Here is a 288,358-nt window from a genome sequence, read left to right as displayed (position 1 = left end):
ATCCCTGTTTTTATTTCAGATTTAAAACAGTTTCAGTATTATGTTTTTCAATGAAACCTGTTTTATTTATTTTTTATAAATACATCTAGCCTTAATTGAGATTAGTATCAATCAAATTTTTTAAGAGACTTAAATACCAAGAGTTTCCATACCAATTTAGCCATTACATTGATGTATAATTCTCTACAACTCTTGGAACCACTTAGCAGTTAATAATTCCCATCAATGGCTTTGTACAAATTATCATGTGAGCATGTTCTGATAGAGCACCAAAATAGGCATGCAATTATCCAGGTCCTTATCCTCCAGGCTAATTGTGCCCCTGCAAATTTAAGATAGTAATAAAAAAATAGTAATTTAATCCCAGGGCTTTTTATTCAGTAAGACATTTACAGATATAATTTGCAGGTTAAAACTGAAGGTTGCAGTTCTACCAATCGTCGTCTTTTCTCTTCTACTACCCATTCATCCCTTAAAGTATTTCCTTAGGCCAAATTGGAACTGGAGCTTTTCCTGACTTTTCTTATACCTTTATTGTCTAAGGGGTAAGAGATTGATTTGATAGTCTTGCCTTTTAATTATTAATTAGTAACTTATTATCCATTTGCCTTCAGGGTTGACACTGCATTGGAGTGTTTATATTCTTATGAACAATGATGTGCTGTTGTTTAGTGAACCCCAATTGTGACAGAGCCAATTCTAGAACCAATACATCAATTGTTAGCTGTAGAAGGATTTGTAGGATCTGGTTTGCAAAAAGTATTAGATATTGTAGTCTATTTCTGTATATCCTTGAAATGGTATATACTGTTCAGATTTGATATCTCTTCGTTTGATGTCCCATAACTTTGACGTAGTCTGAGTTAACTTTTATGAACTAAATTTGCTTTATTTGTACAAAATAATAAATTATTATATAAAATATTCAAGGAGCAGAATTAGTTTTGTACTGCAGTGAAAGAGTGGAATTTGTGCACATTCAGGTTCCTACTTGACTTGAGACTGTGCTTGTCAAGCTCTTTATATTGATGTGATTTGGACCAAATTGATATGTTAACTGCATTGCTTTCTAGCTGTTGAATCAGATGGATGGCTTTGATACTCTTCACAGAGTTAAAATGATAATGGCTACAAACAGACCAGACACATTGGATCCTGCTTTGTTGCGTCCTGGAAGACTAGATAGAAAGATTCGTAAGTACTGTATAGATAAAGAATTGCAATTGTATAAGGAGGAACATTTTACATGAAACTTTACAAACAATTACAACATGTTAATTTAAATATGTACTACTAGATATTGAACTTCCAAATGAGCAAGCAAGATTGGATATTTTGAAGATCCATGCTGGACCTATCACGAAGCATGGTGAAATAGGTATGTTTTCTCACCTTTTATGTAAGACTGAAAATGGAAATCTATTTTCTAGTTAAGTATTTTGGCTAGGTTTAGGATTAATACGTGTCACTGTTTAATACTGGAATTTCTACTCAGCTGTTGTATGTTGGATCTTGCTGATGCTGCAGTAAATCGCTGCATTTGGTGACTTCTAAAACTACAATAGATGCCTCAACTACATTAAGCTCCTTAAAATTCTTTGTTTGCAAATGTTGAAGTTAAATGCAAATATTTACATTCCATTCAAAAGAAAATTAACTATTTCACAGTACATTTCAGCATAGACAGAGGGCATTGGGCCTATTGAGTCCGTGCCAGCTGAGTGAAACAATAATCCAGGTAATCCCGGAGCATGTTTTTTTTCCTTTCTACTACTTATCCAGCTCTCTTTCGAATGCCACAGTCGAATCTGCTTCCAGTACTCCCTTTGCAGATTCAAGCCACTCACTGCCCTGACTGGACGGGGAGCACCTGTACCTTGACCGAATTCTTGATGTAGCAAGCAGATCAATGCAATAACAGCACTGTAATATTACATTTGTTATGAGCCACTCTAACTTCCATAATGTTAAACTGTCCTTAAATTTAGGTGCTAAGTTCTAGTTGAACTTCATTGAGATGGAAAAATAATGCAGTATTTCAGATTGTTTACCATACTGAGCTCTGCTGATGGTGTTTGAATCAATGTAGTTAAAGTATTTGTTGTAGTTTTAGAAGTCACCAAATGCAGCGATTTACTGCAGCATCAGTAAGATCCAAGGTTAGATTTTTCTTTTTCCATGCCTGCCTCCTCTGTAGCACAGGAAAGAAAGATTTTTATATAAAAAGGAGAAAACCTATAAAGCAATACTGCTTGAATTCCAGTTGCCTTGCATAGAAGAAAGGGCTAGCTAGATTTCAAGTGCAATTCATGCAATTTGGTGCATCCCGAGAGTAGTAAAATCTGTTCACATATCTCCAGGTACAAGGTGCATAATAGATACATATTAGAAGTATTATTGTTTGCTCCTGTAGTAATGTTTACTCACATTTTAATTATTCTGCTCTTAATTATAGGCAGAATACGTAGCACAATGCAGAATCTCTAGATAGGGTCACAAGATGCAGAATTTTTCAATCCACGCTATATTAAAGAAAAATTAATTGGTAATAGTATCATAGGATGTGATGCAGGGGATATAGCAAGTTTATACATCTTGTGGATCTGATAAGACTTTCAACTGGATTTGGTACATTTGTGCAAAGAGGATATTATTGCAGTAACCTGGTTGGTATCCAACATTTTTTTGATGTAATTTTAACAAGTTCAATATGATTAAAGATGATGTTTAAAAATTTTGAATCAAAGCATGTGCCTTGTGTCAATCAAAAATAAACCATTCTGTTTTCAAAGATTTTGTTTCTTTTTAAGATGCTGATCAATTTAAGGAAATAGAACATTTTTTATTCCATATTTGGCTCTTAAATATATCAGTGTGCTTTTTGAGATTCAGTATAATATGCTGCAATTCAGTGCAAAGCTGCAACTATAGCAGTCTGTAGCAGCTCCTGTAGAAGCAATTCAGCCTGGCAATATATAATGGTTTTGCATGGTTCATTCACCACCTAGGACCAAACAGTGAAAGATATTTTTTAAAATTTCATTTTAGTGGTGACTTTTATTGCTAATTCACTACATTTTCTCAGCTTATTCCATGTTTTTGTTATAGACTATGAAGCAGTTGTCAAGTTGTCAGATGGATTTAATGGTGCTGATTTAAGAAATGTCTGCACCGAAGCAGGTATGTTAGAAACTATTTAAAATTCCAGTTGTCATTGAAATATTATTAACATTAACATTCTTGCCAAATAATATATAATTTTCACTGAGAAAGAAATGTGAAGCTGTAATGTGACTCCCCTCCCTCTTCCCCAAACACCCCATCACTCTTCCACAAACACCCCATCAACAAACTTCCCAGTTCTAGAACTCTGTATTCACATACTGCTGCAGTTTGAAAATAAATATCTATTTCAATGTTTTCCTTCAGGTATGTTCGCAATACGTGCTGATCGTGATTACGTCATCCAGGAAGACTTTATGAAGGCTGTCCGAAAAGTTGCTGATTCTAAAAAGCTAGAATCCAAACTTGATTATAAACCTGTATAAGTTTACCAACCTTTTTTTTAAACTGTGATTGTGCGGTTGTAAAGTGGTTTAAGTGGCATATATACATTAAAAGGGATAAGAGCTAGATGACATATACTGTAATTCATTACAAGTGTATAATAAATGCTGCAGTAGGTGACCACTGAATTTGGTGTTCTGCTGCACTATATATGTAATGATCCATTTTTAAGCCTTAATTTGGCCACTGGCAACAATATTCTATTGAAATCATTCTAGAAAAGAAAATATCGTCACTGAGGCATGCCTGTCTTAGTGTAATGTAATCCCTTGTACTCAAGACATTGCTCCACATGACAGTTTATAGGTATTTGATTAATTTTGCCCATAACTCAATAAAATTTAAATTTACAAGAACGTGATCAGCTATTTGTTGAATATATACATTAGCAGATATCCTGTGGCTTTGTATATAATGAGTCAGTTTTTCATCAAACAGGGGTGTTGGTAAAGTTGCCTTGGGATTTGTGAGCACTGAGCAAAGGACAGAAGATCTGGTGGAACCGGGATAGATAAAGTCTGGAGCTGTAGAATTTTTGTTATGTGGTCCCAGAAGTATCAAAACAGAATATTTAATCTTAGTGCACTAATAGTTTTGCCAACATTTTAATAAAATATTTCCATTAACAAAAAATACCATAATACAAAATTCTCTCAAGATTTTTTTTGTTTCTAAGAATTTATATAGAGTTCATGTAGCCTCAAATAGTTTTGAAGAAACTGTTTTAGCTGAAGATAACAGCTGAAGTAGAAGTGAATTACTAAAGATAATCTTTGTGTTATCTCTGTGAAAAAACTATAATCAAAAGTACCATTGAACACGTGTTTCCAGTCTGCAGAGTTTATAAATACACAATAGCATTTAATAAATGTACAAAAACATTGAATAAATTTAATCATGTCTGGGAAAAATGCTTTGATCTCTATTTTCCTTTGAAGAATTTTGTAAAAAAAACAATCTCTCAAATTTTCATAGAATGAGAGGCCATGTCTTTGTTTAGCCTTTTAATGCTTGGAAAGGGACATATATTTCCAGTGAAATTCTGCAAACTGCATGCGTTGTGTCTATTTTTTAATCTCAGCCCAAATGTTAAGCTAAAATTGTTCAGCCATTTTTGAACAGATGAACCCTTGAACTAAAATCTTTAATAGCATTAAAAGACAATTCAGCAGGCCACATTGTTATATAGAATGTGATTTGCTAGGATTTCTGTACTATAGCTTGTTATTAGTAATTTAGTTACTGAAAAAACAAGTAAATAAAGGTTTTGACCCAATGAATACTGGTTTACAAATCTTGACATTTGGCCTTTTCCCAATGTAAAAGTTGAAATAAAGGGTAATTGAAGTAATATTTATAAGAAGGCGTACTAAATGTAAGATTTTAAAAGGTTCCATTGCACTGTTCCAGGAGCAGAAGAATTCTTCAGAACTCAACAAACTCTAAGGCAGATCTTAAGCTTTGAAGTCTTGCTGCGTGCAAGTTAGCAGCTGTTTTTTCTAGACTGTAACAGTGACCATAACTTGGATACTTCCTGAGGCTGTAAATGCTAGTTTATTTCTATTTTTACTGTAAGAAAAAAATGAGTGCTAAGCATACATTTGAGACTAATTCTGTGTTTAATGTGATTTTGTGGTTGCAAGGAAAGGTAGTGAGGTTTGATAGTTTGAAATAAAATGAAGTGGCAACTTAAGTAGAGAATAACAGTTGTATACCTTGAATTTACTAATCAGTTGGAGAATTGCAAGGAAGATGGTCAGAAGAAGACGGTCCCTTAAGAATCTCCCTTTCCAAGTGACAAAAGATATTTGGACCAGAAAAAATAAAACTATTGAAAAAGGAATCAGTGAGTGTTACAAGTCACGTCTTGTGTAATGAAGTGTCACAGATATTCATTTTCTATATAATCATGTTCAAACTCTTCATTTTCTTTCAGTGGGCTTTTATTGCAGTGAGCTTAGTCTCATGATTTAGTGCCAAGATTTATTGGTGCTCTTGACCTGAAATCCCAATTAAACAGGAAGCACATTCTGCCTTTGTTCTTGTTTCAAAGTATTATTTTATTATTTCTTGCACTATCTCATTCTAATTTCCACTCTGGAATTGAACTGTGCAGCTCTGTTCTTGCAGATCCTGGCCTGGACAATGGCAAGGATGTTGCAACTGGATTCAAAGCCCTTGGTTTAGAAAAGAGAAAATCTGCATGTGGAATGACTCCACTCTTCATTGCCTAAAATTGCTGTATTTGTGACAACTGATGCAGCTGTGGTGTTCTCAATTAAATAGCCTTTTCAACTTGCTGCTAATTTGTGTAAAATTTAGATCAAGCAGCATCTGTGGAGAGAAAAAAAAAGTTTCGGGTGTGTCTAAAAGGAGAGGTAAGGCCTGATTTTTGGAGGGAATTTCAAATCGGGTCTTTAAAGTGGAGTGAGAATATACATAGAAAAACTACAGCACAATTCAGGCCTTTCGGCCCACAAGGCTGTGCCGAACATGTCCCTACCCTAGAAATTACTAGGCTTACCCATAGCCCTCTATTTTATTCAGCTCCATGTACCTATCTAACAGTCTCTTGAAAGACCCTATCGTATCCGCCTCCACCACCGTTTCCAGCAGCCCATTCCATGCACTCACCACTCTCTGAGTAAAAAACTTACCCCTGACATCTCTATATCTACTCCCCAGCACCTTAAACCTATGTCCTCTTGTGGCCACCGTTTCAGCCCTGGGGAAAGCCTCTATCTACCCGATCAATACCTCTCATCACCTTATACATCTCAATCAGGTCCCCCTCATCCTCCGTCTCTCCAAGGAGAAAAGGCAGAGTTCCCTCAGCCTGCTTTCATAAGGCATGCTCTGTATTCCAGGCAGCATCCTTGTAAATCTCCTCTGTACCCTCTCTATTGGCTTCCACATCTTTCCTGTAGTGAGGCGACCAGAACTGAGCACAATACTCCAAGTGGGGTCTGACCAGGGACCTATATAGCTGCAACAATAGCTCTTGACTCCTAAATTCAATTCTCCGACTGATGAAGGACAATCCACTATACGTCTTCTTAACCACAGGGTCAACCTGCACAGCCGCTTTGAGCGTCCTATGGACTCGGACCCCAAGATCCCTCTGATCCTCCACACTGCCAAGAGTCCTACCATTAATACTATATTCACCAACATTTGACCTACCAAAATGAACCACTTCACACTTATCTGGGTTGAACTGCAACTGCCACTTCTCAGCCCAACTTTGCATCCTATGTCCCTCTGTAACCCCTGACAGCCCTCCAAACTGTCCACAACACCCCCAACCTTCGTGTCATCCGCAAACTAACTAAACCACCCCTCCACTTCCTCATCCAGGTCATTTATAAAAATCACAAAGAGTACGGGTCCCAGTACAGATCCCTGAGGTACACCACTGGTCACCGACCTCCACTCAGAATACAACCCTTCAACAACCACTCTTTGCCTTCTGTGGGCCAGCCAGTTCTGGATCCACACTGCAACGTCCCCTTGGATTCCATGTCTCCTCACCTTCTCCATAAGCCTCGCATGGGGTACCTTATCAAACACCTTGCTGAAATCCATATATACTACATCTACTGCTCTCCCTTCATTGATGTGTTTAGTCACATCCTCAAAAAATTCAATCAAGGCAGGACCTGCCCTTGACAAAGCCATGCTGACTATTCCTAATCATATTATATCTCTCCAAATGTTCCTAAATCCTGCCTCTCAGGATCTTCTCCATCAGCTTACCAACCACTGAGGTAAGACTCACCGGTCTATAATTCCCTGGGCTATCTCTACTCCCCTTCTTGAATAAGGGAACAACATCCACAACCCTCCAATCTTGCGGAACCTCTCCCGTCTCCATCGACGACGCAAAGATCATCGTCAGAGGCTCCACAATCTCCTCCCTCGCCTCTCACAGCAACCTGGGGTACATCCCATCTGGTCCTGGTGACTTATCTAACTTGATGCTTTCCAAAAGTTTCAGCACCACCTCTTTTCTAATATCTACATGCTCAAGCTTTTCAGGCCGCTGCATATGCCCACTACAATCCCCTAGATCCTTTTCCGTAGTGAATACTGACGTAAAGTATTCATTAAGTACCTCTGCTATTTCTTCCGGATCCATACACACTTTCCCACTGCTGCACCTGATAGGCCCTATCCTTTCGCATCTCATCTTCTTACTCTTCACATACTTGTAGAACGCCTTGGGGTTTTCCTTAATCCTGCCCGCCAAGGTCTTCTCATGTCCCCTTCTGGCTCTCCTAATTTCTTTCTTAAGTTCCTTCCTTTTAGCCTTGTACTCTTCCAGATCTCTAACATTATCTAGTTCTCCGTACCTTTTGTATGCTTTTCTTTTCCTTTTGACTAGATTTATTATAGCCTTTGTACACCACGGTTCCTGTATCCTCTTATGTCTCCCCTGTCTCATCGGAACATGTCTATGCAGAACTTCACACAAATACCCCCTGAATATTTGCCACATATCTTCTGTACTTTTCCCAGAGAACATCTGTTCCCAATTTAATCTTCCAATTTCCTGCCTGAGAGCCTCATAATTCCCTTTACTCCAAGTAAACGCCTTTCTAGTCTGTCTGTTCCTATCTCTCTCCATTGCTAATGTAAAGGAGATAGAATTATGATCACTATCACCAAAATGTTCACCCACTGAGAGATCTGACCCCTGACCAGGTTCATTTCCCAATATCAAATCAAGCACAGCCTCTCCTCTTGTAGGTCTATCTACATACTGTGTCAAGAACCCTTCCTGAACACACCTAACAAACTCCACCCCATCTAAACCCCTCACTGTCTGGAGATGCCAGTCGATGTTTGGGAAATTAAAATCCCCCATCACAACAACTCTGTTATTCTCACACCTTTCTAGGATCTGCTTCCCTATCTGCTCCTCAATAACGCTGTCACTGTTGGGCGGCCTATAAAAAACACCCAGTAAAGTTATCAACCCCTTCCTGTTCCACACCTCCACCCACAGAGACTCCGTAGACAATCCCTCCACAACATCCACCTTTTCCGCAGCCGTGACACTATTTCTGATCAACGGTGCCACTCCCCCACCTCTTTTGGCTCCCTCCCTGTCCTTCCTGAAACATCTAAAACCCGGCACTTGAATCAACCATTCCAGCCCCGGAGCCATCCAAGTCTCCGTTAATGGCCACCACATCATAGCTCCAAGTATCAATCCAAGCTCTAAGCTCATCCACCTTGTTCACATACTCCTTGCATTAAAATAGACACATCTCAAGCCTGTCTGAACACTTCCCTTCTCTATCACCTGCCTATATTACTTACTCCTAGCTTCCTCTATCTGAGAGCCAAACACCTCTTCCCCAATCTCTCCAGTACGGATCCCACCCCCCAACAATTCTAGTTTAAACTCTCCCCAGTAGCCTTAGCAAACCTCCCCGCCAGTATATTGGTCCCCCTGGGATTCAAGTGCAACCCATCCTCTTTGATACAAAAGATAATGTTAGAGGGCAGTGAGTTGGGGGATTGAAAGATTGTTGAGAGGCTGAAACTAACATAGACCTACCAAACCACTGGAGATGATGAGTTGGAAGTGATAGCTGGATTTTGGATGATTGGAAATTAGAGAGGTTGTAACATGGGGAGCTGGCCAAGAAAAGTTGGAATAATTTGGCCATGAGTGTCAAAAGCATGGCTGAAGGTTCAGCAATTGTGAAGTAGGAACAGTGTGGTGCAATGTTATCATAATGGAACTGAAAATAGGGGTTCTCTGGAAGGGGAAAAATATGGGATTAGAAATCCTGGCCAGAATAGGATGTTGAGATTATAAACATGCTGACTCAGCTTGAAAAATTATAGAGAAAGGTAAAAAGGTTGACACTTGTGGTGGGGACAAAGGTGCCTTCAAAATGGAAGCCAGATAATCTGATAAAAAGGCACTGAAAGCTTTGAAAAATGTGCTAGAGCTGGGAGTTATGGAAATTGACTCTCACCTGTTTTATTATGGATGATGTCATAAAGGGGAAGTATGCAGAAGAGGAAGAGAAGACACAAAGGCAAATTCCTGAATAAGTTATTCCTCCAGAGGTAATAGCAAGAAAGATAACCATTACTGGAACTCTGGTTACAAATTTTAATGGCAAGTGACGCAAACTGACAATGGGAATATTCGTTGGTGTAGTCTCCAATTTAAAAAAGCTGCTGAAAAATCAAGAGCTGGTAACACATCACTCAATTTTCAAATTTTGGTTAGTGCCATTTGGATGTGGGAGGTTTATAATTCTGATTGAGGGATTCAAGCATTGATTTGTAGAAAGCTTTGGGATGTAACCACATGCTCAAAGGACTTTGGAAGGAGATTGTGGATTGGGCAGTTGTATGAAGTTTTACAAGGGATGAAGGTGCTGAGGACAATACATTTGCTAGGGGTCCAGGGTGTGGACAAATGTGTCACACTTGCCCCTTGACTAACATTTTCTTTTAATCAGTTCATAAAAGGATTTTAGCATCCATTTTATATCAGCCTCCAATCTATTTCCATACTGATTTGAATTGGTTTATTATTCTCACTTGTACTGAGGTACAGTGAAAAACTTGTCTTGCATACTGTTCATACAGATCAATTCATTACACAGTGCATTGAGGTAGTACAAGGTAAAACAATACAGAATGCAGAATAAAGTGTCACAGCTACAGAGAAAGTGCAGTGCAGATAGACAATAAGGTGCAAGGTCATAACAAGGTAGATTGTGAGGTCAAGAGTCCATCTTACTGTACACAGGAACCATTCAATAGCCTTATAACAGCAAGATAGAAGCTGTCATTGAGCCTGGTGGTATGTACTTTCAAGCTTTAGTATCTTCTGTCTGATGGGAGAGAGGAGAAGAGAGAATGTCTGGGGTGGGTGGGGCCTTTGATTACGCTGGTTGCTTATTTGATTATGCTATGCTGGCAGGCAGAGAGAAGTCTAGACAGAGTCCATGGAGGGGAGGCTGTTTTCCATGATGGCAGATGGAATTCAACCTGGAAAAGTGTTTGACAGATGGAGTTCAACCCAGAAAAGTGTGAAGTGATACACTTTGGGAGATCGAATTTGAAGGCAGAATACAACGTTAATGGCAGGACTCTTAGCAGTGTGGAGGAATAGAGGGATCTTGGGGTCCATGTCCACAGATCCATCAAGATTGCCGTGCAGGTTGATAGGGTTGTTAAGAAGGCATATGGTGTGTTGGCCTTCATTAGTCAGGGTATTGAGTTCAAGAGCCACGAGGTAATGTTGCAGCTCTGGAACTCTGGTTAGACCACACTTGGAGTATTGTTTTCCATTCTGATTGCCTCATTATAGGAAGGATTTGGAAGCTTTAGAGAGGGTGCAAAGAGGGTGCCTGGATTGGAGAGCATGTCTTATGAGGATAGGTTGAGCGAGCTAGGGCTTTTCTCTTTGGAGAGAAGGAGGATGAGAGGTGACTTGATAGAGGTGTACAAGATGATTAGAAGCATAGATCGATTGGACGGTCAGAGACTTTTTCCCAGGGCGAAGGTGGCTAACACGAAGGGGCATAATTTTAAGGTGATTGGAGGAAGATATAAGGGGATGTCAGAGGTACATTTTTTACACAGAGAGTGGTGGGTGCATGGAACACACTGCCGGCAGAGGTTGTGGGGGCAGATATATTAGGGACATTTAAGAGACTCTTAGATAGCCACACGAATGCTAGAGAAATGGAGGGTTATGTGGGAGGTAAGGGTTAGATAGATATTAGAGTAGGATAAAATGTCAGCACAACATCGTGGGCTGAAGGGATGTACTGTGTTGTAATGTTCTATGTGCCGAGCTGTGTCCATATCTTTGCAATTTCTTGTGGTCCTGGGCAGAGCAGTTGCCATACCAAGCTGTGATGCATCCAGATAGTATGCTTTCTCTGGTGCCTCAATAAAAATTGGTGAGGGTCAAAGGGACATGCCATATTTCTTGAGTCTCCTGAGGAAGTTGAGGCACTGGTGAGCTTTCTTGGCCATAGCGTCTACAAGGTTGGACCAGGACAGGCTATTGGTGATGTTCACTCCTAGGAACTTGAAGCTTTCAACCCTCTCGACCTCAGCATCATTGATGTAGACAGGAGCATGTGCACCGCCCCCCTTCCTGAAGTCAATGACCAGCTTTTTTGTTTTGCTGACATTGAGGGAAAGGTTGTTGTCATGACACCATGTCACTAAGCTCTCTATCTCCTTCCTGTACTCTGACTTGTCGTTATTTGAGATATAGCCCACTATGGTGGTATCATCTGCAAACTTGTAGATGGAGTTAGAGCAGAATCTGGCCAAGCAGTCATGGGTATATAGGGAGTAGAGTACAGGGCTGAGGACGCAGCCTTGTGGGGCCCCAGTGTTGAGAGTAATCGTACTCTCTTGATGCCCCACATTCTGTTTTTCAGACTCATTTCCACTTTCTACAATCAATTGGTTCACTGTTGTATTACGAATGTTATTTTCATCATACATTTCCACTGGAATGGTAAACTAGGGGCAATTGGTTGTTGATGCTTGATTAAACTAACTGTTGGCGATAGCTGTCGGAAGTTTATTGGGTCCAATGGGTGGCATATGCTAAGTGGTCCAAATGGACATAGTGGGTCTGATGCTGGATGGTTTTACAGGGAACAACTGGGGCTTAATGCTTGACTGATGTTACTGGGGGAAATGGGTATCCAATGCAGGGTAGTTTTACTGGAGCAGTCAGTAAGTAGTGTAACAGGGTTGTGGGTATCTGATGCTGAGTATTGCTGCTGGAGGCAGTGGATATGTTGTTGGGTGGTGTCCCTGGGACATTGGATGCCATTTAGGCTGGTATTACTGCAGCAATGGGGGTGACATTTGGTGTTTTACTGGGCAGTGGGAATGGTGTTGGATGCTCTACTGGGGCAGGGGGTGTGGTTCTGGGTGTTTAACTGGGGCAGTGGGTGTTGATTGGGGCAGTGGGAGCGGTGCTGGGTGTTTGACTGGGGCAGTTGGAGCAGTGCTGGGTGTTTGACTGGAGCAGTGGGAGCAGTGCTGGGTGTTGACTGGGGCAGTGGGTGTTGACTGGGGTGGTGGTAGTGGTGCTGGGTGTTTGACTGGGGTGGTGGTAGTGGTGCTGGGTGTTTGACTGGGGCAGTGGGAGTGGTGCTGGGTGTTTGACTGGGGCAGTGGGCGTTGACTGGGGCGGTGGGAGTGGTGCTGGGTGTTTGGGGCAGTGGGTGTTGACTGGGGCAGTGGTAGTGGTGCTGGGTGTTGACTGGGGCGGTGGGAGTGGTGCTGGGTGTTTGGGACAGTGGGTGTTGACTGGGGCGGTGGGAGTGGTGCTGGGTGTTTGGGACAGTGGGTGTTGACTGGGGCGGTGGGAGTGGTGCTGGGTGTTTGGGGCAGTGGGTGTTGACTGGGGCAGTGGGAGTGGTGCTGGGTGTTTGGGGCAGTGGGTGTTGACTGGGGCGGTGGTAGTGGTGCTGGGTGTTGACTGGGGCAGTGGGTGTTGACTGGGGCGGTGGGAGTGGTGCTGGGTGTTTGGGGCAGTGGGCGTTGACTGGGGCGGTGGTAGTGGTGCTGGGTGTTGACTGGGGCGCTGGTAGTGGTGCTGGGTGTTGACTGGGGCGGTGGGAGTGGTGCCGAGTGTTTGACCGGGGTGCTGGGTGTTGACTGGGGCAGGAGTGGGTTGTACCGGTGCCCCGCTCGGGGGGGGGGGGGGGGGGGGGGGGGGGGAGGAAGGGGGTGTGGGCGGATGACGTTGAGTTCGTGCAGCGTGATGACGTGGTGTTGATGTTGCTCCCCAGCAGCATGGCGGCTTGTGTGGTTCACTACACGTAACAGAACCGTGAGGATTTCGTCGCCGGGATCAGCATCGCTTACAGTCCCGGGCAGGCCGTGAGATGGATGGGGTACACCTGGAGTTCCCGGCCTTGCCCTCTTCCAGGGAGGATGCGGGGGTACGTAACCGAACCGGCGGCGAGTTCGGCCTCAAGTTATGAACAAAGCCGGCTCGGATCCCGCGGGGTCAGGGAGTGGGTGCAGGCCGGGGCCGGGAGAGGGCCCTCATCCCCGGGCGACAGCGGCCCCACACCCGCGCCGCCTGTGCGTTGTTGGTGTCACTGTCACGGGCGGTGCTTCCCCGGGTTTCCGCACGCTGTTAGCTGCTTGGTGTCCGTGCTGATGGCTATGCTGCAGGGAAACGGCTGAACTTTGCAGCACCAAGGAAACTATTTGGGGAATGTGTTTTGGTGCCTGTCAGTTTGTGGCGCCTTTTTCTTCAGTAGCCCCTGTCTTATTCCACAGCTAATTAGCAAATCACAACACACAGGGCACTGGACAAAACCAGCTGCTGTATATTTAACCTAAATACAAAATTCCGTTACTAATTCAACCCGATTAGGAGAACATTGGGCTTTATAAAATGGTCGTAATAATTAATCCATTTGATATTTACTTTCTTTGTAAAGTGCCAAATGGCTGAATTTAGACAACTTGTGAAAAGAGAAGTTTGGTGTTTGTATAACCATGATCTCTCTCTTCCTGGTTAAAGACATGGCAAGGGCGTATAGGCAGTTGGGTTTGCCTAGAGACTAAATTATTTATTTAAAGTATGCAAAATCTTTTATTTATGTGATTTGTTCTTGGATTTATTATCTGTCAGATTGTCCAGGAATTATTTGCCAAACATTTGCTGTAGTGGCCAAGTGATCAAGAGCTAGAGGACGTTGAATCAAAGTATTGATAAAAGAATCACAAGTGACAAGAATAATTTTTTTTATTTGTATACAGTGAATGATTAGGGTCTGGATTGCACTGCTAGGGGTAATAGTGGAGGCAGGTTCAATGTTAGCATTCAAAAGGGAACTGGATAACTATTTGAATGAAAATAACTTAAAAGTTCTGGGGTGGGGCCACGTGGAGAGGATAGAAGAATTGAAGTGGCTTCCTGTTCTGTCACCATTCTGTGAATACTAGTGCTGATGTAGCAGCTCTTAAACTTTTGACTCATTTTCTATAAGGAAATACATGATTAATAATGATCCTCATTATTCATTGTTTCAAAAGTAGTCAGAAAACAAATTTCTTGATTTTTAATTGAACATCAAAGAAGTCCTGACCAATTTTAGGATTGAAAGAACCAGCAACCAGTGGATGGTATATTGTGCTGTAATGTGTGATCTGTGGATACGATGTTTATGGTTGTGTTTATTTTTGGGGAATATAGTTCAGTAATCTACAGGGGAGAGTGCTAAGGTATAAAATAATGTACTTTTCCCGTAACTGTTGTCAGTGGTGTTTACTGTAGAAGCATTTACCATCTTGCACAATTGTTGCTGTTAACACCTTTTGAAGTAGACATATAAGTGAAATTTACTTTTGGATATTTTAAATTGCTTGCAATAAAAAAGGCTTGGATTGATAATGTAAAAGAGGGTAACAGATACTCTTGATCTAAAAAGGTTTCAAAGAATCTTGATTGTGAAGTCAAGATGCAAAGTTACTTCATCAAAGGACTAAATGGTTAAAGGTAAAGTGGGTCCAGAGAGGGCATAAATTTGTTCAAATGTGTTTTTATAACTGATGGTGAAGGTTTTTTCCACAAAATATTTATGATGATATGACCAATAGGGTCATAAACAAGGCTTTCAAAATACAGTCAGATAGCAAAGTTAAGATGCTAGGGAAATGATTGTCAATATCCTAAGTGGAGAAAGTTTTTTCTTCTGCTACATTGTCTTTACTGATTGGATTCTATACATTCTTTTTATGAAAATCACATTGATTCCTGGCTTTATTACTGTTGATTTTTTTTACCTGCTTAGTTTGATGAATTGTGCATAATTCAGGCAAATTTACACATAAAATCGCACTTCAAATTGAATGGACTGCCTTTTAAAATAAACCCCTAAATAAAAATGGCTCAGAACCTTCCACAAAATTAATGTTGTATTGAGGTTTTTGGATAATTAAGCAATTAAAGGTAAAGTGGGTCCAATAAGAACATAGATATTTCAAAACGATTATTTTAAAACCGATGTGGAAGAATGTCTTTAAAATATCTAATGGGGTATCAACCACATGCAGATCTGTAGGTGCAGCAGACAAGCTTGAGTGGTTAAATGGCCCGCTCATGTCCTTTTAATTCCCTGCACTATATACTTTTCCAAAAGTTTAAGCCCAGCTGTGATGCTTCAGATCCATGATTTGCTCAACCACACATCATTCTCTGCTTCCTCTTCTCAAATGCTAGTTAATTGCAAAAAGATTAAGATTAATGTTTTGAACAATCCACTGAGGTAAAGAACTGACTAACAGTGATTCTGGTTTTAAAAAGTTACTATTAAGGATAGAATTTTCATAAAAGTTAAGCATATACTTCAGATGCGTGATATTGGCATTTTAATATTTCATTGATTTCATTATGACAGCAAGAAAGGTATTGATCGTTTTTAAGATATTCAGTTTCTATAAGCAATAAAGTATGGAGAAATGATGTGTCAAATATCTCATGAATGTACTTAGGAACTGCTGTTAAGATTTCTATCCTATAGCTACATTTTGAAAAAAATTCATTTGAAGGTGCTTGCTTTTTATTTTTGAAGGAACCAGAAATAGCAATTTCCTTTTCTATTACACAGGTCATTATCAAGCTAGTTAACAACTTGCTATCATCTTTTTCCTTTCTATTTAAGCTTTTTTCTATTTAGTACATTGTCTTTAAATTCCTGTTACCTGTTCAGTTGTACCTGCTATTTTCCCATCATGTATAGATAAACTGTTTCAAACATTGCAAGTACTACTATAAAATTCAGCGTTAGTAGCAGTGAAATGGCAATATGAATGGGAATACCTTAAAAGCAGATTTTTTTTTCTCTAATCCCCTGGCTAGAATCTTACATAGAATTTTCATTGTTCTGGTTTACTTTCAATAATGAGAACAAAATTAACTTTTACATTAATAAGCTATCATGTAATTTGCTTAGGTTTAATTAGTTACCTTAAGTGTGCAATAACAAAGGTTTCTTGTGATGTCGTCATCTGCAGTAATCAAAATTCATTCTTTTTACAAATAGAAGTGCAGTAACATTTTTTAAGGAGAACCAACTGTTTAATAATGTTGAAATCATTTTGGAGCCTGTTTATGGAAAATTATTTCACAAGACATTTTGACAATATAGATTATTGAAATGACACTAGTTAAAGTACAATTTAAATATTCTATTACAAAAGAACCACAAGGTTTTCACCTGGATATTTAATGATGAAATTCATCTGAAAATATGGTTGTACATGGGGTTTGGGGAATTTGAAAGAACAGTAAAGCAATTTAATCTTCATGATTTCAAGTCAGATAGAGGAAAATTAATGCTCTTGGTCACATTTATCAGCAAAAATTCACAGCTGTATTATCTTACAACATTTTTGTTTTACCATTTTAGGATTGGATGTATCCAATGAGAAGAGCAATGCAGGTATTCTTCTTAAACATTTTGAATTTGCAGGTGGAGATGAATTAATGTTCAGGGAATGAATGTTACTTATAAAATGTAAGCTAAAAGTATAGTCTGACTGAATCACTTAAAGTTGCACATTTTTATAAATAAAATATAAATATCTTTTAGAGTACATGATTATATGTGTGTGTTATGGACACAAAGTAAATTGTACTTGATAAAATAGGGATAACTAGAAGAGAAAAAGTTCTATCTAACCAGAACAACTGCTTAACCCTCTCAGCTGCCCTCTTACCAAGAATGTCAGTCTCCTTGCAGCATCAGTCTGATCACCCTCCCAGCTCCCTTGGCAGAAGTATTTTTAATACCAGGTTATTAGTTTGTTAAATGGAGTTGAATAATGTTACATTGACAAACAGCATTTTTTGGCCCCTTTTTATTTCTTTTCATGCATTTTTATTCTCTCCCCCCCCCCCCCCACCCCACCGCACTTCCTAGAATTAACAGAGTCAACGATGGAAGATGGGATTTGGCAGGCCTATCCAAAAAAAACCTCATTGCCTTTGTTGTATTAAAATGTAAAATGACCAGGTTCATGTGGTATGATGCCTAAATGACCTTTCATGGTGTAAATTCAGTGGTGTTGCTTGGGAGTGCTCCTGGGTGTAGTAAAGCTATTTGCCGGGGTTGGAATACAAATAAGCAGACAGATTTCTGTTCAGAATTGGTGGGCAGACAATGAGAGAAGAATATTGTGAGGACGCAAGTTGTTATACACTGTGGGGCAAGACTTATTATGGCTATTATCTGTCAGAAGTTTTCTGGCTTGGGTGTTATTGAATGGAGTATGTGGATTTTCTTTACATTATGATTGTGTATAGTTTTCTGAGGTAATGTTTTGTGTCATGTATGAATGAAATAATTAAAAAGGAGCAAAATGCAGAAAATAAATACTATAAAGAATAACAAAATTGTTGCATTTGGTGATAATAGACAAAAGAAACAAACTTTAATCATAAAACCATTTTACATGAATGTTGGGTTCTTCTGTTAAATAATTTAAAACTTGATGTTTACAGTCAAATTACTTCATATCACTTACCAAATAATCTGCTGCGTGTAGTATTTTGTTTTATCTACTGTGCCAATCATAACTTTCTTTCATAGGAGATATTGCCTGGCTTGTACTTGGGCCCATATTCTGCCGCTATGAAAAGTAAGGTATGAACTTTTAGAAATAAAAGAAAACGCATTGAACACATTGAAAGTTTTCAAAAATGGTTATATTTTATTGATGGCTTTCAGGGAACTTGACACATTGCCCTAACACATATACTAGTCAAGGTGGATGCCAGAACTTAGGTAGCATAATGACAGTTGTTAGGAGCAACTTTGTCATTTTATAATTATAGGATTTTACAAAATAGTTTTCACTATCTGTGGAAGCTAAAACAAACTGGAATATTCTAAATTTTAAATGATCAGTAATTGATGTTTTTTAATTAAGCTTAAAGATGTACGATTAATTTGTAACTTGTTTCATGTAACTGGATTAAGAAAACAAGGTAGTTTTGTTGCTTATGCCTTATTAAAAATACATCATTTAAAGTGCAGCTCTGGGAATTGCAATATGAAGTTCTCTTACAGTGTCCTATTCACTAATTACATATTTATGTCTTGATAAATTAAATCTCTATTGCTATGGTACCAGCAGCAAACATGGAACTCTTATATGCTAAGCCTTTTTTTCTTTAAACAAAACATAATGCTGCACCCATAGAGTGAGGTTATAAAACGATGTCCCACTGTGCTGGATAGGAAAACATCACCAGCAGAAAGCAGTGGTTGTTAAATGATTATTTGAGTCTACTATTACCTTTATCTCTTTTGGTAGAAACATCCTTAAACTCAAAATTACTCCAAAGTCTGCTGAACCTTGGTTGCCTATCTAAGTAAGCTTTGGTCCTGGTCTCCTGCTCCATTAAAAAAATACGTGCAGTATACTACTTCAGTACCAGTAGAATACACATTCAAAAGAACTCTGCAGAGTACTGTGATGAATTCTCGATCTTTTCATGTGTCCCAAGCAGTCCACAAATACAGCACAAACATTGGTATCATATTGACATTTTGAAACAGCTGGTGTATGGCTTGAGCTCATTAATAACTCTGCAGTCTATGACCTAGTTTGCACTGTTTTGCTTGAGTGTCAACATGTATCTGTCGACATATATTGGTTCCTTGTCTGGCAATAACTTGATTTTAAAATTATTGGCCACTCTTGTTTTGAAATGACCATTGTGTCCACCTTTCCTACCTCTAAAGCTTTGCTAACTCTAGAATTTGGGACTTGCTGATTTAATTACACCATTGTTGAAAGATGCGCTATCAGCTTCCTAAAGCCTGACCTCTGAAATTCCCTCTTGAACCTTTCTATTAATCTTACTTTAAGACTCTCCTTGCAAATCGCCTCTTTGATCAAGCTGTTGGTCACCTGTCCTAATTTAGTCCTTGTGGGATAGTGTTGGATTTTGTTCAATAATTGCTCCTGTGCAGTGCTTTGGCAGTTTTGTGGCATTAAAAGTACTCTATAAATGCAAATTTTAGTGATTGCTTAGTCAATGTAATGCCTACACAATGTAGCAAGATTTTCAAGGTGCCTGACAGCTGATATAAAGGAATTCTTCAGTCTTCAAGGGAACCTAACCATTTAGGCATGACCTATTGAAGCCAATCGCATCACACATAAATCAGCTATGACTGAATAGCAGAGCAGACTCGATGGGCCGTATGGCCTAATTCTGCTCCCATATCTTGTGTCAAAGTGGAGTTTATTGTCATATACACAAGTACATGTATGCACAGGCGCAATGAAAAACTTACTTGCAGCAGCATCACAGGCACATAGCATCATATAAGCTGCATTTCTCAAGAAAAATAAATTAAACATAAATTATACACCATTTTTTTTACAAGAAAACACAATTAGAACAAACAAAAAACAGACCATTTTAGTGCAAAGTGTCCATAGTGTTGCTGTTGCTAAACTGTAGTGGTTAGGGTTTTGCTGATTGGTTCAATAACGGAATGGTTGAAGGGAAGTAGCTGTTCTTGAACCTGGTGCTGTGGGAATTCAGCCTTCTGTACCTCCTGCCCAATGGTAGCTGTGAGAAGATGGCATAGCCTGGATGGTGGGGTACTTTGATGATAGATGTTGCCTTCTTGAGGTAGGGCCTCCTGTAGATACTACCAGTGGTGAGGAGGGATGTGCCTGCGATGTATTGGGCTGAGTCCACTACTCTATTGTACCAGTGCCCAAGAAGAATGTGGTGACAGGGTGGGAGCCTTCGAATGCAGAAGCAAGAGGTTGAATATGCCCCTAAGTACTCCAGCCAGTTGGTCTGCACAGATCTTTAGTACTTACCTTATAAAGATAGGTCATTTATTTGCTTGGAGGAGGAACATTGAAAAGATGTAGTTCACTGGTTTAAGACTGAAAATTTGACTGAAAATTATTTTTAAAAGTGTAATGAAAGTTGACAGATTGGAAATATAACTTAAGGATGTGAACATTTCCCAGATTTTGCTTGCCTGCTTGGCTAGCTGTTAGCAAAGTTTAATGACTTATTCTTAAAATAGAACTTGTTGGGCTTCATGCTGTTTGAAAATCATTCCATATGTGTTTGTAGATGAGGGGTCTAAAACAAAACTTTTTGTTTGGTAGCTTCCTATTCTTGAAGAAAATGGAATAACTCACATTATATGTGTACGGCAAGATATTGAAGCAAACTTCATCAAGGCAAATTTCCAAGAGAAGTTTAGGTAACTTTTGTTTGCATTTTTGTCACTGATTCTGTAATAGTTGTAATTAAAATATCTGCTTCTGTTGTCTGTGGAGTGTAGTGTTTTTGCAGTGGCTTTCATTGAATTATTGAAACAAGTATTATTTGCAGGAGTATTTTTATTTTATCAGATTTAAATTGGTATTTCTTTAATGGTTTAATCTTAGCTGCTACTTAGCTAAATATAACTACTTACCCATTTCTTTTTAACCACAAGCCGTCAATTTTTCAATAACGTTGCAACAGAAGTAATGATTCTCCTTACTTTTTCAGTATCATTAATTTTCATTTTCTTTCTTCTAATGCTCCTTGGGAAAACATCTATTTAATGCTTATCTACAGCAGTGAGGCAGATTAGAGGCTTAAGCAGATAAATGTACCAAACTGTTGCCTCCATTGTTGGTTTTAACTAACCTATTTTCCCATCAGGTAACTTTTTCCTAATTTTAGTGGAGTCATCTGAGGAAGTGAAGGAAAGCTGGGCAGGTCACCTTTACTACATTGGTGTACTTGATAGATAAACTTTTCAAAAGAAAAGTCTTGTCAAAATTGACCTATACTTTGATTTGAAAGTGCTCTGAATTTTGTGGTGAAAAAGTAACACATCTTGTATTTGAACTATTCTTTGTTCTGTTTTGCAGGTATTTAATTTTGGATATTGCTGATAATCCAGTGGAAAATATAATACGATATTTCCCTGTGGTAGGTAGTTTTTGCACAAATAAATATTGATGGGTCAGAATTTCTCATTTACTGTGATACATTACTTTTCAGTAATATAAGCTTTGTGAACACTTTCTCTTGACATGGTATTATACCAGGAAAAATTAATTAGCAGAGTAATCCTGGAATAACTGGCAGTCCAAGAGTTCTAGTTTTAACTTATCTTTTGGTGTTAGTTTGATGTGAGTTTTGTGACTGCATCTTGTTTTCTTGGTTGGTTAACTTTGGTTTCAGGAAGTTTACTCAACCTTTAAACTAACAATAACCAAGTGCTTAACTTAGTACTGAATGTGCTTTGTGTATAGGGTGGTAGAATTAAGATGCCATATGTCTTGTGGTTTTAAAAATACCACCCAGAGTTGAAATGCCAAATATTTGCAGTATTTTTAGAAAGCACTATTTGGGTTTAAATTATACAGAGGGGGGGGGGGGGGAAAAGTTACCTCGACCTAATGTGTTGGATTCTAATGTAAAAATACCTAATGTGTTTGCCTGAAACTTTCACCTCTGTTGGTCACATTAAAAGAATGTTTTGGGGTACATACAAACTATTTGTATGTTAGTATCACATGTCATACTTACATGCCTTATCCTTATTCATTATGTATGTTACGGTTATGCCTTGACTGATGAAGGCCAGCATGCCAAAAGCCTTCTTCACCACCGTCTACCTGCGACGCCACTTTAAGGGAGCTATGTGCTTGGACTTCTAGGTCCCTCTGTTCTATAACACTCCTCAGGGCCCCGTCGTTCATTGTGAAAGTCTTACCCTCGTGTCTTCCCAAAGTGCAACACCTCACACAGATTCCTTGCAAGTCAGAGTAATATCAGAAACATAAAATAATAAAAAACATGCATTTTGGAAGAATGCATTTTGGTTAAACACATGTTACTTTTTTAATAATTACATAAGTTAAGTTATTTTACACATGCACAATAGTGCCTTCCATTATAATGTATCAGCATAAAGGGTTTACAGAATAGAAGTGTTTCTTCCAACATTACTGGTCTATGGCATTTTTGACAGCAGAAACTTAGTCTGTTTCTGATGTAATTAATTTTAAATGGAGTGTACAGCAACGTTTGTTTAATCAAAATGCATTCTTCCAAAATGCATGTATTTTTCTTATTATTTTATGTTTCTGATATTACTCTGACTTGCAAGGAATCTGTGTGAGGTGTTGCACTTTGGGAAGACATGAGGGTAGGACTTTCACAATGAACGACGGCCCTGGGGAGTGTTATAGAACAGAGGGACCTAGAAGTCCAAGCACATAGTTCCCTTAAAGTGGTGTCGCAGGTAGACGGTGGTGAAGAAGGCTTTTGGCATGCTGGCCTTCATCAGTCAAGGCATTATGTTGCAATTGTTTTTCTTTATATTTGACTGATACATTTTAACAGTCTGTGTACCTGGACCTTTGCTATTCCAGTTCCTATCATTTAAAAAAATACCTTGATTCATCCTGTTTACATTTTTTAAAAAAAGACTGTGCACATGCTTTCTTTACAAACTGATCAGTCACTGCTTTTCCCAGCACTTTATCAATGTCTCTAATTTTTATGTTCTTGTATATACATATTATGCCATGATTATTTATATAATTGGGAAACTAGATAATATAGTTCATTGGTAAAAGAAATCAGTCTGTGCTGGAAATAGGAAATAAAATCAGAAAATGCTATAGAAACTCAGCAGATCAGGCAGCATCTGTGGAAAGAGAAACAGAATTCACATTTCAGGTCGAAGACCCTTTGTCAGAACTGGTTCAGAGGGGGTGGGGGAGGGATGGATAGGATAAAGGGCATAGCTCTGATAAGACAACACCAGGGTTGCTGTGGGATAGGGTCATCTATTTGATGGGTTGATGGAGGTAAATAGAAAGAACCTGAACAAGAGAACATGAAAAGAGGGCAGTTAGTGAGTGAGAACACAAAGGTACATAAGTTATGAAATGCAGACTGTTGGACATGCTGAGCAGGTCTGGCTGTGCTAACGGAGAGAGAAAATCTGAGCTAATGTCACAGATGAATTGGCCAGTTCTGATGCAGGTTTTAAAAAAAAAGTTAGAGTTTGATATTGTATCTGGAAAGTTGCTATGTGCTGAGACGGAAGATGAGATGCTGTTCCTCGAGTTTGTGCCGAGCCTCATTATAACAGTGCAGGAGGTCACAGACAGATCAGGCTGGGTCTCGGATGACGGGTAGTAAGAAGCTCAGAGCAGTCCCTGCGGACTGAATGCAGCTGTTATGCAAAGCGATAACCCAATCTGCATTTGGTTTCCCCAGTGTAGAGGGGACCACATTGTAAACAATGAATGCAGTACACTAGCTTGGAAGAATTGCAAATGAATTGCTGCTTTATCCGGAAGAGTAGTTTGAGTCTCTGGATGGTGGGGAGGGAAGAGGTAAAAGAACAAGTGTTACATCTCTTGTGCCTGCATGGTAAAATGCTTGTAAGAAGGGGAGTGGTTAGTAGTTACAGAGAAGTGGGCCAGGGATTCAGGATGTGAAAAGTCCACTCGGATTGTTGAAGTGGGAGGGATGGGGAAAGTGGCTCTTGTGGTGGAAATTGCATGGTCCAACACAAGGAACAGTAGCTGAGCCTATTGCAGCCTTCAGAATCCAGAATCAGGTTTGTTATCACTGACATATGTTGTGATCGAGTTCTACAGTTTTAGATAACTCAGCACAGACTGGCCGGTCCTGGCTCAGTTTTCCTCTCTCCAATTAGCACTGACTGATCTGCTGGGCATGTCCTGCAGCTTTGCATATTGCAACTTTTTTGTTTCTTTGTTTGTGTTCACACATTCTGTCCTCATTACATAATTTTTACGTTTCTTTGTTAAGCTTCTCTCAACTGCCCCTTTTAACCCATTGACCTGATGAACTTATTTACAGTTTTTCCCCACATCAAACCTGGCGTCACCTTATCAGAACTTTCCCTTTGTCTAATCCATCCCTCCCCCACCAACTCTGGACCTTGCTCTTTCTCCAGTGCTTATGAAGGGTCTTCACCCTGAAACGCTAATTGTTTTCTTTCCACGGATGCTGCCTGACATGGAGTCATGCATTTCTAGTCCAGTCATTATCCCATTTACTAACACTTGGTCCATAGTTTTCTATGCACTGGCAATTCAGGTGTTCATCTAGTTCTTAAATGTTGTGAGAGTACCTGTCTCCACCACCCACAATATGTTCCAGATACCAACCATTCTGGGTGAAAAAGTTCTTCTTTGGATCCCCTATAAACCTCTTACTCCTCACCCTAAACCTACGTCCTCTAGTTTTGGATACTTCTTCTGGAGAAAAGTTTCCTACTGTCTATCTATGCCTCTTATAATTTTGTATATATCTATAACGTGCCCCCTCAGCCGTCTCCATTCCAAGGAAAACAAATCCAACATATTCAGTCTCTCCTCTTAACTGAAACACTACATCCCAGGCAATGTCTTGGTAAAGTTCCTCTGTACCCTCTTCAGTGCAATCTTGTCTTTCCTGTAGTGTGGCAACCAGAACTGTACACAGTACTGCAGCTGTGGCCCAACCTGTGTTTTATAAAGTTGTACCATAACTTTCCTGCTATTACATTCTCGAACTTGCCAATGAAAACAAGTATCCAATTTGCTACCATCACCTCCTCATCTACCTGTGCTGCCACCTTCAGGGATCCTTAGACTTGTACACCAAGGTCCCTCTGTTCCTCAGTACCCTCCAGTGCCCTACCATTCATTGTGTATGTCTTTCCCCAGTTAGTCTTCCCAAAGTGAATCACTTCACCCATATAAGGATTAAATTCCATCTGCCACTGCACTGCCCATTTTACCCACTAATCAAAATCTTCTTGCAGCCTATGACTGTCATCATTTTCAACAAGGCCACCAATTCTTGTGTCATCTGCAAACTTGGTAATTACACCACCTGCATTCATATCCAAAGTATTAATTACTTACTAAGTGCTTTCAGCTATTTCTGTTTTTATTATATGACTCACCACTGTGTTGTAAATTATGGCAAAGAATTTGAAACCTCAGCATGGGTCATCACCTGCCACTTTACATGCAGCATGTAAACAGGTCCTTTGGATCAATTTGTCCATGTTGACTGTGTTGCCCAGTGAGCTAGTCCCCCCTGCCCATGTTTGGCCCACAGCCCTCTAAACCTCTCCTATCCATGTACTTATCTGGATGGCTTTTAAATGTTGCTAATGTGCCCGCCTCAACCACTATTTCTGGCAGCTCATTCCAAATACGCAGCACCCTTTGTGAAGAAGCTGCCTATGATGTCCCTTTTAGATTTCTCGCCTCTGATCTTAACCCTATACCCTCTTGATTTTAGTACCCCCTCCCTGGGGGAAAAAGACCATGTACTTTCACCCCTCATGATCTTCTGTCAGGTGACCCTCTGTCAGGTCACCCCTCAATCTCATATGTTCCAGGGAATAAAGTCCTAGTCTACGCAACTTCTTGTAACTCAGATCCGCAAGTGCAAGCAACATCCTGGTAAATCTTTTCTGTATTCTTTCTAGTTTAGTAACATCTTTCTTATAACAGGGTGACCAAAACTGTACACAATACTCTGTGCGGCCTCACCAATGTCTTGTATAACTGCAACATAACTTGCCAACACCTATACTCAACGCCCTGACTGATGAAGGCCAGTGGGCCCAACGCCTTCTTCACCATCCTATCTACCTGTGATGCCACTTTCAGTGAACTGTGCACTTGCACTCCTAGATCCCTCTGTTCCATAACACTCCCCAGAGCCCTGCCATTTGCTGTATAAGTCCTATCCTGGTCTCCCAAAATACAATATCTCCACATTTATCTGGATTGAAAACCTTCCTTTGTATTTGAGCACATGACTAGTTATGTCTCCTCTCTGCCTTCTAACCACTGTAACCAGATCAATTATTTTTCCTCAAATTAAGTCACTTATGTGCAACCTACCTTACTGCTTTTTGGAAATCCAGATAGCCTGGTTACATAGCCGTTCTCCTGAATGTTTTAGTTGATTGGTGAAATTGATAAGGTCTGTTAAATATGATCTGCTGTACAAATCCATTTTAGATCTCCATAATCAACTCAGATTTCTCTGAGTAATTGTGTCCTTTATCTTTAATTTCCATAACTTGTCCATGAAGCCTGTTAGACCAACAGTCTTTAACTTCCTGGTTTCTCCTTTGGATTTGCGGTGCTACTGGCACTTGCTGAACCGTGCCTTAGCAAGGATTGGATTGAATTAGATGTTGTATGTGACAAAAATAATGACACAGAAATGATGGGCCGAATGACCTGCTTATGAGTCAACATATTCAAAACTAAAAAGAAAAAAAATGAGAGAATTAATTACTTAAACTTTGTTCACCAGGACCCATTAAAATGAGCTCCCATTAATTAGTAATTTCAACTTCAACAGGGTATACACAGCAGTCCTCGTACCAATTACCAGTTGGTAGACTAAGCACCTAGATGGACCAAGTAGGAAGGACTTTGTTCCCTTAGCAGACGAGTTGAAAGCCAAGCAGCATACCATTTAAAATAATTGGTAGAAGATTCTGGAGATTTTTTTTCGTGTAGAGAGTAGTAGGAGTCTTGAACTTGCTGTCTGAAAGGGTGCTAGAGGCAGAAACTCTCGTCAGATCTGAAGAGTATTTGGATGAATATTTGAGGAACTATAACCTGGTGGTGGAAGGTGGAATTAGTGCTTTTTCAACCAGCATTGATACAGTGGGCAAAATAGCAACCTTGTATATTGTAAATTTTCTATATTTCTGTTATGGTTGTTAAGAGGACAATGCAGCCTCAGATAAATGGAAATTATTGCTCCTACTTCAATGCTACTTGCCCCTTCAATAATCCTTTCATGATGCTAACTGGCCAAACTTCCACTCCTGTCTGCTGGGCATCTTTTGCTTTCCAGACAGGCAAAAGAGTTTCTAGTTAAAATATTCCAGGCGTTGTATGTGGGCCAGAAAGTCTCTGCCTTTGCTTTCTGCCCTTGCCATGCTCTGCGTGCGTTTGAAATCCACTGGGGATTAAAGGCAGTCTCTTGAAATGGCTGAATTCAGTATTACCTTCAGAGGTGGACACAGAGTACATTATAAGCAGGGCTTTGACATGTTCCACACTTAATTCATCACAGCTTGTACAGTCAAATATTGCAGTTTGATTTGAAAAAAGTCAGTGTTACTCTGCATGTACAATAGCTTAACTTTTAATACGTTGTCATGAATGATATTCTTACCTGCTGGCACCTTAATATAAAATGATTTACAGAATAATAGAATTTTAATTTTGTTTATTGATTGCCTTTACTTTGGAAGAATGCACTGGGAACTTGACCAGACGTATTCTAACTTTATTTTTATATTATCTCTTTAGACTAAAGAATTCATTGATGGATGCTTGAAAGATGGAGGTAAAGATTTGATTTGATTAAATAGTTACCTTTAATATATTTTGAAGAAACATAGCCATGGTAATATACCCTGGCTATTTTATTTTTTTCAGGAAAAGTTCTTTTACATGGAAATGCAGGTATTTCTCGAAGGTAGGAATATGATTTGCTTTTGGAGTTAAAATCTGTTTTTCTTTGCCCTGTCTTTAATCTACTGACTTATTTTTTTCTATTCTCCAGTGCAGCCTTGGTGATAGCATATGTTATGGAAACATTTGGTGTTAAGTATAGGTAAGAAATAAAAAGGAGTATGAAAAATTAAGCTGGATAATAATGTCAATGATAATGAGCATCAGGTTTATTATCACTGACTCGTGACATGAAATTTGTTGTTTTGCGGCAGCAGTACAGTGCACAGACAAAAATCTGTAAATTACAAAAATAAATAGTGCAAAAGAAAGGAATAACGAGGTAATGTTCATGGGTTTATGGACCATTCAGATATCTGATGGCAAAGGGGAAGAAGCTGTTTCTAAAACATTGAGTGTGGGTCTTCAGGCTCCTGTACCACCCCCCTGATGGTAGTAATGAGAAGGGGGCATGTCCCGGATGGTGAGGGTCCTTTGTGATGGATGCACCACCTCTTGAAGGTGCCCCTGATGGTGGGGAGGGTTGTGCCTGTGATGGAGCTGGTTGAGTCTACAACCCTCTGCAGCCCTTGGTGATATACCAAGTCTCCTCAAACCCTTAATGAAGTAGAGCTGCTGGCGTGCCTTCTTCGTGAATGCATCAGTGTGTTGGGCCCAAGATAGATCCTCTGAGACGTTGACACCCAGGAACTTGAGGCTGCTCACTTTTTTCACTGATGACCCCTCTAGGAGGACTGGTGTGTGTTCTCCTGACTTCCCCTTCCTGAAGTCCACAATCAATTCTTTGGTCATGTTGACGTTGAGTGCGAGGTGGTGGTTGTTGCAACACCACTCAACCAGCCAAACTACCGCACTCCTGTATGCCTCCTCGTTGCCATCTGCGATTTTTACCAACAACATTGGTGTCATCTGCGAATTATAGATGGAGTTTGAGCTGTGCTTAGTCACACAGTCATGAGTGTAGAGAGAGTAGAACAGTGGGCTAAGCACGAATCCTTGAGGTGCACCTGTGTTTGTCAGCGAGGAGGAGATGCTATTTTTAAGTCCAACAGTAATGAAGTTGAGGAATAGGAAGCAAGTGGACACAAATTTAAGCCAGTCAAAGCTAATGTGGACTGATTTCAATATGGTGTTCTCACACAGCAATTAACACGTCATTACAGTTGTAAACAGAGTAGTGGAGTTGAAACTTGGTTTTAATCATTTAAATGTCACTTTTATTGCTGCGTTGGGGTCTGCAGGATCTTTCTAGATAAGTCAAATGACATAACTTGTTACGTGATTATGGGCACTTAAGGTTGGTTTTGTAGATTTGTTACAAAATCAGTGCTATTTGATAAATTATAAAAGCTAAGTTTTATGCTGTTTGGTATTAACATTGACAGCTTTGGTTCCATGTAAATATACTAACCTGTAGGTCCCTGCCAGTTTACATTCTTCATAGAACTGAAGAATATCTGTTTTGAAGAATATAAAAACTCGTATTGTGCTACCTACTTCAAAAGCTTGCTTAAAATCAAGGATTGTGCTCGTTGCCCAGTGCACGGAAAGTTTTTCCTTCCTGCTTACTGCTTTCACTAGGGTGGTAGACAAGTCGTGCAATATAAATATATTTTATAGCATTTTGCTATTTAGTTACTGTCTGTTTTGAGAGAACAGTCCAGAGTTAATCCCATTGTCGGGCCACAGCTTGTATTTTCCTCCATGAGTAATTTACTCAACCTCTACTCGCTATAATGTTATTTTATGCTCCAACAATTCAACTTATTCTGTATTCTTCTAATTTCAAAGTGAGAGGTCTATGCTGTCTGACCATCTTCACTCTAATATTTGACATTAAATGGGGTTTTGTTTGCTATAAATGAGTCCAAATCAGTTGTAGACATCAGAAATTTAACTGGATCCAGCTCCAACCTGGGGAGTATGCAGATTTTGACCAGATATAAAGCTATTGCAATTTCCCTTGTGTTATATTTCAAATTTTCCAGCTTGTATTGTACTGTTAACCTCTGAATGTTTCCCATTTCCATCTAATGAATGAATCAAGATATCTATTATTTTCATTAAACGTAACTGATGGGTTACATCATGGGCAAGATGGTGCTTAAGCATGGCGACTCATTGCAAGCTGCTCTCAGCAGGTCTACTTGTTACTGCTACTATTTTAAATTCTATGTCTCTAAGAATTACTAATAATATTCTTTTAAATCTTACACTTTACTCTATTCTGTTATTGTTTTTACCCGTACTACCTCAATGCACTGTGTAATGTAATACCAATCTGTATGAACGGTATGCAAGACAAGTTTATCACTGTACCTCAGTACAAGTGACGACAATAAACCAATACCGATACAGGGAAATTTGGGAATGCAGTTTGTAAACAAAGTCACTCTGTGATCAGCAGCCTTTGCGGAGGGAAAGCTAAATATGTCCCCAAGGAGAGCAGGAGAGTTATTGGGTGAATCACTTGTTGTGGACCACCTGTATTCAACTGGTTAAAAAATCCTAGGCCTGGTTCACCTGTCACAGGGAGTAGGGAAAAACTTAAAATGGTGGATTGTAACTAAGTATAATGTTTGAAAGGTCTTCATGGATATATTCATTTCTTTAGGGATGCCTTTACCTATGTTCAGGAAAGGAGATTTTGTATTAATCCAAATGCTGGATTTGTCCATCAGTTGCAGGTATTTGATCTTTAACATTTTATCATAATTAATAGTTTGTAACAGATGTAAAATTTATCGTAAAGAGTTTAAGATCTTGGGGTTGATATGCTAAACAAATAAATTGTAATCAATTATTTTGCATGTAGGTTTGGTTTATTTCCTTTAAAAACAAATTCTCTTTGAAACCAGACAGAGTAATTCCAGTGGTGGGGAAATGTAGATGATGTGACTAAATGAAGTGATTTATCCTCATTGTGGGAAATTTTATAAAAACAACAGAGTGCATAGTTGAAAATCAAAAGCTGCAGATGCTGGAAATCTCAAATAAAAACAGAAAATGCCAGAAATACTCATCAGGTCAAGCAGCATTTGTTGGAATAGAGTTAATGATCGAAGACTCTTTCTCGATTCCAATGAAGTAAGTTTTAAGTTGCTTGGATAAAGAGGGTTGGATAGAACAAGGGGAATATCTCTGATGGGAGGGGCCCAAGTGATCCAGATGTTGATTTGGTTAATAGATTAATTGAATAAGGGATAGCCAACATGGCTTTGTGAAGGGCAGGTCATACCTCACAAGCCTAATAGAGTTTTTTGAGGAAGTGACAAGACAGATTGATGGAGGCAGAGCAGTGAATGTGATATATATGGATTTTAGTGAGACATTTGACAAAGTTTCCCCATGGTAGGCTCGTCCAGAAAGTCGTGAGGTATGGGATCCATGGAAAATTGGTTGTGTGGATTCAGAATTGGCTTGCCCACAGAAGGCAGAGGGTGGTTGTAGAAGGGGAGTATTCAATCTGGAGGTCGGTGACTAGTGGTGTTCCGCAGGGAACTGTTCTGGGACTCCTGCTCTTTGTGATTTTTATAAATGACTTGGATGAAGAAGTGGAAGGGTGGGTTGGTAAGTTTGCAGATGACACGAAGGTTGGTGGTGTAGTAGATAGTGCAGAAGGTTGTCGTGGGTTGCAATGGGATACTGACAGGATGCAGAGCTGGGCAGAGAAGTGGCAGATAGAGTTCATTCTGGAGAAGTGTGAAGTGATACACTGTGGAAGATGGAACTTGAAGGCAGAGTGCATGGTTAATGACAGGATTCTTAGCAGTGTAGAGGAACAGAGATCTTGGGGTTGATAGGGTGGTTAAAAAGGCATATGGTGTGCTGGCTTTCATTAGCCAGGAGATTGAGTTAAGAGCAGAGAGGTGATGTTGCAGCTCTATAAGACCCTGATTAGACAACATCTGGAATATTGTTCAGTTCTGGTCACCTCATTATAGGAAGGATGTGGAAGCTTTGGAGAAGGTGCAGAGCAGATTTACAAGAATGCTGCCTGGATTGAAGAAAATCTCTTATGAGGAGAGGCTGAGCAAATTGGGGTTTTCTCCTTGGCGAGATGGAGGATGAGAGGAGACTTGATAGAGGTATATAAGATTATGAGCGGACAGCCAGCATCTTTTCCTCAGGGCAGTAATGGCCGATGCTAGAGGTTATCCATTTAAGATGCATGGAGGAAAGTTCAGGGGGGATGTCAGAGGTAGGTGTTTTTTTTACACAGAGGTGGGTGCCTGGAATGCCCTGCCGGGGGTGGGGGTTGCTGGTAGGGGTCGATATGATAGGGTCATTTAAGAGACTCTTAGATAAGCATATGGATGAAAGAAAAATAGAGGGTTATGGGGAAAGTAGAGAGGGGGATAGATAGAATGTGGATAAAATTTATATAGGTCGGCACAGCATTGTGGGCTGAAGGGCCTGTACTGTACTGTTCTGTGTTCAAAGGGAGAGAAAACAAAATAAGGAACCTGCTAAAGCTGTGAACTGCAAGTCAGAGCTGTTGAAACTAAAACCAAATGGAGAACGTTGGAAATGCCAGCAGATTGGACAGTGTCTGTCAAGAGATGAAAACTGAGTTAATATTACAGATGAATAGCCTTACAGCAGAATTGACCAGTTCTGATACCAACAGAGGAAATGAATTAACTTGAAATTATGCTGAAGGCTGCAACAGACGATGAGGTGGTGTTCTGAGAGCTTGCATTGGGTCTAGTTAGAGAAGTGTGGGAGACCACTGGGGGGCCTTGCAGGAAGTAGGATGGAGAAGTGACGGGTAACTGGAAGGTCAGGGTCACTCCACAGACTGAATGAACAGAGATGCTCAACAAAACAGTCACCCAATCTTTGTTTGATTTCTCCAATATAGAGGAGTTAACATTGTGAGCAGTGTATGCAGTGTCCTGGAGTGGAATAAGTGTTAATGAATCTCTGCTTCATCTAATTCACTGGGTCAAGCCATCTTGCTTCATGTGCTGTTATCTTTGTTCTTGCACTTCATCTCAAAATATATTTGCCCACGGTTGCTGGAAATGCAAGCTGTTGACAGTGTGCTGAGGGGAACACAGTATATCTGACTTTGGTGTACAAGAGGACAAACACTGTGGAGTGAGAAACGGTTAATGTTTTGGGTTAAAGACCTCAGTCAGAACAGGGGAAAAGAGGTTAATTTTGAGCTGCAGAGGGGTAGGAATGGATAGGACAAAGGGTGTATCTGTGACTGTTTAAGGCCAGGGTTAATGAGGTAGTTGGTGGGGAAGAAAGTGTGAAGTGTTGCAAATAGCATGTCAGGGTTTGCTAATGGGGGGTGGGGGGGGGTAGGAACTGAGCATATAATTAAAGGCGACGACTTGCAGCAAAGGTGGCTAGTTCTGATATAGACAGAAAAAGTAAGTTATTGGAGGTTAGTGGATTCACTCTTGAGTTTGGGAAGGTTGCAACATGCCTTGATGGAAGATGAAGACCTATTCCTCAAGCCTGCATTGAACCTAACTGTAACCTTTTTACTGTTTCCCAGTTTTGATGGTCTTTGACCTGAAATATTAGATGTTTCTCTTTCTACAGATACTGCCTGGCCTGCTGAGTGTTTCCAGCATTTTCTGCTTTTGTTTCACATTTGCAGCATCTGCAGTTTTTAAAAAAAAAATTTTTCAGAACAATGTATCTCCTTCAATCATGAGATAAGTAGATTAGGAGACAAACTGAAAGCACTGAAATGGTAGATTAGAATGGATGACATTAATGTTAAACCAGGTACAGAGAGGAAGTACAGTCCGGAAATGCTTAAAGTATTCATTTGGTCAAAGGAAAATGGAGATGAGAAGAAACATAGATTAAAAAAAGGGAGGAAATGGAGAAGGAAATCTGGTGATTCACAACTTGAGGACTGAGCTTCCATGTTTATAATTATTCACAAGGTCACAAGACAAGGGACCAGAAGTAGGCCATTTGGCCCATTGAGTCTGCTCTAAAGAAAAGGGGGAAAAAAAAGAATGAGAAATGGGGTGGGGGAGGGGGGGCCAATGGAAAAAAAAACTATTCTAACCCCAATTTCCTGTCTTATCCCCATATCCCTTGATACCTTGACTAATTAGATATCTATCTATCTCCTCCTTAAACGCCTCCAGTGATCTAGCCTCCACTGCTGTACGTGGCAAGGAATTCCATAAATTCACTACCCTCTGGCTAAAGAAAGTTCTCCTCATCTCTGTTTGTGCCTTTTTTCCATTCAAAACCTTTTTTCTTGGAATATATCTATCCTGCATTTTCCTTATTTCTTGTAGAAATTCAATCCATTTCTGCTCCTCCGTCCCTCCAGCCAGCTTACTCTTCCAATCAGTTTGGGCCAGCTCCTCTCTCATGCCACTGTAATTTCCTTTGTTCCACTGAAATATCGATACACCAGTTATCAGCTTCTCCTTCTCAAATTTGAAACTGAACTCAATCATATTGTGATCACTAGTTCCTAATGGTTCCTCTACCTTTAGTTCCCTAATCACCTCCGGTTCGTTACACAGCACCCAATCCAAAACAGCCGATCCCCTGGTGGACTCATCAACAAGTTGCTCCAAAAAGCCGTTCCGTAGACATTCCACAAACTCACTCTCTTGAGATCTACTGCCTTGCCGGATTTCCCAGTCCGCCTTCATGTTAAAATCCCCCGTAATTATCTTCACGTTGTCACTCTGACACGCTTTTTCTATTTCTAACTGCAACTTATAGTCCACATCCTGACTGCTATTGGGGGTCTATATATAACTGCTACTGTTGTCCTTTTACCCTTGCTATTTCTTAGCTCCACCCATAAAGATTCCACCCCTTCTGACCCAATGTCCTTTCTTTCTATTGATTTTATATCATTACTAACCATCATGGCCGCATCACTTTCTGGGCAAGAGGCTAACTGAAGTCACTAACAATGATTATGTTATTGAAAGGGTCTTTGCAGTGTGAATTGTTTCTGTGATGTTTAATAGGCAAATAGGGCAACTTCATGGAAGTTGTGAGATTAAAAGCAGGATAGATTTTGTGAAGCTGCCTTTTGTGGAGTAACAAATAGTCTGGCAGGCCTTTGGAATTGACAACTTGCATCATATCTCTTGCTCACCGGAAGTTGATAGCTGATTGGACAATAACATTTTGCATTGTTGATGCATGTTATTTTTCTGGGAATTCTGGAGAATATGTGAAAGAGGCCTTAAGCTGCCCTGGATAAATGTTTTTAATTTAAATTTGAAAGCTTAAAAAAAACTGACTCAAAAACTGTTCTATAAATAGGAATATGAAGCCATTTATTTAGCAAAATTGACAATAAAGATGATGTCACCACTCCAGCTGGGCAGATCTGTTTCTGCACAAGGTTAGTAATTGATGAAAATGATTATGTTCACTAAGATTTATTTTATGCAATTTAATACTGTTGGTAAATATTAAATTACACTTATTTAACAGCATTTTGAAATGGAGTACAAATAACACCTTGAACAAATGCTTGCTTTAATAATTCAGTTCTTTGTGACATAGTAAAAATATAGTAATTAATTTGGAATGTCAAAGCCTGAAAATAGCTAATAATTGGGGAAATAACTGAAACACAACTAATAGGTTTGTTTAATCACATTTAATATAGAGGATCAATGTTGCAACAGCTCAAATCAGAGAAAAACCTGGGAAAGAAAAGAAGCAACGCATTCCTGAATAGTTCTTATTAGTTATTCTTTTCATGTACTGCAGAACATCACAAGCTGACAGCTGGGAAATTGGAGATAATTTACTCCTTAATACTTTGTTGGCATGTGCTCATGTCTTTCCTTCCTGAATGTTATAAAAAGAACTTTTCTTGTTGGCATCAACATTCCTTCGGTGAGCCACAGTCAGTTCTGATTCTATGCCTTGAGTGAAAAGAACAGGACTGTTTACTGTACTTGAAAGACAGCTCCTCTAATCAGAATTAAGCATGAAGATAAGATTTTAATCCTCTCGTTGTGGAGGTGAAGTTATTAGTGCTCAAGTATTCTCGTATTGAATAGTGGCAATCCCTTCTTTCTGTTCCTTGGGAGGGCCATGTTATCTATTATTAAATAAGATCCTTTGTTCAAAGTCTTCAGGTTTCTGTTTTATGGTTTGGTTTTCATTATTTCCTTCCTTTTGGCCAAAGGGCCTCTTTATTTTAAACTGGACACTTTTGTTTTCCAGGAAGCCTCTCACGATTAAGGCATATATATTGCTAAGTAGAAATTGTAAATCGATGAGAATTCATCCTGGAACCATTGTCTACTGAACTTGGTTTTGAACTGCAACAGTAAAATTATCCATCTACCTATACTGCATTGCTCCGGTTTCTTCTTAGAAGGTCTCTTGATGAAAATTCTCATGTATCATCAGTTATGAAAGGGATATGGAAAGTTTTTGCATAATTTGCTTCATTGTTCCTTAGGATTTAAGTCTGATGCTGCATACCAAACCTTTGATTTAAATCTTCCTAAAGATTTTGTCATTGTAAACTTTGACCTGGCAGCTCTGATTTCAGAAGGAATGGTCCATGTATTTCGATTGCTGCTGGCTAAGCATCTAGTCTTCCAGTGGTATGATCACTGAGCTGATTTTGGAACTATTCTTGTTCTGTTATATGGTTGGTATATAATCTATGTGTAAATGCAACACAATCTTTTCCTTTTTTAGTTGTTCTCAGGATGTGGGCGCTACTGGAAATGCAGCATTTATCACCCATCCTTAATTGCCCTGAGAAGGTCTTCTCCTTTTAACTGCTGGCAATCCTTCTGCTGATGGTATTACACAAAGGTGTTAGGTAGGGAATTTCCTAGTTCTCAATGGCTGTTGTCTTCTGCAGACCATATAGCTGGTGTGGCCATCTCAACACAAAGATTAGCAAGATGTTTGCTTGGATATATAGAATTGATTCATTTGTGTGAAATATATTTTGAGTAATGTCAGTTGCTCTACTGATATTGCTTCATTATGCCATACTCAACAGTATCTACTACAAGGCTCTTACTCGCAGTAATTTCTGCACTTAGACCCATGCAATAATGCTTTGTTAATCAGCCATCCATTTATTGTGGTGCCTGTTTATGGCTGCAAGCATTTGATCAGACTTTTTTTTTTAGCTAGCATTTCTGTTGTTTCTGTCTCGGGTAACATCAGTCAAAGTCCCAGATTAATGGTGGATGATCCAGAGAACCCTGTTCTAGACCTGTAAAAGCTTTCATTTTCCTTCTCTAAGACACTACTGAGTTCGATGTCTGTGGACGATGCTTTAATGAAGTGGATTTACTTGTAGGATAGTCTTTCTTTGAATGTGTACACCCTTCACCAGATCAAGAACCTAATACTTTCCTCAATGATTCCAAATAACTTGCTTCCTCTAGAAGTAAAAGCTGATTTGGCAGCCTACTGGAAGTGTTTTTTATATACAAGATGGGAAAAAATGTCATTTTAGCAAATCTGGAGATAATTAACACCAAAAACTTGGTATGATTATAGTGTTTCCTGTCCTGAGTCTAACCAGGCTTGTGAGTTGGAAAATCTTTTGTTATCCTCATTGTACCTACACCGTAAACTAATAGAATTTCTGGCTGAGCCATGAGTGGCCACCTTGTTATCATTGCTACAAGGACACATCTTGCTTCCCTTTTTGTCTGCAGTTAGTAATGTGTTAAATTCTCAAGTTTGTTTTAAACACTCTGCGTGCTTTTATTTAATGTTTTCCTCAAAAGAACTTTAGAGATTTCAACTGGACCTTCACATATGCAATAACAATTGAACAATGCCAGACATGGTAATATGTTAATGTGCAAAGTTTTCCTGAGTTTCTGTTGCAGTAGATTAGACTTGCAAAGGTGTGACATCCACAGTCTCATTACTGAAATGAGCAACGTAAATTGAAGTCGATCAACAGAGAATGGATGCTGTTTGAAAAGATCTTGCCTGTCACTTTGGTTCAATTTCTGTCGTTGCCTTAAATGACATATCCAAGTCAGTACAGTACCAAAAACTAAATGCGGTTATCCAGTAGTTGATCAACATCCATGACAAAAATCACTGAATTCTGTACCAAAGAAGAAAGTCTTCCTCAATGAGAGTACATTCTGGAGAGTACTAACCCTTCTTCTCCTATTTGTGGGATCATCGAGGATGGCCAGTATTTATTGCCCAATCCTAAGTTCTCTGGATAACATGGTAATAAACAAGCATTTTGTACTGTTGCAGTCAACATGACAAAGATGTTACCTCATTGCTGTTAGGTGGAGAGTAACTATTGAAAAGGCGGTAGTATATTTTAAGGGTTGAAATGATATGCAACTTAGAGGTGGTAGTGTTTGTGTACGTTTCCTGCACTGGTTGTTCTAGGTGCTAGAGGTTGTGAGATGCTGTTAATCGTGGCAAGTTGATGCATTGCATTTTTTCTAGTGGCAGCAGTGCTGTACTGGTATTGGGGATAGATGATGTTTATGGCGGCAGATGGGTGCCAATCTATCACTCTGCTTTATTCTGGATTCTATCAAGTACTAAATGTTGTGGAACAGCACTTGCCTAGATAGATGGAGTGTATTCCAACACACTCCTGACTACAATATGTAATACACCTATATTTCCTTTAAGAGACATTGGAGTTGGATGTCTAAGATGCCTATTCACACCCTAGTGCAGAAAACTTAAGAATTCTGTATCTCTTTATGTGAAATTATAGTATTTGTGCCTTCTGTGGGGCAATCCTTAATGAAAGTCTAACTTTGAGTTGTGAGAATATATGTCATCCTTTTAACCAAGATGGGTTTCATTTCTTCTAGAGGCCCTCACTTCATCATTCAAAAGATTTACTTTGTTCCTGTCTACGGTGACCATTCTGACAGCACATTGCAATGGATGTTGAACTATCCTCTAGTATCAGTATTTTTGGTTTGGAATTTGATGTTATTTTACTGATGAGAAATAACTAATTAACAAAAGCAGACTATCTTTTTCATTAAAAATCCTAATGGTTGCAAATAAATAGTGCCATAGGCATATCACTCACCATTAAGTTTTTCTGTGTATATTAAATTATGTGCATTGAAACTCCAAGTTTAAAACAATTTATACTGTAGAAGTATCTTTGTACATTTGTCATTTCCCTTGAAGAATGTGACATTTGTGTAATAATGGCATCCATTTTGTTTTACTTAGGAACATTGAAAGAACACTGGAAGATGATGATGATTTTTTCAAATATGCAGGTGGCTGTGGCCCATGATGGGTAACCTGTAACTATCCCATTGCTTGTAATGGACATGATTACTGTATTAAACATTAAGTGGATAGAAGGATGAAGTGTTATTGAATATTTAAGATTATGAATACTAGAAGCTGATATTACATGGCACATTTACTTTATTTCCATTTCTCAGCTCTGTCTTGCTACTTCTGAGGAAGTGATGCTGGAACAGAAAACTTGCCCTTTCAGAACAACCTGGAGCAACGTATGCCTGTGAAATTGTATAATAGTGATTTAATTCTGACCAGGAAGAGGAGCAAATGATTTTTTTGATGGACTTACAAGTCTTCATATGCTAATTTTACATTTTTTTTACCAAAACTGCCATTTTGACAGTTAATAAGTATGCATGTGCTAATACATTGATGCACTTTTGATACTTGAATTTTGATTGTATGTAAGTTTGATAGGGAAATAATGCACTGTGTGCTTGATGTCAGACCCATACATGCAATTTATGTTACAAAGTGTTAATCTTTTTGTGTAATTTATTAAAAACTTTCAATAAAGTTTTTTTGTGATTAATTCCTTATGGAACTTATAGATATAACTATCATCATATACTCAATTTTTATTGAACCCTCTACTAACCAATCTTGAGTCTCAGTTAACACTTTCATATTGTATTTTCGTTTCCACTTCCATTCCTCTACATTCAGACCCTGCCTTCAGGATTACTTTTAACTACAAAGCACCTGAGGCTGTCTTGTACAATTAACAAATATTTTGAAAGAGTTGAATATCTTTATACATAAATTGCAACAAACTTTAAAGAATCTGCGCTGTGTCCAAAAGGAGTGACCTAAAACAGCCTGCATTTGTGCTCAACTAGCTTGTACATATTTAGTCACACCAATAGTTTGATATTTTATTTGCCCTCTGCACAAAAAAATGGTACAATTAAATAAATACAATAAAAATGTATTAACCTAATATGAAATAAAGTTACTGAAAAAATATCCAAATTAGTTAAATAACCATCTCCAGATTACTTAAAAGCAGCCATAATTCCAAAAAGCACACATTTTCTTGTTTCACGTAGTAGATGCTTTTTAAACAGAAACTGAGATTTGTTTTTGCTCCATTGAAGGATCACTACCATTTCCAGTGAAAAAATGAGGGCTGAAAATGTTCCCATCTTGGTCCTGTGAAATAGTATCTAAACTAAAATCTGAGATATTCAGTATACAGCAGACTTTTATAGCATTTTTTCACCAACTAAAAAGTAGATAAAACATGCCCACATCAGAATTACCATGTTTCTACAACTATTAACTCTGACACAGTAGTACAAAATTAAAGCTTCAACTATTTTAGCCAAAAACACAATGTGGGTGAAAATATACAATAACAACTATTTTAGCCAAAAACACAATGTGGGTGAAAATATACAATAACAAGCATAATCATTCATCTTAGTACATTTCCACCATAACAGCTTTTGCTCTAAAATCTATTTTTCCTAAGGGAACTATGAAATATAGTGCTTTGACAAGCTAAAAACTACATACATTATATTGCCAAATTTACTTTATGCATTTTCAAGGTCCAATTTTTACTTCAGTATTTCAAGTGACTCTTGCATATTTTCTCTGTAACAATACACTATGGGGATTACATTAGACATTTCCATTTCATGCTGATTTTATAAAACATACAGGAAAAAATAACAGCTTTAACTTACAAAACATTACTGAAGTCTGCACAACTTTTGTTATAGAAGGGCAAATAGCTTTTCCTGATGTAAGCTTAAAAATTCAGTAGGGCTATCAAATTGGTTTATGGATCCACCTCAACTAAAAACATTAATTTTGCCAAACATAGAGCTAATAGAATTTAGTTCTGGCTCTATGGATAAAGAGTCATCAAGCAGTTCCCATGATGCATAGAACTGTAATGCTAATCCCATAAACAGCAGATTTACATTAGTCATTTGGGAGGAATTAGTTTTTGTATCTGTAATTTCATAGATAAGACTGAGATTACATTGAAGTAAGAAAATCCCTTATGGGTAAAATTAATTAACACCTGCTGCACGAGGTGATACTCCTTAATGAAGTTCATACAAATATAGCATTTACATATTCAAACAAAAAAACTAAGATATTCTTCTGTAAACAATATAAAATGTGTGCTTTGGATTAATCAATTTTAATTACAAGATGAATTAAAAAAATCTGATCTGATTGATTGATAAATTACATTGATCTGCAATTTTAATGCCTAGATTTAGTTCCCTGCACCTTTTTTTGATCAAATCAGCAGCAAAGTAAACCGGAGTTACTTTGTGGCCTGCTTGTGGCTACAGATACACATTCAGGTCGGTGCATGGAGTTCCATGAAGGCATGGCTCCACATGCTATAAAAAAATCTCACCATCAATATATAAAAAAAGACATTGAAAACACCTACACAAAGCACTTAAAATCTCCACTTCAACTTGTAAAGTGCCCACAAGATCCATGCAGTGTCAGTACATTGACACCCTGGGACTGAACAGGAATGCGCTCAAAAAGTTTTCTGTAACTTTTGCATTTATACAAAGTGGAATTGATTCCAAGAGATATATAATTGCATTTCAATTAAACCTGGAACCCAGAGCAGTATGACAGGTAAATTATAAGTTAAATCTCTTAAAGGACAGAAATAGATGCATAGAAGTGTCCTGCTCCATGTTCTGAACAAAAATCCTTTGGTACAATTATCTCCACCTCCAGTTCCTAAGTCAAACAAAATTCCTTCACAAAACTAGTGCTTTTTATATTCCCTCGAGCTAAAGTTTAACAATGCCAAGTGAACCATGCTGCAGTTTTTCCATCACCCACAAGACTGCTTAGTTTAAGAAAAAGACATTATTAAATTTCAACTACATTCTTGGTACCACTAAACAGGCAACCATTGCCATTTGTATCAGAATATACTACATATCCTGCCAGTACTAAATCAAGTTTATAACTAGTTCCCCCAAAAAAATTCTTCCTAGAAATAAAAATCTCACTCAGCAAATTTCAGTCAAAAAATCTGCATTGCATGTAAAGTTCCTCTGTAACTTTATATCCGAATTTTTGATAGAAGGCTTTGTTCTTTGGTAGACATTCTAAAGTAATTTTGTAGCAGTTGAGTTTCTTGCTGAGAAGTGTAAGGGCTGCAACTAACCTATAGCAAAAATAAATCTAGAGTTTAGAAACATGAACCATCTTCAATTATACATAATAAGGTAATTTTTTTAAAACAAGAGTGTATTACTCCAGGTAATATGGAGGCAAATCAACATGAAACATGTAATTATAATTTCATGGATAATTCAAAATTCAAGGCAAATATTTAAGATAAAAAAATAAAGTTAATTATTGAGTTAAGTCTTCATTAAAAAAAATCAACCTTTAAGTGTGGAAGAATAACTTCATTAATAAGGAAACCAAATACAGGAGGGATAAATGGGGAATATCATGAGAAGCTAGTATCCTTTACAAAAGTAAAAATGCCATTTATGTTTGACAAGTCAAATGTAATAGGACTGTGGTAATACCATAAAACCAAGAGAATTCAGATGTGGTTGTAGTATTTCAATAATTATTTAAGAGCTCAGGTGTTGCTACTGTCATATTCCATTCCCTGTTGGGTTGCAATTCCTCAAGTACAAACAACCCTACCCTATCCCCTGAAGCTATCAGTCCTCCAGAGATAAAAGTAGTCTGCTGGGATGCGACTATAATCCTATCTGCATATACATACAGGATAGCAATTAGGTAAGGCAATGCTGATTGATTCTTTCCCCAGACTAAGACAAGGTGCATGGTGGTCACTTACGTTATGAACACACCATCATTTAACCAAAATGAGCTAATATATTAAGCCTAGATTTTATCTCTATAGCTCAGTATTAATGTTACTAAGCTATAGAAGTAAAATCCCAGGCATTTATGCATAAAGGCACGTTAGCAGCCAAACAGTGAAAAGAACACCTCAACCTCAAATTAACTGCCTTTCACAATCATGATGTCTCACGATTTAAATGACTAATCTTCATGACATGATTACATTTTTACTTGTTCATTTGATTACATTGAGAGACCACATATCAAATAAGAGCAACATAGAACACTACAGCACAGGGACAGGCCCTTCAGCCCTCGATATTATGCCGAACTAATTAAATAAGTAATCAAATACCCAACTAAACTAATCCCTTCTACCCACACAATGTACGTATTCTTCCATTCCCTGCACATTTAAGAGCCTCCTGAATGCCTCTATTGTACTTGTCTCCACCTACCACCCTTGGCAGCACATTCCAGGCACCCACCACTCTGTGTAAAAAAAAAATTTGCCCTGCACACCTCCTTTGAACTTGCCCCCTCTCAGCTTAAATGCATGCCCTCTGGTATTAGACATTGTAACCCTGGTAAAGAGATACCAGCAGTTTATTCTATCTACACCTCTCATAATCTTGTAAACTTCTATCAGATCTCCCCTCAGCCTCCGCCGCTCCAGAGAAAACAATCCTAGTTTGTCCAACCTCTCCTTACAGCACATGCCCTCTAATCCAAGCAGCATCCTGGTGAACCTCTTCTGCATCCTCTCCAAAGCCTCCACTTCCTTTCTGTAATGGGGCGACCAAAACTGAATGCAATACTCCAGATGCTGCCTCACCAGAGTTTTATAAAGTTGCAATGTAACTTCCCAACTCTTGAACTCAATTCTGACCAATAAAGGCAAGCATGCCATATGCCTTCTTTACCACCCTATCAATCTATGTAGTTACTTTCAGGGAGCTATGGACTTGGACCCAAGGTCTCTCTGCACATCAACACTGTTAAGGGTCTTGCCATTAACAGTGTACTGCCCCTTTACATTTGATCTTCCAAAGTGCAACACTTCATAATTGGCCTGATTAAACTCCATCCGCCATTTCTCCGCCCATATCTGCAACTGATCTATATCCCACTCTATCCTTTGGCAGTCTTCTACGCTATCCACAACACCATCAATCTTTGTATCATCTGCAAACTTACTAACCCATCTATGTTTTCATTCAGGTCATTTATATACATCACAAACAGCTGAGGATCCTTGCGGAACACCACTAGTCACAGACCTCCAGCCAGAATAAGTCCCATCAACCACTACCCTCTGTCTTCTATGAGCCAGCCAATTCTGAATCCAAATGGCCAAGTCACCGTGGATCCCACATGTCTTGATCTTCTGGATGAGCCTGCCATGAGGGACCTCGTTGAATGCCTTACTAAAATCCATGTAGACAACATCCACAGCTCTACCTTCATCACCCCTGCCAACTCCTCAAAAAAACTCAATCAATTTAGTAAGACACAACTTGCCCCGCACAATACCTTGCTGACTGTCCCTAATTAGGCAATGGTTTTCCAAATGCTCATAAATCTATCCCTAAGAATCCTCTCCAGTAACTTCCCTACCACTGACTTGAGACTCACCAGTCTAGAGTTTCCAGGATTATCCCCATTTCCCTTCTTGAATAATGAAACAACATCAGCTACTCGCTAGTCCTCCGGGACCTCACCTGTGTCTAGAGATGACACAAAACTATTGGTCAAGGCCCTAGCCATCTCATCTCTTGCCTCTTTCAATACCTGGGGTATATCCCATTAGTCCCTGAGGGCTTATCCACTTTAATGGTCTTTAAGAGACCCAACACTACCTCCTCCTTTATGTCAAAATGCCCTAGCATATTGGCACGCTCCGTCTGATCCTCCTATCCTTCACGTCCTTCCCTTTCGTAAATACTGAAGCAAAGTACTCATTTAGGACATCTCCCACATCTTCCGCCTCCAAGCACATGTTCCCACCTTTATCCTTAAGTGGTCCTACCCGCTCCCTAGTTATCCCCTTGCTCTTGATGTATGTATGGAATGCCTTGGGATTCTCTTTAATCCTACTTGCCAAGGACTTTCCATGGCCTCTCCTAATTCCCTTTGTGAGTTCTCTTCTGGCTTCTTTATAATCAAGGGCTCTGTTTGATTTTAGCTTCCTAAACCTTACTCATTTCCTTTTTCTTCTTGACTAAATTCACCACCTCTCTCGCCATCCAAGGTTCCATTACCCCACCATCCTGGTCCTTCCTTCTTACTGGAACATACCTGTCCTGTACTCTGTGCAGTTGGTCTTTAAACACCCTCTAAATGTCAGATGTGGACTTGCCCAGAAACAGCTGTTCCCAATTAACTCTCCCTAGTTCCTGCCTAATGCTCTCGTAATTTGCCCTGCTCCAATTTAATACTCTCCTGCAAGGTCCGTACTCATCCTTAGCTATAGCCATCTTAAAACTTAAGGAGTTGTGGTCACTGTTCCCTGTTTTTCCACTGAAATGTCAGTCACCTGGCCAGGCTCATTACCAAACAACAGGTACAGTACGGCCTACCCTCTCTTGTTGAACTATCGACATTTTGATTTAAGAAACCCTCCTGGATGCACCTAACAAATTCTGCCCTGTCTAAAACTCTTGCACTAAGGAGGTCCCAGTCTACATTAGGGAAGTTGAAGTCATCCACTACAACAACCCTATTGTTTTTACACCTTTCCCAAATCTGCCTGCCTAATCTGTTCCTCAAATGTCCCAGTGGCTATTGGGAGGTCTGTAGGATAATCCCATCAGAGTGATTGCACCTTTCTTATTTTTGAGTTCTACCCATATAAACTCAGTGGATGAGCCCTCCATTATGTTCCCCTTGAGTGCAGCTGTAATATTGCCCACCCCCTTTTACCCCCTCCTCTCTTACCTAAAATATTGAAACCCTGGAACATTAAGGATTCATTCCTGTCCCTCTCTCAACCAAGCCTCTGTTATGGCCACAACATCATAGTTCCATGTACTGATCCATGCTCTGAGTTCATCACCCTTATCCATAATACTCCTAGCATTAATATACACAGCAGATGGTGTGCACATATACACAGAGAGCAGATGGTGTAAGCCTGGGGAAGAAAAATAAAATCAGGCATGAAGATTTGTGTGTTCAACCTACTCCAATAAACCAGAGTGCAAAGAAGGAGAGAAACCTTTGCAAAGGTTGTGTGCATATCTTATGGGTTACCAACTTTACACTAATTAGATAAACATTTCGCTATGGGTGGAGGAGATGACTGGCATTCCATTGATAAGGAGATGACCAAAACAAAAGGAAACAAAAATCAATGACCTGAGAAATAAATATTCTGCTATTCTTCCTTTTATATGCCTCTTCTACACTGGGAAGTCTCCATCACATTATACAAGTTGCCCGCCAAATATTTCTCAAGCTAGTTGTCATTACACATTAAGCAGACCTGATAGTACTGCTGCTTCGTAAGCATGACAATCACATATGTACAACATAAATGATATACCAATTAAGTCATTTTAGCATAACTGTAAGACAATATATGCAGAATAATTCAGAGGATTTATGGGATGCGAACCTACTTTTTAAAGAGAAATGAAGCAACCAGCAGGCCCTTCAAAGTTATCCCAACCTGGCATGAACTGTCCACATAAACTCCAACCACTGCTCCTTACTCTGGAGTCACAAAATCCAGTGGGGAGTATGGAGCAGGGTTCGAAACAGAGATTATGCTGGAGAGAAAAATTTCTATTTCTATTTGACTCCCTCAGGTAATTAAGCCTGGGGCTCCATAATAATTGCTGTCTGCAAGTTATTGTTTGATTTAGGACTAAATTGTATCCAACAGTTGTGCAGCAATTGGTGTTTCCTACAAAAGTATTGTTAACACAATAAGTGACATTTACTACCAGAGCCAACAAAACCAATGGCATTAATAGAGGCACAGTGACCAAATAGAAGAATCTGAAGCCAAAAGGGAAGGTGACTTGTACCTTTAAGTGACACTGGTTTTAGTGATTCACTAATGCAGAATTATAACTTCTTAAATTGGGAAATCAAAATGGAGTGGTATGTAGTAGCACTGAAGCTTGAAAACAGGAAAAGGAAAGACAAGGTACATAGGAAGTTTGGATTTAAAGAAAATTGTTGTTTGTAAGAATTTCAGTCTCAATGTCCAGGGAACCTTCACACTTTGCTTATAAACTTACTAAAAGCTTGAAATCTGCCTTTTTTCATCAGCATTACATTTTAAAAAAATGTAAATCTGGCACAAAAACTCCTAAGTTGAAGCATTCTTGCCTGATCTGCAAACTAATTCCATATACAGGGAGTCCCCAGGTTACAAAAGGGTTCTGTTCCTGAGAACAGTCCATAAGCCGGTTTCTCTGTAAATTGGCAACATTCATTTTCTATAGCTACCCATAGTGTATTGCTCTGCATACACTTGCTATAATCTTTCACACTAACACTACTCATAATTAAACTAATGGAATATACACTGCATCCAGTCATTAATGGATGCAATGAAACATTTTACGATTGATAAATGCTTTAAAAATGTACGGGAGAATTTGCATTATGTCAGATTTCTTTAAGTCAGGTCACTTGTAACCCGGGAATCTCTCCTTGTAATTTTGCCATCCTTGAGAACTTGGGAGCTCTAGTACCATTCCAGCAAAACCCACATGGGATTTAACAGATAAATCAGAAGGAAAGGCTGCACCTTCTGAAGTACTATTCAGAAGAGTATGAATAGACATATACCAACTTTTACAGAAGAACCAATAGGCATTGGGGAGAATATAAGCTGAAGTCAAAGGGCTGGTCCACAAAAAGCAATACAAGTAAAAGACAATAATGGAAGTTGAAAATAAAATAAAGCTACATATCATGTTATGGAGGCCAAATTGAGGATATTTAAACACCCAGATAGTTTCATAGATTCAGCCAAAATAACATTTAATATCAAAATACATACCAGATTTAAATACTTACAGTTTTCCAAGTTGCTTTCCTCTGTGTTCATCACTAACAACAACTTCTTCTATTCTCCCTCGCTAAATATGTGGGGGAAATAAGTTTAGGATCTTAAAATGTCTCACATTAGATATAGTCTAGATATAAAATTAACTATATACCCAAGGAAAATCGAGTCACTTTAAACAATGATAGCATTACTTCTTTGAGTAGCTGAACACAAAAGACCTTACATTAACCTCTGAAAAAAATGCAAGTATCAAAACACATTTACATTACATGACAATTGGGGAGTTAGAGGAAGAGGAAAGCGAAAGAGTAAGAAAGAAAACAAAAGAGCTCAATCTTCATTGATGTGCCATTTCATCAGTATGATTACAACTTCCTGTAGGCTATCAGATTCCTCACTTTTAGCTAAAATGCCTAAACTCTACCCTATTCAATTAAGTCAGCAGGACAAATACACATAGAATGTTTTGTTAACAATAATTTGCTCCAAAACTAAATTGTAAGCTCTAGTTCTTACCAAAACAATTCTGTAATATATTAGTTGAAGGCTTACCTTTGCACAGGTGTGAATAAATTTATGTTCAATTATTAGTGTTGCTGTTGCAATGACTTGTCCAACATGAGTGTCTTCAACAACAACATGATAGTAATCTCCAGTCTGCTTCATGTGTTCGAACTTTTCTGTAAAATGTTAGGAAAAAGGAAATAAAAATAATACCCAAGGTCAACATTCCAAGTCATTTTACCTTTGATCATTTGTTTATTGTAAGTACTATAGATTTAGTTACAGAACATTAAAACATCAATCACAGAACCTTATTTTAAACAAAAGGCTTTTTTTCCCCTTCCATTTTCTTAGTTGGTTTTACCCACATTACCCACTTCAGGCAAACAAAGGTAATTTCCTAAAATCAGTGACTAGGAACACAAACACGGCTTGCGATTACATATATTTTGTGAACTTTCTTCATCTTCTGGGGAGGAATGGTAAGGGAAATCCTCCCAACTCCATAATCTTAGCACAACGTGATCCTCTGAAATAATGCAAATGTCAAAAAATGTCTAAGCTACATGACGAACAGGGGTCAGGGGTGAAAAGAACAGGGTGACAGTAAAAGAAATTGAGGAGCAGAATACATCATTCATCTGCCATACATTTGCCTATTTGCATCTTCCTGGGTTGCTGCTCACTATTAACTAAAATAGAACTTTGCTATCATTTGCAAATTCTGAAATTATGGCTTTTATATCGATGGTCAGGTTGTAGACTACTACCAATCCATGAGAGATAGTGCATAGTTACTTTTAGTTTGAAGAAAGAATGGTCACTTCTATTATTTGCTTTCCAACTCTTGGCTTGTTTTGCAACCGTGCTTCTGGTAATGCCACTTCAATCCAACAGGCTTTAATTTCCACATACAGCATATATTAATGAAACTGCCCTGTCTTAACCAACCCTCCATCAAACTTATTCTTGTACACTTAAGGTGACAAACCTGGCAATTCAACAACTATATCAAATCTTAAAGAATTATGACATCAGTTTTTCTTCTTGAAACATGTGGTATGACAGAAAATTGAAAACAAATTTTCCCACATATTGAAATTAAACATACAGTTTACAGATGATTTAAGACACAGGTTTAACAATATTGAAGGACTTACTAACAGTTCAAAGTAAAATGTATGACAGTATTTGAAAGTGCTAGCCTACTTACTTATAAATACTTCAGGTTCAACATCACCTACTTTCGTTAACTGTGCAAGTACCTTGAAAAGGCCTGTAAAAATTAAAATTAAATGAGTTACATTACTGCATTAAATTAATTATCATGTTAAAGGAGAAATCCATATTAAAGCATTAGAGATGCCACAGGGGAGATTTATGAGAATATTGCCCAGTCCAGAGAAGGTTAGTTACAAGGAAAGGTTACAGGACTGGGATTCCTTTCTCTATAACAGAGTGATTTGAATCAAGGTGCACAAAATTACAAGATGCTTAAATAAACAGGAAGGATTGACAGTTTTTCCTTGGCAGTGGAGTCAATATCAGGAAGCATAGATTTGTCATTGGTACAAGATCAGAGGGGAGTGGAGAAAGATATTTTCACATACAAGCCTGGTGGGCTCTGGAGCTTACAGGTTGAATGGGTGATGTATTGCAAAAGTGCTCAGCATATTTAAAGACTACTTGAATGAGCAATTCATGAGCTGCAAATTGCAAGTCAACAGGTTGACAACTGGGAAGTTGGATTTGCCAGAGTAGTTCTTTTTCATTTGGTATGGACACAATGGACCAATGCCTTCCTCCTTTGTCCTAAACTTCTATGATCTGTGCAACTTAAGTGGCATCGTGTAAGTTGCAAATATAACCTAATTGATGCTAAGTACAAGATGGAGACACAAGAGACTGCAGATGCTGGAATCTGGAGCAACACACAAGATGCTGGAGGAACTCAGCAGGTCAGGCAGTATCTTTGGAGTATCTTTTGGGTCGAGACCCTTCATCTGGATGTTCAGTGCAGGTTATTCCCATGACTTGAATGTAATTTCTTTTAATTCAGAAAATGTCATGGAAGATAGACTACAGCAAGTAGGCACCTCATTCCGTTTTGCATTATGAAACATATTCAGAACTATAATTGAATAGGATTTGATTTAGAATGGGCATGCAATGTCCTTACAAGTAGCAGAGCAGTTCTTGGCTAGGTTTGTGCTATTGGCTTCTCTTGGCTTATTAACACCTAGGCTCTGTCAAGACTGATTTGATGTCAAAACAAGATTTGGGAGCATCCAGTAGAAGAACTTGGATGGTCTGAATGACATGCCATGGCCCTGATGTTTTTTTATCTTGAAACAATAATGATCAGCAACAAGCAAGCTTTAAGAGGTATGCTAATGTGCACTCGGCAAAATAGCATAAGGAACAGTGGAATGACTGTTGTTTATACATATTCAGATACACACACTTTTATATAAGTTTCAGATCACAACTGCCATTTACTATAACTCAGAACTATAAAGGAATATAACAAAAATTATGACAAGGGTCTAATGTGAAAAGAGCTCATCTATCCAGTTCCTACAGGATCCATAGCATGAACCTTAAACTTTAGCATATAGTGGCCCAGTGGTTATGTACTAGGTAACAGCTGCAGAATTTCAATCCAATTAATTAATCATATAATAAAAAGTTTTCAGAGGTACAGTGAATCTACCAAATTGAAAAAAAACTCTTGACTACTGTGGGGAAGAAAACTGTTGCCTTTACTCAATCTGGCCTCTATGACAAAAAACCTACAGCATTGTGGCCTCTCATTCAACTACCAATAGCAATCTGACTCACTGTTACCTTCTGAAGTACAATTAGACGTTAACAATAAATGTTAGCCTTGCTATGAACCCAGTAGACCTTTCTTTAAGTGCCCATATTTTGCTACTAAAGATGCTATTAGGATCACTTGGAGCAAGGTGGAATCATCATACAACTGTTGTATTAATTAAATAAAATACAATGGATGGGTGGGAAGAAGAATTAGATTAAAAAAAAGAAAACGCTGGAAGTTTTCAACATATTAGGCAACACGTGTGGAGAGAGAAACAGCTGATATGTTATCAAAATTAGGAAAGGTTATGAAGTCAAACAAGTTTCAGGTTGCAAAGAGGGGAAGGGGTTGGAGTAGACGGAACGTAACAAGAAACCATGGAAGAGTGAATAACACAAACAGTGGTGGTACTGTCTGAGAGAGAATGGTGAAGGACTTAACCGCAGCTGGAGATGTAAACAAAAGGAAGATAAATGAAAACAGATAAGAGAAAGAAACAAAACAGTGCCGGAACTGTGAGATACAAAATGCTGCTATCACGAAATGGTCAGCAGGTCATGTGGCATCTGTGGGGAGAGAAAACAGAATCAACATTTCAGGGTGACGATCCTTCATCAGGACTGCCATTCTCATACAAGCTAGAACAGCAAATACAGTACACTAAATTGGAAGTGCAACTGAGTCAGTGCTTCACCCAGAAGGAATGTTTGTGTTAAAACAGAAAATGATGGAATACTCAGCAGGTTGGCAGCATCAGTAGAGAAAGAAACAGAGTAATCTATGCATTCATAACTGATGAAAGGTCATTGACCAGAAAGATTAATTCTGCTTTCTCTCCACAGTTGCTGCCTGACCTGGGGAGTTTTTCTAGCATTTTCATATTTATTTCAAATTTCCAGCATCTGCAAATTTTTGCTTTTCAAAGAGCTTCTGGGTCCCTGGATGGCCCCTGAAAGGAAAAGGTGAAAGGGCAGGTTTTGTATCTCCTGCAGCAATGAGAAGGGGAGTAGATATTGATGGAGATGGCAGGGAGTGAATCAAGGAGCCACGGAGGAAACAATGTTATCAAAATACTGAAAGGGGAGGGGAAGAGAATTTGTGCCTGTTTGTGACATCATGTTGAATGTGGCAGAAATTAAAGATGACATATTGCATGTGGGGGCTGGTGAAGTAGAAGGTGAACACAGGAGGGCACCTACCTTTGCTTTAGGATGGGAGGAGAGGAAAATGGAACAGACTTAGTTGAGAATCCTGTCAAATATGGTGGAGAAGAAACCATGGTTAAGTTAGGAGGAGAACATCTTGGAAGCCCCAGTATGGATGGTCTTATCATCAGAACAGAAACAGAGAAATTGGGAGAATAGAACCAAGTCCATACAGGAATCAGGATGGAAGTCTATGGATTTATATCATATATTGATTACTACCCTAAAATATTCAAAGGTAATTGAATAGTTAGTGGTGGGTCATGTTGAAGTGAGGGCAGGATAGATTTTGTTGTCATAGCTGCCAATTTCCATGTTTGGTATAACAGTGGGAGGCAGCACCAATGAAGAAAAAGGAGGTGAGGGATGGCCTAAGTAGGACTGAAGCAAGGACTATTCTATCAATCCTACAAAGAGACAGGCATATCTTGGACCCACGCGGATTCTTATTGCTATAACTTTGAGTTGATGGAATTGAGTGAACTCAAAAAATAAGACATGTACTGTCAGAATTCAGCCAGGTGAAGGAGAACGAGGCCATTCAAGCATGGGATCCTTTGCTTCTTCCTTTAAAAGAGGTACAACCACTCCTTCTCCAATAGCACCCTGCTTTGCCAGGATAGGTTGGTGGCTAGTATCTCCATTCCCATACCATTCTGACCTCTTAGAGCCTTTGGCCCTGGCCTCTTACACAGTTTCAGCAAAACCTAAACAAGCTTGAGGTATCTCATCAGCATCTGCTGACTGGGCATGTCACAGTGCTCATGCCTCAACACTGAATTCAACTATTTCAGTTAACTAGCCTTTCCAATTTGAATTAGAACTGGTAAGCTCTGATGAAAGGGCATCTACCTGAAACATTAACTCCTCATTTTCTCTCTCCACAGACACTGTCTGATCCTATAAGCATTTCTAACATTTTCTTTTGTTTCAAATTTCCTGCAACTACAGAGTTTTGAATCTTACAATTCTGGCAATTTTTTCCACTGTCTCTCCTCTGTTCTCACTCATCTCCTCAACTTCAGACAAACAAATGTGAGTAACAATCTTTCACCACCCTTTCTCAATCAGCAGCACCACCATTTGTGTCATTCAGCCTCGCAGTCTTCACACCACCTGACACTTTTTTGTTCTCTTCACTTCTCCCCATTCGCTGCAACACAAAACAAGTTTAATTCCTAATTTTTTTGGTTCTGATGAAAGGTCATAGGACTCAAACTTCAATTCTGCTTCTCATTTCACAACTGCCTGACATGCTGAGTATTTTCTACATTTACAGCTATTTGTTGGACGTACAAGATGACTCGGTACTATCCTCTTCCCAAAGGAGCGTCCAAGAAAATTAGTACATATCTTGGACTGAAACTGAACCAGTAGTAACTACTTCAGTATCTTCTCTCATAACCTAAAATACATGTGCTATTCTGCAGCTGAAATAAAATCCAAGAGAACTATGTGGACCTGGCATTGTAAATAGCCACTGGGGATAGCAAAGAAAGACTGCAAGTAATTTTTCTTGATTATGACATGTATCATATATATGAGCTGAGCATATGAACAGGAAAAGAGGATGAAAAAATAAACTGTTCAACAGAAAAATCCTTATTTGCATAAACACATTCAACATGCGAAATATCTGCTATTCAAAATAATTGCAAAAAATTGGACTGTGAAAGAGCATTTGAAAATTGGTCAAACCCATTTTTAAAAATTAGCTCAATAGATTCTTTGTTTAAAAGTGGAACACGTCAGTAAAAGTTGCATTCATAAGCCATCAGTATTAACGTACATCTGTTAGTAACTAATAGATTACAGTTTAAATAGTACCTCTGTTGAAGTCTGCAGTACAGAGAGGCCTCAGAATGAGTCCATCCCCTGGGCTGATCGGGGAAATTTCAGGCGAGAATTTTACCATATTCTGACTCCAGTCCAGCTCACTCAACAAGGTGGGATCAAACAAGGGTGTATCGTCAAGAATCATGGCTGAAGCAGCACATAAACAATACACTGTTTAAAGAAAAATATAAAACATTAAAAACTTTTTTGAGATATTCCAGATATACCCATATACAGTCAAGAAAAAAATGTGATTTTTAAAAAATATGACTTTAAAAAAAAGTGATTTCTTTTTGGTTGTGATTCCTGATAACCGCAAGACAGACTGAGTTCTAAAATAATAAATTCTCATGGTAATTAAATTTGAGGAGTGACTGTCACCTTATAATAGCATTTTTCCACACTACAGCAAACATCACTTGAGTTGTTTAATAAACACAACAGACAATTTCAATTAGGTAACAATAATATGCCGACTAGTCATAGAATCGTACAACATAAAAATGGGCCCTTTGGCTCACCACATCCATGTCTATCTTTTCGCACACCTGCACTAACTTCATATACCCACACTAGGACTGTTATTCTACTTTGCTTCGCCTATTTAAGCGCCTGTCTAAATCTTTAAGCATAGTGATTGTATTTGACTATACCACCTCCTCTGGCAGTGAGCTGCAGTTATCAACCACTCTCTGTGTAAAAAAAACCTTTCAAACTCCTCAAATTCCCTTTAAAACTCCTCCTTCTCACCTTAAACCTGTGCGCTCTCGTTTTCTGATGCGGACCATGGGAAAAAGATTTTGACCATCTACCATATCTCATAATCTTCTATGATCATGATCATAATCATAATCTCAATCTCATACCTCTCATAATCTTAGATACTTTTACCAGGTTCACCCCTCAGCCTCCTTCGCTCCGGGGAAAACAAGAACAGACTATCCAATCTCTCCCCATAACTAAAGTTCCCCAATCCAGGCAACATCCTGGTGAACTTCCTCTGCGCTCTCCCCAGCCAATTACATCCTTCTTATAGTGCGGCAACCAGAACTGCACAATACTCCATGTGCTGTCGAACCAGTGTTTTGTAAAATTGAAACATAGTATCCTATTTTTATATTCTTCATTGCAAGGTATGAAGACAAGCACGCCAATATGCCTTTTTTCACCACCCTATCTAGCTGCGTTGGATTTTCAGGGAACTAAGGACTTGAACACCAAGGTCCCTCTGTTCATCAACATTCCTTAGTGCCCTTTACTGTATATATCCTACCCCTATTTGATTTCCCAAAGCACATCACCTCACACTTGCTAGGACTTAATTCCATCTGCCAACACTAAGCCCAACTCTCCATCTGATGTATATCCTGTTGTAGCCTTAGACAACCTTCCTTGTCATTCATAACACCACCAACTTTTGTGTCATCTGCAAACTTACCAATCATACCTCCTGCATTCACGTCCAAGTTGCTAATATTTTATCACAAACTAATCTTTGTGGCACACCACTGATCACAGATCTCCAATCAGAAAAGCATCCTTCCACCACTGCCTTCTATCATCAAGCCAATTTTGGATCCAATCAACCAGCTTGCATTGGATCCCATGTGCTTTAACCTCCTAGACCAGCCTATCAAGCATGACTTTCTCAAATGCCTTACTGAAGTCCATATATACAAGGTCTAATGCCCTATCTTCATCAGTCTTGTTAGTTACCTCTTCGAGAAACTCGGTCAAATTAATGAGGCAGGATTTCACCTGCACAAAGCCATGCTGATTATCCCTGTGCATCCCTGCCTTTGCAAATGTACATAAATCCCATTCAATCCTATCCTTCGGATTTTCTCCAATAATTTCTCTACCACTGGCGCAAGGCTCGTGGGCCTGTTCTTACCTAGCTTATCCTTGCTACCCTTTTTAAATAAAGGAACAGCATTAACTATCCCCCAGTCTTTTAGCACCTCACCTGTGGCCGCTGAAGATGGAGAAATCTCCATCAGAGCCCCAGCTATCTCCTCCCTTGTTTCCCACAGCAACCTGGGATAGATTTCATCTGGCTCTGGGATTATCAACTCTAATGTGCCCCTAACATCTAACACCACCTTCTTAGTACAGACCTGCTCCACATTATCCATTTACCCTTCCCTGAACTCACTATCTTCCTTGTTCTTCTCCTTGGTGAATACAGATAAGTATTCAGATAGTGCCTTGCTCTACATATGGGTTACCCCTTTGGCTTCTAAGGAAACCCTCTCTTTCCTTGGCTCCCCTCTTGCTCCTGATATTGTTATAGAATGCCTTCGGATTCTCCTTAATCTCATTTGCCAAGGATATTTCATGGCCCTTTCTTAAGTTCTCTCCTACATAGGGTCATAGAGCTGTACAGCACAGAAAGGGGCCCTTTAGCCCTAATTGTCCATGCCTATCATGACATCCATCTTCGCTAATCTCATTTGCCCACATTAGGCCCACATCCCTCTACTACTTTTCTATCCAGGTAGCTACCTAAATGCCTTTTACATGCTGAAATTATATCTGCCTCTATCACCTCCTCTGGCAGCTCATTCCAATATAACCACCACCTCAGTGTGAAAAACTTCTCCCCTTTCACCTTTAAAACAATACCCTCTAATTTTAGACCTCCCACCCTAGGAAACAGACTCTACCCACCCCTTTTATGCCCCTCATAATTTTATAAATCTCTATAAAGATCACCCCTCAGCCTCCTATGTTCAAGGGAGAATAAACTCAGCCTATCAAACCGCTCCTTATAGTTAAAGCATTCCTTTGAAGGCAACATCCTGCTGAATCTTCTGCACTACTACCACATCCTTTCTGTGGTGTGGAAACCAGAAATGACAGCCCAATGCCTCAGACTATGAAGGCAATCATTCCAAATGTCTTCTTCACTACCTTATCCACCTGCGTTGCCATATTTAGGGAGCTATGAACTTGCACCCAAGGTCCCTTTGTACATCAACACTTCTGAGGTACTGTTGACTCATACATACTTTATACTCCTCAAGAGACTCCTTCAATCCCATTCTTCTATACCTACCATATATTTCCTATTTTCTCCTGATCAAATCATCAATATGTATCAGCATCCAAGGGTCCTTAATTTTGCCATCTTTGCTTTTCACCCTTATCAGAACATGTCAATATATTGAGATATTGCAAATGCAAAACAAACTGACTGGGTTCGACACATAATTCAATTATTCTCACAGTTGTAATGTTTATTTTAAAGTAAAAGTGAACAGTTCATTTCAGTTACCAGTTGCACTCTCCAAGAAAAATATTTTCTATAAACATCTTTTGCTAATTTAAAAATAATTGGACTTCATTCAAATGTTTCCAAATTTAGGTCAATATGGACTTCACCCTGGATGAAATTTCCATACAAGAACACAATAGAAGGAATAGGCCACTTGGCCCCTCAGGTCTGCTCTGCCATTCAATATGACCATTGGCCTCAACTCCTCTTCTGTGCCAGTTCTTCATAACCCTAAATTCCTAGTCCAATTGTGGATATTCCAAAAATATTCCAAATCTTTAATTTTTCTAGATTTCCATTTAAATGAATCATGGGTATGTTCAAGTATTTCTGTTCATTGCCATTTTGAATTTGATGCATTGTGCTTGTGCTTTACATCCCGAGAGAAAAGTCCAAGTGATAGTGCTGTTCATAGTGATAATGGAGAGAAAGCATGTAATGCTTACAATTGTGAAAAAAGCTGTAATTCTACAAAAATTAGATAAGGGTGATTCAGTGCGCATTGTGAGGGAACATTTCAGTGTTGGTAATGCAATATAGATGATAGCATAGAACTTTCATGTTGCCTCTTGATAAGAGCGCTTCCAGTAAGCATACTGCTAAGCAAAGAACTATGCATGAAGCTAAATTAACTGACTTTGATACACTTGTTTGTGAGTGGTTTAAGAAAAATCGCAGTGAAGATCTACCTGTATTTGGTCTATTATTGTGTAAAGAGGTCAAAAAACTTCATCAGGATTTGCTATTTAGTGAGCCCACAGTTTGTGACTGGATGGTTGCAAAAATTTATATTGTGTTCTATCCAAGGGAAACTAATCGAGCATGTTCTATCCAAGGGAAACTAATCGAGCAGAAACCAAACTTTATGAAATGTATTATTTGACTGTTAATGAGGCCAATAAATAAAAGTTTCTTAAAAGTTTAATTTGGTTTCATAATATTTCTTTACTTATACTTCAAGGCACACAAAAACACCACTGTTAAACATTTCTAACAATCAGCATCTGTAATCCAAATGACCTGGGGAATTCAAATCAGAAATCTTCTGATGTATTTTACTCTCCCATTATTCACTGGCATCCAAAAATCAAGTATATAACTACGTTTGAAATCTGTAACTATTAACGATTAACATTTAAAGAGTTACTATTGTAACTCTAGATGGTAACATAAAATATACAATCATTTTGCAAATCATACGACTGATGCTGACGCCGTAATTCAAGTCCTGTGATAAAAATAAAGAATTTTTGTCTAATGTTTCGTGACCTATTGGCTCCTTAACTCTGCTATGGTACATTAAAGGTTTTAAACAAGACACAAATCATATCCAGCTTAACTGATTACATTTGTTCCATTTAATCTACACCTAATATGTTGTGGGAATCACCAGATTACCCAAGTATCGTGGGATTTAAATAAACAGAGGAAAAAATATTGTTGATAGCGTGAGATACAAAACATTCTCTTTTATTTCTAAATTTCCAGAAACTATAGTGTTCTGTATCTCAGTTCCTGCTTTGTTTCCTGGACCAGGATTTCCAGAATAATGGAACAACACACAAAAGGCTGGGGGAACTCAGTGGGTCAGGCAGCATCTACAGAGGGAAATGGATGGTGGACATTTCAGATCAAGACACTTCATTTGGATTTCCCGAAACAATGGTTGCTTCCTTTAGCTATGGACATTATGTAGTTTTCCATATCCCAGCAGCCTCTGGCTTCCAGAGGATTAGAAACAGACTGCTCTGTTCTGTTGCCCAGGATGTTCTTGCAGGCTTTGGTTCTCTTAAGTACTCCACCATCACTTCCACCTCTGCAGGGACGGGCTTAGCCACTGGGATAATAGGTAGCATGTGTTATACCTATAGGGGCATTAGTGAGAAGGAAAAAGTCTATTACCATCACCCCTATTATTGTCCTTTGTAAGCAATGGGTTGGAAAGATTTCTGTTGCTTGGACAAGTCTAAGATTTCTGCTATTCTACTAAAAGAGTGGTATTTATTGTGTGAAAGTGCTCAGCAAGAATCTGAATGCATTCAGAGGACTACTGGCTAGTCTTTCCATGAAGACATCATTACAAAGGCAAGGCACTTGTACTCCATAGAGATGCCTTCAAACTTTCTCCAAGAGTGTTTGATCCATCTGAAACACCCATTACCACCTTGCATATTCTTTGCTGCTGCTCCAAATATTCAATGATGCACCCTCCCTCGCCAACTCCCCTCACCCCACTCCAAAATGCTAGATCTGTACAAATCCAATGCAGGATTTCCATTGTTTCCCATATTAAATAGTTGCTCCCTTTCACATGTGACGTGATTCACCAAATGATAAAACAAATAGCTTTTACTAAGACTGCTGAACTGCATATATCTAGCGCATGCATAACCGTGATGGTGCACCCACAAAGTGGATGATTTCCTGAGGAATACTCGGTCTCTTCCTTCTGCTGCATTGACAATTACTGGGCCAGTGGAAGGTAAGAAATATGACAGGAGGAATGGAAAAAGGCATTATGCAAATGAAAACTGTTATCACTTGTGTGAATGTTGTACACAATGTAGCTAGTTGATGCATAATTTTTTTTTCATTCATTCAAGGGATGTGAGTCAGCATTTAATTGCCCATCCCTAGGTACTCTTGACAAGATGGTGGTGAGCTGCTTTCTTGAACTGCTGCAGTTCTTGACGTGTGGGTATACCCACAATGCTGTTAGAGAGGGGAGGGAGTACCAGGATCTTGACCAAGCAACAGTAAAGGAATGGTGACATATTTCCAGGTCAGGATGGTGTGTGGCTTGGAGGGAAACTTACAGGTTGTGGAGTTCCCATGCTTTTGCTGTCCTTGTCCTTCTAGCTGGTAGAGGTCATGGGTTTGTAAGATACCATCTAAGGAGCTTTGGTGAGCTGCTGCAGTGCATCCTGTAGGTGCTACAAAGTGCTGTGACTTTGTGGTCACAACACTTTGTACATCAGTGGTGGTGAGTGAATGGTTGTGGATAGGGTGTCCATCAAGCAGGCTGCTACGTCCTGTGTGGTGTGGAGCTTCTTGAGCGTCCTTGAAGCTGCATTCATCCAGCTAGGCAGCGTAGAGTATTCTGTCATACTCTTGACTTGAGCCTTGAAGATGGTGGACAGGCTTTGAGAAGTTAGGAGGTAAGTTACTACAGGATTCCCAGCCTCTCATTTTTGTGGCTGTGTCTACTACCTCTAGCCTTTTTGTTTATATGCCAGCTTCATCTTCAGCAAATAGGATATCCCTGCAGGTGCTTACACCTGCAGCCATGATCTTCAGTGAGCTGTCCATGAACTTTGGTAGCCTTTGCAGTAAGCATTTGAAACAATCAAACGTCATGCTTGGGCAATGCGATTTCAAATGCCAAAGGCAAAATTGGGCTATGTACTTTGTCTTCAATTGGGTTATGTACTTTGTCACTCATTGCCTGGGAATCCCAGAAATAAAATTTTAATCCCATGTTTAAAGTTTAACCAGTTCTGACAAACACTGCAGAAAATTTTGGCTCCTCACCAACTACTATCAAGAAGTTACAGACAAAATCTTATGTTCATTTCCACAAAAAAAAAAGCCCTTTCACATGAACTTAGTTCATAAATGCATCTATTCTAAATTACAGCCCTTGGCAGATGCTAAGGAGCAACTACAATTACAAAAACAATGAAAGCTTTTATCAAGTAATTGCACATCTTACACAATTGCCTGTAGTAAATGTAGGATATCCTTTTTCACATGTGAAAAGTAGTCATCTGGTAGGTTGCGTGAGAATATGCAACTCACATTCCAACACTATGTCCATATAAGCAAGACCTTGCTATGCTCATGCCTCACCAGGACAGTAGCACACTGGAAGTGGGCATGCCAGGACGGGCACATTCCACTTCTGGTCATTCCCACAAGCCACTAGTTAGGTTCTGTATGTGCTTTACATGGCTGGGACAGCTGCTAGGCCAACTTTGACGTAACATGGTGTAAACCAGGTCAGGAGCATCTTGGGGCTGTGGAATGCCAGGAACAGTTACCACCAGGGCCAGTTACCACCAAGGCAGGGGCAGGGCCACAGTGACACTCAGTGGGGCCAGGTGCAGTGGCACGTCAGCACCCAGCCAGCCAACACCAGAGGCACGCAGTGTGCAAGGGGCACAGTGACAACCAGTGGGGCCAGGTGCAGTAGCACATCAGCCCCCATCCAGCCAACACCAGAGGCACCCAGCATGCAAGGGGCACAGTGACAAGCAGTGGGCCAAGTGCAGTGGCACATCAGCACCCACCCAGCCAACATCAGAGGCACCCAGCATGCAAGGGGCACAGTGACAAGCAGTGGGCCAGGTGCAGTGGCACATTAGCATCCAGCCAGCCAACACCAGAGGCACCCAGCATGCAAGGGGCACAGTGACAACCAGTGGGGCCAGGTGCAGTGGCACATCAGCCCCCATCCAGCCAACACCAGAGGCACCCAGCATGCAAGGGGCACAGTGACAAGCAGTGGGCCAAGTGCAGTGGCACATCAGCACCCACCCAGCCAACATCAGAGGCACCCAGCATGCAAGGGGCACAGTGACAAGCAGTGGGCCAGGTGCAGTGGCACATTAGCATCCAGCCAGCCAACCAACACCAGAGGCACCCAGCATGCAAGGGGCACAGTGACAACCGGTGGGGCCAGGTGCAGGGGCACATCAGCACCCAGCCAGCCAACACCAGAAGCACGCAGTGTGCAAGGGGCACAGTGACACTCTGGCAGCTGGCGTGCCAGAGGCAGGGGCACGATGGCACCCGGCAAGGCCAAGTGGCAGAGGGGGCGCCGGGACGGGCCTCTCACTATTTCTGGCCATGTTTTGTACGGGCCTGGCTTGGCTCTATAGCCGGGACTCAGCCGCCGGGCCAACTTTGGCACAACTTCGTACGAGCCGGACTCGGAACGACGGTTGGGGGGGGGGGGGGGGGGGGGGTGGTCCCGGGGCCACGGCGGCCCACGAAGCCGAGCCGGGGCGAAGCGGCAGGCCGCTGAACAAAGTGCCGGGAACTCCCTACAAAAGTCGAGGCCGCACACTCACCCTCCCGCGATTCACTGCTCTTCCGCCGGCTCTCGATCCGGATGAACGCCCCACGGGAGGAGTTTTAACCGTCCTCCGCTGACGTGGCAGAAGGCGGGAGCAGGCAGCGACGTGATGACGTAGGTGTGGAGAGCGTGAGGCGAGCCCGGGAGCACTGCGGTGCAACCGGCGCTGTGCAACCTTGAGGAGAGCAACGCTGGCCTTCACATATTGATGCTCTTGAGCAAACTGGGTATTTAATGGTTGCGCCAAGTCTGACACTTTGAGCGAAGCCTGCGATTGCATTGCAAATAGATACCTTATCTTGCTTGTACCTTTGGCAGTCCTGGTCATTGTGCATGCATCAGGAAACCTGTCTAGTAAAATATAATATTCAATTTTTGCCAATGGAGTACTGCACCAATGTGAGGTTACTATTGTTTCACAGCTTGGTTAAATAACGCACTAGTTTACCCCGAAACGTTGACCGCCTGCTTTTCTCCACGGATGCTGCCTGGCCTGCTGAGTTCTTCCAGTATTATCGTGTTTTTCATCTGGATTCCAGCATCTGCAGTCCTTTGTTTCTCTAGTTTAACTTTTGTAACTTACGACATTACAGAAGCAAGGTAATAGCTTCCCCGGGCCTTTTAAGCTTCCTGCTGCTGCTCAGGGATAGAATTTTAATCCAAAATCACAGTAATGCTTGAAATCTGAAATGAAAATACTTCCCAGGGAGAGAGAAGCATATGTGATAAGCTTTAATCAGACTTAGAAAAAGTTTGGACATAAACTTTTCTCTTAAAATTTACTTAAGGGAATGAAATATCAGGGTAGAAGGCTGAAAAGGCTGTGTGTCAAAAGGGATAATGGTGCAAGGGGAAAGGAGTGATCAAAAAAATTAAGGACTTTATAGTTGCAAATTGTAGTAGTAGAATAACTGGATGAAATTGTTGAATTCATTGGCTTGGATTCTGCGGAGTATTGCCTTCCACAGGCAGCCACTGTTCTGATTCACCAGTGCCCGAATGTACCTGGCTTGGATCCACAAGGCGGAATTTACTTGCGGATTGTCTACAGGACCCAGATGACAAGGCACTGCATGATGCCAAGGAACTGGCTGGCCCAAGAAACTGCTGAGTACGCCTTTATCTTCTTTTTAAATTGAAATTCAGAAGCATTCAAAAATTATCAAAATGAAAGGAAAAAAATAAAAGATTCAAAACACATTTTATAAAGTTAAGCCTAAAATACTTAAAATTACATAAATAATTACAACAAACACTTTAAATCATATTATTTGTTAACTTCAACAAATTCTTTGATGCATACCTACTTTTTAGATTGCTAACTGCTTTATAAAGGGTAAGTTACTTGCTAAATTCAGTTTGTTGACAAGTGTCTCTCCTAAATCATTTGGGGTTAGTTTTATAATATACCAGGCCTTTTATCTCAAGCATGTACAAGGCTTCTCATCTATTTAGTTCCAAAGAACTCCATCTCCTTTTCTACTATATTTTTTTCCAATAGCATCATTTACTGAGCTACTTTCTTCAAATCCTTTCCTGAAAATTGAAATCTTGCTGAAATTTGGCTTTAAGGTATATCAGCAGCATTAATTTCCTCATCCAATAGATGCTGCTTTGATCACTGATCCCAAATGTTCTCTGTATGGAGATCATATCAGCAGGACCACTGCTAATGAATGCATCAACAGCATCCTGTACTTCTCTGGCACCTTCAATATAGATGACATTCCAACACACAAGAGAAAATTGACAATCAAAATTTGCCACCAAACCTATAAGGAGACGGTGGAACAATCGTTCAAAAGATTAGTGAAGGAGGTCTTCAGGAGCATCTTAAAAGGAGGAAAGAGAGACTGAGGGATTTAAAAATGAAATTATGGATTTTTATGTATTTATACAAGGTGGCATGACCACCTACAATATAGCAATTAAATTTGAGTAGATCAAAGAGGCCAGTGTTGGAGGAGGCCAGATAGTTCTGTAAGATCATGATTAGCAGCAGGATTAGGCCATTCGGCCCATCAAGTATGTTCTGCCATTAAATTATGGCTGATTTTTTTTCTCAACGCCATTCTCCAGCCTTCTCCCTGTGACCCTTAATCCCCTTACCAATCAAGAACCTGTCAATCTCTATGTTAAATACACCCAATGACTTAACTTCTGTGGCAATGTGACTGAGGATGGTGAATCTATGGAATTCATTGTCATCTGTGGCAATGAATTCCACAGATTCACCACCCTCTGGCTGAAGAAATTCCTCCTCATCTCAGTTCTAAAGTGTCGTCCCTTTAGTCTGAGGTTGTGCCCTCAGATCCAAGTACCTCTTACTAATAGAAACATCCCCTTTATCCCCACTCTCTGCCTTCTGCCAGTCAGCCAATCTTCTATCCATGCCTCTAACCTTGCTCTTGCACCTTGCCTCTAACACCATGGGCTCTTATCTTGTTTAGCATGTGTGGCACCTTGTCAAAGGCCTTCTGAAAATCTAAGTAAATAATGTCCACTGACTCTCCTTTGTCTAACCTGCTTATTACCTCCTCAATTCAGGGGTCTATTGGTGTGATGAAAATTACAGGTAGGAAGGCTCAAGGCTGTAGAAGGTGACAGTTCCCAACCTTGTCTTATTAGAACACACAAAAATAAGCAGACAGAAGTAGGTCATAGCGCCCTCAAGCCTACTTCTACATTCTGTCACATTACGGCTAATTCTATATCTCACTTTTCTAACAAATCCCCATAACCTTAGACTTCCTAGGTGTTCCAATTAATCACCTTCAATATACTCAGCTAGTGAGCAGCCAAAATCCTCTGAAATCTTTGGATTTACAACACCCTGGAAAAAGATGTTTCTCTACATTGCAGTCCCCAATAGCTGACTCCTTCTAATGCTCCCTAGTTCCAGATTCATTTGCTAAAGGAAACGGTTCCTTGGCGTCTACCCTGTCAATGCCTTTCAAAATCTCAAGGAGGCCACCTCTTTTTAAAAAAAACGTTTTTTTATTAGGATGATGGCGTCATTAACAAGATCAGTATGTATTGCCCATCCCAAACTGCCTTTGAAAAGTTACTAGTGAATAACTTCTTAAACCACTGCAGGCCTTGTGGTGAAGGTGCTTCTCCAGTTATTGGGTAGGGAGTTCTAGGATTTAGACCAAGTAACAATGAGGGAATGGTTGGTGATAGAGGTCACAGGTTTGGGAAGTACACTTGGAGTAGGCTGGGTGAGTAGATCAAGAGGCCAGAATTGATATTCAATGGTATTACCATTGCTGAGACCCTCTCATCAACATCTTGAGGTCACCATTGACTATCCACATAGATCCTATGGCAAGTAATTCAACTGACTCTATGACTGACTAATTCAACTCCTCAAACTGTTTCAACCATTTACTAGGCATGATGGAACAGTCTCCACTTACCCAGATGAATAAGAAGCTTGATACATTCCAGAACAAACCAGCTCACTTGACTGGCACCACCCTCAACTTTCATTCCCTCCAATATCCATGGTTGCAGTTCACATTGTAGATCACACATGCTGCAGCCATAGATGGCAGTGTTGTAATGTACTGGAACAGCTTGGCTAGATGTGCAGCCAGATCTGAAACACAAACAAGATGTTGACTAGTGCTATAACCTTTGCTGTATCCAGTGTTCTCAGTCATTTCCTGATATCATGTGGAGTGAATTGAAGTGGCTGAACACTGGCTTCTTTGGTGGTTGGGACCTCAGGAGGAAGCTGAGATTGATCATCTCCTCAGCACTCCTGGCTGATTGCAGTTTCAAATGCTTCATTCCTGTCTTCAGTACCTCCATGTCGGGCCCTGCTTTTGTAGAGAACAGGGATGTTCTTGGAACCTCTTCCTCCTGATTTGATGCCATCTGATCTGTTAGTTGTGAGATTGCCTAACTCGGCAGGCTGTTTAGCACACACCTAGTCCTTTACCAAGTTGTCATTTTATTGTTAGGTAAGCATGGCACTGCTCCCAACATTACCTTCTGTACTCCTCACTAAACCAGAGCTGACCCCCTCGCTTGGTAGTAATGGTAGAAGGAAATGCTGTTCACATACATGAAACATTGAAACATGGCAGCATATTAAAGGACACTTTCATCACTGAGCATTAATATCCTGCCAAATTAATAATGAAAAATTACACCAAGACCAGCTTTTTGCACAAGAATGCTACATAAGCACAGTACCATGCCAAAATAATCTTTCATAATTTCTTGCATAAAATATGGCAGATGCATCACATAGGCTTAGAGTTGTACAGCACAGAAGCAGGCTCTTTGACCCACCATATGCATGCTGACCTTTTTGCCCATCTACAATAATCCCATTTGCCTGCATTATGTCTGTACCGTTTTATGCTTTGCCTGTTCAACTGCATATCTAAATGTCTCTTAATTCCACCACCTCCTCTCAGTTGCGCATTCCAGATTTCAACCACACTCTGTGTGAAAACCTTTCCCCTCAAATCCCCTTTAAATCTCTTTCCCCTAAAACCTTTGCCCTCTTGTTTTTGATACCCCTACCCACAGGTAAAAGATTCTGACTATCTAGCCTATCTATGCCTCTTAAAATCTTACATACCCCTATCAGGTCATCCCTCAGCCTCCTTCACCCCAGGGAAAACAAACAAGCCTATCCAATCTCTCCTCATAACTAAAGTCCTCCAATTCAGGCAACATGCTGGCAAATCTCCTCGGCACTCTTTCCAGCGCAACCGCATCCTTCCTGTAGTGTGGCAACCAGAACTGCACACAATACTCTAAGTCTGGTCTAACCAGTGTTTTGTAAAGTATAAACATAATATCCCAGTTTTTATAAATGAAAAACCCTTTGATGCTGGAGGAACTCAGCAGGCCAGGCAGCATCTGTGGAGAAAAGCAGGCGGTCAACATTTCTTCAGAAAAGGTCCTGACCCAAAACGTTGACCGCCTGCTTTTCTCCACGGTTGCCTGGCCTGCTGAGTTCCTCCAGCATCATAGGGTCTTTCATCTAGATATTCCAGCATCTGCAGTCCTTTGTTTCTCTAACCCATTTTTTATATTCTGTATTCCAAAATAGGAAGACAAGAATGACACATGCCTTTTTCACCACCCTATGTAGCTGCGTTGGACTTTCAGGGAGGTCGCTCTGTTCATTAACATTCCTTACACAATATTGGTCCTAGATCTATTTGTCTTCCCAAAATGCATGAACTTGCACTCATTGGGATTAGATTCCATCTGCCAAAGCTCTGGCTAATTTTCCATCTGATCTATATCCTGCTATAACCTCAGACATGGTAGTGTAGCAGTTAGCGTAATGCTTTTACAGCACCAGCGACCCAGGTTCAATTCCAGCCACCGTCTGTAAGGAGTTTGTACGTTCTCCCCGTGTCTGTGTAGGTTTCCTCCGGGTGCTTCAGTTTCCTCCCACGTTCCAAAGACATACGGGTTAGGAGTTGTGGGCACGCTATGTTGGCGCCGGAAGCATGGTGACACTTGCGGGCTGCCCCCAGAACACTCTACACAAAAGCTGTATTTCACTGTGTGTTTCGATGTACATGTGACTAATAAAGATATCTCATCTTGTTATCCACAAACTTACTAATCATAACTCCTGCAATCACGTCCAAGCCACTAATATACATTACAAGCAACAAAGTCACGAGTCCCTGCGGTATACTATTGGTCAGAGACAGAGAATTAGAAAAGTACTCTTCCACCACTACTGTCTGCCTCCTATGACCAAGGCAATTTTGGATCAAATTCACCAGCTCCTATGGGATCCCTTGCACCTCAGTCTTTTGAACCAACCTATTATGTGCGATCTTGTCAAATGCCTTACTGAAGTCCACGTGAACAACATCAACCACTTAGCTTCATTAATCTTCTTAGTTACCTCTGTAAAAAAAAAACTCAGTCAAATTAGTGAGACAGGATTTTCCCCATGCTGGCTATCCCTGATCAGTCCCTGCCTTTCCAAATGCATATAAATCCAATCCCTTTGGATTTTCTCCAATAACACTGATATAAGGTTCACCATCCTGTAGTTATCTGGCTTATCCTTGCTGCCCTTTAAAATAAAGGAACAAAATTAGCCAATTCTCCAGTCTTCTGGTACCTTACCAGAAGATGCAGAAACCTTCATCAGCACCTTAGTTATCTCTTCCTTTGCTTCCCATTCCAACCTGGGATAGATCTTGCTCATCTCTAGGCATTTATCAACCCGTATATGTCCCATGATGTCTAACATCTCCTCCTAATACTGATCTGCTCCAGATTATCCACGTGACCCTCCCTGAACTCACTCTCCATGTCCTTCTCCTCGGTGAATCTGCCCTTCCATCAACTACGTTTCTATGATTGCAATAATGGTACAATTCCAAGTGATGATCATGCTCCAAACTCATTCGACTTACCCACGGAGCTTCCTGCATTAAAGTAGTTGAGTCTGCCAGCCCTCCCATGCTCCCTAACCTGCCTCTGTCTGCTCTTCCCCCTGGATTTGCTTGAATTATCATCTACAATTTTCTCCCCACCTGCTGTATTGCTCCTGTGCTTCCCAACCACCTGCCAAATTAGGTTAGACCCTCCCAAGTAGTGTGAGCTAACCTCCCTGCAAGGATATTGGTCCCCCTCCAGTTCAGGTGCGACCCATCGTACTGGTCCCACCTACCCCAGAAGCAACCCCAATGATCCAAGTACCTGAAGCCCTCCCTCCTGCACCAGCTCTTTAGCCACATGTTCATCTTTCCTATGCTGCTATTTCTATTCTCACTAGCAGATTACAACCCTAGAAATCCTGCTTTTTAACCTTCTGTCTAACTCCTTGAACTTACTTTGCAGGACATCATCCCTCTTTCTAACTATGTCATTACTATCAATGTGTACTACAAGCTCTAGCTGTTCTTCCTCTCCCTTCAGAATGTTCTGTACCCGATCCGAGACATCCCTAATCCCAGAACCAGGGAGACAACATACAATTCTGGAATCTCACTCTTGGCTACTGAAGTGCCTGTTTGTTCCCCTCACTAATGAATCCCCCAGGACTACTGCTCTCCTAGATTGTTCCCTCCCCTGCTGTGAATCAGAGCCAACTGTGGTGCCACAAGCTTCACAAACTTGGCTTCTGTTGCTGATTTCCTCTGAGAGCTCATCCCTCCCAAACAGTATATAAAAATGATTTACCTGTTTGAGAGGGGCCTCCCGCACTATCTCCCTGCACTTACTGCCTTTCCTGGCAGTCACCCATCTCCATTCTTCCCGTACCTGCAGTATGACCAACTTGCTAAACGTACTATCTACATTTTCCGCATCCAGCATATATACATAGGATGTGACAGAGGAAATTGTTGAGTACTGTGCTCCACTCACAGAGGCATCCGTATAATCAATTATGATTGATTTCACTGAGTCATACAGTCTCCTTTGTTTATAACAAATATAATTTTTAAACTACTTCCTGTGCAGCAACTTCTGTTTACTGTACTGAGCGCTACAATTAGTTGGATCTTTGACAACAGTAACTGAGCAAATGCATTTAATGCATTGCTCTGTTGTATTTCTGCTGATAAATGGATGACAAAAATCATGAATGTTATTTGCATGTAAACTAATGTTGATCTAGCACTACTAATCACAAACTGGAATAAATGAAACACGAGCTTAAACTGCTTGTCATCTCCTTTTGAGCTGCATTGAAAACAAGATCCATTGCCCTAATTTGTCTCAACAACTTGCAATTAAGAGAACACCTTTCACATGTTAAAGACAGCCCAAGGCTTTTTATGGAAATGTAATCAGAAACAAGTAAACACGGAACCAAAGGAGGAGTTACTCGCAGGATGTTCAAAGTGTTTGCAATGAGGTGCATTTTAATGTGGGTGAGTAGCAGGAGAGGGAGCTAGAGGTCTGGGCAAATGATGGCACAATAGTGCGGTGATGTGAGGAGGAATGCAGATGAGGCTGATGCACAGAGTACTTATAATTCTGGGTTCATAGTACTGGAAGGGTTACACAACATTACACAGAGTGGTGAATCCATGAAGGGATAGGAACATGGGGTTAAGTAATTTGAACTGGAAGCATTTGGAGTTTGGGAGATCATGTTATTCAGCAAGGATGAGGGAAGTCTGATGTAGTATGTAAAAGGATATGAGCAGCAATGTTTAAATGAGATAAAGTTTATGGAGCATAGAAAGTAGAAGGCTGGCCTTGCCAACAATAGGATAGTTAAATAATCTAGGAGGAGGTTTTTGTTCGCAGTGGAAAGGGTAGAGCCAGGACATCATGAGTGGTGCAAGTAAACAGTCAGGGACAGAGATGACCCTGAGGACAGAAGAACAACTTTGAAAACAACTTTCTCCTTTCAACTCTTAACTAAAAGTTGCTCAATGTTAGTCTGATTGAGAACAAAAGAATATAAAGAATTAGATGTAAGAGGCCATTCAGCCCCTCATGTTTGTTTCACCATTCAATAAAATCATGGCTGATTTTTAAAAAAATCTCATTCCTGCACCAGTTTCATATCTCTTGATTACCTTAATGTCTGAAGAAAAAGCATCAATTTCCTTCTTGGATATACTCAGTGGCTGAGACTCCACAACCCACTTGGGTAGTGAATTCTAAAGATTCACTACCCTCTAAAGAAGTCTCTTCTGATCTCAGTCTTAAATGCTGGATCCAGTATTTTGAGACTCAGACTCCTGGTTCTAGATATCTCAGCCAAGGGAAACAACATCATTGTATCTACGTTGTCAAGCCTGTAATAATTTTAGATGTTTCTATGAGATCACTTCTCATTCTTCTGAACTCAAGACATTATTGGCCCAGTCTTCCTAACTGCTCCTCATACGTCAAACCTAATTGTTTCCATGTCAACTTGCAGTGATTCATGTACAAGGACACCCAAGTCCCTCCATACACTAATAATTTTCAACTCTCACCTTCTAAAAAATTATCTGCCTATTTTTCTTAACAAAGTTGATGGCCCCCCCCTAATATTTTTCCACATTACATCCCATCTTCCACGTCTCTATCCATTCGCTTAGCTTATCCTATCTTCCTGAATTTTTCCCAGCCCACACTACCATACAGTTTTGCATCATCTGCAAACTTGGATGTAATGCACTTGATTGTCTCATACAAATTATTAATGAAGACTGTGAACAGCTGGGGCCCACACACTGACACCCAAGGAGCCCCACATCGCAGTCATCCAATCCAAAAATGACCTATTTATGCTTTCTGCCCTGTAACCAATCCTCAATCCATGCCTACATAATTTCCCCAAAACTGTGCATTCTAATTCTGTTTACTAATTTTTTGGCATTTTATCGAAGGCCTTCTCAAAGTCCAAATACATCACAACAATTGATTCAGCCTTATTTATTCTGCTAGTTATAACCTCAAAAGATTCCGATAGATTTGCCAACCACAATTCCCCTCACATAAATTCATATTGACTCTTCCTAATCCTATTATTTGTTAAGTGTCCTGTTACAACTTCCTTAATAACAGATTCCAGCATTTTCCCTACCACTAATGTCAGGCTAACTGCTCAGTAGTCCACTGAGTTCTCTGGGAATTTGAGTCATGGAGTGATACAGCGAAAGCCTTGCCGAAGTCCACATAGACAACGTCTACCACCCTTCCCTTGTCAATCAAATTTGTGAGAAAAGGTTTCCCATGTACAAAGGCAAGCTGACTATCCCAATCAGTCTTCACCTTTCCAAATGCAGGTAGATCCTATCCCACCTGTAACTTTCCCACCACTGGTCACCAGCCTTTTGTTCCCTGGCTTATCCGTGCAGCGCTTCTTAAATAAAAGCACAGCATTAGCCACCCTCTAGTCTTCCAATACCTCATCCATTCTAAGAAAGGTACAAAAATCTCCAACGAGGCCTCAGCAATTTCTTCCCTTACTTCCACCAATGTCCTAGGATACACTTGGTCAGGTCCTGGGATTTATCCACCTTTACATGCCTCAAGAATGCCAACACCTCCTCTTTCACGTCAATGTGTTCCCTGAGTTCCCTAGCTTCGATGACCTTCTCCGTGGTAAATATGAAAAGTATTCATTTTAAGACCTGACTCAATTCCCATGGCTCCACATATAGGTAACCACACTGATCCTTCAGGAAACCAATTCTCTCCCTACTTACCCTTTTGCTTTTAGTGTACTTATAGAATCTCTTAAGATTCCCCTTTACCTCATCTGCCAAGGATATCTCATGTCCTCTTTTTGTCCTTCCGATTTCTTTCTTAATTGTACTCCAACAACCCTTCTGCTCCTCAAGGGATTCGTTTGATCCCAGCTGCCTCTACCTGACATATGCCTCCTCATTTTTCCTGAGTAGAGCCTCAATATCCCCCATCAACAAGGGCTTTCTAATTTTGCCAGCCTTGCCCTTCATTCTAACTGGAATATGTTCGCCCTAAACTCTGCCTATCTCATTTTTTTTAAAAAGTCTCCCACTTGCCAGACATCTCTTTACCTGCTAACAGTGTCTCCCAATGAATCTTTGCAAGTTCCTGTCTAATGCCATCAAAATTACCCTCACCCAATTTAGGACTTTAACTTGTAGACCAGTTCTATGTTTTTTCATTAACTATTTAAAAACTAATAGAATTATGGTCACTGGTCCCAAAGTGCTCCCTCGCCAACACTTCAGCCACTTGCCTAGCCTCATCTCCCAATAGGAGGTCAAGTGTTGCCCTTCTCTAGTAGGGCCATCTACATACTGCTTGAACAAACCTTCCTGGACACATGTTCTGCTCCATCTAATACTTGGCACTATTTCTGTCCCAGTTTATTCCGTTAAAATCACCTACTATTACAATCCTATTATTTCTATAGCCATCTGCGATCTCCCTACATAGTTGCTCCTCTAATTCCTGCTGACTACTGGGGAGCCTATCGTGCAACCCCAACAAAGTGATCACCCCCTTCTTATTTCTAAGTTCTACCCATTTAACCTCACCTGATTCTCCCCCAGGAATATCCTTGCTTCGTACTGCTGTGATGTTCTCTCTAATCAAAAGTCCAACTCCTCCTCTACATGGCCTGTAGCATCACTACCCTGCAACTCATCTACTTTACCTGTCAGGCTTCTTGCATTAAAACAAGTTTAGCCTATCAGGTCTTCCTCGCTCTGTCCAGCCTCTGCCTGTCCTGTCTACTGGACTTGCTCGCTTTAATTTCTATATTTGCCTCAACTTTATCATCTGCCACACCACTTCTTTGGGTCCCACTCCTTCCAGACTAGTTTAAACCCTGAGTAGCTCTAGCAAATCTCCCCGCTAAGATATTGTGTCCCCCTCCAGTTCAGATGCAACCTGTCCCTCTTGTACAGGTCACCTCTGCCCCAGAAGAGATCCCAACTGTCCAAGAACCAGAATCACTTCTTCCTGCACCAGTTCTTCAGCCACACATTCATCTGCTCTATCTTCCTATTCATGCCCTCACTTGCATGTGGCACCAGTAGTAATCCAGAGATTACAACCCCTGAGGTCCTGCTTTATAAACCTTCTGTCTAACCCCCTATATTCACACTGCAGGACCTCATCCCTTTTTCTACCCATGTCATTGGTACCAATGTGTACAATAGTCTCTGGCTGCTCCCCCTCCCCCTTGAGAATGTTCTGCAACTGCTCAGATACATCCTTGACCCTGGCACCCAGAAGGCAAAATACAATCCTGGAGTCCCATCTGCAGCCACTGAATCTGCTGCCTTTCCCTCTATCGAGTCTCCTATCACTACGGTTCTCAACTCCATCTTCCCCCGCTGTGTATCCACTTTCAAAACAGCATCTCCAAAATGGCCACTTGGCTATAGCTCAGTTCTTTTAAAATTTTCCCTCTGGGATCTGTTTGCCAGGCCTGTTGGGCCCAAAAAGCTCTCTCCCTCCTTTCTAAAATAATACAATTGCTACTTTCCAATCTGTGGCAAGTACTCTAGAATCCATGGAATTTTAGAAGTGACAACCAGTGCATCCACTCTTTCAGAACTCTAGTGTAAAGGTTCTGGTATTAATTGCCTTTCAGTCCAACTAATTGCTCCAATACTAATTTTACTAATGCCTATTCCTTTGAACTTCTAATTCACACTAGAGTTCTAGCTTTCTGCTATTTCTGTGAAGCCAGATTCAAAAAATTGTACAACTCCTCTGACTTTTTCTTTTTCCAAATATAATTTCCTGTTTCAATTTGTAAGAGGCCTACATTAACATTAGGTGAGCATTTACTGTTTGTTCTTTTGTACATTTTCTGTTCTACTTTCCTGTCCCTTATCAATACCTTGGTTCACCTTTGCAGAATTCTGAATTATTCCTAAGCCCTGGCTTACTGCCTTTTATGGCCTTTTATAAGCCTTTTCTTTTGATCTAGTGCTATCTAATACAATGAACCTCTTTTTTGGAGTGGGGATGTGTCTCTAAAAGGGAAGCAACTAACTTGTAAACTGTGAATTCATTTTTGCAATGTTGGTCTGCAGGTTACAGTGGCACATTTACTCAAGGTGTGCAGCTTGCCTCAAATCGATCAGCACAGTTGGATAAGGCATTCTAAATCACAATAAAGCTTTGTGAAAATTTCTTTTATTCTTATCCTTTGCTTGTCTGATGATAATTCCACAGCCATGGATCTTATTACCGAACTGACAGCTCTTGGCAAAGAATTCTTCATAATTTTCCCTTATAAGATCTTCCATCATTTTAGAACCTCATCAGATCCACTTCTCTGTTCAAGTGAAACACCAGTTTTCAAAATATTAATTCCATCACTTCAACACTTATGACTTATTCTCCGTTACTTTGGCCCTCACCATCCTCACTATCTCTCACCTGTTCTTTCTTTTGCTCTTCAGTCCTTAAACCTTTTTGTGGTTCAGTGTCTAACTGTTCCTCCTTTTTTGCTCCTCTGGAACTCCTTTGATTGTGCCACTGCAGTAAAAGTCCTGCATAAATAGTTGTCATTATCCTCTCTGAAAATCAATGCTAGCAGTCAGACGGTAATTAAGATTGTGCGGGTCTTTGGGTTTCACTTGATTTTGTTTTCACAGCATCAATCTGTGAAATAAACAGTATTTTTATGGAGAGATATTCTGCAATACACCACAAAGAGGCAGTATGTAATAATATTCTAGGAACAGTTACAACTTGAAATAGTAACAATGTTCCAAGATTTGCTTTTGTGATTGTATTGGCAAGAAAGTATTTAGTAATGAGTGATGTGTCCCACTGAGGCTCCAATGACTCAAAAATGCAGGAAAACCTTAACATTTTTCACACCTAGCCAACCAAAACATTATAAAGAGACCACAATCCTGGTGAAACTGTAGAGCACAGATACCATCTCATCTGCTATGTGATGGTATGTGGGCATAATATCTGAAATATCTTTGCTTCTTGAACTCTGGACCCTTACACATCGCTCCATCATTGGCTGTGTGTCTTTTGTTGCTAAGTCCCTAAGTTTGGCAATTTTCCCCTAAAACTTCTCAATCTCTTTCCTTTTTTTTAATATGCTCTTTGATTGGTATTGGTTTATTATTGTCACTTGTACCGAGGTACAGTGAAAAGCTTGTCTTACAAACCGATCGTACAGGTCAATTCATTACACAGTGCAGTTACATTGCGTTAGTACAGAGTGCATTGATGTAGTACAGGTAAAAACAATTTTATTGTTTTAAGACAAATTGATCAATTTTGGTGTGATAGTCTTCCAGTGAAACAATGTTTTTTGCCATGTTAATAGCACTATATAAATGCAAACTGTGTTATTGTCCATATGTTGACTGACTTTGTGTGTTTTCAGCATTTACTGTTACAATTTCAAATCACTCCACAGTGTGGATGGTGAAACTTGGTGTGGTGTAAGCAGTGCCAGGGTAGTCAATTGATCTGTAATGACAGGGAGTCCAGAAGTACCAAGTGGTTGGTTCTTTGTGCTGGTCCATTGCACCATTGGGCAGATGCAGATGTTCCGAAGCATTGAATTGCCAATAGTAAAAGCAGTCTGAACTTTATGAAAAATTCCTAATCTAGTAGGCTGCTGAATTAAGCCTTTAAAATGGCTTTGCATTAGTGAAGCTTTTGTACATCCTATGCAATTTGTAGTAAAGGCAAAGTAAACTATAGGGGCTGTACTAGTTTTTCCATCCATCTGTATGTCCCAGCAAAATCTATTATTAGCAAGATAAGAAAATATATCTCAAGAGAGTGTTACTGAACAAAGACGACAGATGGCCAAGTAGAGTTGTACAGCAATGGAGCTTATTTGGGAGCTGCCTGCCTAGAAACTGTCTTCAAAAAGTTCAGAGCTAAGTTACTCGATGGTGAGAATGATCCAACTGACCTTGGCGTCACTGGGTTGGGGGTGGGGGGTGGCGGCGGGGGGGGGGGGTGGAGGTGGGGAAACACCGATAAAACTCCTGCCCTGTTAGTGTTTGACACAGAACAGAACTGGATATCCCAGTGATTGCAGAGGCTATCCATTCCATAGTCTATACTCATCTCTGAAGAATGCCCAGTTGGACATGGTAGTAGAAAGTACCTGAGGCCTCCAAGAGTTATGTTTGTAATTCAACGCCTTCAGGAAACAAGAGAAACAATTGGTGGAAAGGTGACAACTTCCCCCTTCCCACATATCAGCTTCTCAACCAACAACACTCAAGTTGCATGCAATTTTTTTGTACTTTGCTCTTTGAAAAGTTGAATGATATTTTAGATACTTATTCTCATAAATAAAATTCAATGGAATGGTTGCCCTAAGATGAACTGCCCTTTCAAAATATACAGTCTTTTAAACTTAACTGACATTTGGATCCAAATATCTGCTTAAACATTTTTAACGTCAGCTCCAGAAATGAGTTATGAATGGCCCTCTGTAAAATGCGGATGTTCATTTGCTGGAGAGAATGGCTCTAGTAGGCTGCTGAGTTAAGTCTTTAAATTGGTTTTGCATTAGTGAAGGTTTTGTACATCCTGTGCAATTTGTAGTAAAAGCAAAGTAAACTATAGGGGCTGTACAACTACTGTGGAACATTTTTTCTTGTTTTGGTTTGACACATTTCAGTCTCATTTTTCAGCTCTCTTTTATCTCAGCCTGTGACTTTAAAAATGGCTTAAGGCAAAATGATGTTTTTATAATTACAGGCAGCTGGTAGGTAGACCATGACAGATAGGACTGAATATTAGTGAAAATGACTAGAAACTGTATATTAAGGAGGGAGCAGTGGGTCAGTTAAACAATTGTGAATAACAATTGTTTTCTTTATTCATTTAGAGCACTAATTCAGAATGACTCAAATATCTAATATGTTGATGTTAAAAGGATACAGCATTAGTTCAAAATGTTTGATTTCAATGGGTTACTCATCAGCATTGTCCTCTGCCTGCCAAATGCTCAGCAACATGTGCTATTTTCTTCTCCTTCCCACTGTGCCTATGGAAAAAAGAACTCAACGGTGCTCAAATTTCCCTGTAGGTGGGGCACTTTCAAATTACTTGGCTGTAGACGTCAGTGGAACCAATGTCTAGTGAAATATTTTGCCAATGTTTCACTATCAAAGCTAATTATAACAGGAGCCAGCTGAGTGAGTATTTTGCAAGAATCTGACAAAACCTAAAATGCAAGAAGTTACCCTGTGTATATTAATTCAAAAATTGATTCAAAGATTATGACCTCAGGAACAACGTTGCTCAGGGGACTGACATTAAACCAAGCTCTTACTGATGGACTGAAATACAAATCCCTTTGATTTTTTTTGGATGCCACACAAGTCAGTATGAGGCAGATTCAGTTTAGTTCCCCGTTGAGACGGTTTTATGGCAGAAGACTGCTGCTAATTTTTGGCAAGTATTGGCAACATTATTCAAAAGCCAAATTAATGTATTGTGCAGAAAATTAAAGATCACTGTGCAGCTCAGGGGGAGGTAGGCAGGAGAAAACAAATAGCAAAATTCTGCATTTATACACTGCCGTTCATGTAATAAAACAACTCAAGGCATGGCACAGGGATAATATCAGACAAAATCCAAGGTCAAGCTGCAAAAGAAAATGTCAGGATACATGAGCAAATCTTTGGCCCAAGGTGTTGGTTTTTGGGAGAGTCCTGAAAGAAGAGCAGAGATGAATCCAAAACAGAAAGAAAAACACAAAAAGAGTAACATTAAAAAAAGTGGGGGGGGGGGGGGAGCGATATTTATTGAAAGCTACCAAGACTTTCAATCAAATAGTTCTTCTACATCAGAGACACAAGAAATTGAAGTAGAAAACAAACTGCTGGAGGAACTCAACAGGCCAGGCAGCATCTATAGAGGCAGAGAGATGGTCAATGTTTCATTTCAAGAACCTGCATTGTCCGTCTGTCCCCACAGATGAGTTCCTCCAGCAGTGTGTTTTTTGCTTCAGTTCTTTTACATCCTTCCGTTACTAAATCATTATAAGCATGTTCTGCTAAATGATGTATTTATCAATGTTTAGTTCACAATCTTATATAACAATAAATAATTCCATTTATTTTCAACTTGCTAGGCAAACCTAGCATATGCTAAATGTAAGAGTAGGTGCCCTTGCCACTATAGAGAGTTACTGCAATGTTATAGACTGCATTTCTCCATTATTACATTGGGAATGCTTAGCAGAATAGTGAAAACTATTTCAATGTACTTTGTAATGTTACAATTTAAACAGTGTCCTAAAATAAATACATCATGATCTGTAAAAGGCGTAGTATTATAAATTGAATCAAATGGATTGTCCTTTTGGGATGGATGATGAAAACAAGGTGTTCCCTTATCATGGTAGAGGGGGAGGGGGAGCTAATTGACCTGGACAAAAGTGCAGAATGTGGGATGGACCTAACTGAGGGCTCCTCAATCACAACATTGGACACCTGATCATTTTAAATCACCATATATGCAAATGAGGTCAGAATTTAGTCCAATGGATGAAACAAGCAAGAGAACCTAAGGTTTTTTTTCATCCCACCTGTGGTGTGAAAGTAACAGCTGAAGAGACCATTACATTACACCAGCTAATAACTGGCTTGTTTAAAATCACAGATGCTAATCAATGGTACCCATGTCACTGTATAGGCCCCGAAAAATAATTCTGACATGTCTAAGGGCTTTCATAATTTAAACATTCAGCAATGTTAGATCAAAGAAACTCAATAGACAAACCTTGGCAGATAGTCACCCAAACTCTGTATCACATGCAAAATGAGCTGATGTAGATTGACAGGTCTGCAACCATTGAGGTTGACAAGTTTTTCTTGTTCAATAGTCATGGGCAGCTTCCTCCTTTAAAACCAGACAAAACAGTTATTTCAGCATTATGTCAGAAGATGACCAGCCTATGTGCTAGCTGAAAACTAGAGCTACAACTCCCATTTATCTAGCACGCAAGCAGACATTAGAGCAGATGGGTACAATAATGGTGGAGCAGGTAATGTAACAGGCTCATAAACAAAGACAGCTGGACCAACAAGCCAGAGGCTCGAGTTCAAATCTCATCCCGTCTGCTTGAAATTTAAATTCATTTAATTATCTGAAATTTAAAAATGATAACAAAAACTAGCAAAATCATAAAAGGCCAACTGGTTCACCGATGCATTTTAAGGAAGAAATTTGCCATCCTTACAAGGTCTGACCTATAGGTAACCTCAGACCCATCAATGTGGTGACTGATGTCTAAATCAGAAGAGCTGTCCCATACACTAGTTTAGCAAAGTCAACAGAGTCAACCACGTGCCAGATTCCTCCTGGGGTACATTCTGTCTCATGACAGGACATAACCACAGGAGATGTCCTGTACATCTATACCCATAGTATACAGTTAATAGCAGGCCCCTTAAGAGCAATGATGTACAGAGGGATCTTGGAATGCAAGTCATAACTCCCTAAAAGTGGCAACGCAAATAGATAGAGTGGTAAAGAAGGCATATTGGCATGCTTGCCTTCATCACTAGAGGCATAGAGTATAAGAGTCAGGAAGTCATGATGAAGTTGTGAAAAAAAAACAATTTTGGTAGGCTGCACTTGGAGTATGTGTGCCGTTCTGGTCGCACCATTACAGGAAGGATGCAGAAGCTTTGAAGAAGGTGCAGAAGAGGCTTAACAGGATGCTGCTGGACTAGAGGGTATAAGGAGAGGTTGGACAAACATGGGTTGTTTGTTGTTTCTCTGGAGCAGAGGCTGAGGGAGGACCTGATAGGTTTATAAAATTATGAGATGCAGTAGATAGGTGTAGACAGTCCGAATCTTGTTTTCCCCAGGATAGGAATGTCGAATACTGGAGGGCATAGCTTTAAGGTAAGAGGGGAAAAGTTTAAAGGGGATGTGCAGGGCAATTTTTTTCCCCAAAAAAGTGGTAGGTGCCTGGAATGTGCTGCCAAGGGTAGTAGTGGCAGCAGATATGATAGTGGCATTCGGGAGGCTTTTAGATAGATACATGAATATGCAGGGACTGGAGGGATATAGACTTATGAGCAGGCAGAAGGGATTAGTTTAATTTGGCATCATGCTCAGCATAATCAATGTGGGCCAAAGGCCTGTTCCTGTGCTGTACTGTTTCTATGTTCCATGTTGTTAAAAAAAAGTCAGATGGGCAGCACAGGTGGAAGGGACCACAGCATTGACTAAAACCTGATGAAGTATCATGCATCAGATCAAACATGGGTTAAGGAAATCTCCTCCTGATTATCACATACTGTGGCTCCCTCAGCTGATAAGTCAGTGTTCATCCATGTTGAGCAACGCTTGAAAGAAGTACCAAAAGTAGCAAGAATTAGAGAATGGTGGGGGTATTTCAACGTCCATCACATGGAAACTAAATTGGTTAAGTCCTGAAGGACATAGTTGCCAGATTAAGTCTTTAACAGATAATTGACCTCATCCTCAGCAATCTACCAGTGCCAGATGCACATGTCAATGACAGCATTGGTAGAAGTGATCAACATACAATCCTTGCAGAAACAAAATTCTGTTTTCACGGTGAAGACACCTCCATTGTGTTGTGCTGCTTTACAAACCTGCTAAATGGGATAGACACAGAACAGATCTGGTTTCTTCCCATGTCTCAAAAATATGCAGGTGGTAGGTTAATTGACCACTGTAAATTGCCTCTAGTGTGTAGGTGAGTGGTAGAATCTGAAGTTGATGAGAATGTGGGGAGAATAAAATGGGTTAGAGTAAGATAAGTGTAAAAGTGGTTGCTTCATGGTCAGCATGGACTTGGTGGTGCGAAGGTCCTGTTTCAAGTGCTGTATCTGTGTACGACTATTCTAGACTCCTACAGAAGACACTGAGCAATGACAATTCAGTATTAGTATTAGTATAAGTGCACGCCAGATGGTACCTACACTGTAGACAGACACTGACCTATTACTCATAGAGGTTTGGCCACTGTTCCATTGTTTCCTTTTTAATGACAGAAAAGGTGAACAATACTCTGTCACTTGCGCTGGTCCTAATTGTGGATTTTCTAATTTTACAAGACAGTTACAAAAGATGACACATTGATGAAATCACAAAGGCAGCATGCCAGCGGATCTACTTTATTAGGAGTTTTGAGGAGATTTGGTATGTCACCAAAGACTCTTGCAAATCTCTACAGATGTACAGTGGAGCATTCTGACTGGTTGCATCACCAATGTGCAGGATCAAAAGAGGCTGCAGAGGGTTGTAGACTCAGCCAGCTCCATCAAGGGCACAACCCTTCCTGCCATCGAGGACATCTTCAAGAGGCGGTGCCTCAAGAAGGTGCCATCCATCATTTAAGTACCCTTCACCACCTGGGACATGCCCTCTTCACAGTACTACCATCGGGGAGTAGGTAACAGGAGCCTGAAGACCCACACTCAATGCTGGGGGAACAGCTTCTTCCCCTCCACCATCAGATTTCTGAACGTCCATGAACACTACCTTGTCATTCCTCTTTTGCACTAGTAATTTTTATGTCTTGCACTGTACTGCTGCCACAAAACAACAAATTTCATGACGTGTCCAGTGATAATCAAACCTGATTCTGATACGTTAATGCTGCAGATGCTTTAACAGTTCCAGAAAACTGCCCCCCATTAAAGCCCTGAGTCTCCAGATTGACAGTACTTAATCATCACTGAGGTACGTTACTAAAATTGGCTTTAAGCACTGAACACTGGAAAATTTGATGAGTTGCCAAACAAAATTGAGGCATTTTATTTTTTTTTGATACACACACACAGACAAGAAATGTGGCTGGGCACCATTAAGGACTCCAAGCAAGAGTTAATGATGGCTGCAACTCAAAGACTACGTACCCTCGCTGCTGAGAGCATGGCTTAAGTCAGAATCTCACCGATGCAGCCAACCAGAGCTTCCAAGACATAATAGTTTAGAAAAGCAACAACACAAAATATTAAATGGTACAGATGTAATGCTCAAAAAGCTCTGGATATAAAGTGGATGTCAAGAAATGAACCATTTCTTAAGGAGTTAAACAGGGTGGATGTTTCCCCTGTGTGGCATGTCTAGAGCTGGGGGTCACAATCTCAAAAACAAGGGATGGGTCATTCAGGACTAAGATGAAAAGAAATTTTCATCCAGGTGGTCGTAAATCTTTGGAATTCACTACCAAGAGGGCTGTGGAGACTCAGTTTCTAAGTATATTCAAGATGTTTAGATATTATTGGCATTTTGGGATACAATGTTGGAGCAGGAAAGTGTAAGTGAGGGAATAGAACAGCCATGATCTTATTAAATGGTGGAGCAGAGATAAATGGTCCAGAGCCTGATGCATGGCCTTGAGCCGAAACGTCGACTTTCACCTTTTACCTTCACAGATGCTTCTTGACTCGAGTTCCTCCAGCATTCTGTTTTTTGTTCTAGAGTCAGCATCTGCAGTCTCATTTGTCTTCTTAGATGATGTTCTCCTACATACATTTCTGATATTCACTTTCTGTAAAGCCTCTCTACAATTACTGAAAAATGTTCATTGCCTATGTGCGACTCCAGACCCACAGCAATGTCCAGACCCACAGAAGGTCCTGCCCATCTATTCCCCACCTCCTTCCCTTTATTCCACGGTTCACTGCCCTCTCCTATTGGGTTCCTTCTTCTTCAGCCCTTTGCCTCTTCTACCTATCACCTCTCAGCTGCTTACATCTCCCCCTCCCCCACCCACCTACCTACCCCCCTCACCTGGACTCACCTATCACCTACCAGCCATGCTCCTGCCCCTCCCCCCACCTTCTTATCTGGCTTCTGCCCTCTTCCTTTCCAGGCCTGATGAAGGGTCTCAACCTGAAAATGTCGACTGTTTATTTCCTTTCATAGCTGCTGCCTGACCTGCTGAGTTCCTCCAGCATTTTGTGTGTGTTGCCTCTCGCTAACTGTTCCTTTGTCTTTAAATAGAGTCACCCAGTCGGCCCCAGCTAGATCCTGCCTAATGCCCCTCAAGTCATCCCTGCTCCAGTTCGGGACTTTAACCTGTGGACCTGTTCTATCTTCTTCATTAACTATTTTAAAACTAATAGAGTTGTAGTCACCAGATCCAAAGTGCTCCCCAATTGCCACTTCAGTTACTTGTCCATCTCGTTCTCTAAGAGGGGGTCCAGTATGATTCCTTCCTGAGTAGGTTCCTCTATATATTGTGTGAGGAAACGAGTCTTGATGCACCGCACAAATTCCACTCCATCCGTGCCCTTTGCACTCTGGGTGGCCCAGTCGATACCGGGAAAATTGAAAATCTCCCACTAGCACTACCTACTGTTGTCACAACTACGTGCAATTTCTCGACACATCTGCTCCTCAAGTTCCACCGACTATTTGGGGGGGGGGGGGGTCTATAGTATAGCCCTACCAAGGTCACCATCCCCTTCTATTCTAAGTTTTACCCAAATGGCCTTGTTAGATGATCCCTCAAGAATATCCTCCCTAAGCACTGCTGTAATGTCCTCCCTTATCAAAAAGGCAACACCCCCTCCACTCTTACCTGTTCCTCTGTCACGCCTAAAGCATCAGTATCCTGGAATATTGAGCTGCCAGTCCTGCCCTTCTCTCAGCCATGATTCTGTTATGGCCACAATATCCCAGTCCCGAGAGGCAATCCATGCCCTCAGTTCGTCTGCCTTATCTGTAAAGCTACGTGCATTGAAATAGATGCAATTTAAAGCAGTGGTCCTATTTGCCCTTTTACTGTAAAGATGGCTTTCTTGACTGCTAGGCTTATACTCTTTGGTTTGCTGCACATACCCACTTCTCACTGACTTCGCTCACTCAAGTTCCCACCCCCCTCCCGCCAATCAAGATGGCTGAAGATTTTTTTTTGATGAAATAGCTTCAGATGAGCTGATTACAGGCAGAGAATATTCCAAAAAGATACGTTTTACCGTGTGTGTCAGTCATAATTTTGAAGCTGTTTGTGGAAAATTCTGACTTGAGAGCTCTCAGAAATGCATTTTGCTGCTTTAACCCCAATACCATTTGTTGACTTACACCATACTGGACAATGAGAATACATTTTTACAGTGATGATTTGATAGCGATAATGTAGCTGATGTATACACTTCTTTTAGGATTCAACAAGGATCTCTTTTCATCTTTCCAATCTCTCTGCAGGTCAGCGTAAACAGACCCTTCCAGAAATCAGATCCTTTCATCATTTCTAATAACATGCAATATGCATTTCCTGATCTGTGCAAGCTGTATCAGATATATCTGACAATACCTTTTAGCAGCTTTCATCATGAATTATTAACTTCTTGCACTCATCAATACAAGAAAGACTTTCTACTTTGATTAACATATTAAAAAGGAAATTTACTAAAATTCTTGACTTTGAAAACTTCACTACCACATCTGCAAACACTAAAGAAAAGGGAACAATAACTTAGATTTTTTTTTGCTAATTTTTGTTACATATCAACTTGGAAGGGCCATTTGTGGATCAGATTTAAGAATATCTGCCAGGGTAGCAGAAGTTAAATCTGGGACTGCAGAACAGATGGGAAAGCCTCAACTATTTAACAAATCACTGTTTCATATACTAGCAGCAGACTTTAGAGTAAAATTTCCACCCACCACATTATTGGCAATGAGAAGGCAGTTCTACGGTAGCTGGAATAGATCACTGAGATGGGAGGGGTGAAACTATGGATATACAGTATTTGAAAACAAAGATGTGAATTTAAAATCAAGTTTAGTGCAGGACTGTGAGCTGAGACAAATGGTCACCGATGATCGTATTGAACAAGGAGCAGGGCAGGAGAGGCAAAGTGACCTACTCTTGCTTCAGTTCCTTGTGCTCTTTGTTTAGCTGTTGATTTATCAGGAGCTGCTGTAGGTCAGCAAGCCCAGAGGAATTGGTGTAAGTTAGGGCACAAGCAATCACTGACCTCGCGTGAATAGAGAGGGGAATGAGGGAGGCAGCTGGAGCATGTTTGGAATGTTTACCTGTGGAGGACAGAAAGGCATGAATGAGAATTTTAGCAGGTGAGCTGAAGCAAGGCAATGATGGGATGTGGAACTATGTGGGTTTTCTTAGAGGTAATATGGAAATGAGGTCCAAACACCCAACCCATGGTCAAATACAACACCAATATCGTGAACAGACTGGGTCTAAATTCTGCTTCATACAGCTGCCAGGAGTTTGTGATTAGGACCACAGCACTGGCTTTAGTCCTCCCAGTGTTTAAGCAGGGGACAGGTCTGCCCATCCAGTCTGACAATTCAGTGACAGCAGAGGGAGAAAGTACTGCATTCGTGTAGCCCCTTTCAGCATGTCAGGAAGCTCTAAAGCAATCTGCTGCGAAGGGAGTATATTCTGAGGTGGAGGCACTGTTATAATGAAAGAGTTGGGTGAAAAGAAAAAGTATTCAATAATACTACAGAAATAAAGGACTGCAGATGCTGGAATCTAGACGAAAACACTATGATGCTGGAGGAACCCAGCAGGCCAGGCAGCATCCGTTCTCTCACGGATGCTGTCCTGGCCTGCTGAGTTCCTCCAGCATCAAGTAAACTTGGGCAGTCACAGGGTCTTGGTGGTGATTGTTTTATGAGGACAACCTTATCAAGTTGCAGTCTTTCAGACAAGGGGCACCAAGCAATCAGTTAAGATCTTTTAAGATTAACATCTTAACATCATTTAAGATTGGGGCAAGTTACGCAGCCTTCTAAGCAAGCCCGATGTGAGCAATGAGGAGGCCCAGGGTGCACAAGGTGGTGTCTACTGAGTTCCTCACCTTTTCCAATCATTCAATGGCATTACTGACAAAGCCAGCATTTGTTCAGTCATCCCAAAGTAGCCTTGATCTGAGTAACTTGCTAGGGAAGTTTTAGAAAGCAGTTAATTGCATTACTATTGCTTTGGATCCACGTATGGAACCATTCCCAGGGCCATCAAGACATTTCATAAAGCAGATTTTTCTAGAAGCCTCATAAGCAGTGTGCTCATGGAACAGGCTTCAGGCAAGAAGGTTCAGTAACCCCAAGGGCATACATTAGACCATAAGAAGTGGGAACAGGGGCAGGCAATTCAGCCCCTGAGCCTTTCAAAAGGATTATGCTGATTATATACTTATCTGCCTTTTCCCCAGAATTCTTGATTCCTTTACTGGTTAGAAGTATATCACACCCTCAAGTATACCCAAGGAGTTGCAAAGACTCACAACCCTCAGAGGACAAATTTTCATCTCAGTCTTAAATTACAAAAGATGGCTCCCAGTAATCATTGAAAGATATATTTCACGTGGGCTTATGACCATACGTGTGTTTCACTCCATAATGTTCTGGACCAACATACGTGGTGTTCCGAGAGCTGACAAATACAAATTCCCCTGAGTAGCCCTTAGGTGCAGGAGACCTTTAAGAGCTTTCTGTACTCCTTCACTTAACCCTTGTGGTGGTATTTGTGGGAAGTGAACGAGGACAACTTTTAATATATTGCAATTAGCTGATACCCAAGAAGATCAAGTCTACACGCCTCATAAGCAAACACTGCAATGCAGTTGTAGTTGATTTTTCCCCACAATCAAGAGAATAGTGCAGTGATAAATCTTATTTTAAACTTGAATAGTGGAAGATGTAAAAGTAATTAATTACAACAATTTCTTGCATTTATATGCTTATTTGGGAATTATTCTGTAATTTGTAACTGCTTCACACATTTGAACATGATCATGATTCACTGTGGAATATTTTAAGAAGTGGAGTATTGAAGAACTCATGATCTATTCACCATGTCTAATCTGAGTTACTGTTATTATTCCCGAAGCATACATAAACTAGAGTGATTAAAGTTTATAGAATTATGGTTCGAAATGTTTTCAAGATCAAGTATTATGGTCAATGAGTCATCTCTTGTGGCATTTAAGCTACCAAACATCATCAGCTACTTAAGGAACTGCTGACCGTTTTTGGCATTATGGCACTCAGAATGGCTGAGCATTTCCAGCACATTGATCTGCAAAATTAAACAGAGGAGGAATTGACTATTTCCTTAGTTGGTAGGTAAGGCTGCAAGTCACGTTGCAAAGAACATTGACTTTAGGCTTGATTAAAATAATGAAATTTAAAAATATTACTTTGGCAACTAAAACAAGAATGATAAGAATATTGATTTTCTCAGTACCATTGTATAAATGTGAAAGATGGATTTTAACACAGAGCATGAAGAAGATCAGCTCAATTCATATGTGGTGCTGGAGAAGATTGCTCAAAATCCCATGGATACCAGGGAGAACCAAACTCTTAGTCCTGGGCAATGAAAGCCTAGTTGTTGAATTAAAACCACGATGTTCAAGGAAAATCTGTCACATTTTGGATGTGTGACACAGGTAAACAATGGGAGATAGAGGGGATTATACTTGCTGAAATGGAAGAAAAGAAGAAAACAGTGACAAGATGCACTCAAACAGGCAGATAAATGACATGAATCTGACTTTGTTGTAGCACTGACTCAATGCTACTGGGAGGTCTGAGGACTGTGCTCAGGAATACAAAGCTGACAGCTCTTGGAGAGATGCATGCACATGCCTTTAAATTTAAGGGGCAAATAAGTGCATGTGCAATCATTAATTCATTATTTTTTTTAAATAAAGTAAAATTATTATTGGGACCTGTCCCCTTGTTTTCTTCCCTGGTTAGCACCCCTGATTACACTCAGTCATGTGCGACAATTGCAGCAATAAAGTTCCCAATTTTTATTTTGACTGCAGCTGTAGCAGTTTAAGTAATTGCAACTTTAAAAAAAAATAATTAATATAGTTTCAAGAAATGTGGAGATCTTTGGCAAGCATGCCATGTGATCTCCTTCCCTAATCACCTGAACTGAGGAGGTAGTTAAGAATCAGTCACATAATTTGGTCTGGAGTCACATATAGACCAGACGCAGGATGAATTTCCCTTCCTAGAGGACATTAGTGAAGCAGATCCACAGTTAACATCGCTGATAGTGGCTCATCAATTCCAGAATTATTTATTTGAACTTAAATTACTTAACTGCCTTGGTGAGATCTGAATTCTTGTCTCTGAATTAATGGTCCTGGCCCTTTGGATGCTAGTCCAGTAACTTAACCACTGGCCTATCATATGCGTTCCTTTTTCCCTTTGCTACCCATTCCCCCAGCTATTCCAGCATCCCCACCCCACCCCCATCCTCCATACCCTTGAAGGGCACAGTCCACCAATACACTGAGCAGGGATACTTATACTGGGCTGTCAGGGATAGGGAACAATAATTATGTGAGTGGCTGGACAGCCACTTGCAGCTGTCATTAGCAAATGGGAAAGATAAGGGAAAACAATTGCACTTTAAATCCTGTGACAATAGAGTTTTCTTAAATTATGTAACACAGCTGCCAGCATCTGAAAAAACGAAAATTGATCAATATTTTGGATGGAAGCCCTTTGTCAGAACTGAAACAGGGAGGCAAGAATTCCTTTCATGGATGTGACCAAAAGACAGACGGGAAGAAAAGAGGTGATGATCCTGGAGCAGTTATGCTAGTATTTATTACTGGGGTTTAACAATATTGAAGCAGCTTTTCAGAAAAATTCTATTAGTTTATCTCACTTGAGGCACAATGAGGTGTTAGATAGTGAACAAAATACTTCAAAATAGAAGAGAAAACAGATGATTTTACAGGATAGAACACTTCAGGAAAACAGACCAAATGGATAAAGTCAGAAAAGGCTAAAGGCATCCTTTGCTCTACTCTTTTTCCTGGTTATGTTTGATCAGCATTGTACAGTTCTCAGTCTATTTGCAAAAATTGTCTTTATGCTCAAAATATACAGGCAACCCCTCATGTTGCAGGGCGGAAGGGGATTGCTTTCCTAGAAAACGGCCCATATTGCCATTTTCCATCACGCGAAGTGCATCATCTTCAAATGCGTCAAGGAACAGAAGTTGAAAAAAGATAACTTTTGTGCTGATTTATTTATTTTTTTTGCATAAATTCCATGACAGCAGTTTTTATTCTTTATCTCAAATTTTGGGGTAGTGATTTGTGGATTCTGCAAGAGTGAATTATCTGAATGGCCATAACGCGGCGGTTGCCTGTGTCTGTTTTCTTTTCTCAAATGCTTAAGTGTTGAAAGCAATTTCTGTCTTTATTACAGATTTCTGTCATTCCTGGTGTTTATCCCTGGTGTCCATCTTTGTCACAGTTTGTACCTTTGCATTTACTCCAAATGAAGAAAAATAAGTCAAAGTTAATGGGCATTTTGCTTCTAGATATGTAACACATTAAATTCTATTAAGAGTTCAATGATTCACAAAATAAATCAAATGTAGTTTCTGAAGCTTCTCGGTGCCTAAGGTGTTCTCAGTCACAAATGATTTATTTCTCTGTACGCAATATTTACTTTGGGTGCCCAGAAAAGCACCAGTAGATTAAACCATTAGTAAACAAAACAGGTCATGGAAAGCAAATATGTCAATGATTGCATCATTAAGTATACAGCTTTATAAAATACTATTGTGTTAATGGTACTGCTGTTTCAGCATAGCTATGAATCCATGGGGAATACACCTCTGTGTGTCTCTGCTCAGCCCCTCTATCACTGTTCTTATTTACACAATTAAGGGGTTAATTCTACAGAAGCTGTAATGGTTTTAGAAATATTTACAGATTCTCTGTATGAATAGGACAAGAATCAGTCCCAATTTAGTACTGCAACATCACAACATTTCAAGATCCATCAACTGGTTAATTTTAATCAGACTAAATTAAGTCTCCCAGTCACTGCCTATGGCAGAGGTTGGCTCCCCCATCTCTGAAATGTAATGACATTCAAATGCAAATTTATAAGAAACACAAGACCAAGCTGCCTCTTAGTTTGAAACATTACAGCAGCTGTCACAGTTCATCCTTTGTACCAAGTTTCTCAATGATGTTAGAGAAACTTCACAAAATAGATAGCATTAGATTTTTAACAAGCCCATACAGAGCCCAAATATCTGCTTCGCTTGCAACAGGTGAGCTCAAAGACAATAGAGATTCAAAGGATCATTTGTTATTCTTAACTCGTAACTGCCTGCGTAATCCCCTCAACATCTTTTGATGCTTGGCCAAAACAGGCCTAAAGGACTCAATAACATGCATTTCCACAGTACAGAATTTTTTTGCTCTCATCTCATGGACAGGATACAATTCTAGTTTCGGTCAGTCCTTCTTAATCTACTTCAATCAGCAATGGTTACAGATGTACCTATCTTTCTTGATCTGTGCCCAGAGGTGATTCACCAACAAACACCGTCTTAGATAAAACCTGCATTTATTTGTAAGACAAAAGGAACAGTGCCTGCAGCATGGGTCCTTCTTACAAGAATTGCTTCCCTGTGCCATCAAAGGTACTAGTCAATTTTGACTTGAATGTTTCTCACTGTTATAATAGCTGATCAATCTCAATCCCTTCAAGTTAAGGTCAAACTAATTTCTTTAAAGGAAAATCAATTTCCAACTTTATTTTACTGTGAAGCAACCAACTTCAAGATGTAAAAGTTGGTCCCTCAGATTTGTTAGGAAAGTAAGATAAGGTCCAAACATCATATTGTAATACAAAAGCATCATTGAGAAGATGTGTTAGATTGTAGATACAAATGTGCTAACAAAACCTCCATTAAATTTAATCTTAGTAGAGAACTAGGCATTCAAGTATGACATTTTAATTTTATTCTGCTTTTCATTGCTTTAAAAGATTTACTAAAATTCCAATGTTTCAATCTGATAAGTATCATAGAGTGAAATATTTAAGCACTGTAGTTTAGAATCCTTCATTTAAAATATTCATTTATTCAGAATACATAAAGTGGAGCAAAGATTATCTGGCCATTATCAGCCTATGGCTGATATCCCAAAACAAGGTAATGTTCCTTAATGACTGCCACCCAGTGGCTCTCACATCCACCATCATGAAGTGCTTCGAGAGGCTGGTCGTGGCACGCATCAACTCCAGCCTCCCAGAAAACCTTGACCCACTGCAATTTGCCTACTGTCGAAAGTCTTCGACGGATGCCATCTCCCTGGCCCTGCATTCATCTCTGGATCATCTGGATAATAAAAACACCTATGTTACACTATTATTCATTGACTACAGCTCCACCTTCAATACTATAATTCCAATCAAACTCATCACCAGACTCCGAGACCTCAGACTCAACACCTCCCTCTGCAACTGGATCCTTGACTTCCTGACCAATAGACCGCAATCAGTGAGGATAGGCAGCAACACCTCTGGCACGATTATTCTCAACACTAGTGCCCCACAAGGCTGCTTCCTCAGCCCCCTACTCTACACTCTTTTCACACGACTGTGTGGCCAGATCCTGCTCTAACTCCATCCACAAGTTTGTAGATAATACCACCATAGTGGGCCGTATCTCAAATAATGATGAGTCGGAGTATAGGAAGGAGATAGAGAGCTTAGTGAGATGGTGTCATGACAACAACCATTCCCTCAATGTCAGCAAAACAAAAGACCTGGTCATCGATTTCAGGAAGGGGGGAGGGTGCAGTACACATGCACCTGTCTGCATCAATGGTGCTGAGGTCAAGAGGGTTGAAAGCTTCAAGTTCCTAGGAGTGAACATCACAAACGGCCTGTCCTAGTCCAACCACGGAGATGCCACGGCCAAGAAAGCTCACCAGCACCTCTACTTCCTCAGGAGGCTAAAGAAGTTTGGCATGTCCCCTCTGACACTCACCAACTTTTATCGATGCACCATAGAAAGCATCCTATCGGATGCATCACGGCTTGGTATGGCAACTGCTCTGTCCAGGACCACAGAGAGTTGTGGACACCGCTCAGCACGTCACAGAAACCAGCCTCCCCTCCATAGACTCTGTCTACACTTCTCACTGCCTCAGTAAAGCAGCCAACGTAATCAAAGACCTCACCCTCACCCATCAGGCAGAGATACAAAAGTCTGAAAACACGTACCACCAGGCTCAAGGACTGCTTCTATCTCGCTGTTGTAAGACTATTGAACGGTTCCCTGGTACAATAAGGTGGACTCTTGACTTCACAATCTAGCACGTTATGACCTTGCACCTTATTGTCTACCCGCACTGCACTCTCTCTGTAGCTGTGACACTTTACTCTGCATTCTGTATTGTTTTACCTCAATGCACTGTGTAGTGAATTGATCTGTATGAAAGGTATGCAAGAAAAGTTTTTCACTGTACCTCAGTACAAGTGACAATAATAAATTAATTTCCAAGTAAAAAGATAAAAATGGGCAACAGATAAAGATCACAATAACAATGGTTTATGACAACATTTTCTGTGCCCTCTCCATTTTAATTGTATAACCATTTTGAAGCATTAGCTAACAGCAAGAGTAATGAAACAAAAGAAAAATTGTCTTTGGCACTTAATTAAAATTTTCTAATTCAGAAGTTCTATAAATAATGGGGTATGAGATAGTTATTGATTTATTTTAAAGCATTTTCGCCAGCCTTTCAATAAAGCACATTGTAAATCTTCCCATGTGATCTCCTTTTCCTGTCAATCTTTTCACGTCATTGCTTACCAATACAGAAGGCTTCACACACAGGTTAACTTTATTCCACCACAGCATCACAATAGGAGAGACCATTCATAATGTTACATTGCGATCATTTTACTCTGTGTTATAATGCCTCTCTATCTCATTATTATGCTTGGATTTTCATTATACTGCTTGACAATTAGAAGCAAGCAAAATCAACTATTTTGATTTATTAGATCAAAGATCTATTTTCATTCCCTTAGGGTTTTCCTTGATAAAGAAAGACAATGGCAAGGAACACACCAAAATGAAGCTGGATATTGAGAATGGTATCAAAAGATAAAACAAACCCATCAAACCAGAGAACGGAGTGAAAAGTGAGACCAACAGCTTAATCTTGTGGGACATACACAATTCAAGAGAGATATTTTTTATATCACATTTGCATACAGGGTACCACACCAAGATGATGATGATGTAAAGACAGGAGAAAGGCTTAACAACCTAATTTCCTTGTTTTAATAAGCAATGGGACTGAATCGCTGCAAGAAATTGTCAACAAATGCAATGACTCATGGTCACAGAAGTAACTTTTATAATAAACTGCAATACAGAACGTGAAAAGAGCATTAATCAACAAACAATGCATTAAAATCTGCTCTTAAAAACAACTAGGCTTTCCTGGAGCAATAGCTTAGTAGTGACCAATGAACACAACATTCAAAAGAGTGCATCCTCGTGGTAAGATTGGGGAAAACCACCTTGAAAGCCGCAATGCAAAGTTTAGTTCCTGGTTTGAACAATTGTCAAAAACTTCACCAGTCAAAAACACCCACAAAACAAGCCACTTAAAAATTAAAATACAAACTCCAAGAGCAAGACTAGAAACCATCAGCCTCAATGACTTAATATTGTATCAGAAATTAACATTTTACAAGAAAGTTACCTTACCCTGTGCCACCTCATGAAAAATAAATAATATTTAATCACCATTGTTTATTCATCCAATGTTACTGATTTTTTTCCCATGACAGATACAAGTGACTGCACTAGAACCATTGCATAATGTTAAGCATTAAGCTTGACAAATTTTGCCTGGTTCAAGGTTTATAAATAAAGCCAAGCAGATTATTGCGCAGAGTCATAAAAACAAAGATAGATTTCCACAAGCTTTATCTGTTTATGTAGGCACAGCCTTGAGTTGCTTGGTGAAAAATGCTGTCTATGCAGAAATCTAACATGTTTATATCCCAGCGGCTTAACAGTTTGAAATTTGTTGCACAGTTTTTGACTTTTGCCCTTTTTTTGGAAGAAATTTAATCGGCTGATTTTCCCTCGTCCTAGCTGAGCGCTCCCAGAATAAGTGCTGCTGGTCATAACTATGAGCAGTGTGCCATTACATGGGTCTCTACTTCCAACAGCAAACATGATTTTGTTGCCATGATCATAAAGGACACGAGAGCAGTGTGCGTCTTAAACACACAGTAGAATTTCTGCAATGTTAGGATGATGGTGGACACAGTGCTGCAGCTGGTATAGCGGCCATCTCACTGTGCCCAAGACGCAGGTTCAACCCTGACCTTGGACGCTGTATGTGTGGAGTTTGCACATTCTCCCTGTGACTCTGTGGATTTCCTCTGGTTTCCTCCCACATTCCAAAGACGTGCAGGTTGGTAGGTGAATTGGCCACTCTAAATTGCCTCTTGTGCGTACGCGAGTGGTAGAATTTGGAGGTGGTGATGAGAATGTGGGGAGAATAAAAAATGGGATTAAGGTAGAATTAACATAATTGGTGTAGTGTTAACAGTTGAACATGGACTTGGTGGACTGAAAGGCTTTCTTCCGTGCTGTACCTATGATTCCATGATGCAGGACGAATGGTAGGCTCAGTTCTCTTTCACATTTCATGTGCAAGTTGCCTTCAAAAATAACAATAGCTTCCACTTATGTAATGCCTTTAAAGTAATCCTTGACTTCCTGACCAACAGACCGCAATCAGTAAGGATAGGCAGCAACACCTCAGGCACAATTATTCTCAACACTGGTGCCCCACAAGGCTGCGTCCTCAGCCCCCTACTCTACACTCTTTTCACATGACTGTGTGGCCAGATCCTGCTCTAACTCCACACACAAATTTGCAGATGATACCACCGTAGTGGGCCAAATCTCAAATAACGATGAGTTGGAGTACAGGATGGAGATAGAGAGCTTAGTGACATGGTGTCATGACAACAACCTTTCCCTCAATGTCAACAAAAGAGCTGATCATTGAATTCAGGAAGCGGGGCAGTGAACATGCTTCTGCTTACATCAATAGTGCTGAGGTTGAGAAGGTTGAGAGCTTCAAGTTCCTCAGCGTGAACATCACCAAAAGCCTGTCCTAGTCCAACAACATAGATGCCACGGGCAAGAAAGCTCACCAGCGCCTCTACTTCCTCAGGAGGCTAAAGAAATTTGGCATGTCCCTTTTGACCCTCACTAATTTTTTTTAATCGATGCAGCATAGAAAGCATCCTATCTGGATGCATTACAGCTTGGTATGGCAACTGCTCTGCCCAAGACCGCAAGAAACTGCAGAGAGTCATGGACACTGCTTAGTGTATCACGGAAACCAGCCTCCCCTCCAAGGGCTCTGTCTACACTTCTCACTACCTCAGTAAAGCAGTCAACATAATCAAAGACCTCACTCACCCTGGACATTCTCTCTTCTCCCCATCCCATCAGGCTTTTGTACCTTTTGCCTGAAAACACACAGCACCAGGCTCAAGGACAGCTTCTATCCCACTCTGATAAGACTATTGAATGGTCCCCTAGTACGATAAGATGAACGCTTGACCTCACAATCTACCTTGTTATGGCGTTGCACCTGATTATCTACCTGTACTGCACTCTGTCTACAACTGTAACACTTTATTCTGCATTCTGTAATTGTTTTTATCTTGAGCTACCTCAATGCACTGTGTAATGAATTGATCTGTATGAATGGTATGCAAGGCAAGTTTTTCCACTGTACCTCAGTACAAGTGACAATAATATATCAATTTACCAATTTTAAGAGCATTGCAGATGCCAAACAGAATTAGATAACAATGTCTAACTATTAGAACACGTAAGTACCCCGGCTTGGTCAGAGCAATCATTTTATTGGAATGTCTCACTGAAAGAAAGTATAGAAGAAGAGGAAGAAGAGTTAGGTCGGAGCTTGAAAACTGAAGACACAGCTGCCCAGGGGATCAATGAAATCCCGGGAGTTTCCATCGGCCAGAAATGGTAGAAGGCGGACTGCTTGGAGGGTTATAGGGCTGGAGAATGTGAGGCAGTTAGTTAGAGAGATTTGCAAACATGGGTGAAAATTTTTAAAACTGAAGCATTGCTATAGTAGGTGACTGGAGTGATGGATGAATGGTACTTAGTGAGAGTTTAGAACACAGGCAGCAGAGTTCATGATGCCTCAAGTTTACATAGAGTTAGAATGATGGGGCCAGCCAGGGTAGTCACATCTGTTACAACTAAAGAATGGCCGAGGTTTACAACAGAAGATAAATTTGAGGTAGGGTCAGTTTTTAGATGTGGAAATAGGCAATTTTAGTGATGGTGCAGATATGTAGTCTGAAGCATAGTAAAATTCTGATATAAATTCCGTAAAACTCTGATAATCTGGCACCGTCAGATTAAAATTTGTGTCAGACTGGCAGATTTTATGGACCATTGGATATTACTCCACTTAACTCAACACACCTTTAATGCACTTTTTAAAAAGCATATTACACTGTAGTATTTTAAGTTTTCTGGGTGAACCTGCTGTTTAAAGGGAGCATGGGAAACAGGGTCCTGTTGTGCTCACTTTAAAATGAGCACAGAAGTTTAAGGGGGTGAAGTTAAAGGGAGCGCAGGAACCTGGGCCCTGTTGTGTCGAAAAGGAGCAAAGAAACAGCACCCCAGTGAGCCAGACACCTAACCATTGAACAATCCACTATACTGTTGTTCAAATATTCCAGAGTTTTGCTGGTTGCGAAGCTGCAAAAAATCTGGTTCAGCTACAGGCAGATGCTGGATGTCTCCATAAAAGGGGCCCTCTAAAGGATCAAATTGTTAATGGGCAGATTTGGTAGGGTAGATTCACTGATGTTTTACATGTGAATGGAATGGAGAAGGAACCAACTGGATGCCAGGGAGTTAAGACAGAGGAGACACGAGAGAATGCAGATGCTGGAATCTGGAGCAAAATACAGAGCGCTGGAGGAATACTGCAAGGCAGGCAGCATCTGTAGAGGGAATTGGGCAAGCTGAATGATCTCAACCCAAAACATTGACTGTCCATTTCCTTCCATAGATACTGCCTGTCCCACTGAGTTCCTCCAGCAGGTTTTTTCTTAGTGAGACAGAAGATGTTGCTGACTTGGAGCAATCAGGAAAGGTATTATATAAATGCAACACTTTTGTTAATAACTTGGATTGCTAATATTTTGAATACCACCCCACCAGCGTTTAAGGATGCTCTGGCTTTTGTGATTTAACGCAAGCTTAGAACTAGGTAAGCCCCTGGAGGTGCAAAATGTGGATGAGGGGATAGGGACCAGAGGACTTGTCAGTTGGAGGCAGAGCCAATTCTATTCTGGTAGAGCCTAAAGCAGAATTCTGATGGTCACTTCCTCCAGACCACCCAAGACCAAGCTTGGCTCTTCTCTCCATTCCTACCTATCTTCTATAATTATGAAAAAAAATCTGTAACACTTGTAGGTCCACTTGTACAAATTTACCTCCTGGCTCCTTCAATGACCTCTCAAAAAAAATCTAGATCCCATCATTCTAATCCTGTGGACCACATTACTACTTCTTGCTAACATTAAATCTGTAGGGCTTCACAAACAGGTTTGTCAATACTTATACGCAGAGGTAGACAAAAGTCAGAAGGCCCAGGGGCGTCACTGTTATGTTCAGGTCCTGGGGTGGACCTTTCCCTGGTCTCTCTCTCTCTCCATTCTGAGATACTCCATCTATTGTCAATTACCAGTCACTTCCATTTTAATTTTATACCTGATTCGCAGGTTTCTGCATTCTTGGCTTGTCCTCAGACCTCCTATAGATATTCACAGCCCTTTGTTTATTTACAAACAAGGCAAAACAAAGACCAGATTTCCATCATCAGCAACAAAGGAGAGGAAATGGTGCAAATAGGGATAGATAAGATAGAAGCAGGAAAGTTGTTTCCACTGGTAGGTGAGATTAGACCTAGGGGACATAGCCTCAAGATTCAGGGGAATAGATTTAGGACGGAGATGAGGAGAAACTGCTTTTCCCAGAGTCGTGAATCTGTGGAATTCTCTGCCCGGGGAAGCAGTAGAGGCTACCTCATTGAATATATTTAAGCCATAGATGGATTTTTGCACAGTAGACAAATTAAGGGTTATGGAGAAAAGGCAGGAGGTGGAGGTAAATCCACAACCAGATCAGCCATGATCTTATTGAATGGCAGAGCAGGCTTGATGGGCCAGATGGCCTCCTGCTCCTATTCCTTATGTCCTTATGTAGGAATAACAGCTGTGCAGAAAACAGATTAACACTTAGGATGTGGACCTTCACTTAGAGGAGGAACTGGACCCCAAACATTAATTGGTTTGTTTCCTCCATAGGCAAGGTTTCCAATATCTTTCTTTTAATTAATTTTATTGGAGTGTCTTTCCATTACTTAATTGAAACGATGTAATACATTATTCAATTATCATTCCGCTGGTATTTTCAGTAGTTTTGTTTTCCTTATCCTCTTCACTGTATTTGGATTCGTAATGTTTCGTCTATCCGAGCACAAGGAAAGAAAGGCTTGCAATTGTATCCTAAAGTTGGAAATCGGCAAGAAATCCTTCAGTCTGCAAGGGTGACCCCGAGCTTCCTATTTCTGCCACTGTAATTCCCCATTTCACTCCAACCACTCAGTCTTTGACCTCCTAAACTGGGCCAATGAAGCTCAAAGCTGGCTTGAGGAACAGCACCCCATGTTCTGAATGGGCACATTACTCTCTTCTGGGTTTAACACTGAATACAACACTTGGCAACACATACTCATATTGCTAACATTTACTACTACTGTCCTTTGGTTTGGGCATTTTAAATTTCATTCCTCTCCTTTTGACACCTTTCAGTATTCACCCCCCTTTACTGATCTCTCTTCGACAACTCTACCACCGCTTGTGCCAAGAAGCCTTTTCCGCTCTCCGATCTTTCACAGACATTCCCTTCTGTTCTCTCCATTCCTTTCTCCTCAATGTAAAGCTTTTCTTTAAAATCTCCAGCTTTTCCCAGTTCTGATGAAAGATCATCAGCCTGAGATGCTAACCGTTTCTCTTTCTACAGTTGCTCACAATCATAGGACTTCTCAAAGTACTTTACAGCAAATGAAATATTTCTGAAGTGTGGTCACTGTTGTAATGCAGGAAATGTAGCAGCCAATTTGCAGTACGCAAGCACCCACAAACTGCAATGTGATGATGAGATAATCTGTTTTGGTGCTGTTGATTGAGGGATAAACATGGTCTCCTTGGTGTCGAAGCCAATCTGGTTCCTCTTTAAAATAGTCCCTTGGTATTATTTACAACTGTCTGAAACATAAGACGAGGCTTGGCTGAACCTTTCATCTAAAAAATGGCAACTCCGATAATGCACCACTTCCTCAGTATTTAGATAAAAAGAAAATACTCGAAATATACAGCAGATCAGGGACCATCTGTGGAGAGAGAAACAGTTAGTGTTTCATGCAGGAGATCTTTCACTGGTACAAAAAAACATTGTGGATAAGAGATTTTAACTCTGTTTTTCACTCCACAGATGGCCCAATACCTGCTGAGTATTTCTTGCATTTTCTGTTTTCATTTAAATTTCCACCTTGGTTTTAGACTCCCTTAATTTTGCACTGAAATAGTAGCCTAGACTTTGTTTTTATGCTTAGATCTTTGGGATTTAAACCTATAACCTTCTGACAAGAATGTTCCAAGTACGTCACAAAAAACACATCTGTTCTCTCCACTGAATGAGTTTGGTTACTTGATTAACTGGAGAGACATTTCAAAGTTTACCTTAATCTATTTAAGGCACTACTTAGGTTGAAATATATAATTTACTCCTTACTTAAAAATGCATTTCCTTGTCATGCAACATGTTGAATGAAGCTCAGAGCACAAGGGATATTTTTGTGTGCAACATCAAAAAAGACAGGAATAGATCAACTGCGTTATGCAGTCTGCAGCATTTAGTTGGGCTACAACTCGGCAAAGTAACCCTCAATGATCCCCACCCAGCAGTCACCACGGCATCTGCTGGTTGAGGGAAATACAAACAAGACACTCTGGCCAAGCCAAGGAAAAAAAGAATGAAAAAATTCTCTATTATTTAATTCAACAAATTTATTCCATTGGCAATTTGTCGACTTTCATGAGTCGACTTGTCAGGTCAACTTTTACCAGCAATGTTTTCAACATTAGGAGATCCTAAATAACGGGGGCTTGTTTAATTTTCATACGAGATGAATTTGCTCTTTTTTTAAAACAAAACTATCACAATGGTGCCTCTCACTGGGCTTCCAGAAAGATTCCCCAGGTCCCAAGGTGCCTGCCTTGTGATCTCAGGTTAGGGTTATGTGCTCACTATATATAATCTTTCTAAATGTGATCTGTGTACTCAAAGCCCAAATTGACGAAAATAGCTTGCAATAATGTTTTACAAGTCTCATGTTGGAGGAATATTCAAAATCAAAAAAAAAATACCCCATTGCATAAACAGCAGAGAAACCAGCCATTCTGCCTGATCAGACCATGCTCCACACGAATCTTCTCCCATCCTTATCCATCTAATTCTATCAGCAAACCATTACCAACTTTGGACAATCAGCACTTTGGCCACGTGTAACTTCAAGTAATTAGCGAGAAATATATTGATCAGCTTGTTTCCTTCTACGTGTGCATGAAATAACATTACAGATTGATGGTGCTTATCCAGTGAAGGTGAACCATACAGCAAACTGTAGCTAATGGAGGAGACAGTATTGGACTCGGATTTTGTGACTTTATGTGCTCACGTAAATGAATCCTGACTCTGAACCAAAAGCGATATATCCAGCGTTTGGTCCAACATGAAATAAACAGCACGCGAAACTAATACTACTCAAGTGCATCCTTGTGCATATGTATAGTCTATTCTGCTGACTCTCATGCACCATTTTAGGCAGTTGAGTATCTCTTTCCCTGCTTCTTTTGGTTCACACAGAGGCTCTTGTTACAGCACTGAGTTCCAAGTGTGACATAAAGAAGGTTTTATGTTTTAGTTGTTTACAGTTGAACCAATAAAATGCTAGTTATATCTGCAATGACGGATGTTTCATGGACATTCCTAGTTATCTATGAAACAGATTATTCATTCCCAATCTTTTTAGACATACATCATAAGTTCATCAGAGGTCAATTTAAATATAGGGTTATTCTGGTAATTAGATTCAATAGAGTTTGTAGAAACGTTGTCACATTTCTTGGTTAAAAACAAAATGAGTAAAATACTTCCCCCCCTCCCCCCCCCCAGAGAGACAGTGAAGTAGGTTGCAGGGGAAGGTACGGAGGGTATTCTAGAAGCCCTGATGGCATGGTGTTGCATCAGTGAGTACTGCTGCCTCACAGCTCCAGGCACCTAGATCCAATCCCAACATAGGATGACAAATTCATACATTCTCCAGTGACCATGGGGGTTTCCTCTAGGTAGCTCCAGTTTCCTCACCACATCTCAAAGATGTGCTGCCACTGTAAAATACTCCTCAGTGTAGGTTAAGTGCTAAAAAGAATCAAAAGGGGAATTAATGGGCACGTGTAAAAGAGAATAAGTTTCAGGGTACAGGGAAATGAGGAAGAAATTAGACCAATAGGATTGGTCCCTGGGAGCCAGCATGTACATGATGGGGTGAATGGCCTCCTGTATGTACTTAAGCATAAGTAGTATAAAGGGCTGAACTCAGCTGGCAGATTACTGAGGAAGATTGGCAATGCCAAACTGTTACTGAGAGTGGAGAAAGGAAGAAGTTAAATGTAGGTGGAGGGATGAGCAGTGAATGTGAGGGGACTGAAAGGTCAAGAATAAATTGTGGGCTATGTGAATTGAATAAGGCCCAGAGAGGCAAGGGATATACAAGAATAGATAAAAGGAGTCTGATTGCAAGATGCATTGGATTCAGACCATGTGGAGTGGGAAGCAGGTTTTCCCGGCACAGGCTGAGCCCAGACTAAGCTTCCCCTTGCCCACAAGCAGTGCTGGAAAAGCACATACCTTTCTTAGATCCAGCAGTTCTCCCCTCTCTTCAGCGTAAGAGCTTCCGAAATCCTTGGGTATCAATCTGCAAAGCATTAAATGCAAGGCATGGGTTAAAATTTGAGGCTGAAGACACAAGAGACTGGCAGATGCTGGAATCTGGAGCAATAAACCATCTGCTGGAGGAACTCAGCAGGTCAGCAGCATCTGTGGGGAGAAGGGAATTGTCGACATTTTGGAACAAAACCCTGGCATCAGGACCGAGAAGGGAGAGGGAAGATAGCCATAGTAAAATTGTGTCTTGCTTCCTGAAGAATTGGTTATTTTCCTCCCACTATCACACCTATTTCTTTGAGCTGCCTCTGTTAAAATCAGAGGGGGGCTTGGCACTGGCAATCATCTTTTCAGCCTGCTCTGGGTGGGATTCAAGCACCCAGACACCCCTTATATTTACGCTTCACTGTGCATCTTAATATCAACTCAAAGCCTATAATTTAAAAATTGCATTTAATCATATGCAAATGTGAATAGGATGTACAAAGCCAATTCCAATATAAATGAAAATTTAGGTCCCTCCAGAATGTAAACAAAGACCCTGTCAAAAATTAAAGAAAATAATTGTTGGCACAACTCAAAAATAATTTGTTTTAAAGCCATCGCTAAGACTAACCTTATAAACCATTGTTCCTTACAAACTTTAAACTGCAAATTAAAGAGCAGTGATTTATTTCACAGAAGATTTGGAGTGGACACTTTCATGTAAATTATTGGTTTGAATCCAAGAAGCTGGGAGTATTTTTGTTTTTAAACAGGGCATGCAAAAATATTGTACAGTACAAAAGGAGTTAGCTTTTGCCATTTTTAGTTAATCTAGAGGACGCAGCATGGACTTAAAGGCAAATGGTCTTCCACGAACCCAATTGAATTTTCATGATGTAACAGAGAAGGTCAGTGAAGAGGATGTAGTCTGAGGTTGTTTATTTGGATTTTCAAAAGGCATTTGACAAAGTTCCACATAGACTAGTTGGCAAAATTTGGGCCCATGGAATAAATTATCATGGTAATATAAGAAAGTAGCTTATAAGTGCAAAGGACATTGCTTTTTTGACATATTTTATGATTTGTATAAGTGCTCCAGTGTGTTTATAGGGAGCATGAAATGGGGGGGGGGTGGCTGCTGGTGAGCCAGGTGCTGAACCATTGGAATTTCCAAGCAATAGGATGGCAGATTATCATTGTTTTACTGTAGCGGAATGATCCAAGTATTGAAGGAGTTTCAGATACTAGATTAGAATGGAGAAGTTGTGCTTGTTCGTCCTTGGAGCAAGAGAGTTGAATGGAAAGTTGACAGATGTATGGGTTTTGGGACTGAAAGAAGCTTTTTCTATTAGCAGACAATTTAAGATCAAGGGAGACAGATTTTGAAGTGGGTTTGTGGATGGAGAGAAACCTTTCATGGCAGAAAGATTAGTTACATGATCTTGGGTTTTCAATAGAGAATGGGACTGACTAGATTGCTCCAGAAAGAGCCAGCACAGATTTGCTGTGCTGAATGGCCTTATTTTATGCTGCAACTATTCCATGCTATGCCTAGTTGGCTGAATATTTAGCAAATCTAACAAAACATCCAGCCCACTGGAGTAAATGGAAACAGCAATTAGGAAGGTTGAGAGACTAAAAGATCCAATCTTAAAATTCAAATGGACAGCCAACCTTTTGTAACACAGGGCCTGTTGGCCGGATGGCACCCAGAAGAGCACAAGACAGGAAAACACAGGAATAACAAAGAAGCCTTGACATTCTCTTACATAATTGCAATAATTTCAGCAGTGCACTCACCAGCTGAAACTACTGTGCTAATTCAAGTCAAACATCTATTAAGTAGAAGGTGATTGCAGAATTGTACATTGCTGGAAGTAATTGTAAGGCATGGGGAGTACTACAGACAAGAATGGCAGCACAAATACAGGTCAGTTCCAGGTCTGTAAGTAGTACATCTCAAGTAGGAATTTAGCCCACATTTTCCTTTCTCCCTTTTATAACCTGAACAATGGCAGAGGACGTGGTGTCTGTAGGCCCGATCTCTAACTGCTCAGTTCCTTCACATCTGCTGTTATTTGAGGGGAATTGTGTACATTCCACTGTGATCTCAACATATGCCTTTGCTGCTCTGAAACTTTCAAGATGATGTACTATTCCAGCCACCTGCAACCCTTCACCATCTCTACTCGCTTCGCTAAACTAAACAAAGACAGCTTGTGGGCATATTAAACATCTAACGGACTACAGCACCATGACTGCTTCCTTATTTGGACAACAAATGGGATGCACACAGGGTGTGTGATTGTTGGAAGTTAGTGGTGGGGTGAGCAAGAGGGGTGTGGAGGCACAGAGTTGAGCCCAGCCAATCAGGAAATACCAGGAAAAACGTCTGAGCTGCTGAACTTGTGGCCTTACATCCTGAGCCCGGGTCATCATCAGGCATACTGGTCCAGGATGCTGATTTTCCCATAAAACCAGAGATTTGGGTGGTGTGAGGGGTGGGTGTGGGGAAAGAGAGATCCCCAGGACTCAAACCTCTTTAAAGGAGTGGCTAGTGACATCACCATATCATTAGACTCTTGGGGAGCAGCAGGACCACTGTGGAGGCTTGCGGCTGCAGGCCAGATGGAGGGCTCAAAGTCCCTCGATGACTTCAGGGACCAAAGACCCATAATGGGGCCCAGTCTGATCTTCTGGGCTCCATGTCCACATCCAGTTCTAGACCAAGGTACAGCACTGTTGGGCGCAGCTCCACCACAATGAAAAACTAGTGGACACAGTTTCACCAGTGTAACACTGGCAGACACAGCTCCACCACAGTGTAACACTGGGACACAGCACTGGCGGGCACAGTTCCACCACAGTGCAGTGCAACAGTTTGTCCACAAGTGCTGTATCTTGCTCTAAAAGAGCTCTTAGAAATCACAGAGCTGTTACAGGCACATGGACTGCAAGATTGTTTGAATTACAGTCCCTAAAATTGCCTCCCTCCCAGATTTCACTTATTAGAGACAGGCATATGTACATAAAATTGGCAAGCTCACAGAGATAAAGATGACAGTGATGTGCAGTGAGGGTGAGCAGTTTCGTGACACAGGAGGAGTCAGAAATATTTGGCTTCTGAGCAGGGCAGAGGGGGAAGGTATGAACAGCTAGATTTAATAAAAGCACCACAGCATTTGTAAGTGGTCTGCATTACTTAGAGTGTAAAAGTACACACAAGATGGGCTGCAGTGCTTCAGAAAAAGTCAGATTTTAGGAATGGTTGACTGGGAGATCACACATTTTCTTTTCCTTTTTCACTTATTTAATTTCATGCCATACAATGCCCACGGTTGCAGAGACAGAATGGCCCACTGAAATTGTATTGCTCTTTGGACTATCTGCCCAAAAGGCCCACAAAGAACAGGATGTGGTGAGCCTCCCACTCATTTACCCTGGGCCTCAACCTGCCACAGGGGTGCCCGCTTGGAGAACTTTGGAAAGACTATTGAGGGGGTTGATGGTATAGCTATAGAGAAGAGGTTTTCACTTGCAATAGAGACTGGAATTAGGGCCAATCATTAATGAATCAAAAAAAGAAAAGCTTCTTTATCTAGTGATGAGATGCTGGAGCTTGCATCACAAGGAAAAGATGAGATGCCCAGCATAGATGCATTAAGGGGAAACTAGATAAGGAGAAAATGAATAGAAGAAAATGTCCTGGATGTAGATGAATATAGTGAGGTTGGGGGCCCCTCATCTTGTTTGAAACATAAACATCTGTTGGCCAATGCGTTGCATCTATGCTCCAAGTTCAATGTAAAGTTCTTTACTTCTACACGTGGATAAGCTGATACATACCTCTAAATGTATACTGTTTATACATGCATTCAAAAAACCAATTTATACAGTGATACTTGCATGAAGTAAGGTAAAGTCAGATTCAATACAAATGCATTTTTGAAAAGTTAAAATACCCCTGCAGCTCACAAGGTTGTATATTGTTGGGATAATTCTCATATCTTTTTTATATGGGCTTTGCATCTTATTCTTCAATGGACTGCACATATCATTAAATTACCATCAGTATTAATCCCTTATTGTAAGTATGTCCCAAGTTGGATTCCTCGTGAGCACTGTAGCAACTAGAACACTTACCGACATTGCTGCCTTTAGTCAGTTTTTGGTACAAGTTATGACTTTTTCTTATTTGCCATAAAACATGGAGAAAAACAATGTTGGACTTCAAAAATAAAACTAAACCTGCTGTTTTAAATGAAACCAAAAACAAATGAACAGTTCATAAAGTGAACTAGTTCATAAAATATTAAGAATATTGACAGTAACATCACAGTAAACACTAGAATCGATTTTGCAATTACACTCCAGGTGTTCTTGGGATACAATTATCATGGGTAAGTTTACCCAATGAAGTGGTACCTCGTGATGATTTTGATGCACCTATGCCCAACTGCTTGAAAATGTAGCACAAACCCATCATCCGACTCCACCACTTGACTTTTAAAACTAGCTAGGAATTCAAAGTTCTATTATGTCCAAGTACACTGAAGCTCAGAAGTAATTGTAATGTTGTGATTTAACTCTGATAACCCGTGTCCTCTGCACTAGTTCATGTGATGCAGTTCAGGCTTCATTCACTTTGTTTTTTTTTGAAAGCCTCACTCTAGAATTACAATATACACAATAAAAATAACAGTTTCAGAAATGGTGTATAATAGATCTTGCTGAATTAGCATGAAAATCTCGAATCACAAAATTTCGAAAGATATCAAGGTGCACAGGTTTCTATTATTCAAACATTATATTGATAATTTACCCAGTACACAATTCAAAGCTGATATTGTTATGTTGTACATTTTCAGTGATGGTTTTGAATTCATGTCCATTGTGATCATTTTAAGGGCAGTTTTGCACTGCAGGTATTTGCCCATTGGGAAATTGATAATAACTGTTCAAATAAATTTCAGTTAGAGAAAGAACTATTTTGATCTCACCAGTCTGAGATCAATTTGGACAGAAGATCCCAGATGACATTTGAAACAGTTACACCACCCAATCTTTAAGTTATCCAGAAAAAATGACTCAACCCCAATCAAAGAAGAAATTTTGAATCAACTTCCTGTACACCACATAACATTTTAGATTTGTATGTTTCCACAATGTTGCCATAGATACATGAACAATCTATCACATTAATACCAAATTTGGGACCTATTTGTATTGTGGAATTTCATCCTATGGGGAGTAGATGAAAGTTGCCAAACCTCAATTCATTTGTAACTTATAACAGCTGTTGGAGAGTGAAATGATTTAACTCTGTTTAAACAGAATGGATTCAGTGTTCTGGAGTTACAGAATGAACCAAATACAAAGTCAAAAGCTATAATAAAAAGTTTTCAAATTAATTTACAGAATGCAGTAATATCTTTTCTGAAATAATCAAAGTTATCATAATTCAGAATAATATACTAATATCCATAAATGAAATTATTACTATATGCATTATTGGTACACAGGTCATCAATTAGTTTATAGCTGTTCTGTGAAAAGCTTTAATTTTTAAACCATTATCGCCAGTGTTAGACTTACTGATCACCAACTCCACTCAATACCTTGAAATCTTTAAATAATATCATCTCTGAAGATTCTAAAATTCAAGCAAATCAAGTAATTTCACCTCATAATTTTAGCTCTTTGATGTCAGGATCAACACTGCACTCCCCACAAAGAGAGATCATCCTTCCTGTGGTGTGTATTGACCTGTTCACTGTACCCAAAGTGTGATCAAACTGGGGTTTTGTGCAGCTGTAACACCATTTCCAGCCCACTCATGTTCAGATGTATAGGCCTGTATTTCATTAATCATTTGATTTTATGCCAATGACAATTTAATGATCTATGTAATAAAGACAGAAAATACTGGAAACACTCAGCAGGTCAGGCAGCATCTGTGGAAAGAGGGACAACATTGACCTCAAATGTTGTTGAATATGCATTGATCCAGACCACGGTCCAGCAGTCTATTTTTCTCCTAATGTGCCCTCTGTGGCACACCACCCCACAGAGTACTTCACAGATGCTGGAACACATGATCGAGGTGGTGAATCATTTAGAGTACCTATCCTCCAACCTACTCTTCTTAATGTGGCTAGTCCAACTATCTTTCTTGTTAATGATACCCTTGGGATATTGATGGTGTGGGAACTGATGATGGTAATGCAGAAGTGTTAGGTTTCCCCTTTCTAGAGATGATCATTAACCAGCATAAATGCATTATTCAGCCCAAGCTCAAATGGTCTTGGTGCATAGTTATGGATTTCTTTATTATATGATAAATTGCTAAGGAAATTGAACAGCTCATCACTCCCCTTCTGACCTGAAGGAGGTTAATCATTGAAGAAATTAAAGACCATTGTGTCTGGTATGTGGTTGATCAATCACTGACTAGTGGCTCAGTAATTGGGTGCATTGGGTTCTTTCTTGTAAAACTTGTGTATAATTTGTGTTCTTCTTGTGATTCTTGCTTATATGATGCCATGTGCCTGTGATGCTGCTGCAAGTAAGTTTCTCATTGCACCTGTGCATTCATGTACTTGTGCATATGACAATAAATGACTTTGAACATGCTTGTGCAGATCACGACTTGTCTGGTAGATGCCAATGTGCTGTACAAGAATTACTGAACCAAACTGTTCTTGATTCTTCAATGCCATAGCTTGGCACCAGTGCAGTTAGCCATTTCTTGATGCTACATGCTTTAAATCAAATTGGCTTGTGTTAATGGGAAGCTCAGAGATGAATTATCCACAAAGGGCGAGTCATACGCTTCAGCCTTATCTTTTGTACACAAGTATTGGGCTCTACTGTCGTTAAGGGTGGGATGATCACAGAGCTGCCCCTTGTTAGTTAATTGGCAGTTCTGTAAGTGATTCATCACAGCCCAAATGGAAAATCCATTGTAGTTTTGATTCTGCTTTGTTAGTTTGGGATTTCATTTAATGAAGGCCAAAGTGATGAAACCCAAATATGCGATTATACTTAAGTGTTTAGCCCTTTGGCTAGATTATGGTATTTTGTCACTGACATAAAGATGATTGACTCTTGGGGAGAATGGAGAGCAACACACTGTAAATGCTACCATGATTTCCTGTTGTTTATTTCTGCCCAAGTTGCTTTAACTTGTGAAAAGTATAAAATACCCATTTTCTATTTAAACTATTTAGTGGGTCGGGGGTGGCCATTGAAGCTTACAAAGGGGTCTGGTACAAGAGGTTGAGAACCACTCTGGAAAGGGCCAATCTGCTTTCTGGATAGCTCACTGTAAAGTTTTTGGACTTGAATTTTGCTGATACAATCCTCAACTGAATAGGCAATATCTGGTCAATAAAATGCTCATTAATAGGTTTTACTCTCTTTCAAAAGAGACAATATACTGGAACTAGGATCTCAATGCACAGAGGAAAAGTGTGGTTTTCCCCTTGCTTGATAGATCTACAAACAGTTTTGAACAGTGCCTTTGTTAAATCATTCCCCATTCTCAGTTTTGTGGAATGTTGTACTATAGTCAGTTCTAACCTAATTCCTTGGAACTAGAGCTAGAAATTCATTGGAATAGTTTCATACTCACCCAGGAGTCATAATACACCAACAGAAGGTATAACTGGCAGATTACTGTTTTGTTATTATTCCAAGATTCGATAATGTAAAGATTCATCCTTCTGGAGATTTCTGTAGAATCAAAAACCTGTAACTATTTTATAATCAATATGTCAATTGAATTATGTTAGAAGTCTTATTGGATTAGCTTTCACGGTTTGTAATCTTTCACTGAAATTATTAGCATTCATTTAATCACATCACTAAATTTTCTTCACTCAAGCTTGGTCATTTAAACCTAGTCAGGTTTAAATGGTAATGAAACCAAGAACCAGGTAAAGATGAACCAATTCCCACTGATTCTTCATTTTTGCGGGTTTTGACAACTCATAAGGCTGACTACACTCCTTTCACCAAGTAAGAATTAGAAGACATAACTTCAAACTTTTACCATGATTTACCACCCAAAAAAAATTGTTCAAAGTTTCTGCAAAGATGCTCAAAATCTTACCCAATAATCTCAGTCAATGGCTTTTGATTAGGATGAAAGTCAAATTCATAGCAGGAAGATGTGAAGAAAACCTTACAGATTGCAGATCAAGTTCCTGCTGACTAGGCCTCAAAGCTCAAGGAAGCCATAGTAACTAAGCAGCAACATATTAGCTGCAGCCATCAGGTGCACCCTTATGAATGTGGTTTTTGGAGACCAAGTCTAAACTCTATACATAAGTCTGATGTGTGTGCAGTCTTCAACAGTGCATGGTATACCAGACAGCTGACATGATGATTCCCTAGTATTGCAGAAAATTTGCTCACAAAAGTCAAACATTGGTTTTATCTATCAACAAAACTAAAATGTTTCCTGAAGATAAGAGAATGCAGATGCTGGACTCATGAAAGAGAGGGAAAAAAAAACATCGACCACTGGAAGAATTCAGTGGGTCAAAAGGCATCGGTGGAGGCAAATAAATGGTCAGTGTTTCAGGTCGTGACACTACTTCAGCATACGATACCCTGCATCGTATGCTGAAGTATTGTCACGACCTGAGACATCAACCATCCCTTCACCTCCACAGATGCTGCTTGACCTGCTGAGATCCTCCAGCAGTTTGTGTTTTTTTTAAAAAAAGTGTTTCTTGTTGTTTGGCTTCTTTGTTTTACTGGATGGCAAATATCAAGTTTTTATTATAGACTTTGTATAGCACTTTAGTCAGAAAAATCAAAGCTGGAAAAGTCCTCACAAAGAGTAGGAAAATGACAGTCTAATGTAATCATGCTCACAGAATCATACACATCAGCCAATATATCAGAAGTCTGTTACCAATGACTGCCACCTCCATTAAATCCTACAGCCAAATGTGTCACTGCTGTTTTAGTCAATTCTTTCCAATAGATTTCAACTTGTACTGCAGATTTTCAACCCACATCTCTTCCCCAAATGAGACCTCTGCCAACACGCAAATTTCTGGAAAGCTTCTGTGAAGTGAGCATGGATGATCTGGTACCCAGTTCTGGCTACGTTTCCTGGCTATGCTTAATACAGTGCTGTTATGGCCAGGAACTCTTCAGTGCAAACCTGTATTATATCCCAGTTGAGTATAGTAAAGCATTAAAAAAAACCAATTTGATTTTTTAAAAATATTATCTGCAAAACAGTGCTAATTGAACATTGAAACTCTGCAAAAAAGATCTCTTGTAACAAAATGCAAGTGCTTAAATCTCAGCTTTTAATAGATTCAACAAAAAAGGCTTCTAACATGTTGGAGGTAATACTATCACCTACACTCTAATTTGGATTACAAATATTTATTGTACATCAGTTACATTCAGGATTTTTGAAACTAGTTATTTCAAACAAACATCTCTTGCTCGTCACGATTCTTCATACTTCCACCTTCATCTAAAAACGTCAATGTATCAAGTGGTTAATACTATCAGTTAGTTCCCATTAGTGAGGACATTTCTTTAAGAGGGCTGATCTGGAGTGTTTCTGCAATATATAGTCACCTACCCAAGGCTCAGGTGCAAGTTAGTTTTACTTTCACTGCAAGTCTGCTATGTAACATTTTAGGAGTTGCTGCTTATCTAACAGGTTTAATAGGAAGATGCAACCTCAAGCCAAATTTCATTTTAAATAAATAGTGAAAGGGACATGTTAAATAAAAGATTTAACTTTTATTTAAAATAAATGCATTTATACATAGTTTCAAAAAACAAATGTTAGGCTTCACTGTTTAGGATGTCTGTGGTACAATGTCAGCTAGCTGTTACAATTAAACATAACATTAAGCAAGGTTCAAAAATTAATTCTTCCATTGAAATAATTTTTTACTATTAGCTATGCCTGTAAAAGTACATCCAAACATAATACATTGTAAAGCACATTAACTGATGTGATGCTATAGTTCAAAAACTGTACAATTATATAAAACTTGTTTTTTACATTAGTTACATGAAAAACCATACTTCATAGAGCATTACTTCATAATGTATTGAAAAGATTTCATACTTTAAGTGAAAAAAGGTAACTAATGTTGGTGATTAAAAACAACTTCACATAATACTATAAGATGTAAAAAAAAAGTTGGCAAAGTACAGTATGTAAATTAAACTAATAACCAGACATTTGGTATGCAAGCTAAAACAATGAGCTGTGTCTGTTGATTCCCAAACAAAACTACCCTCATTTTCTATATCACTATAGTAGTCCTGATTTACGTAGGGGATTATGATTTATGTTTTAAAAAGGTCTTAAAGCACAAACACATGCAAGTTTGATAAATATTCAGAGATTTTTCCTCTCCTAGGCATACACTTCATTGATAACTTACTTAATAAACTGTACGGCTGATTCCAAGGCTTTCATTACGAAACAGATTGCTGATGAGGGATCTTTCAAGGTCACTTGCCAGATGTAGAAAACATGCCACGCCCAAAACTGCGGTAGGTTGTTTGGTAGCTAGATACTAAGAAGTGCTCCTGTTAGTGCACATACAGTGTTAACTGATCTGATAACTAAAACAAAAAAAATCATGGTAAAGGATTACAGTACAAGGCGCTTACTGGAATAAGCAGCATATGTCGAGTAACAGCACTCATCATCTAAAAAAAAGACCTTCAATGGCCTAAATCTCAAGGTATTTGCTGTCACATCCAGCCACTGGTAAGCTTAAAGAACATATCTTCATCCAAGCTTTCATTCTGATCTTTAGCCCGCGTTGATAGGAAGATGTAACCACCAATGAACTCGTGAACTCCCTTGCAGTCGATATCTCCACAGATAAAAGAAAGCCGAACTTCATCGGCAAACTCAACAGTCACCTAAACATAGGTTGAAAAAGTGCAATGCATTTTTAATGTTACAGGTATTATATTCGCTCCAATATTTCATATAGTACAAGTGTTCTGCCAAATTAAAAATATTTACTTTACAATTCCTTTTGTTGTTGGCTTTTGATCAAACTGAATGAAAAACATACATTATCAACTTTTATTGACCATTAATGCTAATGGATTTTCAATTTTTTTCTAAAATAAGTTAAAGATGCAGCAAGGAATAAGAAAATCTAATTAAAATTGTTTGTTTCAAGACATTCATTGTGTACACTGTATTTTGGAAAGTTATCTTAAAGGTCATGGGAAATGACAGAAGGCAGGCAGATTTCATACAGAGGAAAAAATAGTCATTAATTTGTTCTCACACAAATTGCCATCTTCTACATCCCCCTCAAAAAAAGCTATATTAGTTATGAATTTTGTAAATGAACTGTCTTAAAGGCAGAGACAAGTTCCATGCATCTAGTAACACACCAGCATAATCTCACTTTTCAGCTGTTGGACCATTCCATTATCTTGGCATTTTAAGTACATATTTATGTAATTTTTAAAAAAATTTTATTTACAGCGTGGTACAGGCCCCTTCCGGCCCCAACGAGTCCGCGCCGCCCATCTTAAACCAAATTAACCTACCCGTACGTCTTTGCAATGTGGGAGGGAAACCGGAGCAACCCGAAGGAAACCCACGCAGACACGGGAGAATGTACAAACTCCTTACAGACAGCGACGGGAATCGAACCCCGATCACTGGCGCTGTAATAGCGCCGCGCTAACGGCTACGCTACCGTGCCGCCCCAATTTTGATGAGTGCTTCTCCTTTTGTCAAGTTCCAGATCGCCACCACCTTCAACTCCAATTCCTCAATAAATTTTACATCTATGTGCCTGATTACTATTCTTTGCCGAGGGAAATAGGTCCTTCACACTATTAGACACCCCAAATTAAATCTCTCCTCATCCTTCTGTGGTCAATTTACAACCCCAGCCTATGTAATCTTCCTTCCTAGTTAAATAATTTCTAGTTGCATACTCTCGAGTAATCATATCTTCCTGTAAAGAAGCTAGCCCCGCACACAGTACTCCAGCTTTTGTGACACAAGTGATTCTGCAGACGATGGAATCTGAAGCAACATGCACAAAACGCTGGAAGAACTCAGCAGGTCAGGCAGCATCTATGGAGGGAAATAAACAGTCAATGTTTCGGGTTGAGACCCTTCATCAGAAATGTGTTGCTCCAGCTTTTGTGTTTTGCATATTTCCCAGCAGAACCTCCCAGCTCTTGTACCCCATAACAAAAGGAGAATATTCCATTCACTTCCCTAATCATCTTCTCTATCTACCCTGGTATCTTCGGAGATCTGTGGATGTGCACTTTCCTGTTCCTCCAATTCAGTATCCTACGACTTACTGTTTATGACCATACCTTGCCTCACTTTCAGGTTGAAAATTAATTTGCCACTTTTCTGCCCACCTGATCAGTCCACTTGTATCTCCCTACCTCACTAATAAACACAACCACAATATTTTCCTTATGTACACAGGACCAGATCAGGTCTAAATCATTGATATACAATGGAACCTAGTATCAAGTACTTGCAAAAGCCCACAGAAGAGTCCTCCCAACTCAAAACACCCATTAGCCACTAACATTCAGCCAATTTTAATTCCAATTTGTTTTGAATCACATGGACTTAATAGCTTCTGCATAGGGTCCTGTCAGAAGCCTTAGTAAGATCAAGATACGCCACTCAAACATTCTACCCTCATGATGCATATCGTTACCTCCTCAAAAAATTCAGTCATCCAGACATGGCCTTCTCTTAACAGATCCATGGAGATTATCCTTGGTTAATCAGGAAATTTCTAAATGTTGCTTAGCACAGTCACTCAATTCCTCGTAATAACTTGCTTCAAGTTATTAAAAAGACACAAATTATTGTGTCTTTTTAAGAAAAAGAATGAGGCAACATTAGCACCAAGAGAGTATATATTAAAAAAAAATGATCAGTGTTTTCACCATTTCTTCCTTTAATTTTCTTAGAAGCTTCAAATATAAACAAATGTCACATTTAAAATAATGATTCAGGATATTTCTAATTAATCATACCATTTTGATCTCCCAATTTACATTCCACTGTTTCATGTTGCTGAACCTCCATGTCTTGATTGCATCTCCTGTGCTTGAATCCATCCTGATCAACCTATTATAGGCTATGCCAATCAGATCATCTTTCTTACTTCCTTGAAACCTAAATAACACATTGCACAACATTTTAAAGTAAAGGGCAGTCTGATGGCAGCAAACAAAAGTATTTCAACAATAAAAATTACTTATTTGGCAATGACCTACAAGCACCCACTTAACAGATATTAGGCTTATTATCAAAAATTATAGATTTGACTACATTAATAATGCAGCAAAACACTGGGACTAGCAAAAAGAACTGAACTGAAGAGTATTGAATTACAATGGTACACTGGAGCACCAGAGCTTCAAACAACCATTAACTTGCATGTTCAAGAAAGCAGCAAGTTTATAATTTAAGCTATCGTAAGAGCATTAATAGAACAAATACATTAGAATTCATTATTCCCAAATTAAAATTTAGCACAAATATCCTTATAAACAGGAAGACTGCATTAGTGCAATTTTCTGACGGAAAAACAATTCCTTTCAGAAAGTTGGGACAAAACAGCTACCACAATCACCAGCTGACTTTGTAACCATTTTCTACTAAATTTCTAAACAATTAAGTGCAGAATTTTGTGACTTTTCTTGGACATTTAATGTTATTTCAAAGACATATTCAGTAGTCAGCTGTGAATGGAGATGCTCTAGTCATCATGTCTATACAGGAATATGAGCCAGTAGTAACTTCCAGGATGCAGTGCTGCAATACTTCAAAGAAAATTTCCCATGGTTACTTCAAAACATGCCAAAATCATGACTGACAGTAATTACTGTATTCAAACTAGAGTGCGATTTTCCAGGGAATTTCCAGAGGATGCATCCCTCAAAAATTTGTTTTTTCTCCTTGAGGTCCCATTGTTGACCTTTCTACTGAAACTATTTAAAAAACAGAAAATATTGTCTGTTTAAGCATTTTCAAAAACAGACAGATGATATCAAGGTCATATGTCTCATCAAACAAGGAAGGAAAGTTACATTTATCCATATTTAAAGCAAAGATCAATGTCAATTTATCGACGGCCAAAGCTGAAGCAGCAGAATTCTGCATGTGTCAATACAAAGGCGGATGAATGTACTTCCAAGCATTGGAAATGCAGTTCAAATTAGTCACTGGGAGATGCATAACAGATCCCAAGGCCAGATTTCAATTCTTCCCTGTCCTTTACAGGGAAAAGGCAGTTGACTTGACAGCTGCTAGTTAATAACTGCAAGGAACACAAGTACGTCCTAGTGTCTGGCCCATAGGAACTAAATAATATCTGCAGGCAAATGTCAGCTATTCCTCTTTCCAGAGATTGTGCCCACCCTACCAAACATTTCCAGTATTTTCACCTTTAACATTTCCAGTATTTTCACCTTTTAACATTTCCAGTATCTGTAGCTGTTTGCTTTTATCTAAATATAATAACACTTTGTAACACACCATCTGTTTATCACCACCCTGTGAGATGCAATAGTGTAGAAAATGACATTGTTTATTTGCAACAACTTCCAGCCAATTGGTCGAAGGGTGCATTCAAGATGGGAGACGATTGTCAAATGACTTCTGATGGAAATGGTGAAAACTTGCTTTGTCAGTAGCAATGGGCTCAGGATGCCAAAAAGCTAGAAGTGGATTTTCTGCTACTGTGCGGTGTCAATGAAGAACAGGAAAAAGGAAAGGAAATCTGCAGAATGTTCACTGCTAATCAATCATGATCTTCTTTCATTTTGATTGCTTAAATTCAACCAATGTGAGAGGAATAGCATGTCCAAATTTCCCTTGAAACAGAAAAGTTCAAAAGCTCCACTTGAAGAAATAGTTCCTTAAATAAAAATCAATTTCCTGATGCATTTTTGGTATACTTAGAGAAAGGCCATGATTATTTTGGTATACTAGTCAATTGTTCATTTTAAAACACACATGGAAACAAGCACAGAACCCTTGTTCCATATTTAAAAATCAAATCAGATGTTAGTTTATGTAGCTGGTGTGTGTGTGTGTGTGTGGGGGGGGGGGTGTGGGGGGGGGGGGGGGGGGGGGGGGGGGGGGAAAGAAAAAAAAAAAATCGGGATCAAAAACTGGTCTCACCTCCAAAAATTGGTTAATTTTGCACCCATCTAAAGCCTAAAAAAAATTGTGCAAGCAGCATACAAAATTTTCTACCTATGTGATTGTTAATAAAACTGTAGAAGTTTGGTTGTTACCTTGCAATGAAATGAGTGATGCCAAACTCGGGTAATGATTGCCAGGCCTGAATGAACCTCATCTTTGCTTCAATGAGACTCATCTGAGCTACATTCTGATGAGCCTCAAGGATTCTGGCAGAGATCTGAAAAGGAATGAAATACAAAAAAAAGGGTTTTCATAGCTGTGCCAAGGAAGTGTTATCAGAAGAGCCACTGAACAGTAACAGAAACTAAAATAAGAGAAAAGGTAAAAAACCTGAGTAAAGGTTAAAAACGTAGACATATTCAGGACTGCAAAGTTAGTTTTCTTTTGTTAAAAAAAACATTTAGCTCCAGAAAAAACTTCCAACTGTCACATGATCAAATAGGTCAACCAAACAGGCATTCCTGTAAACAGTCTTCCATTTAAGCTGAAGGCCTTTAACCTAAAGATTCATTTCATAGGCCTTCAATGTCAAAAGTGGATTACCTTTTAGTTTGAATTTTCCAGTGTCAGATTAAATTGCATTATTCTCATCCACTGATTGTTCTTTGTCTCCAAATTTGGATCCAGTGGAGGTTTTCACTTCAGCATTAACATTTAACAATTCTGACACACAAGCAGCCCACACACACACAAACACACAAAAAAATTCTTCCCATCACAGAGACCGAACTGACCACTTACCAAGTCCCTTACATAGCCTGGCTGAAGAGGGCAGCATGAAGAGGGCAAAGGAAGTTGAAAGAAAATGCAGTAAGAATAAGGTTAAAAGCAGCACACAAACAGCTTTTCACACCCATCCATCCACCTCCCACCACTCAAAAAACCCCCTAAAGCCATTGAACGAATTACTCATATCCAACTAGTTGTATAAACGTTATAAGAAAAGTTTTTAAAAATGCATGTGATACATTGGATAAGTTATCAGAGCACCAAAATCACGCTACTACTAACTGCCAAGGAGGATGACATACAGTTTTTGAGGAAATATCAACTCGCCACTTGCTAGAAGTCTGCTAAAGGATTTTTATACCATTCTTTTTCCCCAGATTGGAGAGAAAGTGGGGAAAAATAATGGTTGTCTAAAATCTGTATGAACCCATGGAAAGAGTATCCGATTACTATTCTGCATTGAGATTACAGTCATGTTTGATCCTCCTCAATACAGGATATCTTTGACATTATAGACTCCAATTTTGTAATTGAAAATGCCTGATCAATGAATATCACACATCATAATGAGCTTGAGGAGTTAGGTCAAATGAAAGGGTGGGGGGAGCGCAAAATTATGAAAGATAATGACAGAAGTATTCAATAATCCTAATTTCACAAATTATGTCAGAAGTGATAACGTAGGTATTCAAGGAGAAGACATAAAAGGTGAATGAAGGGCAGAAAAGAAATTAACTGAAAATGAAAAGCAGGAGTACAGGTGTCTGGGATGGGTGGGTGTGCACATTATGCTTCTGGAAGAGAAGACAAATTCACCTAATATATCCAACTCCTCCTTAAATAAGCAAGCTAGATTTGGAATGGAATAGCCGATAAAGTTCCCTTTCAGGAGGAAGACATTGGGGGGAAAAAAAATCAGCAACAAATAACCGCTATGCGAAACATTTACAAAAGATAATAACCATTAGAAATATGTACAATAGTTTAAAAAGTCAGCAAGGATTGGATTTGGGAAAAAAATTCGGGTGTATGGCATGAGGAAACACGGCACATGTATAAGTATTAGTTGACCTAGCTACAAATACAAATGGGAATATTGGCACAGCTGTTGTTAGATTACTATGGGTTCTGGATACCTCAATCAGCAAAAGCATTTAAGTTACAACACAGGTTCTTCATCATTAAGCCAGAAATAAGAAACTTAACATCCAGCAGATACATTAGATATTGGGAGTATTTCCACAGGACTTTTTCCACTGGAGCAAGACAAAAAGACTTAACAAGTGATGTGCTTAATTTATGAAGAGTTTTTCAGCAGGAACTGGGACAAACCATTTCTTCTGCTTAGAGTGTCAATTCTGAAGGTCACAAGTTTAATCAGTCACTGAAAGTGAGAAGAAAAGCTCCATTGTGCTGAAGTCACAAAGCTTTGGAATGTTTTCCACTAGTGAGAGGGGGAGGCAGAGTCAGTACTTTAGGAGAAAATTAGATAAATACTTGAAGCAGAAGATGATACAAGATCATCACTTGTCTCAGCACATCTCTTACTGAAATCATCATCTATGCCTTGGAATCAGATTGACAATAAGCCCATTTAGATATTAACCTCCTGAACAGCCTCACATTTTGCATTTTCTGCAAACTTGGAGCTAATCCAAAACTCAGCTGCCAATATCACACTGCCACCAATCTCTGTTGATTCATTACCCACATGCCCACTGACTCACAAAGACTTCTGGAGCTTAAAGTTAAGGCATTACTGATATTTCACACTAATTAACAAATCACTCCAATGGCCTCATCCTTTCAGCTTTACACACCCATTTTTCCTTCCTTCCTCCTCTCCTGAAGATCTCTGCCTTACTCCATGCCCACAAATTTCATTGAGCTCAACTTACAGCCATGCTTTCAGTTGGAAATCCTCTCATAAAACTTTGCCTGATGAGCTCTGTTTTACCTTAGGAAGCTGCTTTTAAACCTAGCTCTTTGACCATGCTTCTGGTCAGCTTTTGTAATTTCTCCCCATGTGCTTTGGTATCAGATTTTGTTTGATAACCCTCCTGTAAATCTCAATGGAACATCTTGCAGTGTTAAAGCTGCTCTATAAATGCAAATTGCTAAATGGACAACTTCTCCATTAACTAGCAGGCACGGATACATAGGGTTGATGGCCTCCTCTTATGCATTAACCTCGCTGCCAAATTAATACATGGAAAGTAATTTTAAAACTCAGAAAAAGCAATTTTTTCTGTTTTAACATGCAGACAAACATTTCCAATCTTGTTCTACAAAAGCTAAACCCTCACACATCATATTTAACAATACTTCTATCATCACAATTAGGCCAAAAACTCCAAGTTGTGAACTGAAAAGCAACTGATGACTTTTTTCACAGCAGGAGGAACTCTGTAGAGACCAAGAAAGGAGAATGTTGTGAACCGGAGCAAATGTGAAAATACTAAACAGAGTCCTACAGGATGGACACAGGCCCTTTGGCCTAACTCGTCAATGCCGACTGTGCTGCCCTGCGAGTTAGTGCTATCTGCCCGTATTTGGCCCACAGCCCTCTAAACCTCTCCCATCCCTGTGCTTATCTAGATGGCTTTTAAATGTTGCTGATGCACCTGCCTCAACCACCATTTCTGGCAGCTCATTCCAAATACGCACTACCCTTTGCATGAAGCTGCTGCTCCAGATGTCTCCTTTAAAATCTCTCACCTCTGATCTTAAACCTATGCACCTCTTCCCTGGGAAAAAGCCTATGTGCTTCCATCCTGTCTATGCCCCTCATGATTTTATATACCTCTATCAGGTCACCCCTCAATCTCCTACGTTCCAGGGAATAAAGTCCTAGTCTATGCAACCTCTCCTTGCAACTCAGGTCCCTAAGTCCAGGCAACATCCTGGTCCTGGTCTAGTCCTGGTAACATCATCCCTATAAATCTTTTCTGCCACTCTTTCTAGTTTAATAACGTCTTTCTTTACAGGATGACCAAAATTGTACACAATATTCTAAGTGAGGACTCACCAATGTCTTATATAACTGCAGCATAACTTCCTAACTACCTAAACTCAATGCCTTGAACTGAAGGCCAGTGTGCTAAATGCCTTCTTTACCATCTGATCTACCTGAGACACCACTTTCAGTGAACTATGCACTTGCACTACTAGGGTCCTCTGTTCCATAACAATGCCCAGGGCCCTGCCATTCATTGTACAAGTTCTACCCTGGTTTGATCTCTCAAAATGCAATACCTCACATTTATCTGGATTGCAAGCTGTTTGCTAATCCTCAGCCCACTTAACTAGCTGATCAGGGTCCCCCTGTAATTTTTCATACCCTTCTACACTGTCTACAACACCATTTTAGTATCATATGCAAATTTACTAACTTATGCCTTGTACATTCACATCCAAATCATTTATGTAAATTACAAACAACAAGGGTCTCAGCACACCATTAGACACAGGCTTCCAGTCTGAGAATACAACCATCACCCTCCACTTCCTAACACTGAGCCAATTATGAATTCATTCAGCTATCCTCCCCCTGGATCCCATGCAATCTAACCTTCCAGACTAGCCAGCCACTAGAGACCTTGTCAAAGGCTTTGCTAAGTCCATAGAGACAACATCCACTGCCCTATACTCATCTACCCTCGTGTCATCCTGCCCTCTCCAAATGTTGGTAGATTCCTGTCCCTTGGAATCCCCTCCAGCTGCATACCCACCACTGATGTCAGATGCACTGGCCTATAGTTTCCTGGCTCATTTTTTGCTACTTTTTAAACAGTGATACACATTAGCCGCTCTCCAGTCCTCCGGAACCTCATCTGTTGCCAGAGATGAAACAAAAATCTCTGCAAAGGTCTCCGCATTTTCTTCTCAAGCTTCCCACAAGGTCCAGGAACGCACCAGGTCAGGCCCTGGGGATTTATCAACTTAATGTACTTTAAGGCCTCCAATACCTCCTTCCTGCTAATCTGTATGCAGTCTAAGACATCACCACTCATTACCCTCATTTCCTTAGCTTCACTGTTTTCTCCACAATAAAAACTGAAGAGAAATATTAAAAATCTCTCCCATTTCCTTTGGTTCCACATACAGACGGCCATACTGATCTTTAAGGGAACCTATTCTTTCCCTAGCCACCCTTTTAATATACCTATAGAATCTCTTGGGATTTTGCTCACCTTGCCTGCCAGGTCCTTCTTGTATCTTCTTTTTGCCCTCCTAACCTTTTGTAGTAATCGAGAGATTCACTGGTTCCCAACTGCTTATGCACAGTGTATATGCCTCCCTCTTTCTTAACCAGAGCCTCAATATCCTCTCATCAACCAGGGTTCCTGAAACCCAGTCAGCCTTGCCCTTCACCCCAACAGGAAATGTGCGGGCCCTGAACTCTTGACATCACACTTTTAAAAGCCTCCACTTGACAGACACTCCTTTCCCTGCTAACAATCTCACCCAATCAACCTCTGCAAGATTCTGCCTAATGGCTTCAAAATTTGCTCTGGCCTGTTTCAGGACCCTAAACTGTGAACTGGCTGTATCCTTTTCCATAACTATTTTTTAAACTAATAGAAATATTCTCACTGGACCCAAAATGCTCACCGACTGACACTTCCGCCACTTGCCCTATCCCACTCCCTTGGGGTTGTCCTATAATACAACCCCATCAGGCTGGCCATCCCCTGCTTGTTTCATATGGTTCTCGATGGATGATCCACCAAGAATATCTCTCTAAGGACTGTTGTTATGTCCTCTTTCATCAAGAGGACAACTCCTTCTCCTCTCTTACCTGCACCTCTGTCACACCTACAGCATCTGTATCCTGGAACATTGAGCTGCCAGTCCTGCCCTTTCCTCAGCCATGTTTCCATTATGGCTATAATATCCCAGTCTCCTGAGCCAATCCATGCCCTGAATTTATCCATCTTACTTGTTAAGCCTCCTGCATTTAAAACCAATGGTTTCTTCCCCCCTCTCCCTTCACTGTGCCCCTGCCTGTCCTGACAGCTAAGCTTGCTCTCATTGGCTACCATATTATCCCGATTTCTCATCGGCTACTCTACTGCTCAGGGTAAATAGCAAGTAAAACAGACCCTACTGTAAAACAGTATGTAAATTCAGTACAAAATTCCATGAAAGCCTTCAGTGTATTGAAGCAATGATGAACTTTGACTTGAGCAACACGAACTGAATCTATTTCTCTTGTTAGCAATAAGCGTTCCAGGAATTCTCTAAATGGGGCCATCAAGCCTTCTTTCTTAACAAACGGTTCACACTATCGTAAAGAATATCACTAAATGGCTACTTGTCCCAAGAGGAAGAGAGAGCTGGAAAGATTGTTGGATAGAAATTGCTTTGCATGCCAGGCAAGTGGATTTTATCTAAAGCCTCATTGCTAACTAATACCATCAGTGTCTCCAGGTTTATATCAGGTAACTGGAGACTCCTGGGCCTGCCCAGTGGTACCAACATACATCTTGACAATGCTAGTTCATAATTCTTGGGTGCTTTCAAGACCCTTAAAAGGCCACATAACCTGTACTGAAACAGGCCTAACCACACAGTTGAAGCCTGTTTCAGAGAAGGGAGTTCAACCTCACCTGCTCTGCAGCTAGGGGGTTTGAAACATCCAGTCCTACCCTCACTTGCAATTAGCTGAGTGTTGGACTAAACCATGACTTTGGGGCTGGCTGTCTGCCTGCACACCGAACCCTGGTTCCAATACCAACCACGTGCCTGGAGCTCCTAGCACCACCTATCCCTATTAAACTAGTCCACCTGCTCCCAATTTTTTCCTCACTGTCTCTTGAATTACCCACCCAGCTGTTGCAATCTATAATCTTTCCAATTTATTCTGAATGAGCTTGCAGAGGAAAGGACTTTGTTCACACAAATCCGTGCAAGGCCTGCCCTATTGTAGGCAATGCCCAGCCACATCCCCACCATACTCAGCAATTCTTTTATGCATCTTTGGGAACACAGGAACATAATTGGGCTAGTTTCTTGAAACTGTTCTGCCAACTAATGAGATTTTTCCCACTCCTATTTCATGTATTTTGTCCATTGTGCACCAATATCAAAAATCTCAGATTTTAAATTAACAATTGTTACCTGTAGAAGAGGGCCAAACTTCTACTATACTTTGCATGATGAAGATCCTCCTAACATAATTCATGAAAGATCTGGCTTTATGCTTTAGACAACAAATGTTTATATGACATAAATGTTTATTGTTGCAGACTATGTGGCCTTGGAATTGAGCATTTCAGCACAAGGTCTAAAAGGGATATGCAACTGTAGTGACTCAAGCTACTGAATGGAAAAGCCAGTTTTAAATTACATCAAAGTAGGTTGAGTGTTAAACAGATTTTCCCTTTCCTATGTTTCTCTCCCCCCTCCCCAAGCAGAAGGACTCATGCCAACAGGAAACTAATTGTTATATGGACAGTAGAAACAGCCTTCAAACATGAATCATTTTTCCCAGTTCAAAAATGCCAATACAGTGAAGCACTTATACAGAGCCAAACCAAAAAATCCCTGCAACATTTCTCCATTCAAGTGCTTGTACTTGGAACATTTCACCAGTTGGGTTTTTTTTTTATACACACACAAACCAAGTTAAGCAACTTTTTGAAATGAACAACATACCGAAGTTAAATAATTTTACCTTTAAAAGAGAGAAATAAAAACAATTAAAAAAAACTCAATAAGAGAATTCTACCCAATTGCATATTACAAGAAATTGCACATTCATCAACCTCTTCAGTGTTTTACACTTTGCATCTGTCACTTAGTGAGAGCCTGAAACTAATTGTGCTGCATAACAATGTTGTATTCAGTCTTTAAAACAAGTCAGTTATGTCATTCTTAACATTGTTTGCACTGCTTTGAAAACTCATATTCTCAACTACCCGATTTACGATGTCTCCAAACTTAAATGTCATCTGCAAACTTGAATACATTATGAAAGATGATGGCCCCACAAGAAATCATGTGGGACAGTACTTGCCATGTCCTGCCAGAGTTTCCAGTATCCATATTTTCTTTAAACCTACATCATGACCCATCACTAACACACTCTGGGTGTATTACAATCAAGCTTCTCTGACAAGCCAATGAACAGGTTCAATAATTAGTTCCATTGGTGGAATACAGAAGGATTAGGCAAAACAGAATTCAATGCTGTTGAATTCATCAAGACTTCTTTTAAATTGTTCATTAGGAAAGTTGCCGTGAGGAAAAAGTATCTCAGGGCAAATTTCTTACAATAAATGAAACAACAGTGGAATTTTGGTTTGTTCCATAATCTTCAAATTGGTAGAGAAAAGAATATAAAAGAGGTCTAATTTGATGGTTGGGATTAATTCAGGAAGTAGCTACATAAAAATATTCAGTATTTCTGGTTAAATGGCAATATATATATTACAGATTAATGCTCATGCCTCTATTCTGGGCAGTTTTAGATGATGCTTTGTGTCTCAAATACATAAAGTGAACGGCAACATCGATGCAATAAATTTAACTAAACAAACATGTCCTTTTCCTGCAATTATTGAAGTGCCAATCTCACTAAGGAGATTTATCTAGAAAAAACTGGAGAGGTTGCAAGTACCAGAGGGAAAATCAATGTCAGATTTAAAAGACTTCAAATTTATTAACTAAATCCACAAAATCCAACTTTCTGAAGCAAGATTATAAATTACGAGTCTATACATTGAACCTAAAATCACTACTTGTGGAATTAACCATCTTTATTGGACATATGTATGCCCATCGATTAAGAAGTCACCGATTGACAACACAACATGTAAAAAGATTGTAGGTTATAGTCCCAGATTGTGATTTGAGCACAAAATTTATGCTGACACTCATACAATACTTCTGAGAATGCCACATGGTCAAGGTGATTTCTTTTGGATCAATAAACAGAAGACCTGATTGCTTGCTCAGGAAGACAACTAAAATCCTATGGCAATATTTTGAAGAGCAGAAATGCTCTCCAGGGTTCTAGTCAATAATTATCCCTTCATCAACATCACAGAAACAGATTTCTTGATTGCTGCTGATTGTCTGACCTTAAACTGACTCGCTCATTTCATACAAAATAATATTTCAAAAAGGATTTTATTGATGTACTTCGAGATGTTCTGAGGTCATGAAAATGTCTTATCATGCAAACTTTTCTTTATTATTCAGTAGAAGGCTCAGATATATTAAAAAAAACTTCCTGGAAACAAAAGGTTCAAGAACTTGCCAACATCCGGCAACAATGATTTTGCCATTTATTTTAGGAGCTGAAGTGTCATATGACTCAAGGACTTGCCTTGAGATACAACTCCAAGAACAGAGGCTTCCAAGTTTCTGTTGAATTGGAGAATTTGCAAAATTTCCTCTGCAACCAATAGGACAACTTCAGCATACATGGAAGCAACAGGGCAGGGGGAGAACATAGTTCTTCACCAAGCCTCACAAAAAGGAAAAAGTTATTTCGATCACATTCTCGACTGCAAATGAAGCACAACTACCTACAAGCTAAAATACATAAAAGTGAATTATGAAGAGAATTATTTTAATGCAGAATACCAGCTTATGTCAATTTTTTGCAGAATAAGGTGTTATGCATCACAGCAAATTTTCAACTGCAATAACATGATTTTTACAATGCATATCATCTCACATGGAAGGTTAGTGACATTATCACATTTTTTCCTGATTTTTAAAAAAAATTTACTAGAAAAGTTGGCATATTGTACTGAAACGGTTAATCATGAACACACTTCAAATGAATTATTTATTTTTTTATACCTTCAACGAGTATACCCCAGATTACTCATATAATTTCATCTATAAAACATGTCATACTTGAAATAAATATGGAACTGTCACTCTATAAGCTGGCAAAAAAAATTTGTTGGAAAAATACCTGTTTGTTTTTATACTTCTTTAAATAGCGAGGAGACACAAGACACTCTGGATTGATGTCTGTTGAATTCTGGTCTGGAATAACTTGTGGATCAGGGTTTAAATGTTGCATCTTCAAAAATGACAAGATATTCTGCACCTCAAGACTGTACGAGCTGTCTGCCATAGTCCTTGCCTTTTGATGCCAGCCTGCAGGCTGCCATCCACTGTGCATACTGCTTCTCCTAACAAACTAGAAAAATGTTAACTTCAGAAGGAAAGTATTCTTAACACTTACAAAAATAATAATTTAAACTGGTCACTTCACAGATTATTTTTGGGCTTCAATATTTGGGAAAAAACATTCACGATCAAAACTACTGTTTACTGATAATGCTTCATCCTGCACTGTATTTTACTTTCAAAAGTAACAAAAGGGCACAGCAGAGGCAAAGGAATAATAACTTGAGAAAAAGGAAACATTTACCAAGAACCACTTTACTTGGTTTACTCATTCTTTGCATTATACTACTGCTCTCAAGATTCAAATGAGTCTTTAAAATAATAACATTCATATCAATGTACACAAAGTAGCATAGGAATTGTAATTAAATTTTAAATTTAATCATTTTCTCAATATTTTACTAAGTAAAGCAATTACAAAGAAACTAACAAAACAAATCTAAAACTAGATTACATTAAAATCAGCAATTTTACAGTATACAACCAAAACTTAAGGAACAAGATGCATGTTAGCTTTTGAATTGGGAGTTAATTTGTATTTTCATTTCTCGTACATAGGCCATGTTAAAATCAATGTAAACAATATTCACAGCAGCAAGTTTATTTCAGATTCTAAAAAGTCAATAAACTCAAGATTAATACTTACATTATCACAACGGAGCCAGATTTCGTTCATCCCCTCTGCCACTGGTATCAGCAACTTGATATTGAATTTTTGGCTGGATATGTTTACGTCAGGGGTCACCTCACAACCTATTTCGTAAAATAGCAGAGATTATTCACCACAGCTGTGATTTTGGCTTGTTTTTGAAACATTACTTTTCTAGTTTGCAAAAAATCAAATCAGTTAAAAAAATTGCAAATATTGAAATCATAATTGGCCAGTTTAATATCTGATTCAGAGTGGTAAATTTGGTTCTATTCATGTGTAAAGAAGCTATTGCAATTCCTCCCCAAATGATTTAGATGACTGTTGGTCCTGCTCCTGGAGAAGCATGTACTGGTGCAATGTGCATAGAAACACAACCTAAAATATTTTTTTTAAACACTTCTGTGAAATAAGTATCACCAGACCAAAGGTCATGGTTGTTGTTCAAGAAGGTGAAAAAGCAGAAAATTTACTATAAGTATTCTAGGTTGATGTGAGAATGAACAGCTCTAATAGGGTTAAGGGAAAGAAAATACACCAAGTCTTGTTAACAAAACGAACTGGGGAGAAAGTTTGGGGTGGTGGGAAAAGGACGCACGTTGTTGTACGACAAGATTACTGGTGCAAGATAAAGACGAAAATTTTTAGTTGCATTGCCTAAGAGCTAGGAGCCAATGGAAATCAATGAGCAGGGTTGGCTAGAGCAGAAGAGATTTGGACAACCTGAAATTTCAGAACAGGAGGCCAGTGGACTAAGATCATTTTTAATGTATGTTTTTTTTAAAAAAAGTTAGAAGAAGAAATTTTCCTCTGTATGGGATTTATTCAATATAGTTTTGGGTCACCAGAAGAATTCAGAGGCCCACGCAAGATGGAGAGAAACCCTTTGCAAGACACCCAATTCCTCACCAAAGTGGCAAAGGCAGCATGGGAAGAAATAGGAATCTGTGCTCTCCTGTGGAAATGCTCCAGATGATGGGTCGACTGAATTATTTTTAAGATTTTTTTTGTTGGGCTGGGGTATCAAGGAATATGAAAACCAAAAATTACAGATGGAGGAAATTTGAAATAAAAATAGAAAATGCTGGATAGACCCAGGAGGTCCAGCAACATCAGTGGAAAGAGCAACAAAGTTAATGTTTCAGGTCCAAGATACTTCATCAGGTTTCCTACAAAGGGTCTGAGACCTGAAACTCAAACCGTTTCTCTTTCTACTAATCCTCTTTGGCCTGTTGTGTTTCTCAAGCATTTTCCATTTTTATATCAAGGAATATGATGCTTCAATATACGGTGTTTTTACCACAATCTGCAGACAGTATTGAATTCAAGAATTGGAATGGCATCATCACAATGTAGCTTTTGACCATCTGTTTTTTCAAAGCAGGATGGCAGAAGGGAAGCTCTTAGTTGCTTTTGTCATATGAACATTGACTCAAGGTTCCACTGGGGACCATGTGGAAAACATTAGAGTTCATTCATTTTATTTTCAGAAACACTTACTGGCTGACTCACAGGGATCTGTATTGCTCAATGCCCATCTCACTCCTTATCCTGTCTTTACTGTGCAAGTTGTGTTGCTTCCTCTCATTGTAAAGCCTTTGAACCTTTTCTGGATGCTGGAAACAGTTATTTTGATGCATCAGAAAGTAGCCCTCACCTCGCAAGTTCATCTGATGAGCTGGGGGTCCATGGGATTCGTCTTTACTTTTGTAGCAGGATATAGAGGTGTCTTTAAATGTGCACCAGTATGGCTTGTAACCTTTCAGTGTTAATTTCTTTGGTCTGCAGGGAAAAGGTTATTTTTAAAAAAATTATCAGCATATAAACAACTTGCAGGTCAACACAAGTTTAACAATTCCAGCAAAGATGTTGCAACTTCCACCCGACATATCAACTAGATATATTGTCTACAGTCACTGAAGTCATACTTTAATAAAGAATTTTAATATCAAATCATTAAAATGACAGAATATTTACCACAAAAATAAATAACACCATTGTATAAACAATGGCATTTTCTTTGCCAAAAGAAATATACAACTATTACCACACTTTCTCTCATCTAAATGTGCTATTTCAGTGACCGCAGAGAAGAAAATTCTTTGAAAAGAAATAAAACTGCCAAGAGCATTGCTATCATACTTCACAGGTTTTTGAAAAAGGCTTTACAATTGTTAAAAGGTCCTGGACAAGCCTTAGCTTTCAGAGTGCAAATATTGAAGCTGCCAATTGAGAGATTGCCTCTTTGGGTATTGAGCCAAGAGTTTGCTCCTATAACATCTATACAAGTTTAAAAAAAAGCTGGCAAATTATCAGATAATTACATTGTGCACAGAGATCTGCACCAGATTTAACTGTGCAGAATATAAAAACTGAAACTAGGAGGGGGAGGGGAGGGCAAGGCAAGGCAATGGAATTTTAACTCTGTGAAGACTGGGAATAAGAGCCTTTTGAATTACTGCCTACTACTGGTGCCCAACTCCTAAGTGCATTTGGATGGTTGATGCAGCCGGCCAAAAGCGGACTGCCTCACAAATGGGTGCAGATTGGGATTATCAATGTTACTCTAACACCACTGTAATTTTAACAGGTTGGCCAAAAGTCCCAACAGCTAGCTTGCAAGAGTAAAACCACAGGGGATTCAATTCACAAATTGGTCAACGCTGACCACTAATCATCATAAAGATCACTCCAATTACAGTAAGCTGTTTGTTGCAGCACTTTATGAATTTCCTAAGCAATTTTTAGATTGCTTCTTCAATTTAAAATCATCCTCATTTAGTTCTCACAGTTTAATGTAGGCATTGACATTGCCTCGAATGGCACAATTGAGAATGTGTGACAACAACTACTAGAATTTGTATAGCAAGCAATGGGTGGATCCAGGATGAAGAAGGGTGATTGCCAGATGGAGTCAAATAGGAGGGAAAGGTAGACACAGTGACAGAGGTAAAGGGCTGCAGAATATGGAATCTGATAGGAGAGGAAGGTGGAGCATGGAACCAAATAAGGGAGGTGAGGTGAGCAGATGGGAATAGTGGGAGGAGGGGGACCCTGTGGGAGGAATGTGTGGGTGATGGGCAGATGGAGAAGGTGAGGGAGGGGAAAGAAACTGGATGACATGGGGTTGGGGGAGGCTGGTGTTGGGCATGTGTAGAAGGACCTGCTCAGATCAGAAGGAAAGAGAGAAGGAGACAGAAGGAGAGCAGGATACCCAAAATTGGAGAAATCAAATGTTCATGCCATTGGGAATAAAATTAAAGATTTAGCTACAGCCCCACAAGAATTTGTACTCTTTGCACTCAGCCCTACTGCTTATTGGAGCAATGGTAATGCTTTTCCAGTCATTGTCAAAACTGTTGACCATCCTTAACTTACCAGGCTGCCAGAAGGAACATCACCCATCTCCCACCATGCAATGCACAGCCACACTCAATAAGCCATCAATATCCCATTTACCAGAGTCAACCAGTACATCACCATTCCTGGCTCCCAGACTATACCCTTGGCGGCAACAAGACACCAGCAACTTTCATCATCAAGAAAGCCCATCATTCAATTAATGTCCAGCTGGTGCATGCTAATGTAGAAAGATCAAATACTTTGAAGTTTTAAAAGGCAGCTGTCATGACACCCTTATCCTACAAAACTCATCCATTCCTTGGTGTTCACTTTCTCCCAAGAGTACAAGAGGATACTTCAGGGTGGAAGCTACTCCCTACTCATGACCAACAGCTCTGCCTCTACAAACTCACAAATGCTCATCCCTGGAAAAAAAAGTCATGAGGTTCAGCCACAAGGAACATTACTGAACGCGTTATTGTGATGATTCTGATACCTGTATAGATCTAGAGGTTCCTTAAAATAGTTTGCTGCAGACTCAAAGGCTGCATTGTGCAAGGTATCAGTTTACTTTACACATTTGGCCTTTGGTTTCCTCCCCTCCCATCCCCCTTCCAACACAGGTGGTTGCACATGATATACAGTACTCAATGTCTTTGTGCCATTCAGATGCAGTTATTTAAACAGAGATGAAAAGATATCAGGTGCATCAGTAAAATTCAGAGCAAAGTGAATTTCAACTTTAAAAAAGCTGGACTGTTTTGGGACTTGGACAGTACAATGCTCATTTCATATAGGCAAATCACATTAAACAAGCAAAGCTTCTACAAGTTTAATCTGCTCTCTATTTCTCATATAAAGAGAGAATGATTGGTTTGCATTCTGTAATGAGGGAAGCAAAGCCTGATAGGACAAATGCGCAATAGGACAATCAGCTCATTTTGAAAAAAACTCAAAGTGGTGAAAAAAAATTAAAGGAGAGGTTAGGAGATGCCAATAGAAAAAAGAAAATCTTACTTGAACACTTTTAAATGGTCAGCCAGTTCAGGAATAGAAGTTATATCACCCTGAAACAAAAATAAGTTCTGAGTTAACAGGCTAATTTTGAAAAAATATAGTCTGTTCTTGGATGGTAAACTTAGTACAAGTACTTGAAAGTTATTTAATGGTTTCAGTGTAAAAATGAGAAGCACAAGTTTAAGCAAAGTATTGTTATTGTCTTTTTTTATATATATATTTACAAGACAACACAGATCATTAGCAGGATGTTACTTATACACAATAAAAGTGTGATATTTAATGTCAGGTGCACTACACAGAAACAGCCTTTTAGCCCAACTCATCCACGCAGATGAAGCCCATCTGCGCTGATCTCATTTGCCCACATTAGGCCTGTATCCCTGTGCTCCCTTTTCCTATCCAACTCCCTTTTCCTATCCAACTACATGTCCAAATGCCTTTTAAACATTGTAATTATATCTGCTTGTACCACTTCCTCAGGCAGTTCATTCCATAGAGCCACCACCCTGCATGTAAAAACTCAACTCGTTTAAATTTCTCCCCCTCATCTTAAACCTATGCCCTCTACTTTTAGACTTCCTCTCCTTTAAAAAAAGCTCTATCTACCCCATCTATGCTCCCCATAATTTTATGACCCTCTATAAGGTTACCCTTCAGCCTTCTACATTCCAAGTAGTATAATCCCAGAGTATCTAATCTCTCTTTATAACTGCAGCTCTCCATTCCAGGCAATATCGTGCTGAATCACTACTACACACTTTCTAATGCTACCACATCCTTCCTGTAGTGTAGCGACCAGAACCGTACACAATACTCCAAGTGCGACTTGAACCATATCTTGCACAGTTGCAACTCTGGGCCTGTACTCACTGGAGTTCAGAAGGATGGTGGGTTGGGGGGGGGGGGGGGGGGGGGGGGGGGGGGGGGGGGGGGGGGGGGGGGGGGGGGGGGGGGGGGGGCGGGGGTAGGGATGGATCTCACTGAAACCTACTGAATATTGAAAGGCCTGGAGAAAGTGGATGTGGAAAGGATGATGTTTCCAGTAGTGGGAGGGTCTAGGACCAGAGGGCATCCTTTTAGAACAGGGATGAGGAATAATTTCTTTATTGGTATTGGTTTATTATTGTCACTTGTACCAAGGTACAGTGAAAAACTTGTCTTGCATACCAATTATACAGGTCAATTCATTACACAGTGCAGTTACACTGAGTTAGGACAGAGTCCATTGATGTACTACAGGTAAAAACAATAACAGTACGGAGTAAAGTGTCACAGCTACAGAGAAAGTGCAGTGCAATAAGGTGCAAGGTCACAACAAGGTAGATCGTGAGGTCATAGTCCATCTTATTGTATAAGGGAACCATTCAATAGTCTTATCAGTGGGGTAGGAGCTGTCCTTAAGTCTGGTGGTACGTGCCCTCAGGCTCCTGTATCTTCTACCCAATGGAAGACGAGAGAAGAGAGAATGTCCTGTGTGAGTGGGGTCTTTGATTATGCTGGCTGCTTCACCAAGACGAGAGGTAAAGACAGAGTCCAAGGAGGGGAGACTGGTGTCCGTGACGCACTGGGCTGCGTCCACAACTCTCTGCAGTTTCTTGCGGTCCTGGGCAGAGCAGTTGCCATACCAAGCCGTGATACATCCAGATAGGATAGCTAGGGAGTGGTGAATCTGTGGCATTCATTGCTCCAGATGGCGGTGGAGGCCAAGTCATTGGGTATATTTAAAGTGGAGGTTGATAGACTCTTGATTAGTAAGGGTGTCAAAGGTTATGCAGGAAAATGGGGTTGAGAGGGAAAAATAAAATCAGCCATGATCAAATGGCAGAGCAGACTTGATGGGTCGAATGACCTAATTCTGACCTAAGGTGGCAGGGCCCACCCTATCCACCTGTCTCACCACTTTCAGGGAGCCATGAACTTGCACCCCAGGTTCCTCTGGACATCAACACTGCAGCTGTCCCTGCCATTTGCTGTATATGTCCTGTTAGCACTTGATGTCCCAAAATGCATTACCTCACACTTGAATGGATCAAGTTCCATCTACCACCACTCCACCCAACTGACCCATGTCCCATTGTATCCTTGCACAACCTTCTTTGCTCTCTACTATTCCACCAATTTTTGTGTCATCAGCAAACTTACCAATCAGTCTACCTCAGTTCTCTAACTTGTGTGCCACAAATTTTCCTTCAGATTTTTCTGACAACAGACAGTGACTTAACTGGCTGTCAGTATTTTGGATATTTCTAGCTATCAGACACTGTTTGTAGAAACACTTTCTAGCCATCAGACACAGCTTTGATGATCTGTTCTTTGAATCAAACCGTTTGTTCTTTGAATCACGAGGTAAAAATTACAGCTGGGATATTACATACCAGAATGGTTGATGTTTTGCCACCTTCCAAAGTGATCTCCAAGTCAGAAAGGGCCGCATCTACTTCATCCACTTCTTTTTCACTGTTGTTCATGTGATTCTCAGATGACATAATAGACAATTTATTGATGTGGTACTGGGGGAGACAAAAATGCCACTTGACTTGAGGAATTTAAACAAACGACTTTATTCTTCCCATAAACATTTTGTGGCACACAGTGCAGATTCCGAGAGGAAAAAAAAATTTACAGGTAGGCTCCTTAATCATTTCATTGGACAGAAGACAGGATCTCATTGCGCAGTACTGTATTAAACTGAACTCCAGATTACATGTCTGCTTTAAAGGCTGACCGTTATACTAGGCTGTTAGATGTCAGTCTCAGCTCAGACATGGCATTCTCACCCAGCAGAACATTATGGGTTAAAGCCCAACTTGAGGTGGAGCACATATTTCAGGCCGGGACCAGCAGAGGATTGACTGAATGCTCCAACATTCAGTCCTCATCTTCCTTACAAGGCAGATCTAAAGGACCCCATGGCAGCAGAGAACAGGAGACCTCACATTTTTCTACGTTTCATGTCCTTGTTTGTTCATTTAACTTATGTTCCCACTGAAGCCACTGCACATGCTATTTTGTATCATCAGCAAACAAATAGTTATATTACATTTGATATCAATCAAATCATTGACATAGATGGAGAACAGCTGGGATTCAGTACCAATCTCTGCAGCATCCCATTATCATAGCCTCCCAATCCAAAAACAACCTCCCCACTGTTTTCTATCTGTGAACCAATTCTTGGTCTGCACTTTAGCATATTACCCCAACACTATGCATTTTTAAACTTATTCAATCAGCTTGTATGGCACCTTATTGAAGGATTCTAACAATCTCAATATGTCACACCAACTGGTTCAACTCCATCTATTCTGCTAGTTGCAAAAATCAAAAAAATTTCCAGCAGTATTTCCAACCATGATTTTCCTTTTATTTATGCATGGTGTTTCAGCCCAATCTCATTTTCCACGTTCCCTATCACCATTTCCTTAATAATAGATTCCAGCATTTTCCCTACACTTTGATGGATACTGCCCCAACCTCCTCATTTTAAAGCCTACACCAGTCCTCTTGCTAATGCATTGTGCAGGTACACCCATTACTTTTTGGCTGTGGACTCTTGCAATCATAAGATGGTAAGAAGTGGTAGGCCATTTGGTCTCTTGTGCCTGTTAGGCCATTTAATGGTACCATGACTGATCTTTTGCTTCATCAGGACTTTTTCTGCCCTAACCACAGATTGCCTTAATATGTGAAACAAAAGTCTATTGATGGAAGTCTTGAAAATACCCAGCAACTAGTTAGGGAATTTCAAAGAATCATTATCTACTGAATAACGAAATATCTCCTCATTTCAGTCCTAAATGGCTCTTATTGAGAATCGCTGACCATTGGCTCTAGACAACCTAGCCAAGGGAAACATCAACTCTACATACACCTTGTTGAACTCCTTAAGAATTTCATACATTTCATTTCTCATTCTTCTAAACTCAAGAGCATTGTTCCAGTCTGCTTAATCTCTCCTCACAAGTCAAACCTACCATCCTAGGAATCAATCTGGTAAACCTCCACTGCACTCCCTCTATTGCAATTATTTCTTTCCTTAGGTGGAGAGAGATCAGTTCTGTACACAATTTTCCAGATGCAATCTCACCAGGGCCCTATATAATTGGAGCCACATGGCCTCATTCTTGTACTGAAGTCTTGTTGCAATAAAGGTCAAGACACTATTATCCTTCGTAATTGATTCCTAGACCTACACAATGACCTTCAGTGCTTTGTGTGCAAGTACACCTGTCCCTCTGAATAGCAACACCTATCAATCATTCACCTCTTAAACAAGAGGAAATGTTTGCAATTAAATAAAGTATAAATATGTGATCCTGTTTCAATTTTAAAAGGAGCAAAATATTTTTCAATTTCAGCAATACAAAATAAATTGGGGTTGATTGAGATAAAGCACGTTAAAAAAAATAATCAGAATGAAAGTTTCATAATCTACACTTATTCACTGCCAGAATAAGAACAATTTCAAACATTTATTCAACTGCATTAGCTGTCAAAGTCAATAAATTTGGCTAAACTTTTAACCATTCAATGCAAGCAAGGGTTTAGAAGCAATTTTAAAATGAGTACATTAAATCAGACAGTTTTAAGACTGTGGTTATGTGTAGATTGTTCACATTCTGCAAATCCCCAGAGAAGAGCACCATGACGTCAAAGGAATGTTAGATTATTACCATTCCAGATTTGTTCTTCATTGGGGTCATGAGGGAGGGTAGTGGATTGGAAGTATATACAATTTTTTTGCATTATAACATCAATTAATTAAGATGAATCTATTGATGTTCAACAAATACATTCAATTCAAAGTAGGATCAGCTTTGTGGTTACCAGAACACATCCCATTTTGCCCACTGAGGTTGCAATAATGCTGCTGCTTGTTAATATGAAGCAGTCTCCACTCTTCCTCAGCACAACGCATTGTCTGCGCTTCTTCCATGTCTTTTTACACATTAAAAAGTCAAAAGTGTTTTGTTGTTTAGTTCCATCACGTACCAGTTTTCTATAAAAGCAGTCTACATGCATTGCACTATGATACAAAAATCCACCAATTCACATTGTATTCTAGCTTGGTGACTTAGCTTTTAAAATTCCTGCTAATCTTCCAGTTGATTTTAAAATCCTCTCTCTTTGTAGATGCTGACCGACTTGTTCCAGAAGTTGCACCCAGAAAATGATGATGAGTTGATGCCACAAAGCAGAACACAATTCTAGTGAAGTGTCAGAATTGGATTAACAACATAAAATAAAGCTCCACTGGATTCCATCAGTATGCCAAATGAAAGCTTATTTAAAAGTTTCAAGCAATTTGCCATGATCAATTAAGTTCAGTTGATCTGCTAAAGGAGCATTTTCTCCCTTAAGCGGAGCAAATGAACTGGAGTTAGAGCAGAAGCTTGTAAACAGATAATCTTCTACACTGACAAATGGTAGCTAGCAGTGAATGGGGGGGGGGGGGGCAGCAGGGAGTAGAAAATGAGGGATTTGACCCAATTTTAGATTATCAACTGCAATCTGGAATTACAATTATCAAGCCAATTTCAAAATTCAGTGAGGTCCTGGATGATCCACTTGATCTCAAGTCTGAGATTCCTGGATAGTTGGAAAAAGCCATCCATTTTGCCTCTAAATATTTTCAATGACCCCACAGGTCTCTGGAATGGAGTATTTCAAAAGGCTTACAACCTGCAAAGTAGAAATTTTTCATTCCTGTCTTAAATGGGCAGCCTCTTAAATTCCATGCCCCCTAAATTCTAGATACAGGCCAAAGGAGCACCTCAGCCTGCCAAGCCAGAAATGACCCATTTATACAGAGAGTTGTGTTAGTTAGACACTGCTCTATCCATGTACTAAGCCTCACCTCCACAAGCTCCTTTCTTCTGCAATAAACTTTCCCATGGCACCTTGTCAAATCCTGTATGGAAATCCAAATTCACTATATCTGCAGGTTACCCTTATTCACCCCGCTAGTTACATCCCAAAAAGAATAAATCTGTCAAACAATATTTCCTTTGCATAAAACCACGACAACTTTGCTGAATTATCTTAAGATTTTCTAAACGCACTGCTATTGTTTCCTTAATAATGGATTCCAGTGAATTCAGCAGATGTTAGGCAAGCTAGCCCATTAATTGTGCTTTTGGTTTCTCTCTTTTCTTGCAAGATATTTGAAATTTTCCAGTCTGTGGGAAGCTTTATAGTAACTCGGGAGTTTTGGAAAATCACCACCAATGCATCCACCATTTCTGCAACCTAATGCTTCAAGATTCTAGGATGTAGGCCATTGGGTTTGGTTAGTCTTTAATCCCATTAATTTATAATTTATTTAATGATAATGATTGTTTTAAGTTCCTTAACCCATTTTGCCCCAACTGTTTACTATTATTGGGACAATTTTAGCATCTGCTATTGTGAAGAAAAATACAAAATATTTGTTCAAAGTCTTTGCCTTTTCCTCAATTCGAAATAACTTGATTGTCTCATCATTTTTTGTTCTAACAATTCCTTTTATATACAGTACATTTATAATTCATCTTGGCCGCTGCTCTATTTTTTTTTGCTAGCCCCCATCATCTAGTTAGTCATCCACTGCTTAATTCTACCATATTCCCAATCCCCCAACAATCTTTTCAACAGTACATGTGTTTTCTTTCAATTTGATACTACACTTAACTCCAGTTTGCCAAGGATTGATCATGTTTTTCTCAAATGAAATACATCTTCATTAAGAATTCTGCAAATAAGATCTTATTCCATTCTGGTTTGCCATGTATTTATTCTGGTAATGGATGTGTAATTTATGGTGGTCTACTTCATCCTTTTATCCTACTAGCTAATCTCCATTTCAGCCATCGATGACTCCTCTGACGAAAATGTCATGCAAAAGGTGTCCTTACTGCATATACGTGTATTAAATGTAAACACAAATCTTGTAATTTAATCAATGCTACCTAGAATGTGCAACTATTAGATTAAATGGATATTTGTTCTGGAATACTTGATTCCAGATTCTGAAACCTTATGCAATGATAGTCAATGAGTTTATTTCATTCCTTCATTGCTGGTGGGTCTGAATCCTAGAACTCCACATCCAATAAAACCTTGGAAGTATCTTTACCAGAAGAATTGCAAAATAGGCCAAGATGGTGATTCATTGCCACCTGTTCAAAGGCAATTAGGGATAGGTAATAAATGCTGATTTTTCCCCATGGATGGCTATATTCTGCACTTTGGATTTAAAAAAATCTGGTTTCCAATCTGGTTTTCCCTTTTTATTTTGGTAATGGAGGAAGGATAATTTACGGTTATGTACCTTATCCTTAAATCCTACCCAATTTCCATTTCTGATGAAAATGTCACGCAAAAGGTGTGCCCTTACAGTAACCCACATTTACTCTCAAGCAGTGTAACAGCTGAAAGTATGCCAACAGTCTCATTCTCAGAACTAAAATCAAAGGATCTGTTGCAAAATGCGATTCTTCCTGCCATCTTCTACCCACCCGAAATAAAAGTAAAGAGTTCCAGCTGCTGTACTTGCTCCATACACATTCAACATAATTCGTTAAAAGAAAAAGAAATTGATTGGTTTCTGTCCAGCTCAGTAATCCTGGCAACAGCTGCAAAATTATCCTCCACATCCTACTTCTCCCTTGCTTGGTGCAGTTGCAACAGCAGGAACGGAGGGCTGTGAGACTACAGCCTCTTAGTTCAATGCAGTCAAATTAGATTGCTGGGAACTCAGTAAGCAGATGACGGAAAAGATAAATCACATTTAAATTGGTGGCACTGGTGTCAATGTATGTTTGCACCCATTAGCACATGACAATGTTTAGATCAGCAGAAACAGCTGCTAGACTATTTAAAAAGGGACACCCCCATTTTGCAGGAAGAAAATACAAAAAGGGTGGAATTTCCAGTCCAAATTTACCCAAGATGCAAAGTGCCAATTAACTATTTTATCACATGGGTTGCTTCACTATGGGTCATGATCATCAGCTGAACCATCACATTCAATGGTCACAATTGTGCTGAAGAAGAATCACCTTTGAAATGTAATTTTAATTTTGGGAAGTAAATGCAAACTCATCACCTCAAGAAAGATTTTAAATGACTGCTCTGCTTGCATTTTTAGTTTAAATCTTAGTTATTATGTGTATCACAAAATGTTGAATATGATTATTATATTGAGATCTCTTCAAAAGGGCAAAGAAAAATTAAAGATAGGAGCAACAGACAAAATATTTTACAGAAATTATAACTTATATTTGCTATTTCACATTCCACTGTCCAAATGTCTTTTTTTAAAAAAGAAAAAAGTGTCAGGTTATGCATCACTAGATACAGTTTTTTTTAAGAATCTAACAAACTGAACACCATTATTCTCCTGGTAAGAATGTTTGGGCAACATGTGTTTTATCACAATATGTAGGAGATTTATGCCATCCAACTCAAATCAGATTATATAGGAGTTTAAAATGTATCAGCTTACTTAACCAAATTAAACGTTTATGGCACTTTGATTTCCTCATTAAAATATTGTGCTAAGTGTTGAAATTTGTTCATTTTCATATAAAAGATTCTTGGGGTCTCAAATCTTACTTTGTCATCAAGGAACAAAAAACATCTAATATAGAGCATGATGCAAGGACGTCAATCGAATGCCCATAAATACATCAAATCAAAATGATTGTTATAGGAATACTATAAGCTATGCAGTTATGAAAGCACTGTGGAAATCAGTGGATTCTGACAAAGCCCTATTAAACAACATTTAAGTAGTATGAATCTGGATTAACATACAAAAAAAATACAAATTTCACTTTTGGTCTACAAAACCCTTAATTGTGGATGCACCCAACGCCTGACATTTATTTCAACATCTGCTAATAATTAAAGCCTTTGACAATCCAAAGCTCCTTGGCATTAGTAAAAGGAAGAATGTGAGGTAGTGGGTTGGCAGGGCAGGATGATGGACGTGGAAGACAGCTGGGAAATGCCATTTTCTTGTTGACAAATGCTTAGAGCCAAACTGCAAATTGGCATCATATTTTTCTCAGGAAGCACAGCCACACAAAAATAGAGATAAAGTGCATTTACAGGCTAAGAAACATAATTATTTCCATTTCTAACATTCTGAATGGCCAAATACAAAGTCAAACAAGGGAAACAAAAGGACAGCACTTTTGGAAGCCATTAAAATTAATATCATTTGGACCAAACTGGAAAGAAATTGGTTTTATTTAAGTTGTGCTCTGTGCCCTATTATCCTAGTTACTATAACATGTGTTTATTGTTCTCCATGGTTGGCAATATACGACTGCTTCATCATACTCATTGCCAGAGAATCATGGTTAAACTGCAACTCCCTTCATTAAAGATGGCATTCAAGGTCTGAACCCGAAACAGGCAGAAAACATTTAATTTTAAACAATACAGATCATGCACAGAAAACCAAGATCTGATCTAGGTAAACAGGAGAAATAAAAAGGACTGCAGATGATGGAATCTTGACGAAAAACATTATGGTGCTGGAGGAACTCAGCAGGCCAGGCAGCATCCGTGGAGAAAAGCAGGTAGTCAATGTTTCGGGTCAGGACCCTGATCTAGGTTTGGTCATTTTCTTTCCCTTCCCAGGGAGCTTCACTCATTGCATTACAAAGCAAGTGCTCCACCCTTTGAGTACAATACTTCGGATACAAAATTAAATTGAGAATCTGTTTATCCGCCCTGATGTGCAACACCAAATGAAGAGGAGCCAAGCCCTCCCACTGTTCTGGGTTCACTCCACTACCATTCAGTATTGTCAAAAAACTGATCAACCAGTTATTCATTCTTTCTAGAAGCTTGTCTTGCACAATTGGCTGATTCGTTTGCCTTCAGAAGTGGCTACAATGGTAACATAATTAATTGACCGCAAAGTGTATGCGTGTGATATCGATCACTATGTTCATTTAGTTGAATAACCACACTACCCCTTGATTACTTTAATGTACTAAACAGGGTGAAACTTTCATGCTACATTGTAATCAACCTTGACTACCTACCCAGACCTAAAAGGGACCAGACTATGACAGAGGTTGCAATTAAAAGGAATCAACTCCATGGGCTAGGGATGGATTGGAATGGGTCAACACCTTGTAAAGACATGCACAAATGTTTAGTGTGGGAGATGATTGGGCTACATATCCACAAGTAGCTGGGAGAGTGCTGGAAACACAAGTAGTCCCAATATACAGGTTCAGTGGAGCCTTACCAAGTTTGACTTGAAGGCAGGCTCAGGTCCAGTGCAGTATTCAAAGAAAAAAGTGTGCAGATTTAGGCTGGGTTGACATTAGCTGTGGTCAGGTTCAGAATAGGATTTAATGTTGTACCTGAGCAGACCTCTACATAACAAATCTTGCAAGGTTACATTGGCAGTAACTTCCTAGTCTCAAAAAACAGATATTGGGCTGGATGCTTTTGTACTGGATGCTATGATTTTCCTAACCTTTGACCACTGCATGCATCATTCCTCCTACTCCTAACCAAAAAGATTTATGGCTTATTGTGTCTGTTGTACCCAATAGTGAACAAGAAAAACACATTGCTTACTAGAGAAAGGACTTTGCTCCCCCTCCACCAATAAATAACATGCCAGTAATGAACCTCAATGATGCAGAATTAACACCAATTCATTTTGCTTTAAGAGTGCTGCACGTGGCTTCAAAATGCTGTATAAACTACAACCAAATCTTATCTGTTTGTGGATACACTGGTCAGAGGCATGGTGGTCCTGACCTTGTAGAATAAGGTAAATTTTATTAAGGCAATATGATTTATGATCTGTACACATCATTATTATCAATTTCAATTTGTTGCACATTACAGAGAGAAAGTCAATGCACCACTGAACCGAGGGCCTTTTAAAACAAAAATACAGTATATTGCTAAACAGTATCAGAACTTAAGAAAAAAAGCACAAGAATTTCAGAGCAGGGGTAGGCCACCAGGTCCCTTAAGCCTGCCTCACCATTCAATATGATCATGGCTAATCTATGCTGATCTGTCAACTCTTCAAATGAGCAAAAAAACCCACTAAACTGTTCAACCCCTACATATATTTTTGATGGAAATCTGATTGAATTCCTTCAGAAATATGGAAAATCAGTTGCCATTTCAGATCAGTAACTACTTGAATAAACACCAATGCTGTCTTTCCAACCAAGCATTTTGGTTTCGGGCAAATAATTTGGACTTCCCACATTGGGCAAAAACTGCTGTAGATTTCTGGATCTGGTGCTCAGTTTCCATGTGTCACACTTAGATGACAAATCCTCCACTGGACTCAATGCCAGGTCCAGTGGCAAGTCAGATATATCAACTCCTAATCTCCAGTGAGTTTTTGATTTCTACAGCACAGTATGCAGACACACAAGTTGGAGACCACTGAAGGTTAGAGATCAGAAGGTCCCTTTGGAGTAGAACAAAATCATCAAGTGATTCATAGTAGAAGGAAATTAGTGATGTGGAAAAGCCATTTGGCAATCCAAACCTCACCTCTTCACTATATGAATGCTGATTGCTTCCCTTTCTGAATATCCTTCTGTAAATTCAATAGTTTTCTGCATCAACTTTTATCTTCCATTTTATTATGCAGTTCAATATAAGTTTGCCACATACCAGCACAATTCTTACTTTTTGCTCTGCTATTGCTTCATTATTGTAATTAGTTTTGGTACCCATACCATTTATGTAAATATTGTGTGGAACTCCATTCCCTTCACGCAAGTTCAATAATACAACATAGTCAAATTTTAACATACTGTATCATAAATCTGCTCTTTATAAAAAGAACAGAATTCAAAAGCAAGAAAGTTACACTAAACCTTGATAAATCATCAGTCAGACCCCAGATGGGAGTATTTTCTGGGCACTAGACTTTCAGAAGGAAATAAAGACTTGGGAAAAGATTTGGAGATATATTAGAATGGAAGAAGAATTGAGTACATATTAGAATGACACTAGGAATCAGTGCCTGCAAGGGAAGAGAAAGAAGATTCAATAGTAACTTTTAAAACTGGATAAAATTTATAAGGCTGTGGGGGGGGGGGGGGGGGGGGGGGGGGGGGGGGGGGGGGGGGGGGGGGGGGGGGGGGGGGGGGGAGGTGAGGGAGGAAGAGAGGAAGAGGAAGAGGAAGAAGAGGAGGAGGCCATTGGGTGTCCTCTTTCAAATTGACTACGAGCTTTTATTTCCAGTCCACTTTCCACCTCTCTGTCAACCAAAACAGAATGTGTTACTGGATCATTAGACGACAAATTTAGGTAGCTACTATAAAACTTTGTACCTTTTAGAAAATTAAGATCCTAACAATGCCAGCCTAACTTAATATACATACAACATATCCAAAATAATTTAAATATTCTGAATTATTTGAAGGCCATACTAAAATGTTCTAGAAAGGATGGAGGTATTAAACATCATACAGTTTGTAGAGATTAAGCACTATGTAGCTTAAATTTTAAAGTACAAATCTTTAAATGGAAACTGAAAATAAAGGATTAAATGTTCAAGCCAAATAAAATCATTGCATATAAAATCTAATATAAAAACTATTTATATTCAGTGACTCAATGGCAAGTATGCGTGTTTGAAAATAAACCAAGAAAAACACAACTGGAGACTTTCCTTTTTTCCCCTGATTTGATAAGACAAAACAAATAGTCTTTTTATATTTCCTCTAAAAACACAGCACTAAGTTAACACAGTATCTATCCAGCTCATAACCAGCAGAATGTGTTGGAACAGCAGCAGAAGCAAGAGACTGAGTAGCTCACAGCATTGAACTTCTTCAAAGTTATGTCTTACAAAGTTATGTGACTTTAACCATTTCCGCCAACACTTCCATTCCACCTCTTCCCAGACTTCCACCAAAAACCACCACTGCACCTTTCAGGAACAATTCACTACTCTCTATTTTAAATACTCTCAGCTCTAACCTTACAGAAAGTGACAGCAATGGCATAGAGCTTGGGATAGAGAAGCAACTGCCAAGACTTGGCTGCCCAGAGAGATTCTGACATGGGCAGCATTATTGCAAAGACCTACCAAGCAATAGGTAAATATGCATCACCTACCCACTCTGCTCCTCCTCAAGGAAGCCAGGGGGAGTCATTTCCATGGCACACTCTATGCAGTTGCCAGTTTAAAAAAAAATGCATGAAGAAAGAGCCTTCTTGACCATGGATAGAATTACAGATGCAGATCCAAATGTGATAAGAGAGAGCATGACAGGAGAGAAGAATATTTTATAGGGAAAGTTTATTTTAGAGTCCCACCTTTGTGATAATGGATCAGATAAAAAAAATGCAAGAAAACAAGTTCTAAAATTGGACTTGCATGTAAACTGAAGTGACCACCAAGATTTCCAACATATTAACCAGCTGAGCTACAGGATCAAACAAGACCTACCTTCCACTCTTGCCTCAATGCTACCTGGGGAAAACTCAACATTTTGCCAAACCTAATGGTGTTTCATAATACGCAACTTCCTCAAGCCACCAAGCTCATTGGCTGCCATTTGCTTGATTTGCCAGCTTATTCACAAGTTTTCCCTTGGACAAATGGAAAAGCAATTTGACAGTATGTACTTCCGACAGCTATATCTCAGAGCTAGAGCTCACAGAAAGTTGCACGTTTTCCTGTGCATCTTATCAACCATCTCTTGACACAGAAATACAAGGCTACAGTTATGTTTCAATTGTATCTGATGCTATTTCAAGTGTGAACCAGCACAAAGTGATAATGTAACTTGGACTGAAATAATAATTCATATCCAAAAAGTACAGAGTTGAGAGTGCCCACTCAAGCAAGGTACAATTGCAATGTTATGAAAAATTGCATTTTGAGAGTGCAGGTAGCGCGTTAGAATAACTCAGAACCTTTGGAATGAATATTCTTTGACAGAACAAAGTAGTTGTAGCAGTAAGTGCCAGGTTCACTGGTTTGCTTGCTGTGATACATCAGCAGATGGGCTGAATCATGCATAATTCCGCCCACTGACTCAGTCACTTTCTAAGGTCTCCTCACACTTGTAGGCAGATGGGTCCAATCATCCTAGCCTCATGTCAAAGTCTGTGAAGTCTTTTAAGTGTTGCTAATATTCCAAAGACTTAAAAATGATTAGCATCACGTGAAATAAATAAAAACAATAAGGGTATTAACACACACTACAACTCTTAACAATAACTGAATTTACATTTTTGTTTCAATCTCCAGCTCTTAGGAATGAGAATTCTGATATTATGTCAGATCTGGCTGGAATCAGGCTACAGAGTGGATTGACACATGTCTCAAGTCCAGGACGACCTTATCACAAGCACATGAACAATCCAGAACTAGCCTGATTTGACTTAACAATTGTGGCTGTATCTATTCATATGGTGGGGTAGGCAGACAGTGCTCAATGTTCAGGTTCAGCTGAGGCACTCTAAACAGTTGTGATGCCATCTGAAATGGATCTCTCAGGGCAAGAGTTCTGTATGTGGGCAATTGTCTGACTTGGACGTCACATTTTTGACTGTTCTGCATGTTCCACTGTAGAGTGGCTGCCTACCTTCCTGGGCTGCCCAAGTTTTCTTTGGGTTAGTTACCAGGATGTGATTGGTGACGTTTGTGGTCAGCCAAGAGGAGCATATTAATTTCCATCAAGGACTGAGGGATTTCAGATGGGTGTGGCAAGGGTGAGGGAAAACACTACTTGTTCAGAGGGAGTTCCTTGTAGGTTGGCAGCCAGTAATGTCCTTTAAGGAGGTTATTTTCCCCTGCTGACATCAGGTAGTTCAGTGTGGGTATAACAGGGAGCCACTTGAGCTGTGGTGGTCTCAGTGTTCCAGAGTTTCAGAGATGATCCTCATGGATTCTTGGACATAGATATCTACTACTTCTGTGAAATTGCTCCTGAACCACGTTGAGCAGCAATACTCAGTACAAAAAAAGTGAAGCAGTGTGTAGCATGTTCGCCAGCTGGCACCGGCCAGTTTCTATATGAGATTCATTCCCGTCTTGACTAGATGTTGCTGTTGAGTTTGCATATGGTCAACAATGATACCAACCTATTTTGGTGATAGATTATGGGTGAGTGACCAGCTACAGAACTGGATACAAAATTCTTATGACTTTCAAGTTCTTCAGATGGAAGGCTGCAGGAAAAATCTTGGCAGCATTAGGTCAAAGCCTCCAATTTCTGAAGTAGATTTCTAGTGAATATACATCTTTTACAAGCATTTACTCAATGATTTGAAGTCATTTAGCTTGGCAAGCTGGGGCCCAGACACCAGCATACGAGGAGAACTATGACTTTGTGGGAAAGACATCACTGGCATATATGTTGAAGAGGGATGATGCCATGACTGATCTCCACAAGAGCCCATTACTGACTGCAAGCAGGTTGGTGATTTAACCTGTCTGCGAACCGTTGGTTATTGATGATGGAATTAACTATTTGAAGAATTTTTTTTAAACACACAAATGATTTGCAAGGTTCAGCAGCAGGTTCTGTGCCATTGTATCAAAGATACAAAAAAAAAGGTCAACACACAGCTCTTGTCTGCAGACTATCTTGAAATATGGCCTCAATATGAGAGATCAGTGACAGGACCAGTTCAGAGCCATTATGCCTGGTGTGAAATCTGTTAGTGTTGTGGGAGATTTGTTGCTCCTAGGGTAAAGTTCAATCTTATTTAGGAGGTATTCCAGAACAATTCACAGTGTTATTGAGAGCAGGATGTTGGGATGGTATCTGCCAATAGGTTGTTCCTCATTGTATAACACGGTGTCAGGGTATAAAAGCAGGGAATTATAAAACACAAGGCAATAATGTATGTTTTGTGTCCAATTCTGGTCTTTACACTTTTAGAAGGATGGAAAAGTTCTGCAAGCTGGAGGAAAAATTTACTGGAATACTTCTAGGGATGAGTGATTTCAGCTGCAGGGTTAGACAAGAGAAGCTGGGGCTGTTTCCTTTAGAGCAAAGGAGGCAGAAAATTTGACTGAGGTGTAGGTTTAGAAATGGTAAATGGAAAAAAAAAACAATGGATGCAGATTCAAAGTGATGGGCATCATGCAAGGAACACAAACTTTTTTTTCTTAAAAAAGCAGACTGGTAACGACTGGATCTGACTGCATGTAGTGGTGGTGGAAACATGAGGCATAATCAATCATGGCATTTGAAAGGGAATTGGATTGGCACTTGAGCAAAAGGTAATTTTCAGGATGATAGGGAAGTTAGGGAGGGGGCAATGCAGTGAGCAGTAGACAATAGAGCAACTTTGAATTGCTATGCAAGCCCATGAATTGAATGATCTCACTTTGATTCTGTGCAATCATACCCATATCATCTGAGAAAGGAAACCCAAGCAAGACAAACAAAATTTATGCAATACGTATGCCACACAAGTGCTTGGAAATGACCTTCTCCAAAAGAGACCCTCAACCACCCCACCCCCAAAAAAAACCTCCAGACATTCAACAGCAGTACATGAATAACTTGGGGATCACCAATGACCAGAAACCTGACTGGACCAGCATTAATAGAGACCATGTAAGAAAATGGGATTCCTACAGCAAGTGGTTCAACTTCCAACTCAACAAAACCTTTCTAATCGCAAAAAAATACAAGTATACCATGACAGAATACTTTCTGCTTGGCATAATGAGGGCTTATGCAACAATACCCAAACTTGGCACCACTAGAAATAAAGCATTCCACTTGAATGGCACACAGTGGCTGTGGACTACACTACCTGCAAAATGCAATGCAGCAACTAGCCAAGGCTTATTCAACAGTGCTGCCAAATCTATGAGTTCAACCACCTGATAGGACAAGAGCAGTAGGTACACAACACCTGCATACCCCCGTGGCTAACATACATCCCCATGTACTGGAGATACATCCTCACTTCTTCATCACTGCTGGGTCCAAGTTCTGGAACTCACACTCAAGAGCACTGTGGGAGCTTCTTCATTACAGAGCTGTAGTGATTCAAGACAGCTGCTCACTGGCAACTCAGAGTAATTAGGTATGGGCCTTGCCTGCAATTCCTTCATCCCATAATGGAATAATAATAAAGAAAACCCTGTTAGAGGCTTCATTCACATTAAAGCTCACAGGGAGAAATCAATGGCTGTTGTTTTTTTTGGAAATTTAAGGAAAATGTATACAGACAAAATTTAACAGCAGGGGAATGAGAAGGGCAATATGGATGCCTACTGGACCTGGAGGGAGCCGATGGCTGGGTGGATTGCGTAAGCCAAACAGAAGTATTGGATTGGTTTATAATTGTGTTTAATGCAACAAGGCTTCAGAGTACAAGAGTTCCCTGAATGTAAAGAATTCTGATGTTCCAGCCATTCAAGCACCATAGGCAGAACCTTTAAACAAAAGGAGTTGAAATCATGTCTCCCACCAAACCTTAAACAACCTCTCCCAGTAACATCTCTCCTCTTTGGATGCTTGCAATGATTAAGACAGGGAAAACATAAATATTGTAATGTGGGTAAAAAGAAAAAGGAAAGTCAGACTTACTTATTTGAGGAAACCAGTAGTTATTGCTCTAGGGTGCCTCACATCCAGTTCCAATAACCCCCTCCCCACACTATTTTGGAAGCTTGGATCCACCTTTCCAAACAATGTAAAGGTAACTAATGGTGATGAAGTTTCCACTCCAGAACCACAATCTATTCTTGCTGAGGTTCTGTTCATCAGTCCACAATGGGAGCAGAGGTTTTAAGTGAGGTTTCAATAGCGGCAACACCATATCTGTACGTGCTGGCATTTTAAATTTGTGGCTGATTTAATACTGCTTTCCAACATGTGTTTAAGGATACAGGGAAAAATGCAAATACTTGGATTTGGGTCACAGATCAGCCACATCTCACCAATGCTGGAAATTAAGACCAAACCTTGTTGGCAAGTGCCAGCAGCTCAGTGTAAAACCCACCAGCATTTAGTCCCTATAGGTACTATAAATTCAAGACTTACTCACAAGCTGGCAGAAATCCACCACCACCTCCCTGAGTGTGCTCTGACTCTGGACTTAAGAGCCGAACGGCAGAGCACAAATGTGGCATTATGCTGGGAAATCTGCTCACTAAGAAACAGAGGCACTATTCATTTGAAATGGGGGGGGGGGGGGGGGGGGGGGGCGAATGGTTGCAACAGAGAAGGGAGAGTATATTACAATTTACATGGTTTTGAATTTTAAAACACCCTTACACAATGGAAAATATTTCAAAGTGTTCAATTTATTCATTTTTTTTAAATTAAAAAAGGAATTAAAAAAAAATTACTTATTGGATTTTACTAGTCTACGAATGCCCTTGATGACTGGTAAAATCTGAGGGCATAATTTTGTTGGCCAAGTGTTATCCACAGCTCTCTCAAGGGCAGGGCCTCAGTACAACTTGCCCTGCTCCTCCACCAAGCCTCATTATTCTGAATTGAGGTGGCACAACAGCAGGGAGACAGCAACCAAGCTGGAGAGGTCTTCAGTTAGTACCAATGTCACTGAGCTCGAGCAACTCACTGTCGCCCCAAGTTCTGGCTTATGGTCTCTGTTATGTTAGGCAGGCACAGTAGTATAGCGGGTAGCATAACGCTTTACAGCGCCAGTGACCCAGGTTCAATTCCGGCTGCTGTCTGAAAGGAGTTTGTACGTTCTACTCATGTGTCTGCATGGGTTTCCTCTGGGTGCTCCAGTTTCATTCCAAAGACGTATGGGTTAGGAAGTTGTGGGCATGCTATGTTGGCGCCAGAAGCGTGGCGACACTTGCGGGCTGCCCCCAGAACACTACGCAAAAAGATGTATTTCACTGTGTGTTTTCATGTACATGTGACTAATAAAGATATCTTATCTCCATGTGGTTGGGACCACATTACCCAAATCCACACTTTCTGCATTTGCTGGCCCCAAAAATTGAAAGGAATCCAAAATCACAATAGCAATGAGTGGTTAAGAAGATTGTAGCAACAATGTAATAGCATGCATCTTAGGAGACCATCCCTTGGTATAATCAGACTTCTGAGATAAATAGAAACTGCCATTTTAGGACTGCAGAGATTAATTGAAGAGATAAACACAGGCACTAATGGTGTGGTAATGGCAGCCAGTCCTGCAGTTATGAATAGTCCTTGGATCAAACCTTAAATGGTAAATATTCTGATAGTTAATTAAATATTGCCAGCTGCATGACATAGAAATTGTACTGTATTCATATTCCTGTATATATTTAAACACAGCTAGGAATTGCACCAATTAGTTAAGTCAGTTTCTCGTTGGAGAGCTACGTAAAGCAGTTTAATACACACACTCTGTCACACACATACACATTAAAATAGTAAACTGATGTCATGCTGCTATGCGTTTGTGCTCATAAATGCCTTTATGAAACATGCGAAATTGTCCACAGGCATTCTGGGCACAGTGCCCACACCCCTCCTTGCAGCCACATGACATCATGCAGCCTTCCGTCCTTCTGAAATGCTCCGAGGTTGTTTATAGCTGGTGAAATGAGGATGAGGAATTTAAACAAGCAGATCTCTACCAAAATGTTTAAAACTGCTCCCTCAGGTTCTACGAAAATTACATAATTATACATGAAATTTGATCAAAAATTCAGACGTGTTTACTTACTTGCAAAGCTGCAAACATCATCATTTCCTCCTCTGTGCACTCTATTTCTTCTAGAAGAATTGACCATTTAGCTTGTTCAAAAAGCTGATTGATTCTCACTGCATCATACTGAAATTTCAAAGTAAAATAAAACTAAGAATTGGCACACCTTGTACTCTTGCATGCCACCCAAATATAATAACTCCATAGATTCTTTATTTTTTTTTAAGATTTCTGCAGTTACTGAATTAATACTTCAATTATAGACAACAAAAGCCATCACATTGTTAAGTTCTGTTTTGCATGTGAGTTGGATTTTTGATCAAATATTTTAAGCCAAACATTGCCCTGCAACTTCTAAGATTTGTATTTAAATAGCCTGTGCAAGGTTATAGCAGAAATTGAGAAAACTGTACAAGATTTGAGTTAAAACAAATTAATCTCTGAAACCTGTATGCCCTGGATATGATAGTAATCTATTCTTGCTTTCCATTCTGCCATGATTAAATATTTTGTGAAACAGTTAATGTGCTTGGAAGACAACTAAATAAAACACAAGTAGGTCTGATGACAGTAACTCCTTTTGTCTCTCCCTCCACAGATGCTGTTCAACCTGATGAGCACTGCCAACATTGTTTTTTTTTTGCAACAGTTAGATATTGAGTGGTAGGGTTATTAAAAGAAAATGATGTAGTTGGTGTTTGTGCTATATGGCAGATGTCCGCCATGGGTTTTAACATTGAAGAATATTTAATTATTATTCAACTCATCGAAACAAGTCAAGTTAGCACAAAACTAGTTTTAATAGGCCTTTCAGTAGCACAGTAAAGGTACATCACATGTCACTTTTCTATATAAAGCTTTAAAACCTTTTTGAAATAAATGGTCCTTCAGAACAATAAAAACTTACTTTTGGATTTAAATCAAAGAAGCTGTAATATTTGAATCTGAGCAATAAAACTTCATTATCTTTTACATCTTGCTCCATCAGAGACCTTGATGAATCTAGCCATCTAAAAGAAGATATGCAAAAGGTTGAAATAAGTTTATGCTAGTATGAATTTTACACTTGGAAAGAACAGAAAAATATGGAAGGAAATACCAATACTTACCCTTTATTAGTCTTTGCCTTATCAAGTAGTGACTGGGGCTTGAATAGCTGTGCCAAAATATCTGGAGAGGTGATTGGCTGGCTCACTGCAAGAACACTGGGATTGCCTTCTGAGAGAGGGCTGTCACCAAACCAAGCGGAGGTTGGAGAAAGTGGACTACCATCTCTTGAGTCATAAGTTGGTGTCATTGTTTTGCTGTACAATCCTGGACTTGAGTAAATGCTTCCTGATGGAGAATTTAATATAATTTTCTTCAGCTAAACATCAGTTAGAATACGAGGTATTTAGCAAGATGCGTAACTGCAGAATTAGAGTTACATACTCAGTACAAGAACAGGAATATCAAAAAAACAGTACTAATAGCTGAGCATGGCATAGCAATATATTTTGTCATAAAAATCAATGATAAATTGAAAGCTTACCTTTCGATGGACCAATATAAAGAACATCAGAGCCTACAGGAAGAGGAGGAAAAGAGGAAATGAGAAGGACAGGACAGAGTACAGAACAAGGCAGGGCATAGCATGGAGTGATCAGGCAGAGCAAAGAGTGATCAGGCAGAGCAAGATGACATGCTAAAAGAAAACAAATCAGTGATAGGAATAAATCATAAATACATTTATCGTGACCCATCATTAAGCTGGCTTCATCTTTGTACTACTAGTATCAGCATGGGTGCTACACATTTCAAGCAAGTGAATGAAGCAGCTGAGGAAAAAAAGGAATCCAATACTACAAAAGCATTTGAAATTCAAATATTTACTTTTGATTATTCTTAGGCAAAACATTCCATCCACCTTAAGATGGCTCCAGATATATTATTCTTATATAGAACTACTATGGTATTAAAATTTTCACCTACTAAATATTTTTGTTAAGTGAGAAGGGAGAGATTGACCTGAAAAGAGCAGGAAAATTAGAAGTGACAAAGGGATTTTTTTTAGAAATGCATTTTTATATCTGCTATTACTTTACAGTTTTATGCCTAGAAAACCCAAACGGGATGATGTTCTTTTAAGACAATTTTGGCTCCAAGATCAATGCAACTAAAGCTTCTCTTGTATTATAAAATTATTCAGTAGATCATTTACCCAATAAGAATCTTCAACATTTTGTTGATGTTTGGCCATAATTCTTTAGGTTTAGGTTTTGTAAAGTTTCCTATTCCAAGTGCAATTTTTCCACCAAAATTATAGTTTCAGTCCACTCTTGCTGGGAACTCTTTAGGTTTTAATTTCTAATGGGATTAAGAATTTTATACATCAGAGATAGAAATTTATGTAAGTCATCACTGGTGCATCAATCTCACAGGAGTGGGTTGGGTCCAGACACAATAGTTTCTGATACCTCTTTGGGATGACTGTTGTGCTTCCAATCAACCTAATTCCAGAACCTGCAATCCTCGAGGATGAAATATTACTACCAGCAAATTTCTCATTCACTGGTCTAAGTTAGTGACATTGTCTTTGACCATTATAGTGCAGGAAGGCAAGTAATGGTATCAGAGCACATATACAGGCTTTTGTGGGACCCTGCCAGATGAATTCTGGAGATTTTCTGTTACTGTCTTTACTACAAGTTGTCTGGTTAGTATTCAAGATTGAGGTCTTGGACCTCTGTGACATCTGTTGATGTTGGTACAGGTTTTGTCCAAACTCACTTTATAAGAATCATCCAAGTTGCTCTTTCCAGCCAAAAGGTCAATGGGATCAAATTCTCCTACAAACTAGTTAATAGGAATTTTTAAATTGATAGTTCCATGATGGTTTTCCAATGTTACTCTCAATTCCAAAAATCAAACTACTTTTTTTTTAAAAAAAAGTAGCTTCCACTGTTACCAATTTGAGTGAATTCAACTTCAATTCACTGGTCTCACTCACGGATGAACTTGGAGGTAGCAGCTAGCCACTGGTTGTAATGCAAGTGGCTCATTAGCAAGTGTACTTGAGTAGCAAGTAATGTTCCCTTCACACAACTGCTAAACAATGACCTATCTTGAGAAATCCTTTATCTTCCTGGACAGTCAAATGACATTGCCATCATCAGCGGTGACTTCCTTCTCCCACCCCGCCCTACTTCTACATCCAAGAGGTCACCAATGACCAGAAACTTAATTGCACATGCCATGTAAATACAGTGACTGCACCAAACAGCATTCTATGGCAATGCTTCATCACTTAGCTTCCCCAAGATTCTCTAACATTTAGAAAGCAGAAACCAGGCACTTGATAAAATACTGCATAGGTGACTTCAGGAGTATAGTTGCAACATGAGATACTTGATTTCACCAAGGACAAAGCAGTCCATTTAATTGGTTATCCATCCACCACCCGAAATATTCCCCCCCCCTTTGTTTTTACGCTGGGTAGCAGTGCATACCATTGAGAAATTACAATGCAGCAACATGACAAGTCTCCTTTGACAACTTCTCCCAGACACAATCTCCATCACCCAGAAGGACAAAGCCGATAACCTTACGATCTCTCCCAAGTCCAATACTACTGTTTTCCAGGAATACTTCCACCAGTGCCACAGCAAATCATCACAATGACTGCAGAACTTAGGTGGTCTATATGAATAACTTCCTGGAGATACAAGAGACTGCAAATGCTGGAATCTGCAGCAAACAAAAAAACAAACTGCTTCAGGAACCCAGTCAGTTGAGCAGCATCTGTGGCGGGGGAAAGGAATTATAAACGTTTTGGGTCAAGACCCTGAATCAGGGCCAAATAATTTCCAATTGTGCTGCCAAAGAACTCCCCCCGAAAAAAGAACAGAACGTTACAGCACAGTACAGGCAATGTTGTGCCGACCTTTTAGCCTACTCTAAGATCAATCTAACCATTCCCTCCCACAGACCCCTCCATTTTGCTATCATCCATGTGCCTAAGAGTCTCTTAATCTTAAATGTTCCTAATGTATCTGCCTCTACCAGACCCCTGGCAGCATGTTCCACACACCCACCACTCTCTGTGCAAAAAAAAACTTACCTCTGATATCCCCCTTGTACATTCCTCCAATCACCTTAAAATTATGCCCCTTCATGTTAGCCATTTCCGCCATGGAAAAAAGTCTCTGGCTGTCCACTGATCTATGCCTCTTATCATCTTGTACACCTCTATTAGGTTACTTCTCATCCTCTTTTGCTCCAAAAAGAGCCCTAGCTTGCTCAACCTATCCTCATAAGGCATGCTCTCAATCCAGGCAGCATCCTGGTAAATCTCCTCTGCGCCCTTTCTAAAGCTTGCACATCCTTCCTATACTGAGTTAACCAGAACTGAACACAAAATTCGAAGTGTGATCTAACCAGGGTTCATAGAGCTGCAACATTACTTGGCAGCTCTTGAACTCAATCCCCCAACTAATGAAGGCCAACACACCATACGCCTTCTTAACAAACCTATCAACCTGTGCAGAAACTTTGAGGGATCTATGGACTTGGACCCCAAGATCCTTCTGTTCCTCCACACTGCTAAGATTCCTGCCATTAACCTTGTATTCTGCCTTCAAATTCGACCTTCCAAAGTGAATCACTTCACACTTTTCCAGGTTGAACTCCATCTGCCACTTCTCAGCCCAGCTTTGCATCCTATCGATGTTCCGTTGTAACCCTCAACAACCTTCTACACTATCCATAACACCACCAACCTTCATGTCATCTGCAAACTTAACCCACCCTACCACTTCCTCATTCAAGTAGTTTATAAAAATTATGAAGAGCAGGGATCCCTGTGGAACACCACTGGTCACCGACCTCCAGTCAGAATATGCTCCATCTACAACCACCCTCTGCCTTCTATGGGCATACTAATTCAGAATCCACACAGCCAAGTTTCCCTGGATCCCATGCCTCCCAACCTTCTGAATGAGCCTGTCATTGGGAACTTTATCAAACACCTTACTAAAGTCCACATACACCATATCCACTGCTCTACCCTCAATGTGTTGTCACATCCTCAAAGAATTCAATCAGGCTTGTGAGGCATGACCTGCCCTCACAAAACCATGCTGACTATCCCTAATCAGACTAGGTTTCTTCAAATATTCATAAATCCTGTCCCTAAGAATATTTTCCAATAATTTGCCCACCACTAAAGACTCACTGGTCTATAATTCCCAGGGTTATCCCTACTCCCTTTCTTGAACAAAGGAATAACATTTGCCACCCTCCAATCATCTGGCATTACTCCTGTGGCCAGTGAGGACAAAAAGATCATTGCCAAGGGCTCAGAAATCTCTTCCCTCGCTTCCCGTAGTATCCTGGGTTATATCCCATCTGGCCCCAGTGACTTATCTATCCTAATGTTATTCAAAAGTTTCAGCACATCCTCCTTCTTAACGTCAACATGTTCTAGCTCATCAGCCTGTTTGACACTGTCCTCACAAATGTCAAGGTCATTCTCACAGGTGAATAGTGAAGCAAATTATTCATTAAGGACCTCCTCTACCTCCTCCAACTCCAGGCAAATATTTCCTCCTCTATCCCTAATCATTCCTACCTTCACTCTAGTCATCCTCTTGTTCTTCACATACGAGTAGAATGCCTTGGGGTTTTCCTTAATTCAACTCACCAAGGTCTTATCATGCCACCTTCTAGCTTTCCCAAGTCCATTCTTAAGCTTCTTCCTGGCTACCTTGTAATTCTCTAGAGCCCTGTCTGATCCTTGCTTCCTGAACCTTAAGCTTCTTTCTTCCTCTTCACTAGATATTCCACATCTCTTGTCAACCATGGTTCCTTCCCTACCATTCTTTTCCTGCCTAAATGGGATAAACCTATCCAGAATTCCCTGCAAGTGATCTCTAAAAAACCTCCACATTTCCATTGTGCATTTCCCCGAGTACATCTGCTCCCAAGTTCCTGCCTAATAGCGTCATAATTCCCCCTTCCCCAATTAAATACTTTCCCAAATCATCTGCTCCTATCCCTCTCTAAGGCAAGGGTAAAGATCAGGGAGTTGTGGGTCATAGTCTCCAAAATGGTCTCCCACCAAAAGATCTGACACCTGACCAAGTTCATGGCCTAGTACCAGATCCAGAATGGCCTCCCCTCTGGTCGGCCTGTCTACATATTGTGTCCTTCCTGGACACACCCAACAAATTTCGCCCCAACCAAACCTCTTGCACTAAGGAGGTACCAATCAATATTAGTGAAGTTGAAATTACTCATGAGAACAACCCCATTATTTTTGCACCTTTCCAAAATCTACCTCCTGATCTGCTCGTCAGTGTCTCTGTTGGTTTGGAGGGGTCTATAGAATACTCCCAATAGAGTGATTGCTCTCTTCCTGTTTCTGACTTCCACTTTAGTCAGTGGACAATCTCTCCAGGTCTTCCATTTCTGTAGCTATGATACTATCCCTGATTAGCAATGCCATTCCCCTACCTCTTTTACCTCCCTCCCTGTCCCTTTTGAAACATCTAAACCCGGAACATCCAGCAGCCATTCCTGCCCTTGTGACAGCCAAGTATCTGTAATGGCCACAACATTGTAGTTCCATGTACTGACCCATGCTCTAAGTTCATCACCCTTGTTCCTGATACTTCTTGCATTAAAATAGACACACTTCAACCCATCCAACTGACTGCAGTTTTGCCCAATCAAATGCCTATCCTTCCTCACAGTCTCTCTACACGCTGCACCAACCTGTACACCAACTGCCTCATCTTCTGACTTATCACTCAGGTTCCCATCCCCCTGCCAAACTGGTTTAAACCCTCCCCAACTCCAGCAAACCTGCCCGCAAGGATATTGGTTCCCCTCCAGTTCAGGTGAAACCCATCCCTTTTGTACAGGTCATAGCTTCCCCAGAAAAGATCCCAATAATCCACAAATCTGAAACCCTGCCCCCTGCATCAAATTTCTCAGACACATATTCACCCGCCAAATCAGCCTATTCTTACCCTCACTGGCATGTGGCATAGGCAGCATTCCAGAGACAACTACCCTTGAGGTCCTGCTTTTCAGCTTCTTACCTAGTTCCCCATTTTCACTTTTCAGGACCTCATCCTTTTTCCTACCCAGGTCATTAGTACCAATGTGTACCATGACTTCTGGCTGCTCACCCTCCCCCTTTAGAATGTTGTGGACCCCATCTGAGACATCCCTGACCCTGGCAACTGAAGGCAACATACCATCCGGGAGTCTCTTTTACATCCACAGAATCTCCTGTCTGCTCCCCTAACTATAGAGTCCCCTGTCACTATTGCTCTCCTCTTCTCCCCCTTCCCTTCTGAGCCACAGAGCCTCAGTGCCAGCAACCTGACTGCTGCGGCTTTCCCCGGTAGGGGGGGGTTTCCATCCCGCCCCCCCCCCCCCCCACATCCCCAACAGTAGCCAAAGTAGTATACCTGTTATTGAGGGGAATGGCCACAGGGGTAATCTGCACTACCTGCCTATTCCCTTCCCTTCAGTCACCCAGATACCTGCCTCGTGCAACTTAGGTGTGGCCACCTCCCTGTAACTTTTATCTATCACCTCCTCATTCTCCCATTGGAGAAATTAATTCCCATTATATTACAATTTAATTAGACAGAATATCTGAGCCTTTGATTGGCTTGCATCCAAACCAGGAAAAAAATGAAAATCATTAGTTTGCCCAAAATCATTTGAGGCATTTGTTCAGAAGATTTGCTGGTTACAACGATGTATACTTTACTTCTTCTAATCACCTGCAAGAAAATTCCAATTCATTTTGCACCTTGGAAAGAATTGCCAGCACAACACCTTGGCTCTTGAAATCAAGCCATCCTCCAGCTACCACACAATTACTCCCTTTCAATGAAAATGGAGATACAAGAAAATGCCAATGGAGCAAAAAACAAACTGTTGAAGGAACTCAGCAGGTCAGGCAGCATCTATGGAGGCAGAGGGATAGTCAATGTTTCAGGTCGAGACCCAACATCAAGACTGAGAATGCAGAGGAGAGATAGCCAGTATAGAGATGAAAGAGAGGAGTGAGGAAGGATCTGGCAGGTGATAGGTGGAACAATGTGAGGAGGAGTTGATGGGCAGATGGAGCCAGATAGTGGGAGAGGGGAGGGAGGAGATAGAGACAGGGGCTGGAAGGTGATAAGTGGAGGCAACAAAGGGCTGCAGATTCTGGAATCTGTTAAGGAAGGTGACAAGTGGAATCAGATATGGGAGGGATGATGGGCAGATAGAACCAGATGAATCATACAGCCTGAGTCACACAGCATGGAAACAGGCCCTTTGGCCCAACTGGTCCATGGCAACCAAGACGGCCATTTAAGTTAGTCCCTTTTGCCCAAGTTTGGCCAATATCCTAAACCTTTCCTACTACCTTTCCAGTGGGGGTGTGAATGAGATGAGGGTTGAAAGGAACAAAGAGGGTGAGGATTACCTTCCTGCCAACCCACTTAATCTACTGGGTCTCCTCTGCCCTACCCCTACTGGTTCCATCTACCCATCATCCCTCTCTGATCTGGTTCCACTTATCACCTTCCTTACTTATCAGGTTCCAGAATCTGCAGCCCTTTGTCTCCACTTATCAGATTCCAGCCTGTTTCCCGATACTTCGGACCTAACCCCTAGGTCCATCTGCCCTCCTCACCTAGTTCCACCCAACTTCCAATTCCCATCTCACCCCTCCCTGGTTATACCGGCCACCTCCCCTCTGCACTCTCAGTACTGATGCAAAGTCTCGACCCGAAATATAGACCATCCCTCTGCCTCCAAAGATATTGCCTGACCTGCTGAGTTCTTCCAGCAGTTTGTTTTTTTTGGTCCTTTCACAGAAATCTTCATTGCATAAATATATCACATAACTCATGTTACCGCCAACTCTCTCCTTTCACCTTCCCAACATGAACAATCACAAACCAGTTGAAGGGAGACATCCTTGCATATTTGGAAACAGAAGGCTCATGTGGGCAACATGCCAAAGAAAGAAATCTCTTAAAACGGAACAAATTCATCACATTGCTCCCCCTACTTCCTTAGGGATTTTCTAAATTGCCAAATCAAGGCCATCCTATTCTCTGTAGAATTTGACAAGTTGAAGACTAAGAAACAATCCTAAAAACATTCCCGTTCCTGCAAACTGAAAAATAGTTCAGTCTTCAAAATTATTCAAGCTCCTTCCAGATTTTTTTCTGTTTAGAAATTAAATAACAGATTTCCTTCCACTTAGTCATACAAATGATGATTCAAGATATAGCTAACTATTAGCGATATCAAACTTCAAATACATTTCCTCTAGAAGAGCACAGATTTTATTAGCAGCAATAAAAAACTGCTGAACTGTTTACTACCATTTACAACAACCACGGACAGGTAAAAATAAGTGCCAGTATCAAGTATTCAACAGCTGGCTGCAAAATGTACCATACCCCTGATGAAATTAATATGTTGAAATGTCAGAATGGGACTTTACTGAGAAAGAAATTAAAAGGGCTTAACTGCTATTATGACCTACTTTAATGTAACACTCAACCAAATCAGCAAACATTAAATCCAGTTGGATCTGCCAATCAGTTTGGATGAGAAAAGTTGTTGACCCAACCAAATTTTTTCATCCAGGAATATTTTACCTACTACCACCATACCTTTACCCCCAGCAAAAAATAAGCTCATAAAACATGCTAATCAGGAATATGTTGATCGCTGTAGATGTATGGCCTAAAACTACCCCATTTGAATCAGTCTCACATTTCTGTTCCCCATTTCATTTAATATTCAACTTCTTGTGTTGCTCCACGAAATCTTCTCAGACGCTTCTTTTCTAGCTTGAAAAGAACCTGGGTTCCTTCACTAAAACACTGCAGATTAGCCTCAGGGATTTTACATGTATTGGTTTCAGTGCTCAATAGGGCACACTATTTAAATAACAGCTTCACTAGAACAATGTGAAGTTCAATCGTTATTTACTCTGACTTGCATTGCCCTGTTATTGGTTTATCCTTCAACATCTCTTTGGTTTGAATGTCTGCTTCCTTGCATCAATTACATGCAGGGCACAAACTGGTCACTTTCAGTTTTGTTGTTTGATATTTGAACACCGTTCTAGTAGTATGATTGCCATCTTTCCCCCCACCTTTCCTGCTACATTTGTCTGCATTATATTTAATCTACTGGTCTGCCACTCACAAAACTTGAACTCATTCTGCAATTTTGAAGCTGCCTCTTCTTGTTTAGCATCATCAATAAATGATACCATTTAGCATTAAGAGTTTGAGACCCAAGACACCTTGCTCAATATATGCCAAAAGAACTGATGGTTATTTTTGCTTATATTTACTTGAGTAAGACTTCACTGCACGTAACAAATTGACAATTCCACCCCCAGTTATAATCTGGCAAGTCACTTAAAATATATCCTTTACGTTCAGGTCTCTCCATCCCCCAAAACTGATCCAGAATTACAGATTATACAGCAGCTCTAATCTGCAGGAATCTATTTTAAATGAAAAGACATGTGGGTTCATCTTGATGCATCACCACTTCCTTTCCTTCATCATGTTGCTCCTGACTCTTCAAACACACTTTCATTTTTTGTTTGATGGTCCTACACTTTCATGGAGGAGGAACTGCTTCCTTTGGCAGAAATGCCTGGTACAAGAGGACACTGATTTAGGATAACCAGCAAAAATCTGGTGGGGGACTGAAGAGAAGAAATTTGGTTTGTGCAGCTAGCTGTGATTATACAAACTGCACAGTTCAAATAGTTTTAAGGAAGTAAAATAAATTATAATTTTCAAAATAAAAGATTTTTTAAAAAAATAGTAATTCTCAAATTGCCGATTCGCAGGACCAATGGTGTGGCAATAGTGGCCTTTCTTCTTGATCCACTGCTGACCGTTTGATGAAGGTCCTCTCATATTACTGTTTCAATGGAGAAACAGTGCATGCCAAATTTAAAGGTCCATGGGGGAACAACTAAGATGGCTCTTTCTTAAGAGAGTCAGCATCTTTTGTATTCTATCATTTTCGTAAGAGAATGGTCTGGGAGGCTGATCAAATTGCTATATAGACAGCATGGATGGAGACATTGCAAACAGAGTAGATTTTGGCTTTGTAAGTCACTAAACAAAAAAATTCAGACTGCATTCTCTTTAATTTGTCTAAGGCTGTGCAATAGGAAACCTCCCGTGTCTACTTCAGAACATTTAGTGAAAGCATGATAAGTAAGGTTCATAACCGCAGACAGGATTAATGAATGATCTCATAGTAAAGGATCCCCTAGAAAAGGGTGATCACAACATGGTAGAATTTCAAATTCACTTTAAGGGCGAGAAACTTGGGTCCCAAACAAGTGTCCCAAACTGAAAGACAATTACAATGGCCTGCATCCAGGAGTCTTAAAAGGAAGTGACTGCAGAGATAGTGGATGCATTGGTTGCAATCTACCAAATTCCCTGGATTGCAAAATTGCAAGTGCGACACCATTAGTTAAGAAGGAAGGGAAGCAGAAAACATGGAATGCAAGGTCAGTTTGCCTGATGCCTTTCATTGGAATCTATTATTAAAATGATAATTGTGGGGCATTTAGAAAATCATAAGTATATGAAAGGGAAATTATGTTGAACAAATTACCTGGAGTTCTTGTAACAATCAGAGTGGATAAAGGGGAAACCACTGGATTCCCAGAAGATGTTTGATAAGATGCCATGTCTAAAGGTTCTGCATACAACAAGACAGGGTTGTGGATAATATATTTACATGGATAGGGAAATAGCTAAAAAAAGAACACATAGAGCAAATAGGTCATTTCGGGCTGGAAATTGGTAAATCGATCCCTTGGTTGCCATAGGCATCAGAGCTCTGATCTCAAAGATTTATACTCTATATTGGTCTAGCTTTGGAGGAAGGAACCAAGGGTACTGTGGCCAAATTTGCCGAGGATACAAAATAGGTGGACTAGCAAGGACGGCACAGAGATCCTGCAATAGAACTGTGATGAGATAACTGCATGGGGAAGAAGTCAGCAGATGGAGTACAGTGTGGGAAAATTTGAGGTTATCCACTGTGGTGGGATGAAGTAATATTTTATCTAAATGAAGTGAGACTACCAAGTATTGTGGCACAAGGGGGTCCTGGTGCATGAAACAAAAAGTTGGCATGCTGGTACATCAAGTGATCAGGAAAGGTAATGGAAGGCTAGTCTTCATTGCAAACATATGGAGCACAAAAGTAGGGATGTTTGATGCAACTTCACAGGGTACAATTGTGACTGTATCTGGAGGACTGTGTACACTTTTAGTCTCCACATTCAAAGATATACTTGCATTGGAGATTTGCAGAGAAAGTGCACTGGCTTGATTCCTCGAATATTGGGGTTGACATATGAGGAGAGTTGAAGGTTTCTACTACTAAAACTCCAAAGCACAGACAAGACTAACAACTGCAATTGGTATCCCTTCCACCCCCCATCCATACATTTAATCTCCCTGATCAAGTTAATTGCATTTCCAATTTACCAGCATAGCCCATCCAAAAGCTGCTAGGTAGAGCAGTGGATCCAGAGACTGCACTGCCAGCAACTAAATAACTATGAAAAGGGATGATGTGATATTTTCAGCCATACCCAGTAACACACAGTCTATTACCACCCCACACAATGCCACTCACATCAGGAGGAGTTAGGATGGGCAAGAGGATAACCTTACTGAACTTCATTTTGAAGCACTGACTGAGAATTTCTAATATTAAAACAAAGTTTGAAGCTGGAATATAATTAAAATTTGGATAGGTATGATGGTAACTTCCCTTTTACATGATAACAGATCATGAAAACCAATGGGGTTTTGTGAGTGCAAGTTTGTAAATTTTGTAATTTTTCTAATTTTGTAAATCATTCTGATTTAGGCAAAGGGTTAGTTCATTGTATACAAGTTTATTGATGATATAAAGAAGTTATGAGGAGAACACAAAGTCCACAAAGGAATACAAATGGGTTGAGCTAATGGGCAAAAACTATAATAACTGGCAAAAAAAAATGCAAAGAATTGAGAGGTTAACTACTTCGCTAAGAAGAATAGAAAAGCAGATTATTTAAATGGCATTCAAAGTGACTGTGGCGTCCTCGTGCAAGAAATGCATTAAATTACAGCAAGTAATTATGGATATTGGCCTCAAATGCAAGGCAATTGGAATACAAAAGTAATAAGCTTTGCTACTGTATACAACTTTGGTGAGACCATACTTTGACTACTGTGTACAGTTCTCGTTTCTCCACTTAACGATATAATTGCAGCAGAGGAAGAGAAGATTCGTTAGATTAATTCCAGGTGTAAAAGTGTTACATACGAGAAAAGAGTAAACTAAACTAATTTAGCCTAAACTTATAGGAATTGGAGCTTAGAAAAGGTGATTTTATTGGTGCATACAAGATCCTGAGGAGTCTCGACTAGTTGATACTCCATTGGGTGGAGGGCAGAGTTCTGAAACGGTGGTTGTAGTTTCAGAGGAAGGGATCCAGCATTCAAGACCAAGATGAGGAGCAATTACTTCTTACTTAAAGGGTTGTTAATCTTTGAACAGCAGGGGAGGTTGGGCTGCTAAGGATATTTGAATCTGAAGAGATAGCATTTCAGATATGATGGGAGAAATCAAGAGTTATGGGGATCAGACAAGTGTTAAAGCCAAGTTCAGATCAACTATGATCTTAGGCTCAAGGGTTGCATGGCCACTGCTGTTCCTTACATTATTTTCATTAGCTTCAAAACCCTTTCTTATTGTATTATGATTTTCTAGAATATGTGTTGCACATGTCCCACAATGATGCTGAAAATCCAGAGGGATCTCCGAGTACTTGTCCACAAATCCCTGAAGGTAGCAGGACAGGAGGATAGTTGTGGTTAAGGCAGAATGCAGGACACTTTTATTCTTTGCTTCTACTAGTAACAGGCAAGAGCAGGGAGGTTGTGCTAGAACCATACAAAACATTAGTCTATAGCTAAAATGGTGGCTAGTTCTGGTGACCACACTGCAGGTAAGATGCAACAGCAACAATGAGGGTGCAGAGGAGTTACGAGGACATTGCCAGTGCTGGAGAATTATAAAAAAGTTACAAGACATCAAAGCTGTGGTTATTTTCTTAGCAACAATGGAGATGTGGCAGGTGAGGTAGATTTAATGGAGATGTATAAATTATTACGGATCTTGATGGAATAAACAGTAAGGTCCCATTTTCTTTAGCAGAGGTCAGTACCCAGGAGGCATACATTTACATTAAATCCGTAGAATGATTTTGGAGGGTTGAGAATAAATTATTTAACTCAAAATCCATTTTTGAGCAGCATGGATATGATGGACCAAAGCCGTGCAAGAATCTTCCCTCTTATGAGTACAACCTCCACTGCAGGTCCAATGAAAACCTTAATTATCAGTCCCAGAAATGCAGCTCCTTTGGAAATTCATTGTTGATAGTGAAGCAGAGACTGAACAGTCACAGAAGAGAATCCATGACTAGCTGTCCTACACCTCCTCAGGAAGTTCTCTGACAACAGCCAGCTACCAAAGAGATCTGCATTACTTTAAATTCCCACGTTTGCCTTAATTCCATGCAGGTGCACTACTACTGTTACTGCCTAGCAACAAACACTTGGCCTTCAAATCTACAATGCCCTTGAGTACTTTTACAGAAGTAAAACTAAAACACAAAGCCTAGGATAATAAATTAGTTAACTTGTAAGTGAATGAACCATCAGTGATGACAATATCAAAAAGCCTTTTAAAATAGAATCAGACATCTTTTACATTACAACTCAAATTTAAAAATCATAATAAAACTGGAAGTATTTAACAAATAATTAATGTGACAGAAAGATAATATAATCAGAACTGGAGACTGCTTACTATTGAATTCCTCCAAAGTTTAAGTCTCGCTAATGGCCTGTCAGGGAAGCTTAAAAGATATCTGCCTTGGGTTTTAAAATAACTCTGGTCTAATTTAGTCAAAATGAGATTCATATGTCATTCATTTGGTATTGGGTTAAAAAAAATACTCCCATTCATTTGGTATTGGGTTAAAAAAAATACTCCCATTCTGTAAAAGTGAACAGTACAAGTGATGTTGGACTAAAATAATGTATTCATTTTCCTTCCAACCCATTTAGTATACTATATATGGGAGAAAAAAAATTAATCCACGCATCGTCTGTCCATAGCAATTACATAATACCATGTGTGAACTAACACAAAGCACGAGCAATGAAGTTTGATACATTTCCTAGTGCAGCCTTTTGAAATAACACTTCTCTAGTTACCAGGGATGACCACAAATTCCAAACCAAGAGTGGAGGTCTCCATCTTACAACTTGTATCATTCAAAATTACACAAAAACAAAATGCTGCTCCAATTTGACAAAAAGAGATTCACTAGCTCGTGTTAGCTCTGAAAATGGATTTTATTTGAAGTTTGAAGCTGCAAAGAATGTGCACAATATGAATCACCATGATTCAAAAGAAAACAAAATGTGTTTATAATATGTAGAGTTGCTGCTAAATAAATTAAATTTCCAGATTACAATGCAACCTACAACTCTCACAAGAAAACTTTGATTATGTTTTTATATTGACCCAAGTTCAGTGACTTCTGAATATATTTACCAAAAACAGAGGTTTAAAACGAGGTTGGACTTTTAGGCAAGGGGCAAGAGATTCAGATGGGATCAGAGGAAAGTAAAAAAAAAAACACCTATCTGAAATGCACTGCGTGAGTGGGTGATGGAGGCAGAGACTCTCACAATATTTAAAGCACCTTGGCAAGCACTTGAATCACCAAGGCATAAAAGGCTATGTATTGCTAAGTGAGTTTAACATAGATGGGTACTTGATGGTTGGCATGGGCATGGTGTGCTGAAGGGCATGTTTCTGTGCTGCATAACTTTTAGGTTCAATATTCTGGCAATACCTGTAAAAGAAAAAGTTTTATTCACTCCTGTTGAGGAATTCCCCCTTCATCAGACCTGGACAAGAGCCTGCACCCAAACACATTTTCACTTCTGCCCTTCAGGTTCTGATTGCTGCTTTCTAACCACTATTAATTCTGACCTTCAACAGAAATTATAGCTTGTAGAACAGGGCCTTTTGTGATACATCCACAAAGCCAAATAAGCTCAATTTTATGCAGCAGATGCATCATTTACAAACATTCTTTGACACTGAGATTATAACACTGGGAGGTATTTTAATGACAGAGCAGAGTTAGTCTGCTTTAGAGAAGTGGGACCCAGACCTGCAGTCTTTATACTAATTTACATCTTATTTTATTACATCTTATTTTATATTTAGCTACAAAACAACAAGAAAAGTTCCTATTGGCCAAAGTGAGAAGCTGACGAGTCTATAATTCTGGAATTTTATGCTTGGAAAGAATGAGCTCCACATATATATCAGCCCTTCAACCTCACCTAACAACATCCCCAAATTGCAAATGATGACTGAAGAAAGAACAAGTCAATTTTAACTTATTTCACAGTCCACGTCAGATAAGGAACAACTTTTCAGATGAACAGTGAAAAACTCCATTGCATGAAGTACAAAAAGTTTCCAGTAAAAGACTAGAGAGTTCAAAGCTACACAGCATCAGGATACATGTTGCATGTGAATAAACTGTTTGCTGAAGGTTAGGAAACTGCAAGTTTGTGAAAATATGGAGTGGGATACCCCTGCATTCAGAGCACCGGTAGAACTAATTTATAAAAAAAAAGTGATTTAGATTCAAGAACCAGATATAAAACAGTTAAACTGACAAAATAGTTAAATAAAGAGATTGAGGTGAAATTACAAACATATGCACAAGTTGTACTCAAAAGGAAGTGGACACATACTCCAAAATAAAGTACTGAAATAGCTATAGTTGAAGACAGAGACCACAGAATTAATTTCCACCGGATTTTTACTGGCACAAAGTGGTGGTAGCACCAAATTGTCCAAGTAATAGAGAGCAAGTTCTTGAAATTCACTCAATTTAAAACCAGGCAAGGGATATTGAGGATTTCTGAACTATGGAGTTAAAAAATAAACCAAGATGGAGATAAGCTATGATTTAATTGAACAATAGAACAAGTCTGTGGTCTATTGAGTTTTTTTTAAAAAAACAGCAAATAATACTGAGAGCACTGAACAATTCAAAGACAAAGGAGAATGCAGATGCTGGAGTCTAGAACAAAAACAGAAATCTGGAATAATTCAACGGGTCAAGCAGCATCTGTGGAGGTAAGTGGTGCAAGTTACGTTTCAGGGCAAGACTGAGAGGGAGCAGGAAAGATTGCCAGTATACAGCAGTACATAGAGGTGGGATTGAGATAGAGGTTGGTAGGTGATAGGTAGGACAAGATGGGGTGGGGGGGTGGGTGGTAGAGACAAATGGAAGGGATAAACAAAAAAGGGAGAAGAAAACTAGGCAAGTGTGTGGGGAAGGAGAGCACGAGGGTGGGGTAGGGGTTGTTACCCAAAATTGGAAAATTCAAATATTCATGCCATTGGGTTGCAAGTTGCCCAAATCAGAAAATGAGGTGACATTCCTCCAATTTTCTTTTGGCCTCTCCTTAGCAATGGAGAAGCCAGAGGACAGACAGTTTGGTGTGGGAGTGGAAAGAAGAGCTAAAAAGACATGTAACCGGCAGCTCAAGATGGCTGTCAATTAAGATGAAATTACATATTTACCAATTATGGAAGCTTTTAGCAGTCCAAGCTGCTGACTGACCAATGTCTGTGTGTAGATTTAGGTTGAGTGAAAGATCAAATGTGGTTGAACCTTGGATAAAGTAACCCTTGAGAATCTAACCTTCCTCAGGGTTAGCTAAGGAATCAAAAGTTTACAAGTACTCATAATAAAAGAAATATTGAGGGAAAAATATTTCCCACTAGTAAAAAGATTATTAGAGGACTCGAGATCAACATTCTAGATTCACTTACAGAATTAACATTCTCTTTATCAATGCAGAGATGGGCTGCTTTTAAAGCTGTGGGTACATTCTCAATACAGATGTAGGTGCAAAGGCCAGTTATTTTAGCTCCAATGCTGCATCTGCAATGATTCTTCAAATAACAGAAGCTAAAATGTTTGTTGCTGCTACAGTTATATTCTGGGGAAAATTGCATTATGATTAAAAAACACTTTGATCAGCCACCCACTTTTCCAGAGGAAATATTCAATTGGCTTAAAAATGTAGATAGCACAGATTGGAAATTCATATTTCCTGAGGCAACACTAAATTCATTTTTCTCCCAAGTAAAATGTACAAAGCTACCAAATGCAATTACTTCCTTTTCGCTACAACTATAACAATGGTTTACCTGAGACAAAAAAATTTTCACAGCTCCACAGAATTTTTCTAAAATAAATTCCCTGTGCTTAGTCTATAATGTCATTTCTCCATCACATGTACAATGACTATGCAAGTAGATAATCAACAATAAATGCACATTTTGTAAAAGCAGCAAGGCCATGCCAAATAGAAAAGTTCTTGTGCTGAAGTGATCTTACTCACTACAATCATGCTTTTTCAGTCCATCAATTGGAATCTTCATCTTTATAAAAGGAATAGTTGATTGCAGTTTCTTGGCTTCAAGCACTAAATTGCCACACCCATCTGTAAAACTTCAATGAGCTGATGGTTCATGGAAGTTTTCAAGTTGGCTTAATGGAAGCTTTCAAGTTAGCTCAACATTTCATAGAATTTGAGTTCTATTTTTCTAACAATGAATGCCATTCAGGAAGTGTGGTACTTAACCTACATGCTGGAGGTAATAGATAAATTGTAGTTGACAAATGCTAGCTAGTTTTGACTGAAAGCTATTAATGTTAAATGGTTAAAATTGGCTCAATATCCTCAAACCAATTTTCAAGTGGCAGGAAAAAATAATGCTTTCAATTTGTTGCCGAGATTATGGGGTACTAATGCATAGCTCTTCTTAAGTTGCAATTTGCTGATGTATATTCATTATCCAGGACAAACCTACATAGCAGAGTATAAAGATAAGGTGTAATCGAAAAGTCCTATTTTTGCATTGTTACATTTTTTTGGTCAGCTTGTGTGCATGTTATGGAAATAGGGATATCATGACCTATTTAGTTTACTATGATGCCAATGTCAGCAATAAAGCTGTCAGTTAACTACTTACTTACACCACCAAACAGAGGCGACTACATTATGCGCTTCTGTCAGTGAGATGTAACATACCCAGAACCAGCGTCATGTCTTTACTTGGAGGTCTTTACTTGGCACTTTTGTAGCACAAATGTTACTTGCCACTTGTCAACCCATACCTGAGAGTTGCTGGTGTCTTGTTGCATGCTAGCATGGACTGCTTCAGTTGCAGAGCTGCAGCAGATGCTACTGAAGACTATGCAATTATTAGCAATCATACCCACTTCCCTACCTATGACGGAAGGTTTAGGATTATTCTCTTCTGCTCTGAAAAAAATTCCATTAAACAGAGGTCTGCTGCCAATAGAAGACAAAGGAGGTCTTTGTCTGTGTAGTGAAAGGTCAGCTGACTCCCATGACACCAAAATTTTGGAGATCACAGTCCAGATAATCTGAATTATGAAGGGATCCAAAACCTTATGCATGATGGAATTGATCAAACAGCATGAACATAAATATTGTGGGCATGCATGAAGAGAAACATCAGGCTTCTAGTGCAACCCCTCACAAGGAACAGGTTTTTAAATCTCAGGATGATTCTACCAGAACAAGGTTCCCAGTGCCAGGGTCCATGGCAGCTGGATAGATTTCACAAGACAGGGTAAAAATAGAAATTGGGATTTTGTGGAGCATGTAGCAGTCCCAAATCACATATGGAGAATGATTCCCAAATGAAAATGTAGCTCAGTTTGCATGCTTTGCAATACTTCTAACATACATGTTCACTTAGGGACTACAATAGAAAAAAAGGTACTGTACCTCTAAAGAAAGATTGTTCAGTTAGACGGTAGACCCCTAACTACCTCAGAGTACTGATCATTTGGTACACCCTTGAGGCAAAACACCTCATGCAAATAGTAATATTTGATGGATAATTTCAAAAGGGCAGTTTTAATTAGCTTTTGACTTCCTTTAAAAGGTTCTGGTATAACAACTTGATGCACATAGGGCTGCAAGTGCCAGCTGTGACAATATCAGATCAGCAGGCGATCACTCAGTCAGAAATTGAGTTTTTCTCCACACAACTGTCTGGGCTTGGTTAAACTCTAAATTTGAAGATCTTTAGATTTATGAATTATGCAATGAAAGCTTCTAATAGTTCCACATCTGCCTATGTCACAGCGAGGATTTAAGCAGCAAACAAATTGCTACTCTACATTCAGTGTTCTTCATTGGTCAATTACTATTGAAAAACTTCACATTAAACTTCCATGTAAAAATAAACAGATCACCGTGCATTAAAACTTAATTGAGAGAACTTGAAAAAGCACAAATTTAATTTAAAAGCTAATTATGCACACCTTTCGTTTCTGATGCTCTCAAGCACAGCAAAGCTGTTTGGTTGCTTTCTAATGTGAATATCTACTGAATTGCAAAAGGAAGATATTATTTGTAGTGCACTCTCAGAATGCAAGCACTGAGCTGCATCCCTATATCTAGTGTCTCTCTGGAACTACATGGACGATAACAAAAAAAACTGACTGAAGGCTTTGGTAGAAATAGGAGATGGCAGGTGAAGCCCAGAATAAATTGTGTATATCAGGAAGACTGCAACTAGGACTTGACCAAAGCTAGATTTTGGAGGAAAATAATTCAAAATTTCCCCCCCCCCTCATGTTCACATCTTTTTCTCCATAATAAGAGGGGGAAAAAAAAACTGTTACAGACCTGATCCTGGAGTGATTAATGGTCCCTCCAACTCTAATGCCTCATCTTCACCTTGGTCTTTTTCATCTGTCTTTCGTTTTTTCTTTTTTGTTGGATCTTTAGGTTTTCTCAGGAGCGAGAGTTCTTCAGGATGCCTTATATCTGTTAGAACAGAAAAACAAGATAAATTAGAAACCAACAAGACCTCCAGTAAGAAAATCAACAAACCAGTGCTCATAAAAGCTTTACTGAGAATTAAGTTTGTAGAAATCACAGCAAGTCCGTGTATATTTAAATACATGCTGCTTGATGCCTGAAAATATGACCATTTAACCATTAAAAGGTCGGTGAGGTCCTTGTACTAAGATACCCAAGTAGAATTATTTTCCCATGACAAGATGAAGTTGTCCTTTCAGCTCTGTTATTTGAATTCAAATACAAATTTTTATTCAGGTTGTGGTGACTGTTGTACATAAACTAAACCTAAAGGCATGTTTCAATGAAGAAATCAGAATGTAATTTGAGCAGCATTTAAGTTAAAATACCACATCACTGCCAGTTGAATGTTGTTTCAGGGTTAGGGAGTCATACAATTGGAGATAAACTAACAGATTGGAAAATTATACTGCTTAAAAAAAAACCTGATTAAATCTAAAGCAAGCCTTAAATTACTGTTCTGAATATGACAGGAAGTTCTCTTCAAATGACCAGTTAAAATGTTCAAAATTATAAACTTCAAATTTTGATTATATTTTTATTCCTTCAAAAGGACAAAGAATATCACTGCCAAAGCCAGTCTTTAATGTCCATCCCTTTATGCCCAACCATCTCCTTTGTGCTAGGCATGACAGCCAGTGGAGAACTCATCACCCGATCCCAGCAAGCAGATTGGATTTCTCTCCTTTTCAATCTTAGACAATTTTCCTACTTTGTCAGGTGCCCAGGCTGTGGTTATACTGGAATTACTCAGCTGGATGTGGATATATCTGGAGCACATCTTCAGCACAAGCAGTTTGTTTTCAGATCTCATATCCAGTGTAAACAGGAGTTTCTCGATATCCTATAGAGTGGATCGAATTGGTTGAAGACTGGCTTCTGTAATCATGGGAACCTCAGCTGTGAATACTGGTTGACAATTAAGCAGCTTGTAGGAGGGGTCTTAGTGAACATGCCCATCATTGGAGATGACTGTATCCAACACGAATGCAAAAGCCTAGCTGAAGCTTTTAGAACCACCTTCAACTGACACAGGAATTGTAGCTGCTAAATTGTCAACCAAAATTCACAACTGAGTGGTAGAACTAAAGAGCTTACATCTGATGGATGATTTGGCAATGTCCACAGCATATTGTTCCAGCTGTTTACTCTGCACAGGAGTGAATGTTGATTCAGCAGATTGGCACCTCATTTATAATACATGCCTGCTGTACTGTATTCTTCACTCAAACCAGCAATCATCTTATATCATCAAGCCCAGTGGGCAGTGCAAGGAATATGTCAGGGGATGAGGTTCCACAAAGTATAACTCTGCTTCTGTCTGTGCTGATTATGCCATAGTCAATAGAAATCTTGAACAAATACTTCCATGGTTCTCTGTACTCCTCCCTGTAAAAGGGATCCACAATGGTCAAGCGTCAGATTTTAGGCAAGCTGTACAGGATACTTGGACACCCACTTGGTATCCCAAAACTCAGTATGGCACTCTGAAATGTCCAAGTCAATAATTCTTCAAAGTGCAACTACAAGTAGACAGCAATATTTCACAAATAGAGTCATTAGGTAAGTCATCATGAAAACAACAGTATTTCCACTAGAACAGAAAAGGCTACATGGAAGATTGAGTCCATTTAAGATTTTGATAATAAAATAGACAACATTCCTACTGTTATTAAAAGGGAAAAGCAATTTTAAAAAGCAAGGAGGACATTTAGGGAAATTTAGAGGTTCTTGGAACATGTAATATTTTGCCAATAGTGAATGAGTTGGAGAATTTTACAATTCTTTGCAGGCAACCTAGATAAATATTTGAAGCAGAGAAACATAGGGATATTGGAAGTATTCAAGACAGAAATAAGGACTTTGGACTGATCAAGCCAGAAGAGATACTATGGGACAAATGGATTCCTCTTTTATTGATGTATTGTAAATTCTCAGAATTACCTGTGTAGACTTGTACTTTATTGTTCTAGTTGCTTTTCCACATTTCATAAAATCTTTAGTATGATATGCCATTCCAAATCTCACCTTGCTAGCTATTTTATACTGAGCATTGATTAGAAGCTTGTATGCACATTATTTTTGGTCAGGAGACAAAAGCAACCGACTTGCTTCCAAATCCACAAAACTGGAGTGGAAGCAACTATTGGGGCCACTGTGGGAACTGCACTCTTCCCAGGGTAGGGCAGGAGGTGGCAGTGCAGGAGAATGGGTAGTCTGTAAGGTGATCGGCTCCTACTCCCACCTACACTGGGCTTCTGTGTGCTCCCAATACATGGACGATAATTTCAATTGCGTTGCGAATGCTCTCTCTACTTTGAGCAAGTGTGAATGGTGCATTTTTACAAGGCGGCTTTGAGAATATCCTTGGATCTTTCCTTTTCAATTACCTGGTAACCCCTTCCTGTGACAGAGCTTAGTATAGTGTTTCAGGAACATGACTGGTATAGACACAAGCCCAACATAGACAACTGATAGGGATAATAGACAATAGACTTGAGGTACAGAGGGATCTGGGGGCCCAGGTCCATAGTTTGCTGAAAATGGCTACACAAGTGGATAAAGTGGTAAAGGTGGCATATGGCATGCTTGCCTTCATTGGTACGGATATTGAGTAGAAGAGTAAGGAAATCATGCTGCAGTCAGACTGTACTTGGAGTATTGTGTGCAGTTCTGGTTGCCCCATTACAGGGAGGATGAGGAGACTGCGGAGAAGGTGCAATAGAAGAGGTTTACCAGGATGCTGCATGGATGAGATGGTATGAGCTACAAGGAAAAGGTTGGACAAACTTGGGTTGTTCTCCCTCGAGTGTCAGAGGCTGAGAAGAGATCTGATGGAGGTTTTTAAAATCATGGGAGGCATAGATAGACAGTCAGAATCTCTTCCCCTGGGTAGAAATGTCAAACACCTGAGGAAATGCTTTTAAAGTTAGAGGGGGGAAGTTTAAAGGCAACATGAGGGGCAAGCTTTAAAAAAAAACGCAGAGAGTGGTAGGTGCCTAGAATAGGTTACCATCGGTAGTAAAGGAAGCAGACAGTTTGGTGAAACTCAAGAGGCTTTTAGATAGACACACGAATATGAAGGGAATGGAGGGATATGGATGATGCACAGGAGGACATTTAGTATAAATTGGCATTAAGATCGGCACAACATATTGGGCCGAATGGCCTGTCCAGTGCTGTACTGTTCTATGTTCTATAATTAAAAGTAACTGTGTTCAGTACTGTGGACATTGACTCATTTATCCTTTCAGTGAATCTGGACGATTTTTTACAGAGATGACATTGGTGGGCTCTTTCTATGTACTGAGGTGCCAGAGTTAGGCAGTCCAGATCCCAGAGCATATTGGAGGGCTGGGATCACAGCTGCCCGGTTGACCACAAGCTTTTTGCCAGCTCTAAAGGTCTTGATCACCAAAAAAAAATCCTTTTTCATCAAAATCAACCAACAACTGTGCTGGTGCATTGAAGGTATTGGTGAATATCTGCTCTTGAAAGAGGTGGCTCGAGATAAAGAAGCTGTTCACATTTTCCTGGGTTTTACGAATATTTATTGTCAGAGGGCAATGTTGTATGGCAGGGGCAGGCTGGCAGAGGACCTTTGATGTCTATATGTTAAGTCCAAAGCCCATCCTCTCATTTGCTTAGGTGAACAAATCAACAATTGCCTGGAGCTCAGCCACAGAGCACGTGTTCTTCAGTGCTGTCGACACTGTTAATGACCCAAACAACTGAGTCTCACTCAACTGAAGTCAAGAACAGAAGTGAACTTATCAAGGGCAGAGAGGTAGTCAATGCCAACCGGAACAAGCACTTCAAAGACAACCTCCATTGCATCTCAGTCCGAGATTCAAGTGCTCTTGTCTCCATCCCATTGCAGCCTATTCAGTGTAATCTCACAGAGGGTCTTGACCAACAAGACCATTTCCCAACTAAAAGTAACCAGGCCTCAATAGAAGACTGCCCCTGCAATTTCTCTACTTATTGTGCACCAGAGCAAGGTTCTTCAGCAATCCTGCAAACATACAAATTATTTACAGTGCCTAGGATTAGAAAAAAAGGCCAAGTGGTTTCTTCACATTTTAAACCTTTTACTATCTTTTGTTTCATTCTAAATTCCGATTTTTTTTTTGCTCAATTAGTAATACTCACCTTGCAATTTTTTCATAAATTTAGAGAAAGTTCAGATTAACGCTACATTGTATGCACTTCTCCAACATGACACATTAGTTGACTTTACAGATGGAATAGAGATTGTAATTAGAGATAGTCATAACTTCAAAAGTAAAACAATGCTGCTAAAAGGAAGTAAAGCTCTCAAAAGTAACAACAAGCAGCTGATTCAGTACGGCAAAATTATAGAGACTGAATTCTCACTATTAAAAGTAAACCCCAACAAGAATAATGGAAGAAAGAAAAAAAGGTAATTCATTTAGCTTCTGCACTCCTCTGGGGATTGGGAAAAAAAATCAGTCGGGTTGCTTTTGTTATCCAGTGATTTACATGAATATTATATGCAGGAGTTTGGATGAAGTCCACATCTCCATCAGGACAAAAGAGAAAACTAGAAAAAGGTTTAAAAACAAACTAATGGTGAACATGTTTTGAAGATTTAAATTATCTATGGTTCTAAAATTGTACCTCAGGAAGAGCTATTCTCAAATTTTTTTCTTCCTTGGTGACAGCTTTGAAGCTTTATATTGAAATTCAATTACAAATTAACCCAGCTCCATGCTTAATAGCAGGACATGTCTAATACATGGAGGCTTGTCTAGTGCACTCATACCAACCATTTCAATGGCTCACAAGCTTATCAAAAATGATTTGCTGCTTGACCAGAGGAACTAGACAGGAATCTTACCTGCATTTTAAAGATTTTCTCAAAGGTACACTGAAAGTGGCGATTAGTAGATTTTCATTGAAGTGTTGTTTGAAAATGTAACTTATTACACATGGCTGCTTCATCAAGTCAATCACAATATTCAAGGAGAAATTACATTACTTTAGGAGGTATGAAAAGAAAAAAAAGCAAAAAAAATAAATCACTACTTTTGTTCTATCCAGTTTATTGAATTCTAAAATGTTAATAGAAATCACAACCATGACTACTCTTCCTCTAGAGGTATAATTTTAGATCATTAGTAATATTGCATTATAATAATTAAAATTGCAATACAAAAAAACAAAAATAGAGCAGGATTCAACACGACTGTCATACTGCCTTAATTCTATTTAGCTGACAGCTTTTTTCTTTTAAAAAATACACCAGTACATTTCTAATGCTTGAAGAATACGTTGCGAATCAAAGACACAGCACTTAAGCAGGACAAACAAAAAGAAACGTACACCAGGAGCATGATCTTGAATGTAGTGTTCATAGTCACAAGCCAAATCGCAGGATGATCAGTAGTTGTAACTCTCAGCAAGCTGGCAGAGCATTTCATTATTGCAGCTTTAGCTGTATCTTTATTGAAAGTACAGATTGCTGCACTTTTAAAATTGGGGTTTGGGGTGGGAGAAGTTGGAGGAACCTGCTGAAAAATAAATCTAAGCTGCTTCCCGAGAAGGGTCACAGATAATGGAAAAGACAGATGTGCTATGATGATCTGGATGGGAGCTATAAATATGCAGATACATTGTTCAGCCAATTACAGATATTTTTACCCTTCTCTTGGGTACCAGCAATTATGCGTAGGAGGTTGATCCTCAATTTGGAAGATTGCTGGACAATCTGATGGGAGGGATGTGGAGTCAGCAGGCACTAAATGGATTGATGCTGTACTGAACACAGGGCCACAGACTTGACGGGCTTTCACAATGCAATTGAAACAGCTCTGTGCCCCCCTACATGGGACCAGACCTTTATCATGGAATCAGAGCTATACAACACAAAAATAGGTCCTTCAGCCCACTGAGTTTGCACCAACCTTCAAGTAATCATATTACTCCAATTCTACATTAACCCTATTTTATTCTTATTACCCATCAACTCCTTCCAGATTTTAACTGTCACCTACATGCGACAGACAATTTATAGTAGCCAAAACCAATTAACATACCAACCTGCACATCATCATCATGATGGAGGTAGTACAGGAGCCTGAAGACCCACACTCAATTCCGAAACAGCTTCTTTCCCTCTGCCATCAGATTTCTCAATGGTCCCTGAACCCATAACCACTACCTCATTATTCCTTTTCTTTTGCATCATTTGTTTATTTTGTAATTTATAGTGATTTTATGTCATTACGCTGTACTGCTGCCACAAAAAAAACAATTTCACATCATAAGACAGTGATAATAAATCTGATATCTTTCATATGTGTGAGGAAACAGGAGCACCCAGGAGGAAACAGAATGTGCAAACTTCATACAGACAACAGCAGATGTCAGGATTGAACCTGGGTCGCTGGAACTGTGAGACAGCAGCTTCATTAGTTGCACTACTGTGATCAGAGAAAGTCTCCTCAATGAATCTGACCGAACCAAAGCTAAATTACAATATTTCATGCAATGTAAAATCATATGCAGGTAGTGAAATAATGGGGGGGGGGAGATGGGATTACAAGAGGGAGATATTAAAAAATTTCAAAAGTGCAAATATCTAGCAATAATTAAAATATAAAAGAACGAGATTGTCATGGTAAAAGCCAAGACAGAGTTAAAAGTTGACCCACTTGAATGGACAAGTTTCCCAACCTTTCCTGGAAAAGTCATTTAGCAGGGAATGTACGCAACTCTGTTTCATCTTACTTTTGTTCAATCTTTGCTCATGTTACAGGGTAGAAAACCTTAAATGAGCAGGGCAACTTTCATACCAATTTCATGATTTCTGCATTTACTAGTGTGAGCGTGATTGGAGGCTGCTGTCCAATTTATGCCAGCATCAATAATCTCACCATTAGCCTTGTTAAAAAATCTGAGTCACTACAGACCAATTGATTTTCAAGTTTTTCTTGAAATTTAACAGGGCAGGCACAGTAGTGTAGCGGTTAGTATATCGCTTTACAGCACCAGCGATCTGGGTTCAATTCCGGCTGCTGTCTGTAAGGAGTTTGGATGTTCTCCCAGTGTCTGCGTGGGTTTCCTCCAGGTGCTCCGGTTTCCTCCCACATTCCGAAGACATACAGGTTAGGAAGTTGTGGGCATGCTATGGTGGCGCCAGAACCGTGGCAACACTTGTGGGCTGCCCCCAGAACACTCTACACAAAAGATGCATTTCACTGTGTGTTTCGATGTACATGCGACTAATAAAGATATCTTAAAAACAAAATGATGTTTTAATACAAACACTGATATCAACTATACCTCAAGTTTAAATGATATCTTTTAAAAACAGTTGAATAGAAATAAAGGGGCACTGTAACTCTGGTACTCACTGAATGTCTTGGAGATGTCAGAGACAGCTTTGAACACTCTGTCTGAGAAATTGACCTTGACCTTCACCGTCTTCATGTTAGGCAGCTGGAGGCGAAGTACCTTGTGCTGGGGCGTGAACATCAGTTTAGCATCAGCTTGCACACCATACTTGTCCAATGTCCAGTGGGTTTTTAGAAGCCATGTTTTCTTCTTTTCCCACCACAAAGCATGATCTGACCAGTCTTTCTTCACATCTGCAAAACAAAAGGGGTTTTAAAGTTACCCTGTTGTGAGGGGAAAAAAAGTGTGCAAAACATTTTCTTGCAATTTTTCTTAATGTGCCCATCACAGCTTACTGCACTCCTGCAAGCTGTAGGGGCAAGTAGAGAAAGTTGTCGGATGTAACATTCCAAGGCAAGTGTTTGATGCTGCCTCTGAAGGAGCCAGGTGCCTGCCATCTTTTCTGACCTACGTTAGTCACATCGAGATAGGACTGGATGGTCAGAAAATCAAAAGCTGCGGTCAATATACAGATTGCCCCTACTGCCTATTACCATAGGATCCAGCTACAAGTTAAATAGTATTAACAATTCAATAACAGATCAACTTCTTGGCTTCTGCTGTACGTGAGCATCCTTCCATCATTCTTCAATTCCAGCAATCTCCTTCAAAACCCATCTCCCTCATTTGATCTAGCTTCCCCTTAAATGCATCGGTGTTAGTTGCCTCTATTACTTGTGGTAGTGAGTTCCAAATTCTAATCGTATTTTTTTACCTAAAAAAAAGATTCTCAATTCCAGTTGGACTTTTAAAGTGACAATATACTTAATGGCTCTGGTTTGACTCTGCACAAATGGAAACACCTTAATTGGTCAGATATCCCATTAGGTCATCTTTCTGGACAACTGAGTTTCAGGCTGTTTATTCTTAGCTGATCACAGAACACCTCAGCACATCATTCTAGTATATGTACTTACAATTTTTTGGAGGCATCTATATCCTTTTCATAATATAGAGACCTGAACTGTACTGCAAGTGTGATCTAAATAGTTTGGTACACAATTAAGATATCCCTCTAGAAATCTTCTTTATTTAAACTGAGTAATAAACAACCTTGACCTTAATTTGCATTATCTGTTTTTCACTTGCTTCATCTACATCACCAGCTACCTTAGCTTCTCTAACAAGGACAATTATGGTTTCCTAGATTTTGATACCAAAGTGTACGACCTCACAGCTTTCTACATTGAAGGTTATTTGCTAAAACACCCACTCTAGAAGTCCACTGCGCCTTCCTGATTTTGTCTCAATTCTCTACATTAATCATTCTGCAACCCCTCCCCTCAGTTTGAGACCAAATGTTAAATCTAACTTAATTCCCAGATCACTTGTATGAATGAAACAACCACCAGTCACTAGCACTGACCCTTGCGTGAAAGCACAGGGTTTTAAAGAAATGCTATCACCGACCTTTAAGAGGTTAATATGAAAACCACTTTTTTTTTAAAACTTTGTGACTGTCCGCAAAGAGGAGAATCAGGGCAGTGGAAAGAGTGGGTACAAGTTTTCCCAAAATCTACAATAGAGTTTGAAATTTAATAGTGCACAAGTCACATTTGAATATAGGGATATGAATTGGCACAGTTCAAAGGTTTCAAACAGTTTTGTGTACTTCTGGAATTTCATTTATGTCTCAACATGAATTTTTGCACATGTGCTCTCAGCAAACAACTGGGTCAATCAGAGAAAACAGATCTGACCACTGCTTCCCAAGCAATAAAATTTCAACACAGTTTTGTGACTATTCAGAGAGCTGTATTGCAGGACTGCTAATCAAATGTAGCCGAAACCCAAGAGGAAAAAACATTCAATAAATATTATACCCACGTTCATTTACCTAATGTAATACTGTAATTTTTGTATTAAAGTACAGAACACAACTATAAAAAGCAAATTAATTCTGGATTACAGCTGGCCCCTTAATCTTCATTCTCTATTTGCAACATCACAGGAAACAGATGGTTACATTAAAAATTCTCCATATGCTTGTCAACTCTGGCATCTAAACTGCTTCACATTATGATTATTTATGACACTTGTGTTAGCATTTAAAGATACTGAAAAATAAAATATTATGTAAACATTAGATGTAGTGATGGAATTATAGGCCCTTGTTACCAGGTGGAATTATGCGTCAATTTTTAGTTTTGAGATTTCTCAATGTTGTCAGCATATTTGTCTACTACTGAAAGACAAGACATTATGGCAATATTCATATAGATTTCTTTTTAATGTTAATGTTTTAAAATATTTGGCTCCTTACAAGTTTTCCCATCATTTCCAGTCAGCTACTAGCCCTTCATGCCATGATTTTCCTCCCCTGTTCGAACCTATGCTGTTCCATTATCTGGAACCTAATAATTTAAATGCCAAAATGAGCTGTTCAACTTTTGAAGTGTTCAGATAGACTTACTTATTCAGCTGACCACTGAGAAACTGAAAGTAGTAAAAGTTCTAGTGAATTTGCATTATATATGCTTACAAAATTCAAAAGAAATTCCAAAACAAAAAGCGTGACTAAACTTTGCAAGAAGTTTCCTCAGCAACACCTGTGGAACAGATGGGTCTATGTGCAGTGAATAGTACCTTGCTGTGCATACATTGCTGAATGTGGTATTACTATGAAAATGAGACCATGTGTGAAACAGAAATTTAACAGCACTTTTTTTTCAGGCTGCAACCACATTTCTCCAATGACCCTCAAAGGCAAAAAGATTAGGGGAAAAAAAAGGAACGGCATGCAAGTTGGTAAAGGCAGGAGAGCAAAGAGGGAATGGCAGTTTCTGAGAACAGCGAAGGAAAGAGCACAGCAGTGTTCCAGAAGGCAGGGGTGATTAACCTACAAGAACACCAGATAAAAGTGCAACAGAGTTGCTGCAGCACACTGGAAGGAACTCAGGAAATGATTTAAGATATCATTACATGCTTCCTATCATTAATACATAAACTTTACAGTTTCTACTTCCATCAAGGCCAAATATTTATTTGTGCTTAAGATTCTTAGGAAAATCACCACAGAAAGCAATTGAAATGAAGGGAAGCAGCGGCATAGTTGAACACTCACCCTGATTTTGTGCATGGAACATTTATAATAAATAGAACATCGAAAAACTATAGCACAATTCAGGCCCTTCGGCCCACAAGGCTGTGCCGAACATGTCCCTACCCAAGAAATTACTAGGCTTACCCATAGCCCTCTATTTTATTCAGTTCCATATACCTATCTAACAGCCCCTTGAAAGACCCTATCGTATCCACCTCCACCACCGTTTCCAGCAGCCCATTCCACGAACTCACCACTCTCTGAGTAAAAAAACTTACCCCTGACATCTCCTTTATATCTACTCCCCAGCACCTTAAACCTATGTCCTCTTGTGGCCACCATTTCAGCACTGGGGAAAAGCCTCTGACTATCTACCCGATCAATACCTCTCATCATCTTATACACCTCTATCAGGTCCCCCCTCATCCTCTGTCTCTCCAAGGAGAAAAGACAGAGTTCCCTCAGCCTGCTTTCATAAGGCATGCTCTGCATTCCAGGCAGCATCCTTGTAAATCTCCTCTGTACCCTCTCTATGGCTTCCACATTTTTCCTGTACTGAGGTGACCAGAACTGAGCACAATACTCCAAGTGGGGTCTGACCAGGGACCTATACAATAGACAACCCTTCCCCAACATAATACTCTAAATCGCAATAATAATTCCCAAAGAAATTACTATTCTATTGCAAACTGCAGCAATCCTTTACCTGCACTACAAATGGCAGATGTATTCAAGCTTGTATGCTGTTACAGAAAATTCCTGTACATAGTGCCAAAATGTTGAGAAACTGCTAGATACTGGCAAATGCTCAACAATGGTTGAGGATTCAATTTTACATTCAGGTCTCCCTTAGTTAAACAGTGGTAGTAGCATCACTAGAACAACCTTCCCCCGATCAGGGATCCAGTGCATCTACAGTACCAAGCAATAACAATGACAAAAATTAAGTAGGGTAGGAATATTTTTAATTTGAACAAACATTAACTTTCATTCTCCTTAAACTTTGAATTAGAATAGTAACTCTATTTTCATGTAGTATCACATAACCAGTTCTCTTCAAAAGAAATTTATCATTGGAAAATGAAAGCTTAATGGCACTGCACCTTAGTTTGCTTAATATAACATCAAACTGGTTAAAAGGCGTTCCATACAAATTAAGACATAGTTTCCAGCAGTAGGTGAGACCATTGTACTGGGCTGGGTTTTCCCACTGGTTGCAAACAACACAATATGCAATTTTTCTCTTAGTTTAGATGAGTGAATGTACGGCGATACAAGTATTCAAAGCAGAGGGAAATACTTTTGTTGATCAGTAACCAAAAAATCTCAAACCAAAATCTATTGTTTTTTGCCAAACTGCCAAAACAAATTGAATAGACAAAGATCCCTGTAGCATTATTGGAAGGCTCAAACATGCTCCGTACTGGAATTCAGCTGATACTTGTGAACATCTCCCGGTGGTTTGTGGACAAAGCTGATTGAATTGAGTAGAAATGTTACTTTGCTACAGTGTCGTTTTGTCTAGCCTTAAGCATGGTTACATATTCAGATTTTCTTTTCTAAAATTAAATTTACAAAAATTGCCTTCCTCAATAAATCATGTCTTATCTATATTTAAATGACATGAAGTGGTCTTTTGCAGCAGCTATCTAGGTAGCAGGAAAAATATAAAGTTTGAAGAGGGCATTGGACCCTCAATCTACTGCAGTTCGTCTTGAAATGCATAGCAGAAAACACAGCACAGCACTTACCACCAGGCTGCTTTTATTGTACTTCATCAGTGTTGAAACTGATTTGGACAAAGCCCAACCCTGAAGAACAACCACTCAGGATTAACTGACTGGGGAACCATGCAAACAGCAAGGTAAACCAACATGTATTTGTCTGGTTTTTGCAAACGAGTTAAATGCAGCTTACTTTAGTGGTGTACCTAACACAAACAGTGGCTAAAGTGGTGAACATGTGGGAATAGGTTCAACCTGAACAAAAGGTTAATTTCCATTCTCTTAAACCTTTGAAGAGTATTTGGATTTTATGATACTAAGTGAAAGTAGTGATATCTGTGAACTACTGCTAGCTTTTTGAATCCAATATAGGAAAATGTTAGACATTTCAATGAAATCTAGAAGTAGAAACTATTCAGAAACAGCGTCTTCCCCTCCACCATCAGATTTCTGAATAGTCCATGAACACTACTTCATTACTTCTTTTTATTTGCACTATTTATGTAATTTATAGTTACTTTGTGTCTTTGCACTGTACTGCTGCTGCAAAACAACACATTTCACGGCATACAAGACAGTGATAACAAATCTGATTCTGAATAGTACAAAAATCAAGACTTCAACGTACATTTCAAGGAAGACATGGGCCTGATATACAAAATAAACATCTTAATATTTATGTTTTAAACATGGAACATTTGTTTTCCTATTGACTCATACAGACCCCAAATGTTTTACAGCACAGAAGCCAGTCAGCCAGTTCATTGTGCTTAAGCAATCTTTCTGAAAAGAGCTACTATCTGCAATTACTTCCTTTCCTTTCAAAGGGAATCATATGATCATCAAGTTCTCTTTTGAAGTAAATTCTTGATTATGCTTCCCCCAACTAATTTGCTTCATTAACTTTTCAGGACAAAAATACATTCCGCTAACTTGTTCTTATTTACCAAACACCACCAAGAAACATTTGCCTATTTACAGCAAAACTTATCAAGTAACATTCCATCATAAATTCTTCAGTGAGGCCTCCAAACTGAACCAGGAACCAGACACCATTCAAACTTCTCGCAGTCATTTGACAAAATACAACGTGCAATGGGAAAGCAGAGCAGAGGGATGGGGGGCTGAATACAGAAGAGAAATGGAGGAGTACATAGGGATAACAGGCAAGAATGAACATGGCTGTGTATCCAAGAATTATTCCAAACAATGTTTCTTTGTCACTGCTGGGCAAGTGAAGCGATTATGGCCATCAGCTGAAGAAACTGGTAACATGAATGAGGAAGGTCAACTTAGACCGTTTGCATATTCAGAGTACAAAATAGTATAGCAACTTAGCAGTAGTTCACCACATGTCATTATTTGACCCAATGCCATACTTAGTAATGCTAGTAAAGTGCTCATTGCCTTGGTGTGGCACAGGCTAATTAAAAAGCAATAGCTCCAAGTCATTGTGACTGAATGATCTTAGCCAGCAGAACACAAGCACCATTACTGGCTCCAGAATTTCCAGAGGTGGAGGGGGAAATAGTTGGCTTTAAAATGGAAAGTGAATAGATCCATGGCTCTCCACAAAGATGGAATTGGGGGAAAACCTTTTTCATAGCTGAACAAATGGCACTTAAGGTTGGATCCATTTTGCAGTTATAATAAAAAGAATGCTTTTATTAAAAAGATTCTGAATTTAATGTTGGTCAAGTAGGAAAGTGCTATTAGCTTCCTATTTATATTAAAAAAATCATTGATGCCATCATACACTAACCCAGTTATTAGACTTCACCAATTTGGATTTGTTCAACCAGAAAACTGCATAAATTTATCATCATTGGAAAAAAGTTGCTTTCCAATGAGCTACATTGTATTACTGGCTCATATTGATAAACATTATGAATGAGGTATTTAACAACAGAATTAGAAATTACAACACAGAAACAAGACACATGATCTATCCATTTCTGGTTGCAATTTATCCTCCAAGTCCCTCCATTTCCATATTGTTTAATATTCCATTCTTTCCAATACACAGATTACAAAAATGTTACACAGCTTCTGCTCAATTCACTAATTTCCAGTGAGGTTCATAGTCCTCCAACCCTGTTTTCCATCCCAACTTCCCCATTAACAATGCTTGTTTACCAGTGCTCCCCTGCTCCACGCCCCTTGAACACCAGAATGAATAGCTTGATCTTCTACCTCTAGTAATAATTTTAAAACCTTTCTTTAAAAAAAAACTATCAAAGTTTGTGGGATCAGCAATATTCGATGCATCCGGTCATGCCCTGGCCCTTTGACATTCTTTGGCTCAACTTTTCCCATGTTTTCCCTTTACTGTATTACTGCTGCACGCTTGTTCAGGATTTACTTCCTTCCCAATTTACATCTGCTTTAACACATTTATGAAAAGCACTTGTTAAGCATCTTCAAACTTTTTTTTCCCCTCCTCCACAAATCACTACCCCTTTCTCTTAGAGGGTACACCACACATCTTTTCTCTTGTACTTGTAGATAAATACAAACATTAACCAGTTCCATGCCATTTGCTCACATTCCATCCTTGCCTAAACCTCCAGCATCTTCTTTCCATTCTTGTATTTTCTCACCATATCCATGTTGCTCTTAGTGCATTACGTGGCACAGTACCACAGAGAAGAAAGGTTACAAAGTGATGTAGCTCATCTGGGAAAGCAGGCAAGGGTATGGCAGATGTAATTTAACTCAGACAAGTACAAAGTGATGCATTTTGGAAAGTTAAACCAGGGCAGTTCATACACAGTGAATAGAGAGACTTTGGGATACAAGTAGACAGTTCCCTGAAAGTGGCAACACAGGGAGAAAGAATAGTGAAGAATGTCCATGGCTTGCTTGCCATCATCAGCTAAAGCACTGAACACAAGAGTTAGGACGTCATGATACAGTTATACAAAATCATTGGTTAGGCCGAGTATCGGTGTAGTTTGGGTTGCTGCACTATAGAAAGGATGCAATTAAGCTTCAGAGGGTGCAGAAAAGATTCACAAGGATGTTGCCTGGATTGGAAGACTCAAGCTGCAAGGGGAGATTGAATAGGCTGGATCTGTTTTCCCTGGAGTGAAGGAGGCAGAGAGGTAAAGTGGTAGGAGGTAGATAAAATTGAGAGGCATTGTATAGGGTCTGTTTTCCTTAGTAGTTGTTAAAACTAGAGGACATAGGGTTAAGGTGAGTGGAAGGAGGTTTAAAAGGGAATCGGAGAGGCAAATGTTTTCCCACACACAGTTGGCATCTGGTATGAACTGCCAGAGGTGGAGGCGACAGGAACCGCAACAACATTCAAAAGGCATCAAATGGGCATTTAAATGAGAAAGGCATTGGAGGCATACGGAATTAATGCAGGCAAGTGGGATTAGTAAATTCAGGCATGATGGTCAGCACAGACGCAGTGAGCCATAGGGCCGTTTCTATGCTGTACAACTCAATGACAGTCATTTGGCCCATTGAATCCGTGTTGGCTTTCAATGAGCATCCAAATTTGTCACACACTCCCATTCTTTCCCTATAATGCTTCCAATGTTTAATTCTTCAATTACTTATCCAATTCTCTCTTGAAGGAAGGAATCTGACATTAGCAGGCTTTGTAACACGGAAGGCCTTCCAACCTCATGAAATTTAAACCCAAATGTTGATCAATTAACTAATCTTTGCAAATCAGCATTCTTAATTATCTGATGGGCATTCTGGTTTATCAAGGAATGTACTGGGAATTTGTATCCCTCATCTATCAGGGGCAGCGATTTAAATCCAAAGACAAAAGCTAATTCAATATGCTAAGAATATTTCATTCTCCATGCCATTCACTCACCAGGCTCAAATTCAAAGTACTATTCTTTCTTAAATGGTAACCATTTGTACACTTTTGGAATTTCAAGCAATTGACCAACAACTCCCATCTCTCAGATCAACTTTCTACCCCACTGAAATCTGGCATGCAGTTTATTACTCTTTCTATCTGAACTGTGAGCCTCTTTGTAACATGTTCACTATTCTGAAAAAGTGGTCAACAAATTCACTGGGTCCAACATCAAGTATCTATCAATATTTATGTCAAAAGTGTCTGCTTCCATCACACTCTGAGAGAAAAGTTCAAGAACTCACAAACCCAAGAAAAAAAATTGCACTTCATCTGCTTCTTAAATATGCAACTTATTTTCAAAAACAGTGATCCCTAGTTCTAAATTCTCCAACAAGAGAAAACTTCCTCTCTCCACATCCCTCTCAAGACCCTTCAGGATATGTTTCAATCAAATGTTTTCTTGTTCTAAACTTCAGTGAATATAAGCCTAGCCTGTCCAACTTAGTCAAATCCACCCATACCAGCTATTCATCTCATAAACCTTCTCCAAATTGCTTCCAATACTGTATACAGTGCTCCAGATGTGGTCTCATCAATGGCCTACATGACCAAAACATAATCTCCCTTCTTTTGTAAATGATTAATTCCACAATAGACAATAACATGCTGTAAGCTTTCTTGATTACTTATGTAGCTGCATTCTAGCCTTTTGCAAATCAAGCACTAAGGCACCAGATCCTTGGCACATCAGAGTTACATAATATGCTTCTTTTATTTTTCCTTTCAAAATGGTCACTGTCACATTTTCCCCATATGATACAGCAATCTTGTAATAATTGTTAATGAAAAATGAACAAATGAAACATGACTCATTATGTAAACTGAAGTACAATTCTGGAAAAATTAAGGGTTGTTCTGTACAAGAACCAGGAGTCCATGATGACATTTGGACAATCCTTCAAACCAATGTGTCCTGCCAATCTATGGAGAATAAAATCAATAACTGACAGCACACAAGAGTACACAAACCTGCAAGTAGTGCATTTCAATGAAAAGGCTTAAGAGTGCAGCTCCTGCATACATTTTTAATCACTGTATTACAGAAACGTTGAAGATTCAAAAAGGATGTCAATTATCAGCAAGAGTAGTACGAATGACTTTCCATCTAAAGCTATGGCAGCAAACCAAGTTATTGTGCTTTCAGGCATGTTTTCTTTGCTCTTAGCAAATATTGCTAACAAAAGAAAAATAATTACCAATTTGCATTGAATACATGGATGTAAAGAAAAGAACATTTAGGACTGCGCTAAGCTTAGAACGTCACCACCCGCACCAGACTCCTTTCTCCTAATGTTCTTATGATCTAACCTCTTAAAAAAAATCACCATCCAAACCTATTGCTTGTATCAAATCCCATTCAACCAAACCCACTGCAATACATCCTGAACACTGATATTTCAAAATTCTCACCTCTTCCCTTTGTAGTAACATGCTCCACCTCAAGAATTTCCACAGATTTGGTATTGGTATGTTATTGTCACTTATACCAAGGTACAGTGAAAAACTTGTCTTGCATACCGTTCGTACAGATCAATTCATTACACAGTGCATTGAGATAGTACAGGGTAAAAAAACAATAACAGAATACAGAGCAAAGTGTTACAGCTACAGGAAAGTACATTGCAGGTAGACAGTAAGGTGCAAGGTCATAACAAGGTAGATTGTGAGGTCAAGAGTCCATCTCATCATACTAGGGCACCGTTCAATACTCTCATCACAGTGGGATAGAAGCTGTCCTTGAGCTTGGTGGTATGTGCCCACAGGTTCCTTCCAATGCTATCACTGGGGCCTTTTGATCAGCATTTCCTCTGTACCAGTTCCTGTTGCATCATTGGCAAACTATATTTAAATGCAAATTATTGGGTGCATTTCTCAGGGTATCTGGACTTGAAAGCTTTGGGTGCATTCTGAATAAATACTTTTCCCTTCATCATTCCCAGTCTGCAAATATATTTTATGAGTCTAAGCTTAGCACGATGTGTCATGGCTCACAAGGCCTTAAGTAGACAGAAAGTGGGATTGCAATCCATTTTTTTTTGCTTTGAGTGAAAAGATAGACTGAATAGTCTCTTTCTGCACTGTAGACATGCAAGGTTTTGCATAACCCCTTCTATTCACCAGATCCCTATCCAGTTGCAAGTTATTAGTTCTCATTTCCTTGTTATGTTTGGGGGTCTCCCTTCTTTACTCATTTCCAACTTAAGAAATGCCACTCTCCTCTTCCTTTACAGAGCAGTTTTTAAAGCACCTTTGTCCAGTTTCTATTTCTTTGTCAATCTTCCTCCTTCCCAAGCAAAAACTCATGAAGTTCACTCTGGTATTACCCCTCTCAAAACCTGCACTGGGCTCTTTTCTGCAGTTGCTCCAATTCTGAATGTCACTGGATACTGCAGAGTATCAGGATCTCAAGACTGCATTGCCATCAGAAGGTAAATGCATTTGCCAAAATCAATTACTGGAAGAACAAAGGCAGTTGACAGAAACACCATCAAGCCAACCACCATCCAGACTGGGAATACAATGATCAGCTCCTATTGCCAGGTCAAAATCCTACAAGTCCCAAACAATCAACATTGCACCAATACAGCTTTCAAAGGCTGGAGTATAGTTTGTGAAGCCTTAAGGATAGCTAGAAACAGGCAGTAAATGCTAGTAGCAGTACTTAAAAAATGCTGAGATTATAAATTCTAAAGATCAAGGAGAGAGGGTTTTCAAGACTGATAGTTTTCATCTGCAAACTTGGGCTTAAATTTTATTACTCCCAGGACACTAAACTGTGAAAGTCAAATCTGAAGTATGGTTTGCTGATTTAATTGTTAAATCTAAAAGTTTAAGTATACTAGTTTGGGCTCTTCCACAAATTGAAAATTATGTTTTAAAATAAACATCAATATTTCTTAAATTAATTTGTACTGCCCATCTTAACATATAACAACTACAAGTGGGTACAAATGTTATAGTATTTAGATTACTGGACAAGTGATCCAGAGACCTGAACTAGCAATCTGGAGATCAGAAGTCAAATCCTGCTTTGACAAGTGGAAAGTTTTGATTCACTTTGTTAAACATTTTGTCTAAAATTAGAAAAAGCCAGCTTCAGTAACATTGCAAAATCCCACCAGGTTCATTAATATTCTTATCCAATCAGACCTATGCACTCCGTCCTTAATTTATGAAAGAGTCATGCTCCTGGAAAACATCTTGCTAAGTGAAACGTTGTAAATCAAAATGACAGATAAATGCATTATGGATATTTTGGTCCAGTGTTTTCTGGGCAGAGAGTGTAAGTAGTAGCAAAAAAAAATCAAGTCAATAAGTTGAAGAATGGTATTACAGTGAACATTCTTAAAATTGAGGAACACCTGATATATGACTTCATACACACAATAACATGGATGATCCTTAACTGCCTTCTGAAAATCTCTAGGAAGGAAAAATGATCACACAGCATCGATCTCAGCACCAGATTCTCACACAGCCAAGACTGACAAGGCCAAGGCAGTAGACATGGTCAAAAACCTTGCTAAAAGTCCATGTAGACAAAGTCCCAGATGAAGGCTGGTCCAGAAAGTGAGATCACATGGGATCCAGGGCAAGGTAGCCAATTGGATACAAAATTGACTTGGTGGAAGGAGACAGAGGGTAGTTGTGGAGGGTTGTTTTTCCAGATTGGAGGCCTATAGACAGTGGTGTGCCACAGGGATTGGTGCTGGATCCATTGGTGTTTGTCATATATAGTAATAAGATGAGAATATAGAGGGCATGATTGGTAAATCTGTGGACAACATCAAAATTGGCAGTGTGACAGACAGTGAAGAAAGTTGTCTAAGGTCATATCAGGATCTAGATCAAATGGGCCAAGGAATGGCAGATGGAATTTAACTCAAGACACGTGTGAAGTGATGCATTTTGGGAAGTTAAACCAAGCAGGATACACAGTGAACAACAGGGTTCTGGGGAGTGTTGCAGAACAGCGAGACCTAGGGATACAAATACATAGTTCCCTGGAAGTAGCAACACAGGTAGACAAGGTGGGGAAGAAGGTGTATGCTTCCCTTCATCAACAGGCTGGTCATCATACTATATTAAGCCAGAGAGGTTGCAGAAAAGATTCACAAGGATGTTGCCGGGACTAGTTGGCTTGAGTTGTAAAGGAGAGACTGGTTGGGTTAGGACTGTTTTCCTGGAGCAAAGGAAACTGAGGGGTGACCTTACACAGGTTTATAAAATCATGACTGGCTCACAGTCTTCTACCCAGAGTAGGGCCATTAAAAACTAGAGGGCATAGGTTTGAGAGAGGGGAAAGATTTAAAGGGGGTCTAAGGAACAAGTTCTCCTCCCCCCCACCCCTACACATACACACACACACACACACACACACACACACACACACACACACAGAGTGTGGTGTGTATATGGCATGAGCTGTCATAGGAGGCTGTAGAGGCAGGTGCAATTACAAATGTTTAAAAAACTTTTGGACAGGTAAATGGATAGGAGACGTTTAGAGGGATATGGGCTGCTGCCTGTAAGGAGTTTGTATGTTCTCTCCATGTCTGCGTGGGTTTCCTCTAGATGCTCTGGTTTCCTCCCACATTCCAAAAGGCGTACGGGTTAGGAAGTTGTGGGCATGCTATGTTGGCGCTGGAAGCGTGGCGACACTTGCGGGCTGCCCCCAGAACATTCTACACAAAAGATGCATTTCACTGTGTGTTTCGATGTACATGTGACTAATAAAGATATCTTAAAATGGGACTAGCCTAGGAAGACATCTTGGTCGGCACAGACAAGTTGGGCCAAAGGGCCCAATTCTGTGCAGTACAACTCTATGACTCGTGCTGAAGACTTGCATCCCAGGAACAGCCACTTCATCCCAGTTACAATGTCAGCACGGCACACAATATGGAAAATTGTCCAGGTTTGTTGACTGGACAAATCTGTGCAAGTCAGTCAGTAAATCTGTGACATGTCTATGGTAAAATCAGAGTTCTTGGCAAACGTGGTAAGGCTTTTAAATGCCAGCTGGGAAATAAACATCTCTCCTGCTGCAAGAGCTTGGCATATGTTCTACCCACTGTCTTCTGCAACAAGGAATGCATACTTGTCAATAGCTCCCTACAAGTACTCAAGGTACTTCATTTTAGGATGTGAATTTAAACTTTTTTTTGATCCAAACCAATTCAGAAATTTGTGCCGGAGTCTTTGGAGCTGGACGGTGACACTTAATAACAAAATGCTTGAATTCAGTTCAATTGTGGTGACCATAAAAAGAATTTTCATTTCAAAGATTCATCGTGGCAATAAAATACAAAACAAAACAAAACCATGTTACAAATCAGAATGCATGTCAAGGACGTGCAGCCTTTAAAATGCTAGCCAAGAAATATCTGCTCTTGGACTAATCCAAGACGTTACTACTTTCAATAATTGTCACTTGTGTCTGTAACAAAAGCATACAGCAGAGCAAAGCTGGCAAAACTGTTTAACAATTGAGGTTTTCAGTTACAAGCCACCTACAAAAGTTAAGATTTATCAAAATACAGCAATGAAGGGTGGGGGAAGAGAGAAAAGTGCTGCCAAATGGGTCACATGTTTTGGTTCCAGCATTAATATATTCCTTTTGGTCTGCCCCCTTTCATCATGTACACGCTTTAATATAAACTTTTCATTACTGCAATGACACATGGGTGAACCTTGTGTGAATACAATTCATTGGACTTTCCCAGATGTCAAAGGAAATCCCATAAATTAGTAACGTTTGCAGACATGCAGAGTAGAGTAGAATGCATAGCTGTTCCTTTGTTTGGGGAAAGCAGTTACAGAAAAATTACCTTTTGATGAACTAAAAAAAATTGAAATTCAGCCATTTTGTTAAGGATGACTTCACTTCAAGACAGCAGCCTTTTCTTAATCACACAACCGTTAACTTGATTTCTTCCCTCTTTTTGACCAGGGACTGAAGAATGCACAAAAAGCATAATTTTCATATTTGAGAATCAATATATTGTGACTAGATCCTGCCCCTCATTGCCCTTCCAACAACCTGGCCTGCATCCAGTCAAAGCCCAGTCACATACCAATCCCAGGTTCTGCAAGGTATTCAGAACCAATTCATTTGATACTCTTCATTCTAATGAATAGTCAATGGTCCCTGGTTTGCAGAGAAATTACATCAGTTCCTCACACGATTGCAGGTGGGGAGCCTTGCATATTCATGTATGCACAAGAGCTCCAAACCTACTTATATTTTTCCAACTGCTCCAACAGTGCAGTAATTACCCTGCACTTAGAGTTTAGAATCCACTCAAATAAATATTCTGATGAAGGGTCTTTGACCTTAGGCAATAACTCTCATTCCACAGATGCTGCCTGACCTGCTCAGTGTCCCAGCATTTGTTCCCTCTCCTCCCCCCCCCCCCCCCAACCCCGATAAATTGTTGGACCTGGTACAGTGATTTTCCTCCATTGGTTTCAATGGAAGATAAAGCTGGCAAGGAACTAAGAATTAATGTTGGTATGTTCAGATTATTATTTTTTTAAATGTCTGAATATACTTCAATGTTTACATTTGAAAGTTTAATGCTTACGTTAGATTAAGTTTTACTAGTTTTGGAATATTTCTGAATATTCAAAGCTTCGTTTTTAAAAAAAGCAGCTTTATCACGCAAACTGGGAGTATGCCTAAGCCAGAGCCAATGTTATTCCCCCCCCCCAGATGTTACATTATTGCATTTCTATGCAAAGAACAGTCACTGCACAATACTTTACCAGAGGATGATGGGCAAGCACTTTGCAGTATACCCTTATCTGGGGAACAACAGAAGGTTAATCCTTCTTTGCAGGTTAGCAGCAAGAGCAAGTGGTTTACCACCTCCCACCTGCCACAATCAGTCTTTCATTTCAAAGTAGCCCTATTCTTCTACAAGCTACTAGCAGTCTACAGAGCTTTAATCTTCATTCCAGATCCATGTGTTGCCTGTGTGGAGTTTGCACGTTCCCCTGTGACCAAGTGCATTTCCCCCACATGCTGCAGATTCCTCCCACATGCCAAAGACATGCAGGTTGATAGATTAAATGGTCACTGTAAATTGCCTCTAGTGTGTAGATAAATGGTTGAATAAGGGGCCAGGGTGATGGGGAGAAAATAAGATTAGTGTAAGTGGGTGCTTGATGGTTGGCAATAGACTTCGGACCCAAAGGAGCCCATTTCTATGCTGCATGGCACAGTCCCTGGGTTGTGCAAGAATTCCATTCCTGAGAAATGTCTAAGCCAGAAATGGCCACTTTCTATAGTTACCCATATCGTCTCTCTCTGCATACACCTTCTATAAATTTTTTCATCTCATCGAATAGTTTAATAATAGGTAGTGTTAGGGTAAATAATGGAGTAAATATTGTATCCAATTGTTAATGAATACCACAAAACATGTTATTATTAGTATTACTATCTTGAAAAATTCTTTAAAGATGTTCCGGAGAATTTGCATAGATTTCCATAAGTGAGGTCTTCCATAACCCAGCCAGCCCCTGTATTTGTAACTGTTCTAAATCATTTTTCACCTTCCTAATTTATGTTCCTTCATGATTATGCTTAGATATATAAAAAGGAGCCACTGTAGAATTTTCTAAGGAACGCTTTGCCTTAAAGTTTTTCTCTACTTCTGACATTTAAAAATGACCTGTTGTTTGCACACATTTTTTATTGTTAATTTACATAAGAATTTCCATTATTCTTTGCTAATTTTTAATTTAGACAATTAAAATAGCAACTTATTTTCTCTCTTTTGGTTTTCCTAACCTCACATCAGTGATTAAGCCCCACAGGTTAAAAATTTAAGCTTAAAATATACAATTTGACATCAACTTGGGCATAAACTCATGATGTCATCATATTATAGTGCTTTTCAATATTTTACTATCAATACACAATATAACTGTTGAAAAATCATTTTAGCTTACTGTGATAAATAATCACTTCAAGTCCCACTGGTAAACACTACAAGGCGTCTACCCACCATCCTAGGAAGAAAGACCACAAAATTTATAATGTACAGTTAATACTTTCTAATATAATTTCCGTATATTATAACCATAACAACATTCCAAAAGCTCCTTGGTGGTTACAAAAATCAGTCACAAGTTTGCAGTTTCTAAAAGAGTCTAATTACAAGTGGAAGATTGATCAGGTCCACACAAAGAAACAGAATAAACCTAATCTGGCCAATTTCCACCCTTCCAATTATTAGTAAAGATATTTTTGAAATCAGCCACTTACTGATATCATGCCCACAGTTCAGCCAGAGTTCTATTTGGCTCTCAATCACAATCAAGTTTGAGGCAACTGTGAAATTGTTACCAATGTCCATCCCAGATTACTCAGCAATCAAAGCTGTACACAATCTGCTGCAATTCACTTTCCCAAAACAACCTTGGCTGTCTGAAGGCCCGAAACACCATCAATCATGGACAACCAATAAGGTACGCAAAATGTGACCCCCCCCCTCCCCCAAACAAAATCACCACAACCTGAAGAAAATCAAGTCAAACAACATAACCAGCCCAAAGATCTGCTGAAGGCAATAGACAACCAAGAAACCTTAGGAAGACATAGCACTTGAAATATAGTGTGCAAAAAGATAAATTCCTAAGCCACTGCAGTTTTTCTACAAAAGCAGATTTTATGCGATAAATGGTATAGTGCTCCTATCCTAAATAGCATATCCAACACCCTGCAAGGAACATTGTATTAACTGCAGGAAATTACATGCCAAAGTTAAAATAAAAAGGGCACTAAACCAGAATGCTGTCTTGTGCTCCTGTTTTGCAGAGTTTTAAACACATATCTGATTCTAACACATTTGACTAACAAGAAAAATAACAATTCTGATTTTCTGAAAAGGTTATTTTCTCCTTCAAGGAATCAGAATGAACGTACATATTAAATTTTGCCAGAAATAAAATTTTCCCTTCCTATTTTGATGTTAGTCTGGAGGCAGCACTGCCACAGTTCAGCAAGAAAGGGGAAAAGAAAATCACAGTGGAACACATTATAACCGGAAACCACTGGGCAAGGCATAGCTTGCAATTCTGACCAAATTACTTCCTGTGCTCAGGAAAGAATAAAACTATGCTTAAGCCAAGCAAGAAATTCAGTAAAATTCACAAAAAAATTATGCAGATTTCCTAGTGTACTGTATAGCAGGTGATGAGAGTGGAGTAGTGAGGCAGGTGGATGGCAAATCTTGTATATATCCAGTAAAGGCAATTAAGCAGTTATAAAGCATGTATATGCAACTTAGTATTACATACATTAGTAATTAAAACAGGTAACACCCATATCTCAACCTGTGCCAACGTCCCTTCATAAACATCCAGTCAATATAATCACAGCTGACGGTCTTATTTAGCTCAGCCAACTTCAAAAGAGAAAAAAGTTTATAAAAACTACTTGCTACAATTAAAGTTATTATTGGACTGCTAATAGCTATGCATTTGTTTACTCTTCACACACATCAAACTAGTAAAAGAAGTCAATGCATTACTGTCAATGTACTAGAAAATAAAGAAGGGAAGCAAAGTCCAATAACCAAGTTCAGATGATAAAGGTATCAGTTTTACTGCCTATTGTTGGATGCAGCCAGTCCATTTGTACAGAATGTTCTCACCTAAACAAAATGGCTTCTCCCAGGGACCTACAGGTAACAATCAGTGCATGGAAAACATCTACTCAACAAACCCCTAACTGACGTTAGGTGCTCCTTACAAGGTCTCAGAGTAATCTTAAAGAGGGTTAAAGCAGGTTACCACACAAACAAAATTGAAAATCCTCCCAGCGCCCTGGTCAAAGATTGGTGTGAGAGAAATAGGTTTCAACTCATGGGGCATTGACATCAGTACTGGGGAAAGAGGGTGCTGTTCCATTGGGATAGTTTCACTCAAAATATCAGGGAGCAGTGTGCTAGTAAACTGAATGATTAAGTCTGTAAATAAGACAGTACTAAATAGTCAGGGGGGGGAGATGGAGGTGCAGGGGAAGAAATGGGGTATGTGGAGGATTCCAGTGAAGGCAAAAAAGAAAGGACAAAATGTTAATACATGGTAGTGAAATGCATAATGATAACTAGTCTGGGAGGATGAGACACAGCACACAAACACAAAGGACACCTGCAAGTAGACAGGTGAATTAAATGCAACAAATAGAAATATGCAGGTATGATCTAATAGCCATAAGAGATATGGTTGTAAAGTGACCAAGGTTGGGTATTAAATATTTCAGGATAGGTTTCTACCCAAGCCTCTCCAATTACCCTCCTCCAAAAACCTGTTAACTCCCTTCACTGACCAATTATTTTTTAAAAGCCAATGTGTACCTGGATGTTTTTCCATATTAAGAGGTACAAACAAATTGCAGCAAAATAGGATCTACAACAGTTTTTGAAACTGCAAAGAATAAACAGTTACAAGCTTGCTGAGCCACAGAAACTGCAAACATGTCTGCAAACCCCCAAATAATCTTACTTCATTTAGCCTTCATTTTGAAAAGGTGGCCAACTTTCCACGGAAGTTATTTCAATCATCTTCACGACTGCATTGATAAATTTCCAAAGGGACTTAGCTAAAATTGTAATCTCAAACTGAAGGCAAGTTATTGACCTGGTTAGCAGCGTGCCAAAGCAGTACTCAAATTTGGTCAACAAGATTAGTAGGGCTCTGTAAAGAACCATGTCAAGGCTATGACTCTACATATATAGAGCTACATAGAGTCATGAGGGGAATTACAGAGGTATACAAAATCATGAGGGAAGTAGATAAGATGGATGATCATAGGTCTTCCCCCCCTCCTCCCCACAGTAGAGGAGATGATAATAGCTTGCAAGGCCATGAACTACATATCAGTTTTGGTGGAATTAAGAAACACCAGGAAACGTGAGTGGGAGTTGTACATGGACCCCACAAACAAGAGTGATAATGTAGGGCATAGTACAAGTTGGGAAATTAGAGAAAAGGCAACACAATAGTCCTGTAGACTATACAAAACAAATTAGCAGTAATTGCATGGAGCATAAAAGAGCAGCATGTTGAAGAAGCAATAAGACAAATAGCCATTTTAGATCTAGCATTGTGCAATGAAAAAGGGTTAATTAATAATCTGGTAGTTATGGGTTTTTTAAGGCAAGAGTGGACATATTGTAGAATTTTACATAAAGATTGAAAGTGATTACATTCAATTAGAAGCTGGAGTTTTAAAATCTAAAAGCAAACTACACAAGGTCTGAGGCACACGTTGTCTATTGTTGATTGAGAAAAAAAAGTCATTTAAATACAGAGTTTACAACAAACATTCCTTTAACGCACAAAAGCCCACAGGAAGTGTGATCCAGCCATGGCAAACAAGGACAATACTAGATCAAAGGAAAAGCCTTATAATGTTATCAAAAAAAACCAAAGCAGCAAGTCTGGAAGATGGCAAATTTTCAGAAATCAAGAGGACCAAGGCACTGATATTGGGGAAAGTGGAATACTTAAGAACTTGAATGAGAAACCCAAACATAGACGGTCAACCTTCTGTACAAGACAACAAAAAAAGAAAAATCAGAATAAAAAAATCCCTACTTAAGGATATACTTGTAACCAAAAGAGGACAACTTGGGTTCACCCAATTTATTCGAGACAGAAAAATTGTTGCACAGCTGAAGATTAAGCAGACTGGACATATATTCAAGTTTTAAAAAGAGTATTAAAAGGTAATCTCAAATGAAACAGAAATTTCTGATGGAACTTGATATAGTAGATACAGGGATAATGTTTCTCTTGGCTGGGTTGTCTTGAACTGGGGTTTACCAACTTAAGACACAAAGTCAGCCATTCAGGACTTGCACAAGAAGAAATTTCACCACCCAAAAGTGCATTTGAGACACAATGATAGATTGTTGGATGTTAAGGTGTTAAAGGGATATAGGTTGGTACAGAAAAGTGGTATGGAGATGCACTGGTAATAACCCAAAGTGTGGTTTTGGCACAGTTGGTATGTATAACCATATAACAAAATCTCTCAACATCTTGCTGCTTTTGGTAACAAGTTATATACAAAAAGAAAACCTAGGATTATACAACATGGGTTCCTGATTTAAGATTTTAAAATAACGTGAACATTTTCCACCAGTTCTACAAAGCCACAGCTCAAGTCTCAGTTGCTTGTGCATGCCAATTTACTTTCAGCTTGCTAGCAACAGTTGTATTCTCAGTTGCTTTGGCCTCACATTCGGCAATGCCATCTACAAACACCCAAGTCTCTCCAATTACCCCCCCGCCAAAGACCTGCAAACTCCCCTCACTGACCAAGTACTTTTAAAGCCAATGTGCATCTGGATCTTTTTCCACATTAAGAGAGGTACGAACAAATTGCAACAAAATAGGTTGATGTTCAAATTCATTGCAAAGTGAAATCTACAACCATTGTGAAGATGCAAAGAATAAACAGATATAAGCCTGCTGAGCCACAGAAATTACAAAACATATCTGCAAATTCTCAAATAATCTTACTTCATTTAGTCTTCATTTTGAAGAGGTGGCCAAATTTCAATAGAAGTTATTTCAATCATCTTCAAGACTGCATTGATAAATTTCCTCAGAGACTTAGCTAAAATTGTAATCTCATGAAGTTGAAGGGAAGTTATTAATCCTATTTAGCAGTGTGCCACAAGACAGTAACACTCAAAGTTTGGTTAACAAGATTAGTGGGGCCCTGTAAAGAGCCATGTTGAGGCTATGACTCTACATATATATGAGGCATACAAAAATCACGAGGTAAGTAGATAAGGTGGATTGTCACAGTCTCTTCCCCTCCACCCCCCCCCCCCCAAAAGTAGAAGAGTCTAAAACTAGAGGGCATAGGTTTGAGGCAAGAGGGAAATGAATTTAAAAGTGACCCAAGTGGCAACCCCTCCACCACACACACACACACACACACACACACACACACACACAGAGGGTGGTGGGTATATGGAACAAGTTGCCAGAGAAGTGGTAGCAGCAAGTACAATTACAGTATTTAAAAGACAATTGGACAGGTATATGGACAGAAAAGGGCTTTGGGCCAAATGCAGGCAAGTGGGACTAGTTCAGGTAAGCATCTTAGTCAGCATGGACAAGTTGGACCAAAGAGCCTGTTTCTGTGCTTATATACCTCTATGACTCATTTGTATGTTGATAAATATATTCAAGTCTCCTATCTCGTGCAGCATCAGGAGACATTGCAAGTGCATCCATCTCCATTGCTGACAAAAGAGATAACAATAATAGAACTGACAATTAATCACCGTTAACAAATTCAGTTCACAAAATTTACTCTTAACAAGTTAACAGGCTTTAACCACATGCTACTGCTTCGACTATGTTGCCCTGGCTCCATCCAGCTGAATGTGATAATATGTCTTGTTTCCTGCATTTCTGTCAGGCACGCTCTGGGCCCCAAAGACCCTTCCAGCTGCCTGCATCCCATGGCAAGTTACAGTGAGCAAAGGCGATGGTGACTTTTTTTTACTTTAATAAATTAAAGCTGCCACAGAAACCACCAAGGCCTCTTGCATGCTTGCCAGTAACTTTGTCAGGCATTCACCAATGGTCATGTTTAACCCTGATATGGTTTAATCAGCCCAAAAGTTGAGAACTGAAGATGTGGAAAAGGTAATATATCGTGTATAGAAACCCAAAGGCATCAATAACTGGGACTCAAACAATTCAGACACCACAGAGAAACAAGATTGAAATTCACAAGATATATTAAAAGTTGGTGTATTGATCACACTGACAGTGGATTTGGAGGATCTTGGCAAATACAACATTTTGTAGACAACACAAAGCAAATTCACAGCTTCAGTCTTAAATATCGTTTTATTAAATACTCCAGAAGGGTTTTGCTCCAACCTACAAACACCAGCACAGCAAATAGAACGTGGGCAGAAACCAGTGTGACTTTCGAAAGGCACATAGGGAATTTCCTTTAGTAAAACTATGATGCAATTTTTAAGCATAATTAATGCACTAAAAGAATAATATTAAACTGCAGAGAGCTGTGAGCACAGCGCAGCACATCATGAAAACCAGTCTCCCCACCATGGACTTCATCTATACTTCTTGCTGCCTCAATAAAGTAGCCAACATAATCAAAGACCCCACCCACCCTGGACATTCTCCCATTGGGCAGAAGATACAAAAGCTTGAAAGCACATACCACCAGGCTCAAGGACAGCTTCTATCCCACTGTTATAAGACTATTGAATGGTTCCAGTACAAGATGGACTCTTGACCTCACAATCTCTCTCATTATGACCTTGCACTTTATTGTCTACCTGCACTGCACTTTCTCTGTAGCTGTTACACTTTACTCTTATTCTGTTAATGTTTTACTTTGTACTACCTCAATGCACTGTGTAATGAATTGATCTACATGAATGGTATGCAAGACAAGTTTTTCCACTATACCTCAGTACATGTGACAATAATAAACCAAATCCAATATTAACAGGAATTAATTGGCAGCTTTTTTAAATGCACATTACAATTAATAAAAAATGAACACTATTCTGCATTGCATTGTGATTGAAAATATTTGGAAATGTAGAACAACATCAAAAAATATTATTCCATTTTTGTATAAGAGCATGATTAAGTTAACCTGGCCCAATGTGGCAAATACAAGGTCATTTCCTTTGGACCAGAGAATAGCATAGAATGCTGGTAGCAGCAAGTCCAAAGGAAATTTAGGAATGCTTGTGCATTGGTGGGGTGGAGTCATTACATCATTGATGAGGGCAGAAAATAATCAGTGGCTAATAGGAAGTTGTTGCATCTGAAGGACTAAAAGTCACATGACAGCTCTGCTGAGATGCAAAGCAGAAATACTGCAAGTAGTTCCATACATCACCCCTCAAGTAGTAGATATTGTCCATCAAAGAGCAATATAGGATTTATCAGAATCTGACATGGATTCCTGGGGATAAACACAAACTATAGGTGGATCTGTCAAAATTTAGCAGCACAAAATGCAATTCACTTGATATTTAAGAGATGAGATGAAACTGTTTGGAGAGGCAGAGAGAAAAAAAATTCCACTGGCTGCAAGAGTCTTATACTAAGATAACTTTATTACTCACATGTACATCAAAACACACAATGAAATACATCTTTTTGCGTAGTGTTCTGGGGGCAGCCCGCAAGTGTCGCCACCATAGCATGCCCACAACTTCCTAATCCGTACGTCTTTGGAATGTGGGAGGGAACCGGAGCACTCAGAGGAAACCCACGCAAGCATGGGGAGAACGTACAAACTCCTTACAGACAGTGACCAGATTTGAACCCAGGTTGCTGGCTCTGTAAAGCATCATGCTAACCACTACACTACCGTGCCTGCCCACTACCGTGGGTATGTATATTGTACTATGGAATTTAACCTAAAATTAGCTACAGCCTAATTAGGTTTTGAATGAACTTAGAAAACTCTTTTACACACAGAATGTAACGGAAGTTTGGAACAGTCTTCCACAAATCAGGAATTGATGCTAAATCAATTGTTCATTTAAAACTAAGATTAATAGATTTCTCTTAACCAAAAAGGTACAGAGAGTTGACTCATAGACCAGACCTCAGGCTCAAGCCAGATGGCTTACATATGTTCATAGTGTGCACTTAAGCAAGGAATAAGAATATACTTTAAAAAAAAGTACTCCCATAAATTTAAAACAGGAGTAATTGGAGACAGAAGAGACTGCAGATGCTGGAATCTGGAGGAAAAAAAAGAGTTGCTGGAGAAACTCAGCAGGTCAAGCAATATTTGTGGAGGCAAAGGGATAGTCAATGTTTCAGGTCAAGACCCTGCAGGATGTCCACAACTGCAAAACTATCTGGAGGAGTATTAAATTTCCCCCAATACCATGGTTGGGATCATGAATTCTGTTTCAAGTAAATTAATATAAAAAACATTAACATTCAAGAAGAGCATTTCAGGATAGAATTTTGGTTATTTTCCTGAAGTTTATAATTTCTGCACAAATAACTTCAGCATTAAAATTGGATGGTTTCCTAGATCATAAGAGACCATTTCCAGGGAAGGTGGGATCTGTACAAGTGGATCAGGTTACACCTTAACCAGAATGGGACCAACTTCCTTGTGGGGAGGTTGGCTAGTGCTGCTGGGGTAGTTTAAACCGAGTTGGCGAGGGAATGGGGTTCAGAATAGATGTTTGGATGGAGAGGGACAAGCACCTAGACAGCACAGAACAGTAGAGTAGAGGAAAATGCCCTTTGGCCCTCTGTGCCAACCATGGTGCCAATTTAAACTGCACACCTGCCTGCACGTGGTCCATATCCTTCTATTCCCTGCCCGCTTGTGTATCTGTTTAAATGCCTCTTAAATGTTGCTATTGTATCTGCTTCCACCACTTCCCCTGGTAGCATGCTCCAGGCACATACCACTCTTTACGTGGATAGATTGGCCTTGTGAAACTCCTTTAAACTCTCTCCATCTCAGCCTAAAGCTATGCCCTCCAGTATTTGACATTTCCAGCCTGCGAAATAGACTCTGACCATTTACCCTGTCTGCGCCCTTTCATGATTTTATGTACCTGTGTCAGGTCATCCCTCAGCCTCCTACGCCCAAGAGAAAACAATCCAAGTTTGTTCAACCTCTGCTTACAGTTAATACTTTCTAATCCTGGCAATATCCTTGCGAACCTCTTCTGCACCCTCTCCAAAGCCTCCACATCCCTCCTGTAATGCAGTGACCATAACTGCAAACAATTCTCCAAATATGGCCTGACCAAAGTGTTATACAGCTGCAACAGGATTTCCTGACTTCTATACATAACACCCTGACTGATGAAAGCAAGCATGCCACATACCTTCTTTACCACCCTATTTACCTGCGTTTCCACTTTCAAGGAGCCATGGACTTGCATCTCAAGATCCCTCCCAATGCTCTTAAGAGTCCTGCCATTTACTGTATACTTTCCTCTTACATTGGACCTCTTGAAGTTCAACACCTCATATTTGTCCAGATTGAACCCCATCTGTCATTTCTATACCATTATCTCCAACGGGTTTATATCCTGCTGTACCCTTCAACAACCTTCCTCACTATCCACAACTCTGCCCATTTTTGTGTTGTCTGCAAGTTACTAATCAGCTCACCTACATTTTTGTCCAAATTATTTGTGTGTCACAAACAGGACTCAGCACCGATCCTTGCAGAACACTACAGGTCACAGACCACTAGCCAGAATAACACCTTTCTACCACTCCCCTCCACTTTTTACTGCCTAGCCAATTCTGAATCCAATTTACAAAGTCTCCAAATATCCTATGTGCCTTAAACTTCTCGATCAGCCCACCATGAGGGACCTTGTCAAAAGCTTTACTAAAGTCCACCTATACAAGATCCACTCCTTTACCATCATCAATCATCTTCATCATGTCCTCAAAAAACTCAATCAAGTTTGTAAGACGTGACCTCTCCTGCACAGGACCTATCCCCAATAAACCTATGCTTTTCCTGATGTGAGTAGATCCTATCCTCAAGGAATCTTCTCCAATAATTTCTCTACACTGATGCAAGGCTCACTAGCCTATAATTTCCTGGTTTGTTCCCATTGCCCTTCTTAAACAGAAGATCACTGGCTATTCTCCAGTCCTATGGGACCTCACCTGTGGCTAAAGAGAATACAAAGGCAATCAATACATGTGCACCTCAAGGATGTGTGCTTAGCCCACTGGTCTACTTTCTCTACACTCATGACTGTGTGGCTAGGCACAGTTCAAACACCATCTATAAAATTCACTGATGACACCACTGTTGTTGGCAGAATCTCAGATGGTGATGAGCTGGTGTACAGCAGTGAGATAGATCAGCTGGTTGAGTGGTGTCACAACAACCACCTCGCACTCAAGGTCAGCAAGACCAAGGAAATGATTGTGGACTTCAGGAAGGGGAAGTCGGGAGAACACACACCAGTCCTCATTGAGGGGTCAGCAGTGGCAAGGGTGAGCAGCTTCAAGCTCCTGGGCGTCAACATCTCAGAGGATCCAACTTGGGCACAACACATTGATGCAATCATGAAGGCAAGTCAGCAGCTCTACTTCATGAGGAGTTTGAGGAGATTTGGTATGTCACCAAAGACCTTTGAAAATTTCTACAGATGTATGGTGGAGAGCATTCTGACTGGTTGCATCACAGCCTGGTATGGAGGCTCCAATGTGCAGGTTCGAAAGAGGCTGCAGAGGGTTGTAGACTCAGCCAGCTCCATCAGAGGCACAACCCTCCCCACCATCAAGGACATCTTTAAGAGGTGGTGCCTCAAGAAGGCAGCGCCTCAAGTCAGCAGCATTCGTCATTAAGGACCCTCACCACCCAGGACATGCCCTCTTCATGTGACTACCATTGGGGAGGTGGTACAGGAGCCTGAAGACCCATTCAATGTTTCAGGAACAGCTTCTTCTCCTCCGCCATCAGATTTCTGAACGGTCCACAAACCCATAAAGACTCCCTCATTATTCCTCTTTTGCACTATTTATTTTTGTAACTTATAGTAATTTTTATGTCTTTATATCTTGCACTCTACTGCTGCTGCAAAACAACAAATTTCACAACACATGTCAGTGGTAATAAACCAGATTCTGAAGACCTCTGTCAAGGTCCCATCAACCTTCTCTCGTGGCTCTCTCAATAACAAGAGATAGTTGGTAAGATGAGATATCTTTATTAGTCACACGTACTTCGAAACACACAGTGAAATACATCTTTTGTGTAGAGTGTTCTGGGGGCAGTCCGCAAGTGTCACCACACTTCCGGTGCCAACATAGCATGCCCACAATTTCCTAACCCATATGTCTTTGGAATGTGGGAGGAAACCAGAGCACCCAGAGGAAACCCACGCAGACACAAGGAGAACATACAAACTCCTTACAGTGGCCAGAATTGAACCTGTGTCGCCTATGCTGTAATAGCGTTACGCTAACCACTACACTACTGCCTGCCAGTAGGCACAAGCAGCAGGTAAGTGCGCATCAGGGAAATTCAAAGTTATTTCAATGCAAGGAGTCCAACTAGTAAGATAGATGAATTCAAAGCCTTAATTAACATGGGGGTCTAAGAAATCGTTGCCATCCCTGAGACTTGGTTGAAGGAGGGGCAGGACTGGCAAATCTGCATCCCAGGGTACGATATATTTAGGCAAGACAGGTGGGGAAGTAAAAGAGGACCTGGCATTGCACTGTTAGTCAATGACTGCATTTCTTCAGTACTGAGAGAGGATATCCTAGATGACTCCTCAAATGTGGCCGTATGAGTAGAGATTAAGAACAAAGTGTGTTGACACTTTGCTGCGCATGCATCACAGACTGCCAGACAGTCAACAAAAAGGTAGAGGAACAAATATGCAGATATCAGAGAGATTCAATAAAAAAAATAGGTCTCTAGTACAAGGGGATTTTAATTTCAAAAATATTAGCAGGGATTGCCTCAGTGCAAAAGGCCCACTTGGGAAGGAATTTTTGTGTTCAAGACAGCTTTTTGACATATTATATAGATAGACCAAACAGGGAAGGAACACTACTGGACTTTGTCTTCAAGATTGAAGCTGGTCAAGTAGAGGGAGTGTCAGTGGGGGAGCATTTTGGGAATAGTGATCATATTTCATTGTGGTTATGGAAAATAATAGGGATAAACCAGATTATAACTTCCTAAATTTGGGGGGGGGGGGGGGCGGGTGGAGAGAGAAAGGTACAATTTCATTAGAATAAAAAGGGACTTTGACTGGGTGCATCTACTTGTAGGCACCAAGTCAAAGCCATTTAACGAAGAAACTGCAAGAGTTCAGGGCCAACATGTTCCTGCAAAGGCAAAAAATTGGGGAAACAAGTGCAGGGAACTCTGGATATGGAAGGGATGGGTTGAGAGATGGATTTAAAAAACAAAATGGAAACATACAGTATAGCAGGTATAGGGAATTAAAGATGAGCAAGGCCCATCAGGGTTACAGAAAGTGTAGGGATGTACTTAAAAAAGGAAATTAGAGAGGCAAAGAGTAGTCATGAAATATTATTGGCAGACAGGATTAAGGTGTTCTGTAAGCATATTAAGGACAAAGGATTATCCAGGGAAAGAGTAGGGCCCATTAGGGACAACAATTTGTGTCTGGAGCCTGAAGATATAGGAGTGATCCTAAAAGAATACTTTTCAGTGTTCACCAAGGAAACAGACTTTGTAGTTGGAGAATTTAGTGAAGGGGAAGGTGAAAGTCTAATGCAAATCTCAAAAGAGGGACTTTATACTTTAGAGGGCTTAAAGGTGGATGTATCTCCAGGGCCAGATCAGATCTATCCTAAGCTGTCAATGAAGGCAAGGGAAGAGGTTGCTGAGGTTTTAACTGAGATTTTTAAATCCTCACTGACAAGCAAGATTCCTGTTGACTGAAGGACAGCAAATGTGGTCCCCCTGTGAGCTTAACATCAGTAGCGGGGAAGTTCATGTAGAAAAGGTTGAGGGCCAGAATTAGTGGTCACTTGGAATGACAGGGTCTAATCAGAGATGAGGCTAACAAGGCTTGTCAAAGAATAAACGATCCCACCCCCCACCCCCACACCAAAGAGGTAACCAAGTGTGTCAATGAGGGAAGAACAGTAGATGTGGTTTACATGGACTTCAGTAAGGCCTTTGACAAGGTCTAACATGGGGGAGACTGGTCCAAAAAGTTAGAAGCCATGGGATCCAGGGCAATTTGGCAAACTGGATCTAAAATTGACTTGGCAATAGGAAAGAGAGGGTGATGGTAGAGGGTTGCTTTGGTGATTTGATGACAGCTACTAGTGGTGTTCCTTCAGGATCAGTGCTGGGACCTTTACCGTTTGTCATATACGTGAATGATTTGGATGTGGATGTAGGAGGTATGATCCACAAGTCTGCAGATGACGTGAAGATTGGTGGAGATGTGGAGAGTGTGGAAAGTGGTCTTAGGCTACAGGGGGGATATCGATCCATTGATGAAATGGGCTGATAAATGGCAGATGGAATTCAATCCAGATAAATCTTAGTTGATGCATTTCGGGAGGCTGAGACACATATCACAGGGTCTCAGGGAGCATTGATGAACAGGTACCCTGGAGTTCAACTTTATAAAACCATGAGCAAAAAAAAAAGTGCTGCTGGAGGAACTTAGCAGGTCAGGCAGCATCTGTGGAGGGAAATGGACAGTTAACCTTTCGGGTTGAGACCCTTTATCTATACTGAAAGATGAGAAGAGAGATGGCCAGAATAAAGAGGGGTGGGGCAAGAGCTGGCGAGCAATAGGTAGATCCAGGTTAGGAGGGACTGACTAGCAGTTGGAGCCAGGTGGGGTGGGAAGGGTGGAATAACAACAGGGACTGGAAAGTGATAAGACAACAAAGGCCTGCATATATTATGGAATCTAATAAGATAGGAAGGTGGAACCAAATAAGGGAGGGATGGTGGTCAGATGGGAACAGTGATGAGAGGGATAGTGACCCAGCGAGAGGGTGTACAGGTGATAGGCAGATGAAGTAGCTGGGGGGAGGGGTAACAAACTGAGTGATAGGGGACCGGGAGCTAGGGGTTTTTGGAAAGAAGTGCGTGCATGAGAGGACCTGGGTAGATTAGGAGAGAGGAAAAAGGGACAGAGGGGAGGTTACATGAAACTGGAGGAAAATGAGGCATGTCATTGGGCCCACATCACCTCCTAGCCTCTATCGCTGTCTTCATCCTTCCCTCCCCCATCTGCCAATCAGCCCCCTCCACACCAGGATCCACCTTTCACTTGCCAGCTCTTGCCCCACTCCTCCCCTCCACATACTGGTGATCTCCCCTCTACTCTTTCTGTCCAGATGAAGGGCCTCAACCCACAATGTCGACTGTCCATTTCCCTATATGGATGTTGCCTGACCCACTGAGTTTCTCCAGCAGCTTGATTTTGCTCCACATTCCAGTACTTGTAGTGTCTTGTGTCTCCATTTATAAAATCTTAGTTATGCCTAAACGGCAATACTGCATATGGTTCTGGGCACCACACTATCGGAAAGACGTGTTGGCACTAAGAGGTTGCAGAGGATATTCACCAGGATGTTGCATTTCAGTTATGAGGGAAGAAAGTTAGATCTGTTCTCCCTCGAGCAGAGGTGGTTAAGGAGGGACATGATTGAGGTATATAAAATTATGAGGATATAGATAGAGTGGACTACACAAAACTTTTCTCCATATCAGGAGGTACAGAAAACAAAAGGACATAGATTTAGGATAATGGGAAAGAGATTTAGAGGGGATGTGAGGGGGAACATTTCCTCCCCCACTCAGAGAGTGGCGTGTACCCGGAATGCACTACCAGAGAGAATGATTAAGGGGGGTTGGGGGGGGGAGGTTGTTGACAGCATTTAAAGAGTCTCCAGATGAGTACTTGAATCGTTTAGGCATGGAAGGGTATGGGCCAAGTGGTGGGAGATGGGATTAGTACCCATGGGTTCCCACTGCTCGGCATGGACATTGTGGGCCGAATGGCTTGTTTCCACGCTGCATATCATGACGACTCCAAAACAAGTTCATAAACCAACAAAAGTCTGTTCATTAACATTGGCAAGCATTGCAGGAATTACATACACACAGGAATGACAAATAGTTGTGCAGCAGAAATCTGTAATTTTTCCTGAACAGGAAGTGACTTCCACTGTTAGGCATGTTTTACCTCTCAGCAGCAGTATTCCTGGAGGAAGCAGCAATTTTGGCTGCCGCAGCTTTTCCTGTGCAATATGCAATCCTGACCATAATAGCTTTAAGTTTTCCCATCTCCCCCCCCCCCCCCCCCCAATAGCCACCATTTAGTAATATTTAAAGTACTTCAGGACTAATCTTCATAAATTTAAAAATTCTGAATGATCTGCCTCTGCTTTCCTTCACTACATATAATTCTATTCAGCTGTTCATTTAATGTAGCAGAGAACTTTTAGATTATTACCTCATTGAAAGATAGACTAAGGGGCCACAAGCAGCTTTTATTAAAAAGAGCTTGAATGCTGTTGAACAGTTTATATCCAAAAGACTGCACATAGATAGTCAGAAGGTCAATTGGTCTCAATTTGTACATGGGATAGATTCACATGCAAAAGCAGAATATTATTACCCAATGCATCCAGTTATGAACAGGCAAGTCAGTATACAAAAATCCTGCAAATGGTATCAAAAGTCTCAAACCCACTAAAATCTCACTAGTGAGCAAGTTATAATAAAACATCTACTTCTCCAATTGTGAAAGTGGTGTTCACCACTGTACATGTCTATTGTAGCTTGTAAACTGCTTTTGATAGATAGATTGACCACTGCGAATGTAAATGAATCATGGCAGCTTATTTTTTAGTATATTAATCAGTTAGCACAAGACCAAGAATATAGGAGGCAAGTTTTGTTTAGAAACTACATATCACTTGAAATAAAAAGTTAAAACTACCAAAATACATCTTATTCATTCACTTAAAAGGGGCACTTCAAGAGAACTGCAGCAATTTTGTTTCCTGCGAATGGCAATTACTTTTAAGACAGCTGGGGATTGGTTACAAGTTCAGGAACATAAACAAAATGTTGTGATAAGCACAAGATCCTCCGGATTTATAGGCAGATGGAAATTATGATTTGAAAAACTGAGCATCCAGTATCCTAGCGATTTCATAATTTTGTAATACAATTTAATTGCAGCTTTGATTTTATTGAAAAATACATAAAAAATGACACTAAAAACTTTCCTGTTTAACAAGATGGCAGAAGACATTCCCATGTTTCTCTCTCCCACTTGGATCAGTTTCTCTCTCCCACTTGGATCAAGGCAAGTGTTTTATTCCCTCACTTTCCAAATTGGAAACAGCACAAGGAGACAAGCAAGTTGAAATATGTTGCTCCTTGTGCTTTTAATCCTCTGGCAATATATTAATACACCTGAAAAGATCTCTTCCATTAAATACAAAAAAGTAGAACCGAGAAAAGTACAAGAGGTAAAAGGAAAGAGGAAGTAATTTGTTCTTTAAGAATCAGATTTAAAAACAAAAAAAAATTAGAGAAACATAGGCTTTACTTATTTTTTCTGCCCATATTAGAAATATGCCATTTTGTATATCCACAGAAATATTAAAACTATACCTGAAGTCCTCACACCCATAAACAGTTCAATGGCAGCTGTACAAATGGCCCAGCACATACATAAATGAAAAGCTCAAGCTGTTTCATACTTGGAAAAAAAAAGCAACACCGATTCTGTTGGGTCAGGTGCTTCCACCCGGCTTCCAGGCAGGCTCCAAGTTAAATGACTGTGGCCTCTCAAGGACATGTAGGCTACTGGAGTAACTCAAGTCTCCATGGCAACTAGAATACTCTTCTTAGAACCAAATCTTAACCAAAATAGCTAGCTGAAATTGAAATACATGAGATGAATGAAAAACTTTGTACAGAAAGTGCCCTCCCCCAAAGAAAATAGAAAGTAGTGTTCAAATAGAACATTGGGTAGCACTTTAAATAATTCTTTGTTAATCTTCTTTAGAAAGCTTTTCCATTTCACTGCATGCTGTTAACCTTTCATACAGTGATACTGGTTCAAAGCACTCCATTCAAGCCACACAATGGTAAACCAAATCACCTTTAATAGCATGGCCTGCAGCTGGAGAACATAATAATAATGTCACATGTCTAAAGCAGTTATATGCAAACAATGTAAAGCAAAGAAAAAAAAATCTCAAACTGGTTTCCTCAATGAATTTAAAAAAATTAGGCAAGTCAATCCTAGCACCATTGTCCAGAATTACCAAGAACAAATGGATTCAAATGTACCAAAAAGAACTGGAATTTTGAGCCACCAACTTAAAAATATAGTTCTCTTTACACTTTTCAAAGAGTGAGTAGGTATGAACTCAACCACAGAACACTTCAGTGTTGGAGCACAATCTTGCCACTCCATAATGTACATACAATAAGAAAAACTTGTATGCTAATAGTGCTCCAGTAAGATACTCAAAACCTTCTTTTAATTCCAAACAAAATATGTACACATAAAATGAAGTACCTCTAAAGTGTCGACACTGTTGTACCATTAGGACAGGGCACATTAATGATAAAGAAACAGGAGGCTATGTAGGAGGGAAGGGTTAGATAAATCTTAGAGCAGGATAAGATGTCGGCACAACATTGTGGGCCGAAGGACCTGTACTGTGCTGTAATGTTCTATGTTCCAATGACTGGCTTCAGAAGCTCAGGCAGCCCTCTCCCCACTAACAATGGCAACACTAGGCAAGGAGAAAGGCACTTGGCAGATATGGGCTGAGCAACAAAATTAAATATTCTTTAAGTCCTGATGCAGGGTTTTGACCCAAAACACTGACAACTTCTTTACTCCCACAGATGTTGCTCGACCCAGAGTTCCTCCAGCAAACAGATCGTTGCTCCAGACTGCAGCGTCTTGTACCTCCACTTAAGTATTTTATTGTGAAATTCATTGTGGGACTAAACAAGATGGTATCAGGAAGAACCTGGGTAATCCAAAGATCAAATCCTGGACTGAAAGACGAAGCACAATATTCAGAATACCACAATACCATGTGGTCAAATTGGTCAAAAGGGAAACAATTTCAAAACAGTAACGGAAAAAGGGGGGGAAAAAAAAGACCACATAGTGCCATACCACATACAAGAGAAACTACAGAACCAGAGGAGTTCATCCCTTATAACTGGTACTTTTCCTTTTTCTGCCATCAATAAATGTGTTCCAGGCAATGGAAAGCCAGACCAACCAGTTGGTTTGGTGGCCTTCTATAACTCTGGAGTAAGGTCTAATTTCTGAGAAACCTCTTGATCCACCACTATAAATTCAAGTCCCAGCCCAAAAAGTAGAATCACATTTTAGGTTGTCAAATATGCCAAGTTCAGATGCTTCAAATGAAGTTAAAAATAAAATGCATTTGTGGACACCCATTCAATGGTAAATTTAAATCATAGATCTCTAGGTTCAGCAAATTCAAAAAAGGGGGCAACTTGCAAGTTCCTTGGATAGCTACAGTGGCATTAGGGATGGATAAAGATCAGGCAATGCAATGATAAGCTGTACAATTCAATTAACCATCAATGTACTAGAAGACCACAGCTATGTACAGAACCATAATTTTGAGAAATCATAATCGAGGAAGGATAACCCTGCTTCACATAACATTCTTCTTTATGTACCTAACCAGATGCATTCAGATTTTCAAACTGGATTACCTTAATCAGACGGCAATGGATTTTCTATTGAACACTCAAGTTTTCCCCACACAAGATTTTGCTTTGAATCTACAAAGAGGCCCAAAGCAAATTTAAATCAAAATTCCATAGATGAAGCAGGCAGTGTTCACATTATCACAATACTTCTTCACACCCCCCCCCCCACCCAAACAAGAATTACATATCCTATTCATTGAAACACCTTACAACAGGAACAATGATGCATCAATCGTAGCAGACTGTAGGCCTGGCCTGTAACAGCTATCGTCCCAATTCCCATAACTTCTCTCAGCTCACTCAAAGCCTAGATTGGAACCTGGATACATAGCTCAATCCCTAATTCAGTTTACTTCCTCACCATAATCAGTTCCTTTTATTCCCAGTTATCCAGCATTGCCTCCCTACTTCCACTTCTCATAGAAGACAAAAGGAACATCATCTGCACACGGTATAAACATCCCCATCATCACTTTCTTCTCCCAATAATACAGCGAAATGGAGATAATCCAGCACCCCTGGGACTTTGGTGGTGCTGGTCTAGCAGATTTCCTGGAGTATTGGATGTTATTCATACCCAAGCACACTTATCTTTACATATTACAAAGCAGTATAATAAATTTTCTAGTGAACATAGCAAGTTAAGCATGCTGCATCCCTGCTCTGGCTGCAAACCTACCCATGTTCCTGACCCCTAGTACTTTGGACCCAAATGCTGATCCTGCTGCACACTTCGCCTGCAGTGTGAACCTCAGCTCACGGATACATACCCTACTTGTACTCTCGACCCTGTGACTCACATTGCAAACTAGCAAATGATGCCGATGCCAGACCTTTAGAATTTTTGAACAGATGCCAGACAATCAAAGTACTACTGTACTCGTTCCAACGGTCCCAGCATGTTGACCCAAAGATTGCTGGGTTTCATGGCTTCACATTATCATAGACCATCTCAACAATCTCTTCCTGCATTACCATTCTGTATGCAGACCCTCACTTCTTCCAACACAAAACAATTCCCTCTTAAGTGCTGTGCATCATTTCAGTCCTTATGATACAGTGCTCCTGCACAATCAAATCTACATATTGCTGATCTGGAATTCTCCAGTCAAAATTTGTAACTAAAGTGAAGATCAATAGCAAATAGATTCAAGAGTACATAAATTCAGTAAAGTATTTAAAATAAATTACACATGCAAATTATTCAAATTCACCTCACACCAAAAACCAAAGCAACTCAAAAAGCAATGTCTTAGCATTAAGTATTGCAAAACTGCACCATGCTCTTCCCATGCAGACAAATGCATCTAGAGGCATTCTACCGAGTTATAATGACCCCCAACAGATCAGAAATCAACTGCCCACTTGAAGTCATGTGGAGCATTTATTACTAATCAGTAACGAATTTTTAGGCATACATCTTCGATGGAGAGATCATAACTAATATAATTTTTTTTGTGTTACTCCCTTTTGTATTATACCTGTCCTTTATTACTATATATTTAATTGGAATCCAAATCATATTTTCATTCAGATTTCTTTCATTTTAAAAATGCTTGTTCTCAAAGCCAAACTCAATTGCCTGGTCAGTTCAGCTGTGTAATTTTTATAAATCAAAATTTAACTGAATCTAATCCTATGACATCCCATTTGCTTTCAAATGATTCACAAAATATACCCAAAAAAGGACATTCCACTGCTACTTTGAGTATTGATTTATTCAAGGCTTGCCTTCATTTAATCCAATAAGCCTGTCCCGTTAATAAACAAGTTACCCATGCAGTCTCATACTCAGTCTGCTGATTCAATGCTTTGAATACAACTTCTACAACTACCTCTTCCACACTTACCCAACTTGCTTTCTGGTTTGGTAATTCATTCTTTCCCCTCCCTTTACTGATTCAAATATTTGCCACCCTCTTAGGCAAGTCCCATCAAGGAGACAGCACCAGCTAATACAAAGCAATCCATTTAAATGGAACCTTTAAAACCTATCTTGCTCCTTCCCTTAATTCTGTTCATCTTTAAAAGGTGGGAAATACTGCTTTCAGAATGGTGATTCTGAGAAAGTTAATCTACTCCCAGTCTCCTCAAATTCATACTGCAACACTGCCATCTTACTATTTTACCCCCAAGTCATTACTGCTTGCCCACGCACATCAGGAAATTTTCCACTGCTCTATTATTTCTTTTATCTTGAAATCTGGAAGGTTCAAACCACAACCAACTCATATACCATTCACAAAATGAAATGCAAATTCCCTATGGCCAACATCAGGAATGGTCTGGATCAATGGAAAAAATGCAGAATTCTCTTAGGGAATATAAAGGAGCTGAAGGAACGTGGGAGGGAGTGGAGGTTGATGCTCAGGAAACCTTCCAAATTGTATACATGACCATAAGTCAGACTACTGACTGCCTTGTGGCAACAGCCTCTCTGTTATGGTTCCCTCCAGCAATTGCATGTACTGAGATCCTGTAAAACCAAACTTCTCAAGGGCATCCATAATCAGCATCTCTGGTCTTCCTTTACATATGGTTACTCAAACATCTTTCCACGTTTGTGTAATTGAATTAGCTTGGCTCCTCATCTTCTGCATACTGTAAACGTAGAGCTAACACCCATTTTAAGCAACAGAAACACTTAGTGCATCATGTAAACACACTTACAGAACTGATTTCTAGGACATCCTTTGCATCCAAAATACTTAATACATATCAGATGACAGCCTATCCCTTGGGACCTCAAATATTACTACAACAGCAGTTGCAGTGCTAATCATCTTTAAATCTTCCATGACAGACGTCTCCAATTCTGGAGGAGAACAATTTACATCTCATAGTTTTAATTAAAAAGGGTAGCTGTTTTGCCACAACCAAAACATATCAATGGCCAGTACTTAACAGAAGCTTATCTATGTCAGTCCTCTGCAAATGCACGTCTATACTAATCATTACCATATTGCAAAGAGTCTGTGGGGATCAAATTAAAGTAAGTAATGAACATAGTTTACACTGAATCTGTCAGGTTGCAACTTTTATCTTTAAAGATTAAATCTATTGTATATCTCATGCATGCAGTACTGTTCATTCCAAATTTCCTCTCCTTCGTTAGAGTTTCAAACCTTCAATTACAGAACAGGAATATAAAATATAACAAATAAAAAAAGCCTATTGTGCTTTCATGTTGTTTGTGAAAAGACAAAGACTAGAGTGGATTATAAATGCATTATCTACCTTCCTCCAGATTTATATTCAGCCTCCTAATACAAGCGCCAAGTTTACCAACTTGCTTGGGTAATTTTACTTACAAATTTTATTTTTTAAAAAAAATATGCATTTTTATGAATTTTGGGAGAATCCGGAACCGTTTTATCATTGTGACATGGTCCGATGATACAAAAAAAATTAGCCTGGTCATGGATTGCACGAAAAACAAAGAATTTTAATCTTTTTCCAATAAACTTAACAAAGCTCAGCTCCCGACTGGCAGCAATTCAGCAGAAAGGAACATTGGAGTTTGGCTCAACCTTCTGAAATTCCTCCTCTGCACAGCCAACGCATCATTTGGTCTAAATTGTAACCCATACAAGGCATCGTACAATCGCACCGTCAATAGTATCCATAATGCGTCTTTTGGCAAAAGTCAGATGGCACTCCCACCAGGATCAGGACTCACCAAGTTTCTCCACCAGCTTGAGCATCACTCCGCCTATGTGCACCTCCCCGGTGACTCGGAGGGGAACATCGCGGCTAAGGTCGGTCACAAGAACATTTAGCTCCCACGTCCCGTCAGCGTAACAGCCATCCGGCATCCTAATACCGTCCAGTGCCATTCTGTTTAACTGGAGCAAAATAAGAGCGAAATATTTACACCGCTTGGAAAAATAAACTTTTCAACAGTTAGAGCAATGGAATAAACCAATAATACTATTCAGCTTCCCAGAGCACGTAATATAAAGTGAAACTAAATTTTACAACCAATATTAAATGCAGTTCGTACGAGTCAAAGATCATCGAATTGAAGATCCTTGCACGTACGAAGTCGCTGCATGGGCTCGCCTTTCCTTTCTGCTTATTCCGTTATAAGGGAGACGCGGCGCTGCTGCTGCTGACCTTTCGGAATGGTTTTCCTCTCCGTTAAAAACACACTTGAAAACAAAATGGGGTTCAGCAGTGTTTACTTGTCCTACTCCAACTATAGCGTGAGAAATACACGGAAGACCCGGGATACAATGTGGCGCTTCCCAGAAGGACTTCGCAGTTCCCAATCTGAGATTGATTAAAACACCGCCAGCAGAATGTGGAGCCTGCCGGGGGGGGGGGGGGGGGGGGGAGGAGGAGGAGAAGAAGAGGCTGCGAAGAAAAGCCCTCGATACAATGAAAACCTCCGCCGCCTTCAAACGAGCTCTCCGCTGTACAGACAACCTTTGGCGTGGAGCTGATCGGATCAGACCCCTCCCCGCCCGCCAAGGAAGGACAAGGGCACCATCCCCCACCCTCATACAAAATGTCCATCGCTCGATCCCTGGGACCTGGCTGGCTGCAGCTCCCGAAGCCGCCGAGTGTGTGGACAGCGATGGAGCGGGGCGGCTGCTCGGCAGCAACAGTTATCCCAGGGAAAATACTGTGGAAAAGAAAATCACCTCACAGGATCCGCTGAAGTAATGTTGACGGCAGCGGTACAGGTTCACCGTTCCCCCCTCCTCACAGTGTCCGCGTTCAAGAGGAAAGGAAAAGCCACCAAGTGTCCACACTGCTGGCCGCTTCCCTGCTGGACGCTCTAATGGAGTCGTTGCTGGGCTCCTCTCCTCCGCCGCGCTTCAACGTCACTCTCCGTAGCTCACAACCCGCCGCCCATGGCTGCACTCAACCGTTGCCCAGAGCCGGTCGGTCAGTTCCCTACCGGCCCCACAGCCTCAGTCCCTCCGCTGTGTCCGGCCCGGTTGCAGGCGACGCCTCCAACGCGAACAATGAAGCCGAGCCTCCGCTGCCTTTTATGGCAATGGGAAAGAAGCAGCGCCGCACATCCGGGCGCTGAGCTCCAGGGATACACAAGGACGGCATTCCCGTTAGCATCGGCCGTCCTGCACGGACGCTGCAGGCGAGGGCTTCAACTCCAACACAATGCAAATGGGTCCCATGTTTTGCATCCTTTTTCATGGCAAAAAAAATGCAACTTCCAGCTCATAAATTGTCACCCGATTAGAAGCTTGTGGGTTCCATATTATGCGTTTCATTGTAAGCAGATCAATTATTTTCTTAAAAAATAACCTCATCTCTGTTTAGTTTTACTTCAGCTAAGATACAGAATTGTGCAGCAGTATGATTTAGACAGTCCTTAAGGTTTGCGTGTTCAACGATGACTTGAATTTATATGAAACTCATAGCAGAGTAAAACATACCAAAGCTTTGCAGGAACGTTAAGCAAAATTTGACGTCGAGCCACATAAGGAGATATTGGGACTGGTGACCAAAAGCTTGATCAAACGGGTAGATTTAAGGAGGAGAGGTAGAGGATTGGAGGTCTTAAAATAGTTGCCTTCATACAGCATATTTTCTGACTTGAAGGAACTGTCAAAGCACCTCAGTCAGTTACTTTGGCTGCGTTGTTTCCAACATTAAAACAAATTTGTACACAGTAAGCTCCCACAGACACCAGGGTGTTGAAAACCAGATAATCTGTCCTTTAGTGTCGATGACGCAGGGATAAGTATTTCACAGGCATCATTGGCAGTTTTCTTCTTCTTCCAAGTGATGTCATTGAATCACTAACAAGAGTGGGGAGGTATCGTATTAACTTTACAGCAAAAGACGGCATTTGTAACATTAGAACATTTCCTCAGTACTACACTGGAAATGTCGGCTTAGATTAATGTGTTCAAGTCCCTGGAGAGGGACATGAATCAACCTGGCTCAGAGCAAAAGATGCTACCAACCAAGCCATGATTGGCATCCAAGTTTAGAGACCAGGGAGCTGAAGGTACAGTTGGCCATGATGGTACAAATAAAATATGCACAAGGCCAAAATTAGATGAATATAATTGCTGAACAAATGACAGTGATAGTTTGTTCACTGTAGGCATCAATTGCAAAAGAGCACCAACCATTTGTGCAGTTCAAACAGTTTGTTTGCACTTTGATTACCTGACATTTTGATTACCTCCCAGACAGCAAATGATTTCAGTGACGAACTCCGCATACCACAGCTATACCCAACCACCTCAGCATACTATCCATACTCAAGTGACCTCAGTGATGAAATAAATTGAAATAAAACTGGCAAAACTGCTACATACTTCAGCCCCAAACATCAAATCTTATGACACCTCCTCCACTCCCACGTAGGGTTCTAGTTGCAGATTTGTAATTACACAAGGTATAATTAACATTACATTCATTAGCTCCTTTGGCAGATCTTTGGTTTTGAAGGAATTTGGCATAAAGCAGAAACCACTCCAATGCAGCAATTCCAAGAAGATATTTGAGAAGTAATGTGGACTGCGATAATAATCTCACAGAGGATGTAAAATGACATTGCCATTCATGGCCAGAATCCTGGCCATCAGATAACACCACCCACCATGTGGAACAGTCAAACTGTGTTTACACCCATGCATCCACCATAAACTATGGAGATTATTGCAGGCCTTTATTTGAAAAAGCAAAGTGCTTAATGCCTGTTTCAGGCACAGGTCCCCGAAGACAATTTTATTTTTGCCTACATTAATATGGCTGGCACATATTCCCAATGTGTTAGCTACCATGTGGGAGTTATTCGATGCCATTTAGTGCCCAAATGATGGGTGTTATATAGTTGAATTTCCAGGCCAAGTTTTATCTTGGCTTTTGTTGTACATTTTTAGCCATTACATTTTATTACTAACAGCATAAATACTACAAAGTATGTCTATAAGATTTTTAAGATATCTTTATTAGTCACACGTACATCGAAACACACAGTGAAATACATCTTTGCGTAGAGGCAGCCTGCAAGTGTCGCCACGCTTCCAGCACCAACATAGCATGCCCGCAGCTTCCTAACTCGTAGTCTTTGGAATGTGGGAGGAAACCGGAGCACCTGGAGGAAAACCACGCAGACACGGGGAGAACGTACAAACTCCTTACAGACAGCGGCCGGAATTGAACCTGGGTCGCTGGCACTGTAATAGCATTACACTAACCGCTACACTACCGTGCCTGCCAAAAATGCAAGTCTAAAAAATATTTTTGATTGAAATTAAATACAATAATTGAAATACATGGTTAAGTTTTCTGGGATTGCATAAAACAATTTCATTTGGGCTAATTTATTGACTGTGAAGAAAACATATATAACTTTAGTTTACTTGCAGTAACATATGTGGAAGAATATTACAAATTCTGTTGAATGGATTAGGTTTTCCTCATAGCTTTTTAGACTGTACATTAAAGCACACCATTTATTCTAAGCATTTGTAGATGGATTGGCTAGAATTTACTTATAAGGCCTTTTTCCATTACTTGGGTAAAAGTTCACAGAGAGTTTACAAAAATAGAGATAGAACTGGAATTTCAATAAGTAGTTTCAGGGTTCTTATTAATAATTAATATAATAACTCATTCTTCTAGATGAAAAAGTGCACTCATGAACATATTCCCTGAATAAATATCAAAGGTTTTTAAAAAAGAAAAACATTAATACCCATTTTCTGACAATATTTATGCCTTTGTAATTTATTCCAAGTGTTCAAGAGTTACAAGAATAAAAAAAACTATTCAAACAGAATTATGAGTTTTAATTATGCTTCATGTGATTATTAAACATTTAAAAGCTGAATCATTAGCAAAGTTTAATATCTTGTAAAAGTATAATTTCCTTAATTTTTAAAATGCTTGTTTTTCAGAAATAAGCATCGGACATCCTAGATAAATTTAAGGAGCCTAAGGCCGATGAATTATATGCATTGTAAGCAAATTTTGAAGACAGCAATGAAGACCAAAGAGAAATAACTTGTATTGCCTTTCAGTTCTTCATGGATTTATTTAATAACGAGTTTGCATGAAATAAATGAAAGTGAACTGACAATCTCTTACAGGAAGGAAATGGTCTATTATGAACCCAAGGGATAGAACATGTGATTGATTGTTCTACTTGGCAAACTTAATTTACCACTAGATTGCATGCTCACTCACACATTGGCAAACAGACCACTTTTTTAGTAACAACATTTATGAAATTGCAATGTATAATGTACAATCTCATCTATTGTAAAACATTTTTCAGAAAAATGCAATTAACAAAATAAAGGGCTTCAAAAAACCAGATACAGTGCATATTACCTTGTGGAGCTAAGTAACTTAGCTGTACACTTTCAGATACTATATACATTTTAAGGATTTATTTCAACAACAGGAGTTAATCCTAGGGAGTGAAAGGTTCATACATATTTTAAGAGTAAATCTTAAGTGGGTGCAAAAGTTTAATAACCCTTATTCTAGTTAATAATTTACAATGAAGAAATTATGCTTTGGTGCCCACGAATACTGATCATTATGGCTTTTCAAATATTAAATGGCGTACGTCAAGCATTCAATTTCAATTTTAGAACAGAAGTTTAATTTACATTTGTATCATTTATTTCATAGACATGCCCTCTTCTTGTTACTACCATCAGGGAGGAGGTATAGGTGCCTGAAGACCCACTCTCAACGATTTAGGAACAGCTTCTTCCCCTCTGCCATCAGATTTCTTAACAGCATGAATACTACTTTTTTTGCACTATTTATTTTGTAATTTATAGTAATTTTATGTCGTACTCTACTGCTGCCGCAAAACAACAAATTTCACGACATACAAGTCAATGATAAATAAGCCTCAATCTGATAATGATTACCTTTCTTGTAATAATTAATATAAAGTGGTTATATTCATTTCAGATCAAATGTCGCCATCTCCTGGTAACATATGCATTACAGCTTCTCAATTTGTGATGAAACCAAGTTTCTTGAAATACAGGAGTACTATTAAGTTTGCTTCATTTTACCAAATTTATTTTTGGGTTAGATCCCAGCTGAAATCCAGACCACAGCTTCATTACCACTCATGGTGGTATGGTGGATATCTATTGTATTTGGTACATATGCAGTGTGTTGCAGGAAAATGTTCATTATTAGTATACTATATGTAATGTTTTTGTAAGGCTGTCATCCCTCTACGGCATCTGTTTGGGTTGCCACAGTGTTTATGGAAAGTTTCATAAAGACAGTCTGTGAAGATATGAACTCACAAATTAGGAGCAGAAGGAAGCTTCTCGCCTGCTCTACCATTTACCAAGGTCATGGGTAATCCGACTGTAATGGCAATTCTGCATTTACATCTACCTGTGGTAACCTTTCACCCCACTAGCTTACCAAGTGGATCTCTAACTGTGTCTTACAAATATTCAAAGATTCTGCCTCCACCGCCCTTCGAGGAAGAGAGTTCCAGAGACTCATGTCCCTTAGAAACAGATTCACCACATCTGTGTTAAATAGACACTTTTGTTTTTAAACTGTGATCCCAAATTCTAAGTTCTCCCCCATCCACTTTGTCAAGATGCCTCAGGATATGTTTCAATCAAAAGCTGTTGAATAAACCACACTCTTTCTTTGAGCTTCTTGTGTCTCACGTGTATAATCTGTGATTTCTGCAATGGAATTTGTGAGGGATTAAGAACTCTTGAGAAAACATATGTGAAATATCAGATGGATGGCAGATGTCCTGTTTCAAGGACAGACAGGTACATGAACTTCAAGAGCACGTCTGTGGCTATGGTTGCCATCCAAGAGTGCAGATTCTTATATATGCCACACATTTACCAGCAGTGTTTGTTAATCAGAATGACCTCTACTCTTCAATGTCAAGTGATACAATTCTTCTCATTCTTAGGCAATCCTTCACAATTGAAGATGACCTACTTCCAATATGGCTCTGCAGTTCTGAGAATGCAATGAGGGAACCACAGATTCTTCCAGACAGAGCATCGGGTGATGGCTGATGAAGTGACTGAGTGGGTGGTTCATGAAGTGGTGCACTTCTTAAACATGGCTTCTGTGTGCTCCCAATGTGTAAACTCAAGGATCTCAATTCCATTGCAACTGCTCCTCTTTCACTTTGAGCTGTCGTAGGCCAGGGTCAATGGGAATGATGCATCGTTATAAAGGTTCTGATAATATCCTCCAATTCTTTTCGCTGTTCACCTTGTAACTTCTTCCTGTGAGAGGCTAGTGTGTCTGCTTTGGGATTCTGGTGTTGCTCAGTGGTGTCTGGTTGATTCTGGCATCTGGTCTGAGAGTATAACCAGGGCCCCATTGCTGGGGATATTGGCCTGGGAGAGAACTTAATGTTGGTTCACTTATTCTTCCAGTGAATTTGGAGGATGACACAGCAACAGAATTGGTGGCACATTTGAGTGCTGAGTTACCTGCTAAAGGTTGTCCAGGTCTCAGATGCACATGAAAAGCAGGGATCACCACTGACCAGGAGTTTCGTGCAAAAACCTTTTTCCTGAATTGACCAAAGATTGTGCTGATGCATCAAAGAATTTAATCATTGATGTCTGCCTTCATTGAGCGATGACTCCCAACATATGGGAATGGTCCATGTTTTACAAAACTAAAAATCATTCTTCAGGTGAGCATGTTCCCAGGAAGCTTCTATGATGCTTTTATCTTCACTCAACTCTTGGTAATGGATAGTTGGAGACAAAAATATTCACTGAAAATATGACTGATCTCATTGAGGGATACAACCAATTGGACCCAGGATAGCTATAACCAAAGCCACTAATTAACAAAAATAAAATGCCAAAAGAAAACCATCAGGTGATTTGCTGCACTCCCAATACAAGGGCTGAACGCTCAGATCTTTGAATGAGGATCAGCAGGAAGAGCAACACATCACCACTCGCAGCGTCAAAGGAGCAATGCACATTGCTACATGGGAAACCCTCAGCCACAAAGTTATGTTAGCCTCACAAGTTTTATCTACTACTGGAGACCACATCTCTGTGTATTCAACGTAGACTCTTTCTGATCTGAACAAGTCAAGAATGAATTTTGTAATTTGGATTACAAATTTGGATTTCTTAATCTAATTCAATTTAAAGCAATTAATTTACTACTAATTAGTACTACTCAGTCCTTGGATTGGGTAGGTTAGGGCACTGATTTATTCATAGGCTTTGAAGTCACAAGTAACAGCATGGTGGCAGATTTTCCCTGATCTACAAACAATGTTAAAATTGGATTTGAGGAATTTGATAGGATTATTCCCTTGCTTGTATTTTTCCAAAGAAATGCGAGAAGTTTGGAAATTTGAGGTAACACAAGTTTTTGCAAAATATTGAACCTGGTTGGAAATATTACTTACCTATTTTTTTTTTCAGGATCTGATTTTTTCTTTTAAAACTTTTGTTGGGGTGCAAAATAAAACTAATGGCCATTCCAATAGATACATTTTCTTAGTAGTAAATTTAACTCATTACATGACTTGCTCTGACAGACCTACACCCTGGGATTTCTTAAATGATAGATGAATGGAAAACATCAAGTTTCATCATATATAATTTTTAGGCATTACTTGAAATTTGATGGGTCCCAGACTGATGGAGGGCACTGCAGATGACATTTACTTAAAATCTGATGAATATTTTGAATAAAAATCTCAGATGAGCCAAATTAAAGACTCTGAATTAAAGATTTAATCAAGAACATTTAGCACTTTGTTTTAAATCAACCATTATTTTGAGAAACATGCCTTCTCACTTGCCTGATATTGAGTGCAGATTTAAAAATAAAAATTATTCCAAAGGGGTTATTGTAATAGTCCAAGAAAGTGTGCATTTGGATAAAATTTAAAACAGAGGTTTCTGAACTTCTCAATTGTTTTATGTGCTTGCAAAGTTAAAAAAAAATGTAAACTATTACATTTAAATGAGAAAAATAGAATTTAAAGCATTTTTTCCCCCAAAGATCACCATCTTGCTTCCAGGTTCCCAGTGCATCTGGCATGCTTATATAAAGGTACTCAATATACTTAGGTGTTATCCAGCAGCACAAGATGTACACTTAGATGCCATTTCTGCTAAATTTAGTTGTGCATGTCTGGCCCACAGATGGCACAGGCCAGTCATGCAGCAGGAGATCTTCACAACAAATGCAGAGTGTGTTTAACAGAACATAAAAAGGCATCTGACCAGTCAAGGCTGTAAAATCTGGAACTTGGAAGCACCACAAGTCGATCCTCTTAGGGTTTCTTCACCACTGTATCTTGGCCCAATCATGAAGCCAACCCCCACCCACCCATTATGACCACCCCACAAAACACTGACCATCCAAGTAAGATCCCGACCTGACCCAACACTCGAAATCTTGAGGCAGATGCAGTGGAGTAAAAGCTCTTGTTTAAGTTGAGCAATACACCCCAGCCCTCATGCACAATATAATTGTACTGGCCTGCTGTACATTGCCAGTTTAATGCATCTATCTTGACACAAAAGAATTTCCAGGTTGAGTGTTTTTACTAAGAAGGCTTGAAAATGATCTCTGCCCGATCCAATCAGTGGCATTTTGAAGTGCAAGGGAAAACATCTTTTAGCTGCAATGTATTTGAGATTACAATCAACCATATTGCTGTATAAAACCTCCAGGGCATTTATTGACTGTAAAGTAAAATAAGAAACACAGAAAATGACAATGTGGTGCCTCCTGTACTATACAATAGCACAGTGTAGCTGTTTCAGCTAAAATATATTTATACATGACCAAGTGAAAAATATTAGTGATATTATATTAACAAAATTATAAGCACCAAAATACATTTTGTACTTCAAATGTGTAAACAGTTCATTGTTAGCTACACTGCCTAGTTGTGAGACAAGGACTGGGAGGTGGAGGTATAAGTGCAAACTTCATATCAACATTCATAGTAGATTATGTGTCTAGTACAAAACATTTTTTCAAGTATTATATATAGTTTGCACATTCGAAACAAATACAAATCAGGCTTTAAATTATAAATTCCACTATAGTGTTAGTCTCAAACCCAGATCACTATAAACTTATGCACTTTACACATCTGAAATACAACGAATAAGGAGAAACTCAACAGGTTGGAAAGTTTTTAACTTATCTAGTTTGAGTATTTTATTTAGAAATAGGTCTTCCAGTATTCATTGTGGATTCTAGAAAAAAATAAAAAAAACAGAACAGTGATTCTTAGTTTTTCATTGCACTTTAAGCAGCAGTTCCATTAGTATTTCTATACAGCTCCTCATTTGTACAGTTTCTCCTTGCAATCAGCTGGTTCTGAGTGGTCTTCATTTCCAGGTGGCCTCTGTGTGTACAAAAATGAGAGGAGGAAAAGAGCGACGTCTAGAGATGACCAATACGAGGTGTGCGACGTTACTGCAGACCAGTATCTACTTTCTACAAGGCCCTCCCGTAGTTCAAAATCAAGGCGATGTTCTAACTCTAACAGAGAAACAAAAACTTTGTTAAGAGTTTGAGGAGATTTGGTATGTTACCAAAGACTCCTACAAATTTCTATAGGTGTACGGTGGAGAGCATTCTGACTGGTTGCATTATAGCTTGGTATGGAGCCTCCAATGTACAGGATCGCAAGAGGCTGCAGTGGGTTGTAGACTCAGCCAGTTCCATCATGGGCACAACCCTCTCCACCATCAAGGACACCTTTAAGAGGCGGTGCCTCAAGAAGGCAGCATCCATCACTAGGGACCCTAACCATCTGGGACATGTCCTCTTTTCATTACTACCATCAGAGAGGAGATACAGGAGCCTGAAGACCCACACTCAATGATTTAAGAACAGCTTTTCCCCCTCTGCTATCAGATTTCTGAATGGTGCATGAACCCATGAACACTACCTTGTTATTCCTTTTTTTTGCACTATTTATTCTTGTAATTTATAGATTTAAGTCTTTGCACTGTATCATTGCTGCAAAACAAATTTCATGAAATATGTAAGTGATAATATGTAAATTTGATCCTGATGAATACAAGACTTCAAAATTTTCAAGTAAAATATTCAATAATACAAATTTTACATTAAGCCGACATAATTTCCTTTGCTGTAACTACATTGTCATACTGGTCTCAATTATACCTGAAGGACAGCTATAATTGAAGGACTGAGGGGAAAATGTTTAAAATCAACCCTGTAGACTTTTCATAATCATGGGTTGCACTACTCCACCAGATGGTGCTCATGAAAATTTCCTTTCTCTTTTTCTGTCCAATACCCCACCATCAAACAACTGATTCTTTGTGTGCAAGTTGGAACAGCAAGAACTGAAAGATATTTTAATGGAATGGGATATTAAAAACAAGTCCAGTCTGTCATCAGATAAGCTGATAAAAGTACATACAGAAATGATAAATAGTCAGCAAATCAGAATGCTCATTATTTCCCTCCTAAGGATTTGTAGAGGTCAGTGGTAGAACCCCAACTGCTGACCTGAGATCAGTTACTTCAAAGACTGAAAAGGTGAGAGACGTGTGCATGTGCCTGTCTGTCTGTCTGTGGGTGGGGGGGGTGGGGAGAAAATGTCATCAGGGGAAGGACATTCAAGAGGGGACCATCCAAGCAGATCTTTGAGAGGCTGAGATCAGTGATTACTGATATTATTTAAATGATACAATGGAGTCTGTCTCCCCAAACCAGCTGGAATCACACTGTGCAGGAAGCACCATGTTAAGTCATTTTGTGTTTTCTTTTCCAGTCAACAAAAAACCTTAGTGGTTGTACTTAGCAAAGTGGTTGATATTGCTTAATCTCAAAGAGCTAGGAGTCTGACAATGATGGGAACGAATCTTTGCCTAAAGTTAAGTACCAACCATGGATGACGTTATTTAATAAGACCAGCAAAGAGAAAAGACAAGGCTGGGAATGAAGAGATCAAGGCTCCTCGCAAGTTGACTCATGGTGAGAACTGCTGAAGCAGGCACTGGTGTTGCCCATCACAGTTGCCGTTGCCTGGGCTTCCTGAATTCAGAAGTTAAGGAGCCATCACATGCTACAGTCTTTACATTCAATGTGCCCATTGTTTACCTGCAGCATGAATCTCATCTGCCTTCAGATGTGATAGTGGCACAACAGGAACTTGGCCTGATCTTTAACCATTCTATATGCATTCTCACTGGGAGTTAAATTTGACCTCCAACAATCAAACTGAACTTCACTGGGGCTAAACTAGAATGTATATGTCTGACCTGGTGCAGGCTACATAGACATTTAAACTGTCTAGTTGTCAGGATTTCAACAACCATCCTACACAACGTGCTTGTGAGTAGCTAGTACCAGATAAAAAATTGCAAGCACTAATTAAAGTCAGTCTGTACTACTTTAGCAAGAGATGTTTTGTGGCTGGAGCCAGTGGCAGGAGTTAATGCAGAGGTTCTAGCAAATGCTGGAAGCACTGGCTGAAGATGAGCCAGCAGGCACTCAAGACTTTCTAATGCAGCACTGGCAGTCTTGGTAGAGACAAAGAAAGAGATTCCTTATCCACAGGCAGCTACAAAGCTCTCTGGGCACATACTAAATAAAGCAGAGGGAAGACACAGGATCGAGGACAATGAATGGAGTAAGTTATGATGAAAACAGGAAACTGGAGATATTCGGTAGATCAGGCAGCATCTGTGGAGAATGGAAAACAGAAAACATTTCAGGTTGATGGCCTGATGGAATATCATCAGATCATTAACTAGAAACAATGGCACTGATTTAGAACAATGAAATACAAGAAATAGGAGCAGGAATAGACCATCGAGCCTTTCAAGTTTGCTCCACTATTTGGCTGATCTTCTGCTTCAGTGCCATTTTCCAGCACTTGATTCCCGTAGTACTCAGAAATCCATTGATCTGTGATTTGAATGAACAAAGCCATTCAGCCTCTACAGCCCTCTGGGGTAGTGAAGTCCAAAGGATCAACACCCCCTGGGTGAAGAAATTTTACCTCATCTCAGTCCTGAACAGCCTACATTATATTCTGAAGCTGTGCTCTTTGGCCCTAGACTCCTTAGCCAGAGGAAACATCCTCCCAATTCAGCCCTCTTAGTATTTTGTATGTTTTGATGAGATCTCCTCTCTTCCTTTCTAAACTCGAGAGAACAAGTTCCAGTCTACTCAATCACACAGCAAATTTGTCATTCTGTGGAAGCACTCCAGTAAATCTTGGCTTCCTTCCTCTATGCCAAATATACCTTTCTTAGAAATGGAGGCCAAAATTGTACACAATAGTCCAGGCATGGGCTCACCAAGAACCTATACACCTGCATTCAAATCCTCTCATGATAAAAGCTAACATACCAGTCACTTTCTTAATCTGTGTGTTGGCCTTGTGATTTGCATGCTAGCACACCAAGGTCCTTTTGAAAATCAACACTACCCAATCTCTCACCATTTAACAAATACTCTACTTTTCAGTTAAATGCATCAAAGTGGATGACCTCACATTATATTGCTTTGTTCATGTACTCACTCAGTCAACTTGCCCATATCCCCTTGAAGCTTCTTTACATCTTCCTCCATATTCACAATTCCACCTAGAGTAGTATTGTCAACAAACCTGGATATACGACTTTTGATACACATTGTGAAAAACTGGTACCCAACCATCCATCCCTCTGGTACCCTACTAGTTACAGTTTCCCACTTTTTGCTTTCTGTCCAATAACCAATTTGCTATTAAAGTCAGTATATTATTCCCAATACCACATCTTCTAATGCTGCTAATCAATCTCCTTAACAGGACCTTATCAAATGCCTTATTTGTTTCTCTTTTCACAGATGTCGCCTGAGCTATTTCCACAGATGAAGGTAGCCCAACCTTTGATTAGCTGACACCTCAGATAGCCATGTTTTGTGTGTTGATGATGTTAGCCTAAAGACAGGATCTATACATGGCAAGTTACCAACTATGAATAGCCTACAGCAAAAGCATAAAGAAAGGGTAGCATAGATGCCAGATCCATAGGGGCCAACTAACTCCCACCAACATGATTAAAAATCAACCACCAATAATTCACAATCCTTTTAAATGGCACAATAAGAGGGTCAATTGTCCTTCCTGCTAAACACTGTGCTTGGGAAAATCACATGAAGATCTACGAGCTATGTAATTTCACATCTAAGCAATCTTGGTTAACTTTTGCCAAAATTGACATTTTAAATCCCACTTCTTTCAGAACCTCAATTTAATGTAACTACAATACAAGATAGAATTAGGCATGAATTTTGCTATTTTAGAAATTAGTACCAATTCTTAGATTCCAACAACTATAAGCCCTCAAAGCTTTTGCTTCATTCTATGCCATAAAAAAACAATGTTCCCAAGTGCTGTAAGGACAAAGCAAATGCTGCAGTGACAGAATGTAAAGTATAATTGGGAGCCTTCAGCTTGACCCACAAATACTGTAAGGTCCATTAATAGTGATATACCCTACAAAGTGAGACTCGGGCAAAAACTTCTGCAGCAATGCTCTCCATTCAGTTTCTTATTTCAGTCTTATGTTAAAAGTTGTTCACTGGTCCACTTGGAGGGGACGGGGGTGGGGACTGAAATAATTTTTAATGTCAGTATTTAAATGTGACATATTTTCCAATCCAAGTTCGGAAAAAGAAATCACTTATGCAGCAGATTAAAAAAATAATTTAGTCCAATGAATTCACATATTTCCTTCTTTTCCAAGGGAGAGCAGAAAGATCCAAATCTCTGTTGAATGCTACTAGGACATAAAAATGTAGTGAAAGATGTGTATTGAAGTGTTGTTAATAAACCTATGACCAGATATTTTCTGAGTTATCAAAAACAGATAGAATGCTGGGCTTTCAGTGCTCAATAAGGACTTGTGGGCTTAATTTGCATTTTTGTAGTACTCAGTCATTGTTATTGTCATCAAGATTTTCTGTAAGTGCACTGCTCACATGTCAAATCTAAACGTGCAAGCTTCAGAGCAGAGGGGCTTCTGTTCTTTAAAACTTACTTTTCCTATTTTCTGTGTCTCAATTTTATTCACCTCTGGCTATGGAAGTGAAACATGGATGAGAACAAGGTGTTGGAAAGATGAACTTATCTGGATTTAGTGTGCTCAGAGTTATAACTATTTCCCCAAGTGCTCTAAAAGGAGCATCACATGGGGAACAACGTCATACTATACGTATCTAATGAACAAATTGCATCGGAAAACAAAGGTAGCTCGTGTACGGAAGTGCCTATTTGTCTTTCCAGAACAATAGGAAGTGACATGGGAATTATTGCTATGCAGCACTCATGAAAATCAAATAACTTTGAATAAAAAACAGCATTCTGACTTTAAAAATATGTATTGCTTGCAAATTACCTAGTTCATAGAAAATACATATGCAACAACTATACCAGTTCATTTCATGAAACACAGTATAAAACAACTTCAGAGAAAAAAACTTCGCAAATTTTATAAAGTAAAAACATTTGCATTCATTTACTAACCTGCACCAAACAAAAGACCAGAGTCATTACGTGACAGTATCTTTGGACTAAATGGAACTTCAATTGCCTTTCTCTCTTCATCAGTTACTTCTTTGAAGTCTTCACTGACTGGAGTACTCACTGTGGGAGAACGTGAGAATCTTGCAAACAATATTCCACCAATACCTTTTCCTATATGTGCAGCTCCTAATAGTAACACAAAAAATGAAAATTAGTTAAAGATGGCCATAGTTTTACTTTCTGAAACATACATAAAAACTCACAAACCAGCTCCACCTAACGTTAAGACACTATGCTCATCCTTCTTAAAAAGGAAAATGACAACACTTGCACAATATGTTGCTGCTGAGTTCAAGGAAGGGTTTGACATTGTACAGATTAAAAGGCCTCAAACTTGGAATAACAGGACAGCATAGCACAAAGGAAATAGTGTGGGGGGAAAAAAATCTAAGGTTTGATAGAGGGAAGAAAAAAAATCAGCAAGTATATAATTGTAAGAAATTGAAAGGTATTGGTGTTTAGAAGAATCTGACTACCCTTGCTTGTGCATCACTGAAGGTTAACATGTAGGTACAGTAAGCAACTACAAGACAAATGACACGTTGGCCTCTACTACAAGATGATTTGAGAACAACGGTAAAGACCTCTTGCTCCAATGTTTTGGGGCCTGATGACACTGCACTATACTCCAATTGTATAGTGGCTTGATCTCCCTAACCAAGGAAGCATACACTTACAATAGAAGGATGAAGAAAAGGTTCACCAGATTGATTCCCAGGATTTGGAGATGCACAGGAGGAATATTGGTTAGGTAGGGAGAAATTAAGTAGACTGAACCTATTACTCTCTCTCTCTCTCTCTCTCATTAGGAGAACAAGAGGTGATCTTGTTGAAACTATGGGGCTTGATAGGGGACATGCAGGAATGTTCTTTCCCTTCATAGAACTGTACAGCATAGAAATGGACCCTTTTGACCCATCTCATCTTTGCCAATCCCGCATGCCTGCATTAGGTCTGTATTCCTCTGCAATCTTATGCTTCTAGCAATGTTTCTTACCCTGATGCTCCAAGAAAGTAGTATGCTTGGAAAGATCAAAGATTTTTTTTTACAACATATTCAAACAGATATGCAAAGCAGCAGTAAAACTTACTGATTAGAGCATTTTCCAGAGGTCACTCATTGCCTTCAGTAGTTGGTAAAAATTTTTAACATACTGATTTTGGATTGCAGTTGTAAAGAAATTCAACTGCAATTTCTCCATAGAAAATATATTTAAGCTCTATGAAATTTAGCTCTCCAAATGGCAAGATCTGTTTCAAAATTCTAATAAAACAAGATTTCCATTTGCTGCTACTTTGTTTAAAATCACTTATAGCAAAAATAATGATTTATTAAATTATTAAATTTATTAAGTTATTAAAATAATTTATTCTGAAAATAATTACACCATTAGAGTTTCTGGTCTCATTCTTCTGAGCAGAATTCACTAGGCAAATATTTACATCAATAATGCCACCTTGTGGCTCAAAAGTATTATGGGATCAGATCACTTCAAATGGCTTTAGAGTGTATGAAATCTGAAAAGCTATGTTATTTCATTTATTCATGGACTTTCCCCTCTTTCTCTCTAACCTCTGCCCTACAACCCACCATCTAAACTCTTGTCACCTTCAGATTCTTCTGTAACTTACTTCATCTTACTGTTATTTTACTGTTGGTGGTTATTCCTTCACCCATTTAGTCACCTAACATTTATGAAATACTCTTCCTAAACCCCTCTGCCTCTGGTAGCTTCCTGCGCCCCAAGCATGCAGGACCTTGCTCTCCAAGTGTCCACTCTGTGACTAGGGCGTCTAGTTTAAAGTCTGAAAAGCAGGGTGCCTGCTCCCCAGTCTGTGCTGACACCATCTTGTCAGTATTGCCCAAATGAGAGACTTTTTGGATTAGATACTCACCTTCCCTTTAAGGGGTGCAGGCATGATGAGAGTTAGCTGAGCCACGTTTCAAATGGTGAGTGGGGTGCCTGCAATTAGTTGTGCTAAAAGTTTGCAATTTAGCACATCCTAATTGTCTGAGGCTCTGCATGAGGCACACACACAAATATCTTGCAGTAGCATCACTAGGCCATACCAGTGTATATTTTGTTTACTGAATTTCTAGGTCACTGACTTCAAAATGTATCAAAATGGTATTTGCACCAACAGCTTGTGGCTTAATTTTTCAATTCTAAAAATTGAATGTAAACTAATTGTCAAGCAGATCAATGCAGCCAATCTTCACAAAAGCATAATGTCATTACCTGTTAGTTTGAAAAGTTTCTGTTTTTAATTTTTCAAGTCCTACAAGTAGCTGCACCTCTTCAGGAAGAGTAAAATCACTCATTTCAATTTTAGTTACAGAGTGATTGCTGATGTCACTAACACTACCTCGGGTTTCCCTATTAATTGAAGCCTACAGCGATCAATTCCCCTACTGATGTTCCTAAGTTTCTCCACCAACTGCACTATCGACACCTGGATGATTGCAAATCATGGCACAATCCAGGTCAAAGCAACCTGCCTGCGCAGCACTCCATCCACCACCTTAAACATTTATTCCCTTCACCACTGGTGCATCATGGCCATAAGGTGTACCATCTAAAAAAGATGCATTGCAGTTACTCACTAGCCAACTATGCCCAGCATCCCACAAACCTGTGACCTCTATCACCAAGGGGGAAAAGGAAACCAGGCATATAGGAATACCACTTTCAAGTTTTCCTCCAAATCACTGACCACATTGACCTGAAATATATTGCTGTTCTGTTATCAGGGCTGGGTCTAAACCCAAGAACTTCCAATGCAATAGTGTTGTAGGAATACCTTCACTAGAAGGACTGCAGCAATTCAAGAAGATGGCTAATGACCAGCTTCTCAAGGGCAGTTTTGAATGATTAATAAATGCAGGCCTTGCCAGTGTCGCCCACATCTTGACAAATTATATGAAAACAATGCCTGCAATAAATACCTCAAAATTAATTATGTACACTCAATATGGTACATTGTATCCTGTACAGTTATTTAATGCATTTTAAACAAACATGTTTTTAATACCTCACCCATTATACTTGCTTTCCCTAGGCTGGTTATTGATTCCCCATAGTTTCGGCGAGGCATAACTGGCGAAGTACTTGGACTTGATATGGTTTCCATTTCAGTATTTGAGGTAGTTGCTGAAGGAGCCATTGAGGGATTCTGTGACTCTTTGGCAGGCTTGATGAAGGTTGGCTTTATGTCATCGTACCTTGTTAAGACTGACGTGTTGTACCAATGTATCTGAAGTGGTGCAATATTACTGTAATGCTTCAGGATCAGAGGTTCTAGTCGGTAGGCCTACAAGTAAATTAAGATTCGTCATTAAGTCTCTGACAAATTTCATTATTGTGAAGCAGCAAACATTGTGGAATAACTGCCCATGCATGAATAAGTAAGAAATTACACTTCAGCTAAGAACACAAGAAATTGGAGCAGCAGGAGGGCATCTGGCCCTTTGAGCCCATTCCACCTTTCATCTGGATCATGGCAGACCTTCAATCTCAGCACCATTTTCTAGCCTTATTGCTTGATTCCCTGAATGTCCAGAAATCTACTGCTCTCTATTCTGAGTGAACTCAATGACCAAGCCTCCACACCCTCCGAGTGAAGGAAGTTTTCCTCACCTCATTCCCAAATTGCCTACCCTTTATTCTCAGTGCCCGTGATCCTAGTCTCTTCATCTGTGGAAACATCCTCCCTGCATCCAGCCTGTTGAGCCCTTTAACAATTTTGTAGGTTCTGGAGTCATAGTTATAGATTCACAGAGCACAGAAACCTGCTCTTCAACCCACCACGTCCAGGCCAACCATCAAGTATCCATCGACACTAACATCAACTCTCATTCTTCTAAACTCTAGAGAATACAGTTGCAATGTCCTTAATCTCTCCTCATTCGGCACACTCGCCACCTCTGGAACCAGTGCAGTGAATCTTCGCTGCACTTTCTCTATGCAAGTACAGGAGCAGAGAAATCTAGGGATATAACTGCACAAGTCATTGACTTTGCACAAAATGTTAGAAGCACTCAGCAGCATCTGTGGAGAGAGCAACACAGAGTTAACATTTCAAATGGAAGATCCTTCTGTTCACACTATAGGAAGGATGTGAAGGTGTTAGAGAGGGTCTAGAAAAGATTTACAAGAATGCTTCTTGCAATGAGGGACTACAGTTATAAAGATAGATTGGGTGAGCTAGAACTATTTTCTTTGATGAGATAGGTGAAAGAATATTTGATAGAAATATAAAATGATGAGGGGTCTGAACAGTGTGGTTATTGGGAAGCTGTGGTGGGAGGTCGGACAAGAAGTCACAAGTTTTAAATAAAGGGAGAGGAATTAAGAGTGACTTGAGGAAAAGCTTTTTTTAAAATGCAGCGTGTGTTTGGAATCCAGAGTGTATCCCCTGTGAATGTGATGGAGGCTGGTTCTATTGTGGTTTTCAAGAAAGAATTCAATAAATATATGGGTGAAGAAAAATTTGCAAAGCAACAGAGAAAGGGCTAAGGGTTGGAAATAGAGAACTGGCATGGACACAATCGGCCCAAACAGTGTCCCGAGCTGTAACCATTCTATGAATCTGTGAACATATGCCAGATTTAAACCATGATCCAAAGATAAAAGTCAAATGTATAACTAGCAGTTCTGCACATGTGCAAGTGATTTGTTTTGTTTCACCATATGGATCATTGTGTCTCTCATCACCTCAGTTCCTCTCTGAAACTCTTACATTTAACCATGTGTCACTATCAATGGCATTGTGAAGGCCTGGCAGCAAATTACTTGTTCTCTTGACTAGGAAGGAGGGGGAAAAAAAGGAAATCCACTTTTAGTGTTGTCCCAATGATTACATGATATTACAATCAAGGTTTAGGCATACTTATACATGGAATAAGAACTCACCACAGGATCAGTTGGGTGAAATATATTGTACAACCGGCCACATATACTTTTTGGGAGAATATGATCCTGTTGACCACTATTTTGAGGACGGAGGCCACGGAGTGCCAAGAAAACAGCTAAGGGGGATCCCATGCAGAAGAAATTTTCAACCTGAAATAAAAATGTTCTGGATTTTATAAATAGAATCTCTCATACCACCTCATAATATAGAAAAAAGCCACTTCTAAATTTGCAGATGACACTGAACAATCTCATCAGTTCCATTCCCACACTTGTTATCCTGTAACCTATTCTCATACATATTCCTATCGACACTACTCAATTCTCCCACTGACAACTTATAATAGGAGTAATTTATGGTGTAGCCTATTGATCTAACAGCCAGCGTCTTTGAGATGTGGGTGAAAAATGGAGCCCCCTGGGGAAACCTATGCAGATGAAAAGAGAATAAGCAAATTCCACACCAGCAGCACCAGAAGTCAGAATTGAACCCAGATCGCTGTAGCTGAGAGACAGAAGCTCTACTAGCTGTGTCACTTTGCCACTTTACTTCGGAAACAAAGGCATATAAAAAAATTAATTAGGAAGTCACAATTTGGAATTCATTGCCTGGAAATTGCAACTGCAAGCATTCTGGACTGAAGTAAGAATCTAAATGTTTTATTTCCATCATTTGAATGGCTACTCATGTTTTTAATGAACACATTCTGAATATTACCTTGCCCAGAACTCAAATGAGGCCACAAATGAAGTAGAAACTGGAGTAGAAATTGGAACCCAATTAGTCATTTTAAATACATTAAAGATATAATGAGTGTTATTTTCCAAGGACAAACCTCCTGCACTTCAAGATTCCCAGAAAATGATCCAATCTGAAATTAGGTTAGCTGCAACGCAGTTTTCCACCTGAACCAGTGATAACAAACCAATTAAACAGTTCAGAAAGTGCAGGGGTTAATGGTCTAAGATGAAGCAGCCAGTTCAGCTACTTCATATGCACATCAAGTTGAACCTTCCAGGGTTTTCCAAAACCACAATCATGCTTATTTCTTTCTTTCTCTTAATAGCATAACTCAAGACTACAGTGAGTATTAACTAGAGCTTTAGTCAAGTGCAATGGAAGAATGTAAAGCCTTATTGGCAGCTAGAGAAAATATTAAGAATAAAACAATTTGGGTATTAATGGTGTCTTCAGCTGTTAACAGATGGTGTGCAAAAGTGTCTTCACTGTGCTGTAGCTATTGTGCCTACTGCTTGGCTGCCCACTTTTAATTATTTTGTTTTAAAACATTTGTTTTTCACTGCAGTGCCCAGAGAAAGGAAAAAATACTTGCTGCAGTTAATTAAACATTGACGGCAACCTTAAGCTCAAACTCAGCAAAACTAAAATTATGATTGAAAGCTTTTTTTTTTTGCAGTCTTAACAGAAACTATCAAAATGCAAACGATGGTATGATACAAAGAAATTTCATACCGGTCACCAAAACATAGTAATGCTTAAATTAAAAAGATTTAAACTAATCTAAATTTCTTTTGTTAACAATGGGCACTAGTTCACAAAACAAGATCTTAGTTCACAGAGTCTGTTATTCAAATTATAAATCGCTAGACTCACCTTAAATTTCAAGGCAGGTAATTTGAGTGGCGCTGAAGCTTTCACTTGCAGTAATTGGTGCTCTAACTGTTTTAATCTGTAAAATTACATTCAAATATCAATGGATGCCCAAGTAAAAATACACTGCAAATATTTATGCTTTGCTATCACATCAAATTTCCTAAAAGCTCTTAAAATTTTTCTTTGCTGCCATCAGATATTGTATCAGGTATGGTTACAGTTGCATATTACATACATGTATCTGTATCCATTTCTTAGAAATACCTTCAAGTTGGTAACAAATGTGGTTTAATATTTATTGTATTTAAACAGCTAGGCATATATACAAATCCACAGATCCCTTTCTTAGCTTTCAGACATAAACTGGTAAAATCTCATCTCATTAGGGGCTAGATTTTGCTCCAATTGCTCAATCAGCAAACTCATTTTGCCATCGGAAGGTACATATATCTTTCTCAGTGAGTTTTAACTTTATGCCATGTTTCCTAGAAGTTGTACCATTACTGATATTAAACTGACTGGTCCATGATTACTACAACTACGTTTTCTTGCTTCTTGAATTAAAGGACTACACTGACATATTACCAATCTCTGATGTAATTTCCATATACAAGGAAACATGAAAAATCCTGTGCCAAGTCTCTTATTTCCTCCCTGAATAACCCTAACAGTCATTCTATCAGAGTTCTGTGCTTTTTCCACAAACATTTTTAACCCTACTTGCTAAGTTATAATTATTTGAAGTGAATCTCAATCTCCCCCTATTGAATCCTATCATTCTAATGAAAAACAAGGTTATAAATTCATCTTGTATCTCTGCCATTCCTGCAACCTCCATGAAATGATACCTCATCTCCAGCTGGTCCATTTTAAATACTAATTATTTTACTTTTGTAAACTATTTACTTTTTCTCTTCAGTTCCCCATTTCTGGAGACCCTGGGAAATTGATTATACTCTCCCTTCTGAGGCAGAAAGTTTAAGTCCGAGTCTAGCAGTTTGAGCACAAAATCTAGGCTGACACCAGTGCACCACTGAGTGAACACTATCCACAGCTGGTTTCTACTGTCCTCTCTGCTGAAGCAAAAGGTGTAAAGCAACCAATTGCCATCTCTGGTAAATTTAAATTCTGTCTGCTGTATTTCAAGTAATGTCGAGGTTCACTGGCGTACTCATTCAAAATCATGGCCAACATTCATCCTTGAACCAATACACAAAAACAGATGAGCTGAGCAATTATTTTACGACTGTTTATGGAACTTGCACATCTTCAACAATGCAATGGCGAATTCATTTCTAAAACAGTTTGCTGGCTAGAAAGACTTTTGGGACATCCAAAAGTATCAAAAGGTATTATATCAATTAAAGTCTCCTTTTCTTTCTATTGTTTGGGGGGAGAAAAATAAGCTGGTGATTCAGCACCTTTCAGATTGATGCCAACAATGAAGGTAGATACCAGAGTTGTTGAGATCATGTAGATTATCTTAAACCTGTTTGTATCACATCAGCACAAGCTTAAGTTGCAGTGAAACTGTTTTCCAAAATATTTGCATTCTTTGGAAAAAAATAGCTGTCAGCTTTGTGCTACATAGTTTGAAAACACTTTTCTTTGGCTTTACTTGGTAAAAAAAAATCAACCAAATTTAGTAAACAATAGAAAAATAATTGCTTCTGCAATTGAGACAGGTACAGAGAGATTTTGGTCTTCTCTTTCCTCCAAATGTAAATTTGTGCCTTTTATTGTAATCTGATCATCTTAACTGCATCCTGGCTAAGGAAACATGAGAAAGCCCATTTTCCAACTGTATCATGCAATATAAACCCAAAGATCAAAACCATCATTGCCAAAAGTTATTTTAACTGTAATTAGTAATATAACATTTGCAAATCTAGCACTTCTATATATGTAACTTTGAAAAATCATGGCTTTTCCATGATTCTAATCTTCAACCATCTGGAAGTCCTTACCGTTGTTTAGTCTTGAGAATATCATCCAAAAGTTCACGTTCCTCAAAACTCATGGAATTCTCTGCCCTTTCTTCTTCCTCCTGGACCATTTTATCATAAAACCGCACTGGATACCATCCAGTCATAATATCGTAAGTGATTACACAACCTAGAGAGTGGGCCACTATTGAAACTTTCCCACCTTGGACTTCAAAATCTGGGTTTCGAGAACAGAAGAGCTCATATAACCGATTTAGCTCCTGCTGTAGACCTTTTACAATCTGGTAGGGAAAAAAAATAAAAGCATATAATGATCTAACTTTCATTAATCCAGCTTTGTGCATACTATAAAAATACAATGAGACCCACGTTATCAACATTCGTTTAATTCTATACTAGTATAAATATGATAACCCTGATGAATTGTAGCATATCATTTGATTTCATGTGATGTTTATGTAAAAAAGTAAACAGCAATTTAATTTATAATGGAATTATAAATGGATCTGAACTTGCATATAACCACATCAAAAGATTTCACTAATCCAATGGATTCCTTATACAAATTTAATAATATACTATTATTCAATAACACATTGGGTGGCATAGCTAGTAAAGCCGCTGCCTTACAATGCCAGAGACCAGAATTCATTTATGACCTTGAATTCTGTGTGGAGTTTATATGTTCTTCTTATGACTGTGTGCTCCATTTTCCTAACATATCCCAAAGTCCTGTTGGCTGGTAGGTTAATTGGCCACTGTAAATTGATCCTAGTGTGTAGGTGAGTGGTAGAATCTGGGGGGAGTTGATAAAGAGAATAAAAGTCGGACTAATATAGGATTAGAGTAATGATTGTTGGCATGGATGGTGGGCAAAAGGGCCTACTTCCATGCTGTCGCTCTCTCTATGACCTGCCCTAGTCATCAGTTGATTAACTGGAACCAATACAACAGTGCATTTTGTGCACTTACAGGCTGACCTAAATGACTTTAGTGCACAGACTTAAGATGCAACCTGGCAGTTCCTATTCAAACAGAGCTCATTGTACAAGTAATCATCCTCAGAGTCAACAAGTCTAAAAGTTCCAAATAAAATATAACTGTTTTTCTTTAGCTAATCTTAGTGTTGAGAATGTGTTATAATAAACTATAATACATTAATTCAGTCCTTAAATCATTACCACAGGCAAAATAGATTTGTTTTAACAATTAATGTTAGAGAAATTTAAATTTGCACGCTGTCTGGTTGATATCAGGTAATATAAGACTGAAAAATTGTATGGCATTACCAGTTCAAAGTCGTGGAGGATTACTGACAGCATAGAAAGCAAATAGGCATAAGTCCAACCCAAATCCTATTAACTTCCTAATCAAAAAGTCTTATCCCTACTTACATGCTTGCATATGAAACTTTAATTCCATCCATCTTTTCTGTGTGCTACATGAATCACCACAGGTTGTCTCAAGTCTACAACAGGAATGACTGAAAACTTGAGGGTCGTTATACTTGAATTCTGTTGTTATAGCTGCATGATAATTTCCACTAATCTTCCTGCCTGAACCACAGCAGTTTCCAGTTTTTAAATATTCACTCTACACTTCACTTTTACATTGTGCAGAATTGGGTACCGGAGATATTTATTAATGTAGATATTATTATAAATTTATACACATACATATAAACTAAACTAGCACAATTGATTCATTTGATGTCAAGGTGTTGTATGTTTAAAATACTTTTTAAAAATTAACAAGTTTTATTGTCAGAAAACCAAAATCACACACATATTTTTATCAATTTTCTTTGTAGGTAAGGTGTCACCGTTGCAGAGAAAAGACAGTTTCAAAAGGGTCAGAAAGCACCTCATCATCCTGAGGCCATGTTACAGCCCTCGGGTCTCAGTCATTTCAGGTAACCAGCTTTTCCTGTTTGCTTTGGAACTGGGGCCATACACTCTGTATTTCCTGCCACAGGCTCTAGCTTTAGTCTCCCAACCTCTCACAACCCATAAGTTGGATGGTCCAGCTGCTCTTGCCCCAGCAAACTTACTTCTCCCTCCCTCGAGTCTATCCTTTCTCCTCTGATCCAATTCCTTCCTACTTACAACCATGACATGACACCTTTGACAGTTTCCAATTTCTTGGTCCCAATTGGCTCATCTTTACTATGGATGGATAATCCCTCTACACTTCCATCCCACACCATGATGCTCCGAGGGCCCTGTGCTTTTTCCTTGGACAGAGGCCCAACCAGTTTCCCTCCTCCAACACTTTCATTGTCTGGCTGAACTTGTTTTCACAATTAGCAACTTCTACTTCAACTCTATTCACTTTCTCCAGATCAAAGGCGTAGCCTTGAGAACTCATCTTTTTGTGGGAAACGTGGAACAATCCTCATTTTGGTCCTATTAAGGCCCCTCCCCCAACTGTTTCTGGTACGTTGATGACTGTCCTGTTGCTGCTTCCTGTATTGGTACAGACCTCACATTTGCTGTCAATTTCCACCTTGCTCTCTGTGAGAACACCATCCCATTCTCCCATTTCCTTAGTCTCTGCTCTACTGATGTGACTTTCCACAGAGGTGTCTCGGAGATGTTTTCCTTTTCCCTTAACCATGGCTTCCCCTCTACCATATTTGAGAGCTTTCAACCATATCTCATCTATTTCCCTCACCTATGTTCTCACCCTACCCCCTCTCCTCTTGGACAGAGCAGGTTAGAGCTACTCTGTTCCTCACTTTCCACTGTATTTAATGGAACATCCTTCACAATTTCTGACATTCAATGAGATTCCACCACCAGTCACATCTTCCCCTGCCCTCTCAAAATCAGCATCCTGGAGGAACAGTTCACTTTGCGACTTCTCGGTCTGCTCTTCAATCTCCAACCAATGCCCTTCTCATGGCACTTTCCCAAGCAGCTGCAGGAGATACAACACCTGCTCTTTTACCTTGTAGATTACCATTACTCCCAGATTGTCTTTTCAGGTGAAGTAGCAGTGAGCATGCACTTCTCCCAATCTAACGTACTACATCTGGTACTCACAATGTGGTCTTCTCAACAATGGAGAAACCAAATGCAGATTCGGTAATTGTTTTACAGAGAACTTCCATTCAGTTTGCAGGGGCCATCCTGAGCTTCCAGCTACCTTTTACTTTAATTGTCCATCCTACTCCTACTCTGCCCTAGCAGTTTGTAATCTCTTACATTGTTCCAATAAGGCTCAATGCAAACTTGAACAACAGCACCTTATGTTCCATTTGGGCACATTGCAACCTTTCAGATTCAATATTGAATTCTACAATTTCAGGTCACTTTCTGTTTGTATCAGAACTGAACATCTCTGGTGTAAGCTTATCCATTCTTAATTGTTTTTCTCACTCCATAGCTACACTCCACTGGGCATCTTTAACTTTCTCTTAGCTCCAGTTCTTAGCAACATTGTTGACTTGTATTTTACATCTTTTATATGCAACTTTTGTTTTTCTGACTTGTTGCTCTCATTAATCTACTAATCAGGTGGCTTTATAAACAGCTCATCCCCATGGCAACCCTGACCTTACCATATCTGAGATATTCCTTGTGTCCCACTTCCATCTCCTCCATTGTCTCTGTAACTTTGAATTGTTTCCAAACTTTTCCAGTGGTGACAAGTCTTAGACATGAAACATGAATGGCGTTTCTTTTTCCACAGAAGCTGCCTGACCTGCTGAGTATTTCCAGTGTTTTCTGTTTGATGCCAGGTCAATCACCTGGCTCCACCCCCCTCCCCCCACCTTCTTATTCTGGCTTCTGCCCTCTTCCTTTCCAGTCCTGACGAAGGGTCTTGGCCCGAGATGTCCACTGTTTATTTCCCTCCATAGATGCTGCCTGACCTGCTGAGTTCCTCCAGCACTTTTTGTGTATTGCTCCAGAGTCCAGCATCTGCAGAATTTCTTGTTGTCACCTGTAACATTAACACAGTTTTTCCTCCCCCCCACAGCTGCAACCAGAGCTGTTGAGGATTTTCAGCATTTTCCTTTATTTCAGATTTCCGCAACTGCCTATGTTCACAGTCCCAGCACTGTTTCCACCACCCCCCACCCCACTACCATTTCATCTCCCTCTATTTGCACTCCTTCAGTTAGCTGTCATTAACAAGCATTCGTCACCCTTACTTAGAAAGTATCATCAGTATGCATGTCACCTGGACACTCTTGTCCCCCACCCTGTCATGTCATTCACTTGTATTCTCTTATCCTCTCTGCATACAGTTGTTTCCCACAACACCCCCCCCCCACCCCACTTTTCCAGTTCCGATGACAGGTTATCAACATGAAATGTTAACTCTGTTCCTCTCCCTACAGATGCTGCCTGCCCTGCTAAGTATCTCCAGCACTTTTTGTTTTTGATTTCAATAGGGTGTAAAATTATATTTAGCTCCACACGTCTCAAGGTAATGAAAGGTTGAGCAGTGTATATACTGGACGCCTCATGCACTACCCAATTTGTACTGATGCTCAAGAATCATTTTTATCCTTACCTACAAAGATAAAATATAAAAGAGAATTGAGGATGAAAACAAAGTGCCTGAATCTTTTCCCAGTTCTGATAAAGAATTACACCAGAAAGTTGCTCGTTCTTAGATGATGTTTCACCAGCTTCCAGAATTCAGTGTATTTTAGATAATTATCTACAGCCAGCTTTTGAATACAAAATGGCACAGTTTTTCTTCTAGTGGCAAAGTGACCACTGATCTCAAGGAAAGCTGCTTAAGAAAAATCCAAGTATCTCTGTGGCTCGAATGTCCCCTTTTATGATGTTGGTTGCTAATGTATCAATCCAATGAGATCAATGATGACCAGATTTAAACTGGTTGAGCAACCAATCACATTAAAGAGAGCAATCAGAAAGGAAAAAGTGCAATTTTTAATTTTTTTTAAAACACTTTATGAAGTACTGAAGTTAAGATTGGAACTTTATGAGCATATGATGAAATATTGTGAAACAAAAAATAAATACCTTCTATTAAATGTGATGGAATTACAATCCACATTAAAAAAGGATAGTACTAATTTTATGCAAGTTTGCTGAGTAAGTCTTAGTTCTTCTCTGCTTAGGCAGACCCTTAGTATGGAGGATGATTTGCTTCCACTCCAATTTTATGGGTTCTGAGGTGACTGATGTGACCAATGTAGGAACAGCAGATGCTTCCATAGATGGGGCAAGTGGTGCCTGGCAGGGCAGATGGATGGGGTAGATTGTTAGGTGGTGCACTCCTGTGTGATCCCGATGAATGGACTCCATGGACAATACCATTCTGAAAGCTCCTTCTCCACTTTGAGAGATTATGGGCGAGGGATTCCTAAGAGTCAAAGGAGGCTTTGAGCACATTCATGAATCTTTTCCTGTCCTTCTGGTAATGTCTTCCTGTGACAAGAACTTGGAATAGAGTATTTAGTTCAGGAGTCTATCATTGGGCAATTGAATGACATGGCCTGCCCAACTGAGCTAACTGAATGCAATTGTGGATGTCGGCCAGAGGGAGTGCAGTGATATTGGTCCACTTATCTTCCAGCAAATTTAGAGGATTTCCTCAGAGAGAGTTGGCAGTGTCCTTCAAGTGCTTAGAGGTCTCATTTGGACCTCATGGAATGTATACACCCAACCTATAGAAGAGTTCATCATTAGAACCTAACAGCATCCAATTTAATACATCCTTCTTTAAATTAGGAAAACAAAACTCTTTGCTGTACACTAGCTGTAGTGTCATCAAAGCCCTATATGGTGCCAGCAGGATTTCTCCCTTTTTTTTACTCCATCCCCTGTGCAATAAATTCCAGATTTAATTTGTCTTCCCAATTATTTGCCATAACCACATTCTAAATTTGTTTCATGTACAAGGACACACAGATCACCCTGTGCAACAGCAATCTGTAGCCTCACTTTACTTAAACAATATTTTACTCTTCTGTTCTTCCTTCAAGTGGATAACCTTAGTTCCCCACACTACACCCCATCTGTCCTGTCAAGAGCTTAAATTCATGCTATTTCAACCAATTTCCTTTTATCCCTTTGCAGAGGGCTGTGAAACAACAAAATAGGTGGAAGAAGGCTAAATCACTGGCAACCACCAGGATTTTCACTATACACATGGACATTAGAAGGTTGCAAGCATGTCCATTGTAAATGCCAATGGTTTTGCCATAATCACAGTTGGAAAATCTGGACAATACATTTTGAATGTTTTAAAAATCTAGTGGTCTACAAAAAAGATTGCATCATTCAGGTTTCACATTTCAAAAGAAACAACTTCCACTGAAGGACGTGCAATTATAAAACTTCCATATCTGATCAATTAACTTTAGAATAAGTCTTCACTTTACTCTAAACCAATCCCTACTTGGCAATAAGGCCAAACCTTACTGAAATATAAGGTCAAGAGAGGTAATTTTATTCTTACCATTTTTTTTTAACCTACAGTATATACATCTTTGTTGCTTAAACAAATGAACAGATTTGAAGAGAGGTTTACTGCATGATTGAACTTGAAATGGAAAACCAATTTTATTTATTGTGCTTCTAACATATCAATCTCATTTCATCTGCAACTGTTCGTCATCTCTTCTACTAAACTGATACTTCAAAGCCCTTAAAACCATGGCTGAGGCAGATCATACTGCAAATTCCAGCAGTGATTGGCCTACTTCCAAACATCATGCCAGTATCTGACCTACATAGTCTTGTACACTGCCTGCCTTACTCCTGGTAGAAACTTGCAGTATAGTTTTTAAAATATGGTTTTATTGGCTTAATTGGATTCAGCAGTTGTTATGTACTTAAGTTGTACAATACAGATATTGTTCTATGTTTTACGTTGGGGAATGAAATCACAGGTGCTATTTGATTTCAATGGGTATCATAGAATAGAAGTTTAGAATACAAAAAGGTAAACTCCATTATCTTTCAATTCAGTTTAATGTTTTTGACTGTGTTTTGAGTCCAATTTTTAAAATAATTTTTGGAATAATATTTAATTATTTAAGAACCATACATGTAGACGAGAATGTCTCCAGATGCTGGTAGATATCAGATTCATTTAAAAATTATTAAATATTCAAAGCTTTTACAAGTGGAAAAGCTGGGGCTGTGCAGGATTTTGCCCATTTCAATAGGTTTCAGAGAAGCTTTAGGGCATGTTTCCTGTGAACGGTTGCATTCCATGATAGAATTCAGCATGCTTCATGGATCCAGGATTCAGTGGGTATGCTCTCTGCATCTAGACCTGCTGGGAATGGGAATGGGACCGGTGTTTCTGGATAAAGAACTGTCTGTTGTTGTATAGGGTGGGGTGGTGGAACCAAATAATAAGAACATTCCCATGATATTTGTAAAAAGTGAACTCATGACCTGACATGTTGTCTCAGGAATAAATTGTTGATTTATGTTCTTTCATGAGTTGCTGGTATTGCTGCATTCATTGGCCACCTCTAATTGCCCCCTGAACTGAGTTTACTAGGGCACTTCAGAGAGCAGTTAAGAATCAACTACCTTGTTTTAGGTGTGGTGACATAAAAAGCCACACTGAATAAGGATCGCATGATTAGCATTCTTGAGGAACATCAGTAAACCAGACGTTTTTTTTAAACAACAGTCTGCTAGCTTCCTGGACACCATTACAAGCTTTTCACCCCATATTTAATTTGCGACTTTGAATCCATGAGCTGTTGTGGTGGGATTCATGTTTCCAGATCAGTAATCCTGTTTTCTGGAATATTAGCTCAGCAACTTAACTATTATGTTACCTGTAGATAATGCTCCCTTAAATTCATGTACTCAAGTACTTAAAAGACCACAAATTGACGTACCTCATCCCTGTAAAGGGGGCTAGTATAATACATGATATCCATGGCACTACTGTTTAACATGTCTCGAAGCCCACGTACTTTTATCTGGGTAATAGATTCAACTGTATCTGGAAATACAAAAAGTTAAAATACATATATGTTTCAGTAATTCAACAAAATTGTTTCAAAAGAAATTTAAATCTACAGTCCTGTTGCAATGAGTCTTATCCTTAACCAGGAACTTTTACTGTGTCTAACACCCATAGCAATAACAGTCTTCTGTTTCTTGTTCAAATGTCTGCTCTTCTTGTGTGGTAGAAGTAAATGAGCAGTGGCAGTCTATATGTATGTTTTTGTGGAGTGGTAGTGGGTAGAAGGGAACAAACCATTCTTGTGTTCTCAGGTTCATTTGTTTTTTTTTGTTCTGATTGTGTTCTTTCTGTATAGTTTATGCTTTTCTTGTGAATGTTATGTCTCTGATGCTGCTGCATGCAAGTTTTTTCATTGTACTCGTGCATATGATAATAAGCTCGACTGACTTTGTCATTTAACATCCAGAAAATCATCAGGAGCTGAACTTGGGATTGTAATTTTCTTTCCTACGCATAGACATTTTGCAAGCAGTTCCAGATCACTTTTTATTATGTGGAGCTACCCATGAATTGAACCAATGTTTACCTTCTTCATCATCAAGATATCAGTTTCCTTTCAACCAGTTTTATGCAGATAGGAGCAGTTTGTAGTGATCAACTTTACACAAAACATTTTTGCTTAAGATGTTCCTTTAACATCTATATTTTGTTCTAGACTCTAATAATTATCATTGGGTCAAAAAATTACATAATTATTACTGCTTGTAACAAACTGCATAGGAAACAAGATCCACAAGCTCTGACCTGCAACATCACTTTAGGCTTCAACTTGGAGACCTTCACTGCAATCTCATTAAGTATAAGTTCATCTGAGCACATAACCCAGACTGGAAATCCAGTACATACTGTGGGAGGAGTGCAGCACTGGGGGCATATCTTAGGGGTAAGATATTAAATAGCTGGTTGAAATAGTATCATTTAAAATTTTGTGGGGTCCAAGCCAAAATTTTATCCTTCAACCATGATCACCTTTCAGCTTGTGGAAGCTTGCTGGTGAAATTGGCCCTTTTAGTCAGATTTACTTGCCAATGTCAGATTGGATTTAACCATTGGAAGTGTCACAAAATGGAGAGAGGCATTTCATTTGAATGTGAAGGGAGCAGAAAACTGTAACCCTTATGCTACTCCCACAGTTTACAAAGCAGTAATCTGGAGAGTACAAGGGACCAGAAAGACAGGGTCAGGTGGAAGAACAATCTTGATTTTAAGTTTCTAATATATGCCAGAAATAGATATGTGTTTCACTACTATCCACATTAGTATTTAAGAAAATAATACACAAATTCTAGTTCAACCCAGATCCACAAGAACCCCTTAACCAAATAGTACTCCTGTTTACTTTTAATTACCCCCATCCAGGCTGAGCTTTGATCTCCACTCCACAGGTAGAAATTCAACATATTCCAAATTGGTGGCATAAGGAAAGTGTTTTTCTTCAACTTTCCTTGCAGCTTCTCGCATCCTACCAAGTATAACAGAAAATCTTGTGAGAACATAGTAAGTGAGAGCATAAAGGAAACAAGTCATACTATCAACATATTTTTAAATTTTCTATCTTTTGCCTTGGTACCATTTGGCAAAAATAAGCTGAAGTAAATCGTATTTAACTATATACTGTATATTCTCATCACAGCTGATAACAATATAAAATTTATAGTGAATCGCGTTAGGGTATGTGTGTACACTATTTGAACTAATAATATTTCAATTGTTTATTAAGTCCAGAAATATGATTAATTTTATTTAGGTTGAATCTAAAAAAAGGAATCTTTGTCCATCTACTTTTCTATTGAAAACATGTATTCTTATTGATAGTTAATCATGATTTTCTGCCAGAAAATACCTGTTTTTAAATAAGGCAAATAGAAGTTAAATAATACTTAAGGTAGTGGGCCAGAAACAAGGCATTTTCATGTATCTAATGTTCAGTTTCAGTGCTCAGAGGAAAAAAGAAATCAAGGGGGAAATAAAAGCCTTGCCATTGTCAAAGACTATTCTGAGAAGCAAGATCCTTGGTGCTTGATGTGTAATTCATGGCACAGATTGTCCACGTACAAGGAAGCTCCATTTCTACCAAAATATTGATCAACAATACGCTAATCTGTATTGTTGATCAAAGCAAATTAGGATATACTCAGCCATTTACTGCCTTTTCATCTACCTTCAAAAAGGACATTAGAGCGCATTGCAAGGAAAGCAGGTTTCATTCTCCAAAGCCAAATTGTGGGTTATTTCAAGTTTGTCATTAAAGCTAGGTCTGAGTTCTCAGCAAATAAATTCTTGTTTTAAAATTAGTATCAAATGAAAAAACAAAGCTGTTTTAAGTATTCAGGAAATGAGGAAATAAAAGTCGAAAATGCTAGACATACTCAGTTAGCCTGACAGCATCTGTGAGAGAAAAGCAGTTAACGTTTCAGGTTGATGATCCTGCTTTATTAAGAAATATGCATTTCTAGTGTCACATCCCTACTATTCGCACATCTGGAAATGAAACCACTTGTTTATCAAATGCTGATACTACGATTGTAAGAAAGTACAAATTCAGTTCATCAACCAAGATGTCATGATGTATTCCAGAGGCTGGTGCAAAGTATACACAAATCTCTGGATCATGTTATTATCTACCTAGATAATGGGCAGCAGAGTTTCACTTTGTGTGGTTCCTTTATAGGACAGGATGGTGACTCTAAATCTGGGACAGTAAATAGTGTAGCAACCTAATAAGCAACACTTCTTATCATGCAACTAAAGATATTTTGGTTGAAATAAATTAACGTCACGAAATAAACAAGTCTCGAAATGTATTTGGAAAAATTACAATTCAATGTGTCTATTTTAAGGTACATGTTCATTGTTCTCCAACTTACCTCATTCAATAACATTAAATTAGAGGAACCAAAATTTGGTTTGGGCCAATATAAAATTTAAATAATTTCATTAATATTGATAGAATAAAACAAAATTCAAGTGCTTATTCGCCTCAAATCAAAAGCGTTTCCTTCCTTTTAGCTCATTGTCACTATTAAGGTACAATTAACCATCTATACAGTAATGTGACTAATTAACAGTTTGATCACAAACACTGAAATAGTGAATGTAACTTGTCATTTTCTTTTCCACTTCAATTCCTTGCCTTTAATATTAAATTTTATCTTTTTATTTGAAATATTTCTTACTTTCTATTAAAAACTATTTCAAACTTTCCTGCATTGTTGTATCCATTCACCTTCAGTTATGATATCCTTTCCTACCCATTAAATTTTTTTTGCTTTAGTCTTTCTAGTATTAACTGAGTCCTGAGATGGAACGCTCCAGGGTAAATTCTGCCAAGTACTGCCGTGGAAGCAGTGGAGCCAAAAGAATGCAGCTAACAGAAGAAAATACTATAAGGTTCCTACACAACAGGTGGATTTATTTTTGTACAAACAACAAATGGAACATTTTCTTGTTTTTGCCATCGCTATAGGTTAACAGAGAACAATGCAGTGCCTATTTTTATCCAGTTGCTACTGCCTTACTCCATATGTTCTGCAGAATGCAAAATGACAGGAATCAGAGTACAAATCTCTTTCTAATTTGCAATGTGACCCAAGGCAAACCCTGGATGGTGTGTGCATGGGAAGGGGTGGGGGGAAAAAAGAACATAGAACACTACAGCACAGTACAGGCCCTTCGGCCCACAATGTTGCGCTGACATTTTATCCTGCTCTATCTAACCCTTCCCTCCCACATAGCCCTCCATCTTTCTTTCATTCATGTGAATAAGAGTTTCTTAATGTCCCTAATGCATCTGCCTCCATCACCTCTGCCAGCATTGCACCACCACTTTCTGTGCAAAAGACTTCCCTCTGTCAGCCCCCCCATACCTTCCTCCAATCACCTTAAAATTATGCCCCCTCGTGTTAGCCATTTTCACCCTGGGAAAAAGTCTCTGACTGTCCACTCGATCTATGCCTCTTATCTTGTACACCTCTATCAAGTCACTTCTTATCCTCCTTTGCTCCAACGAGAAAAGCCCTAGCTCACTAAACCTACCCTCATAAGACATGCTCTCCAATCCAGGCAGCATCCTGGTAAATCTCCTCTGCACCCTCTCTAAAGCTTCCACATCCTTTCTATAATGAGGCGACAGACTGAACACAATACTGCATGGTGGTCTAACCAGAGTTTATAGAGCTGCAACCTTACCTCGCAGTCATGAACTCAATACCCCGACTAATGAAGGCCAACACTCCATACTCCTTCTTACCAACCCTATCAACCTGCGTGGCATCCTTGAGGGATCTAGGGGGAGGGAGGGGAAAGAAGAGAAGGAGTGTTGCATAAGGGGTAGTGGGGACGGTGGCAGAGAAACAGAAATTATCAATTTGTTGTTTTAAAGTTACTATTCCTTGTTCTTCCCTCCATTACCATGCTACATAGATAAAGATCAGTTTAAAAAAACAGATGGACACTTGTTGGAAACTCTGGCATGGTTAGTCTAGCTTTGTCATGCATTCCGATTGCATTAAAAAGTCTTTTCACTTCTAATCACAGCGTATGAATTACTACCAATGCAAAGGATTATCCCAAAATCATTTGAGTAGAATTGGGAATGGTACATGGTTCGACAGTTGCTTACAGCCATATATATTTGCAGCATACAGTACAGAAAAGCCACAGTTCCCTACATTAGCTCCAACACATTTTCAGCCTAGGAACTGGACTGCAATCATTCGCACAGATAATTTATTAAGCAGCTGATTTTCACAGAAGAGGAAGCACAATGAGGATCACAAGTAGTGCTCACCTGATATTAAACTTGGATGAGAGCAATGAGCAGAAAGCAAAGCAGACCTAAAGACTTCCCAGATCCACTACCTATCCTATGTAACACCCCATGAATTGCCACTGAAATTCTACTAAAGAATGTTGCCTGAAAAAGTATGATTATGTCACGAACTAGCTCTGCCCCATCCAACAGAAGTCCTCTAGCCAACGTGCATCATTCGGGTGGCTCAACAATAACCATCCTCAGCATCCATCCAGATAATCATCAGGGAAAACAGCATAATCTAGTTCACTGGCCTTTAGACAACTAATCAGAACCCTAACACTTTCATAATCAAGTGTCAAGAGTGCAAGAAGCTCCACCATTTACAGTAGTGCTGGCTTTCCATGGCCTAAAGGAGCAGCAGTTATTTGGATCTCCAATTGTAACAATTTAGCCCAAGACTAAATTGTTTTGATGTCAACTGAACTCATGCAAACTAATTATAATTAACCAGCAGCTCTTGCGATGCCTTTAATGTTCTTCAATATCTGTGCGAGACATATTTGCAAAGAAATACGTAATAAAAAAGGCAACCTTCTTCTGATTAGCTCATGGAATTTGGGTCCAGAAGCAGAGAATAGACACAATTCAGTCCATGCAGCCACCAAGAGCAACATGAAGGATACGAAATTTCTTCAAGATGTGAGGCTGACAGCAATAGGAATTATGTAGCAAATCCAGAACTGCCAAATTAATCAGGCAATGCAAACTCCGCGAGTACCTTACAGAAAGGGGAAATTGCCCTATTTGAAGCCTAGCAGAAAGAAGAGTTCCAGGAGGCAAGAGCCGAGGGGATGGAGACAATAAACATGGCAAAGTAGCTCCAGAAACATCAATACAGTGAGGATGAGGTGTAGTAGGATTAATAAACTATAATTGTATTCATATCTTAAGACGTATGAGAATTATGGCTGCTTGAAATACTGATTTTAAAAAGCGTTCCTTCAGGCCAGAACAGGCCACACCACTGCTTTTCCTGAGCTGGGTGCTGTGTGGTAATTGCTGTGTCTGGAACTTAATTGGATTCTATTATGTTTGACTATGGAGATGATGGTCAATCTTAATGGGAAATGGGAAGGCTGTCTCAAACAATGAAGGTGATACCTGCCTTTGTCTCACCCAATGCAAAACGATTAGCTGAACCTGAGGTGTGAGGCTGCTCTTTGTCCATCTGCAGTAGCCCTTTGTCCGTTTCTGCTCAACCAAGAACTCCGGCGCCCTGACTCATTAAAGTGTGCGTGACAACGTTTGTATAAATTACTGTCTGCCCCCTCGGTACCTCGGAGGACTGCGCCACAGACTCTGCCTGAGAGTAAGGAGGTTTCTCCCTAGTGATATATTGCTAAATAAACGTGTTTGAATTAACCTGTGGCACTGTGAGATTTACAGCAGACGGAAGTGGGACTTCAAATCGGGTTAACAAGAAGGAGGTTCAATTCCAAAACATAATACTTGAATTGTACCATCAGAAATTCTGCAATCCACATATACCAAAAACCTAATTGGCAATTGAGGTGAAGAGAGTGAATTCTCGGGATGATAGATGGGGTATAAATTGAGTGGACTGTACTGTTGGATGACATTGGAGCTGCACTCAACCAGGCAAGGGGAGAACATACCATCATCCTAACTGATATGCTTTGTAGACGTCAAAAAGGCTCGCATGTCAGGAGGCGAATTGCTCGCCACAGGACACATAGCCTCTGACCTGTTCTTGCAGCCAGAATATTTCACTCCCTAATGATAATGGCTGACCCGATCAGCAATACTGTCATATGTACTTCCTCCAGCTCAGTGTCCTTTTCTTTGGGAAACTTGGACTGTTCTGCACAATGAAAGGTGTTTTTAGCTGAATGTATGAAAAATACAATACAACACACTGAACTCTGAGTGACAAATTATGTGTGTTTAGGAACATATCTAAGCAGTCAATTTTTCCAAGAAGAAGAAAAAGAGAAAACTAAGTGATTGCAATTCTTCTCAGGTATTTGGGGATGGGGAACTGGTCCTTTCATTGGGTTCATTCTTCAACTTATTTGAAAATAGCTTTGAAATTGCTGTTTGTCTCAAGAATAGTCCATTCAGTTGAAGTTTTTCCAACTAATCAGCTAGCTTTTCCTTCCATTTCAGGCACTAAACTCACTACCAATCATAGTTCATTTACTAAGCTACTAATCATTTGGAGGATTAGTACTGTCCCATTTTCATTTAATTTGAATATGGGAGGGAAAAAAAAGTCCACTATTCATCTGAAGCATCAATATCGTGTGTATATCAACTCAACAGGAGTTCGTTTTCTCAGAATTTTTAAGTAGATTTGATTTATTAATGACACCAAACTCTAGACTATTAACTAGTCCTAAACTGCTCTGTTGGTGAAACAGGAATAAGTAACACTTGCTTCACAAGCAGTCATATTTTTCTGAAGTACTAATTTACCATTCTTGTAATGAACATTCTTTCCTCAAATTGTTGAAAATTAAATAAAATGTTCCTCTTAGGAATATTTAAGGAAGGCTTGTAGTGTGAAGTGTCCAAAGTACATTTGGCTTAAACTATGTAAATACAGAATAACTGGTTAAAATGAGGTGAAAAATATATTGTAACCAATCGGAAGATTTAGCATATTGTTTCTCAAATAAAGTAAAACAAAAATCATTTGGAAAGGAGAATAAATTTAAAATATTGCAGTAGAAGAAAATGTCTGATAGCTCAGTTGTGATGACACAAACATCAAATGAGATTATAAAGATAGAATACAGGCTTAGTAATAGTAGAGTCAGAATGAAAAAATACAAGATGCAGTGCTTGAATAAGAGCTTGAAGGATAAGTATTTCCAGATTTGGATAGGATATTTCACCTCTCATTACTGCTTCAGTGTTAGTATGCTGCAGAGATAGCAAAGATTCAGTGGGGTTAACAATTATTAAGTCTTTTTTTCAAATTTTAGAAACTTCAAGCATTGCAAAATAAGTAGGACAGTTACCAGTTATCACAAGTGGATGTTAAGTGCAAGGGCCCATTCTCTCTTGTGTTTCAGTGAATGACTCAATGATGAACGTGCATTTTGCAGCTCAGTGAATGAAGTTGGACGACCTTGGTTCTAAAAATGGAGGCAACTTGGTTAAGTAGTTTCCATCGTCCTGCAGATTAGCTTCACTTCAGCAGGATGCTTGTTGAAAGCGAGGTGCAGCTTTGCAGTAAGAAAGATGATAGAGAAAACTTTTGGGTAATGATACAGAATGGCTTGACAAACCTGCACCAAGAATGAGTTTTGCACTAATGGACTATGACCTCACGATCTACTTTGTTGTGACTTATTGCACTGCACTTTCTCTGCAGCTGTGACATTTTACTCTGTACCATTATTGTTTTTACCTGTACTACATCAATGCACTCTGTACTAACCCAATGTAACCGCACTGTGTAATGAATTGACCTGTACGATTGGTATGCAAGACAAGTTTTTCCACTATACCTCGGTACAAGTGAGAATAATAAACCAATACCAATAAAACAAATATCCTGTCTACTACATTGTCATCCAACAGCAAAGCTTTATGACAAGACCCTAGAAAACATGGAACTTTTCCCTCATTCTAGGAACCATATCCTAGTGAAAGCAGACATCAATGATGAAATGCACCACCGCCTCAGTGCAGCAGCACAGTGCAAGGAAATGAGTTTGAAGATCAAGGCCTCTAGCCCTGCACAAAGCTCACATTTACCAGACAGCACTGATCCCACCTCTCCTGTACACTTCTGAGACATGGATTACCTACAGCAGACACTTCAAAGCATTGGAGAGAAGCTACCTATGTGGTTTCACAAAATCCTCCAGATCCATTGATAGGATAAACAAACCAACATTCAGTCCCCTCTCCAAGCCAACACGTCCAGCACAGAGGCTGCACTTCAAAGCATTGGAGAGAAGCTACCTATGCGGTTTCCACAAATCCTCCAGATCCATTGATAGGATAAACAAACCAACATCAGTCCCCTCTCCCAAGCCAACACGTCCAGCACAGAGGCTGCTCAGTCAGCTCCAATGAGCAGGGCATATAGTTGTAAGACCGACTAGACTCCTGAAACAGGTACCCGATTCAAGAGCTCCATTTATGACAAGAAATGAACAGGTGGACAGAAGAAAGGATTCAAGACTGTACTCTAATCCTCCTTGTAAAAGTGCAACAACCCCACAACTCATGGGAATCCCTGGTCAAAATGGGAGAAGGAGCATTTGAGATAGGATTGAGAGTCCATTCATCAGGAGCACACGGCAAGCACAGCTCAAACAACAGGAACGTAACAATTCCCAAATTATCAAACCTTACACCCCATCAAGCACCTCCTGCCCCTCCTGTGGCAGTCTGCAGGTCCCACATTGGCCTTATCTGCCATGTCAAAAATCTAGAGTGGAAGCAAGCCATCCTCAATCCAGGGGGTCTCCAGGGGAGAAGACCCAGGACAGAACCACAAGTGGATCTGGATTATTTCCAAAAATAAGAGATATGGCATCTTCACGGCTGTGCTTCTGCCGCAGTCTACCAGAACTACTAAACAATTCTTTTCATGGAGAGGCAAGAGAGTGATGATCTTTCAAGTCACTGAGTGCAAGAATAGCAAATATCCTAAATTTTGCTTTTGTTTTAAATTCCCACGCAGGGTTTTTAAATGTCAGCTAATTGTTGCAGTTGAAAAAAAGCACTGTACACTAGACCAAGATTAAAAATACTGTACATTCGAACAAGAAAAAAATGCTAATGGCTAAACCAAGGCTTAAAACCAAAACATCCATTGCTGTAGCTGCTGACAAGGCAAACAAAAATAGGAAATGAAATTCAACATATACAATGCTTGAGAAGTGTTAGCAGGAAAAATTAGGACTAACAACTGCCCTTATTAAACGTAGGGATGCATTGCCAGGTGTTTCACAGGCATACAATCAGACAAAATTCACACAAAGAAATGGAATTAGATGGGCAATTCATAACCTGCTCCTTTATTCAAGCTTTAAGACCTGTAGGGAGAAGGGAGAGATTTAGAAAGAGATTTGCAGAACATGGAGCCAATGCTGCTGAGGGTATATCCATCACTGGCAATGTTGGACTTGGGTTGCTTAGAAAGCCAGGGAATGAGAAATTCAGTGTCTTCAATTACAAAGCTGACGGCAGTTAGAGAAATAGGGAGGGCAGGATTATGAAGACATTGAGTTATAGCTCTAACAGCATTAATTTGGAAGCTTCTAAGGCCAGTGAATGCAAAAGGTGATGGTCAGCAAGATTTGTTGATGGCAAGGATAGAGACCATACAATTTTAAGAACCTGAAGATTGTGGAGAATGGACAAGAAAAAGCCAGCTAGAAATATGGATGGAGTTTTGGCAGTAGAAAGTGATTGCTAGCATTAATAACAACACAGTAAAAAGAAAGCATACAAAGAAATAAAATGCATGAAAATTAATAACTAAAGATATCAAAAAGGTGAAAGGGGAGATGGATCAACTATTTAAAATCAAATGATGAAACAAGGAAAGTAAGATAAATTTTTGTAACAGATTTCTGAACACTTCTGTATTTTTTTCTACAGATTATAAATACGTTAGGAGTTTGTTTTGATACATGCCCATAAGAGAAAGAGATTCCAAGATTTTTTAAACTTTATGGTGTGCCACAGAATTAAACAGTTTACGTGTAAACACTGATCCCTTCAAGTACAATAATCAACCAGTGAGCAAACTCTTTGATAAAATACAATACTGAAATAAGTTTACATTAAACTTTCAAAGTGGCCATTTGTCAGTTTGCACATTAGAAATTAGAATGTGCTTAGTAAATTCTCCTGGAATAGTTTATTTCTTCATAAATTGTGAGTGCAATGATGGAAAAGCTACTTACATGCCTGTGTTTTTGATGATACGACCTTGGTCCATTTTTTGCCCTATTCCATGTACAACAAAGACAATGTGGGTAGGGATTGGAGGTTTATCTTCAAGTGAGGATTCTTCTACATATCCTCTATGAAGTCTTGTTCCACTACTTGACGCTGCATTGACAAAAGCAGATAGTAAATATGCAATTGTAGATATATGTATTGTGTTGATACTAAAAAGCTGGCTAATAAAAACATCACTGGCTCATTCTACCAGCTGCAAAGCTATCTGATACTTTGTCACTAAAAGCTTACTCCTCAAATTAGATGTGGGGATGTTGGGTAGCTCAAAGAATTTCCAGAAATATGTCTTAATAGAAATGTAATAACTCAGTTTTTCCCCAGTCTCTTCTAACATTTCCTCACTATTGTCTACAGGACTTAAATAAAAATGGGTTCAATGGCGGGCTGAATGGTCTGACATGGCCTCATGACAGCCAGCAATACAAGTCTCGACTAGTATTTAGATGGTTATGGAAAAGTTACTTCTTCCCCGCCTTGAGTGCCTATGGAGGTCATGCCAATAAATCTAAAGTTGTTACATCTCTGTGTATGTGTCCCTCAGGATTTCCAATATTTATTCACTAGAGGCCACAAAAGGATTAAGTTTCCAAGTTGGTTCTCTCCACTTTGCCAGCCTGTTCATTAACTCCATCCAGTGAACTGTTCCACTGCTGCTCTTGAACTGCTACAAGATGCTGCAAGAGTACATTAATTGAACTCTGCAACACATGCTTTCTGGACAAAGCAGAGCAATCTCTAAGTCAGTTTCTGTGATGCGCAGCAACCATTTTGGAGAGAAGTTTTCAGATGCCGAAATTCTTTACCATGGACTCAGCTGCCTGGGATAGCTATAACCTAGCTGCTGAGTGCAGTAAACTGCTTTCATAGATTTTCACAATTTGAGTGGGTAAGGCAAAAAATTCAGAAGTACAATAGATTGTTAACCATGCAGATCAATTTTATTATCATCACAAAATCCCTTTTTCCCCAGAAGATCAAGCAAACTTTGCATTTCAGAAGTTCAAAGCAGTTTCAATATCACAATTTCGGAAATGAAATAAACATATTACATAGTGCTTGAACTCTAAAGTTGATGTAACTTATGGCTTACAAATTGGTTGTGAAAGATATACAAGAAAACAATGCTTGACTATAATCGCTCAAGCTGTCTTTATCAAATTTGCATGTTTGGAAGACAAAGAATTTAAGTGTGCAATTTTGGAAACAATTTGCCAAGCAGAATCACACGACAGGACTCTGACCTTAAATCTGCACAAGTAGACCATTTTCCTAAACGAAAAACCTGACTGGCACCTCACCGATGATAGGAATCTGTTTATTCCAAAACTAATAATAAAAAAAAGGATACCACCTGCTCTGCAATCCCATAGGCTGAGTTTTAACCCATAAGGAGATAACGGCAGGCAGAGATTAATGCAATTGACCATCTTGGTCTGCTGGACAAGGGAGAAGGGAGATTGCTTTACAGTTGTGAACCAGCCACTCATTCTGGGTTCGTGAAAGCACAGAAAACTGAAAGGAGTAGGAGTGGGGGGGGGGGGGGGGTGGGGGGGAGAAACAGGAGAGATTGGGCCTGCCACAGCTGAACTCATCACTTGCTCGCCTGCTCACAAGGATGTTGTGCCAATGACTGGGGCAGGAGTAGAATAGCACCATGCTTATTGAAAACAAGGATCATCCTAAATCTTTGATTTGAATCATTTGCTCCCATTTAAGGAATCCAAACCTCATACTCTACAAGCAATCTTATATTAGAGATTAAGATATTCACATTCAACAACAATTTTTAACCATATTGTACCTTTTGAAAATCCCAATTTCTGGGTAACTGTCCTTGCAATTTTTGATGTGGTTGCGTCACTGTACAAGTAAACTTCATCCACGCCATACCAGTCCACATGGTTGCGGCTCAGCTTTAAGCTATGTATAGCTGTGACCAATAAACACTTCAAACATTAATCAAATATAATATCCCATTCTTATAAAAGCAACATGTAAAACAATGATTATATATGAATAGTAAGAAAAGGTTAATTATGCTACAGTAATCAGGGAACATCCCAAATCTGGGAAGTTAATATTACGTAAATACAAACGAGAGCACGCACTTCCTGGACTGAAATATTTCCAAATTTCTTGCACAATTGTAATTGTAGAAAAGATTTTGGTCCCTCAGCAGATGCGCAGCAGAGTTGTGGCAGGGATGTTGGGAGGAAGAGAGAAAGGAAAAAAAATACACTTCTGAAAGACCATCAGAGCCAGATAAATGGCTCCTTTTCACAGATGTCCTTTTTCAGATTTCAGATGGATATACTCAGAAGCAGCAAGAAAGTATGAATTAAGTCAAACTTGTCTACTGGAGGCAGCTCAATAATGTGAGCAGAGAAATGTTGCAAAAATAAAGTCATAAGAAAACATGTGGTGGTGGAATGTGCCTTTCTATGCACAACAGAGCTACTTGTCCATTGCTGCAAAGTTGTCTTGGCAGTAGAAAATCTCCAGCTCTCCAATCAATTACAATGCATTACATCCTGAACGGATCTGTTACATTAGATGACGAGCAATTATAGATTATGAAGTTGAACAGATCATGATGTGCAGCTCTGTTTGTAAAAGGTTCTATGCCAATTTTAAGAAACTCACCTTAGGGTTCCTACTTCTACTAAACTAATTTACTCGTCCTATAAAATTCTATAAATTTACTGGTGGAAGCAATGCACTAAAAGCAGGTGACTCTAGGTCTCAGTCCACAAATTTCCTAAAGGTTGCAACTGGATGCCCATGAGAATGAATTCAAGGACCAAGTATTTTTAAATGGGCACAACATTGAAAGCAGCAAGGAAACACTTTCAAATTCAGAAGCAGTTCCACTTGGGCACTAGTGTAGGTTTCAGCAGCAGAGGAAGAGAGTAAGTGCTAATTGAAAGCTCTTCTAACTAACAGTATAGGTGTATAGAATAATCCATACTATACCTTGGCAACACTTTCTTTTGTAACATGCAGTGTCTGCAATTTTCTTATATCCTCTCCATTTGAACAGAAAGGGAAGTAGAAGGGAGGGAGTTGGTAGAAAACTAACAAAGCAAAAAAAAAGGTGGAACTTCATGGATATTGTGAGCACTCTACTGATCTTCAGAATGTATAGGTTTCAAATCAAACCATGTTCTAGGCTCTCCAATTAAAACAGTTTCCAATAATGAACAGGAAACCATTCATACCATTTTTCAAATACTTGCACCATATTCTGAATTATTTCTAAAAAGACAAGTGCAAATTACTGACAGGGGATACAAATGTTACTTTGCTTCAAGATCCATATCTGAAGCTTTATGCTCTTACTTTGCTTGTCACATTATGACTCCAATTCAACAATGGCCAAGTCACTAGCAAATAGTCCAAAATAATGATTCACAAAAAATCTGTATTGTAAGCTTGAAGATCTGCTGGCAACAACTGATCAAAATAGCCATTAATCAAAACCATATAATTAGCACACCAATAATCCAATTTAGAGCATTATCCTTAGCCATCTTGATTTCAACTTTTCTAAATAATACTCACTGAAAGAAAGGAATTGCAAGCAGGTTATACCTGCCCATCTGGTGCAAATAAAAAAATATTTTGATGAAGCTTTATACAAAGTGTTATATATATAAATTGTCATTTAACATCCAAAATCTTCCATTAAGTGGAAACAGAAAATACTGGAAAAACTCAACTGGTCAGATGGCAATCTATGGAGGGAGAAAGAGTTAATGTTTCAGGTCAATGATATTTCATCGATGCTTTTTAATCCGATTTCTTCCCCTTCTGTTCCCTTTCACCAGCAGCCAGGTTCTCCCAAAAAAGAAGTAAATTCAGTGAGTTAACTGACATTTCAATGTATCCACACTCAATGAGGACATCTTTTTTTTCCCCCAAAGAAAAAGGACATTGCTTTAACTTTCGTCCTGCCTTGTAATTTCATATTGTCGATAAAATATTTTTAAAATCTGCACAATATAACAACAGGGTTTTTAAAAAACAGAGCAAACTATGAAGGTAAATGGTTGCAAGTTAGCAATGATAGATGAGAAAAAAACATTTTAAAAAGGCACATGACAGTAGATAAGCAATGGGCAACATTTAAAGAATTAATACATGGTTTAAGGAAATGCATATCCCTTTAAGGTATAAAAGTAGCCCAATCATGGCTACTATTAAAGGTAGAATTCGGAAAATTTACAAGTTTAAAAGGACCAAAGCACTGATTAAGGAAAGAGGATACAAAAGCAGTCTGGCAAGAAATACAAGAATGTTGAAGTTTCTTTAGATACGTAACAAGGAAAGATCGGCCTAAAAGGTAAAATGGGTCCCTTTATAGGCTGAGACTCAAGAAATTGCACTGGAGAATAATGAAGTTGCAGAGAAATTAAACAAATATTTTGTGTCAGTCTCCAGAAAGCCCTCTGTGAAATTGCAGTGAATACAAATCTAGTGTGAGTAGGAACCCAAAAAATTAGCATTAGCAAATGGTGAATGCACTAGCTGTCACCCTCCAAAATTCCATAGATTCTAGAATGGCTCCCACAGATTGGAAGACACCAAAATCGTGGGATTAAATTTAAGAAAGGAGGGAGAGGGAAACAGGGAACTATAAAACAATTAGCCTGACAGTGGTATTAAGGAGAATGCTTGAATGTATTGAAGAGGTTAAAAAGCTATTTTGAAAATAATGATAGGATTGGGCAAAGTCGCCATGGAATTATGAAAGGGAAATCAAATTTAACAAGTCTCTTGCTTTTGTTTTTGGAAGTTGTAACCAGTAAAACAAGTAGAGGTAAACCATTTGATGTGGCACGTTTGGTCTTTCAGCAGTCTAAATCAATGATTTGGACAAGAGAATTAAGTACATCATGTCCAAGGTTGCTAAAATTGAAAACTGGGTGACAATATGGGGCTGCAAGGAGGCAGATGGAATATCATGTGGGGAAAAGAGGCCATCTACTCTGGAAGTAAAAAAGTGAGAGTTTGAAAGGTATGAGGTTCAGAAGGATTTGGATGCCCTTGTATGTGAAAGTTAACATGCAGCTACAGCAAGCAACTAGAACCTCACTGAAACAAAAAATTTTGGGAGAGCTAAGTCACCGAATCTATTTGAGACAAAGGGGGGGCAAATGGATAGGTTTTTTGGATTTTAAGGAAGTTGAAGTACCCAAGGTTAGTGCAGGAAGGTGGAATGATTTCATCGGCTTGTGGGGTTGGTGCAAGGGGCTGAATGGCTGACACCTACTTCTCATTTATGTTTTTTATCTGACATGGTCACAATTGAAAAAACTGACATGGTCAGTGAAAATGGTTCAGGAAAGAAACCTCTTCTACCTCCGCCCCCCCCCCCCCCCCCTCACCCCACACACAAAAACAAAGCAAGTTCAGCTTTAGAGTTCATTACTGACAAAGGTTCTCGAATCTGAACCGTTAACCCCATTTCTCTTTCCACAGAAAGTGCCCGATCTGCTGAGTGTTTCCAGCACTGTTTTTTTTTTAATTTCAGATTTCCAGCTTCTATCGTTCTTTTGATTTCTGAAGCTAATTTTATTCAAATCAGCAGGTAAGTAACAACTTTAAAAGGAACAAAATTTCTCTGGATGGCAGATTAACTTTCCATTTTAAGCAGCTTCTCAGAAAGAAATCCTAGGTTACGTTGATTACTTCCCCTCAAAAATGTTCTACTTTTCAAATGATGAAAATGAATAAGCCACAGGAACACACAGCATCTCGTTCTCCAAGACTACAACTCTTTCTTCACCCAAGTAATAATAATCCTGTCCACAACATACTGCAATTTATTCCTCAAAAGGACATTCAGATGTGCAGGTATTGAGAAAAAGCAACACATCTGATAAAAGCTCCCTCTACATAATTATGGAAAGAAAAGCTGCAAGGGCTGGTTGCATCCTGATAGGATTCTATTTTAACATATACACGTTGTAATAGGTGCACGACAGGCTCAAGGAGGCTATTGAAATGACAGAGGTGTAGAAGATCGTAAAACGTGTAAAAAAAATCCACAGCAATGGCAAATTAAATTATAATCGGAAAACTAGATGGACAAGTGTTAACTAGATAGCGCCTAATTTAGAACTAAATGTCAAGTTCCAATTTACACCAAGAGGAATGAAGACCAGATGAACAAGATCTCGAAATCATTAATAGCTGGATGCTGTAATGGGGAACAAGATTCTTGCTAACTTAATGAGCCAAGCAGGGTTATGACTATAGTCATTTATCTTAATAAAGACCCGAAAGTAAAGATTGCATGACCTAGAAATATTAAAAGTGTAAATAGCTGTATATAGACCTATACAGCTATATAGGCTATAATGCCTTTCAAATTCAATTGGTAGAAATGCATTTTCCCATATTTGTAACAACTTTAAGGGGTCATAGCACTTGGTGTTCCACCTCTCCATCTAATCAAACAATTTCACAAGAAACCAATATTATATCTTTGATAAATGTAATTTTTTAAATGCAGTTTTGGTTTTGTAGGCTAACAACATTATCCAAAAGGAACTATATGCAGGGGAAAAATATACCTTTCTTAGGCTGCAGAAATGCAAGAAACTGGGTTAGATTTATTTGCCCCTTAGTATTTTTGTGCTTATTATTTGGAAGGTTTGTGTACACGCTACATGCTACCTGAATGAACCTCCCGTTGCAACTGCAACAAAATATCTTGCTCAAGTCATTCCATATTCAATGACCTCAGACCTTCGAGAACATTGAAAGAGGATTTCTAGACGAAATATGCTGGGTCAAGTATGATATATTGATCAACAACAAGAGGAACCAGTAATTTTGTTAAACGCTGTTAAGAAAGGTGGGTTTTAAGCACCCATTCTGTTGGCACAGTAATTAACACAATTGATTCCCAGAGGACACTTGTATGAATTCCAAATTAAGCATATTAACATTCTGCTTTCCAGAGCAGCTCTATTCCACCTTACTGAGGGAAAAAAAGGAACACTTAATGGTACAAAGTAATTTTCAATGAGCAGAGACCTCAAAGTAACTCTGCCCCCACCAATCTGGGTGTACATGCTCGACTTGAAATTCAACTGTTTTAACTCAATGTTCCACTTTAATCAGCGTTTAACAATAGACCCAAATTGTAGATGTTGGACATTGTGGGAAGCAAGGGGAGAAATTGCTGAGACCTTAGCAGAGGTTTTTGTATCTTCCTTCCTGGATGAGGTACCAGATGACTGGAGGGTAACTAATGTTGTGCCTTTATTTAGGGGTGCAAAGAGGCAAAAAACTACATGGGGGCAAGCCTAACATCAGTGGTGGGAAAGCTACTGGAGGGGAGGGCCTTTTTCTACCTTGCCAATGCCTTTGCCTCCATCAATTGGGAGGGACTTTAGAACACCTTCCTCAAATGTGGCTGCCAACAAAATCCATCTGCATCTTCTGATTGCCCCATGATGCCATGCAAATGTGATATTAACCAACAGGTGTATAACAGAAACATTCTCAGTGAAGACCAGCTTCAAACGAGGCTGCATCATAGCCCACCATTTTCAATTTTTCTTTCCACAATCTTGCATCTCTCCTCCAAAGCTGCTGTGGGATTGGAGCTCACCTTCTGAACTAATAGAAAGCTATTCAACCTACGGCAACTGTACTCTAGAACCAAACCTCAGTAGTCAAGCTGCAACACGCAGATGATGCATGGGTTTGGGCACACTCAGAGGCCAAGTTCCAAACTAATACTGACATTTTCACTGAAGCATTTGAAAGATGGGCCTTATATTCAACATTCACAAGACAAAGGTCCTCTACCAACTGCACCACACTGCCTTCTAATAATAAAGATCCACTGTGAGATCCTGAAAAATGTGAACCACTTCCCGTATCTCAGGAAGCATCTCTCAACAAAGAAAACAAAAATGATGAAAGTCACCAATGTCTTTGATGTGCCAGCACAGCCTTTGGCCAATTGTGGAAAAGAGTGCAAGAAGATCAAGATCTCAAACATGGTACAAAATATATGGTCTATCTGACAGCAGTGATCCCTGCCTCCCATATGGTTCTGACATATGAACCATACATCAGGCATGTAAAGACAATGGAATAATGACACCAGTTCTGTCTTTGCAAAATCCTTTAAATTCACTGGATGGATAAGTGAGCCAATTTCCACATCCTCATATTAAGATGCATAGCAATATACTTGTGTGCCCATATAACATGGCAGGTCTAAACTTCCAGACACTTCCATTTTGTCAATTTCCTTCTCCACAGAAGAAATCAGCAGCCGACTAGCTCATTGTAGAACCTAACAGAAAGGCTTCTTGCATCTAGTCTAAAACTGGAATTTAATGTTATACTAATTTATGATCATGAATTGATAATTAAAGCAAGAATACTATTCATTGGTACCATAACCTGGACACTTCTGACCAAGTGGATTAACTCATGTGAATAGCCTTAAATCCAACAATTTCAGGTTGAAGGGGAGCTGGCTTGTTGAGAGCTGGGTTAGGAGGTCAGTTAACATAGAGTGGTGGAAGTCAACACCATTAAGAAGGCAACCTGACCACACAGAGCACATATCTGCAGTAAACCCCAATCCAATACAGAACATAAAGATTACAATGATTTGTGATATGTTCTTTTTAAAAAAAGGCAAATCCATGGGTTAATTTTTGTTTCTGTAGAAATTCTAAATTTCTAATCTCTTCCTTTCATTCGTTTCAGATTTATTAAATTTTAGAACTGCAAACTTATTATATTTCCAAGCATTGTCCTAGGGCTTTGTATGTTAAGGGGCAAGGAGGCTTTAGCTGAGAAACCATTAAATTAATGAATCAACAGAAGCCTGCCAAATTACTGGCCCAATAGGGTAATGGTGTCTGGAAGTATGCGATCCATTTGTTCGCCCAAGTGAAGGTAAAAAAACAAACTGAAGGAAGTGTTAGAACATACAATTGCATTTTTCCTACTCCTTAAAATATATATTTTTTTACATAAGATTTCTTTATTAGTCACGTGTACATTGAAACACAGTGAAATGGATCTTTGCGTAGAATGTTCTGGGGGCAGCCTGCAAGTGTCGCCATGCTTACGGCGCCAACATAGCATGCGCAAAACTTCCTAACCCATATGTCTTTGGAATGTGGGAGGAAACCGGAGCACCCAGAGGAAACCCACATGGTCACAGGGAGAACGTACAAACTCCTTACAGACAGCTGCCAGAATTGAACCTGGGTCTCTGGCGCGGTAATAGCATTACGTTAACCGCTACACATTTTGTCAGATAGTTAATAAAACAAAGTAATGTCACTTTTGTTGGACAATTTAACAGGCTACTTGAAGCCACTACAAAAAAACCAAAATTCTCATTCATTACTGGATTATAATGAGCTATAATTCAAATTTTACAGAAAAGTGTTTTACAGAAAAGTTCTAACCTCATGGTGTATTCAACAAAGGTCAGGACTACAGCTCAGAAACAGTAAATTATAAATATTGTGTGCAGATAATAGTTTTGTATACTCAAATAGAAAGCATAAATGAAAAATTCTGTCTCTATTTCATTGAGAGTGGATTGTGAAACTGCAAATAGGATTACAGGCTTTGTCTTACCATCTTTACTGTCCATAGATTTAGCTACATCCAGCTCAAATGCATCCTGGATCTGTTGACCCCGAAAACGCTTTAGGTGTTCAGCTTCTATCAGATCACTGTCCTCCTCTTCCAAAGGCTGCCATGTACCATCAACAAACCATTGGCCGCGCATGACTAAAATCTTATCCGATTCTACAAAATCAAACAGTACAAACATAGTCAATGGTAAGATACAGAATTTTGCATGCCACTAAAAGCACTGAACTCTCTTTCTGTAATTATACCAGAGCAAGCTACAAAATATCACAGCAAAACTCATTACTGTGGCTGCTTGATTTGATGGACATGTTCTTGATTTTCTGCAGTTCTTTCATACTGATGGAACAATGGAAGAAGGACAAGTAAAAAGGAAAGAGGTAGAGGGAGAATCGTCAACCACACTGCACTGTACAGAGTATTAAAAAAATAGAATAGTTAGTACAAATAAATTTTCTGTTCTAAAAATACTTCGGAATGATTAACGTGGATTTGTAATATTTCCACAAAAAAAGCAAATTAAGATCACTAAAGCTACATTGCTTCAATTTATCTTTAAAATTCCTTACTATGTTTAAGAAAAGGTATACCATTTTATTATAAAGATAAGGGATGGCTTTTCTAGATATTAAAGTACACACTGGCAATGGTTTGAAGAATATTTTTTCTAAACATCTTGTTTCCTGACAAGAGAAATTGAAACCATATACCCTATGTGCGGAGGAGCTACCTTTCATTAAGCAATGCAAGAAATGCTATCTTCAGATCTTGTCCTCAATATGTAGCTTGGGGAAATTTGGAATACTGAGCTTCAGAACTCAGTATGTAGATGTTTCGTGATGAACAGAATCATATAAGATTTGTTGCTACCATTCTATTGGCTTTTACTGTAGAATCTAGAATTTGAGAGCGAACAGTAAAAGAGAAATGCCCAAGAAACTTACAATAATATAAAGTGTATTAAAGGAGTGGATAAATAATCAAAAATTGTGAATATTAAAAATTGCAAAGACACAAATAAAATTGATCACTAAATATCAGAAACAAGTTGAAGATTATGACATCTGTGTGAAAGTTACATGTTAAATGGCAAAGATAGAAAAGTAGTAAATTAGCAGGAGCATGATAGAAAATTCCCTACTGTATGTGAATAATCCAGATACAAGAATCCTTTGGAAAGGCCTCTCAATACGCATTTCTGAAATTTGGTGTACAGGTCACCACTTTTGTAGTTGGCTCTTTACACTGTGCAAACAAAGCATTTAATATCAGAAGTTGGTGTAGCCTTATTTGTTCAAAGTTATTTTTAATCTCTCTGATAGGTACTGAAATAAGTTTGAGGCAAACTGAGGTCTCCTACACTTAGGAAGTTACTATCTCCATACAATTCGATATATTATTGTCAGTTTCAAGATTGATCCAATACAAAGATTGGATTGGAAATTATTACTCCTCTGCAACACATGGTACATAAATTGAGTGAAAAATTTTAAAACTACTAAATCAATTTACACGTTGAACAAAATTCTCTCATCGCCACCAAAACCATTAAATATTCCATTTTACCACAAGTAAACTTGAATTTCCAGATGTTAATCCATAGTTCATATATACACACACATATATATATATATTCAGTGAAGACAGGCCATTCCCCTACTCCATTATTGAAAGAGTCTTTGAGCACACAGTGAACATGACTAACAAACAGGAAATACAATCTTTGGAAACACTGTTTTGTTGGAATGTGATAACAAACTATATACGAAAACAGCAAGAGTTGAGGTCCACTTTACATTTCAATTGAGTATGTAACATACCATTTACAAAGTGTTCAATTAAAACAAATTGCTACAATAACTATGTCACTAAACCCACAACTAACTTCTACATCCAATCAATGGCTATGATTTGTTCCAGTCTCTTGCATTTTAACAAAATATTCCCAAATTTGCATTTTTTTTGGGAATATCTGGTTACTTATACAAAGATCAGAATTTCTCCTCAGACCATTTTGAAAGGGGTTACATGAGAAGATAATTAGATTTGTAATTTAATGAAACATAAATGAACAGTTGCGTAAAAATGTGTGCTCTTAGAGAAATATCTTGCTAAATTAGAGAAGCTTTCAATCCAGTTTGATATTTAAGGGTAGGCTTTCCTCCTTTCCTCTTTATTTACAATAATAACTTTTAAGACAGTTGGACAAGTGCACAGATAGGAAAGGTTCAGAAGGACATGGGCCAAACACAGGCAAATGGGACTAGCTTGGACGGGCATTTGGTCAGCATGGACCAGTTGGGCAAAAGGGCTTGTTTCTGTGCTGTATGACTGAAATACAGTGAGACATTGGTAATAATTATACATTTACTGTCTAATTGATAAAAATTTAATAAAAATTTAACACCATTGAAAGGATTTGGTGTTAAATTTTAATATCCATATGGTGTAAGCAAATCAAACTTGCCATTGTAGGGTTAAACTTTGTCTTTTCCTGCACATATCATTTTAAAAATAAATGTTGCTTACTACCAATCAACCTCCACCAGTGAAAAGTAACTTTTACATGTGTAGGCACTCCTCAAGTATTGTTGTTGGAGACTTTTAAAATGCCATTTCTGATTTGTGTTTCTATTAAATTGTTTTAAATTTCTCCGAATCCCCATTTCTTTTGATGCTTAATTTGATTTTGAATCACCCACTTTCATATCCTTATTTCTCAGTCATTATGTTTATCTTTTAAAAAAAATCAGATATTTGCACCAGAATGCTGTAGCAAGGAAAGTGGTTTCTACTTTCCCCATACACATCCCAGAAAACTAAACTAACATACAAGCTCAGTAACATGCAGGACAAAGAAATTTGGTACAGTTTTTCTTATTTGCCTTAAGGTCAGAAATCCAAGATGAGCTGGCTAATTGGATCCAAAGCTGGCTTGGTGATAGGAGGCAGAGCGTAGTGGTGGACTGGAAACCTGTGACCAGTGGTGTACCACAGGGATTAGTGCTGGGGCCTTTGCTGTTTGTAATATACATTAACAACTTGAATGTGAATGTAGGCGGAATGATTAGTAAATTTGCAGATAACACAGAAATTGGTGGCATTGTGGACAGCGAGGAAGGTGTCCAAGGCTATAGCAGGATATAGTTCAGTTGGAAAGTTGGTGGATGGGATGTAATCCTGACAAGAGCGAGGTGATGCATTTTGGGAAAGTCGAATAGGGATACAACATGCAGTAAATGGCAGGGCACTCAGGAATGTTGAGGAACAGAGAGATCTAGGGGTCCAACTTCATAGTTTCCTAAAAATGGCAACACAGGAGGATAGGGTGGTGAAGAAAGCGTATGGCATGCCTATCTTCATAGAGCAGGGCACAGAACTTAAGAGTTGCAACTTCACAAAAACACTGATTATGCTGTACTTGGAGTTTTGTGTACAGTTCTGGTCAACACACTCTATGAAGAATGTGATTGTGCAAGACAGAGTTCAGAGACGATTCACCAGGACGCTGCCTGGAATAGAGGACATTAGTTATGGGGAGAGATTAGATAGACCAAGCTTGTTGTCCCTGGAGCGAAGGAGGCTGAGGGGTGACCTGATAAAGTACATAAGATTATGAGAGGTACAGATAGGCAAGATAGTTTTAATGTGAGAGGTAGGAAGTTTAAAGGGGATCTGAGGGATAATTCCTCCCCCCCTCCAAACACACACACAGAGCAGTCGATATCTGGATTGCACTGTCAGAATGGTGGAATCAGATACAATTACTAACTTTAAGGGGCATTTAGACAGACACTTAAATAGGCAAAGCATTGAAGGATATGGTCCTATTGCGGGCAAATGGGATTAATGTAGATGGACAAAAAGGTCGGCATACACAGTGGGCCAAAGGGTCCATTTCTGTGCTGTTTAACTCTAAATCCTGGAATAATAAATGACAAGAGACAATTAAACCATATACTACAAGTTCACGGTCTCAAATTAGGGGAAAAATTACTTTTAAACACAACCGAGGGTTAATCTTTTTTCCTTATTTTCACCTCTTTCACCAAACTTGTGCTGTATGAAAAAACAAGTGCCTCTGCAGAATTATGCAATGCAATGTGATTTCACATCGACTCACTGTATGAATTTTTCAATTGACACCAATATTGCAACCTTCACTTGACACGAACTTTGTTCATACAGCATAGTAAAATGAATGAAATACTTTTGAGAACAATAACAAGGCTGTAAAAAAAAGCAATTTCCAAAAATCTCAATGAATTGACAGCCAGAATTACAGAATAACATGAACTGCTATTAGACTCTTAACAATTACTGTATCAGAGGTATTACCATGGCATAAATGGATTCATTAATGAGCCAAAAGAGCAAACGAAATCTGATATCCCTCCACAGGTGTCTTCAGCACATCTACTTAAAGTGTGATAGTGGCATTTAGTAATGGGGTGATAATTTAAATATAGGGGAAAACCAAGTTATCCACTATGCCAAATAGCTCACCATCAATATCTGACTCCTAAGCACAATGATGCTATAGAAGGCATTTTGGAGTAAGCCATTCTGTTTAAATAGCTATATACTGGATGATAGCGATTTTACCATGCATATGCTTCAATTATTTATTTTACTGTTGCAAATTTCTTCTGGCCAATGTAATCATTGAAGCATGACACTGTCTCGTGGATACTTTGTCTACCTGTTTACTAATTTTAACAGATGTTATACAGGACAATTAAAGTTTCAAAGTCCAGTTAGATACCGACAGCTGTTGTGTGGCAGATATAAACAGTCAATTGTATAAATTACAATGGAAAGAATAACTCATCCTGTAGATGCACTCAGTGACACTTTAAAAATTGTCACGTTCTCTGGCTCAAAATGAAAGAAGTGGTTCAATTCCCGGACAAAATATAATGGAGTGCCCTTAAACAGGATTTGCAGAATTTTATTAAACTTTAGAATCCAAGCTAAAAATCAACCATCTTAGCAAATGATATGTTCATTTTTTGCTGCAACTGACAAATCAAGAAAACAAAAATGATTTTGAAGTTGGAAGTAAAAATTATTGAGGAGTATTTACCACATTGTTGGAAAACAAGCATGTTAAAGAAAAACTCTATTTACATCAGGACCAGGGTGTTTTTTTTTAATAAGAGGATCTCTTGGCTAACTCTAGAACTTTCTTCATATTCAGACATTTGATTCTCTACTACTCTCTTGATGCTCCTTCAAGCTTTTTTGCTATTTAAACCATTCTCCTACAACAACAATTTCTTTGTGTTCCAACACAATAACCTCATCCTCAGTGGGTTCAAGCTTCATTTAAATCCTCAACTGCCTCTCTTCCCAGTCATCAGTCATATTTATCTCCTTCAGCTTCGACATTACAAGATCCCACAGTCATGCCCACCCATTTCAATTTCTCACTAGCATGGTTTCCAGCATTATTTTCTATCATTCATTTCTTGCCTTTTACACATCTCCTCATCCATCCTTAATCCCCTTCATTCTCATTCTTCATTCCAATTTCTCTATTTGAACCATCTCCAACCTGCACCCATCCTGACATTGGCGAAGTCTTAATTTCCCCAATAGATTCCAGGTGGTTTCTTATTCCAAAATTTGTGTTTTTTTTAAGAAGTACCTGAGAGATGGTGCGTGCAGTATACAATCATCAACCAAATGTCACAGACTAACTCAAGGACACCACTGTTCCTCTGTTAAAAGACCCGTTAGTCACAAACCACATTTGAGAGCCATCACTCCCTCTCATTTCACCTTCACTTCTAATATTAATGAAAGTAGTGCAAAAGCTCTATCCATAAGGCTGCCTCTGCAACTACCCCCTTCCCATCTCCACATGCCACCTTACTCTCTTTGTAGAAGTACTTATGCATATTAAGTCAGATTACACACTAACAAGGAATGTATTAATGGTGTCTTTTACCAATTAGACTTGGTCTCCTTTAGATTTTGTTTTACCAAGCTTTTTGCATGGCAAATAGCTGGAAGTGCAAACTTGGAACAGAGTAGTGACAGAAAAAAATTATACAAGGGACCAGACTGAACAGAAAGTAGGAGTGCATCTCATTAACCCAAGAGTGAATTAATTGTGCATGGGCTCAAAGGGGAATATAATGGCTAAATTCAAACAAATCAGATGCAAAGAGAAAGAAAGAGGAAAAGGCCGGATTAAGAAATAGTGAGTGGAAAAAGGTAGAAGGAAAAAGGTAGCGTGATAGCTTTGTTTGCAAAGCTATTGGACTGGGCTGTGCTCAATCAGGCTTGCTGCCTGTAACTGTTCCCCATTCTTTTCCTATGGCCTCACCTATTTGTGCTCCATTGCTGGACTTGGGTGTCTGTATCTGGCCTTCAGTTCCTGTCTGACTTCAGCATTGCATTGCACAGGCATGGAAAGCAAAGATTAGCTTAGCTGCAAGGAGGACTTTGACGACAGTTGGGAAAGGAAATGCTGACCAAAGGCAACTATTTTACCTCACTGACAGAACAAAGCAACTCAGAGATCACCATAGATATTTGAGAGTTTTACTGCCTGTTGCCTGAAATCCTTGTATGTAACATTTTCCGATGAATAACGGTCTCAGTGTTATTCTGTTAACAATTTTCACTCAACCCCCAATTTAATTGCCAATTGTTCAGGTCCTAAACAGTTGGGTGATCTTCACCACCAGAAAGCCACAATTAAATCTAGCATCTTTAACCTTTCAAGATTTCTTAATGGTGAGAGTGCAGTAGTCACTCTCTGATGTAACCTCTGTCTCACTCATTGCACCAAGACAACCTTCATAGAACCTGTGTTCTGGCCAGGATACTAAAGCTATGAAAATCGTTACCAGTTTAGTCAATAAATGCTAACAACCATGTTACTGTCTTGAGGTTCTCCGGACTCCTTAACACTCCCCCCCCCCCCCCCCTTATGTTCCCTTATCACACTGAACACTTTCTTCACCATCTCCCTATGCTTCGTTGTATCTCCTACTTCCTTTCAGCCTCATCCCACTGTTAACACGCTTACAATCAGTTTCTCCACAGTCCTTTGATATTAAAACGTGTTTGATCCTAAAATAATCTTGTTAATCCCTTGAGCTGTTGTCGCCGCAATTTATGGAACATTTCGACCAAAACTGATTGCTTTTCCCAGTTCCCTCTTCACTGGCCTGCCGCATCCAACACATACATCCAACATCTGTGAAATTCGGCAAATCTGTAAAGCTGTAAGGATGTTCAAAGCCCAACACAGAAGTGTTTTCTGCATTTCGGTCCCAGTACCGCTGTTTGTCGCCCTCACATATCACCTGCACCAGAACTGCTGATCGCTGGGATTCCCTCGCCAAACCATTTTGTTACTTTTGATCATGCATTCAAGTTTCTGTTATTTTTCTCTTGACACAAATAAAATTTCATGTTTCCACCGCGCGATCGTTACCTCCGTTTTGAAGTATCCCAAAACAATACACGAGGTTTTCCCCCCAAATCGTTCCACCGAATATTTCAAGCGGCAAAATAAAGGGGAACAAAGCAAAAACTGCTGGAGGACTGAGTTCCCTCAGCAGTTTGGTTTTTTTGCTCCAGATTTCAGTATCTGCAGTCTCGTGTTTCCAAAATAGAGGAAGTTATGCTTTTAATAACACGCTCTAAGGAATTGAGTTTAGTTCCAAAGCCTCGCTAAAGTAATTTAGAAATAACAGCCGTGGATGAATACTATAAATGGTCTTCTTAAAGAGTTAAAGGTACATCTGTAATTCAGACACACTTAGAATTCAGCAGGCAAGTTATCTCATGAAGCAAAAAAAACTAAGCGGGTCAAGCGGCATCTGTGGAGGTAGAGGGATGGCCCTCAAAAGATGCTGCCTGACCCGCTGAATTCCTCCAGCAGTTTGTTTTGTGCTCCTGATGTAGGCATCTGCAGTCTCTCGTGTCTCCAAGTTGTCTCATGGGCTTCATGAGCTACCGACTACTGGATATTTGAGAGACAAATCTTCCTGTCACAAGCGAGTCGAGTTAAAACAAAAAGGAGAAGCGACACTTACCATGCCAATACACGGGGTAACACTCCTTATCTATCACGTTGACTTCGTACAGACCTCCGCGGACACACACCGTGTCGATCGCGGGGCTGGCCGCAGATGACGAGCCTGCCTTGGCCACAAATTCGCAGTAATCCCGGTACATGAGCTCGATGCGCAGCGAGTCGTAGCCGATGAATGGTTTCCAGGTCTTGCGGTCCTCCTTGTAGAACCAGCGCACCTCCTCGGAGCCCAGCTCCCCCACCACGTCGTAGCGGTGCCGGATGCTGCCTGAGTGGCTGCGCTTGTGGGTGACCGAGGTGTCGCTCTCGCTGAAGTCCACGTCCCCCGTGTCCAGGTAGGGCAGCGACGCCTCCGAGTCGGCCGTGAACAGGTCGAAGGTGCTGCCGCTCAGCGAGTGATACATCTCCAGGCCGAAGCGGCCCGAACGCCGGCGGTGCTGAGGGGCCGGCGAGCCGGGCGACATGTGTGGGGATGGCGGCTCGTCGCTGTGCGGAGGCGGCGGCGGCTCCATTTTGCTCCTCGGCCACTGGGCGACGTGCGGGGACGGACTGCTGCTCCTAGCCCGCCTCGCTGCCGGTCATTGAAGGCGGCGGCAGCAGCCAGGCCGGGCCGGGGTGGGAGGGGCAGAGCCGAGTGGACCGGGGTGGGAGGAGCGGGGGGAGGGGGCAGCGCTGCTCTCCCCGCCCGGCTTTCCCTCCCACTCCTCCCCAGCCACTCGGGAGGGAGGCGCTGCTTCTTCTACAGCGGGCTACTGCTTAGGCTCAGTCCGCCTCTGGCGACCGCCTCAGCCCGCTTGCCCGTCCGGCTGGCTCGGCCCGATCACGCCCGGTCGGTCCTGCCCTCGTCACAACGCGCCGCACGTCGGCGCCTGGAGACCACAAACGGCGCAGACAAGCAGGCCGAGGCGCTCGGCTTCCCCTCCCGACCCTCTGGGAGGCCGAGGCTGGGGCCTAGCGGCAGAAGCAGCGCAGGTCACCCCGATGTGAGCCCGGCCCTGCCTCCCGGTTTCCCGCTGAGATCGAGCCCGCCAGTTCCTTTCCCAGGGCCTTTCTGGGGCCGCCGCCTGGCCTGGGTGGGGTCGCGGTGGATGAACAGGGATACCGGGGCGCAGGGGAAACTCTGGCACACGCCCATCACTGCGCTGGAAATGTCCGGAGCTCCTGCTGACTACCCCTACCCGCCTGCACTGGCTCCTGGTTTATCTTAAGATTCCCATTCTTGTTTTCAAATCCCTCTATCTCTGTGATCTCCCCTCTCCCTCTGAAATATCCCTCCTGTGCATCCCCGCATTTAATTGTGTTTTCATTATCAATGGTGCAAGACGCATCTCTCAAGTTCCTCGCAGCCTTTCTGCACATCAAAATACTCCTGAAAACGTGCTGCTTTTGGTAACCAATCCTATCTCTTTATGTGGCTCTCATTTTTGTTTTTTGTTTGGGTCATTGTCCCCATCACTGAAAGGCATTTTACAAACACAAGATGCTGTTGTATCCGCTCAGTTTTGTGAAACGATGGCTGTCAAACCGAGCGCAGGGATAAGTCTGGCACATTGCTGCATTTTGGTTACTGATGATACCAGCAAAACTGCTGACTATAATCTTTATCAGGACATTTCCACGTAAAATAAGTGCAGGAATCTAAGTAAATTCTGAAACTATTATTCCTGGACAGTTAATTATCTGGTTAACAATATTAGATTTACAGGCCTATTTAATATAAATAACTGGAAAGATAATGAACCATAACTTTGTCATTTATCGTAGAATGGCTACAGCACAAGGGTTACACCATTTGGCCCATTGTGACCATGCTAGCTCTCTACCAAGCAACTCTCTTGCCTGTTGTCCACTTCCTTGCAAATTTTTCCTCACCATATTTCCTTATGACATTGAGGGAGGCCACTTGGCCCATCAAGTCATTCCCATTCCCCAGCATATTCTCTCTCAGATGCCCATTTACTCACACCTATGTCCAGGATGGCCACAATGAAACCTGTCTCCACCACATCTGCAGGAGTGTACTTTCTAATCACATGCTGTGGGTAAAAAAAATAATTTTTTTCCTCAAGTCACTATTAATACTCTTTGTTATTTTGCACTTGTGATTTCCAGTCCTCAACCTCTCCACCAATGGGAACAGCCTCCCATTATCAACTTCTCAGTCACAGAGTCTTATAGTACAGAAACAGGCCCTTTGGCCCAATTGGTCCATGCTGACCAAGATGCCCATTTAAGCTCGTCCCATTTGCCTGCATTTGGCCCATATCCTTCTGAACCTTTCTTATCCATTTCCCTGCCAATTCTCTTTTAAAAGTTGTTATTGTACCTGCCTCAACTACTTCCACCTGCAGCTCATTCCATTTGTATACCATCATCATGTAAATACAAAACAAAAGTTGCCCCTCAAGTTCTTATTAAATCTTTTCCCCCTCATCTTAAATCCATTCCCTCTCGTTCTTGATTCCCCAACCACAGGAAAAGACTGACTGCATGTCCCTCATGATTTTATACACCTCCATAAGATCACCTCTCAGTCTCCTGTGCTCCAACGATAAAAGTTCTAGCCTGTCCAACCTCTCCCTATAACTCAGTCCCTCCAGTCTGACAACACGTTTCCAAAGAAAACAGTCCCAGCCTCTTCGATTTTTCCTTGTAATTGTAGTCACTGATCCTTGTAGATCTACTCTGGACCCTCCTCAATGGCTCCCTCAACCTTCCTATAGAGAAGTCCATGAAGAAATTTGAGAGGCAACCAGAAATACATGCTATACAACAGTTGAGGCTGCGCCTGTATCAGCATTACTTTCCTGTTTTTATACTCTATGCCACTATTGCAGGGGCAGGGCCAGGCACGGTAGCGTTGCGGTTAGCATAACGCAATTACAGTGCCAGCGACGCAGGTTCAATTCCAGCTGCTGTCGGTAAGGAGTTTGTACGTTCTTCCCGTGTCTGCATTGGTTTCCTCCAGGTGCTCTGGTTTCCTCCCACATTCCAAAGACATACGGGTTAGGAAGTTAGGGGCATGCTATGTTGGCACTGGAAACGTGGCGACACTTGCGGGCTGCCTCCAGAACACTCTACGCAAAGATGCATTTCACTGTGTGTTTCGATGTACCTGTGACTATTAAGGATATTTTATTGATAAAGCCCAGAATTGTGTATGCCTTATTAAACACTTTCTCAACCTTATCTGCCTGTTTCACTAACTTGTGCACCTATACCACAGGTCCCTCTGGTCCTTTATCTATATTACCTCTCCTCATCCTACCAAAATGCATCACTTCACATTTCTTTGCATTAATCTTAATCCGTAATGCATCAGCCCATTCTACAAGCTTGTCCATATATTGCTGCAATTTATCATTATCTTCTTTGCACTTCACAATACAGTTAGATCATCCTTAAATTTAGAAATTGTAGCTTGCACTCCCATGTCTGGGTCATTAATATAGATCAAAGAAAGCAATGGACCTTGCACTGATCCCTGGGGAATGCCACTATTCACCTTCTTCCACTCTGGGGGAAAAATAACCATTCACCACCACCCTCTCTATTACTTAGCCAGTATTGTATCCATGATATTGTATTGAGTCCTGAAGAAGGGTCTTGACCCGAAACATCGACTATTCTTTTCCCTCCATTGATGCTGCCTAACCTGCTGAGTTCGTCTAGTATTTTGTGTGTTGCTCCAGATTTCCAGCATCTGTGGTCTCTCTTCTGTCTCCATTGTATCCATGCTATCAATGTCCCTGTTATACCAAGTGCTTCAACTTTGAAGATAAGTCTGTTGCACCTTACTAAAAGCCTTCTGTACAACATACTGTTTGCATTATCCTCACCAACTTTGTTACCTCATCAAAAAATTATATCAAGTTGGTTAAACAAGATTTACCCTTAATAAATCTGTGCTGGCTTGCCTTAATTAATCTTTTCCTCCAGGTGACTATTAATCCTTTCCAGATCAAAGTTTCTATAAGTTTTCTTAGCACTGAGGTTAAACCAACTGGCCTGTAGTTGTTGGGCTTTTCCTTACTCCATTTTTGGGGAAAAGAAAGAGTAATATTCACCATTCTCCAGGCCTCTCCACCACCCCTGTACACAAAGAACATTGAAAGATTGTCAGTGCCCCTGCAATTTCCTCTTGTACTTCCCTCAAAGTCCTGGGATGCATTCCATTCCATCATAGCGAGTTTCCTACTTTAGAAAAGTTGGCTGAACTTATTTAATACTTTCATGCTATCAGTTTTTAACAAATCTAGTGTCTCAACTATCTCCTTCTTCAGAACTACTTTAAAATCAAAAACACCGTGAGTTGGAAATGGTATAGTACAGATTTGGTACCATAACATTGCCCTCGGCATCCATGTGAAAGTTCCCATTCTTTGTCCTTAAAAGGTCTGACTTTTCCATGTATTATGCGTTTACTATTTGTTTCCCTGTAGAATACTTTTCGATTCCCATTTATGTTGGCAGCTAATTATTTTTTCATGTGCTTTCTTTGCTTCTCTTGGGTTTCATTTCCTTTGTGATTTGACCTTGATTGGATGCTGAAACAGACAACTAGTTCTCCCATCATCCACTTATAAAAATATTGCCTTTTTTATAAAGAATACATCTTTTACTGTAGCTTCACAAAAATATATTATTATAATTTATTTAATCACCAGTGAAATACAGTTTTCTTGTTTATTATTGGATAACATCACAACTTGTGAAGTCTTCTCAGCATCATAGATTGTCCAATTTATTTAAAACTGTAGAGACTACAAAATCAAAACACAATAAGTTAAAAATGGATAGTCAGACAATAAACATAGGAAAAGCAGCAGATTTTTACAAGAAGATCAAAAATGGATGCAGAGAATAACTGAGTGTTGGGTGAGTTTTGTGCATTTTAGAAGGAAAAGAGGGATGTTGAGCAGAAGAAGGGTTTACCAAGTGGACCACAGCATGTATTTGGGCAGTTGTTGGCATAGCTGCCAGTGGTGGACCAATGCAAAGGAATGCACAAGACGGCAAATTTCTGAGGAAAAAGTTTGTGAGGGAGGAAGGAAGGCAAAATTCATTGATTCTTGGCCTGAGAGTATCTCAGTGTTGGTCAGCAAGGACAGAGTTGATGGATGAGCAAAACTTGCAGGACAGGGCATTGGGGTGAGTTTTGGATGATGGGACAGTAGGGTGGCACAGTTAGTAGAGAAGCTGCCTCACAGCTCCAGCAGCACAGGTTCAATACTGACCTCTGGTGCTCATAGAGAGATACAGCACAGGACTTCTGGCCCACAGAATCCGCGCCGACCATCAACCGCTCATTTACAGTAATCCTACATTAATCCCTTTTATTACTGTAGGTGTAGTCTGTGTGGAGTTTGCATGTTCTCCCTATGACCACTTGGGTTTTCTCTGGATCTTCCTGTTTCTTCCCACTTCCCAAAAACGTCTGGGGTAGATGGTAATTTAATCAGCCACTGATGTGCAAGTGAGTGGTAGAATCTGAGGGGTGGGGTGGGTGGGGAGGGGGGAGGTTTGATGGAAATGTCGGGAGAATAAAATGGGATTAGTGTAAATGAGTGCTTGGTGGTTGGCATCGACTCAGTGGGCCAAAGGGCCTGTTTCCTTTCTGTATGACAGTTTTGAACCTGAGAGGATGGGAGTCCACTGACAAAGTTAAATCTGGATGTGACAAAGACCCAGGCACAATTGCTGCCTGTGGTAAATTTTTAGAAGGATTCACAGCACTGCATCCTTCATTACTGCTTAAATGAAGTCCCAAATGGAAAAATGCTATGCCATGATTTACCTATACATAATCAAATGAGCACTAATCGCCATTTTCTGTAGCTTCCCCATGACTCCGTCCCTCCACTCATCCACACAGCAGTAGAGTGACAACCACTGGGAGGTTACCATTTGAGGATCGTATGAATAAAGCATGTACAAGCCTGACACAGTTTGGAAGACGCACAACACAAAATAATTGATGCAGAACAAGAAGTATGCTTCCTTCAAAGTATGTGTCATTGGTGAACTCCCAGAGGCCCTAGGCTCAAAGGTGCAATCATGGAAGTGCTTTCTTAGGAAGTACTGTGGTTGAGTGAGCATTGTCTAGCTCAAAGTTGTCCGATCTCACAAAGGAGAGCAGCATAGTAACAAAGGCAGAAGACAGTTAACTAAAATTCTTTGCATGGAAACTCGGTGTTGGAGGGTTAATTTATCTTGTCAGCTCTGAAAAGATGAATATGGAGTGGCTAGGCTCTTCCTGTTTCTTCTCAGGCACATGTAAAAGGGAAAAGGAAATGGTGCTTTCCTTGCACACCTCATAAGTGCTTGAATCACTTACCATCAAAGTTAAACAGGTTACACAGCATATTTTAGTCCCTCAGCCTTCATTCACGTGTTTCTTCAATCACAATCTTAAATCCCAGTAAAATCCTCAGTAATTGTACCTGAGCTGAGATCCATTATATCTGGATACATGGTTTTAATACACCTTTGGCAACCTTAAGCCATTATCACATTATATAATTTTAAAGGAAAGGCCGATAGCAATAGAGGGACTATCAAATCCAAGGTCTATATCCCTTTCGGAAAGAAGCCTTTCAGATGCTGGGGATGTTCAAATAAAAAAACAGGGCTCAATAACTTCATATTTCTTTGTTCTCATCCTACTATAGCCCCCATTACTTGTCAGTATGCTATACTCACAGGATTGTTATATTATTCCAATTGAAAGTTGCCTGTGAATTCTGCCTTTTGGTAATCCATTCAAGCACCATTTCCTTCTTCCTTTTAGATCTGCCCGAAGATGAAACAGAAAGAGCTTAGCCGCTCCACGTACAGCATTGTCAATTACCAGAGCAAATATCATCACTCAGCCTTTCCATCCCTGTCACTCAGTTTTTCCATCCTTGTCAGTCAGGTCATAATAAATGACCACTTCTGTAGTGCAATACCAATGCCACCTTCAGCAGGATCCTCTAGGGAAGACAATAAAGTAAAGCACTTTGTAATCATATAAATAACTGACTGCAAGAATGTTTTGAGAGTTTGGGAGGATGGTGTGAAAAATAAACAAGGAAATATTTTCAGCTTAAGCAAATATTGCCTCCTTCTGTGAGCTTTAGCAGGAAAACATATTTTAAAGCATTTTAACTTGATGCAAAGGGGAGAAACCAGAAGACTACTAAGGAGATTAACTTAATTAAGCTAGTGCCTTGAGAAGGAAACGGGGAAATATTTAGGGAATCGCTGAGCAAGACCTGAGACTTGAGCAAGGTCAATCATAAAACCTATGATTTATTTGCTCATCATAGAAAAGCTCACTAGCATATCTGCAGGTTAGTGATTGGTTTATAGGGGGGTGACCTAATTAGAATGATGGACAGGAAACATTTACCATCCACTCAGAAGGAGTATTTAAGCATGTGGATGAGGAAGAAGAGGGCAACAGACAATCTGGAGCTTTGAGGTGGATCCCATAGAAAAGTTTCGTTTGCCTTGGCTTAGCACCAAGGTCAGCTCAAACATGACCAAGAGGACCACTATCACAAGCTGTCAGGTCAGAAGTATCCAGCTGCTTGTTAGTCACTGTGTTTCTTTTGTTATAGGTCATTTTTTATGTAATGATATTCTGATATTTATGGTAGATGTTGCCCCTATCAGCCAATAAAGGACACTATTCCACAGCACTGTCTGTGTAATCTGTACTGAGAACCAAATTCTTGCCCTTAAATTTGGAAATTCCTGAGATTTGTGGGCTTTCAACCCCCCAATACAGTTGTAGTCCTTTTCATCTTGCTTGACTCTTTGTTTGCATAATTAATTAAAAGAGCAACATAACAGAAATTATGCCAAATAGGAACATAGGTGTATGATTTGCAATAATCATGTTTCCAAGTTGATGTTGATCCCAAATAAAAATTACAGCCAAAAGGCTCAAAAGGCTGCTTTACTGAAAATATTAGTAAATTGTAGACTTATCTACATCATAACAAATTACTGTAATAGAAATATATGTAATAAGATTAACCCAAGTTACTCATTTGTGTAACGAATATAAGGAATAAATCTCTGATCAGGCAATTCCAAAATTGAGCTACATTCTTGGAATCAGATGTCTGGAATGCACAAACGTACAGTATTGTCTTTCCATCTGTTTGCAGCCCTGCACCTTGCTGTGAGTGCCTGATTGTGGAATCAAGCATATAGCAAGTAGAATTAGACATATTATAAGAAGAATCAGACCTATAACAAGGCAATAGAGTATTACCGGACAAACATTTTAGAAATTTTAATATGGTTGTTCTACCTTTAATAATAACTAGTCATATGACTATTTTGTTTCAGAATAATTCCATGATAACTCTCAGAGTCCAATCTTTTGCCCCAAATT

At 39.6% G+C, this 288,358-nt stretch overlaps 5 protein-coding genes across 6 annotated transcripts in view; 2 read left to right on the top strand and 3 right to left on the bottom strand.

Annotated features, from left to right (window-relative positions):
- psmc6 (proteasome 26S subunit, ATPase 6) overlaps positions 1-4,478 on the top strand; it is a 17,636-nt gene extending 13,158 nt beyond the window's left edge. Inside the window, exons 11-14 of the mRNA XM_052012013.1 lie at positions 1,074-1,194; positions 1,298-1,378; positions 3,109-3,180; positions 3,430-4,478. Coding sequence (XP_051867973.1) covers positions 1,074-1,194; positions 1,298-1,378; positions 3,109-3,180; positions 3,430-3,548 — 393 coding nt within the window. The 3' untranslated portion in view covers positions 3,549-4,478. The remainder of the gene's footprint in view (positions 1-1,073; positions 1,195-1,297; positions 1,379-3,108; positions 3,181-3,429) is intronic.
- An 8,898-nt stretch (positions 4,479-13,376) lies between these two features.
- On the top strand, positions 13,377-39,928 carry styx (serine/threonine/tyrosine interacting protein). 2 transcript variants are annotated; one of them, XM_052018824.1, is made up of 12 exons: positions 13,377-13,526; positions 17,010-17,042; positions 18,192-18,245; positions 20,749-20,846; positions 21,508-21,568; positions 27,970-28,006; positions 28,099-28,138; positions 28,226-28,276; positions 30,749-30,821; positions 35,407-35,488; positions 36,811-36,937; positions 39,316-39,334. In XM_052018824.1, exons 1-11 carry the CDS (start codon positions 13,470-13,472, stop codon positions 36,891-36,893), a joined length of 669 nt encoding a protein of 222 aa, XP_051874784.1. In that variant the 5' UTR covers positions 13,377-13,469; the 3' UTR covers positions 36,894-36,937; positions 39,316-39,334. The 2 variants fall into 2 exon arrangements, with proteins under 2 accessions (XP_051874784.1, XP_051874776.1); XM_052018816.1 differs by having other exon boundaries at positions 36,811-39,928.
- A 329-nt stretch (positions 39,929-40,257) lies between these two features.
- gnpnat1 (glucosamine-phosphate N-acetyltransferase 1) lies at positions 40,258-63,025 on the bottom strand. The gene is made up of 6 exons (XM_052018837.1): positions 62,963-63,025; positions 54,605-54,784; positions 49,965-50,027; positions 48,800-48,927; positions 48,256-48,317; positions 40,258-42,559 (listed from the first exon to the last, which is right to left on the bottom strand). Exons 2-6 carry the CDS (start codon positions 54,756-54,758, stop codon positions 42,412-42,414), a joined length of 555 nt encoding a protein of 184 aa, XP_051874797.1. The 5' UTR covers positions 54,759-54,784; positions 62,963-63,025; the 3' UTR covers positions 40,258-42,411.
- Positions 63,026-113,026: 50,001 nt separating this feature from the next.
- Positions 113,027-221,841, bottom strand: LOC127568340 (fermitin family homolog 2-like). The gene is given in 17 exon segments (XM_052011969.1): positions 113,027-114,187; positions 116,309-116,450; positions 118,580-118,704; positions 128,152-128,319; positions 128,321-128,374; positions 129,019-129,125; positions 130,679-130,803; positions 133,381-133,430; positions 135,759-135,893; positions 153,049-153,156; positions 153,938-154,040; positions 154,140-154,365; positions 154,562-154,594; positions 173,925-174,065; positions 181,499-181,732; positions 220,158-220,323; positions 221,125-221,841. Coding segments are annotated over 16 exon segments (2,082 nt in total). The 5' UTR covers positions 220,315-220,323; positions 221,125-221,841; the 3' UTR covers positions 113,027-114,013.
- A 7,011-nt stretch (positions 221,842-228,852) lies between these two features.
- Positions 228,853-280,951, bottom strand: LOC127571399 (phospholipase DDHD1-like). Its single transcript, XM_052017727.1, is given in 14 exon segments — positions 228,853-229,972; positions 234,987-235,172; positions 238,085-238,358; positions 239,960-240,109; positions 241,575-241,650; positions 243,542-243,801; positions 251,367-251,473; positions 252,847-252,959; positions 262,208-262,355; positions 264,067-264,195; positions 265,239-265,313; positions 265,316-265,339; positions 271,896-272,069; positions 279,971-280,951. Coding segments are annotated over 14 exon segments (2,427 nt in total). The 5' UTR covers positions 280,482-280,951; the 3' UTR covers positions 228,853-229,772.
- Positions 280,952-288,358: the final 7,407 nt, after the last annotated feature.

Source organism: Pristis pectinata, chromosome 1 (assembly GCF_009764475.1).
Source record: "Pristis pectinata isolate sPriPec2 chromosome 1, sPriPec2.1.pri, whole genome shotgun sequence".
NCBI classification, from domain to species: domain Eukaryota; kingdom Metazoa; phylum Chordata; class Chondrichthyes; order Rhinopristiformes; family Pristidae; genus Pristis; species Pristis pectinata.
This window is presented reverse-complemented; position numbering and strand designations above follow the sequence as displayed.

What these genes read in the sequence shown, in the direction of transcription:
- gnpnat1 (XM_052018837.1), bottom strand. Translation starts at nt 54,758, where the DNA reads ATGATTCTTGACGATACACCCTTGTTTGATCCCACCTTGTTGAGTGAG. An exon ending in TACTGCAGACTTCAACAGAG is followed by an intron (nt 50,028 to 54,604) that starts GTACTATTTAAA and finishes TAATTTTTACAG; the next exon opens with GCCTTTTCAAGGTACTTGCA. An exon ending in TGAACCTGAAGTATTTATAA is followed by an intron (nt 48,928 to 49,964) that starts GTAAGTAGGCTA and finishes AACATTTTACAG; the next exon opens with AAAAGTTCGAACACATGAAG.
- styx (XM_052018816.1), top strand. Translation starts at nt 13,470, where the DNA reads ATGGATGGGGTACACCTGGAGTTCCCGGCCTTGCCCTCTTCCAGGGAG. An exon ending in ACATTTGGTGTTAAGTATAG is followed by an intron (nt 28,277 to 30,748) that starts GTAAGAAATAAA and finishes TCATTTCTTTAG; the next exon opens with GGATGCCTTTACCTATGTTC. An exon ending in CAGATCTGTTTCTGCACAAG is followed by an intron (nt 35,489 to 36,810) that starts GTTAGTAATTGA and finishes TTCCTTTTTTAG; the next exon opens with TTGTTCTCAGGATGTGGGCG.